Raw genomic sequence first — 272,639 nt, 5'->3', positions numbered from 1 at the left:
CTTAAGCCATCAAGTTAGGTCTGGTGTGGCTGCCCGCTGTGGATCAGGGAGTCTTGTCTCGCTTCTTGATGGGCTCAGTTCTGCCTCAGATCAAACCTCTGTGTTGGTGAGAATGTGGGTCACGGTCACAGGGAGTCACCAGGAATAATAATGTACATGGAGCAGTTGGGGAGGAGTCGGGGGACATAAAGTTAATTAAACCCCCCTGTTCTTACCATCCCTAATAACAAACTTAAAGTGACATAAAGATCTCAGAAGTTGGGTTGAGCACCTTTAGCACAGACTGGCAGCTCTTGTCACCTAAGTGTGCAAGGGCAGGGCTGGGTTTTTGTAAGGAACTTTCTATTATCCTAGGTATTTCTCTCATAGTGTTTCTGTATAGAAGGGAGATGAAATTCAGGTGAAAACCTATGTATGTTCCTTTGCTTTGAGAGGAGGTAGTGGAAAGATCTCCATTGCAGGCAGGAATTCTCAGTTCCAGTCCTAGTTGTGGCTCAGGATGCTCTTGTGCCAGTGCTGTCACCCAGCTGCTCGGTGTCTCACTTTCTCCTCTGTGAAGGTCACTAATTTAGGCAATGCTCAGCATGAAGGCCTTAGGTTTTTCCTGTAAGACAAGAAAAATACATAGGATGCAAAGTGCCTTGAACCAGATCTGAGTTAGGGAGTGATTTAAAATAGCAAAACAACAGAGGAAGCCCAGCCTTGTAGCAACGGAAACAGAATGACATTGATTTTTATTTGCTCCCAATCCTTGATGTGGCTAAAAACTTAACAAAGTAGGATAAATGGTCCTCTGGCAACTAAAAGAGCAACTAATATCTTGCAAGTTTTTAGGACTCTTCTTGAGGTTTATTAATAGTGAATGATCTGAAATGAATCAGAGTCTAGCCATCTGGAACAATATATATATGTTCTATATACGAGTTAAAAGCCTGTTGGAGTCACTCAGAAATCTTATGTTTGCTTGGTAGTTGCTTATGTTCCTTCAGTTTGTGATTTGCAGGATAGGTCATAGATGAACAGGTATTGAATAGGAGGGGTCTGGATTCAGCCTTTAGCTTTGCTCAAGATTCCCAGGGTGACCTTGAGTAAATCATGAAATCTCTTTGTGCCTCAGTTCTCCATTTTCAGAACTTAGTAATTTGCTCTGATTTTTAATGTAAGCTATTTAATATGGGCTGTGTACATGTTTCATTTAACCTGTGCAGTACCTAGCACGAAGGAAGAATGATTAGTAGCAGCTCACAGGTGGTAATAGTGGATTATTTCTCCCTCATCCTTCTATAGTCTTCTAAAAACACGAGATAAATTTTCATGCTTTTATTTTTTAGGCAGAGGCCAAATTATTATTAGAGAAACAAAGTAGCATGGAATAACATGGGCTTGGGTTATGCAGCCTGTAGCTCTGTGCAAGCGCCACGTTTCCATTTCCTTAAAATACAGCTGCAACTTCCAGTAACTTCTGAATTGTTGCGGTTTGGTTTTGATTGGCAAAACACTCGAACCGTCCCAGGAGGAGTTCCACGTGGGAAAGAGGGGCAAGCATTTCCCTTCCAGTGTTCCTCAGAAGCCATCTCAGGAGCTTTGCTAAGGATCCGAGGGGTGCTTGGAGCTCGTTCCCGTTACTGAGGTGAGAGCTGCAGCCCTGCTCTCAGCTTTCTGTTCAGGTGACAATAAGGTGGCTGGTGGCACAGGAGAAGGTTGATGTCCAGTTGTTTGATGGTAGGCTCAGGATCAGGTGGTGGGCATGTGCCTGTCAGTAGGTTATGTGAAAGGTGTATTCAGTTGTCTGATGGGAAGCACCATTCTCATTACTACAGTGTGGAACTACCTTTGCATCTCCTGGTGCTGGAGCAAGAGATAAAGGCCAAAAGAGTAAGTATCGTGCTGAGGGCAGGAGCTGTGACAGGTCTTTTGTCTTCCCTGACTTCTTTGCATTTCAGAGTCAGATAAGCAGTTCCACTTTTGGTCTGTCCCCTGATATTTATCCCCTCATCATCTTGGACTATGCGAAACCCCCCTGCAGTTCCATGGCTAAAGCTGATCCTTTTTTCTGAGACTTCCATTGAAGTCTGGTGCCAAAAGTAAGGTGCTATTAACATATTAATGCCTGCATACATCAATTGTGATAGTTGATCTGATATCTCTCTTTGCTTTTTCAGCTGGATTATATCTTTGTGTTTTGTGATTCCCATGTTATATGCCTAATTATTATTATTTCACACTTCATAACATTTTGGTAACTAAAATGCTCTAGGGTTCAAAACTTGTCTATTACATTTTAGCCCAGAGGAAACTTTGCATCCAGTTCCAACTTCTCTCCCCAAATATGAATTTATATTGGAAATTGTGATGGATCCTGCCTGGGATTGGTGCAGCTCTGATAGAATATTGTAAAACACTGACTTTGTTACACATTGAGATGGGGTATTTTCTCCCCCTCCCTTCCTTTCTTTTGTGTAAATCTGTTTTCACCACAGGAGCACATGCTGTCTCTTCTGGCTACAACACTACTTACTAATTCATCGATTCATCTTTAATGAGGCCCCCTGCCAATGTTTAAATAGCATTCGGAACAAAGAAAAAGGCAACATTTCCAAACCAGCTGCTTCTCTCCAATCTGGACAGAGCAGCCATTCGGAATCTAAAGTAAATTTGTTTCCTCCCTAAAGTTGGTAATTTATAATTTAGGTGTAGCTTTCTAATGAATTGTTTGCAGGATGCAGGAAAAAGAGGGAAGAGAGAGGAATGAAATAGGAAAAGAGTTTCCCTCAGGCTGTTATGCTACATGAAACCAACACGGTGTCTGTGGATTGCACTAGCATTGCAGATGTAACAGTGGGAGAATTCTCCTTTGCAGCCAAAATCGTTTGTTGTACATTGCAAGTTGGTACAAGGACATGACAGAGCAAAGTTTCTCTGCCCCTGTTACAGACAGCTTCATTACATTGAGTAGCTTAACCCTTGTCATATTTGAGTTGGCTTCAGACACTGCTCTTACCAGGAATGTGTGTTACTTGGGTCACTACTATTCATACACTGGTTTCTGTTTTCTCTGAGGTCTGGATGAAACAGCTGTGTAGTTGTTTCAGATCAGGATTCTGCTGTCATGGTCACTTGTGTCACACTGATTTCTGCAATTCAGCTGAATTCGTGTGCTAAGGCCTGTTGTTAGAATTAATGTGGAATTCCCGGATGATGCCTGTGATAGAAGCGCTTCTAAACGTTCAGGTGCCCTGTGTTCTTGGAGAATTATGTTCAGTGTGTACTCCACAGTTACCTCTACAGAGATGGAAAGGTGAACAACAGAAGAGAGGAGAGGGTTATCACTCATGTCATCATGAGATTTATGGAGGGTGAGGGTCCCAGCCCTAAGAGTCTCTTGCAGAGTTATCCCAATGCCTTGAGTTAATTGTGTAATTGCCACCAGGATACTGCCTTGCTCTACAGTGGCCCCTTTTTAAAGCCTTCTTATGGTTGCCATTTACTAGAGACTGCAGTAGTGCAGATTTCCTCTAGTACTGTCCTCGTTCCGAAGAGGAGAAGCCCACTCAGTGGGTTTGACCTCTGAATTGGTGCGTAAACTCTCTGCACATCTCCACTGTTCCATGCAAGTGTACATTGTGTTTACTGTGCCCACTGGCCAACTTCAAGTGACCCTGTAAGCACTCAGCACCCAGGGGCAGCTTTTTCTTTTACCTACAGGGTAAAAGATGTGAGTAAAAGATCCATTCAGATCTGGGACCTTGAGGTTAAGGGCTTCTGTCTCCTCCTTTAATTCTTCAGCCCCTTCAAACCAGTTTATTTGCCTGCACCTGAGTGCTAAATGAAAAAGTTTTCTTTTTGTTTCCTCTCCCATTTTCAATAGCAGAGGAAAATGAAGCCAAAGCACTTGAATTACAGGTTTTTTTATTGTCACTTGGCTCAAGCTACAAGTTTTTAAAGAAATTATCTTTTAGGAAGAAAGCGAAGGATGCCAATGGGCTGGGAAAAATGCAAAGCTAGAGAGAAAAGCTTCTTGACTTGGAGTGGAGGCTTCATTGTCTGAAAAGGCAAAAAATTGTGTCAATTTTTATTTTAAGCTATTTGGCCAAAATTAAGTAGTTTCCGTGCATTTTTACATGGTTTAGGAGTTAAATATTGTAATAATTTGAATATGAAAACTCAAAACATAATCACTTCCAAGAAATAATTCTAAATATTTTGTCTGCAACTGAATTTTGAGAATTTATGACCACTTTTATTTGAACCTGCATTCAATGTAGAAAAAAAATCTCAGTTATGATAATAACTATGGGTACAGAGTACAATATGCATGTATTTCTCCCTTGTACAAAGTAAATCATGAGAGAACCAGTAGAGATGAGATGAAGCAGAATTCAAGAATGCAAGCAATAGTGCTGTGTGGTTCACAGGATCACAGAGTGGTTTGTGTTGGAAGGGACCTTAAAGCTCATCCAGTTCCAACCCCTGCCACGGGCAGGGACACCTTCCACTAGAGCAGGTTGCTCCAAGCCCCTGTGTCCAACCTGGCCTTGAACACTGCCAGGGATGGGGCAGCCACAGCTTCTCTGGGCACCCTGTGCCAGCGCCTCAGCACCCTCACAGGGAAGAGCTTCTGCCTCAGAGCTCATCTCAGTCTCCCCTCTGGCAGGTTAAAGCCATTTAAGCTGGCATGGGGTGTGCTGCTTATCTGGCAATGAACTCCTGAGGAGTGGAGTTCGGGACTTCCATAGTCCTATACTCTATTTGAGGTTGCTGTCCTGTAAGCATGGCAGGTAAATCAGGGCTCAGAGCTGGCAGCTTTGCATGATGGTATTGATGGAGAGAAACCTGTGTTGGATGGGTGAAGCTGATCTTTGTGACTTGTGCTCTGCAGTCTTTTCTATGGACTGCTTTCCTCTTTAATTTCTCCTCAGGTATAAGGGGACCTCCTCTGGCTGTAAATCACTGTCAATGTGCATTACACTGCCTTGTCTGGCCTTGATTGTGATGTTGTATGTGATGCTGATCTTGCCCAACTTCTGGCTTGGCAGCCCCGGCTGTAGAGTGTCAAGTCTTCTGTTCCAGTCCAATCCCCAGCATTGCCCAAGGTGGTGGAAACCACGTGTCATGTTAATGCAAGAGTTTAGAGTGAACTGCATCCTTGTAACCAGATCTGCTGTGGCAGAGATTCCCCTTCTCTTTCATTGCAACACAACTGTCTTTCCTTGGCCATGACAGATGCGAATAAATGGGTGAATATTTTAATAGCCACATGCCATCCAAATGGCAAGACCAATGTTGGCAAAGAAATCCCAGGCAGAAGAGAGGAAATCCTTTGAAAAAAAGACTGTTTTACACTTCCATTAATGTTGCACCTAATTTGGTTTCCAAAAGGTTGTTTCTGCATTAAATAGCAGCAAAGTCCTCCAGCCTCAGCATGCACATGTGCACACAGACTTGCCTAGAAACAACAACAAAACAAAATGAAGGCAGTTTGGAGGCATTTCCTGGGAAAAAGATTCATGAATCTGTTTCCATGGAAGCGACAGCACATCCCAAGTGGCAGTGAGAGCTGACAGAGCGCAGCTAGGAGAGTTAAAGTGCCATCCACTTCTTCCTAAGCAGAGCAGGGGGGCAGAGGTGGGGGGAATCGCTTCTACAGAGAGTACAGAGAAATGTAAAAGGACAGCAGGACATATGGTTAAATGGAAAGTCTGGAGATTGGGGTTGGTTCTCAGCTCTGCCACAAACTTCCTGTGTCCCTCTGGGCAACTCACATAAGACATCATCCAACTCCTGCTGAAATCAATAATTGATTTCATTGAGCACTAAATCAGAACCTGAAGTATCCTGGACAGTGTTCAGACTGGCTCTGTTGGCACCTAAGCAGTCTATGATGTTTCAAGTTCAAGTCCAGCTTAGTTTTCCTGTTGGTCTTTTACTTTCTCCTTAGAAATCAAATGCCCTCCTCATTTTGTAGGGTTTCTGAGCCCCTCAAGACTGAGGCTTTTAATATGCATCTGTTCAGATATTTACACAAAACAGTGTTTGTTAAATCCAGTACTTGCAACTTTGACAGAGCTATTTGAAAGGCAGCACCAGGGAAGCCTTTCTTTGTCTTTGGATCAGATACTTAGATTTGTCATTGGGTGTTTCTTTTGGTGAAATTCTCTGCCCTCTGCTATACAGGAGATTGGGCTAAGTGACCTGATGGTACTTGCTCACCTTAAAATCCAAGAAAGCATTCTATAGGCTCCTGGGACCATGCAAGGACTTCTGGAGGTCCCTACTAATGACAGTAGTTTGCAGAAGCGCTGGCTCCGAGGGTTCCCTCACATAATAAGACTCAAACCCAATCTGTTGGCAGTGCACATACTCACTATTCAATGCATTAATTAATACAGCTGCTGAATTTCAACCCTCTTTCAAAGAGCTTTAACTGCTACTCCATAGATAGACTGGAGTGCAGGGCCATATGCAGCAGGCAGGGTGAATAGTTGGAGTGCTCTGGGTTGCTGGTTGTTGGTTTTTGCTTTTTAAATGGTTTCTGGCAGTGCATTACACTGAGGTAAGTGCTTTGTTTCTCCCTCAAGTGGCACTCAGCTCCCCAGGGTTTCCTTGAGGAGCACGTCTGCTCGGGTTTGTTTCTGTTAGGTATGTGCTATACAAGCTTTTGGCTGTCTTTGCCAAAGGAAAAGACAGGTTACTGCTACTTAAAAGAAATATTTTTAATTGCATTGTATTGATTTTCTCTTTTTCTTGGTGGAGTGTATGTTCTGTTGTCGATGGATGTAGTGGAATATGGGGCTGGTTTATGTGGCTAGAGCAGCACTGAAATAACAGTACAATGAATGGGTTTTAAACCCATGCAGTTAGTTTGGTGCAAGTCTGTATGTCAACTACCCAGAATTTGGCTTTTCTTTTGGTGCAATGAAATCCGCAGAACTGAGCATTCTCTGTTGTACTTTCAGCATTAATGTACTTACATCATTACATCATTAATGTAACACAGCCATCAGCATCTGGGAGCTGATACAGTGGCTGTACTTGAGGTTACTGAAGATTCCTCCTCTGCTGTGCTCTGTGGCTTTGGAGGGCAGCAAGGCCAGGGGTGATGATCCTAGGTTTTTACATTGCTACTCCTTGCACAACGAAAGAAGCTGTAGAGCCCTCAGCATCCCCAGATACACCTCAAGGTAATTTTGCAAATGCTCAGACATAAACAGGTTAACACAGAACTGTGGAGTATAACCTTCTCCTTTATCATTGCTGTTATATGTGATGATAATAGGCAGTTCAGAGCTGGTAAAAGACATATGCATGTTGATACAGGACCAGGGAGTTCTAAAATTGTTTTCACATTTATATGTAAAGCAATTACTGATATATATTTTTTTTTTCTCTGCCTCATAACCTGAGCAGTGGAGCAGACATACAGGAAGTCTTACTTTTTATTTCACTCTGGTAGACTTGTAAAGCATGCAGCTCTGGTGTACGGTGCAACAAGAGTCAAATGAAACTCGAAATGCTTTTTTATTGCATTACTTGTAGCCCCATAATGCAGCAGATACCTTTAGATGAGGGAATGGGGGGAGTGAAAGAACAGCATGTGCTGACAGCTGACTACAGTCATTTCATAGAGGTGCATTCGTGGTGATCAGTGTGTCTCTCTCACATGGATGTTTCCCTCTACCCTGGTTGTTCTAATCTGTCACATTTAGGGCACTGGGGAATGCAGTTTAATTTTTGTCACCAGTTGTTACTTTGGAAGCTGCTGGGAAGGACACTCCTCCAAGCCTGCATGTTCTTTCCTGAGGTCTAATGAATTCCTTTGCAGAGTGTGTGTTCCTCTCCGTGCTCATCCACAAAGGTGCAAAGTCTTGTAATCAGGGAGAAAGAACCTGAACAGATTTGTTTTCACGTTCTGCATTTCAAAGAATTGATTGAATCAGACCCAGCAGCTCTGTGCTGGAAAAAGAGAGGTGATGTTGTAGTCTAACAATAGTGCTTAGGTCAGGAGTATCCAGAGTCAAGCCCTCCTCATGCCCTGCTTTTCCTCCCAGCCCTTGGAACACGTGCTGTATACTGACAAGCAAAATCTGGACCCATTTGTGCTCAGCTTCGGCTGTAGCAAAAGGCTACAGCAAAAGCCACTTGGTTTGCTCAAGGAAAGTGTCTAGTTTTCCACCCAGAGATGGAAACCATGGGAGAGCCATGGAGTACATCTATCACCAGTAGTTCATAATCCATTGCCTGATGTCAGTCTGTGGCTCATACTCATGCACAGGCATTTAGCACATGAATGTGGTTGTTTATAGCCTCCATAAAGGGAAAGAAGAGGTGAAGGTGAGCAGTGATGTCTGGCTGCATCTCCCATCTATTCTGGGGCTTTATACGTGAGGTTCTACAGCCTGTGATTGTGATTTTGCCTGAAGAAAATCCCAAACAAAACCAAAAAGGGGGAATGAGGATCCTAGATGGCTCTATGGAGTCTCTGGAGTATCTGCTTTTATTGCATCTGAACTCTGTTTCTCTAAGGGTGGCTGCCAAAGACTTCAGGAAGGGATGGGACTTGCACTGAGGAGGGATTGCTGGTGTTTGACCATCATTTTTAAGGGCTAGGAAGACTTTACGAAGATTTCATCTTCTGAAAGATATTGGTTTGACATCATGAAACAGATGTAGTTTCATACTTGGATCCATATCCTTTAGCATTCCTTCATTTGGGAGCAGCAGTTTTTTGTAAGATTTTCAAGTCATAACCGCTGCTATACCAAAGACATAAAGCTGCTGGTGTGGGGTTTATTGTAGGGTCAAGGCCTAAGATGTTTGTCTTCTGCAGAAGCTGGATGTGCTGTACCCTGAAGCACTCTGCTCTATGGCATCCTAGATAAACAGATTTACATGTGCTGAAAGGCAACTGATCAAAGAAATGAGATGGCAAAATACCTCTGAGTATTTCAGCTTTCAGGCACCTTCTGACATATGGACATGACTAGTTCAAGTTTGACTGTATATGCTTGTTTTACTCTAATATATATAAAGGCATGTTTGCAAAAGTATGGAATCTGGGGTGTCTTGCTGGGGGAGGAGAACACAGGGAGAGGAAACAGCAGGGAAGTGTGAGGCTCTAGAAAGAGAGTCCACATTGTCAGGGTGATGGGTTTTAGGGATCTTCCTGAACAGGCAATTCTTGAAGCTAAAGGCTTTTAAAACAAGTAAGGGAAATGCTGTTATTAACAGAGATATATTGTGGAAAAATATTTACATAGCTAAAAACATTTCACTTGGCATGTTAGGACCAGGAATAAACCCATCTCTTGTCCTGTAACTCTCGTATATTATTCCTGCTTGCTGTTTGGTTCTTTTCATGCCGAGATCTCAAAGCATTTTGCAAATGAAGATGTAAATTGTTATCCTTATTTTATATGGGAAAGGCTTAGACAGAGAAATGGCTGCAGTGTAGGAGAAGCACGGGAGACCTGAACTAAAGCCTGGGTCTCTGCTGTCTATCAACTGGATTCTGTGGGTGCCAGTTTTGGTGAGGGTGGAATACAGGATGGGATTAGTTAGCTCAGAGGAAAAAGCAAGGTGGAGAGGTTCCTGGAAGGGAAAGAAGAGGGAAACACACCACCAGACTTTGAGGGGACTTAGAAGAGATGGAGAAAGCAGATGTTGGGTAAGGAGCAAGTGAGGAGATTTTTCACTATGGGTGGAGTGGACTAACACGATAGAAGCTGACAGCAATGGGAATCTAAGATGTGTGTGCTCGGATTCTCAGTACTGTCAGGTATCAGAACTTCCTGGAGCAACTGTAAGCAACTTCCAGGAGCAACTCCAAAGCACTGTAGGCATTTAACCGGCAGCCCTCTCACGTGCCAAGGGGCAGCAGCACCTGGCTCGTTTTTGTACTTTTGTAATTGCCAACAAACATCTAACTCTGAGAGAACTCACACTTCAATGCCTTATGAGTCTGCTGTTAAAATCTGACCCCTTGTCCTTGTGCTCCATGTGCAAATCTGACACACACACCGTGTACAAATGATTCTAATGGTTCTGCTTTTCAGTATCCACAATCTACCCATCCAGGTGACAAGATATCGTAAGTTTCTGAGACTAAAAATGTCACTCTGGGCCTGGTAGAATGTTTGATTTCATTCCAGGCATAAAGGAACAAATTGCCTGTAATGGCAGCATCACCAGAAATTCCCTCGCTTTTCCATGTCACTTTCAAGTGACTCGTTGATATTTTTATGGATTTTTATTATACAGCTTGTTATGCAGCAACTACAACCATGCCAGGTTCTTGGGGATCAGCATGCGGGGGGGGCTGAGCTATAATAAGAACTTGTACACTCGTGGTTTTAATATCTTTTACTTCAAAGCAAGGAGTTGATGTGATCTTTCATCATCTCAGCTGTTGTTTACCAGCTTCCTACAGATGCTGTTTGAACTAACAAACCCCACATTTCCTGGTTGGAGTGAGTAATTCCCTCGGTAGTTGCAATCCCTTCACTTGGAGGCTTAGTAGTCCTGATTGAATGATGCCACTAACAAGAAGGGGATAAACCATTTAAACGTTCCCTATCACCTTTCAGTCAAATAATAACTGGCCAAATTAGCTTGGCTTAGCTTCCCAGCCCTGCTCCTTATTTACTGCTTTGAGGGAAAACGACCAACAAGTCCAGGGCTGTATTTGAAGTCAATTTACTCCCTGTATCAGAAACAGACAGACGTGTTCCTGATACAAGGGCTTCTCTTTGGCACTGATCTATGAACAGTGTTTTGTTTCCTAGCAGTCTTTTAAATCAGCTGAAATCTAGAAATTACAGGTGAGGAAAGAGCTGCGAGGTCATCTGTTCTGAGCAGATCAGAGCAAGTTCTTTAGCGCCTGTGATTACAGCGCGTGAGTATCTGTAATGGAGAAACTGGCAGCACTCACAGACAGGTTCCCTTCTCCCCGCCTCTACCTCCTCCTCTTTTTTTCCTCTTTTCCTTCTACAGAAGTTGATGAAACTTTCAAATATAGTGAAAGAAGTATATTGGAATAAAAGTGGGCTGAGGTGTTCGTGTGCCAGAGCAGCTCTTCAAACAGATGCTGATTTGCCTTTCAGTGAACAGGATTTTTTCCCCTGTTACCTGAAAGCTTATTCCAATGTGTGCTTGCATGTATGTTTATGGTAACAATATACTATTTAGCTCCAAACGTTAAGCCTGTGTACCTCTCACACACAGTGGCCCTGTCCCAAGGAGCTGATGGTCTGAACAAGGACGTGTTGGGAAGAAAAGTGGATTTGGGAAGTGACTTGCTCAAGGTTATTTAGCAAGTAGGTGGCAGCGATGGGAAGTAGAACATGATTCCATGGTCACTTCTTGTTCTCTTGTTCTCTAACACATGCTGTTTGAAGGAGGTTTTTTGGTGAAGAAATGATCTTTTAAGCTGAGGTTTGTGGTAGACCTAGACAGGAAGCAGAGTGCATTGAACATTGCCTGCTTCTATAAAGGATCATGTCGCTGCAATGAGTTTCACAGTGCTAAAAAGTAGGTAGTGATGAACATTAATCATCCTCTTAGAATTATAGGCACTTATATATATGTATGTGTATATGTATATGACTGTAGATAATATGAATCCCATGAAGATGTGAGTCAGGAGCTGTGTGATAGTCTATGGAATGTAACTCTGCTGAAGGGCCATATTTCCCTTTGGTTGTTCTGAGCATACCTCTGGAGCCTCTGTGGGCTCCCCTCCTTCTTTTCTGAGCATTTATGTGGAAAATTGGAGGCTCAGAAACCTCCTAGGCACAGGCAGCTGAAAAAGCCCCTTTCTGGGTGCTAGCAGGTTACAATCAATACCTCATGGCCGTAGACTCTTGTCTCCAGTGCAATTTTGCTGCACAAAAGTTTAATTGACCTGAAAGAGAAACTTCACTGAGTTTCAAAGCCATGGGTGCACCAAGCAAAATAAACATTCTGTAGGGCACTTCCATGTTATTGCTATGTTGACTTTGTTTTTTTCCCTTGCCAAACAGCCACCTCTTAGAGCAAAAGGCAAAGCCCACTCTCCTCTTAATATTTCCTAATAAAACAGCATTCTGAAATGAAAAGGAATTTTTCTAAGAAGCATATGTGAGAAAATGATGGAGAGTCTTCTTTCATACACATCCAAGAATAATTTTTCCACTGTTCAGGATGCTTGGCTGTTTAGTCTGCATCAGAGGCATGGGACCTTTATCAATCAAAGAGCCACTTTGCCATTAAATGGAATCTGTGAGTCGCACTGAGATTAAACTCCATGTAGAATCTGGGAAATAAGGATCTGATTCTCAGTTACACTAAGGCTCCTTTGTGCACCTACAGTGGCATAAGGCCCCCAAGACTTTATTTTGTATCAGATCTTTCATAAAATCTATTCACCCAAAGTGCTTTAGGGTTAAAATTAATTCAGTTAATGAGTTAAATAACTGCCAAGGGAGAGAGAAATTAAGAGTCATGGGCAAGGGGGAAAAGAGATGCTTCCAGCTGAGTTTAGAAAAGAGTGTGAATGAGGTGAAGGGGAAAAGAGATGCTAAGAAGATGCACTGATGGGCAGGAGCTGCAGAGGAGAAAGCTCTTATGCCCTGGGGGTCAAATTATATGAAGGAAAGAGGAAGAGCCCTTTTTTCTGCAGGAGAATTGCTACCAATAGAAGTTGATTTAACATATCACAGAAGTAGCAATATAAGCTAAAGGTTCCCACTTACTGTTGCTATAAAGTCTGCACAGGCTGCACAAACATTCATCTTTTATTGTTTGTTTATAATGCAACAGAAATTACTCCTGGAGTGGATTCCTATTGCATCAGGCATTTTAGGAAAGAAAAGACTGACTTTTGACTCCCAGGATCATTTGGGCCAGACAGGGCTGGAGCTGTTCCAGCCCCAGTGCAGAGAGCAGCCTATCATTAAATTCTCCCCTGATCTCATCAAAGCAGGAGCTGTTGTAGGGCTCTGTGGATAATCTGCCTCTGGCACACTATTGCAAACAGCAAAGGGGGGGCTCTTTCCTTGAACCCCTGGGTTACTTACCCATCACCCTCAGGCTTGAAGGCTCTCTCCAGGTGTGACCTCTAAGTATTCCTTCCTCTTCAGTTGCGTTTGTGGATAGGGGTGAGGACCAATGTGCTAGAAGATGCTTCCCTTTATCAGTAGCAATGTACAGCTAGGGACTACGCTTGTAAGAGGTTTTGTAGCAAAGCTAAAGCAAATGGTAACTGCTGTTTGTGTTCTGGCCGTGTGTGGAAGAGCACAGGGTACTGCACTTTCAGAGCTTGCCACTGCTTAAGTGCAGATATTTATTTTCCTCTATTTATTTTATATATATAAATATTATAATATTAAATAGTAACACTATTTGTTTCCCCCTTTATCTTCTCACAGTGATATCTATAGATAAATCACTTCATGTGAACTAAAACGAATCAACCAGAGCATGTGTACATTTTCCATTCCTCTTAATTTTTAAGAAAGAAAATTTCACAATCTCCCCAGTAGCAATAATTTTCTGTATAGCTCTTAGTAACCAGAACCAGAAGAAGAAAGCTTAGCTGGGTGCAGAAATATGTGGACAGGTACCTAGAATAAGCTTTAATCATGCTGAGCACCACATCTTGACACTCTACTGGAGACAGTGGAGTTCAGTATCTCTGTTAGGTTACTACTTCACTGAAACCTTGGAAGCAACTAGTGAGCAGTATGGCACTGGAATCACTGTTCCACTGGTACCACTGGCAATCCAGAGCTTGGAATGCACTTACTAATCTTGTTTTCAGCAGGGTGGATAAATTACCTTCTCCTGCATCTCCATTCCTCTGTGGCTTTCTGAAGGCTTTCATTAATATTTGTTGGACTCCTCTGGATCTGACTCTATCAGTGGTCTAGACAACAAAGAGTATTTGAACAGATGTTTTCAAATGAGCTATTCTTTCCCAATTTGAATAGAACGTCCAACTCCATGCGAGGCAGGACTTCATCTGGAGTGGCTCTGAACCTAAAAGAAACTGTGCTAAACCAAGCTTTAAACAACTCAGAGCTCCTGCCATGCTTAGGCTCATGACGTTCCTTGCACTTTAAGAAGCCTCTGAGGCTCACAAACAGAAGTTTTACATTTGATAGTTTGGATACTAACAGCCTTGATTCATTTCCCTCAGGTTTATATCATTGCTCTATCACGGTGCGATTATAGTGCGAGAAGGTGCCTTGGAAGCTTGGAGAATAGTAAATGCAGCCCTGCCTTTGCTCAGCAGAACTTGTTCAGGGCTTTACAAGAAAGTTTCAGACAAACCCATCCAACAAAAGTTGGTTTAAAAAAACCCCAACCCACAAAAGCCCCAAAGCCCAAGTGCCTTATTTGAGGAATGTAAATAAAACACGTCCTGGAGATTCTCTTAACTGGGATATAGTCAGCCTTTGGGTGATGTAAGAGGGAATTTGCCCTCACTTAATGTTCACTCTGTGTAAAGTTTGCTGTTATGTCCCAAGTTATTGGGAGCTCTTTAAATCAAGGCAGTGAGAATGGATAGTGAGAGAGGGAACTGTGAGCCTTACTGATTGTATCTGCACAGCATGGGGCTGAAAAATACCTCCATTTAGATGTGGGTGGGTTCTGTGTAAAACACAAGGAGGATTCCCCTGAGGCACATTTCTTCTAAAGTCCCACTTAGAAAGCTGGGGAAAGGATTCCCAGGACATTGTGTGCTGCAGGTTCTGCTTGAGAAGGTCCTATAAAACAGCTCTGGGTAGGACAGACATCCACAAGGGTTTTCCTGCAGGCCCTGGAGCTTGAAAAGGCTCGTATTTCCATAAATCCTTTTGTGAACCCAGAGGCAAGATTTGGATTTAATATGCTGAGTTTGTGCCAGTTTGCCAGGTCTAAATCTAGAACTGGGTGCCCGTTTTGAGGGAAAAGAACAATGAAGATAATTTTTCCAGACTATATAAATTCAGTTTCTAGACTATCTATATTCAAGGCACTCATCTCTCCCATATGGTCCTGTTTCTTCTCATGCGTGCAAGCCTGGTCTCTGTGGCACAGGGATGAACATACAAAGCTAAGGGTCTGCCTCTAGTCTGTTGGTTTTGGATTCTTGTGCATCCCTCTGTTTGATTTGGACATACCTGGAATCACAGAGTGTAAGTCTAAGTGAGTTTCTCTGCAAGCCTCATTTTCTTCTCATCTGTGAAACTGGAGAGATAATTTCTGCCTTATGGGCATGTAAATGTTAATAGTTTAGTCCCCAGTTCAGCAAAGCACTTGAGCACATTCTATTGGAGTAAATGGGATTTTAATTCTGTGATTACATTGTTTGCTGAGCTAGAGCCACAAGAAAAGACTTCGAGATCATTGGAATTAGAGGTGCTATAGAACTCTTAGGTGTCATTATCAGTATTTTGCAGTAAATAAACCATGGTGATAGTTTTCCCCTACCTCCAACAAGTAATAGATGGGGTTTGGATCATCTTAAGCGTATATAGCCTGAGGTGCTGGGCAATAATGGTCCAGCTGACTGGTTTTGGGTGGTTTGGTTGTTTTCAATGCAATAACTTGGTGGCCTAATTCCCTTTCCTGAACTTTGGAAATGCAATTTCAGTTCTTTTCTGTAAGTGATTGAATCCACAGTTCTTAGATCTGTGTGCCTGCCAGAGAATGGATGTTAGTTTAGGATTAGGAGTTCTTAAGCTATCCTGTTACAGGTTCTTTATTTTGCATAAATAATGTTGTAATATAAATAATAGCTGTAAATGGCCAAACACTAAGCTTAGAGAATTACACTAGTCAAGCTCTTGGTCTCAGTGGCTAAAGTACTTTCTGTGTTCTGCAACTGTAATGTCCACAGCTGCCTTGTTTCTAACAGCAGAGCTGCCAGATGCGGAGGAGGAGAGTGGTAGGGAACAGCACACACAGAGGAAGAACACAAGAGATCCCCAGAAAAGGAAGGAGGAGGCTGCAGAGGAAAAGCTGGTGCCTCGGCAGCTTGTTTCTATCACCTCCGAGAGCTGATTGCATGCGTATCACACAGCACAGAGCTCGCTTGTCTAGACAATCGTCTAATTGTCTTTCCTCAGTAAATAGCAGCTCTGGTGACATTCCAGACCTTGACCTCTGCCCTGTCCAGCGCCAAAAAAGTGCCGTTAGGAATCACGTAACACTGGGTATTAAGGATTGTTGGAAAAGGCCATGGGGTCAACCTACTGTGGAGTTTTAGCAACAATGCTGAATATAGCCGAGACTCAATCCTTCCTCCCTTCCTCTGGAGACCTGGGCTTATTGTAGGAGAGTGTTAGTATGATTCCTGTGCTTAAACTAAAAGATGAGGCTGTGCTAGAACCAGTTGGGGCTGTGCTGGGAAGGAAGAATCTATAAAGTCTGAGATTGCTGAGGCGTGCTTATCCTTGTCTTTATAAAGAGCTCAGGCAATGCTTGACCACAAGAAATGGGCTTCTAAATATTCTAGTTGGACACCATGGCTTGGGATGTCAGAGAATAAGTCTGCAAAGAGACTTCTAGCTGGAGCAACAGGGTTGTATGTGTTGTAGCACTGTAACTAACAACAATGGCTGTGGTTGGGGGGTTTGAGAGATGGGGATCTGCGTGCCAGTGCTGCTGAAAACCTGTACAAACCTGCTGGGGGCAGGGAGAGGGAAAAGGCTACAAAAGTTTGTGATTGCACTAGAAATAATCTGGGCTTTCAGAAAATCTCCTGGATTCAACTCCCTTCTCTCCAGAAGGGACCCTGTGTGTAACCTGTCCTGTATGAGACTCCTCCTGGCTATTGCTGGCAAACCCCTGCCTTCTGCCCACCCTGCTCCACACAACTGCCATTGGAAGAGCGATTTCTTGGCACCTTGGAAGATGAGGCACTGAGCTGATAAACTGAGGGTCCAGTTCAGGGAGATAATGAAGTATATTGATAGTTTCAACTAGACCTCACGTTAGAGATGTCCTGAAATACATTCTTAAGTTAGACTGACAATCTGTTGTTTAATAACAGCTATTCTTACTGAATGAGTTTGATTTTCTATGTAGCATTCAAGTTAAGCCTTGTAAAGAGTGAGAAATAAGTGAGTTTGGGTTTTTAAATGAAGAAAATGCATAGAAACTCTTAGTGAATTCTCCAACTGGTGTAAACAGGGGCAACTCTTAAAATCAGTGGAGGTATGCCAGTCTACATCAGTTAAAGATCTGACTTTTATTCCCAGGCATGTTAAAGGTGTTACAGCGCAAATGACTGCAAAAATTCTTGCTGAAAGGTTTTAGGCTCCAAGGCAGATCAGGTATCTGGTCCAGGGAGGGCACATCCATTGCTGCAGAAGGAAATAAAGGAGAGAATATTGTAAAGTGTTAACTGATATTTTTAGAAGCTTTATGATGACAGGTCACATTCCCAAGGACTATAAAGTGGCAAATCTAACAGCGATTATTCAAGCGGGGCAAAAAGATCCAGCAGCAATTACAGTTTAACACTGGTTGTGGGGAAAATATCAGAAAGCATTTTATGGGGTTTGGGGAGTGAACAGCTTGAAAAGTGTAATTTGATTAGAGATGGCCAACATGGGTTTTTGATGTGGGTTTTAACTAACTTAGGATTCTTGGAAGGTATTGCTGCCATGGGAGGGATGGATCTTGACGGGATGGCGTGCACTTGCGCTCCGGTTTTGAAGTGGCAAACTGGGATGCAACTACAGAGCTCCTCTTGGTTTCATTGAGCTGTGCTGCTGAACCTATTTGAAACGTGTTTAAACGAGGGGAATGATGAACTCTTCTACCCAGGCAGGGGTTGAAACCCAGATTTTATTTGAAGAAGTGAAATGAAGTGTATTTTTTCTTCCTGAAAGCCTTAAAGACCATCACATGGGTTGGGAAAGAACGGAAACAGGGCAAGCTGGACTCCCATGCCAAGCTCTGTCACTTCAGGGAAGCTACTTCAGGGGAGGTTCTCTTAAATGAGCTTTTCTAGGTGTCTAACTGCAATTCAGCTGCTTTCTTGAGGTCATACATAGACCAGAGCAGTATAGCTGTAGCAGCGGGTCTTTTCTTGGGCACATGAATCCTGTTTGTGTGAATCAGTCTCAAAATAAACCGCTGATGTTCTTTATGTTGCCTTTTAAAATTGCAGGCTGCAGCTCAGGGAATGGCTCTCATGGGTTTCCCCTTGCCTTGGCCACTGAGCCTGGGAACCTGGACAGCTTGCTTTTGCACTCTTCTTGCTTCTCAAACCTTCCCTGTAATCCCCGCAGGGCTGGGGCAGCCTCCTGCCACGTCACATCCAGCAGATAGCACAGGTAACCCCACTCTCAAAGTGCCCAAGGCCCCTTGATGTTACTGGGTAAAAAAAGTCTAATAATAATACTAAATATAGCTTCAAACAAAGAAACAGAGATAGAATTATAACCCTGAACTACCAAAAAGCAACTTAGGATCTGGTACAAGATTTGTCTCTTAAAAGAATATATTTCAGAAGAGATTTGTTGATGATTTCAGGGCTAAGGCCAGGAGTTAGGTTACGAAACTGTGTCTTAGGCTAAATGATTAACTGGAATTTTGTTTCTTTTCCCAAAATATCAAGCATCATCACTACTACTGATTTAGCACTTCTGAATTCAGGCTTTTTGGGTATGATGTTTCAAATGTACTTGCATGCTTTAGGATTTTAAGTTACGGAGGTGTTCTTGAGAACTTCTCTTTCCAGTATTCTCTTGTGTATGTATGGGAACTGCATATATTTTAGCTTATTTTATCTGAAAGCAAAGGATGTACTGAGCAAGGAGGTAGCAGTGCCGCACCCTTTAGAAGGGCTTGAGTCTGCTTGAGGCCAGTAACTGGAGCACATACAATTAATGCAGGCAAATATAAAATGCTAGATCTTGGGGGCAATGCACCAAAAGTGCGAGTGCACTTTCCTAGGGAGGAAAGCATTTGCTGTTTGGGCAACTCGACAACAATGGAATGCTGATTCCTTGCCTTTTCCTGGTGTTTGTAACCAAGGACAGTCTGGTGCAGACAAAATTATTTCCCCTCAGGAAACAGAGGCCAGAGGCCTGCTGCAGTCAAATGGAAGTATTCAGAATTACTAAAGGGCCTGGAATGGTGGAGGTAATAAGAAAAGTGGAACTGAATGCTTGAGGGTCTGGTCTCAGCTGGAGACAGCCACATGGTGCCCCCAAGGGCCAGGGTCTGAACCCCACCATCAGAAATGGCCTCTGGTCTTTTGCTCTCGTCCCTTGTACCACACTAACACCTCAGTGCAAGAAAAGCTTTTAACTGCTGTTAAATAGGTTATGGACACAGTAATATGGCTCCTGTGTCTACTAGCCAGTAATTAACATCCCGTTAATATCTCCTAACATGCAACTCTGCAATTCCAGATTTCCCCTTGCAATGTAATGAACGTGTTTCCTGCAATGCCAGGGAGCATCCTGCCTATTGTGTGTGGTAAACAGCAGCTACGTGTTCTCGGGAAGGATGGGGAATGAGAGCCTGTAGGACTTGTCCCACTTAGTGAGGTTATTCCAAGATAAAGGTCTTGAAATTTCAAGTGATGAAAGATGAACCCTCATTCCTGAAAACAAAAGAGCTGGCAAAATGGAGGGAAAGCTGGAGGAGGCAGTGGGGAATCAATACAACTGCCATGGACTCCATCGCTTCAGTGGGTCAAGTCAGTTAACCTCCTTTTTGGTTTTATGCTGTGATCTGGTCCCAAGGAATAACAAGCAGTCATCTTCTCACCAGAATGCCTTGTGGTGCTTCAGTGCTAGGTGCCACGTTGGGTCTAGAACTATTAAAGAGGTTCAGAACAAACGGGGAGACTGAATTAAGCCTTGGCTCTGTGTCTGTGCGTGCAAACTGCTGTTTGCTGATCCACAGCTCATGAGCCTGCCCTCAGGTACCTCCAGTGAGAGACATTGCTTGTGATTTAAAAGATCTAATTCTAATGTTTGAAACGTGTTTATGGTTTTTAAAACATGTTAATGTTGCCTGGGTAGATTCTAATGTAAGGTTTGTTGCTTCTGTATATTCTACTTGCCTTAAGGTAAGGTCTTTGCCTGGACATGATGTAATCAATCCCTACCCCAAGGAATGTGTAATACAAACAAATGGGACAGTTAGAAGGGGACAAAGGGAAACCGAGGTACGTGGAGCAGGGAATGTTATTAGCCTGTCATGTGCAACAGGTCTCTTGGCAGGGGCCAGCAAACAGCCTGGATCCTACACTGACAGTGTTTTAGACTGTGAGCTATCCACCGGATCAAAAATGTCATTCTTTGTTATGCAGAGAACCCCATTTTGGAGGGAATAATTGGAATATTGCAACCAGAATCCACAGATTCCACCTCCTAACTCAAAACGTGTCTTCAGCTCAGTTGGAAACTCTTTGGGGGCAGCGATTGCCTTCTGGTTTTTGTGATTATAAACACCTTTACACAATGGAGTCATGGTCCTCGGCTGGCTTCCCTGGGTGCTGCTTCAGTACGAGTAACAACCACACTCAATTGCCATGTCCTGCAAGGAAATGGTTGGGAAACACTGAGAGACCGTGTGCTTATGTTATTGTAAACCCAGAAATGTTTACTCATTATATTTAAATAGGTTTGGATCATTGTGGATGAAAGTGAAACAAGATATAAGCCTGCAATGACATGCATAAATACATAATTAAGTATATTTCCTTTCCATATGGAGAGGATTAGCTTCCTTGCCTCAGCAGGGAGTTGCTTTATTTGGTGTCTGCTTTGGTGTCCCTTTCTTTCTGACAGCTTACAGAGGTACTGAAAGGGAATTTCACTCCCTGGCTAATGAATGCTGGAGTAAGGACTTTGAGGGCGAGTGGAAAAGAATAAGTGATTACCTCGGAAAACAGAAGTTTAGGGACCTTAAGGGCTGTCCTATTATCCTGACTTCTCTTTTTGACCCTAAGTGGGCCCTATGGGATGATATTGCCCACCTTACCAAGACTTATTGCTTAGTCATAAATCGAGACAGAGGGAGAGGTGTCTAGTAAATGCTGAAGTGTCAGCAAGAGCTCCTGAACTCAGGTTTCATAACTTGAGAAATATTTTATCACCCTTGTGAGCCAAACCTCTGAAAAATCAATAGAAGTTGAGAGTTGCCTGTATTGATCTGAAAGGCTGAGTTGTATTGAAATATTCATGGCAGAATGTGTGTGTGTGTGTTTGTGGATATGTGGTTTGGGGACTAAGACGTAGGTAGCTTTCAGGCAGTGAAACATCCTCATTTTTCATTTAAACTAGATTAAGGCTATTAGGTGACTTGCAAAACATTTACTTAAAAGGGAATGTGTCTGTGTTACAGCAAGGCTTCTGCTCTTCCAGAAATGCATGCTCATTATTATTATTTTCCTTAAATGACAAAGTGTTGGGAGGAAGAAGTCAAGGAGATCTGATAAAATTAGCACCACGTTCTCTTGGGGATCCCTGGGCTTGCTTTGTTTGCAAAGCCAATTTGGACACTGCGTCTTTGATCTTCACTTTCAGTATTTGAGCAGGCATGTTTAGTATCACTCATTTCACAGGAGCTTTGGGATTCAAGTTTCTTCAACAATCTCAAAAGCAGTACATTAGAAGGGGAATTGTCTGCCAGTCGTCTTAGAATCTCAATACCCTTGATACTAATTTGATGTGATGCATTTCACCAGATGTGTCTACCTGAACGATGTTTTATGCCCAAGAGGTTTGTGCTACTGTAGAGTATTAAAGTTGCCTCTTCCCCCCCCCCCTTTCCTCCCCTCCTTTTTTCTTCCAAGAGCAATTGAATGAAAAGCATCCATAATCTGCATGTAGGTGTGACACGTTACCAATATTTGGAAGGAAGAGTGTGTGTCAGGCAGGATTTGTTCAAAGGGTAGAACAGAACCATCAAGAAAACCACTGTCAATAAGGCTTCAAAAGTGTTTTAAGAAACTGATGCTTATTATATATAGGCTGACAGATGAATATATTTACTCAAACTCCAAGATCTGCCTTCTTACTTCTTCCCTGCAGTACCTTGGTCACTTCTAGGGTGTAGGTTCAAGCCACTGCTGATCCCACAGGTTCCACTGGGCTTTGGGCAAATCCCATGGGGGATGACACCTCAAGGCATTCAGGTGTTCAAGTGTCACCAGTTTTCAGGGGTATTTTAGTGCATCAGAGCTGTTGCTGTAAAACCACAGCAAGAAATGGCACAGCACTGCCCTGCCTTGATGTGGGGATCCAACTGCTATGGGATACTCACTGGCTCTGGGGAGGGAAGTTTTTCAGCCAGCTCCATAATTATGGATGTACAGGGAAAGGCTGAGAGGAGAAAGGGGAAATGGAGAAAAGGCAAGGCAACAATTACTCTTGAAGAAAAAATATTGGCCACATAGGCTGCCAGTGGGCTGGAAATACTGTTCTGGGAATAGGCACCTCCATAATCTTTACAAGAAGACATGGAATGCAGATTATGGAGTCCGGATCTCAACAAAAGGGAAAATAAGGGCAATTAGAACTGATTTCACTCTTAACTCTCCGTCATGTATAAATTCACCCATGGTTAAAAATAGTCCTATGAAATAAACCCAAGCACCCTTGAGAGGCATTACTTCAATCAGTGGCCCAAACTAAGCAGAAAACCAGGCTTTGTGTGTCTGAGGTTTGCTGGTATTGCTGAAGAGAAAGGAAGCAGCTCCTTCCCTCAGTCCATGGCCCAGGGAGTGGACTGTGAATGGTGTTGGTTTAGGATTGGTATTGTCAGAAGCTCGTTTCTATCCATGCCACTGTTACAGAGCTTTCCTGCAGCGAGTAAAATGAAAGGAGGAATAAACCCGTTCTTGCCATTCTTTATTTATTTCTATTCCTCAATGGCAAAGTAAACGGAATGTTTAAGCAACTGACATCAAAGATTTGATTTCTCTGAAGCTAAAAAGCCCATTAATCACAATTTTAAAGTGTTCTTTAATTACCCTGTAATAAAATGACACGCACAGAGCAGGAGGAAAAACTGTTACTTTTAGAATTGCTCGTGTTTGTTTCTGCTTCAAATCTCACCAGAAATCCTTGTTGATCCCTCTTGCTTCTGCTGCCTAATTCATTCTACCCCAGTTATGGTCTGTCATTAGCTGTGTTGGGTGTGCACTGAGGTAGGGAGAACAGGCCTGGTTCCTGAGCTGGTTTCTGGAGGATATAATGGCAATGGAAACCTCATCATGTATGAGGATGAGGTGGCTGTGGGGTACAGAACGCATCTGGGGTTGAAGGCAGTGCTGGTGCTGAAGCCCTTTGTTTAGTGTGATGTTTAGGCTCCAGGGACCATTCCATGCTGCAACTTTGATGGGCACCGTGGTGCTTCAGAATGTGGGTCAGTGTTGTGTCCTGGGAGAGGAGAACCTTGAATCCCTCTATCAAAGTGGGAGATGAAGAAGCAGTAGATGGAGCTCAAGATTACTGGTAGGACCAGTGCAGCTCCTTCCCGTCTCCTTGTGTCTCCCTTCCACCCTGGAAAATGGCCTCTTGATACAAGAGAAAAACAAGAGACCCCAAAGTGGTTTTGGTTGACACTTTAAGGGATGGGAGCTGTCAAAACAAGGTAGCTGTGAGGAAGGAGACAAGGGAAGTCTTTGTTTAAAAACTCTGTGAAACTGTCAATTTTGTAAGGAGGGAGAATGAAAACTCAACTCAGGGAGGACACCCCCCTCCTCTGACACCATGAGATGAGAGTTTGGGGTCCTGGTGGCTCAGGAACGCTTGGAAATACGAAGCAAACCCGAAGGACAACAAAATCCTGGCCCTTCCCACAACGTTTAATAAGACTTCCCATGTCCTTCAAACCCTTTGCAAGTGTTTAATACTCGAGGTTATTCATAAAGCTGGGAACACCAACTGCCTGTGCAGAAGGGGACTCCACAGCTGCCAGCCCTGTCTCTGAGCGCTGTGAATGACTCCTCCTCCTGCAGGAGGGGAATGGCTGGGAGCTGCAGGTGGGGGATGCCACAGCCCGTCCCCTGCATGCCACTGCTCCGGGCTGGAATGTTTTGGGATTGAATTCACTGCCATCGTGAAGCTCAGCCAAGTGGGTAACGTTGTGAGTTGATCTGTTTTCAAACCCAGACAGTTGTTAATGAAACAGTTGCTGTTTTGTTGACAGAACATTAATTACTTGATCTTAGGACTTGGTAATTGCACGGGCCCCCTCTGTATACAGCACTAATTACATTAGCAATTATATGGCATTTTAAAGACAAAGAAATGACTACAGCAATTGCAGTGTCATAGGGACCCTGCTGGTAAACTTCCATCCGGTTCCTGCAGTCTCAGGGAAGTGCTGAGGGAAGTCCTGATCCACCCAACCCAGCAGAACCAGCCTTGAGAAGAGCAGGGGAGCCCGAATTTCTCACCAAGGTTAGTTACGTTCTCAAAACTGATCTGAAGTGTTCTTAAAAGCCTACTTGCTTACACGCAGGGAGGCTCCTTGATTCTGACCAAGAGCTGTAAACCCCCTTAACTGAAACAAGCAGCACCCTCGCAGCAGGATGTACGGGACGCGCTTTGGTTACTGCCGCCATGACCGTGTCCCATTCCCCCTCCCCAGCTTTCTGCCTTCTGGTACAACTGGAGCGTGTTAACCTGAAACATGACTGTAAGGTCTTTGGGTCAGGAAGTGTTTCCATCACTTGTTTAGATGTTGCCCTCCATGTTGGGTGCAGATTGTGAAGCCTTCACAGTGTAAGTAAAGTGATCTGTGCACGCTTGGGTGCTGTGCTGGGAGGAACGCGAACATAAAAGACATCCAGCGCTTGTATTATTTTCTTTACCACTTATTTTGTAGCTGTGCTTCTGGTTTTCAGGCCGGAGGGGAAAGTAATTATATGGCCAGGTCTATAGATGGCATAAATTGGTGCACCTCCACTGAGTGGGGCTGACAATAGCTGAGGATCCGGCCCGTGTCTTGTCAAGTTCTGAGCTTGTAAACAGGGTGAGATGGTATTATTACCAACAGACAATCTCTGCTTGTGTGAGCTATTTATTCCCCTGTTCTTCTCTCCCCTCCCTTTTCACTGCTCCTCAAGTGCTGTTGCTATCAGCACTTCTGACCAATTCTACCCACTAAAACCTTGTGTTGCATACGGTGGGTTTGAAGCTGTTGCTGATTTTACCAGTGGTAAGATCAGAGCTTTCACCTCCTCATCACAGACCTGGTTACCAACTTATATTCAGAACTATGTGGCCACAGCCTGTGTCCACGCTGGACTGGGTTTGAGAATACAGACAGGAATTAATGGGGGTGAGTTTCCCCGAGCACACTATAGGTCTGTATGCTATAGACCTCACAGAAGACCAACAAGAAAATTGCATGGTCCACCCATGTCCCCCTGGAAAAGGAGCTGGCATGGCCAGGTTTGTGTTCTGTCACTCCTGTGTCTTTTCCTGTTACTGTTGTAAGTTTGCCCAAATGCCAGGGAAGCAGGACAGCAGAGCATAGAATCCCAGACTGCTTTGGGTTTAAAAAGGACATTAAAGCTCATCCAGCTCCAACCCCCTGCCATGGGCAGGGACACTTTCCACTAGAGCAGGTTGCTCCAAGCCCCGTCCAACCTGCCTCTCGTTCCCCCCCCACCAGTGCCTCATGGGACAGGGCTGCGGTGCCGTCCGCGGCAGGAGGGAAGTGTTGGGTTTCCCATTCCCCTTACCCACACTCTGTTTGCTCAGCAGCGTCTGCAGCCACCAGCAGCTAATCCAGTCCTGCGAGCGGAGTTAATGAGACATTCCTACTGGAGCAACTCAGCGTGATTAAAGCCTTGTATCTCTGCACCTCAGCAGCTCTGTGTTGTCACCAAAAGAAATACTTCACCTGGTCTGGCAAGTCCCTCACTGCCCGGGTAAGTGGCTGTTGTTTCACCACTTATTGGAGTGAAATTCAAGTTCTTACAAAACAGCCACCTAGGGGAGACCTGCAAAGGCAGAAAGGAGGGTGGGAGGGTGACCAGCTCGAAAGTACTAACAAAAAAGGGAGGTTTCCCAACAGGACACTACAGCTATCCCACCGTTTGGCTCCTTCCTTCCCCTAAAAGGACTAAACTCTCACATAGGTTTTGGCCACTTTGCTAATCAGGTGTAGGAAAGAGACTGTTACTGACCTGTCCTGTGACCAGCAATATCTTGTTTCTGGCTCTACCAAACTGTGGATGGACACTTCCACACAAGTGTGGAGGTTTGGTTTGAAACACAGTCGTGTAGAACCATAGAATCAACTGGCTTGGGAAAGACCTTTAAGCAAGCCCAACCGTTACCCCAGGCCTGCCAAGTCCCCCACTAAACCATGTCACTAAAGCAACCATTTTTAAAGTGTTATTGCCGTAACAAGTCACAAAGATGGTAAAGAATAAAGCCCATGGAATGCTCTGAAATTAAGATAATTCCCCCCCTTGTTTACAGTACAAAAATTTTATTTTTTGTTAGGATAATTTAAAGTTTCAAACTGAAGTAGACATATTCATTTTACAAACAAGATATTCTTCCATAAGTAGGACCATTAAAAACAGTAAACAAAAAAAAGCTATCTTTACAAAAGCTCTGTGCATAGCAACTTCAGACCGGGTATAACTGACAAAGCAAAACCCCAACAGAACGACCAGCCAACCCCAAACGAACCCCAAAACTATACAGGAGGGAAAAATGAGGCCTTAATTTACAGAAGGGCAAAAATGGTCTTTCAAAACCATGCATATTGGAGGTGTGCAAAGAAAGAGGGAGAGTAAGATGCTATACCAAGATAAATAATGAAACAAAACATACTCTTCCAAAGGTAGGATGAAATCTGTAGTTACCTATTGCAACACTTTCATTTCTCTAGTGGCAAAAAGGAAAGCTGTTAGGAAATATGGAACAGCAATAACTAAAAGAGGACAGATTTGCTTATTACACTTGAAGAAAACCCTTACACATCCATTTTTACATTACTTTTCCTTTTTGTTGGGTGCTTTGCCATTGCTAAAGTCCTTCTTCCATGGTCAAGGATTTCTTATTGTAGTTATTTACACGGACTTTTCTTTGTAAAGCTACCAGGAAGTTCTACGCTCAGGTACGGTGATTTCCATGCATGAGCCAAATTCATGTTCTAAATCACTGCTGTGTTGAATGGTTTTCATTTGGCTCGGGTCAAACCAAAGTTGTTTCCCACATTTACACGGGCAGACACAGTGGTTTCTCCTCCTGTACTTGGAGTAGCTTTCTGGGGAGGTTTTCTCCTGTGTTTGGGCTCATGGTTCCCTCACCTGAGCAACTGGATGGAGCCAAAAGAAGTAACTCCAGTGTGAAGGGGACACTGAGCGGTTCAGAACTGTCCCTTTCCTGTTGGGTTTACCCTGAATCTTCCCAGGACACCAGTGAGCTCTGCTAAGTGCCTGTGCTCACTAAGCAATGGTAAAAAAGAAGGTGACAATTATCAGAATGGCTTTTTCCAGGAAACGTTCCATTTTTTACATTGAAAACCTTCCTGACTGAGATTCTGAAATGCAAATCTTGCTAAAAGCTGTGGGAGGATTTAAGGGAGCCACCTGCTGTTCTCCAGCACGTGGGCCAGAAATTCCTACCTGGAATATTTGCTGGGCATAGAATTTTGAGTATAAGAAGAGACAATAACATTTCAAAAGTGGCCTGTACAGAGCAGGGCAGGGAGATCCGCCCTCCTGATGCTTTGGGGCTGTTTGGGGTTTTCCAGTAGGTCAGAATGGGAGGGAGGGAGCTGAGACATCAGAAATGAGCCTGGTCCATCAAGAGATTGCTTGGAAATCTGGGACTCAGTGTAGTATTGACTGAAATTTATGGAAGTTTCACTCCCAACTCTAATAATCCTCAATCTGTTTTTTTCCGTGTGTGTGTGCAGAACTCCAAATGTGGACATCCCTCTCAGCCTGGCTGGGACATCAGCACCTAGGAATGCACGGAAAACTTTTCTTGGTGGTCTTTTATGTCTTGCTCTGAATGACAATGCCCAAGTTAGACCCTGTGGTGCCATCAAAGATGAAACTGCAGCAGTACCAACTGCTCACAACCTGCAACTCTTTCCTATTTCAGAGATCCCTTGGCTTCCAAGGGGGTTCCTCGCTGACCTCCGGGGGTTGCTACATGCTGATGGCCTGAAGGGCACACACAGGGACCTGCACCATCAATGACCTTGCAGCCACAGTTAACAGTGAGTTACTTTATTTCATCCTTTGTGGAATGCAGGTGCTTTCAGTAGCCTGACTGTAAGGCCCTGACTAACTATATTCATGCTTCTTAAAAACACATTATTCTCACCACATCTCTTTTTGAAGTTGCTTCTAATTGGGTTTTTGCTGATATGACAAATCGAGCCTTGAGTTTTAGAAGACAGAAACCCCCTCCACCTTTTGGAAACTGAATTCAGTCACACTGAAGAGGCATCTAATGAAGCCATGGCCAGGACCTCACCGTGGGGTCAGGATGACAGGAGTGACCCAGTTCCACTGTCTCCCCAGTCTGTGCCATGTTCTGGTTAAGAAACACCCTGTACATCTTCAAGTATGTTAAATACAATTCTCTCATGAGTTGAACCATGCACTCCATGGTGAAAATAGAGATGCTCTACTCAAGGGGCTGATGTTACATGCTGGCACAACACATCCCTGCACCCAGGGCCTATCCATGGTGTGTGGGTCCCGTCCCACCCCCCAGCATCTTGCCACTTATCTCTGTGGCCAGATGTGAACCACAGGTCTAGAGAGGAGCTTCCTACTCTACTGCTACTCAAAACAGGCTCCAGATCACTTCAGACTTGTCCCTACTTTTCACCATCCCAGGTCCAGCACTGAACATTATCTCCCACACATCAGGATCACCAGGAATACTATTTTACTTACCCATCCATAAAACTACTGGGCACATGGACAAGGACAGTTTCAGGGGCCAAATATGAAGGGTTTATTTATTAACATAAAGATGTTACCATAGGAACAACTATTCATGCAGGTAGGAATTGTGTGTCTTTTAGTGGGGTGTAAGTTGTGTGCCTGATTTTTTTTCCTTTAAAAACATCTTTCCAACAATCAAATTCTCTCAAATGGTCTCTGGTTTAGTCAGGTAACAAGTGGTGGTTTTTTAATAGCCTTGTTCTCACCTTCCAATTTCAGGAGAGAAGGAGAACAAAACTTTTTACTCTAAAATGCATAAAAATTCAAAGCAATCGATTACTTCTATGAACTTCAATATATAAATGGAAAATACTTACCATTTGTAATGACTCAGGATAAAAGTGCATAAATTATTCCAATACATATTTACCCTTATAAATGCACCCTTAATATGGAGTATAACTGAACTTAAGGTGTTCTAACTACATGGAAGAACAGGATGTTGCAGAACCCTCTCCCTCATACATTGAATCTATAAAACACACTCAGTACCTCATGACAAATTTGATCCATTCAGATCCCTCTGGGCCATTCCTCTGCCAGGAGGGTCTTTGAGACTTAGCAGTTAATCGTAGTACCTGAATATTTGAATTGAAATCAAAAATGGAAGGGGGAAAATCGAGGAGGATGCAAATTCATACATGAACCAGCAACCTGGAGACCACAAGGGATGTAAAAGTTCCTGATGGTTTTGTTAATCAGAAGGAATCCTGTACATCCTTGCACATGGAGTCAGTCGGAGGGACCAGGGAGGAGCAATCGCAGCGGTAATAATATATCTCAAACTTATCACTACATTTTTGCATCATTTTTCTTCATTGTACAACTGGAGGGAAAAAAAAAAAATCCAAAAAAGGGTTTAATTTCTACCTCTACATACAATAAGTTACAAGTTTATTTATTTAAATAATTGTAAAACATCTTACATTTTTTTAAAGAGGTTAAACTATAAGCAAATACACACATACACCAAAGTTCCATCATTCATGGCAGTTTGTCCTAGAAATTCTTTCATGCTGGTACCCTGTTTTGTTGAATTGTTTTTTTTTCCTGCATAAACTAAATCGATATCTGAAAGGCTCCGTAGAAAATAGAAACTTCAACTTTTTTCCCCTACAAAGTAAAACAAATTGTATCCAAAATATCAAGCTTGAATCATTTTTGCCAATTTCTTTCTCCTTTTCATAGTTTACAAATCTCAGGAAGGTTTCGTGTCTTTCAGGAAAGACTTTGCATTTCGGATTCCATTCGGGCAACTGTTGTTCATCCCGGCTCGTGGCTGATTCTTCCTTCACAATGTTTTAGGAGTTGACGTGGTTGTGTCACAAATACGAAACAGGTAAAAGATGCAACTTCTGACTTGTCCAGTCCATAAAAAATGTTCCTTTTTTTCTCTCCTGGGCCTGGCTTTCCCCCAAAAAAGAGCTTGTAGTGCTATTATTTTCTTTTTAGTGGTCCATCACAATAAGTAGTTTTGTGCTGTAAAAGAAAAATGAAAACAAAAAAAGAGGAAAAAAGGGAAGAGGGAGAGAAGCAAAACTGCCTCTTCCTTACATTGGGGGGACGACAAGCCCAGTCATGGCTGAAAGAGAAAAGTGACAAAGGTGAAATTCTGGCAAATTTATAAGGAACAAAATACATTTGAGCCCTTCACCCTTCTGCGCACAGTCACAGCCTCATCTGGGCTTAAACCTGACCTTCAGCTGCTTTAATGGGTTTATGCTTTAGAGAGAACTGGGGTGGTGAGACTGACAGTGACCATGGACAAGGGACAATGTGCAGTTGCCACCAAATATACCAAAAACCAAGGCCCGTTGTGGGTCTTAAATGGATAAATCAATTCAAGCCTCGGTAGGTGAATTTCTGGAAATGCAAACCCATTTTTGAGTGCTCATCTCCTGAGGGATGTCCTTGGAGATGGACGTTGCTCAGAACCACCCTCAAAAATTCCGCCTTCCCACACTATCTCAGGTTGGAACGCTCCAAACCATTCCTCAGGACCCTGCTCAGATCTGGGTTTCACTTCCCACAAAAACTGTGTGCAGAAGGGTTATGTTGTGAGGGAACGAAGATGGGAAAGCAAGTGGGAATTGGCCCACATGCTGCTCATGGGACCACACCAGGGAATTGCAGGTCCCCATTCCTGCAACAATGACCAGAGCTGGGTTTGTTAATCCCCTTCCAATGGAACTAACGGAGCAGCCTGTTTCTCGCTCTGCTCACCCCATGTCTGACCCACTGCAGTTCTTCTCTGGCACATTCCCAGAACACTGGGCTTATGGAAATTATTTATTAGTCATTCTCCCTGCCTCTAATTGCAGCTGGATCCTTCATAACTGACACCAGCAAATTGGAAGCTGCCTGGAACTGGTGCTGTTCCCAGAGGTTCTGAGGGGTAAGTTAAGTTTATATGTATTTATATAACAAATGAGTGAGTCATATTTTCAAAGGGGCCTCGGCACAGTGCAAGGTCCTAATCCTGCAAAGATTTATGTTCACTGAAATTTGTGGGATTATTCATGTGTTTAAAGCCCCGTCCTTTGGGAATTGATTTCACCCTTGTGTTCGTGGTGGTTAAAAAAGCGCTTGGGGCAAGCTCCTCAGCTAACATGACTCTTTTATTGGAGCTGTGTTTTTAAACAACTGAGGACGTGGGCTGGGATTTAATACAATAGGAAAAGAAATATTTTCACAGTTTGTACGTGAGGAGTCCCAGCCAGTTTTGGCAGATCCCTGAAAGAGAAAGTGAAACCAAAGCACCTTCAGTCAAACACTGACGTTTACTTGCTTAGGAATTTGCTATTGATTTTCAAACAGGTAATTTACATAAGCCTAAATAAAGCAGGTAAATAAATGTATGCCTGTTTTGGGGGGTGCATTAGAAGAAGAGAGATTTTCTGCTAACACCAAGGAGGAAGCTCCTCCTCCCCAAATTAAACCATGACCCTAAGGGTAGTGTTCAGGCTGGCACTGGAGCCTTCTCCCTGTCTATTAAGCACATGCCTCCCTTTCTGTCCTCTAGGAAAGAAAACTTGGCTTAAATCTTGGATTGATGCCCTCCTCTGGATTCCACAGGGCTGGAAGCAGAGGTAAGTGTCCCCCCACCATCCGCAGGTATCCCGTGTGTATCTGTGTGAGCTCTGCCTCGTCTGCGACAGGCAAAATCATCCAGGTGCACTCAAAGGATTGAAACCGTGTCTCTGGGGTAACCTGGCTGGTCCTTTGCCTACAGCAAACACAGGAGCAGTTCCAGAGGTGGTGCCTGTGGTCACCTTCCCTTCCGGAACAGCCGGAGTCAGGCTGTCTGTGGCCAATCAGATTGTCTGTGCAGAGGCAGCAGACCCTTGTACTGGGAGCATGGATTAATTCCAGCCAGGCAGGGGCTGTTCCCAAGGGGAATAGCCCACATTGGCACAGTTGCTTTTCCTGATACTATTGTTATCAGCATGATATTAATTTTTTTTTTAAGCAAGGAAAACAACTTCCAGCAGATCAAAGCAAAGGCCAAGCCTGAGATTCTGCCATGTCTCTTCAAAAATATTTGAAGACCACATGTAGATGCATCATTTTGGAAAGTTCCTTACAGGTAAGTGAAAGTACATTTTTACTCTATAACTGAAGATATTCTTTCTGCAGCAGTCCTGGACTCAAGCTAGTGATGGCAACAGCAGCACTGCCTCTGCAATCAGGAAGAGTATGTTACTACCCCTGTAGGGGGTTCTGGTGACCCCTTTTTTGCCTCCCTTCCTCCTCCTGAGCAAACAGCGGGTCCCTACTTTCCCCTCCTTGCTTTCCTTTCCTTACTTTAGCCCTCCCAGCCCAAGTGTGTTTTCTCCCTCCAGGCTGTAAGTGCTGCGGAGCAGAGACTGCTCACAAGTTGCCTGCCACTGGGCAAATTCAGGTAAAACTCTTACTTAACTTAAAATAGAAAGGACAAGCAAAGGGTAATTGTTTCACTGGCATTTCATCCTAAGGTTGCAACTTCACCTCCTTCTGCAACAAAGAACAAGGAGGGTGAGGAATATTGGCTGGAATTCTCACCTGGTTTTCCCCAGCTCATCTGAGCGGCTTTGCTCAGTGGTTCTCTCTCTTTTTACATACCCTCATCCGGCCATTTCCACCCCACCTCCACTCCCCTTTGGGGCTGCACTGTCAAAAGCCTATTCCCAGCCTGTATCGCTTTTTATTGAATGTTTGTGAGGTTTGGATTAAGGTCTTACACTGCTAGCAAAGCTGTAATTATTTTTGCCTGTATTACTATATATTGAATCGATGTAACTTTTCAATAAAGGTGGTTCAATGCAGGACACTCCCTGATGAGTTGGGAATATAGAAACCACAGTCATTATCCCAGAGGGTCTTTTTTTTCTCTTGGAGGGAAATGGAAAAAGAATTAGAGATGAGCCTTATTGTATTAACCTTGACAGCTTGCAATTATCAACTGAAACACTTCATTAAAATTGTCACAAGGTTGGAGAATTTTTTTATAAATAAATAATCCAACATGGATAGTACCCAGATGCTCTGGTGATGGGCACCTTTAATGGCTGTAATTAATAACCATCACAGGCCTGGTGTTTACAAGTAGCCCCTAAAACTGCTGCCTTGCTTTGTAGTGGAAAAGAACTGTGCAGTTCAAAGAGCTGCTTGGTAAGAAGTGGACACATGGACACACACACACATGTGTGCACACACTGATCTAGTTCTTCAGCTATCACCAGTGCTTTGTTGGTGCCTGAATTCTGACCTGGTTTAAAACTCTGCTTTCTGGAGATGGTGTTGAGCATTTACAGTCACTGTCACATAAAAAACATTGCTTTCTCATTTGTTTTTTGTATTTTGGCACTAGGTTTCCAGCAGACTCCAGTCTTACAGTTCTACGGCTCTTTGAAGAGGTGAACAAAGTGCTCCGGCGGTGCTACTCTGAGCATCTTAACTGAACGTTCCTACCCTGCAACACCAGAAACATCTCCACGCGTGAGCTGGCTGCAGGTAAAGGGAGGGTTGCACTCTGCAAGCCACCAAGATGTCAGTTGGCCTAATAAAAGCTGCCTCTACCCACCAGGCTTCGCCATCCTGCTGAATCCCAGCACCGTGACCACTAGAAAATGTGCAGACTTACTTTCAATATTAAGACCACAGATCCATTTATTTAGTATCATCATTTATTATTAAGTAACTAAGGAACTGAAAATCATAGAGAAAAGAAAGGATTTCCAGAGGAAAACCCAGCTGGCCTTCATGGAGCAGAAAACCAGCAGTGGCTTGGCTGAAGGGCACCATCATCCTTTATACTGGAATGTAAGCAAACTAAATTCCAGTTCCTGTGAAGGATGGTTCTAACTAAGACACTAAAAAGTAGCCAAAACCTTCGAGTTTTTCCTAAAGAATTTAATTTTTTCCTCCAGGAAAGTAACATTTTTTTTGCAGCAATGCTTCTGTATCTGGATGGAACATCGAAGTCTGTCACTCATCCACTCACCGTGTCTAACCACAAGCAGGTAAGAAAGATATTTATGAATAAGCAGTGGGTTTGTCTCTTTTAGATAACAAGCAGGTTAAGCCATATTTTGTGTAAGATGTTTCTGAGCAACCTAGATAAAACCACTGATAGCTCAGAGATGAAGTCAACTTGGTCTCACCTGTGGAGTTGTGTTGATGTATTTACTGCCTCACCATGGTGCTAAGCTGTGCAGGCACTAAAGGCTGCCTCAACAACCATTGTGATTTAGTTCAAGCTAATTAGGAACACCCTTAAAATCAAAATATGTGTTTGCAGTGTCACACATGCATTAGTTTAATTACTAAAGCACACAGGAATGTAGAGCCACTCTGCAATTAGCTGTTCTTCCAATTAGACTAGAAAGCAGCTAAGTTTTTGCCTCCAAGATGTCAATAGTGAATCTTACCCAATCTCCTCCTTTTTTGGGGGGGGACACCCAACAGTTCTGAATATTTTCTTCCATTAAAAATGGAGCTCTTGTCTAGCCCAACTAGCTCTGTGACATATGAAGAGCTACTAAAATTAACATCCCATCAAATGAAAGATAAGTAATTAATAGTAACAGGAGATATTTTTGTTCGGTTAAGTATTAGCAAGACGTTTTAAATAGCTCTTAAGGTTTTTATTTTGGAGCAGGCTCTGCTGCTTACATCTCTGCCAATAAACTGGGGAGAAAACTGTACTTGATCCTTCCACTGTATCAGATTTAATCAGATGGCAGATACATATTTTTCGTATCTATTGACATCATGTACACAGCATTTGCTGCCTTTGGCATAATTAAATCACTGTCTTGGCTCTGGAATCATTCTGATTCAGGCAGAAGCATATTGCTGAACATGCCTAGCGTGGAAGTGGCCCTGTTATTTTACCTGTTTAGAATCTCTGGTAAGAGTTATTTTAAGAGTATATTTATTTAAGCGTTGAGTGGAGCTGGGCTTCGACACAGAGCAGCAGGGCAGGCACTGCACTGATACCACTCAGGAACCATTGTGTTGTGTGAACAAGCCAGGCCATGAGAGTCCCACCCCTTCCAAACTTTTCAGAGCAACTATTTCTCTCTTTACCTGTTTGCACAGCCTTGTAATGCAAGGAGAGTGGAACCCCCCGTGCTGTTGACACCCTTAATGTGGTCAGGACAAGGTATTGGTAATTTAACACAAATACTTGTATCTTTAATATAAATACCTGTATCTCTTTAGGGAATAGTCCAGGTGTCCCCTTTGCTAAACTGCTTCTGAGGGTATCAGGCTTCAATACCTTTGGATTGGCCAGGATCCTGACAGTTAATGGAACATCTGACCTTCTGGGGCTTGCCTGCTATTCCTTGTAACTGAGCTTGCATTTTTATGTTGAGATGTGCTGAGCTGGCCAAAGGGAATCTGGGCACTCAGCAGTCCATGCTGTTCCAGCAGTTTCCAATTTGCTTGCTTTTCCCATCAGCTGCCTTCCATCTGAGATGAGTTGATTGGGCATTTGTGTACTTAGCATGCCGTGTTGCATCACATCATGTTCTATCTAGTGCCTTTTTTAAACTGCCTTGACATACGACATGAACAGAGCACACAACCGTTGTGATCAAGATCACCTGTGCTCAATTTGGAGAGCATATAGAAGTGAGTGGTGTCCAGTATGGATTGCTGCTTATTCTCTACCTATAATGTCCTGTTACACTGTAGGAATGGATAGCAGATGGCAGGTGAGAGAGGTAAGCAGGAACACATGGCACAGGGGGTTATCTGAGGGTATCCCACATGTCTTGGGCTGTGTTGTGCAGCTCAAAGCCAATAGATAGGCAGGTTTCATGCTTAGCCACTACTTTTGAGTTACAGGATATTCTCTAGCAGCTGTCCTACTGCCTCCAGCAGCTCTTAAGCATCATCAAGACCTTCCTCCCAAAATGCATTTTTGGAAAAAAATTTCCAGCAATACCGTAAACTGCCTGGAATAATGGGAATGCCAATCTGAGGGTGAAGCTTGTACATGTACAGCGCCTTCTCTTTAGACCAGTTTCAACTCAGGCTTAAACACTTCTTGGTTAACATACATGGAAATTATATTCTAGGTTTTCATTGCTGCTTGTGAGTGGCACGCCCTGAGGTGTGGGTAATACAGCTCTAATGCAACAGGATGTGGTAAGTAGGATGGAGACTGTATCACCAGGAAACTTTTGCCTTTGAACAGAAGATGTAACTAAATTACACTGCAAACATTACACTGCAGTAAAAAAATCCCCATTGGGGAGATTTTTCCCTATATTATGGAGGGTGGGGAAATGGAGGTAATGTCAAACCACTTGCCTGGCATGCTTTGGGAAGGAGCCTGCATCTACTTACTGCTTGCTCTGCACTTTTGCTATTCTATCTTCATCAGTATTTACTGATGCTGAAATTTGAGATATAAGTAAATAAATTACATTAGCAGCTCATCTATTCTTAGCTTACAGTACCGGGCGATGGCATAGCCGAGGAGATTAACCACCTCCCATTGCTGCAGCCCAGTAAGTCCATTCAAGCAGCCTCTTTGGGACCCTCCTGTTGACTTTCTGGCCACATCTGTCTGTCAGCACTGTGGGAACGTTAATTTGGATATCAGGCTGTGTGTATCTGGATCCCTTCCAAAGCATGTGCGCCCCAGCTTGCATCAATTTAAATATTTCAGTTGGAAAAGGAGAATTTGCATCTATGGCTGAAACAGTTAAATAGTTACAAAGAGCTGGCATGGCAAACGTGGGCAGACGGGATCTACTCTGCAAAGCAACTACTACCTTTGCTGGGAGTCATCATCTGTTGTTGCTCGTTGTTGCAGCCTGACTGACAAAAGTCCTGGTGTACTGTGTGTGCTGAAAACTTATTTAAATAACAGCATATTATTATATTTATGTAGTAGGCTGTTGATGTACAAGAAGTATCCCACAAAGGGATATAGTTAATAACGTTTGTATGGGTTTATCCATATCCAAGTCTCTTCATCTCTATATGCCTGAACTATTACAGTGAATAATCATAATCTTAACTGATACATTAGTCCTGAACCCCCAAAAGTCATGCTTTTGTCAGTAGAAATGCATGGATGCAAGGTCTGGATTTTTAGGTTTGAGCTTTTATGTTATACTTTAAAGTTCTATTTTTAAAATAATTTACTGATTGCTAACTTATAGATTGGAGAAAATATAAACACTAAACACTAATACTTTACCTGTTTACAAAAGGATTACAAAGGAGATTAAGTGGAATCTTGCGCAGCCAGGACAGATGTGGTAAGTTAAGGAAAAGTATTAACTCAAAAAGTCAGTGGGTTTTTTTAATCTGTGTTTATTTGTCTCCCTGAAACAATATGAGTGATTTTCTCACTGAACTGATTTGGGGTTGGCATTGCCTTAGGTAATGTTATAGCAGTCAGGCCTTCCCAGCATAGCAGTTAGGCAAGCCTAACATTAAAGCAGACTTTAATCTGTTCCAAATGCACCGACCTGGCTTTAGATTAGAGCCACTGTCCAACTGGCTTAAGCTAATAGTTAAGCTGATAACCCTTCCTAGGTAAATGTTTCACTAAATCAGACCAGGTGTCTAATGATGACTCTTTAGACACCAAAAAATAATTTACCAAAACCAAACCCATTTCTAACCAGTTTAGATGAACAGCTACAACTGTTGGGCCAACAAAACTTTCTAAATGTAGAGTTTACAAAGTTACTTTAAATCCTTCTCATCGTCTTTAAACAGAGTGGAAAAGAAATTCTCTTCCCCATCGCCATGCTACCGGTGCATTTACGTGGGTAGATCAACACCTTTCATGAAGAGGAAGAAGATGATCTCAGAGAAGCAGTTTCATGTCACTGGGGCAGGGAAGAAGCTGTTTCAGAATTCTGTAAGTTTGCTTTTAAAAATAAATGTAATTGGTTTTGTTCACCACACTTCGAATTTCCTCATTGTATAAAATAGTCACACTCTGTGTATGTCCCTGGGGTCCAGCTAAGGATTTATAAGGCACCCAAATCAACAGGTGCAGGTTGTGGGGCTCATTTTGGAATTACCACTGGCTCTTGGCATGGCTGAATTCCCAGAGTTGTGTTTTCTGTGGTATCTCTAGTGAAGTCTGAAGGAGCCAGATGACTTCCCAGGCCCTATAAAGGCTGTTTTTATGGAGACTTGGAGCGTATTTATGTGCCGCACCCCCCCCCACAGCCTGTTAAAAGAAATAATTTAGTACAGGTTTCCATTCTTATCTTAATACTCACATTTGTTTTGCAGATCACCTTTAAAAAGGCTGTAAATGTACTATAGGGCTCAATTCCCTGTATGAGCCTAAACCTTGCAGCAGGTTTCGAGCCATGGGCTGTTACATACAGGGCTGTGTGGTAACTCTGAAGGGCAGACACTCGTTTCACAAGTCCTTAAAGCCTAAGGAGAAGAAGTTGTTCCTCACCAAAGATCTGGTACCGAAATGCAGCGTGGGGCAAATCCTTCTTGCTCTAAATGAGTGTCTGTCCCCTGTTGTTTTAAAACCAAATAGACAAAGCTCAGAGCATTGCTTTAATCCAGTTGGATTGGGTCAGATTTCGACTACTCAGCTCTGTAATAGCAGTGTAATGGTATTCAGATGATTCCTGTGTTTACCCAGACTAACACTGTGTGCTTTACATGTGCAGGCTGAATATTAATTGTACATTTCTTACCTCTAAACCCATTTCCATTGCCACTAGAGCAGGCAGGAGAAGGAGACCCTTGGGGTCTGATGACAGGAGCAAAGGCACTCTTCTGTTTGACAGCAGGGAAGACGGAAGAGGAGAATGGAAGGATGGAAGAAGCGCTGGAGGAGCCAACTGTCGGACTTGAAGACATTACTGCAAGAGGAAAAAGTGAATCCTTACCAGAAATGCAGGCACAGAAGTTGGTAAAACTGCTGAGGATGTCTCCCTTCTTTTTATTCATTTTACTTCTACAAGAAAATCTCAGTCTCACCCTGAGCTACAGTGTAGATAAATAATTAAATAATAACTCAGTAAATAAATAGCTGTTTAACTGTTATTATTTTATATGTGTGTACATATGCATTACACACACTCTTGCCAGAGAAAAAACAAAGCATGAAAGGAAATGGTAAAACTAGTAACTAGAAGTGGAACAATACTAAATTCCAGAATTGAATCCCACTGTTGTTGTATTTCTGGTTATCAAGGTAATACAGTTGCACAGGAAATTAATCCACGATTCAGCTCTCAGATGGATAATGCAGTTCCTACACATACAACTTATTTCAGAGTGCTTTTACATAGAACTCAGAGGAGCCTGTGCTAAAAGTGATGGCTACTTGCTTAATTACCTGAAGCTGCAAACTGTACCTTTTTTCTCACTGCGGCCTTTGCCACTTTGGAATCTGTATAAGGGTAAAAAAAATGAAGGAAACACAAGTAGGATTCAGTATTCCTCTATTCTTGAAAAATGGGAACACTTCCTAGTTCAGACTAAAAAATACCAGAACCCAAATCAGAACCTTTTACAAAGGTTTCACTGAACCTTGAGTACTTCTCTTGAAAGACATCACTTGCTGCAGTTCCTGATGTGGTAAATGAAGTTAAGCAGGAGCAAGAATCAAAGGTAAGAGGAGCAAAGCACGTACAGCCATAGGGGGATCCTGTGGGAGAGCCGTTGATGAAGCCGGGCGAGCCGGGGACGCCCAGGTTGGACATGGGGACGTTGCTGTAGCCGTTCATGCTGTTGCTGGAAGTGCTGTAATTGGACTGTTGAGGTGTGGAACTGGAGGAGTAACCTCGGGGTGAGATGCTGCTCGTATTGCGAATGTAACCTGGAAGAGAACACGGTGCAAAGCGTGGCAATGGATTCGACTTCAAACTTTCTCCTGTATATTCCCTGCTTAAGTAAATGATTTATTTAAATCCAGATTCATTAAAACATTTAAGGAAATGTCATTCAGTTCAGTGGGGTTTCTGCACATGCTTTCAAGTTAAGCAATATTAAGTGTTAAAACAACATGGGAAACTAACTTTCTGAAGTGATCTGATGTGTATTTTTCTAATCACAGTTGATTTGATTAAAAACTGAAATTTGTTCTAAGCCCCAGAAAGCAGCACGTGTGCTTCTCTGTGTCTGAGGTAGAATTCATAATGGGTGTGGGATTTTCTATTGTTTTAGAGGGAGATTATACTTCTCAAATTATTAATGAATCACAAATAAAGCAAGTACATTACTAAGGGGAAATTACAACCCAGATCTAGTTTGCAGCTATTTTATATATATATATAAAAAATATAGAGTATCTATAAGATACTTGGGGAAAAGAAGAATAAACAGGATAAGTAAAACCATTTTTCTCTGTTAAAAAAAAAAAAAAAAAAAATCAAATATTTGAGAATCAAAATTTAGCCTCCTTTTCTCCAAAAGGAGCCCTGAAGAACACCACAGCCATCAGCATTAAAGTACAAGGCTATTATTACAGCTGCAAAAGGCTTTTTTCCATGGAAAAGCTTTCATTAGAAAGATGGGATCCAATAGCTACTTTAAACACGGTTACCATTTAGATATCAAGCCAGGTGATTTCTGCCCATTTATATTATGAAGCTCTAATTCAGGGCTGGTGAGACCTTATTAAGAGAAGCAGAATTATCTAAATGATGACTTTTAACACAGCATATGTAGTATCACTTCCTCTGACATGGCTTTACTGCTGTGGAGTGTTAAACACCGCACTGCTCCTGCAACCAGCTACAGCCTCTGTGTTACTGGAATCCAGTGCTAAAAATCCAAATAGTCAAGAGTCAGAAAACACCCAAAGTTGATGTGTTACTGTTAATACAGCATTTATGGCATGTTTTCCTAACTAGCAATAATATTTATGTTATGACATATACAAGTTAACATTAAGGTAACAACACCAAAGAAGCAGCCTTAAAAAGAAAAAAAGGGAATTCTCCACCTATTTAAGCTGTTGCTGCCCTTGTTTTTTATGAAAACAGATACAACAACAACAAAAAGCCATTGTGGGGAGCAGGGGGAGGATCAGGGTGAAGCTGGTACCAAAAAATACTCAAAAATTATTTCACACATACATAGCTAATGTGCTGCCTGGAAGCTGGTACAGGCAAAGCACCATCCACAATGGCAGCACTCCTCCATTTCTAATGCAAACAGTTCAAAGCCACCTTTCTGTCCAGAAGAGAAGCAGGTAGAGAAGTTGAGGAACTCCTGTGGTAGCAACTGGGGTTCAGTGTTTCACTGTTTAAATTAACACTGCACTTGCAGCACATACCTTGGTTGTTCCCTTGTGTTGACTCTGAAATGCTGACTCCTAACTGGCTACCGTAGGAGTTAATTCCCATCATACTGCTGTGAGCGGGAGAGCTGGACAGTGCAGGGATCTGGGCGGGATTCCGTGGCACACTGTAGAGAGCCTCTGCGATGTCTGCAGCTCGTTTCAGAATGATGTCCTGCAGGACGAGGGGGACCAGGTCAGAAACGTGCATGGAGAAAAGTTCTAGATGTTTATGACCAAACCTGACCGTGTACCACTCCCCTGCTGAGGAGTCATTCTGACCTGGTTGTTATGTGGCGTTCCGTACAGTGCTTCAACTAGGTCAGCAGCTCGTTTCAGCAGCATTTCCTGGAGAATGAGCAGATGCATAACATCGCTATTTGAACAGAAAAGGATTTCAGAGCAAATAAAACCTTGGGATCATATTTTCTGAAGTGACTACTGTTTGTGTGTGTTCATTCTGAGAACTGGGTCCCTTCAAGAGCCGTTATTTGCCACTTATCTGACAAACTGAACCCCCTGCAGTATCTCTAAACCTGATACCAACATCACGGGTTATGTTGGGAAGCACTGCCGGGGTGTGAGACGTGCCGGCACCGCGCGGTGCGCCCCGTGCTCCCGCTCATCGGGAGCTCTCCGTAGTCCTGAACCTGCCCTCGGCTCCAGAAAGGGAAAGAACTTTCCAACACACCCAACTGAAATAGGAACTGTTCCCTTCTCAATTTTGATGGATACTCTTTTGCACAGACACGTAAAAAACTGATTAATCCCCACGTCCATGTCTGCTTTCTAAATAACAATCACCAAACAAACAAACCACTTTAGCTGGAAAGTATCTTATGTTACCTCTGGTTATAGGGAAAAAAATGACACAGTATAATACCTGAATACAACAGTCTTTCATCATGCAAAGATGGTAATTGGTACTTTTGGTACTGCACTAAAATCAAGGAATACAGCCATGAAACACCACACACTGTGCCAGGTGCTGCATCAATACAGTGATGTGGATAACACTGCAAAGGACAATGGACATGACCTGGGAAGATACCTGCATTGGACACTCATTTTATCTACACAGTGTTTGAGCTCTAAGAGGTAAAACTTACTGGCAGCTGTGGCTTCCACACAATCACATTCTTGTTTGGACCTACAACTAATTGGTAAACTTATGTTCACAGATATAACAGTCATTTAAGATACAATTTTGTCTCTTTTATAAGAGAAGTAAAAGAACATATTTAGTGAGCTCAGTGAAAAGGTTAAACTATTTTACCTTAGCTAGTCTTTCAGGGTCCCCAGGATGTCTCGGGATGACCTTCTGCAGTCTTTGGAAACCATAATCTATGGTAGGTTCATTTAAAGCTGAAAGGAAAACAGGAAAACACCACCATATTATATGAGTATGTGTATATCTATATATCTATATATCTATATCTCTATAGCTCTATATATCTATATCTACATATATCTATACATCTATATCCGTATCTTTGTCTACGTTTAATTACCTAAGATAGACGGGTTTCACAGCTTCTCCCCAGAAAACCTCTCCTTGCCTGGGTCCCTAAAAGGAGTCATTGCCCACTGCTCAGGTGAGCCCTGATCACTGTAAGACAGGCTGAATAATAAGCTACTCCCCCACTAATCTCTTTTCAAAGACAATACTTATTCTACCACAAGGAAACCTGGGACACACAAGCTCTTAATGCTGGGCTATTGTAGAGACCAGGTCCCCCAACTCCTGGTACCTGAACTCCACCAGTTTAATTGTTCAGCTGTTTCTGCCATTGCCATGTAATGACCTGCATGGTGCTCCTGGACAATCCATCAGCGTGTCTGTCATTTGTTAAACAATTAGTGATATCCTTCTGCTTACAGATAAGCCCTGAAAGAATTCTGTGTGCTCACACACGGATAAACACACGCACACCACTTCTCTGCTGGTGGGCACAACTGAACTAAATTTACAGGCTTGTTTTCTGCCAGTATCCCACAAAATGCACCCATTCAGAGGCAGGTAAGTTGAAGCAAATGACAAAACTCATGTGAATGCTGAGTGATGTTTGCAAAACTTCTTGCTGAAAGTATTCCAAAGGGTCACACTCGTGACTTTGGCTTATTTGGTAAGAGCAGAGAAATCACAACTTCCACATTTAAAACATCAGTTTCTGATGCTGATTTCTCATCATCTATCAAAGGCTGAGTAAATAATTTGAAAGATACAGCAGGGAGGCACTGCCACAAAAATACCCCTTTAAGGATGAATGTATTTACTTTGGGCAAAACTCACTGTGTCAAACACATTATGGTACAAATACAAATTACGACAGGTCTTCCCCTGCATTCGTTAGACAGTCAGAAATGAAAAGTACCATATTTGCTCATCTAATAAACATGACATACACCCCCCTGATATTTTGCCATCACAAACTAGGGCACAGCTATTCATTAGGCACATTAACATCGTCAGTGGTGTGTGGCTATGATGCACACAGAGCCACTTCACTGTGGTGATGTTAATCTCCAGTGGATAAACCAAGATATTTTGACCCAGATCCTCAGTCAGTAATAGCTGGTAGAGCCCTACTGCCACCGCTGATGATTTCATAAGACTTCAGACACTTTAAATACTCTCTACTATGAAATCATGGCAGTAAGAATCTAATTTCTGACTAGTCAAAATTAAACTCCACATTAATACAGAAACCAAAAGGCAAGTGCTGTACCACTCCGCATGCTCAAAGGCTTCGACTGCCTCTAATCCATTAGGATTACAAGTGTTTACTGACACAGTTAGAGGTATGGATTTTAGGATTTCCTTATACTTCAGAATGCATTAGAATTCAAATGACACATTGCTGCTGAGACTCTAAGAATACCCTGGCACATTCAGTAAGTAACGTGTAAGTCCGTCAGCACCATCCTCACTCAGTGGCTTCCATCCTCCTGCACCATTTGCCCTTCTTTTGGGAAAATAAGAATGATACTGTAAATAAGCAATGACATCAGCACAGGAAGCCCCAATTGCAGGATTTGCTGATGGCACCTACTGCATCTCCCAAAACATCCCCAGCACCTTGCAGGAAAACCACCTTGGACCTTGGACACCAGGAGGATGGAACTACCCACTGAGACAGCCTGTTACACTGGGCCGGACTCTCTGTTTATCTGTGCCTGGCTCTGGTATAACGACATGAAGGTAAAAGGTCATATTCCCCACTGAGACACTTTTATATTTACTTTTTATTAAATAATTATGGCATGGCATGAAGTTTAAATATTACAGGAGATGATCAAGTGGGAATTGAGCAGAGAAAATCCAGACCTGAGAATTTAGTCTTGGCTATACTTAGAATGTCTTTCCTCTCCACTGGGAGCCATTCTGGTTTGCTTAAGGAGTTTAATAATACACATTTCAACTGCCACAGAATCTACGTCCCATTTAGGAAGGGGCTTTTTTTTTGGGGGGTAGGGGGGTTTTATAATTCTCAGTAATCCTGAGAATTATAGGCCAATTCTCTCAAGAGCCTATACATCATTTTGTGCCATCTCTCTTCTTGATTACAAGTCTAACCAGTGAAGTTATAGATCTTATGCTAAGCAAAAGCAATGTAAAATCTATAGGAATTCAAACATGGATACACATAGTTTCCTAAAAATAGCTAATGGGAATATACAAAATGCTAATTCAGGAAGAAGAAATTGGCTATTATTCAACAAACATTTTTCCAATGGATTGACATGGATATTTTCATTCTGATAAACAGCAGCAAATCATTTCTCAACAATGTTGAATTGTTCTACGAAGGACTCGATCATTTTGAACCAATGTCTATATTGTGTCTTCCAGCACAAAAGGTTTTCTGTACAGCTTGCAACAAAATTGCCTACTCCTAGTTTTACTCATTATTAAAACAAAAATATCTCAATCATGAAATCCTCTTAAAAACCAGCATCCAACATTTGTGGAAGTAAATGGCACCTTTTCAATTTAAGGGCAAGATAGAGAATCCACCAGCAAGTTCCAACAGCTTCCCCCCAACACCATTTCCACTGACAAAAGAGCTACTGGATCAGTTGTGATTTATCTATGTGTTACATAGAAATATGCCAAAATTATATCCAAATGCTTTTGAGTTCATGGATTCAGAGACCCTAAAAGGGTCTGACACAGCAGCAGGCTGCTCATTACTTCCTACAGATCAGATATCTGAAGTGAAACCCCCAAGAAAGTAGATTCAGGTACAGGAAAATCCCTTCAGCAATTCTCAGATCCGATGTTTTGGGGTCTCTTGAATTTCCCAGAGCACAGTTTAAAACACTGCATGAAATCATGTATGCAAAAAAAGAGCAACCATCTAGTGAATAAACTAAATTGTCAGTCTCTAAACCTCGCTCTAGCATAACTGCTTTACCAACAGAACTGTTACAGTCAGCAGAAGGGAGAGGTCTAAATGCCCCACAGTCTGCCAGGTTTTATCTGTGACAAGGCTCAAACAGCCTATGGCACAGTGCTTCCTCTTTGATACTGTTCCTTACCCTCCAGACCCCGTGCTTTCAGTTTAAATACAACTCTCCAGCTATTATGACTCACTGGAATAGGAGAAGAAACAATTTCTCACACTTGAGCAACCGATGCCATGACATCTGTCTGCATCTGCAAAACCTGAAACAGCAGCTCGGCCCCATTCATCTCAATGGGGACTAACTCAGATACCCAATGATAACAGTGCTGACATTTAAAGTATTAATTATTTCTCAACAAACCACACAAGACTGTGGAAGGAAAATGATGTTATGAAGATCTGCACAATTTATCGTGAGTGACAGCTCATTCTCATATTGCCAGTGTACGCCCTGGGAGATGAGCACTCTCCCCCTTTGCCAGTCAAGAAGGGCTACATTTCTGGACCCCATGGAGCAGAGCAGGGGGAAACACCTCCTCTGTTTGCAAAGTCTGAATGAGAAGAAACAAAGCAGGCAGAGCTCTAGAAATATCCTGAACCCAGGCAACTGGGCCAGAGGGAGCACAGTTTTTGCAATGTGGTGCCTGACCTTCTTAAAGATATGAGAGAAAGGCATCGGTGGCCTTAAAGCTTGAATTCCACCTTTCACTAGTGAGCACCTTCACCAAAGCCAACAGTAAAGAGATGCCTGGTATTCACCTGACAGAATAAAACCTTTCCCATGTTGCCAGCTCCAGAAGCTCACTTCCTATAATCGCACTAATCCTGGGCTTGGGAGGTACCTACTCACTCATCAGTCTACTCCGAGGGGTACATTGTGGTGTAGGGTGGGAAGGATGCTGCTAGAACATGCTGCCCCATCCTGTGTTCTATTTACTGTGTTGGTAACAGCTTTCCAAACACCCCACTCCCTCCCAGCGCGGTGTTGCCTCCTATTGTGTGTGTCTTTCATAGGCTAAAGCAGTGGTAGAGCAAATGCTTTCTGTCACATCAGTTGTGTTCTGGCCACATGAACTCACTCTTCCAATTTGTAGAGCTCACTGCACCCTTGTAAGTGTTGTTTCCCACAAGCAGGTAACAAGACCTTCTCAGATCTACTTACAAGCTTTAGCAAGCCAGTACCCTCCTACCCTTGGTGCCTGGCACAGAGACTGATACAGTACAACCCGGAGTCCAACATATCCTACAGATTATTTTATATTGCATTGCTCTGACAAGGTAACCCCTGGAGGATTTCTGCTCAGCAAGGAAAATTATGTTCAAAATCTCCCTGATATACACATTTCCAGGTTAGCATCTCTGTGACAAAGTAAATGCCGAGCTGTGATCAAACTTGGGATATGAAAGCCTACAAGACATATCCTCAGCTGGCGTAAGCTGATGTAAGCATTATTAAGTCAAGGGGACTATAATGGAACTACTTACAGCAGCAGAGCACTGAATTTGTGCAGTATTAAAAGCAGAATATGAGGCTACTGCTGGATTAGCAGCAGAGAGAAAATGCCTTATTATTTTAGGAACAGCTGATGAAAGAAAAGCAATTCAGACCGTGGGGAGGGTTGTGTAACCTGTGTGCTCACCTGATTAAGGTGCACACAGGGACTACACGTTTAGTTGGGCTGATTTAAAAATAGATCTTTTATCTCTCAGTATAAGTATATACTGAACTACTAAAGCATGTAAGTTGGTTCAGCAACTGCCATTAACATCTAACCAGGCACTTCTCTAGCTTTTTGCTGTGCTCTCTAGTACACTGTTAGATATCCACAGAATCCTGTTGGCTTCACTCACTCTTATAAAAGTTTTCCATCTGGGAACCTTATGGAAAAGCCCACACACCACATTTGGGTGATGAGAAGAATTTGATGGCTGAATGACAGCACTTAGGAGTGGGAATGCTGACAGCCCTGTGCTAGCCCAGCACACCGTGCAAGGAGCCGATTAGAAATACACATCACAGGACACATATGAACTCCTGTAACAGCTCCACTGCGACACACCTTGAAATTTATATCTTATTTTTATATTCATCTTTTCAACAGTTTAGCATTTTCTTCTTCTTACAACCTGTCTTATTGTGACTCTTTAAAAAAGGAAGAATCAGAAACATTAATAGTTGACTGTATATTAAATATCAAGGGTATAGGCAGATACACACAGTACTAAGATCACTGGTTTTCTGTTTCCATATTTTAGAAGAGTATTGGGGTTCTGGTGATTAAAGGATACGACTAGAACCCAAGAGATCTATTTCCCTGTCCACCTTTCAGCTTTCCTGTATAACCACAGGCAAGTGGTTCATCTCTCATTGTGCTGTGGCAATGTGGCAATGGAAGCACGTGTCTGTAACTGGTTGCCCATGTCTGACGCAGTGGGACCCTGATGAACCCTCTGAGGTTTGGTTTTCTATGAGTAATTATTCTTGTTATACCTCGGAAGTACCTATAGGCAACTACTCAGAAGCTACTCATTACTTGACCCTTTGTGCTTTTCATCTGAGGTTGTATCTTGGCCATTAATAATTATAAAGGACTTAATACAACATGTCCCTGATCACACCAGGGCTCCAGCTGCTGCTGCTGTTCCTAGTTGTGATGGAACTACATCTTCCCATGCTCTTAGTTTGCAGGATTTCACATTTTTGTTATTAAACTAATAAGTTCCCCTTATTACCAATCAGGTAACTGGTATTACCGATAGTTATAAATCTATCAAACCTTCCTCTTTGGTATTTGATGCACTATTTGTCTGCTACACTCTACCGAAGAAATAGCTGCATCTCTCTGCTGCTACTGAGTACATTTTACAGAGTGCTATGGATACACACATGCATTCTGAGGGCAGTGGCATTTAAAGAACCTGGTTTCCTCAGGCTGTCTTCCTGTAGGTTCTCTGCTGTCTAATAACAAGGTTGAGCTCTTCACCCTTTCTTTCAGTGGAGGATTAATTCAGCTCCCTCTTACCATTTTCCATTTTCACAAAAGAGCACCTTTGACGTTCCTACCTGTCTGATAAAACCTGACAGAAATTGGTTAAGAGGTTCAAAAGCTGTTGTGAAAATACTGAGGAAGACACCCAGGCAGAAGGACCCTGACTGCCTGAACATGGCTTGCCTGGGTTAAAATCAATGCATTTGTTCCCAGCAGGCTTCTGATAGCACAGCCACAGCAAGGAAAAAAAATGTCACCATGTTATTTTCATAGCTCAGAAGTTGTTTTTACTGCTATTAGCAGCAACAACCTGGGGGAATTGATTACACAGGTGAGGCTGTACCTCATAGCTGTGTTTATCATTTTGCCTGCCATGGCAGGAGAACTGCAGGCTCCTCAACAGACAGATTGAGAAGTTGCCTGTTCCACCCTCACACTAACAGCTCGGCATCTTCTGTGAAATGCTGTTTTGTAACATGTGGCAGGAAGCACCCACTCGCTCCTCAGAGAATGCTAACAGATCTATATCCCCATGCCAGTACCAGCAGTAAAACAGGGGTAGTATATTTAACTCTGTTCCCTTCTGATGGCACATACATGCATCTTTATGTCCTTTCTGGAGGAAGCACTCTATTTAACTCAGTGTTAAAGCACTGCACTGCAGTCTGACTTTAGTCCCCCCTAGATGGTACAAGTAAGTCTTGCACTTACAACAGCTTTACATTAATAAGATGACTTTTCTTCACAAAGAAATGCACATTCCTATTACACATCTCTGTATCACTCCAGTCCTAAGCCTCTTTCAGCACAGGTACCAAGAACACAAAGTAATGCTTGTGCTGAAGACACTGTGAGAGCAAGGCCTCCAGAAGCAGAAAATGGCACAGAACTTCACATTTAAATCTGTAATAATAACTAGAGAATGTCTACTAATAAAGGGGATATAAAACAGCATAAGACAGTAACAGGATCCTCATAAATCACTGGTTCTTTCTCAAGTCCTGAAGTGTCAGATTTTCATTCACATTTTTCCACTTTTGGAAAAAATCCAATTCACTCAACAGGTGGTAAAGTTTTTACCTTCAAATTTTTAATAACAAAAATCTTGGACTTTCATTATTATTTTTGAGTTAAATTATGATTTAAATTTTGACAATTCTAATACAGAAAGATTATAGAAAGAGGATCGTTTGGCTTCAAAAACATAAATCAATCCTTCCATTTTGAGAAATCTGGCTACGATTTGGTGGGAGCAAGTCATTAAACTTAAATATAAATCCATCCTTTAGAGCTCAGCACACCATTATTCTCCAGCCATGCTTAACAGGCTCCAGAAACTATAGTGTATACATTGTATGCCACGACTGGTACTAGTGGTATTGACAGTTCAATGAGATGGTCATCTGGGTGCATCTGATTTCCTCTTTTCAGATCTACAGGCAGTGTTCCTCTGCCAGCAGAGGTGAATATAGGGCACTAAAGATGTTGATCATCCATTTAAGAATGAAAAAACCCCCAACAGATTTTCCACTCAGCTCATTGGCTTCACTCGATACAAGATGCTTTCCTTGTCCTTTGGGACTATCTTGAAAATTAAAGGTTACCCCCAGCAAGAGGGAAATGTAAAATAAATCCTGTTATAAATAAAACATCTTCCAGTATGTAGAACAACGCTACCGTGTTCCTGCACACTCAATATACCTATAGGCAGACCCATATCATAACAGCATGGCTCTAATCTGGAAAAAATATTAACATGTGTAGTAACAGTGCCTTAACAGCTCTGCACAACAATGAAGCTATCTCCTTACATGTCCAAATGTCACAACCAGCCGAGTGGCCTTCAACCAGCAAGAGGCTAAATAAATAAAGCAAGCAAGCAGAGAGTTGTCAATACTGATTACCAAAGGAAAGAGCCCCGAGCTCCTCCAGCGTAAATCACAACCACCTACCTGTGTAAATAAACCTGCCTGGTGCACCCTTGCAAAACTGTTTGGATTTGTATGATAATGTCACTTCAACCACTCCGGGAATGTGACGTGGAGGTGTCTGAACTCGGATGGCGTGAGGCGTTATCAGCTGGGAAGTAACAAAAGGAGAGGCATGATTACAACACATCTGTGTTAATCCCTTGCTTTCACTTTTCACCCTCCAAACATGTTTTATGAGTAAATGCATTGCTTTTTGCTGTAATGGAGACACCACAGGTCAGGCAATAGTGTTACATCTGGTCTAGTTTCTCACCTTCAATAGAGAAAGACTCATTTTAGGATAAACTGTCACCAGGAAAATTGTACTGCTTATGCTGACTGGTTAGTTGCTGGCTTATTTCTGGGCCCAGAGGGAATTCTTCCTCCTTCTCAAACTCTAATCCTTTCTTTCTTACTTTTGTTACCTTTACTGTCTCCAGACACCTAGAATTGTTCAGTTCCATTCTGGATATTACTGAGCAGCTGGCCTCAATAGTATCACACAGCAAGGAGTTCCACAGAGAAAACCTGTCCCATAAATTTCCTTCACACAGGCTTATACATCCTACCTTACACACTGTCCTGGGTTCACAGTGTGTGAACTGGGCTTAAACCACAACACACACCACAATTTTCATACCATTATTAGAACAGGAATTAATCAATTCCTATTAACACTTTTTAGCAATAGGGAGGCACCTCTACCTACCTCACTCCATACAAGCATGGTCCCAAAAACAACTTGCAGCCCATCAAAGAAGTTGTCTCCGATGATGATGACCATTGCTCCACCAGTAGTCCAGCCTTCACTGGGGCTGATTGCTTTGATGCACGGTGTGGCTGAACAGAACAAAAAGGACATCAGAGCATCAGGTTATAGGGTTGTTTTCCCACTCAGACTTGAGACTGTTTGCAACAGTGGGTGTAAACCCTTGCAGGGAGGCCTAGGACAAGTCCCCTCCAGCCATTCACCCATGAAGGCTGCTTTACCATCCCGTGAAGCCCAAAAAATCAATACACAAACAAATACATAAATAAATGAAAGCATGTTTTCTGCCTTGCTGGTGTTAATGACTTGCCTATTCATTACTGGCACTTAACTTTGTGTCATTAAAGCCTAATAGGCCAACTGTAGTAGGTGGAAAAGTGAAACACTTAAATGATTGTGCAGAGGCTGTTTAAAAACCACCCCATTCATTAGCATATGATCACACAAAAACCCTGTGGAAGGAGAGAGAGATTAGATTTATTAAGTTTATCAATGGGTAAAAAAAGATATGGGAATATCAAATGTTTCCTCCAATTCCTATCACGAGACAATTTCTTGATTTTATAGAGTAGATTTTTTTTTCCCCCCTTCTCTCTTCCATATGTTCAAGGCCTCTGGACTATACATCCCATCAGGAACCCAATATGGTTTCCAGGCCATAACCAAAGTCAATCCATCACTCCATTCCCAATGTTGACAGGGTCAGAGGTGGAGGGGAACTTTGGCAGTGCTCCAAAAACACGAGACTCCTTTGAACAGCCAGTCAATCACATCCAATCAGTCAAGGAAAAACTGGATGGCTTCCTAGGCTAGGAATCCTGGGATTTTCCTTCTACCATTTCACTGCCCGCTGGGGGAGAATTAACACCACTCTGAATTCTTTACCGATTCAATCATTTTCTTCCAGTTCATTAATTCTTCTTTTAGGTTGATACAGGGCACAGTTAAGAAGTGGGGCAGCAAAACATTATAATGAAATAATATCCTTTCTTGTCTTTTCTATTAACATCACCAGCTCTTCTCACTTTCACTAGCTGCAGGGGAGGGAAAAGGAGACACAGATAGCAGTTTCTAGCTAGTGTCTGCGTGAGCGAGGTGGAATGCACTGGGAATGAATGTATGGGGAGAGGGAAAGGAGGGGCCAACCGGTTTGAAGCTTAACAGATACAAGTATTTGTAATTGCTTTAATATAGTCCAAAACCCATCCTGTAGCCGGCCATGAGCCTTGCTTAGCCAAACAAACTAAAATCAATTAGTGTCAGTCTCCTTCTGTGCATTGTTATGCTTTGCACATAGTTTGTTTAAGGGAACTGGTGACACTTTTTCATACACATCTTGTGCTGTAACAGTTCTGTTTAACTAAGATGTCATGTTGCCTAATTTGCCTGAAATCAAATCTATCCCAGCTGAACGAGAAGCCTGAAATTCAGATAATACTTTGTGTTTCTGTGTTTTTCAGCTCTGCAGTACATGCTAATTAATAAACTGGGGGGAGGGGAAGTCTCTTGGATGTAAAGAAGATCATATTTTGCATGCAGTAGACACTGTTTTCCTGCCTCTTCCTTCTCTAACCCCCCTGAGGTTGCGCAGTTTCCCCTTAGCTCCCCTTGCCTCCTGAAAACAAATAGAAATTGAAGAATGGGTAATATGCTTTCACATCTGTGGACTGTTCTTCATACAAATGTCCTACCTTCTGAGGGGTCAAGTCTCCTTGCTCTCCGGCCATGCTTGGAGTTGTTGTGAACAAACATGTTGTCAGACACCGCCAGCACGTGCCCATCGACATTCACTGTTGTTGACAGCACAACCTACACGTTTAGAAAGGGAAGAGAAAGGAGGCAGGTAAACAATGGGCTTTGAAATTCCACTTGTGAAATATGAATTATTCAGTTGAGTTAAAACCCTGTTCTGTTTGTAAAACGGCATCATGTCCTGCAGGGTTTATTCCCCAACAAGAAGGGGAGAAAATATTTCCAGTCTTCATTCTAGGCATTAATTCCATTTAATACAGCATCCTAAGGGCCATATAAAGTCCTTACTGTATGATGAACCAGCTACTGCAGATGGCCCTAAATTCAGTTCCCTATGATGCACTGTAGCATAGCTGATGGCAAAGAGGGCTGAATACATCAACCAGGGGGGCAGGCTGCAGAGCACCACAGCAATTTGCCCTCTGATACACACAGGCAGATTCTGAGCCATCTGCTGTAGTATGCTCACATGCAAATGGATCTGCATCTGCTTTAAAAATAGAGGTCTCCATTGACTGAACAAAATGGAAACTCCTACTGTGTGAAAACAGCACCTTGGATCACGTTTGGGGTTTGACATTCGTGTGCTTAGAGCCTCTTGAAAATCATCTGAGCCCAAGGACTCCACATCAAGGTGCAGTTTCTAAACCTTAATGTCCATGTTGCTGGGTTCCAGTAGTGTATCAATTCTTAGAGGAAGTAACTGTGTATGTTAATTAATTAGTTTTCTTTTACAATAAAACATCCAAAGGTGTAAGTCTTATAAACCCAGAAATACATGTGCCTTTAAACCATGAACTTTTAGGAAAACCCAGTCAAACTGTGTTTTAACTACAGAAAGCAGCAGCATCTTAGTGAAACTTTCAGGTTTCAACCATTAGTGCAAATCAGCTGAACTCCATTCAGCTGCCACACAGCCACAGTAATTCACAGCTATTGAGAATCCACCCTGGGTGTGTTCGTCAGTTTTCACGGATGTAGCTGTCACAGTCTAGGTAAGAGAATGTCAAGCTCTAATTGTTGATCAAACTACATTCAGCATATAGGAGGAGAAACCTTGCCCTCTACGGGATTCTGCTAGCTTAAAGAATACTTACTTTCTTGAGACAAATTTAATTCATTCCAAAAGGCTCTTGTCATACTCTACTCTTACACTTCTCAAGCATTCTTGTCACAAAATGTGTTGCTTTTGTGTGCCAACTGATTTCATCATTGCACATTTGGGTGGAGTGAGACTCCCATCCAAAGGGAACATTTCCCGCATGACATAGCTGAACCCACTCAGATGCACTTCATTATTTTCCCTTAAACAATGGAAATAAATTTTAATCTCTCACTGGCCAGCCCAGAGCACACTGTGGCAACAGGGGAATAGACCTGAATTATTCCAGTGTCTGAAATATTTACGACAAGTGTTTAAATTGTAACCAAATGTAAATAAAAAGTATATCATGTATATACAGTTACACTATATAACATATACATATCTCAGCTCACATACACAACTACAGTGAACACACACCCACATGCTCTCGGTATGAGATCTTTATAATACATGCAGACTTCAAGTATACACATTCCCTGTCTGAGTAACCATTTGGGTGTAAAAGTTGCGCACAATACACGAGCCACATTCCCGCACGAGTTGTAGAGATCCCTACAGCCTGAGTAACAGCTCTGCTTAGAAGATAAGTCCTGAGCATCCTCCATCCCCTCAGCCAACAGGGATGGAAGAGGCACTTTTAGACCTCTCTCCGTGAGTGGTTCCATTTTTATTCACCTCTCCCATTCACCACAGGAGGGTCAAAGCCACTTGGCAATTCACAGGCTGGGACCTGGGGTAAATAACTACAGCGTTCTTGGGGACAGGACAAAATGCAAAGTTCAGATCTGGACCTGAACGTTCACAGAAGTTTTGGACCTTGTGTGCAGTAACCTCTAAGGTACTGTTGAAATTCAGCAGAGACCTTTGTGTCTTTGCTACAATGCTGCTAGCCAACTCATTATCAATGATGTGGAGTAAGGACATCATGAGATTATGGACATAAAAATTACTGAACTTCTTCACTTTGCTCCAGTCATTCCCTCTTGCCCGATGAACATGACAATCCAATTGTTTTATACTTGAAGATTAAAAAACAATGTTTTATGGATAAAAGGAAGAGGAATGTGCATTCCACTATGGTCTCTAACTCCCAGGCCCTTCCCTTTCACAAGCCAACTGCTTTCCCCCAGTGAGTATTTCCTGGGTCACGAAGGGTGACCCTTTCCATCTGGAATCAATCAGTCAACTCCTGACAACTTCCTGAAACACCTCACTCCATTTCCTGTTCTCTCCCCCTTCTCTCTTTCCCCCTGGTTTGCTTCACTCTTCAAAACTGCAGGCCACAGCAGCTTAATGTTAGAGGGTCAGACACAGTTAGACTCCAAAACACTACACAAGAACACCTTTGACCTTCAAAAATCTTTACATCTTAGCTAAACAAATCAAGGTCAACATTTCTTACCATTACCTTGTTAACCATTTCTATGCATTTTTGCCAATACCCTTCTGAACATGTATTTATATTGATAAATATATTGATAATACTTGTTCTCCTAACACCATAAAACATTCCAGGCCTTTTGTTTAAAAGAACCTGTATTTAGTGCCAATGAAAGGTGATGTGCAAACTTCCATAGAGACTTAGTCTCAGATTTGTCCACAGCACTGGCAAATTACCAGCAAATCATTTTGGTGCTTTCTCTTACCCTGGTCTGATGGCACTACTTCTTGGCAATGATAATTTGGCTTCTGTGCCTATTCAGTTGATGGTCTTTTACCTAAAATCAATAGTGCAAAATGGAATCCTCAGGGAACGATCTGAGAACATCAAAATCTTATAGAGAGGCTGTGGATTCCAGTAATTGTAGCTGAAGGCCATATTTCACAGGGACAGCATAAAGACTAAAGATTTTGTGCTGCCCAACAGCTGGATCAACCCGTCACCTCCACTGGAGTTTCAGAGGACAACCAATCAAGCAAGGAATCAAGAGGGCAATGTGTTATTCCTCCACCCATCCAATGGAGGTTCCAACTCTAGGAAGAGTGATGGAGTTCCAGGCTTCTAAGTGGTGCTTTCAGCAGTTCTTCAGATTCTCTCCGCAAATCTGCAGGAGTCTTCTTGTTAGCTAGGAAGCCACAGACATAAAATGATTCCCCAGCAGAACTGGAGAAATGCATGTGCTGTACCTCTACATTATCGTTTCCCAGGTGGATTTCTGTAATGAAATCCCTGCTCAAAAACCACAATGAGGGTTCACCTACAATGACATTCAAACTGTCTTTAGCACATTAAACTCAGGTTCTCTGAGCCGCACTGCCCCTCTTCCACTTCCCTGCACAAAGTGTTGTATTTCTTTACAAACCTTTACCTGGGTACTGCAATTTTTCCTTCCCCATCAATCCATCCTACCAGTATTTCTATATTCTAAAGTATGTTTCTCTTCAAATCACGTATATGCAAATAAATACACATCACCACATGTACATAAAAGCTGTATCACTCATAGACACCTATTTAGACATATGGCACAAACATTCCAGGCATACAGGCATTTACTTACATGTAACGTATCTCATCGCTGTGTAAATGATCTCTCTCAAAAAATTCCTGTTACCATTCCAAGTGTGGAAAAAATTCTTTATGACATTGTACATCTGGAAACAATATTGCATTCCTGATGCACTTTCCCTTGTAACCCTCTAGTCACAGCACCATGTTATTTTAACTTTTCAAAAGAAGAACTACTATGAGGATTTAAAAAATTATCATCATTATTAGTATTTTCCAGCTGGGTGGAAGGAAAGATGTCAGGCCTCATCCTGCTGTCTTCACTTGGACAGGGCTCCCATTGATGTCAATAGGCGTTTTGGTTGAGGGAGTAATACAGGAGTAGAGGCTGGAATATTATGTGTTTGCTTCATAGCTGGATTAGGAATAAGATAAACAATGTGAAAAATGCCAGCAGCCTCTCTCTGCTCAAAACTTCCATTGAATTCTTTGGGATATCCTCCCTGAGACCCTGAGCCTGCTGCAAACTCTAGGCTAAGAGAAAAACCTGTGCACGTAGCCTTCATCCAGGCTGGATGTGGTTCTGGGCAACCTGATCTTGTTGAAGATGTCCCTGCTCATTGCAGGACTAGATGACCTTTGAAGGTCCCTTCCAACCCAAACTATTCTATGAGTCTATGATTCATCTCAGGAATGGAGCCCTCCAAAGATTATAGGGGCATGGGGGTAGGAGATTAACTCCTGAGTCACTGACATTGAGTCTCCTGCTATTCCAGACAACCAAACCACGTAGCTTCTTCTAGAAAATTGCTTTTTTCAAGCTTTTGCCTTTGGTGCTCCTCTTGTTTGGAAGCCTACTTTTCCTGATGGTTAGGACATACATTTATTCCTAGTCAGTTTATGCTTAACACTTTAAAACCATTATTTCCCATTCTGATCTACCTTAGGATACTTTCAGACAGCAGTTAAGTCCCTTCTCAGTGCATGTCACTGGAGTGTTTGAGCCAAACTCTTGACTCTCCAGTCACCTGAATAACCCATTCCTGCACCTGTCCCAATTTCATGTTCATTCTCTTTGGAATATAGTCAAACCAGTATATTGTATTCCAAATGAGAAATCAGTGGGGTACAATGGTACAAATGCATCCTCTTTCTACTAGCAAAGCTTACCTGAAACATAGCAGAACATCATCTGCAGTTTGTTTTTAACAGACAATACATAACTCTGGCAACTCCTTGTCACGATGGCTATTTGGTCTCTAGATCTGAGGCACATTAAGCTCCATGACTGCTCCTTCTTCTGCACTTGCAGTCAGTCCTTCCCTTACTCATACAGAATCTAAAATAACATCGCCCTTTTTTGGGTCAGTCACTATCTGATGAAGAAATGTGCCACCCATTAATAGCTTTAGACTCTGCTGATGCTAGTTGCACTTGTTTTGCAGACTATACCTGGGAAATTAGTCTCCCATAACACTAGCCCATGTAGTATTCACCTCTATAACAGTTCAGCAATTCCTACTCATATCCAAATCTGACCGTAGGGGTCTCTGGCACATTCTTTCACCATCAGCATGACAAGGATTTTGATTTAGACCCGTTATGTTTTATTCTTGCTCTCCCTTTTTGGTTCTTACAGCCTGCATTGCTAACTCACAATATCACCCCACCACTCTTACCCAGTTTTCTTTTTCCTGAATGACACAAATCCTTCAGTGCTTCGTATTAGAAGACAGCTGGGTGAATTCTCAAACACAGCCAGCTTTGCTCACATGCCTGATGATGAACTGATCCAACCACTCTGAGGTCAGGCAGGAAATCTCCCCAGGGACACACCTTGTTATTTTTCCTTTCTCTTTCTCCCCTAGAGCATCTAGAGGGGGATACCTGCCAGGAAACATTCCATGTCATGATTTCTGCTGAAAACAGAGGGCAATTGCTGACCTTTCTCTTTTTGTTTCTAAAAAGCATGTTGGTTCAAAGCTGACCATTGTTAGTATTGATGTTCTGTTGCCTTGTACCATTCTCTCTGTAGGATCTGTTTAATCAGTACGTTACTGGATGAAGCAGAATTCCCAATCAACAGGAGTCTAATGTGTTAGCACCGGGTCTCAGCTGAAGCATTTTAGCTGAAGTGCCTCATCTTAATTCCACAGAATTATTGTCCCCCATTACACACCGGTCGTTACCATTAAGGATCACTGGGCTACAATCAAGTTCTCCAGGAGAAGTCCTCATTAAACGGAGGGCATCATATTTGTTTTATTCTGTTCCTGAGAGAATCACTCACTGAGACTACAGCAGTGACAGCAATGACAGTACCTACGTAAACTCAGCTTTGCAGCTCAGCTGAACTCAAACAGTCAGCACTGTAGCTTGAATAGGTGATTTTAACACGCTTTTGGTTTCAGTTTTCCACTGATAATCTTTGGTCAGAAGTATTTTAATTGATAAATAATCAATATTTGCTTCAGTTAAATTCACAAGGATATGTTACTCCATCTGCATCCCCATGTTATCTGGGCAGCCAGCAAGTAACCATGAAAATAACCATTAGTTCTAGAAAGATTCCCTCTCCCTGCTTTAGCCACTGTAGTAGTGAGTGATTCACACAATTATGTTACTAGTGGGGAAAAAACCCACTAAAATACTGACCACTCATCCTTTAACTTCTGAGGTTTAACATTTTTTCAACAGTAGAAAACCTCTGTATTTGATTTAAAAAAAACTTAAGAGATTTTCATTGCATCTTTGAAGCTCTACTTGATATCAAAGCAAATTTCAAGTAGTGAATATGATCACAAAGCAGCTGGTGTTGCTCTCCAAACTAAAGAATTATACTAAAAAAACACCTCTTCAGGCATCTGGAGCTGTATTAAATTTACAATGCAGTGTTAATGTAACCTTTCCATCCCTTCTTCTCCTCACCCTCCTTGTTTTAAATGAATGTGATATAAGTGAAATTTAACATTTAATTTAGCTTAATACATCATAGCTCTACTATAAAATATCTAAATCTTATAACTTATCTAGAAGCAAGGCTGAGGCCAGGCTCAGAGACTGGAGCCCAGCGCCCTGGAACGCTGGTGATCAGCCAAGCCAAGCCCAAACTGTGTCACTTCACACCCATCCCTAATCAGAAGCATTAACTTGACACTTTTCCAGACATGAGTAACCATTCTTCCGTGCTGGAAGAACTCAATAAGATGCATTGTACAGCACTATTTCCATGTCTCTTATTTATATTTGTGTCTCAACAACAAAGCCTGAGCTTTGGGCTTTCATTCAATCTCCACTGAAGAGCTAACATGGTTTTTGATGGGACCCTTTCAGTTCCAGATTTCAGTAGCAATTTAAATGAGAACTCTGATATAAGGATTCTCTCTTCTGTTTTTTTAACCACCATAAAAAAAAAAGAAAATCTTAATGTCTCGTGGAGATCTGACAGGTTGAAAATGAATATATTTCTGCAGAAAAACAGAGGTACAAACGAAAAGATTCTCAACTGAGCATTGCTGCAGAAGTCTGTTTGCATAAAGAAAGTTAAATGTGTGGAAATGTTTGAGAAAGGAGGGCCTTAATAACGACAGCTGTACAAATAATTTATTGGGGAAAAAAACAATAAAGGTTTTAGATGTAGCTCAAGAATAAAACATAGTGAATTAAATCATAAAATGAATAAAGTATCCTACAGGACTGTGCCTTTTGACCCTGCTTTTACTGTGCTCACACATGTTCCTGTGTTGGGAGGATGAACAACTGACTGTCCTTTCAATCCTGATAAACAATTCTGCACATTAATTACTTTGCCTGATGCAAATCTTAACAGCTCAAATGAAAATGAACATGTTCACAGTGTGCAAGCACATCACTGATAGTCGAAGTAATCCAGGTTTTTCTCCCCACTTCTGACTTCAAGGGGACAGACTGTGCTCAGCGAGCAGCAAGCAAAAAAGCTTTGACCCCAAAAAACCAACCCCCAAAACTAACCACAACATAGAATACCCTAAAAAATCAACCAGAAAAAGAGAATGCAGAGGACAAAGACAGTGGAGCATTCAAGAACACTCTTAACTTCCGTTACATCCCGGGAAGTCATGCTTCTATCCTTAGAAACAAGGAGGCAGGCAGAAAACAAGCTGTCTTTGCTTATTGTCTTTCCAGCTCATCACGGCTAATTTCCCTTGGAACACTGAGCTTTTTTACTCCCTATGTGTAAAATTCTAGCAGCTGAAGTACGTTTTGTATCTTTTTTTATCTGTACTGACCTCTGTAGCCCAGAACAAAGCTCATCAACCGACGAGTCCCGTTTGGAACAAGCCTGAAGGAAGATCCCTTCACTCACAACCTCAAGTGTTTTGCAATTTGTCTCAAAGGGTTCATTTCACTTTTGTAATGCTGAAAAAAAAAGTCTTGTCAACATTTTTGGGTTTGAGAAAAAGTAAGCTAAACCTAGTGGGTTTGCCTGATCTTGATTAGTTTGGAGGTTTGAACTTAAATCTCACAACGAAGTTCAAAGGGGATGAACTCACACGGACTGAACGTGCAGGAGAAGTTTAAGCAAGCCCTGCAAAACACAACCAGAGTTTCACTTGGCTCTGTTTTTCTAGCTTGGCATGTTGAAAGGCAGAAAACCCAGATGAAGAACCCATCCCAGCTCATGTTCTACTCCAACACACTGCTGCTTTTGGTACAGAGATCAGAAGCTAAGCCGTACTGTCCCACATACAGCCAGGTGGACGGGCTGCAGGCGTTCCATCAGAGGCCATGGGGGTCCTGCAGGACCCACTTCAGTTTCCCTGTTCAATGTTTCACTGGAAATGTGAAGCTATTTAGGCTCTGTAACATCACCATTCAGGGTCGGGAGTTAAAGAGGTGAAACAAAGAATAAGGCTGATAATAGAAAGAGATTCCAGCCAAAAAACTTAGTTCCAAAATCCTCCTGCAGTTCAGCACCTGATTGAAACCTCAGGGTTTAGTTCACTCACCACAGCGAGGGGGCAGCTAGCACGAGACTGAAACCAGATCTGAATTGCTGCAGTGTTCAGGTGTGTTTGGATCCAGAAGTTCTATTTTGGCTCTTACAAGGAGTATTCTTTGTAAAAAGGCAGTGCCTGGAATCCCCGGGTGCTAATCAGGATACCCTTGTGCAAGATTCTTTACCAACTCCTAACAAAACAAAGCAGGAGGCTCCGTATTTATGTTTCATCACATTCCACAATCAGCTATTTGAGCTGCCTCTCCGAGCTAGCAAGATCTGTTTACATGCTATAAATCCAGTTTTCCTTTACTCTCAGGTTTTTTGGCATTCTTGGCAGATGATAACTAATTGCTGGGGTTTTCTTTATGGAAATTGCCACTTGAAAAAACAATAAAATCAGTACAAATTCCCTACCAATCAGCACCTCTTTTTTCTCATGTCTTATCTCTAGAAACACAGAACGAAGAAGTCACTGTGGTCTCAGGAATTTTTCTTTATATTTATTTCTGCTCAAACAAAAAAATTAATAACTTTTCTATTCTTTGCCTACATTTCTTTAACATTTTTGGAGCTTTCAGAAGCTTCCACTTGCAGTTGCTCTTAAAATCTGAACTCTTTATTTGGGTTTTTTTAAAAATACCTCCTGTGGATTTTTCATTGCTAGTAAAAGTTAAAAAACTGAAACCACTTGTGCATGAAAACATGTTTTGGTGGAAAGTTTTAAACAACGCCTCTGGAGTTTTAACTTCATTTATAAATGAGGAGACTGATGCAAGTGCCCAAGCAATGAAACGCAAATCGCCACACCTAAGGATGGCACCTTCCCACTGCAAGTCTTGTGGGTCGCGAGGAATACCACACATTCCTCAGGAAGCTAAAATCCTCTTTGTACCAGGGATGTGGCACAGAAAAGGTATAATAACGAGGAGAAGTAGCAGTAAGAGCATTTGCAAGGATAGCCTTGATTTCATCAGTAGTTACAGAGGGTCTGGCTGGCCAAGCACGCATGCACTCCCTCAAACATTCTCCTGAATCAAGACCACAATGCTTTACCAAGGTGAGCATCCCCATTTGGAGAGGTGGAAATAAACACTGGATTAGTGATGCAGCCCAAGCCTCTGACTCGCAACCCCCTGTCCCTTTCACCAGACCACGCTGCCTCACACTCAACTGCAGGAGAGCCCGTTCCAGCACCACTTTCCTACCACGTTCTCTGCCATGCCACCTTTCCCACTGCATGGAGACACAACAGGGCATCCATGATGTAAACCCCTGAGCACTCCATTCACACTTCTGAGAGGGCTAAGTTACAGTTAAAACATCTATTGTAAATAGTTGCTTAAAAGATTGAGTATGAAAGATGGGAGACCGTGCCTGCCTTTCTCTTCACCACTGACACACTTCACCTCCTTCTGTGTTTTTATTAGCTGGTGTTCACAATACATCAGCGACAGCTATGATGAAACCAGTGGCAGATTTTGCTGCAAAGCAGCTGGGTCATCCTCCCATGGGTCTTGTTGCTTTGCTGCTTGAGATCTTAAAGTGACCATTGCTATTTTGGTTTCTTGTTTTAAAAAAGAAGCTATAAGGGAGGGCATGAGAGTGTTAAAAGGCAAAAAAGATGGAAAGAGAGAGGGAGTGGAGGGAAATCAGGAGCCTGCTTGTGTACCACGTACAGAGCTACTTGGAAAATTCTGAGGCATCTAAGTATCACAAACATGATCCCTGCTGTGGGCAGCTGTATGTGCGAGTGCTTTGCCCGAGGGTGTCAAATCAAATATCCACTGCTGGTTGGTGCAGTACATCACTTCCCCTTGGGGATTCAGAGTGGAAAAAGAGGAAAAAAGGGGAAAAAAGGGTTTAAACACAACAAATAGAGAAAAACTTTAACAATATCTGATATGGCTTATCATATACTGTCATCATATTTATGTATGGAGGAGAGAGGAGCGGGAAAAGAAGGAAAAAAGCAGACAGGTTAATGCTGAGCCTCATTAAGACTTACCTGGAACCGTCTCATGTCTCTTGGGTTTCCTGCTGTTTTCAAGCAATTCTGATTGCACTTGAGAAAAAATTTTAGGAAGAACCTGGAAAGATAAAGAACCACGTCACTGCTATTAACCCTCAGAAAACACCTCGTTGGATTTTGGTTTAAAATATACATGGTAGTGATTTACATGGTGGCGTATCCACAGACCAGGAACTTAGCAAAACAGAAATAAACCAAACACAAGCAAATCCTAACAAAGAGAAGTTAAAATAAATCAGGTGAAGTACAACCAATGTGAGTGTAATCCACTCTGAGCTGGGCTGCTAGCCCGTGTAATTCAACAGATCTACTCCGATTTCTGCCCGTTGCCTCACTGCATGTTTGACCACACGGTTTCAGTCTCTTTCTTTATCTCTCCCTCGCATACAAGGTCTTTCTTTTGCTGTCTGAAGGGATTTGCCATGAAACAATATAGAAGGATAATGTCATTGTAAAAATTACAAAACGCAACGGGGCGACTCTGAAGCAGATAAGCTTTAAAACTACTGAGAATGTATTCAAAACCAGAAACAAACACAGCTCCCAGAAGCAGCCGATGAGATTTCATCACGACGATGGTTTTACTTATTAAGATTTCAAAAACTAAAGCAGAGAAGCAGAACTGCCAAGAGTCCAGATTATAATCTTAGATAGATTTGGAGAGAGGATAATGCAAACACAACCTGAAGGAATACGTGACAGCTCATGCTGTCCAAGCAGATAAACCCATTAACATCGTACAAAGTTTTCATGCCAATTACTTTTGCCCTGTCACATATGCCTATCTTTATGTGTTATTATTCGGTCGAGTTTAGCTTGTCATGCACACAAGTTGAATCTTCAGAGCGCTGCGTTGGCTTCCCCAACACCTCGCACTAGATCTTAAAGCTTAGAAATATTAGGCAGGCATTTTTCTGTAAGGTTTCCATGAAATCGTGTGTCAGATCCAGGGAGGAGAGCAGTCATCCCTTTGTTATCTGATTCATCCCGTTACATTGAGGAAATTCAGAGGCAAAGAAATTACATGAAAAATCAGAGTTGTTGGCTTAAAAACAGAACAAGCACGTCTTGAAAATTCAGCCCTAGCAGGCAAGGATTTTTTTTGGCATCCTCTATCACAAGTGAAAAGATTCGCTGTGATTCTTTTCAGTTCCATTTGTTGGACAAAAATGAATTTAACTGCAATAATTAAAGAAATCAAAAAATCAAAGACTTTGAGATAGATTTAGAAGGAAAAAAGACTTGGCTGGAAGAAAAAATAAAGAGTTGAAGGATTGATTTGGAATACAAAGAGCCATTTATTTATTTATTTCGCTTTGCTGAGTGCTTTCCTTACAAAAAAAAGCCGCTTTTGCAGTAAGTTAAAGTCCCAGGTGAGCCAGGCCTATTTCCCTTTCTGTTACTATGACAACGATTTTTTACCGCAGTCCCTAAGTCCCTTCAGAACTCACACATTCATGCCTTGAATTAGAACTTTAAAGGAGAAAGATGTATATTTCCTGGCTTTACCACCACCACCCACCCAAAGAGTCCTCGCACAAGACAATAAAGCAGGAATCTGCTCGCCCTTGTTACTGCTGCTTGCTCTGCACCACTTCCATCGTGGCATTTCTCTTCCATCTGCCCCAAACATACAAAGAAATATCGAAGGATCTGATCCGTTTATATGGTGCTTGAACAAACAAAACCCTTCAGAAACCTCATGACAATTGAACCCGCAAAAAAGAGCCAGATAACGTCATGTAAAATGACTGTCACAAAACGCAGCCTTCCAGTGAGCTTTGTAAATTAAAAGCACAGAATCCCAGACTGGTTTGGGTTGGGAGGGACCTTAAAGCTCAACCAGTTCCAACCCCCTGCCACGGGCAGGGACACCTTCCGCTAGAGCAGATTGCTCAAACGTTCCTTTTGGCCTGAAATCTCTCACAAATATTTTTTAAATAGCTAAAATATTTCTTTTTCTCTGTGCATTTTGGAGACTGGATTTTATTTCCATTGTTCCTTCTCATTTATGACTTAGAGAGATCCTGGTCCTTCCTGTGGCACAGGCGCCACACTGCCATGTTCAGGTTGAAGTTCAGCAGCAGAGATGCGTCTGTGCTCAGCTGTCAGGGGGCAACTTCTCCCAACAGAGCCCTGGTCACCTCCGTGTCTTCTCAACTAAAAACCCTACAGAACTTCATGCCTGGCGCAGCACTGAGTGAATATATTCTATCAAATAAGAGTTACTGATTCCTGGTGCTAAAATCCGTGACCTCTTTTATTTGGGTGATTTGGAAGCAAGATTTTATCTGTCAGAATGTTTGCAGAAGGAAAAACACTCTGCGTGCTGGCGCGAAGATTCACAGGAGAATTCGAGTCAGAAACGTTACTCACAAACACTCCTTTTTATCCTGCCCTCTTCTTACAGATATAAAAATCATTATTTGCAGATATACAGCCAGCTTCTGTTACTGAGATCTACCTATGGAAGGGAAAACTGCAGAGTAGAACCACACTAGATAACGAAACCAAGGCAAGTAACTTTTACATGAAAACCAATGCGCTGCTGGTAACTGATTATACTGGAGGGTAACCGCAAACTAAAATCCACAAGAAGTTGCTACTTTCAAGGCAAAATAAATCAAACATAATCAAATTAATCAGGAAAATGTGCAGTTTCTTTTTTAAATGTTTTAAATGCTTGCATCTCTATTCATCTAGAGGAGAAAACTGATCAAGAGGAACTAAAGGACAAAGAAAATCAGAGCAAAGAACAGTGTTTGTAAGAGAACTCGCTGTGTCAGCTGGGCTGGCTTTGGGAAGAGCTGTAGGATTCTGCAGCACCTGGGTCACACCAACCCCTAAAATGCAGCTACAGAAAGGTAAAAATTCCAAATGTGTGTGTAACAGTATCCACGACTGAACTCTGCAACACTGTGTGGCAATGAACTACGTTCATATTTTCTCCTCAACATCTCTGGGTTCAGATTCCCAGCAAACAGAAATCAGCAGCGTATGTGAAAATTAACTTGGATTTCAATTAGATCTGTGCTGATTCACACCAACAGGTGCGCTGTCCCTTCAAGCCACACAGAAAACCAAACTCTCCTCCTTTCTGCGCTGTCTGCCTCCCACAAGAGCCTGAGCATCCTCACCACTCACCGCCTGCTTCGCAACAAGCAGCCTCCAAGCATGCGAATGTGCGGAGCTTTGGGGTCTTTTCCCAAGATATTTAACCAAGAGGAATTTTGGGAGACCCACTGGAAAGAGCTTGAAGGAGCTTGACTTTCTGGAATTGCTGAGCACCTCAGTTGCTGAAAACGTGCCACCTTTAAGATAGCACAACACAGGCATCAGTAATTCCTCACCTCACTTTTGGAAGTGCTGGCTTTGGTTTTAGTGCTTGAGCAGTATTCCCATATACTGCCCGTGCCAAGAGGTCTGTAGTTTCTTTGAAGCTCACTGGATATGCTGCACTAAGACAGTTTTCCCTGCCATCACCTCAGATTTACATTCAGTTCTATTTAGATGCACACACAAGAAACCACATCTCTTTTTCTCCTCTTTCACAGTTTCTACAGTCAAATTTTATCCACAACTGGGCATCTGCATGACGTATTTGGTAGGTCGATATATATACATATATATTTTAAGTGGTTGCATCTGGGAAAGGCATTAATATTTATTGCAGCATTAGAATAAAAATGACTTGGGGGGAGCAAAGAGGAGGGAAGGTTTAGCACTAAATGAAGCTGGTTTAGGGGTAACAGGAGAATTGCAGAAAAGCTTTAATAATTTTTTTAAATGAGAACCTTTAAGTTTTGGCTTTAACCTCCACATGCATCAAAAAATTAAAAGCAATTTAAAGAATTAGCTCCTTTTCATGTTTCTTTAGCTGGCCTTTGTTCCTTGCTAAGAACATCAGCTATGAGTTTAGCAGATAACTCTGAGTCCAGGCAAGCAGAGCAAGTGGGACTCAGTCACCTCAGAGATGGACATCTGAGGGCACTGGGGGAAAAACTAAACACTTTTAAATCACTACCACTAAAAATCCTGGCATTACTATAGAAAACCTGATTAACTTAATGCATAGACATAAAATTAACTACGATATAACTATAGACTTATCCTTTTTTTCCTATTGTCTCTCTCTTACAGTCGAGCTTTCTACCTACAGCCTGATACACTTGCAGAGGTCTCCAAAAAGCCACCTTAAATATAACTCCTTCTTTTAGGATTTAGAAGGAGCTATTTTAAAAGTTGCTGCACCTCCTACGGGGAGTCACCGAGGAGAGAGGTTGATGAATCATTTAAGTGCCCCTTTTTCACTTCAGTACAAAGACAGCTGTGTTATCTCAACTGTTTTGCAGCAATACTATGAGCAATGGGATCTGACTTGGTGGGAAAACAGACGGGGAGTGCTCATACAGCCCATAATACAGCTGAGAGAGGCAGAACAGATTCCCCTGTCAATGGGCTCTCAATGGGCAGGGAGAAAGGGGAAGGGCAAAGTTCTTGCATCTCTCAAGGTCTTTCTAAGAAAACTGCTGACCCACACTCCCACCTCATCGATGTATACATATATATTATATACATATATATATATTATTAGGTTCTATATATTATTAAGTTCTGTAGCCACCTGAAGCAGCTTCAAAATGTGGCTAGAACTAGAAAGCATGTTCCACACCTCTGAGAGTGTTTCTCTTCCATCTCGGATGATTGAGAAGAACCTTAATCAAATCCTACTGGAGTCAGGAAAAAAACCTTCTTATGGCTTCAACAGGACTAGATAGAAGCCCTGAAGAGCAGTCCCACATGCAGCAGAAGGTGGAGGTATAAAAGAAAAATCCACTAATGTCTATTTAAAACCCTGCCACAAGACCTGGGACTGATTAGTCTCACCACATGGAACCACAGAAATAGATAATATGCTTTGCGCTTTTATAGCGCCATTCTGTGGGACTTAAACTTCAATTAATTCTGACTCACAAAACCCCTCTGCAGCAGGTGGTGGAACTCACCATCCCACAGGCAAAGATGCCAGGGCCTGGGAACTGGGAGGGAATCGCTCCCCATCCCATTGCAGGTCTGCCACAGAGCTGGGACTAGGACTCAGCTCTCCTGACTCCGGTTCTACATCTTAACTAACCTTCTTCATCCACCTTTTGTGCTTTCTTCAAATACAGGTAGAGAATCAAGAGTTATAACACTGATGAGCAGTCTCTGGATACACTTCCACAATATCCCTTGTAAAGCAAATACTGAGCTAATCCTTGTCTTGTTTGGGTTACTGTAGAATCTGGATTCGTGGCCTCAGCCTTTTTTTGGCACGATCCCACCTCGTCTGATCATGTTTATCAGCAAACCCTATGATGCTTCAATCTAATGAAAACATAAAAGACCTGGTGGCATTCTGCTTAAACAATTCAAGTGCTTCCAAAAAGTCACAAAGTGAACCAAGAGAAAACTAGAAGCTGTTACTACAAATAGCTTTGCTCCAGTTAAACAATACGAAGATTAAATCTACTATGAACTGCAAAATAATCACTACAGTGAGGGCCTGGCTCCAATCCCTTCAAAGCTTCCGTCCTCCCCTTGACTCACCCATGTGTGTCTTGGCATTGCAGACTCTGAGATAAGTGTGACCAGTAACCCTACCCCATGGCACAACACGGCAAAGTAGGTGGCTGGACTTGAAATGTCTTCCTTTCAAAGGGACTAGGTCAGATTCTGCACATCCATTTGAAGGTCAGAGCTTAAAATCAATTAATCACATTTATCTGGTATCATCACCTTGATTTTAATGAATATCACAGTAGAAGACTTCTTTATAATCTGAATATTTATCTCTGGAGTAATTTCATTCCATTATGTCGGTGTGTATTATTAGGGAGCTGATGAGAAAATTTCCCCTGCTCTTTTCCAGCAGTTACAGTCAATGTGGGATCAGGCTTTGCACAAAGGCATTCTAATGAACATACACCTTATAGTGTGCGAGGAATGAGTGAGGTTATTACAACAATCCAGAATACTTATATGATGCTCCACAAACAGCAGCTAATTAATCTTCACAAAACTCCTGTGCATAGTGTGTGAACCCGGTTTAACAAATGTGAAACCCAACATATGTAGGTCAAAAGACTTTTTGGAGTTTGTCAGAGATTTACTATGAGGGAAGGGGGCAGGAGTCAGATGATGTGAGGTCCCAAGCCTAGGCCAGGAGAAGAAGAGGTGTCTGTTCATTTGTCACTTGTTTTTTGATAGGAAGACTTCAGTTGCACCAAACCCACACATGAACATTAAGCCTGCTGCTCCTGCCCCCAACAACATCCTCATTTCCTCATGGGAAAAACAAGGAACGGTTCTCTATCCTCTTGCCTTAATTCAAAGTACTTTCTCCAGTTATGGGACCACCAATCTGGTAAGACCTTTCTCCAGCTGCTGCATGCAGAGGACAACCAGACTACGCAAGTGAACTCCTCGCTTGCCTTGTGTGTAGATGACTTAAGGTGTTTGCAAACCTAAGGGAGATGGAGCAAGTGATCCTTTGAGGTCCCTTCCTCACAGATTCCTATGATTCTTATTTTCATGCTTCCACCTATCCTTCCTGCCACATAAAAACCTTCCACTGCCATTACTTCTTTCCATCTTACCTCTCTGATGATGTCTCAGCTTCTAGGCACTGAACCTGACCCCTTTCCACAGGATCTTTTTCCTATGCTCCACATTTCTTTCCCAGTTCCAAAATAGATGTTTGCCAAGAGGAAGTCTGCTTCTGCAGAGCGTAAAGAGTACGGTTCAGGAGTAACTGTGCTGCTGTTAGCAGAGTTGTAATAGCAGAAGTGAAGTTGGCTTCAAAATATGAGCCTTTTGTGCATTTCTACTTGTATTATTAAATCAAGGTGGTTTGGACTAAAATCTACAGGACACGAAGATCCTTTGCACTGAGGAAAGCCTAGATCAGAAGTTTCCTGTTTAGGCCCATCTTTATTATTAACTTAATACTTAATCAATCAATAACAAGAAGCTCTTTAAGGTCCCTTCCAACCCAAACCATTCTATGAATAACAGCGTGCTCATTCCAAGATGCAACGCAAAGCGCATGAGGAGATGCAGATCAGATAAGTGTAATAGGGAACAGGTGGAATTAGCACTTTTAGTTTTAATAAAGCAGAAAAACTCAAAAAGGCCTTTAAAATTCCACAAGACACTGTGTCCCTCAAATAAATGGGAAACATCATAAATCTTAACTATCAAAACAATTTTATTTTCCAAGGCTAATAGTCCAGTGTCATTTACCAACATCCACTGTTTAACATCCTGCTTTCCTTCTCCCACACTGAGTCAATCACTCCAATTTAGATTTAAAGTTTTGATGTGGGACCAGGATGAAAGTACTGACATCCTGTATTTCAAATGGATCGAGAATGAACATTGCACCTTGAGTCCACAGCAACGGTTGGACTTGAATTCATGTCCAGCTCCCAGCCTCATGTCTTAACCACAGAACAATTCCTCCTCAAATCTCCCATCTCCCTGCAGCCTAGAACATCATATTTCTCTCTGCCTGTATTTAGTGGCTTTTTTTTAAAGCTCAGTTTCCAAATTAATAGGAACTGAATGTCATCCAACCCCAAAACAGGTCAGTAAACTTGATGTTTATATCCTGTACATTTTCCACCTCCTGCACAATTCTCATCTCTACAGTAGCTTCTGTTCCACTCCTTCTGAGCAAGTGCAATTCACACTCATTTGGTAAATGCTTATTCTGTCTTGCAAAGTGATTCCATTTTCAAGAAACAAGGGCTGGGGGGAGCGCGCTGCCGGTTACACACAGTCATTTCTCGGTGCTCAATGTAGTTATTTGGCATGGCCACATTTGCTAGGAGAAAAAAAGATCTCCAAGGAAAACCTCCTTGTTTGTGCACTCTGATGAAAACCTGACACCATTAATGAAAATAATAATTGAACTCTATGGGTTCGAATTGAAAATGAAACACAACACTAACAGCGTGTTTGTAATTGCAATTGTTCTCCAAAAAGTCTTTGGAGGGCTCTCTGCAATCTGAGCAGTTTCCCTTTCCCTTTGGGTTTTCCTCCTTCGTCCCACCCCAAAACTTTCCAGTAACTTACAAGACAATGGCTAAAAGCTTATTTATACTGTAAGATCCATATTATTCATGCCATTTGGCACCAGACCAAATGCCATAGCATAATCAAAAGTCAATAGGCAGGGAGGTAATAGAGGATTGGGCTGACGGGCTGTTGAAAGCGATGTTCAGATAATATTCCCTGGTTTATTACAGTATCTATGGGCTCCAACTGTGCTAAGCAACACAGTCACGTTGTGAAATTGGTATTGGAGAAAAGATACACAAAGGACAGGAGGAAAGAAAGGCTTTTATGCACGCTTCACTGATGGGGAAGTCAAGGCACCTAGAAATAAAGGGACTTGCCCCACAGCACAGATCAAGCCAAGAACCACCCACCATTCCTGCAAGCCCATGTTTGTGGTTTTACTGGTTCTAAGAGTGACAAAAATTTCATGGAGCTCATTGCCCCAGAACATAACACCCAGCATAACACACAGCCAAATTCTTCTTCATTCCACTTGGGTCAGCCTCAGCAGTACCCAATGGTTGGGTGCTGGACTGTATCGCAGAAACATAGCTCTGCACTCTGGTTATATCTATTTATTCTTTGGTATCCCTTTGTCCTTATAGCTCTACAGAGATGCAAATTTAACTCAAGTCCTACTTTCCAAACCCTACGGATCTCAGAAAGGTTCATTTTTTAATGGAAAAATAGGCCCTTAGGATTCCTCTCTCTTTTGCCTCTTCCATGCTCTTAGGAACCCCTCTCAAGAATGATGTGCCTATCGAGCCATGCTAGGCTGATCAGTGAGCACCAATTACACCAACAGCCTTTTTGCTGCTGTTGGTTTTTACTCCTTCTGCCAGATGGCAGAGGCCAGAACATAAAAACTCTCCATCCTGCAGTTAATGCTCAACTTGGGAATAACTTTCCAGTGACTCCAAGGGATCAGGAAGTTGCACTGATACGAATGTTAGAGATGGAACCAAGGTTAGGCACCTATTTTACACCTTCCAGAGTGGATATCACTCAGCTTTATGCTCTCACTCATTTATGAAGACAAGAATATTGCCTGGCCCTAAACTGTATTCATCTAAACACGCATTCATCTGCTAAAGAGGCAAATTTACAGCCCAGCACCCCGGGTCCGTGCACATTTTGCCTCCTCCCTTTCCTGAGGTCTATTCAGTTGGTAGATCTGCACCTATTGTACTTCTGGGTCTAGTCACAGATGACCTTGAATCTGAGCATTGGTATAACATTATATTCCTATGACAGATTTATAGATTGGCAGATCGGGGTGCATTCAGCGCATTCCTTCCCTAAGACAGGACAGCATCCAATGTTTGTTAGCATCATTAAACTAAAACTGACTTTTCACCTGCTCCCATACCATATGCAGCTGCAAATTTTTAAATTAAACTATGAAGCCATGCATAAATTTACATATATTACAGACTAGCCTCTCCATTTAACATGCAAATGTACTCCAATGTTTCAGAACACCTTCTGTCGCTAATTAATTTGCTGAATTATAATTAGACTAATCCTGCATAATTAATAAGCACAGATTTTTTTTTAATTTCTAAGCAGCTTGATGAGATCATTCACTTCCTTCTATAAACTGCTAAGTAACTGTTAAAAAAAATCTGGAAAGAACATATGTGAAAAGGTATGTTTGATGTCGCATACAAATTTAAACTAGCGGGCAAGCTTCAAGAAAGTCAAGATTAATATAGGTGTATGGTTGAGGCACAGGCGTGTCATTTCCAGGGGCACGGAGCAAGATTTTCTGTGTCTATTTTATTCCTTTTGCTTTTACCCATCGGACCTTTCAAGATCATAGACTGAGACAGAAAAGGATTACAGAGCCGTCTGCAGAATTAGGAGACGTTAGGATATTCACCCACCGTTGTATATCAAACCCCTCTCCCTGTACATGCTGTGTGTGGATAAGCTCCTTTGATGGTATTTGGAATTGTTTTCATTTCGGCTGCCAAAACCAATGGAGATCATTCTAGTGAAACAATTAAGTGCTATTAGCACTGGATTCATTCTCTAATGATTAAAATGAAGGGTCTTGCTTTAATGTTGAAGAGCCTGGACTCACAGAAACGTGCATGCCAGTGTGTCCTGTGAAATGGGCAGTGTTACAGGCTGTAGACCAGGGACTCTGCTCCTGGTGCACAAAGCAACCCTTGTGCATCAAACAGCCACGGCCTGAGATTTCACTCAGCAACTGGGTGCAGAGAAAGAGGGAAAGGGCACCCAAAGTATCACTGGCTATTTTGCAAACAAGAATGCATATATGTACCATCTTGTATTTCTGAGGAATATGAACATCTCCAGTGTGCATTTGTCCTGGGTTCAGCTATAGCAGTCATTTTTCTCCTTCTTGGTAGCCGGTGCAGTGCTATTAATTAAATAAATTTATACATTTAAAGTAATTCCACCTTTCCCTGCAAACATTTCATTTATCTCTGCTTACTAGTCTCCAAATTTTATTAACCTTTTCAGTACTCTTTGATGTAGCACACATGTGCCAGAGGCTAAAAAAGAAGCTTCATTTTGGGGTATGAACTCTGTTAACTGGCAATTGGTGAGCCTCAAATGAGACAGTTTAATTTGAGGAAACACCCCACAGCTGATTTTGCCTTTCCAGGACCTTAATATGGGATTGGAGTGAAGGGTTGGGGTGGTGGCGGGCAGAAGACAGGCACAGGGACTTCATTTCAGTATCTCTGCTGGGGTTGACACTCAAGGGGACTTGACTTTGCCTGGTTTGACTCTTCTGTTATTTCAGGGCAACTGCCCTAAGAAGTTATGATGATTATGAAGATACACAGCAAGATATGTTTTACTGGGTTTAGTATGAGGTTCTTCAGAAAAAACACTGTGCTAAGTCATGCTGTACTAAAACCACTAGACTAAGATGCACATCTCAGTGGGTTCAAACACCAGCACGCAACTTTTCTGGGCTCCTGATTCAAAACCATGACTAGACATCAAGCTCAAAGCCCAGGTTTCATGTAAGAAGAGCCAGTTGGTGCAACTGCACACAACATTCAAAAGCAGCCTGGATCATCACAAAACACATTGTGAAAGCCATGCTCCTTTAAAGCGCCTTAGATTGGGCACCCAGAAATCAAGACGAGGTAAAACTCAAACACTTGAGCAGTCAGTTTGCTATAAACTCATGGCTGCAGCAAGTTATTTTGCTTCTGGCAAATACTACAGGAGAAATTGCTTCCCTTCATTCCAGCCCTCCCTCGCTCACATTCACACACGCGCGCGCGCCCCAAGTTGACTGTGCACTGATGTTAACAGGAGAGGAAAATTGCTTCCTGACCTTTCCAGTGATCAATTTACACCCTGAAGCATGAGACTGGTTTCATTTTACTGTGTATATGTAATACCTATTCCCACATCACTTCAGACAATGCAAAATTTGCCGTTCACTTATTCAAGTGCACATGTTCCGATCTGGTTTTAGTGGCGGCTCCTTCAAGATCCCCACCTTTTGAGTGAGCTGCTCCTTTTGCACAGCGATAGGGGCCCATACTTGTGGTGAAGGTCATAGTTTGGATTTCCCCCTTGACCACTACAGCGTATCTACGTGTATATTCACGATGTTGTTATAGAGCTCTGCATTCAGCTACGGAGCCTTACCCTCTGGCTAGAGCAAAACGCACTCCCAGGGCTTCTAGGAGAGATCCTGAGTTAACACTTTGTAATTCCAGCTCCTGACCTTCCACCTACTGAAAACAAGCAAGGCCTGTGAAATGTACCAAAGCAAAAAGCAAATACCTGATTACTCAGCCTCTTTACACAGCAGACACCGACCTGGCTTTGGACCTTGAGGGGAGTTGCAGGAGGCTGCACAACAGTCTGAAACCAAGTCTCAATGGACCAAACTTTCTATCCCCCCACCCAGCCGCTGATCACCCCACTCAAGCCCATGATTAATAAAGCCCCTGTGCAACCAGCAGCTTCCTCTGCCTAAGCAGAGTGGCCATTCACCCACTGGGTTGTTTGTGCTTGTGTTTAATCTCATTAAGGTAAGACTTCTGCACTGCTCTGCTTTGTAACGAGACTAATGAGCTTGTGTGAGGGCTCCAGCTGTTTCCAAACGCAGCAACTATGATCTGTATTCTTCATCCACTTCAAATTCTAATACTCTTCCCTGATTTGGAGAGATCACAGGGACAGATTAAACTCGATGCTTAAGGAGGTATTACAAAAGCCAGAGATGAGGCTATTTCAAGAGTCCAGCAGTGTTAAAGCTGGACACAAACCCCACATTGAACTCACTTTAAAAGACTTCTCAGGGAGAAAATCCAATCCCCTTTATCTCTTGGAGATGTACAACATATTTTTATGCATACATATTCCATGGTTTATACACTCCAATTGCAGGCACACACACATCCATGCAGAGCACAGATTTTAAGCTGACAGTTGGCTTATTGATTGGAAAATAGTCATGTTTTGATGGTTTAAATAACAAGGTGTCCTTCCAGATGCACCATCATAATGTGCTCTCTACTGAAAAAGGTCTTTTGGCAGTTCCCAACCTCAGGACTTTCCTGTCCCTGGCACAATGAGAGGTTGGTGCATGTGGTTAATGTTGATTCTTTTCCTTTCTCAAGTTCTGCTGCAGTCATAATTTCTGGCCCAAAGTTTGCAAGTGCCTGTAACATTTGCTGAATGTTTTCTGCATTCCTTTAATCCAGCTGTTTACGTGTTAAATAATTGAAAAGCTGCTATGGCAAATAGACATCAAGGGAGGCTAATGGAGAGATCCCAAACACGTCGTGTGATGAGACATCAGACTACGGAGTCAGTGCCTGCAGTGTCAGGACAGGTTATAAGAATGAAGGCATGGAGCTTGTTGGAAAGCATCACATATCAACACAAGAGCATCCAAGACTGCTGAGCATGGCTGGACCCAAACTGCACACAACTAGTAGTGAAAAGTATATTGAGAACTTTTCCACTATAAAAGCTAATACATTTCTTCATACAGTTTGATTCAGTCGCACACACAAATTAAAAATACAAAACAACCAACAACAAAAAAAATCCCAATTATTTCCATTTCTGCACTTTGTAGACCCATTCCCTAAGCTCATTTAACAGCAAGGGTGGTTTCTGAAGCTCCTAAATGAAATACTGGAGTTGCTGCATGATTTTAACCTAAGTAGGATAGTTTTGATTTAAGATTTGGAGACTGACAGGGCAATATTTGGTCTGAGGGTACATGGGCTCTACTCAAAGCACTGTGAATTGGCACTTGACTCTTCAGCTACCTTAATTGTTGTCTCCATTGTTAAACTCTTGTTCTGTTTTCATTACAACCTCTTAAAAATGAACCTTAACCTCACTGAAATCAAGTCAGCTGAAATGGAAGTAAGATTCCATGCAGGTTTGCAGTAGCTTTGTTCAATTCACTTTCCAAAATCACTTCTTAGGTTGCTCTAATGATTTGAACCAGGTAATGACTTGCTCGCTGGAAGTCAGCTACTGTATATTCCCTCCTTGCTCCACGGCACACCTGTATTTTCTCCCAATGTACAAAGATCTTAATGGCTCCACATCATGACATAATCCCTTGTAAAGGCTCCCTTGGAGCTGTTAAGAAGTATCTACTGAAATATCTATGGAACAGTGATTTTACAGGAGTTACAGTCCATTGGGCCCAAAATCCATCTTTATGAGAAGACAGCAGGAGAGAAGAAAAGGCCAGATTTCCAAAGATATTTTTCCCTACCAAGAAAATTAACTTTGCAAAGTTTCTTCATGCATAAATGTATAATTACATCTCTGATGAATGCTGTGGAGTTGAATAGCATCCGATAAACAGTTCTGACTTAGGGGAATGGTTTTAAACTGAAAGAGGGGAGGCTGAGATTAGACACTGGGAAGAAGTTCTTCCCTGTGAGGGTGCTGAGGCACTGGCACAGGGTGCCCAGAGAAGCTGTGGCTGCCCCATCCCTGGCAGTGTTCAAGGCCAGGTTGGACACAGGGGCTTGCAGCAACCTGCTCTAGTGGAAGGTGTCCCTGCCCGTGGCAGGGGGTTGGAACTGGATGAGCTTTAAGGTCCCTTCCAGCCCAAACCAGGCTGGGATTCTATGATTCCACTGTGACTTGTCAGCATACACTTCTTAAAGGGCCTGTATATGAAACTGTGCATCACTGTTTCAATAAAACAATTCCAGTAACATTTACTCTGTGAACTTACAGACAAAAATTAAGTTTAAGACAGACATTTAAGGTTAAGTGGCTTCACTCGTTCCAGCAAAATGTGTTTTCCTGGGAACCCAGCAGGAAAACGTTGCCTCTCTTTCTAGAAGATCAGCATTTACTACAGAGACCAGCTAGATGACTTGCACATCTTAATATACATGCTAAAAAGATGTGCCATAGCTTTGAAGCTCTTGGGGTTTAAATCTACTAATCACACTCATAAGGAATCATCAAACCAATGAACGTCAAGGCAGAAACTTTGATCTCTGCCAGGACACTTTAGCTTTTTAGAAGATTAATCATTTGTTCTAATAACAGATGCCTCCCATCTCTATTCCCCCTGTCCCTCTCCACCTTCCAAAAAGAAATAGTCAACAGTTTCACTTTAAATTCTGATCATGCAATAATTCGCTGGATTCCAACATTATTTTTTGTTGCTGAATTAAACTACCAGTGTGGAGGCCAGCTTAGGAAAACATTCACTATAATGCTTGAAGTAAGGCCTTAGAAACCATTTAATGTGTTCTACATAATTACTTTGTACTTATCTAGTAGCAAGCCAAATATTAGGGGGAAAGTGTCTTTTACACAAAACAGAGGGTTTCTTTCCAATAAAATAAAAAGCCTGCTCATTTCTTTCCTTGTTGAGTGAGCTCATATTCCTGAGCACCTGAGCAGGAATAATAGTGCAGTATTATGTTTGGCAATGGCTTTACTTGAGCTTAGAAAATGACAAAACTTGGAGAAAAGAGAAATTGTTTTTCTAAGGGGCTTTTCCCCACCATTCAGTGCCGTGGTTGGGTTTGGCTGACCATGAGTGTGAGGCAAGGGCTGGCAAGCTGAGCACGCCGGCACTTGGGACTTGTGAACATCTTTCCCTCTTAATGATAAATTATTTTTACTAAGAGACTATTTAAAGCCTTTAAAGAGAGATCAAGGCCTCACTGTCCCAGCAGTTAGAAAAGAGCAGGAGACACAACAGTCCCTTTCCTGAGCCTCTGAGGATCTAACAAGGGGAAATCGGTTCCAATATGTTGCTTAGATCCAGCAACAGGTTTTGTTTTACCAAGAAATGTTCCCATCTCAGAGCATTTGCAGCTCAGTCATTACAACTGAAACCAGACCTGGACTGACTAGAAGTTGTTATTTAAAATCATAACTGTTTAATAAACTCTGCTGGTTTCTTAGAACCAGTCCTCTCACCAAGAGCATTTCGCTCCTTGTGTGGTTTTCATTTTCCTACAGCATCTTGTAGGGAACTCCCTGTTTACTCTAAACTTTGGGTTAAATGTTGCAAACTGCCTCTTGCAGCTTTAATGTGACTCTACCCATTAAGCAGCATCCCCAGTGGTTGTTAATACTGTTTTGGTAATAGCTGTTTACAAGAACAAATCCAACTCTGGCAAATACCACCAATCCAACTTCATTTCAAGCACATTTGCTTGAAGTTAGCAGGAATTCTTTGATGAAAGTCTTACTTTCAGACTTAAGTTCTACTTTAAGACTTGATGTTCTACAGAGTTGAGTGAGTTCTGGTATCTGAGTCCTGCAAATGTAACGACCACCCCAAACTTTGCTCTGCTTTGTTATCCCCTATTAATGACAGGAAATTAATAAAGCTGAGCATAAAACAGTAGTACAGGAGAAAACAGAATGGCTTTTAAGATTCAGAGATATTGGAAGAGGAATTTGTTTGATAATGCTGGAGATTAAGGATTTGTAACATCCTGAAAATGATCACAGCACAGTTCAACACTGCACACTCCCCAGACCTATGTGGTCCAGCAATCCCCAGTACTTCCTCAGTACATCCTGTTATTATCCTTCCATATGCATTCTTACGGTCAAATAGACACTACCCACTAAACGTGCACCAACCCTTGCCCTCCTTGGCCTTGTTGAACTTCTCAACAGACAGACAATGATCATACAATGGGTGAAGTCTGAGACAACTCAGGGTCCAGGTACTTCAAAAGAGACAGGTAACAACAGTCTCATTCACTAGAGACTGAGAGTTGCTATCTGAAATGCTCCAGTCTGCAGAATACTCTGGATTGTATGTTAAGAATTCCATCATACTATATAACACCAATACATGCAGGTGAGTGCATATTTTTTCAGGTTATATGACAGAAGACTATATACACATGTGCATGAGAAATCAGTGATTGCCCACACAAGCACTGAACCATGTTCCACCTGTAACTGTTCATCATGAGTGCAATGAACTCAGAACTTCCCTTCCATTTGCAGTTCAAGCTCCAGAGCTGAGAAGGCTGAGCTTCCAGAGGAGCTCAGCGTACCTGAAATCACAAAACTAAGTAATGCAAAGACTGCTTCCAACAAGTACTTCCACTGCCATTAACACACACATAAAGAAATTAAAGAAGCTGCTGCTATTCTCAGCCTCCGCCAATGTTCCCCATGTACCGCAGAGCTCAGTGCAGGGTAGCCAAGGTTTGTGTAAGTGCCCAGTTTGAGACATCTTCACACGAGCCTCATTTTTAACAAGTGCTCTTAAAATTTCAAATGCAACAGTTCCAGACACTTTTACTCCCTATTTCTGTGGCTGTTCCCAGAAAGGTTCATTTTATTACTCAAAGACACAGAATTCATGTGTGTGTAACCTCTGTGAGTGTGTGTATGCAAAGAGAAAGGCTTAGAGGGGTAAGAGACATAAATCACTTCGAATTGCTACTGTAATAAATGTGGACAAAAGAATAAAATTTGTCACCAACCTAATATTACCATCAATGTTTTGTCTAGCTACATTCTCTCCAATTTGAAAACGGTTCAATACCCCTTTTACCTTCAAGTAGCAGCACTTAATAAACAGTGATGGATGCTTTTTATTCCCTTTCCCCCCTTCCTCCTGTTCCAGGCTTTCCTAGGTCTTTTACAAGGGGATTGTTTAGCTTGGGGGAAATGTAGATCCTCCATCCTTCTTGCATTGACATGCATCCCTCAAGGAACAACGACCATATTTAATTCATAACCCCCGTTGGCTACACAAACATACAACTTCCCATCAATTAGGCAACACAGAGATGCTGTTAAAAATCAATGAGCTTATTATTAAATATATTTTCTTTTCATGTAACAATAATAGTTACTGCTGCTCCATTGTTATAGTTGTAATATTGGCTGGATAAGCAGCTCTTATAAAAGGGGCTGATTGCTTTTTGATCAGCCAGTGTAATAGCAGAGTATCAGAACCACCTTGTCCTTGCTGTACTGCTTGACACAGATGCTGAAGGATAAAGGAAAACTGACCAAATGGATGCTTCTTGAATAAAATCATCTAGTGCGAGTGGAACGCAGCAGTTCCTGAATATTTACCTGATTTTCATAGCCAGACACAGAGATGCAACGGAAGTACCAGGCACTGAACATCCACCGCACACCAGAGCATCAAACCAGGCTCCTATTTGTGTTTGCACTGTGGAGTGTTTATTAGAAATTACTTGGATATTTTGACACATGCCACTACTGAGGGAGCTCCCCGCCTCCAGCAGAGATGGGGAGCCTGTGCCAGCTCATGCAAAGGTTAACAAAAATTCCACACACACACACAAACCCACAGTGCACAGATTTTGGCAAGTACATCACATGCTGTCTGGCCACAGCTGATCTGAAGCGAGTCCCCTGTAATTATGGGAGAAGGTGGAACAGGTTTCCTGCTAATTGGAAAATTCTGCAAATGGCACCACTGAAGTGAATTGACAGTCGTTGGAATATTAGCAAAATGAGGGAACTGATTAGGAAAAAGCTCAGATGTGGACTTCTCTTTTTTTATATTAAATAGTGCCCGAATCTACCAACAAATTGGTAATAAAAGCTGAACTTCACAATAACAGCTGTTATTTGACCTGGAAGCAAATATATCTGTGCACATATGCACACATGGATACTATAGACATATACCCACACGTGCGTCTGAATGTACCGAGTGCATAAACACAGCCATGCCCGTATTATTCCTGTCACTCTTCTCACATTAAGACAAACACACAGAATGTTGGCTTAACTTTTTAGAAAATATGTATTTTCCCCAAAATATTTACACACAGCAGGGGAGCAAAGCTGCGTTTGATAACAGCATCAAGAGGCAGGTTCTAATGAAACTGTACTCACGCCCTGCTTCAAACACGTCTTGGAAGATATTTATTTACATCCCGAGATCTCCAAGTGGTTTGTTCCTAAGGGAAGCTGGATCTCTATTGAAATTTGCTTCTTGATTGACTGCTGTTGAGAATTCTAGTAGCAACTTCTCTTTGTGTTTTAGTTTAAACTGCACAGGAAGCACAAAGTGGGATTTGGCCACGACTTTGGCCATCCATCAACACCTCGGTGTTTGTGTTCGTTATTTTTCAGCTACTAGGAGCAAGGGAAAAGCAGACATGAGGGGAAAAATAAGACATTCTAATTAGAGACACTCCTACAAACATCATTAAATCCACCTCTCCATAACTTCATTACAAGTCATTGCTTTTTCTACAATCCTCTGTTTAGTCTCAAAATAATCTCCAAGGGCCTGATCCTATTGCACAGACTTTATCAGGAGCTCCTACACTTCTAGTACTAACAACTATATCACACGATGATCTCTCTGGTCGCCGGGGCCTCTCGTTTCCCATCAGCCTCACTAGTACAAAAAGATGCTCAGTTAGCTATTGGTTTTGAGGGGGGGAGGATGGTGCTTGATTTTATCTTTGCTCCTAAACAAGCTTATATATTGACTCTCCTTCTTAAAAAGAAGACCAAAAGGTGCTAATATAATTTAGCCAAAGATTCCTATGAGAAATTCCTCCAAAATCCTTAAAAAAAAAAAAGAGATGCTATCAGTGGATTAGTGATATTTCTTACACAACCCAATGGAATTATAGAATAAATATACAACTGAGTGTGAAATCCTAGAGACAGCCTAATAAAACTTCAAGTTATCGTTTCAATAAGAACCTTCCTCATACCAATGAAATCTGTATTACATCTAACCCAATGCAGGCTCTGCCTGTTCACTATGAATTTGAGATCACTTTATTCATCCCAGTGATACAATAAACCTAATAAAAACTCTAGGATGATTACATATCACACTAAGAACTAAAATAACTATATGGTGTTCTCCATGCCCGGCACAGGCTAAGCTTGAATTGATTTTAAGAATAACATTTTCAGACTTACGAGATTTCTCTGTAATACAGCACTTGTTCCTCTTATTTGTACATTTATAGCATTTTATTTCCTTCTCTGTAATTTTTATTGTAGGGTTGGTGAATCTTCTATCGTACTTTACTGTTGGGGGATGTTCTTGTACCTCCATCTTAACCAATAACAGAAATATTTATACCTAACATATAATTTTACTTAAAAGAATAAAGAACATAGACAGAACCTTAACAAAGAATGAGGGTTTCTAAGCTGGATCCCCAGTTCATTTAAATAAGTATGTGTTTGTGAGGAGAACCTCAGCTATACCTCCAGCATCAGACACGATGGCTTTATAGGGCAATTCCAACAGCATAATATTAGCTTGTACCCTGATAAGATTCTACAGGACTTCAGTACATGATTTTCTCGGTGTATTTCTGGTTGATCTGATGAGCAGACAACCTACTGTTTGCATTTCAGCATCCACGTTTATTTTCACATACTTATTTAAACAAATCGGGGAGTCAAAATAATGCCAGCTCCAGTCTCTTCCTAGTGGTCCCTAGATGACAAGAATACACAGCAATTCCCAGTCCTCCTGCTATTTTGGCCTCTTCAGCATCTGATATCCCGCCCAAGGCCAATTCAAATCAATGGACTGATTCTCATCAGCTGCTATGGATTTTGGATTGGGTCTTGTGGTGCCAAAAATTCAGCTAAAGATTTTCTACAGGAGCAGATCCACATGCTCACAGAGGGAGCTTGAAAACCCACAAACAGCAGCATGCGAAATGGAAGCAAATAGGATTTCTTTTTAAAGGATACTAAGAGAGGAAGGACATGAATAAAAAGCTCTTCTGGTTCAGTATGTTACTTTCCTTCCTATGGCTGTAGATGCTGAATATGCTGTCCCAGATTTCAGTCCCCTCAGAAGGAATTCTCCCTAGGCTCAAAAGACACAAAGATCTTCAGGACATTTGCTGTCAGTCCTAAGAGTAGCTGGGCTTTGAGGACAGGAATAACTAGACTCCACTCCACACAAACCAGGGGTTTCTTTTCCACCTTTCCAGGTTTTTTTCCAAGTTTTTGCTTCATTTTCCATTTTTGGTGTGCTCCATTTCCTAGTTTTCATTCATCCTGACAATTCCACTTCATGAAAACAAAAGGGAGGAGGGGGAGAAAGGAAGGGAAGGGAGAGAAATCCTACCCAAAATAAATACTAATAATAATCATACTAAAATCAAAGTCCATCCCAGCCAGTTTGTGCCAAATACAGTTAAGGGTGGTTGGGGAGAAGGGAAGGAAAAAAAAAAAAAAATCAAGTCACTTTCAATCAAGTGTCACACCTTTAAATAGTGGTTAAATCTTTGCATTATGCAGCTCATCCCTTTTACAACGTGGGGTTCCCGTAGAGAATTCCCTGTTTACACTGGGAATTCCTCCAGGAGAGCATCAATAAAGCTGAACAGATGTCAGGGTGGAATGCCAGCGGCAGTGGCTGTTGTCAGGGGTGGTGGGGAGAGAGTCAGGAAACAATAAGAGGCGGCATCTGCTGCACAAAGCCCTTGCGTGTGGGTCAGGGTTTGCCAGTGTGTTGAGATTCCACCCTCTCCTTTGTCTGGGCACATTGCCTCTCTTGTTCCTGGAGGACAGGGGTTGACACATGTCACCCAACCCTATCAGAAAGGCTATTTGTTTGGCTCTTGCATATGCACCAGTGTTTTTGACCTCCTCTGCTTGGAATACATTGAACAACCCTGGAAGGGGGAGGTGAGGGAACCGGGGGGGGGGGGGGGGGGGGGCGGGAATAAAACCCACAACAAAACCCCTGACCTCCTCAGTCCTCTCTGACACACTATTTCATCACACACCCTGTGCCCAAAGTGAGGATGGAGATGCCCTATTTCATTAAAAGCCTGATTGATGAAATCCAACCAACAGGAGAACACAGGATTTGAAATACTTCTGAAAGACAAGTCCCCACAAACACTGGAACCAGATTTTGTGTTATGATGAACGCATCCAAAAGGAAAGTTATCAGCCTCTGAAGAAAACAAAAATGAAGCTAAACTTTGGGAGTAAATGACAATATTCAGCTGAGCTCCAGCTTGACTGCAAATCTCCTCACAACCTTAACCAAAGGCTTGCAATAATAGTCCATGCCAAACCTTATACCGGATTTGAACCTCAGCATGACTTTGTATCCTGATCTTCTGATGGCTGATACAATAAAGAGAATCAAACAAGAGCGTAATAGCAAAAAATAGGATGTAAACATGGAGAGCTCTTACTAGTGTTAAATAAAGAAATAGCAGGTTGTTGTAGGGCAGATAAGCAGTTTGAATACTGGGGTCTCTTCCCTCAAAACTGGTTAAGTGTGTACATTTGAAGATCCATAATGGAATTCTGACAGACACTATGTAGTTACTCTTCAGAAATGACCCCAAGAAAATAATTTATTTAACTTTCCCCCTTTATTAAGAGCTTCTCGATACTGTATTATCCTTCCCTTCAATTAATGTTTTTTAATTCTTTTTAAATATTCTCTCCTAACAACCAAAAGCTGCCCAAAACCATGCCCTGATAACTGCAACTGTCCTCAAAATAACAAAATACAATTCAGAACTAAAAACGGTCACTTTGAAGAAGTGCAGTAAGTGCACACCAAAAAGTAACCTCCAACCAAGTAATACTTGGGTTTAATTCTGATCATCAGGTTCGGAGCTGCAAACAAAGCCCCAAGGCCACAGCTTCTCAGCTGGCAGAATTCACCCCATTGCTGCTCTGAAGATCTGCAACTTATGATCCAAACGGGAACACGGGGAACACCACAGGCCATGATCCCAGTTCCAGTAGAGTGGATGTCAGACGGTCAGGGGGGTTAGCTGAAATGAAACGGTTTGAGCTGAGATTTTCACATCATCTTTTGTCTCCTACTCATATCCTAGCTGTGAAAGGGAGATCTTGTAGAAAACACACTCCCAAGCTGCAGGGAAGGAAAGCCCGGCCTTTCATCCTATGGGATTTGGCGACATGTTCCAGGCTGGCACTCTGCACAGGTCAACCTTTGAACTCTCTTCTCTCCAAATTTCTCTCTTATTTTCACAAGTTCAAACCACACACACACACACAGAGCTGAGAATCTCCCTCTGATTTTGTATCTCTCTCTGCTGCAGAGGTTCCGTGTTTGGGGTGGGGGGTTCTTTCCCCATTTGACAATCAGACATTCTTTTTGGCTGCTCTGTAGCCAGCAAAGGTTAATTGCTCTTGCTGCTGTAAAATCCTGAATTCTGATCACTTGATTAATGAGGTGTCAGAAGCCACAAGTAACCAACACTTTTCTTGAAGGAAAAACACTGAAATCAAATGTTCTTTTAAAGATTTCATGTTTCTCCCACTCCTCTTCCCGCCACTGAGCTGCTTCAGCGGTGGGTTTTGTTTTCAGCATGGTCAGAAAATAATAGAATAAAGAAATCACTGCCCCAAATCAAGCTGAGAGAATCCTCAACGTTTTGTTGTGGGGTGTAACTGCTTTAATCTCTTGAGAACATGAAATGGGAAACCCTCAGGGCCAGGTCCCTGCCTGGCACAAGAGAGCAAAGCAGCACAGTCCCATGGGCTGGCAGTCAGCCCAGCCAAGCGTGCAGTGCCCACTTCCCAAAATCCCTACCTGCTGCTCTCACTTCTCTTCCTATCACCAATAACAGCACAGAATACGTAGATTTGGATGAATCCTCAGCTAAAATAAATCTTTCTTTGGGGGATTTAAATACGCTCCGTGCAATTTAAAGCAACATAAGTTTCATGTATATTTGTCTTATGTCTGCAATGAAAAATAAAAGGTGGTAAATAGTATTATGCTCCCATTTGACTCCACTCAGGAGCAAACTGATCTTTCTCTATTTGCGGTGTAGATGCACTTTGTCACAATAAACCACTGTATATTATGTTTATATATGTCCTTCAGGCATGTCACAACAGTTTGGCATTCTGAGTTGCTCTACCACTGTGTACATTAAATAGTCATGTAGTTACATTAAACAGTGGGGAGTTCACACTTCACAACCACTCAGTGGTTTAAAACAGATGTGGGCTGTCTGCTGTCAGACTGTAATAGTAAGACTTCGGAGGATCTTGGTGGGAATTTAACCTCCAGATGATTGAATGCTCCCCAGCCTCTTCCCACCAGAGCTCCCCCCGCCTGGACCCCGCTTTCGGAGGAGGAGGATGTAAATAAATAAATACCTGGGCCCTACAACTTTGGTAGGAGCGAGCGCGGAGCGGGGAGGGAGGGGGAGAGGGGCCATTCGCAATTCGGAGGACTCTGCGGCTCGGCATATTTTTGAGCGGGGTGGGCTAGCAAAAGCACCCAGGGATTTACTGACAGGAGAATTTTTGACAGTTGATGGACAGATGAATTCCGTCATGGAAGCGTTAGTCGAAAGCGGCAAGGCCAGATGGAAACTCACAGCTTGTCTTTAATATTAATTTTCTCCTCCCTCCACCCCCCCTTCTTCTTTTTTTCTTTTGCAGGAGATCAGAATTCCCTAATTCCCTAAAATGTTTCAATGCATCTCAAGGTATTATTTTTGCAATGCCTTTACCCACCTACTCTTAATAAGAAGTGCTCCTTTGTGTTAATGTGATTTTTTTTTTCCTCTTTCCTCTCTGCTTATTCCCCTGCCCCCCCAAGAGTCAAAAGAAATCAAGGAGAAAGGAAAAAAATAAATCAGTGTAGCCACACAGCTGCTAGAGTCTGCCTGGGTTAAACCACACAGAAACACCTTCACATGAACAGTGTTTTAAAGACAGAGGAATCCGGCCTTTACTCAGCAAGGTTGAGGTGAAGAGACCCAAATAACCACCTGAAAAATGGACAATGAGGAAGGAAGCCCTGATGAGATCAGCTCCTTTTAAGAGGAAAAAGCCACAAAGACGGAAGTGCAACTCTGTGTTGTCCTCCAGAGACGGTTTTTCAGCAGAAAGAAGTCTCTTTTGATTAAAAAAATTTGCTATGACAGAGAATCAAGTATCAGCCAACAAAAGTCACCCTGTTCGAGATTTTTCTTCCCTATTTGTTCAGCAGCTTGAGTGTCAGAACATCTCCCAGAATCAAAATCGACTCCCAACATCCCACAGTGGCCCTTTGAAAGGAAAAGAAATTCTGAACAGCTTCATTTCCCTAATATATACTTGTGAAAATGATGTAAATAGACAATGATGCTTATACTGAACAAATTTATGAGACCATCCCCCTTTTGAAAAGTCCTATATTCAGTTGGGAATAAACCATATGGTTCCATCATAATTTAGCATGTAGCATCCTATGGATATTTACTCAGTAGAATTCCAAGAGAGAAGCAATAAATAGTTTTTCCAGCTACTCCAGCAAATTAAATCCCATGGACGCAAATGTAAAAGCGATGGGCATGGAAGTGTCAAAGATGTGCAGAAAGGAGCTCCTCCCCCAGACAACTCACTGGACTAAGCTTTATGTACCTAACAAAAGGATGCTCAGTCTAGCTGTGCTACCTCAATGATGGGGATGAAGGGTTTGAGAACACCCTCACTGAGCCTGCAGGCAGCACCAAGCTGAGTGGGAGCATTGATCTGCTGGAAGGCAGGAGGCTCTACAGAGGGAAGGGATAATCCTCCTACACTCGGCACTGGTGAGGCCACACCGTGAATCCTGTGTTCAGTTCTGGGCCCCTCATTACAAGAGAGACATTGAGGTGCTGGAGCAGGGCCAGAGAAGGGCAATAGAGTTGGTGCAGGGCCTGAAGCACAAGTGTGATGAGGAACGGCTGAGGGAGCTGGGGGGTTTAGTCTGGAGAAGGCTCGGGGGGACCTTATCGCTCTCTACAACTGCCTGACAGGAGGTTGTAGTGAGGTGAGGATCAGTCTCCCAAGTAACAAGCATCAGAATAAGAGGAAACGGCCTCAAGCTGCGCCACAGGAGGTTTAGGCTGGATATTAGGGAATATTTCTTCACCACAAGGGTTGTCAAGCACTGGAACAGGCTGCCCAGGGCAGTGGTGGAGTCACCAACCCTGGAGGTGTTTGAAGGATGTGTAGATGTGGCACTTGGGGACATGGTTTAGAGGTGGACTTGACACTGCTGGGTTAACGATGGACTCAATCTTAAAGGTCTTTTCCTACCTAAAGGATTCCATGATCTCAGTGAGCGAGTTCAGAGATACTCTCTGGTGACAGTGTTGCTCCAATCTAGCTGCATATTAACAGGCTTGAAGACGATTATTTCACATTGAAAGTAGAACATATGCACATCTTGTGTATTTGTTTTCTTCTCAGTCTTGGTTATGTGCAAACATTTGCAATGTAAGATGATTGATGTGCAGTATGATGCCCTTTCGTAATTGCAGGAACTAAGCATTTGGCCAAACTGCTAAATCAGGAGGATAGGATGGAAGTGGAGTTTGGGGGAAGAACAAAACACCGCTTTACCGGGGCAGGCACACTCCTGTCCAGAGAGCTGTTTGAAGCACTACTTGCACAGAAGTAATTGTTTGCACAGAACTCCGACTTCAGCAGAGATTCCCTGTAACCGGAATTGCAATTTGCCCATCACAATCCAAAATGTGGGAAATGTGCAAGGATCATGCAAGAAACAACCGATTCTATGATTCACATTTAATGTAAGGACCATGCCTAGCTAAAGCATTTTTGCACATCTGACCTATGATTGTTTCATCCTGCACGCAGTGTCTGGGGTGACCCCTCCTCAGAAGAACATTTACTCACTGCTTCACTCCAGTGTGCTCCTGCCCTCCCTGACAACAGACTTGGAATCCAAGAGCTGCAAACCTTCAGGAACTGTGAATTTGGGTTTAAGGGAACAAAACAAGCTAGGAAAGCAAACACAACAATCTCCACTGGATCTGCACCAAGGAGTAGCTCAGACTGTAATATCGCATCCCAACGCCCATGACTGCAAACCTGGAAATGAATCCAAACCTTGTGGCTCAGACACATCCTTATTCACAGCTGCAGTTTTCACATAGTTTTGCCACAAAAACAGCACCATTAGCCACCCACACAGGTCAGGAAGTCCTCTCAACCTTATTAGCAAATCTGGTCCTATTTTTGAGTCTGGAAATGTATCATCTTCCTTCTGCAGTCAGCATCCCATCAATATCCCCAACTTACACTAACTTTCAGATGTAAAGAGGCTTTGCATGTACCTTAACATGAAAGATGTGAATTTTTACCTTCCTCCATCATTAATAGCACACAGTTACCAAGAACCTTAATCAGAGATGAGTCCCACTGTGTTACAACACTCATCCTGTGGGCAACAATCTCCCAGATCTATTTAAATCAGTAAACTGGGGTATCCCCTGCAACAAGGTACTAAGGTACCTCCCAAACCATGGAACGATCCACAATTAAATGGGAATCACATCACATACTGTCCTTCAACAAGAGACTTCTCAGGCTGACAACTGTCCAGACTGTATCAGTTCACTTTAAGCCTGCATGCAAAGATCTGCAGTTTTAAACCTGAGACCAATTTTGTCACAGTCGCAATTGCACGTGTCTTGGATAACAGAGCAAAGATCTCAGCTGTGGAAACATTTCTGATTCCAGTCAATGACATAACCTTTCAGTCACTGATCTAGATACCATTCAGCATGAACAGATGATCCTAAATGAACAGACTGTTTTGTGACAAACCACTCCTGCTTTGTCAGCAAAGGAGTTTTTAATCATAAAATGGGTGATTAAGAAAAGGTGTCTGACCCAGCTTCAGCAAGGGACACAGTCTGTGGAAAAGAGAATGAATCAGGAATGATTCCCCTAGAGCATGGCTATTAGACAGGTAACATCACCAAACCTTCATCACCCTTGGTGCACTGGGCATAATGAGGCAGAACAGCATCGTCAAGCACAGGGGGGTGGCTGAGGGGGGATTCCCAGAAGAGGTGCAGCAAAGAATCTTCCCCTAAATAGGCCATCTGATCACAGAAGGCTCAGCAACCAAGTCAGCACTTTGTTCAGGTTTCAGCTTAAGCTGTGGGGTAAGCCACAGACCCAGACAGCTTCAGGCAGCTGCATGGAGGGAAACCTCTCGTGAATCACAGCACGAACTCTTTGCATAGCAAAGGCAAATTAAACAGAGCACAATCAGTGTACACAGGGCTGTGAGGTGAAACCCTCACAGCTGCACGGGTTTTCACGGACACTATGCACAAACCAGATCTACTTTAGGGGAAGGGATTCAGTCCGGTTGTGCTGCCATTTCCATGGGTGCAGATGACAGTGCATCAAACTGCTGTGCCTCAGCCCAGAGATGGCTGCACTTCACTCCTGCTATACATGCAGGAACTGAAAGATGACTTTCAACCAAAACGTGTTATATCAGCAACGAACATCATTAACGTACACCTCTTCCCTTCAAGGATCTCAATTTGTTTTTAAATGTCAATGATCTGATGTTTAAATCAACCCTCCTCATAAAAAGGTACCAAAATATTTACTTGCATGAAAGAAAAAGAAAAGTCCCTACAGAAAGCTGAAATCCAGAGTACAATAAGCCAGATGTTTGGGCATGCAGTAAGTGGTAAGGAACTAACATTACCCACAGTTATGGCCAACCATCTGTAGTTCCTGGGTACATAACGATGCTTACTGTTAAAGATCAACAGGTTACACTTCCCGGCCTGTGATAGAAGATTCCTCATGCAGACCTCTGCTCTGTCAGAAACTCCCCATTCCTACCTCCTGCTGCAATTCTCCCTGCTTCCAGTGCAGACAGGGCAACAAAATGTGCTAGAGAAGCACATCTGATTTGTCTACATGTAAACAGTTCACGGATAAGACACAACAGGATGATCCCCAAACCCACCCAGCACGCTGCCTGCTTTTTGCAATATCTGCTGCTGCCCAGCCTGCAGGTTCTACAGAGCTGCTGTGCTGCAGTGAGACATTCCCAGGCCTGCCATCAGGCTGACAACCTCCAAGATACACCATGCCAGCAGGAGTCCCAAGTTAACAGGCTGCTCATTGAGGACCCCAGGTCCAAGAAGCACATTACACCTTTTCAGAGAGGGGAGGCAGATTTACACTGCTGCTGCTTCCCCCAGCGATCATCTGTGTAAGGCAACTAATGATGGAGAAAGGCGAGTTAAAGGAGCTAGTGAAAGGACTGCGAAAGCCCTGGGTTTGTGAAACCAAGCCAGCATCCCCAGTGCAGGGTGACAGATAGAGTTGGAAGGACCATCAGAATATGATGTTGTCATCTTGCATATAAGTCTGTCTATGATTCTCTTTTAAAGAACCCAAACTCAGCATAAAGACCACTGTACTCCCTTCCCAAGGTACCTAGTCAAAAGCTTCAGCATTACCTTTCCTGCTCTAGTAAAAGGAGCTGAGCATGGGTGCAGAGTTCTCCTTTCATTGCCCTCACAGTGAGGGATGAAGGTGAGTGCAGCGCCGGTGCGGGGCTGGTGCTGTCTGTACGCGTATCGCACCACCGTGCATCTGGTTGGCATTTACAGGGGGTTTGCACTGGTAGTTGTACAGCTGTTTAGGCATGTAAGTAGCATCTATACTTAAAAGACTCCATAAAGGGAAGGGTGGGGGGAAAGAGGAAGAGATAGGAAGCAGAAATGGAGAAACAGGAAAAGGAAGGTGGCCAGATGCTGTTTTAAGAGCAGGGATAACAACCCTTTAAATGGCCAGGAACTGGGTCCCTTAAAAATGCATTTCATTTTGCAGGTTTACTTCCTTATTTATTAGCATCATCCAGGAACTGGCACAGGAAAAGGCCTGTTCTCAGCTAATATTTGGGCCACTTCACAATAATTTCACAAAGGAGTTTAACAGCTCAGCTGTGAAATCCTTAGCACTGACATCCACTTTTGCTTGTATTTGCTTGTCTCAGCTGGCAGGTTTGATGACTCCTGCTCTTCCGAGCTGCTCAAGTACCAGTGATGGGTATTCAGCTCCCACAAGAACCAGGCATGACCTGTGTGCCTCATTCTTTTAGGAAACCCTTTAAAATCTGGGAGTATGGGCAGAGAACACACAACATTTCACAGCATATGCAAAGGAATCTACTTCACGTAACTTCTCATTCTAAATTCAAGGAATTTACAGTGTAATATTTTGCAGGATACAGCCTTTAGTTAAAACTATTACACACGAGAACCTGTAGAAGAGAGTGTTGGATGTGCTAACACTAAGCAGTTCATTCTAGATGATCAGAGACTAATCCTGCAAACTGAAGCCAGGCAGCGCTTCCAAGGAGGGCAGTCAGAGTAACAGCAGAAACTGTTAGATCTGCGCATCTAGATCCTGGAGATACGCCAAGGGCCTTGGAATTTGCACGGGAATTAGGCATACAAAAGTCACTGCTTTACCCCCATGCTAAATCCCATAACATCCATTAATTGAGTATCAAACCATCTAAATGTTAAGGCTTGAGAAGGAGTTGTTATTGTGGGATGGAGAAGCCTTCCCCACCTGCCAGTTCTTTGAGTTCTCAAGGGTTGGAGAATAATGGTTCTGGCAGAGCTTAGAGGCAAAATTCACAACTGATAAAAATGTAAGAGAAATAGTTGGATTAATTTTTTAACAATACCCTGAAATATAAAGGAAATGTTGTGCAACAGCCGCTCAGTTAAAAGCAAAACAACAGCTGTGAAAAGGCACCACAAATTCCTTCTAGAGCTCAAAGGACAATAAAGACTTTCTGGGGTCAAGACATTTTATACTTGAGGAAAATATTAAATGATGCTTAGACACCAAAATATCCCTTATTTTATATCTTAATGGAAAGAAAAAAAATGCACAGTCAGATGGCCAAGTCCTAAACTGCAGCAATTAGAAATAAAATAGCAAATCAACCTAAAGTGATTTACTTAATAGCTTATAATTCATTTCTCATAATATGAAGGTTTATTATTATTGCTTTAGATTGATCAAGGTCATACTTCCTCTAGAAACAGCCTCCTTGGTTGCCATGATTCCATGAGATCTAACCCCTCCGGAAGCCTCAGCTAAAAAGATCTATTAGAATAGTTTGCATAAACTGATACCTTAAAGCATAAAGGTCTAGTAAAGAGCTCAGAGACGATCAAATTGTCCACCCTTTGGCTTCACTTCACCTCATCCAAGCTTTGGAGGCTAACATTACTGTCACTAGTACAGTCTAGCCCCAGATATTCCACTGGCTGTCCAGGAAACTCTAGGAATGCTGGACTGATTTCACTGAATACCAACCAAACAGCAGATATACCCAGGGTTTTTGACTCAGAATATTGCCTAGGGGTTACACATAACCAGATAACCAGAAAGCACACGGACTGGCACACCAAATAAAACCTTACGCTGTTCCATATTCTAAAACATTCGGTTTCATGTGCCTCCAGAAGGAAGCATAAAGACAGAAACTATTGCAAAATCTGCTGGAAGAGAATTTCCACTTATTCTGAAGGCCATTAGCAGTCAGCTGGGACACTAAAGCACATGGATTTCTTCCTCTCAAACCCTGTATGTGTAGCACAGTGCTGACTAGCCCATCATTCCCATCAGTGCCCCAGCAGAACATTGCCAGCTTTGCCTGTAGCACTGGGCACATGAACCTGGTCTCCCCAAGTCAGCATCAGGCACCTTTACAGCCAAACACAAGAAAGTCAGCAGCAGTTAGGCACAGGATAGCACATCCTAAAGCCATACAGAAGTTGGCTTTAGCCCTGAAATGGGAACTTTAATGTCTCTTCATAGCTTTTGTTTTAATAATCATTGTAACTTTGTTGAATATCTTGAAGGTGGAAGGGCTGGGGTGTGGGAGCAGATTTAAATCCATAGAAGTATGTTACTGAATCCCTGGTTTGCTCATTAAACTCAGTCATGTTTGTCCAAATGGTTGTTCAGCCTCTCCCTGTCTTGTTTTCCTCATTTGTGTTGCAAGTGTCACAGCAATACATGAAGTTCTAAACTGAACTTCAAGGTAAAATAAGTCCTTTGGAGGTGAAAAAGGTTAACTCTACCTGCACACCTTCCCATGTGTACACACCTAACACATCAGTGAGCAGCTTTACAACAGCCTTGGGTTAGGTCCCAGTGCAGTGAAACCATTTTCCTGGACAGGCTCTTAAAGTCAACAGGGCACAGCACAGATTAAGTTACAAGATGAGGGTCTAACACCACGAATCCATAAACCACAGTATAATTTGGTCAAACATGACTCAAAGACTGCCATTCATTTTTGCTGCTGTTCTCAGAAAGCCATGGTCTTGTGCAGCACTGCACTTCATTTCTTAATATCCACTGCAAAGCAGACATAAAATGCTCACTTCCCTACTCAGTAAATGAGACACAAAACAGGGGTCAATAGAGAATCAGGCCCTTCAGAAACCTACCATGACATTTATGACATAGACGTTTAAATATCCAAGTTAAAGACACAAGATGCCAATTAAAAGTAATTATGCTGTAGGATCTCGGGGGTGAAGGCAGTTACCAGGAGATCTGCTTCATCCCTGGCCTGTTTATTCCCTAAGCTACAGCTCTGCACACCATACTGAAGGAGTGTGGTTCCACAGTTGAAGTCCCAGCCCAGATTTAGAAGACCCAGATACTACCCTGAGCTCTGCTACAGGCTATGTGATTATCTGGCAAGTCACTGAGACCATATTTCTTACTTTATGTGCTCAAATCAATAGGAGACAAGTGGCTAAGTGCCTTCAAAGCTCACAGCACTCGGGTTTACCGAGCGTACAACAGGAGTGACAGGACTTCCCTCTGTCACTGGGGCAATCTGAAGCAGATATATAGACAAGTACTCAGCAGCAACTGTAATGTGGGCTATAAAAGGACTTTGGGGAAAGAATACACCAGCATTCGTCATCAGATGAACTGCAGAAATGGAAACAAAACTGTAATTAGCCTGCCCAACTGCAGGGGAAAATGGGTTCATAGTCACAACAGTTGAAGCAAATAAGCCTACTTTGTAATTAGGAAGAACATACCCACTGTCAGTTGTCACAATGTGGGCTTATTTAAATAACACATGAAAAATTCTGATTGTGCAACCATATGCCTTGGGTTAGGCACAAATACTCGGCTGCAGAGAGGGAGAAAGGAACGAAACCAATTGGGAAAATGATAAGGAAAACGTGTAAACAAGACTTTTACACCCAAGTCTCTTTACGAGGAGTCCAGAAGCACAAACCCTGCCTGACCTGTCGGTAAGGACTCAGAGAAAAACTGTTTCAAAAAGCCATTCGACATGAATACATCTACTTTCAGCATTATTTCCCCTCTGTTTTTTCCCTTTTTTCCCTTTCTTTTTTCCTCTCTCCCCCTGTCAGCCCCCCCCCTTCCACTTTCTACATCTGTACTTTATTCAATGAACACATCTGCATTCTTTCTTTCTGTTTTTGGCCAGAAACTCTATCCAACCTTTATCACTGACACCTCTCTGCAGTTTCAAATTCCAGCCTTGTGCCAAATCCCCATTTCCTGCTGCTTAATTTCCATTCATTTACTCTTGTTTTTGCTTCTTCTGCCATTCCCAGCATGGACCAGCTCCAACCCAGCTTCTTCTAATTTTTTAAGGAAGGCTCCCTATTGAGTGCTATTGGAACTTGATCCTCTGCTCCAAGCCAATGGCTGGCTATTGTTTATACTACCTAACAACAGTTGCCAATATTACTGCTTTTTTCCCTTTCTTTATTTCACTCTTTAAGTGTATATCCTAAGACCCAAGAGAACTCCTCTCCACATATGGTGACCCATTAGGTCTGCTTTTATTATTACTTCTGCAGAATCTGAAGTAGCCTCTTTATATATATGTTAAAAAAAAAAAAAAGTTTAAAAACAAAAATACCAAGAAGAAAGTCTGTAGTGTCTTGTTTACACAGCTCTGTTGTTCTGGCTCTGGTCCTACCTGTGGAATAAACTGGGATTGGGCTTGTGGTCTTTAAAGAAAAATCCTTCCCTTAGTGGTTCAATAAAAGGTGTTTCATGCAGGTGAAGCCCAAAAGCTGCAGCAGAAGTGAAGTCCTCACTCTGAACATCAAGAGTGCAGGAACTTTCCAAGTTCTAAATTACACAGAACAAAACATCTCTCCCCTTCTCACTCATAAAGGAAATACTTGTAATAAGTAGGAACCAGTGTCTCGGTGCTCTCAGTCACCCCCAAGCAGATGTCATCTACCACTAGACAGAGGATCAGTAAAGGACTAAAACACAAGGCAAATATAGTTCTAAACAGACACCTTAAAGCTCCTCCAGCTCCAACCCCTGCCACGGGCAGGGACACCTTCCACTAGAGCAGGTTGCTCCAAGCCCCTGTGTCCAACCTGGCCTTGAACACTGCCAGGGATGGGGCAGCCACAGCTTCTCTGGGCTCCCTGTGCCAGCGTCTCAGCACCCTCACTATCCTGTAATCTCCCCACTTTCTCTCCCAGGTCTACAGGTGGCTCTGTCTCTATATGGACTGGGAGCTCACGATTTTTCCTAAATTCCTAAAACCAGGCTTCTTCATCCTTCTTGGTGTGCCAAAGACACTCCAACTAGTGCTTCAAACTCGACATTCCAGACAAACTCAGCCAAGGTGAGTGCGAGGCTTCCCCTGAAACCACAGGCCCTTGGACTGCATCTTCCCAAACAGATGTTAGGTGCCATACTTGGGAATCAGACACTACATGGTCCCAGTGAACCAACGCTCAGCATCCCGGTGTGGAGCACACACTCTGTTGAGATCTGGGGGGCAAATATTCCTTTATTGCCTTCTTCACTGGCTGCCGGTGTTTTAATGGCACAGAAAGCAGGTAGAGCTCACCACTGCCATCGAAACGCCACAGCAGGAGGACACTGATAGCAAAAGTGTGTACACATCCACGAGTGAAGCTAAAAGTGATGGAGTCCATCTGTAAACTCTACTACCACAACCAGCAACCTTAAAAAGTTAACCCCTCTGAGTCTGAACCAGGGCATTACACCAGTTTTTCCTCACCAGAGAATTCTACCTGAGCCAGAAGCAGGGATCACAAAGGTGATACCTATTCATTCGCAAGTATTTTGTGCTTCTAACCTTTGTTATGGTCCAAATGGCTCAGAAAAAAACTAAACTGTCATCATAATGATTAATAGCATTTCATCAAATACAGAAACAAATGTGAAGCTTTAATGTGCGCAACAAAAGAAAAAGCAAAAAGATGTTGTTGCATTTTTCACAGGGAGGAGAGGTATCAAAAGCAAAAAGATGTATTTTGTTGTCCCTTTTTTAAATAAGGGCTTTGATTTCAAAACAAAATTCTGGTTTTAAACTCAGAATCACACAAAAATTCTTGTCTAAGAATTGAAATTTCTTATTTTTACTATTCTATTTTGTTGAGAATTTTTCATTTTGGCTCTCTCAACCACTTAACTGATAAACTGAAAAGTCACTTAACAACACAGCTCCGTTCCAAACACTTTGTGAGCTCTGCTTAATGCAAGACCCGTACACCAACACCAGCAAACTGCTGTCAGACAGGGAACAGGCTGAGGGGGACGAGACTCGCACGGAGAATCTGCAGCACATTTCCTAAGTGACTCAGATCTTCCCCACCCTTTCTCTGAGATCCGCTCCCCAAACCCAGCCATTCCCTGTAAACCCTGTGCAGGATGACATATGAAGACCAAACCAGCAGGTATCAAGATTCTGGCAAAGGTTGTGCAAGTTTAATGCTAGCCAGTGCTAGAAACAGTCATTGTTGGCTACGAAGCTCTGTAATTACAAATGTAAGATTATTCGCTTGGAGACAGATAACTGATACATCCTGAAGTGAACGCTGAACCCAAATACAAGCTGAGGGACTGGTTTTTGTCCTCCACACAGAGCAGCTTCAGAAAAGCCAGCTGATTACTTCATACCTCAGTTTCCCCACTAAAAAATTAAAGAAAATAGGATAAAAAAAATCTCCATGCTATCATAACTGAGGCTGGGATTTAGAGACTATGCTCTAATCCTAGCACTGCCACTACCCCGCTGCGAAATCCTAAGGAAGTTGTTTCACATGCCTATGTGGTTTCTGTGCTCAGCACCCTGTGTTTATACAATCTGTTTTGAATGCAAGTTCTCCTTGGCAGGAGCTGTCTTCTGGTGATGGTGAACAGCACCTAACCCAGGCAGGCCTGAGCCCCGCTTCCCCTCCGAGCACTACTGCAACACAAACAACAAGTTCTGTAAATTGGGATGGAAAATGTAGGAATCAGTATGGATCATGGGGGGGGGGGGGGGGGGAAGTCTACAATCCAAATACGAAGTGTAGTAACATGAATAAACCCAGACAACTACATGGCACATATTTTGTTGCTGACTTGTGTGTCAGTACAAATTCCATTTTGTAAGAACCCTCTAACTTATGACATCATTCCAAAGGTATTCGTGTGTCTCTTCCCCCTCCCAAGCCCTGTGGCAGGCCTGCTACCGCTCTCCTGGTAGCTTTGCACCCCCGGCGGCCTGTAAATCTTGCTCAGGATAAAAAATAGGGGTATCAGCACATGGCACATATTCCCCCCTGTGCATTTAAGCCCTTCTTAAAGCTCCGAAAGGAAACAGCTTTCAGCTCACCACAGCGCACGACTGCAACACAGGATATTTTTCCAGCTCACTGATATTTCATAAATACCATTTGTTGTCATGTGGTTAAATTAAAAACTCAGGATATCAAACATCAAACAGTATGTTAATGTCAAGTATGCTTGAATAAATACTAAAGAGTTCAACTGACTGAAATCTGGGGCCTAGCAGCTAATTAAGAAAGAAGCAGGTGTGAAAAAAACCTAATTTAAGCAATTTTTTTTTTTATATAATTAATAATGTTTACTTGTAGTTCCCCTCATAATAAGGCTCCAGTTTAACCTCCAGAGAATTGAGAGCTGTAATCCAGCGTTTTAAATATAATAATTGAACACGGCGCTTTTAAAAGGAGATCAGTTTTCAACCCTGGCTAATCTGCCTGGCATCTAGTCAGAGAGAGTTTTTAGTGGAAATCATGATAAAGCTTTATATCAATTGGATCAGCTCCCAAATGAGCCCAGCAAATCGAAAACCAACCCAGTGTCCATCATGCTGGTACCTGTCGGGATCACAACGAGGAGAAAAACGTTAGGGGTGAGTGCTGCAAGAGCCATCCACAAAGCAAACAACCCAAGGCAGGGAATTTGGAGTTTGCTGGTGGGTCTGAGACTCCTCAGAGGAACGGGGTCTCTGTGACATTATGGTCTAGTTTTACATAGGCAGAAAAATAAAAAACAACATTAAGCTTTTTATTTGAACTGTTTTGGCAGCATCCACCCAGCCAATCAACTAATCCAAGACTGTATTTAATGTACAATTTCTTTCCAAGAAGGCAAATGGAAGTATGGGAGGAGAAAATGGCTACAGATGTAAAAACAGACCTGGAATATTTCATTGACATGACATATCTACTGCATTTAATTAAAAGAAGAATGTATGGGAACAATGCATCCTACTCAATCCGGGTCGGGGGAACAAAATAGGACTGGATTAGATAGGACAACTCTAATCCCCAGAGAGATTCCCATATTTAATGGGAGTGCCACATGTTTGATATGTAGGGAAGCAAGTGGGTGTTCCTGGACTTGATCCACTATTCATCATAATACCACAGCCTTGTTCATTCCCAGTGAGGAGGCTTAAAACCATGAAACCATATGTAGAATATTAAAAACCAGTTAAAGTTAAAACGAGCATTATGAAAGCGAACAGTGGAGCCAAGAGCCCGCCGAGCGCTCGCTGCTCCTGCTGCTAGCGGCTCAGGGAGCAAGCGCCATCGCACGCACGCACACGCGTGTGCACACACACACCCCCCCTGCACACTGCAGCGTCTCCGTGCACATGATGGTTCCTCACCAACACTGCAGTGAGCTCATTATCAATAATGGATGCAACTTTAATACAGCATCAATGCTTTAATTTATAATTAAGGATCAGAAACTCCAATTCTATTCCTCCACTCCTACTATCTGGTGGTTCAACTTTTTTCCTGACATTGAATTGTTTCTCAGACACAGTCAATAACTTCACTATATTCTCATTGCCGTTGAATTAATCATAGCTCTACCCTAACCACATGGAATTTAATTTCCCATAAGAGAAATGTTTACTTTGGTTTACTTTGTTGGAACTCAGCGTACTTATACAGTCTATAAAGATTTACTGTAACATATTTTGTTAAGCAACATTAAAGCCTGTGCTGACAGATCTTGTCTTGCATTACTTCACTTACATTCAGATCCTTAATGCTTTTGCTATTCACCATTGCACCGAGGAGGCATCCGGACTAGCTCAGATATGCATGTTTCAGAACTACATGAAATGCAGGAATCTCATGGCCTTCCTCAAGTTTATTCATGGCCAACTGCTCCTTACTTTGCATGAGTTTTTATTACAGCCATTAGAGCCACCAGGATGAATGAACAGAAGAACTTTGCTATTTAATTCCTCGTTATGTGTTAATTTGATCTGAATTGATTGCATCAAGCTAAAGGAAGTTTAAGCTAAAGGTAACACCAGACAAAACAGTGCAGGGACAGGACTTGGAAGATTTGAGGACCGTAGCCTAACGGTGCAGTGAGGTCAGTTCATTCCTCAAGTGTCTCTTTCCCTATTCCCCTTTTATCAACGTGGCCCATTTATACTAAAGCATCCAACACGCAGCTCTTCAGTTGGCATGGGTGGATGGTGTGAGCAGGAGTTGTAACGTGAGGGACAGCACTGCCACCAGCACCAGGACATGTGGGCACTGCAAGGTGGAAGGGCAGCGTTGTGGCTCCCACCAGCACAGCCCAACACTGAGCATCAACCTCTGTCCTCTAAAGCTCAAGGTATTCAGAGCTGCTGAAGTCCATGGGAATCGTGTTAGATCAGCACCAATGAAAACTGAATTTGAGGTCTTGGAAGCAGAAAATTCCCATAATATCCAAGCACTGGAAAGCAGAGCGGCACATCCACATCAGGCAGTCCCTCTGCACATTCAGACATCACACTTCTGAATGCTAAGCAACAAGAACTAAAGTATTTACTGTAGCACTGAGCACATTTGGGTAGGGAATCCTGCATCAGAAGCTTTAGCATTGTGTTGGGTGCTGACTGGGACCTGCTCATTCTGCTCTTGCCTTTCTCAGCTGATGCACTGTCTCTACAGCATATATTCAGTTCACATTCTCACTGTGAGATGGACTTTCACCCCAGGGTCCAAAAAGCAGTGGGAGAACGGGAAAAAATGGGAAACTAGTAAAAAGAAAGTGCTGGTTGTATGAAGTTGTGGTGAAATCAGATCTATCACTGCCTGCGGATGTGAATCCAGTTCACATGCATCCGCATCCACACATTCTGGGGGTGGGAGTTGGCAGCTGGGTGGAGGAGAGAGGAAAAAGTGATTTTTAAATATATTTATTAAATCACTGCTGAGAACAGAGGGGAGAAGACGAGCCTGGGAATCTGCAGCTGAGGCTCAGCTGGTGAGAAGACAAAGAGAAGCAGTGTCTGCACTACAGGAAAGTCATTTTAAAAAAGAAAAAGAAAGAAATCTCTCCCCAAAATGTTCACACCCCCCAAGAAATAACATTTGCCTTAAAGAGGCAGTGCCGGAATCAGTACACTGTACAATTTAATGTTAGGACCCTGTCTTGCAAATATTTTGCACAAAGCCAGCAACTGGTATGTCCCCACCAGTGTTAAACAGAACTACTCCCATTGATAAGCTTTCATAGTGATTAACTGTTGATCGGATTGTGGGGCAGGTTAATGAAACCTCTGCCTGCAGATGAGGGGACTTTAAAGTCCATGCAGCTGCTCCCTGGGTATGGCAGATAACCAAGGGGCTATGCTGGTGTGAATCATAGAATGGTTTGGGTTAGAAGGGACCTTAAAGCTCATCCAGTCCCAACCCCCTGCCACAGGCAGGGACACCTTCCACTAGAGCAGGTTGCTCCAAGCCCCGTCTAACCTGGCCTTGAACACTGCCAGGGATGGGGCAGCCACAAAATGGGAAAGAGAATGGGAAGAACAGATCAACATCAGCCTTTCCCTGAGCCCCCAAATAGTGCTTCAGAAAAATCAGGATGGTGGCTGGATGCTAACGCGTGGGATGACATCGGTGCAATACCTCAGCACCGCACCAGGTGGCTTCAACAATCCGCTCCAAATCCTCCCTAGCCCCGCTCAAACCCTGGTTTGTGCCTTCTCTCAGTGTCAGCTTCCGTCTGGAGAGTGTGCAAAGGCGCATAGCCCGGAGGAGCCGGGCTCTGCCGGCCTGCTGAGACGCGCACAGCGAAGGGAAGCGGAGCGTTAATCCCTCTGCTCCTCAGCTGCCTTGTACCTAAAGTAAACCAGAAACAAGAACCCTCCAGAAACCCCTGGTTAATCAAAACTGCTCCATGGACAGTGATTCATTTTAAGGGCAATATTTCAACATTCCAATATTCTCATTTCATTTCATGACCAATGGGTCATCACACTAATTTTATTACAGGTGGAATGTAAACATATCATCACGGCTAATATACAGTTTACTTCTTATTCTGTGCTTATTATGTTGCAACGTGACACTGAAATTCAGCCAGATTGGGCTGATTGGGGAATAATTCCCTGTAAATCAGAGCTGGGGAAAGATGATGGTTTTGGTTTTGAACTACTTGCTTAAATAAAGCATAGCCCTGAATGAAGCTTCTCATTAAGGGTGCTAGTGGTTTGTTCCTTTTATATTCCTTTTCCTATCCTCTTCCCTAACCAGAATAGGAAAAAGAGGAAGGAAAAACAACTGGTTAAGGACTATTTTAAAAAGCTGGGAATAACCAAATTATAAACACCATTATTTTGAAAATATCTAAAGGTTTTTTAATTTGAAAAATGGGGGCTTTAAACATATGCAGAATTTGCCACTACTTGTAAGTTTTCCCCATGAAAGTCACCTAAATTCCACTTTTTCTCTCTCCATCCACTTCAATCCAAACAAGCCCAAGACGCACAAGCCTGGATGAAAAACACAACTTGCAATCTGACTCTCTTCTCGTCTCCCCCCATCTGCCCCGGCCTTCTGGGAACAGGAGCCTCTCAAAGCACCACAGAAGCAGGTGTAGGCGTATTTTAAGTAACAGAAAATCAGTTTAATTAAGCTCTCCTCAGGCTTGCGAACTGGGAGAGTTGCTTTTCTTTCCCTAATAAAATAGCCCACAACAAACAGACCTGCTCATGGGTCAGTTCTCGCACAGCTTCACACCTCTGCTGGGAAGGACACAGTGCTCAAATACTTCTGGAGCACTTCTATGCTTGGTAAAGGTTTGGGGGTGGATTTTTTGAGGCCCATCTCAGTTTATGGCTTGAAAAATCCCAAGACCCCTCATCACAAGCCAGGATCCCGATGTGCCACATATCCTGCAAACCCAGGAGGAAGCACGATCCCCGCTGGGGCTTGGACTAGATGATCTCCAGAGATCCTTTCCAACCTCAACAATTCTGTGACACAACCCTTCCGACCAGAACTGAGCACTGTTCTGGTGGAACAGTACCATTAATACCATTAATTCTTTAAAAAGACAATCATTTGACCATTCCTCTTCAGTATTAAACTGCAGCAATGTTTGGATTTTAACACTGAAAGTAGAGAAGTGCTGTTACTCTTATCCATATGTGGGAAACTGAGGTGCAGCAAGGCAAAGGCTTGGCTTTTCTAACCCAGCTTATTTAGTTGTTTCTAAAAACCTTTCTAGACTCCACATGCATTCTTAGATATCACAGGTTTCCGGTCACAAAAACAGCCCATGACAATGCTGTCCTAATGGCTGGCCTTCCCTGTCTTCACTCAGAGAGCTGCTCACAGTTTCAGTACCTGTGTAATCAGATGTTCTGTTTCACCAACCAATACCAGCCCTCATCAACCAGAGCAATCTTAAGTGGTATTAAAGTTACTCCATGCCCACAACTTAGTCAAACTCAGGGTATCTCCAAGGGTTTAACCATTCCTACAGCTTCACGGATGCTTGTTGAAAGCTGACAGGAAGTTCTCCTCAAATACTTCAGCTAAATTGGACTCAGAATTATGATCTCTAAAGGTCTTATGATCTACAAAGGTTTAGAACCAGTGACTTACAGTTGCATCCGCTTGGGTGTTTGTAAGGCAGGAAGGGGGGATCTCACGTACACACAACAAATGGATTCCCAACAGGAAAGATCTAGGAACATCCAGGAGCAAACGTAACACACTGATAGTTCTGGCTATTGACTTATGAACCCTGAATAATATTGTAGCAATGTCCAGAAGGAGGAGTTTACAAGAAAAATTACTGCAGGCAAATGGTAGTTGGCATTTTAAATCACTCCCTGAAATGGATAAAGTTCATGTATGTTACAGTTGAACCAAAAACCTCTCATCTTCCATTGGTTACCACCTGTAAGGCAGCAGACAGACACCCTTCATGCTGGGTACGTCACCTGCAATGTTTAGTCTTCTGACTCACTGACTTTAATTATACATCTGGATTCGAGAATGAGAATTGCAAAGCCATAAGCACAGAGCAGCCACTGCCCTGCCCCAACCCCCCTTTTCCTCTGGGGCAGTAGTGGTAAAGACAAAAAAAAAATTAAAATAAATCAGCATTTTCCACCTTCTCTTTGTTTCCAGAAAGTGAAAAATAACTTTGGGCTTTGACACGCTTTGAGCCAAGCCTTTTTCTCCATTTTTCATACCATTTCAGCCCCAACAAAACCTAGAGGAAAGTTAAACAAACAGAAATGTTTTTTACTAAGGTTAAGCATCTGGCTTAAGCTGACAAAGCCCAGGAAATTGAAAGTTAAGGCTGATACTAACAAATCCTGGCTCTTCTGAAAACTATAACGCAAAGACAAAATGGTTTGAGCTATAAATAATGCCTGCCACAACTTTTCATCCTGGGGATCAAGCCCACAGATGGAGGCACAAGCACACACATAACCCCACTTACATTATTTAAATGGTGGGTTGTGTACTTAATTCTTCCCAGCTTCATAAAGCCCATCATTTCCGCCAGGGACCAGCGCTGTGGCTGGGGTGAGCATGTTAACTAAGCAGCTCTGCAAAGGGCTCATTATTTACCTAGAAGGCCAGGAAACCACCGGTGGAGATGTTTGGTCTCTCAGGTAAATAAGGGTTTAGTCTGCAGGAATGAAGAACTCAAACCCCTTTTATAAGACTCCTTTAATAAAATACTGAATATATATGAGGGTATTTTTATAATGGAGCATGTTAAGCCCAATTTTTCTTTATGTTAGGGCCTCACTGCATTGCTTTGACAATACTGACAGGGCTGAAAAGCAGAAGCAGTTGTGATTTAAACTGTCAGAACAGTATGAAATGACCACGGTCATTCAAATTAAAGAACTAATGGAGCTTCTCTCTGAGACGCTCTGAGATCCACTAAGGAAATCACATCAAGAACTTGGGGATGTTAGTAATACTTTAGCAAATACAGTACAATGACCAGACTCTGCTGCTATCTCAGCATCAATGCCGAGATCAGGTTCTCCTTTGCCACAGCAAATCATTTCGACTCCTTCAAAATCCAGCCTCAGTTCCTCTTAAAAGTCTGTTTTTTCTCCTTCAAGATACAGAAACCAAAGCACATGCAATGAAAAAATGATGTATTCAAGCCAGCCTAAGATGAACTTTTACTCTCAACTCCTAAATCCATACACAGCATTAAAAACCTGTTTGGAAACAGGAGAGAACACACGTGCAGCACACAGAGAAAGGGAAGGTGTGTTGAGAGTGTGAATGGCTGTTAGAAAAATACCCCCAAACTCAAAGAGGGGCACGGTAGGAACTTTGAATCAAATACACCCTTCTGTCCTCAAAAGAGGAGGGGAAGGAAGAAAAAAATCTTGGCTCACTAAGTGAAATGTTAAACTGTTGACTAAACTTTCTCGACTTGTGTGCTCACCATACACATGCTGGATATTGGCACCAGAAATCTGGAAATGCTTATAAATCTACATTGCAACATCAGTCACCAACAGCTAGGCTGCAATCAGGTTTGTTATTATACAGGCTCGGCTGTGCTCTACTACACAGAACAATACTTGGGAATTCAGAGAAGCAAGTGGATGATCCATAACCTTCCATGTGTCCAAATGAAAAAAGTGTTTCCAAGGAAACACCCAAATATCAAAATTGAAATATAGCTCAGCCCTTAATGAGTCCAAAAGGAGCTGTAGGAAGTTTACTCGAGTTCAGCAGAGATTTTGGCTAAATGTGGGGAAGACATTATTAAAAGAGCTCCCAGCTCCATGGTGGAGGCAGGAGGAGGAACAATACAATTTTGCAATGGAACTGTGTTTAAAACCCTCTATTACATTTGCCTTCTCTTGGGACAATCGCAAACACCCCAAACGCAATAAAAATGTGAACGTTACTGAAGAGAGGCAAAAAAAGGAAACCACTCATTTGGGGACAAAACCAAACAAAAAGAAGGGAGCTGGTAACGTTAGCACAGTGATGCAACCTTAAAAAAAGGTACAGTTTTCCAAGAACTGCATTTTTCTGACATCTTGTGCATATTGAGGTCCATGGAGACTTCCCATTTTCCACACTCAGCACTTTGAGGGTCAGAGAGGTCAAGGTACCAGTATTCCCAATGGATTGCTGATAGTTCATCCAGAACAATCAAGCTACTGGCTGTGCCTCCCCCCTCGTTACCAGCCTGACACCAGGGTAGAGAAACCGCCACCGCCACGAGGAATGAGAAATCCAGAGGCAAAAGATTAATTTGAGACAGGCTGGTTCTTTTCTTCTCTTCCTTTGCAGTCCTGAGCCACCCCTACACCCCAAAAACACAAAGAAAAGTTTCTATCCATCTCCCGCCATACGTAACTCCGTCCCAAACCGCTCCTTGGCACTTATGAGAGCTGAGTGTGGCAAGAATTTCTACATTTCTTAGAGCTTTTTATCATGGAAAATTAGAAACTCTTGTGAGAACTTTGGGACAAGAACTGCCTTTTTGGGGGACCACTCAGAAATCACCCAGGACAAAGGAAATGCAGCAATAGGTAAATGAGTCCGATTCGATGAAAAACATCCACCACCAAACCCAATTACTATTCGTGTTGAGCCTCTTCTTTCCAGCTACAGAAATAACGTTTGCTTGAGAAATCAGGCAGGAAAATTATTTACTCCAAAAAAATAATGACTTAAGCAAATAGGCAGAAGAGCAATCTTCCTGCTTTTCGCCCAAGGAATTGTTTGCATACCTTAACTAGGAATCCACAACAGAATCACTGTTTCCATTCACTGACACGTGTGTTTGTGTGTTCATTACTAACTACACCAGCCATGTGAAACGTTCCTCTGCCTGAAAAGAGCTTGAAACTTCTCATGCAAAGTAAGTGAGGAGCACCCAGCGCACACACAGGATTTTCTATTTACCTGAACAGTCATTTTCAGAATCTGTTGCTAATTCTATGCTAAAATAACTTCCAAAAGAATTCAAGAGAACCCCAAGCAGCTGCTAAACCACCTTACATGAATGTTTCTTTTCAAAAGGAATGATTAGGCCCCATACAAAAACAATGTATATTTTAACATGCATTTCTATTCAAACAATCATGGTTTCTCATTAATGTTTTGCAGAGTTTACATAGCTACCAAAGACAAGGAAAAACCTAAATCCAAAAAAACAGTGAATTGATGCTTCTGGCTTCAATCTTTATAAGATTCGTCAATATTCTTTAAACCAATAGCCAATTAAAAATAGCCATGCACACACATATAAATAATATGAATTATGAGTCAGTTCTGACTTGTTCTCTCTGATCCTAATGAATAAGCTCCTCATCAGATAAATCACATTGCATCATGTGTTTCATAAAAATAAATGCATTTTTTTTAACTAGGATGTGGTTAAAATTGTTAAATCATTATTGAATATAGTTCTGAAAAACCACATGCAGTTTTTCCATGTTATTTCCCCACTTCAGAATGAAAATCAGGAGAAGTTGGCCAATTTGGCAGTCCCCCACCATAGGCTGCTATTAAACACTAGGCAAGTGCTAAGCTTTCTGACTTCCATAAAGGTTTGTAGGCCCCAATAGATGCTGAGGGGCTATTTGACATCTTTAGAAGCACTCATAATATTCTGGGCAAGAGACTTAGGAAAATGACACAAAGTGGGAGTTAGCTGCAAAAATATACAGTCTCCTTCAGCTGAACACGGCTGTTATTTGGGTATGATTCCCCCCAGTTTCTTGCATTTATTAGTTATTCTTATAGAGTTTCCAGTGCTTGAAATTTCCAGGCTTTATATATTATTAAAAAAAAGAAAAGAGACACAGAAGTTTACAGGGAAAAAAAAATCCACTTTGGAAGTGTCTTTGCTAAAAACGTGAAGCCTGATTGTTATTCTCCCAATTCTGTGCTGTAGGAATCGTGGTTCTAAAAAGAGAGGAGGAAAAAAAAGAAAGCAAGCAAAAACAAACCACAGTTGTTGCATTCTCTGCAGCGACTGTAAATATTTTATGACTGGATACCTCAGAGCAAAGTATCAAGATGAAAATTCTCTATAATTATTTGTCTAACATACTGAGTAAGGGTTTGGACTTTGCCATAAGTCCTTAACGCAAAGAACTTGTCAACATCAGCTTGTTGAGACATTAAGAGGATTTCTTTAGGTGCCACCTTTTAAACTCCAGTATTAAGCCACAGCTTCCAGTAAATTTACCCTGTGGTAAGCAATTCCAGATGAGTTCTAGTGACAGGCTTCAGTCTCAAGGTACTTATTCATCGCACATTAAAATCTCATGTTCCCAAGACTGGGTTGTTTTCTGACTGATATCCAATTAGGGAATAGAGAAAAGAGGCATTTCCAAAGCTGCAGTTGAACAAAATAACCCAGAGTCGTAACTCACTGATAACCACCAGCCGCAGTTGGTACTTTCTGTTTACTAACAACAAGTAAGGTAAGCTGGAAAGAGATTAGATCAAAACCAGACACAGCATCTCAGAAATAACTTCCCCTTAGAGCAGATCAGCATTTCAGCCATATAACCACCTTCAAACCACCTACGGAAAATATTTGTACATACTAAGCAACCAGCTTGTAGTCCATATAGGAACTTTCTTGCCAATCCATACACTATCACGACTGAGTAGCAACAACCCAGACATTCACTGGTTGTAAGAAAAGTACTGTTAAGAACCATTTCACAGACAGGAAAAACAAGGCTCGTGGAAGCAAACTGAGTAACCCCAAGTCACTGAGGAAGCTTATGACAAAGTCCAGAATTGAAAGCAGGCCACTTCAGCATTACATCTGAACCTCAGATGATCACTCTTCTTTTCCTCTTCCACACCAGATAAAATTATCAGTCCCACTAGAACAACTACAGGCCTCTGACAAACACTAGATCCCAATGCCTTTCCACAGGGAATTAACACAACACACAGATCCTGGTGAGACAACACGTGGGGATACTTTCCTGTCCTCCCACCAGCTTTTTTAACAACAAAGAGCTTATCAACTTGAGCAGATACAGTAGGTTATTACTCCTACAGAACAGAAGGCTGTAGATGCTACCCAATCCTAGAGGAACGGCTGGGGAATCGGGAGCAGGCATCTGGCTTTGCTGCGGTAACACACATCGTGCCTCGTCACCACTAAATCAAATGGGAGCTATAGCTGGGCAGCAAGGATCAGAGTGGGCTTCAAAACTGTACAGATTAACTGTCTTGCTGAATTTGATGAGTACTTTGCTATCAGCTTTGCTAAGAGTACGAAGGGTTTCCCAAGGGCCAGGATAGGAATGGGAAATTTTAGTTCACATCTTGCTCTGGAAACTGAATGCCAGATCCATTTGGGAGCTGACAAGGACCTAATCTCGGTGAGCATCTCTGCTGGAGAAAGTAATGGCACCTCACCCCCATGAGCTCTATGGGAGGTTAAGGAGAACGCAATGAAGGCATCGTGACCAGAAGAACCAGGAGTTAATGTGCCCCTCTCTTCTTGTCCCCATTTACCTGTCCTTTTCCTAGTCACCTCAGAATGACTTTGACCCACTGTCACTTTGAAGCAGTTGGTAAAGCACCACAAACCCCTTCCAGCAGGAAAGTCAGCTGTCACAGGCTAATGGGCAGCTCAGCCTCAGCCCTGGCATCAGCAGCAGTGTCTGGCACCGACCTCTCGTCAGACTGTGGAAACCTGAGTGAGTAGTTACACATGCACAAACCTTACCTGTCCCTATGAGGGGAACATTTGATAGAGAGACAGACAGACAGACGTGCCGGTGAAACAGACACATTTGCCTGAAGCTACAGCAGGGCGAGGTCTGCAGGCCTGCTGCAGGAACAGGGAAAAAAGCACAGAGAGCAGCAATCCTTTCAGGCAGCAGCAGGCAGCCTCTCTTTTACGACTGCTAAATGCCTGGCTTTCTCCCTAAGCAATTTACAGTGCAGCCGCGTGTCAAGATGGCTGGTGGGAACCAAGATGCTCCAAGTTACCCAAAATAGATCAGGGATTCTACTGACAGATGCCTGTGGTATTTGCCTGGCTAATTTGCTTTTATTACGGTGAACAAGGCTTCTGCTAAATGTTTGCTGTCTACTTCAGGTTTATTATGATGGGGAGGTTTATATAGGTGTTTGTAGAACTGGTTCTGCTTTGATAACGGTGTAGGTTTATCAATGTTTTTATTAGCCTACTTTCATCGTGATGGGAATGTATGTTTGTAATAGCCTACTTCAATTATATTGGATGCTTTATTTAAGAGGTCCTAACAGCCTCCTTTTAACACATTTGTGTGAAGACTTTTATATTCAGCTGGTTTTATTAGGTAGGAAAGTTGTTGTCCCTATCTCTGATGATACTAAAAGCTTTCTAGACCCGTAGACTGTTCCCAAGAAGATCTCAATGTAAAGCAACCCTCTGCAAATATTTGCAAAGCACTGGCAGAAATTTCAGCAGGCTTGGCAATATACTGCACAAACACCAGTTGTCCATAGGGTTTACTATGCAAACTCATAAGCCAATGGACTAAAGAAGAAAGACAAAGTCAACCAATACAGTATCAAGATGACAAGGGGGCTCATCACTAAAGTTAAAGGTTATTTTGATAGAAAAGACTGGGAGATCTTAAGTTCCCAAAGGTGTTCAACAAGTTGGGAACAGAAAACAAGAAAAACAACTTCATGAAGACTGCTGGAACAGCCAAAAGCAATGAAGAGATAAGAAATAGGCCTTGGTGCAGCAAAAGGGCATGATGGAATGGAAGAGGAACTGCACGAGGGTCATACGAAACCAGGAACAGTTGTCAAATCCAGAGGGATGCAAAGGAAAGCTCTAACAGTGGGAATGGTCTTTACTTGCTTGGGAAGGGCAGGAAGTTGTAGTCATCCATGTATGAAATGACCGAGTCTCAAAGTGGAGCAGAAAGAGATCTGCTTTAAAGGGACATCTACAAACGCAGCAAGACAGTAGCAGGAAAAGGCCAAAAAAAAAAAAGAGAAACAAAAGGAGAAAAACTGAAGCTGGCATCAAGGACATGGGAACAACTTACCAGTTGTGTGTAGGATGCTGCCCACAGATATCAAGAAACAAGAAATTAAGACTCACCTTGAACCTATGATTCTTTAAGGTAACGGAACACACTAAAACTTCTTGGAAGAGAATCTGACATGAGCCTCAGAATAAAAGTCTTATTTGACTGACTTGACAAAAAGCGATGAGGATAAAGATCCCACAGAAAGGGGCTGCTGGAGAACACAGCATCAAACACGCTTGATAATACAGCACCTAACAGGTGGAATCAAAAAGCAGCCAAGCTAATCCATTAAGTTTTGCACCCTGATGGGAGGTAGAGAAAGTATCTTAATCCTTATTGAACAGATGGGAAAATCTAAGGCACAGATCCAGACTGCTTTCTTTTCCCCTCCTCTCAAGCTACAAACAGAGCAGACCTCATCTATTCCCTGATGTCCTTTTCTTTATCTCCCTACTAGACAATGCACACCCTGCAGAGCAATGCAGAATACTGAGAGTTCTGATTTCCAGTCTCCTGATCTAACAGTTCAGCAACAGGACCCCAAAACTACAGGCGCTGGCTTATGTCCCAGGACTAGTCAGGAGAGCAAAGTTACGTGTGTGTTTTAAGCATCTCCAGGATCAAGGCTAAGTCAGTAATTGCATCTGTTTTCACAAATATTGGTTTATGAGTCAATCAACAGGAAAAGCACAACACGTTACAGATGTGAGATTTATTACCTCCCCCGTCCAAAGTAAAAAGCCCTCAACAGCCTCAAACTCACAATCCCCTCCTGGCATTTGGAGCTATCTGCCTTCCCATAGCAATGCCTGCATCACCTTGCACCGAAAAGGAGACTCATCGAACCATGCAAAGCTTTTGAGAGAGGGCTTCACAACATCATTTTACATCATCTTAGAGGCTTCACGGCTCATAGAGAGCAAGCCTTGTTCTCTCAAAACCAGATTTACTTGTGCAAAGCTTTGTTTAAATTACTTATAAAAAACCCACCCACACACAAAAAGACACCCTCTGTGATTAAAACTGTGGTTAAAGTCACGCTGGTGAACATTTCACCTGCAGAAAGAAGGCAGGGGTGTACATTTGCTTGTGTGTATGATGGGAAGATGAAGAATTACAACTGAGTTACGTGCACTCATACACGCTAAGTAAAAGCAAACCCCTCATTTCCTCCTCTGCACTGAAACACAGTCAGACACTCCCAGTCCCAGGAGTGCCACCCCCATGGACCACCAAAATGAAGCTGAACAAAGGAGGCTCATTTAGACCATAGTCAAGGAAAATATCCTGTTTACTGATCATCCTGATCTTTGGAGGAGGAGAGCAGCTGAAAAAAACCAAGTTGTGGAGTGGGAGATGTTCCTTTCTGTTTTCTTGCTTTGCACACAAGAACGGAGCAAGGAAAGAGAAAGAAAATTCAGACAACTTTCTGCTGGCAAATGCCATCAGAGGGGCTGTTCACAACACTGCTAAAGAGAAAAAACCATTTCACAAGTTCCCCTTGTGGCCTCCCTTGCTCCACCTCCCCCATCAAAAATTCATAAAGGGAATCAGCATTCTTTACCGAATGGGTCCCTCAGGTGCCATAGACCTTGTTGGAGAGAAAGGCTATAAATATCGAATTATACACCTCATGGGAAGAAAGGGCTGAAGATTCAGCTTCAAACCCACTGCGCTGTCCCCAGGGGAACTCACTCCAGACTCCAGGTCCAGCGTGGCAAGGAAATGGGTCAAGTGTGTCAATTTTGAGATCGCCGACCTCTGACACCTCTAATGATGCCCAAGTCCCCTCCTCGACGTCCCGCTGCCCCTTGCGCACCACAGACTTGCCAAAGTCCCTTCAAGTGAAAACGTAAATACCCAAGTCAAGCAGCAGTGAGAAGCTGTGCTAAAGGCTACTTCAGAGGCGTTGCTGGCCCGTTAAGGCAAGTGCAGCGCTCAGATTCTCTCTATACCACTGCAATACAGTGGAATTAAGGGCAAGTACACTTCAACTGCCAAGTCTTCTGTGTAGGTTTTGTTCTAGGTACAGTGTAAACTCCACACTATGAGACTGTACAAGGCTCAGAACCAAGCAGCTGATCTTTTTGCTTTCTCTCAAGTTGCAATAAAAGATATCAAGTGTTAAACAGTTAAAAAGCCAAACAAACAAAAAGCATTCAGTAAAACTGCAGTCTGTAGGCACAACCCAGCACATGAGCACTGCTAAGGTGCGGGAGGTCAGAAGAGCTGCCTACAGCTCAGCAATAAGCACCTCCAGGATCTGGCCTCTCCCCACACTTTTCTCATCTTTGGCTTAGGCTGGTGGTAGCAAAAGCCACCCAACAGCAGAAAACAGCAAGAAAAACACACTCCTCGACACAAGCCAACCTCAGGGCATAACTTGCAGCACCGCAATGTGGTTCATCTTCACAGACCTTTGAGAAAATATGGGTGAAGGAAGATCCTCAAGTAGTGAAAAGCAGGAGTTACCTCCTGTACCAGTGGAATGTATTTAAACCCAGTTAGGTCATAGCACAGAGGACAGATGTTATTCAATAACCTCATAAGGAATTCTAGGTAGGAAAATGTAATGACCCAGTTCCTAAACTGGGATCTGGCTAGGACATCAAGGCTAACAAATCCTCTTCCAAAACAAACCATCACAGTACTGGAATGCCACAATATATTTTCAGCATAAAGGAAGGTTTAACACACTGTGGTTCCCTGGAAACATATGAAAAGAAAACCTAATCTACTTGAACCCTGTCTGTCACCAATCCAGGCAGCACCACCCCACTGGGCACTGGGGCGGGTGTGAGCTGGTGGCTTGGTTTTCCCTTCTGCAGTACAAATCCAGCAGGCAAGGGATGCCTGCAAAGCCTGGGAATGTTCCAGGCATAACTGCTTCTGATCCTGGAATTTCCCAAAGAAAAGATGCAAGATTCAGCTCCTACAGCTGTGTACAGACACCACGAATCATTTGTTCACCAGCACCACAGGTCTACTGTAGGAAACAGGCCTAGACAACATCATTCTAATTTACAGCTGCTTTCATTAGGATGAATTACAAGGGAAAAGATGCCACAGTGAGATGGTTAAGACAAAATATTACAGCTCAGGAATGGCAGGTTCCATTCTCAGCTCTGCTACAGAGGCCCAGCATGGCCAAGTGAACCAAACCCACAGCTCTGCTTCAGACTCTCAGAAGCCTAACTGTAAACCACAGCTTTCTCAATGCTGATGTAACACAAGTAATCAAGAGCAACAAACAATGTTGTTGTAATATAGAAATAATATGGATATAGAAATAGGGGGTTTTTTAATGAATGAAATTCTAGGCTTGCCTTTCTTTAACATCTTGCCCATCCAACTCTCCTCCTGTCAGTTGGTTTGTCCCTTAGGCAAGAGAATTTCTGAGCCTCCTACCAAAGTGCTTCTGTGTTGCAGGAAGGAAATTCACCTTTATGTTGGGTTATGTTGGAGGAGGTTACAGGAGGACACACCTGATCCCCCAAGAAAGACAAATTACAAAGGTAAAAATCACTTCAAACCCCCCAGAATATACTGAGCTAGAAAGGGTTTCTTCTTACACAGTCCTCCTTTCCCAACTTGGACAGACTCTCTCATTGTATCCCACTGAAAACTCTCTGCTAGGCCAGCTCACAGAAAAGTATAAATCTCCCTTATCCACCACCTCAGGGGAAAACAGGTTCCTTTGGACAAGCAGGGTTAGAGATGCTGGGAACTGCGAGCCTCCCAGCACAGAAAAGGCCGTGCTCCAGGTCCCACCCCTGAGGCACAGTGAAGACAAGACCAAGAGACTCTGCTGACTGGATGAATTTTTAAGGGATCATGCACCAAACAAGTAAGAAATGTAGTGGGTGGACACACATACACACACATAAACACTCACTCTGCAATCCCAAGGATGCAGCTAAATGTCTGTTAACCCTCTTGCTCCCAACCTTGGCAAAGTGAATACAATGCTGAGGAAAATCAGATGATCATCATTCCTTGTTTATTCCCAAGCCAGGTACGAGAGAGGCCACAGCCAGACAAATACAGTGTCTCACATCAAGGCTACCTCTGTTGACCTCTTGTCACCGTGAGACTACTAGCAATATGTTACTTAGTTCTAATGCCACCCTTGTGCATACCAATTAATGCTTTCTACATAGTTTCTGTGGTCTCTTACAGCTCTTTTTTTGCAGAGGAGAGGACAAGGGGAATGTGTGGGGTTGCAAGCATCAAATTGCTAGCACAGCTGAGAGGGAATTGTTCTCTCAACACCAGAGGGGAAGCGCCCTCCAAACTCATCACCATCACCGCTCCTGCCATCTTGCAGTCTGAGAGCACTGACATTTTTGGTGCACATCCAGCATTTACATCCAAGTCCCGGGTAACACTACACCTCTACACACCACCTTCCATCCAAACAGCGAAGAGGCCTTGATCACATCTGTCAACATCCCCAGGTCCCATGCATTCATCTGAGTACCTCCAACTACACACGCAGATGTGATGCAGATCAGATGTGTCCCACATGCATCAGCTTGCACGTCGCACACACAGGGAGTAAGGTGCACCCTGGATGCCTTGAGTCACTCTGCATTCCAGCATGAAGCCACACACCCCGTGCCTGCCCATTTGGAACTGCTGGGCAGCTTCGCACAAGCCCAGAAATCTGCTGTAGTTACTGCTAGATGCAGGAGAGCAGACAGCAGTGCTTTAAAATGCATCAAGACTGCAGTCACTGATAAAGGAGATCGTTTTCTGCCCTGTATGTTGGTGAAAGAATAGAACAGGAAAAGGAAAGCAGACTCACCAGTGCAGAGCAGTTGTGGATACAGGAAGCTCTCCCACCTCTACCTGTCAGCATCCTTACAAGATAACGTGATGCACGCTATGCACAGTACAAACTTTATCTGCAGATAAGCTCGTTTTAATGTTTATCTAGGTAACATTTGTCTAAAGATTATATATATAAGAAATGCTTTAACATCACAGATCAGAACTCCGATGAGTTCTTTCTCCTCCATAACATCCAGCCACCACAAACCCACAGTCCCTGTGTCTGATTATAGGACTTGAGTCTACCCCGTCTGCTTCTAACCTTGTTACCTCTCACAGGCAACATGAATAAGCACTTGGGTCACACATTGCTTGGTTCACCATACACAACCACATCACATATTTAATAAAAAAACTATAAAAACCAGGTTTGATTAAGAAATTCAAGGCCTGTGCCATGCTGGTTCAGTTACAGATGTACAGTGAGCTAGAAAACAAAGAATGCAATATAGAATTAACAAAGATATATTAGTTTGCAGAAGAAAAGGAAAGCAGGTTGACAGGACAAAGCTGTTTCTGAAAGGCACCAGGAGTAAGTCCACTCAGCCACAGGCAGTAAACATTTAGCAGAATTTGCTTTACAGAACTGAGTTAAACAAAATCAATTCCCCAAATAAATGTTTTCCGTCTTTTTATCTTCTAAATGTGACAAGATGAGATTTGGGCCTCTAAACAGTCTCCTCAGCTTCTGAGTTCTTCCCACACATAATGGAAGATAGAGATGATGCCTGAATGAGCACCTCTCGAGGTATCTGCCAGATGAGAGAGAGCAGAAATGGAGCAGTGAGGTACAGATCAACTGGAATTCTGAGTATCTAGAGCAAAGAAGAACATTATATCTCAATCTGAATTTTATGGCTTCAGCCTTTCTTTTCATTATAGCCCCAAATGGTTCATGGACAGAAATGAAGTACACAGAAAAGATCCTTTCCGAATCAGTCGATTAATAATGAATATTTGCAGTCTCCTGCATTCACCTATAAATAAGCTCACAGATAATGCATTTAATATTCAGAACAATAGATACAGGTTTACCAAACATAGGCCTCATTACACACATGAACAAATAGAGGTACACAAAGCTAGACATGGAACACCAAAGATCCATCGTTTCAGGGTATAAGAAGCTTATTTGCCTGTTCGGGTTAGTGTGGGAGGCCACATTCCAGACCCGAGTCCTCCCTTTTATTTGTTTGAAGGCCATACATGAGAATTCACTGGGGTCACCAATGGGGAAATGGGAAGCAATTAACAACAATTCCCTATTCGCTTTCTCCAGGTCATTCCTAATTTCATATACCTCTACTCAATCCTTTGGCAGCTTTGTAACTTCCAAACTAAAAGTCTTTAGTCCTTCCCATAAGAATGGTCTATCATATCCTGATCAAGGAAGCAAAGGATCTGTAACAAACACCTCGAACTGTGTGGGATATTTCTATTTGCAATAGAAATCATTTCTCTGATATCCCTTTATCTAACATTCTCAATTCTTTCCCCCTCAAACAATGCTAAAAGCAGAGGTTGGAACAAAAGCATCACCCTTAGAAAACAGAAGCTGGCTGCATCAAACCAAGGGTGCAGGTAGCTGAGGGGAATAATATTCTTACTAGAGAACAGACCAACATTCCAGATCTCTCAGGTCAATGCTGTTTCTCTCATGCCAACGTTACTTGCATAAATTTCTACTATATGCCTTCAATTTTGCCGAGTCACAGCAATTCAGAGCATTGGAACCATGTTACTTGCCTGCAGTCTGAACAGAAAAGCTCTCCACTTTGAGCAGAGACACATTTTAAGACCACTATCATTTATGTAAACTCATCTTTCCATGGACAATTCATAATCGCCCTGTTTTCTTCTCTTTTGCTTATAACACTTCCCACGTTGTATTTCGGTGTCATTAAATGCCCTTTTATTGCTCCCTCGTTGTAGGTGCCTGAGTATTAACCAGGGCTTCAAGATTTACAACCTATTTTAAACTCAGATAATGATGTTTAATTTGTTATCGGCTGTGTAAAGGTTAACAAAGAAATAACTCAAACTATTAGCAAAGGAATAATGCATTACAACAGGGCAATTAAGAGCTATATCTGGCACTGCATGAAAAGATTGATCTCATTTCAAAAGGAGCTCGATGATCGGCATTCACAACCCATGAAGCACAAGGGTAGCACCCAAGTTCATCCTTTACATACTTTATGTATTGTTCAGTTGGTTTCCACCGAGGAACTTGCACGAGTAACATGCTGACAGGGGAGCACAAATCTACCTGTGAGGTTTGAAAGACGTTTGTGCCCTTGGTAGCTCACACTGCTCCTTTCTGGGGTTTACCTCTCTCTGAGCAGGGTTGGCAGAATGCAGTAAGCAGCATCTACCCGGAGGTGCCTGCCCGTAAAAGCCAGCTAAGCTTAGCTTAAGCACACCTCCAGTTGCACACTGAGCTATGTCTTTGTCCATAAGTTGAGTGAGACGCAGGCTCACCTCCCTCCACCAGCTCTGCAGTGAAAGAGAGGCACCATCTGAAACTAATGTACTGGAAATAAACACAAATCAATGACCTAAACGAGAAGATTTCAAACTGATTTTATAGTCCTGCTGCAACTGCACCCCAAGGCCTCGCTGCTGAACTTCAGTGCTGTGGATTCCACTGATCACACGTTTTGCTGAGGGGGAGGAGGGCTTCTTATTTCAAATTCACTGCACTGTTACAGTTGTTCTCATGCAGATAAGTCCTTTTTTTTCCCTCGTCTTTATTGAGGCTGTTGGGCAATTGCCGGAAACACTATTTGGAAGAGTTGGGGAGAGGTTATTGGATGTAGGCCCAGCAGCTTTTGGAAAAACAGAGTAGAAACTATGCAGAATTCATGGAAGAAAGACAAGCAGATGCTGCTTGACAAGATGGTTATATTCTTATGTCAACAAATTAGTACACGAGCAGCCAAAAAGCCCACACAGAGGTAGCACAAGCAAATGTGTCCTTAAGACATGCAAGGGAAAACACAAACTCTCCCTGTAGGATCTACACCAGCAAGGAAACCACTAAGACCCTCCTCAGCAATGCACTCGAGACCAATTCTCATAAACTTTGGATCAAGGCACGGGAAAGGCTGGGTACAAAGTAAACCCAGGCCTGAAACTTCTGCAGCTGAGCTGTGTTTTTGAACGAGTCCTTGCACTTGGAAACAATTCCAAACCCTCTTCCATGGGGCTGAAAAATATGGATGGGAATAAAACAAACATGGATTCTGCAACTTTGGCTTGAACAGCGTCCACTTTATTTCTTTAAACTCTTACCCAACGTTGCGGCCAAGTGCGAGTTCAATCAGAATTCCCAACCACTGCTTGGGAGAGGAACATGCCTCCAGCTGGTATAAAATGGAATGTGACTTCAACAGCTTTAAGACTATTTCCCCCAAGCCCAAGACTTTGTATTCTCTTAAACATCCTTTTCTTCAATTTTTTCCTACCTGCAAGCTCTATCTCCGTATCTTTCTTGATGCCTCCACCCAAATTTGACATATCTTGGCTCTAAACTTGCAAAAGCATCAAGGGGGCAGGGGGTGGACATCAGTGTACTTTCCCTGAATGATTTTAGCATAAATTCCAAGCAGTATTATAGAATTCTGTGGAACCTTCCCATCCTACCCTTCCCCCCCCCCCCTTTTTCTGCCTGTTTTCCCTCCTCCTAACTCTTACCACATGTTGTAACAGCCAGACGTGAGTCAGACCGAGCTACTTCAGCAGGAGGGAGGAGGAGGTGGGCAGAGTGGGGGTTCCTTTAAAGAGAGGGGCTATTTCCCAGACTGCCCATTCCACACTCCAGTGCTACCTCACACAGCACCAGAGACTGGCCATTAAAACCAGTCCTGCCAATGGGCTCAGCACAGAGACCCAACACGAAATTCAAGAAGGTGGGATGAAAATTGGGGAATTCATTCTTTTCTTGGCCACTCAATTTCTAGTGGGTGAACATGCCCTGAAAACCACCAGCTCTGGGAGCACGGGCTCCTGCTGCTCTCTGGTCAGTAATGGAGACTGAGGATGAAATAAACCTTATGGAATTATGTCACACTTTCACTTTGAAAGAAGGTGATATCTAAGGAGCTACGGGTTGGCTCTCCCATTGCATTTGTGGTTTATCTGCTCAACTTGGTTTTGCAATCTGTTGCTAAGAGCATTTTTTCAGTAGCTCTGCTAAACACACAGGCTTCGATCATGGACATTGCCACCAGACACAACATTTCACCCTTCAAATACTATGATGAGCAATGCAGGAGTACAGTTACTGGGTAGTATCAGAACTCACCAAGCAGTTAGCTGTGCCCTTCCTAAAATACAATTCTCTGTTCTCAATATCACATCCATACAGAACATTTACAAACTTTGATAATTGTGAGGTCTGTAACATTGACTGGAATGAATGACAGAGGCCAACTCTATCTCAGATACTAGTTCGTTCTTTTATTCTTTTCATTTTATTGAATGCTCTCTTTGCTTATGCCCCTGTTCAAGCCATTTCCACTTTTACAGTGTTCCTCTAAGATGAAACGTGCAGCTCACTGTGCCATGAGTCCCAGCAGAAGTTTCAGACTAGATAGTTTTTATCCAACACTATTTTATTTCTCCTTATGTTAAACTGTTCCAGCTTCCAAAAACGTTTTCAATTACATTTGATTTTTGCCGTTGTTGTTAACTTCAACAAATTTCTACTCCACTCCCATCAGTCCCCCTGAGGCAAATGGGCAGCTTAAAGGTCCATGGGTAAGTGCGAGTGATGATTTTTTGGATTATGAAGTGCAATTCAGTTGGCGTTAGGTATTGCAGTGATAGGAAAATCCCCAGGAAATAGAATCATCCAGATGGATTTCCTGCAGAGCCAGCTCAAATATCTCTGCATCATATTTGCAAGTGCTTCTGGATCCAGAAAGACCTACTTACACGAAGACACAGAGCAGGCTTAGGCCTGAAAGCTGGACTGTCGTGTTCAGAGCCCTGCATCCAAGGCACTATGTCCTTCCAAATCTAGAAGTGCTGGAAAATATGATGCAGCAGTACAAGTGGCTCTGCCTGGAACCTGTGTAGACATACATGTAATACATTTAATACTGCTTCCAGATCAGCATCATCTTTGGCCCAGCTGGATTTCTGAGCTCTGTGCTAATCGAACAGCACACCAACAACCCAGATCAACTCCCTCAGATAAAAGAAGGAACAACAGACAGCGCTGTGTTAAAAGACAAACTGCCAATTCCTTGATTAAAGGAGACAAGGGTTTCAGTATCCATCAGCAGCTCTACTACCTGCTGCATTTCTCCCTAAGGCTCCAGGCGAGCAGGCTGCATGGGAACAACACACCCCATTGCTGCTGCTTCTAGGATATTGGTGTTAAAAAAAAATATTGATGAACTACTTTGTCATTGTTAACAGCATTGCTGACAAACTCACAGCAGGCCCACTGAGAGGAAGACAGCAGCGTGTCTACTGAGTGCCTGTTGTAGCTGAGACATGTGCTCTGAATTAGGCAAGGTGTGTAAATTCTGACAGCCAGAGCTCTTTAGAGAACGCCCAGGTCTGAAGGATTCTGGTGCACTTTTGTTGTTGCTGCTGCATTTCCCTGTAGTTCTTCTCTCAAAAGAAACCTTGCTCCTTGGAGAGAGCATTAACAGGCTCCAGCTCCTCAAGTGTCATTTGACAGAAAGAAAATTGAAATGCTAAAAAGAAACCCCCATTTCCTTCCCTTCTTGCATTCATTATTTTATTCTCTCTAACTGGAGCTTAACCTCAGAGGAGAAACAACCACCACACAGGCTGGGGGAGGAGAATGGGTGAGACAGACAACCAGAAAACATGGTTTCCTTTACAGAAAGCCATGCGTGAAACCAGCACCCTGGTAATGCCTGGGAAGACCTTGTCTGCAGCGCAGGCTGCCAGCCCCATCCCAGAAAGCTTCATGGCCAACCCTAACCATCCTATGATTTCCAGGAATGCCCCAACCAGGGCAGGAACACCCAAATAACAATCATGACAACGCCACGTTGAAGGAAATCAGGCTACATGCACTTGGTCACTAAAATAACAACACAGAGAGACCTTGGAATGACATCAGTTGACGCTCCTGTCTTCAGGCCTACACTCAGAGAACGATAGTATTGGAGAAGACACATCACTCCATACAGAACAGAAGCAGTAGCAAAGGGAGCAAGATCCCAAACCTGTAGGCTGGAAAACACCTGCATAAAACACAATTTAGAGGAAGAACTCCAGCTTTCTGCTGACAGAGCACATGGACAAGTGGAGTGAGCAAACACGCAGGGTAAGGGTTAGAAGAAAAGCAGATTTTTCTCCGAGTGAACCTGCAGACGTTTGCTGTTGGCCTGTGTCAGTCCCTGGGCTACTCACAGTTTCTGTCCAGATGAAGCAATTAGCAGGCTAGAAAAGCAACACAAACTGTAACACAGCTGTGAAGGACCAGGGTTAAAACCAAACTTCCCATCACAAAGAACGGTGTAACCCTTTCAAGATGAGATTATTGACCTTGCCTTGACTGTCAGCCTTAGCATATAGTCTCATCTCCTGCAGATGGACATTCCAAAGGCATGGATCAAAGTCTTATTCGAAGGTCCATGCTGGCACTGTGAAGGTGGCTGTTGCACACTTTCAAAAGCAAAATCCATTAACTCAATTCAAAAGTTGTTTAAAAAGTGGTTCTTAATTAAGAAAGACGGCCTGAAATGAGCACACAACCATCAAAAAGGTAAGCTGGTAATAAAAAAGTTAACCTAAAAGTATTTTTAATACTACAAAAGCTCTTAAATCCATTGAGCAAGTGCTAAAGCATCCAACTCCTTCATGCCCTGCAATTTCACCTTTGGTTTTGACTCCAGAACCCCAAACCTTTTTCAAATTCTCTACCAAGAAACCATCTGAAACAACTGTGCTACAGTTATCTCCGTTACTTTTACGCTCCTTCCAGGAAATGTTTTGACCTTCAGAAGTGTAACTGATCATCTTCTTCTAGGCATTTATTGGCAGGAAAAAACGCTGGGTTTCTTTCCTTATAATAACTGAAAATACACTTCAAAGTTTCCAGAGCTTCTTGCTAAGAGAAGAAAACTTTGCATAAAAAGTGTAAATATTAATAGTTACAACCACAAAGCACCAACCAACTTCCAACCATTCCTAATTCCCACCATTATCACGCATTTGAGTGGAAGTTTCCTTGTATCAGCCTAAGCATAGAGATACTGTTTACGAAAAGAAAGATTCAATGAAAGATTTAACCATCAAACCTACCATGTCCTCTTTCTGTTGAGTTTGACTTCATACCTCGGCTCTGAAATCATTGTGCTGGGGGCGGGAGGGGGGAAAGGGTGGGTTTGCACTCAGTGCAATCACGGTCATTTTAATCCCATTCTGCTACAATGCTCAGAAATGTTCTCATTTTGATATAATTAGTGGTTTATTGCAGGGAAAATTAACCAAATGAAACTTTACCAGCTGTTTAATTAATACTCAGTTTGCCAGTGCTTTTTGCCAGCTAGCACTGTGCTGGAATGGTTCAATCAGCTGCTGTTACAGGGAACACTCGCCGCTGGTGCCTCCAGCGAAGCACTCATCGACTCACATCTTTGCCAGTCAGCCAAGATGCCCCTCATGGAAGAGCGAAGGGGGACACAAAACCAAGGAGCTGTTGTGATGTGATGTGAATGATTTCTGGTATCAGTTCTACCATGTTCCAGGACTCACAGCTACAACACGCTATAGAAACCCACCTTGTCTTAGGAGGGGCCTCTGCAGAGGGACAGCAAGGGAATTGCATCTTCTGTTTGGTAAGGAATAGTCACCACCACACCACTTCCCTACCCAACCTGACACTGGTTTTAAAGAGTTTTTTAAACCTTATGTACAGTTACATTACTCCAGTAAAAGAAATTTAGACATCAGTTGCCTTCAGGTCCTATTTGGAGTATTTCCCAAACATAGGTATAAGAGCTGGACAAATCTTAGGCTCAGATACAGAATTGGCAGAGTATTTTGATCAAGAAAAATTAAAGACTCATATTAGCTCAGGGGTTTTCTCTGGAAAAGAGTGTCCCAGTGGAGACAAACAGGCTTCAGGGGAAAGTGATGCAGCAGCACGAATTGACTCATACACTGTATGATTCTTATCTCCACGAGTCAACCTTTTGAATACCACCTTATGACAGGGATCTGAATGACGTCTCCTGAGTTCCAGACTTGTGACTCACTCACAGGACACTCCTTCCAATATGGGATCTTGTTATTTCCGACCTTCCTCTCTCTGTTCTAGGCCTAAACACATCAGGTGTCACTGGCTGGGAACAATGGGTAGATTGAGTCATTTCTCCCTTGGAATGGAACTAGAGAGCACCAAGGTCTGACAGCAGAGACTGCTGAAGTGCTGGTCTGCACCAACCCCAGTTACATCTCCTGCTTCCCAGTCACAGCCAACACTGAGTGATGACATTTTACAGTGGGAGGTCACAGTGCATTCACATCCTTCCTTCTGCAATCATATCCTGCCTTCCCTGTCACAACAGATAGGCTACAGCATTCCTACCTGCTCACAAAGTAGCTGGGAACCAGCTGGGTGGGAGCAGAGAGAAGAGAAAGGTTCACAAAGAGAAACGTGCACGAGAGGACTCATTCAACAACCAGTTACTGGTGCAAAGGGGAAGGAGGAGGAAAGAAAAATATCAGACAGAACTTCCTGTGAGTGTTCAAAACAGAAACACTCTGATTCGAAGGAGAAACAAAGGCTTTGGCAATGTACACACACTCCTTAGAAGATACAGAGCGGGCCATGGGGAGAAGGGGGCACAGCACGCAGGAGCAGTAACCAAATGGGATAGCTAGCCTCTGTGAAAAAAAAAACCACATACCATCCAACTCACCAGGCCATTACAACAGGTACAGGAGATGTAATATTATCATTGTCTAGCCATAACTCTATAAATACATTCCGACTTGACAAATTCTTGGAGAAAAGCAGCAGTGAATGTCTGCTGTTATGGGTCTAATGAGCTGCCTCTGAAATCCGAGCTAAAGACAGCTCCCTAGTGGCTGCCGAGCCCAGAGGAAACCTCCTTCGGAGTCCATCAGTGCAAACCGGTGCTGACAGCTTGGGACTACACAACACACAGATTTATTTCACAGACAGCCACAGACAGGAATTTAGCACCCCAAGCTGGCCTCCTGCTTAGCAGAGAAGGTGTTAAAACGCAACCACACAGAGCCTGGCTCCCCCTCCCCACACACGTTTTCTTCCCTGACCCCTCCTTGAACAAAACACAGTAGCAACTCATCGATTTGGTCACCTGCTCCAGGCAGCAAAACACTCACCAGGTTCCCCCTCTCCCACCTCGGTCTCCCCTCATACCCCCAAAAATTATATGGCAAGGAGGGAAGGAAGCCCAACAACCCATGGGCTGCTCCCTGCGTCAACCAAGCTCAGCACAGCACCACCAAGCTCAGCACAGTGCCACCAACCCCCCCAAATATTTTGCATGACCTTTCATCTTCCAAATTAATTTCCAGCTCTTTTTGTAGCTGACAGCTTGCAATCACTGGAAACATCCATAAATATGTAAAGGAGAAGGAACCGGAAAGTCACCTGCCCTGCTGATAGGACCCAGCCTAAGGAATTTCAACTTTTAAAATAGAAGCCTTCATTATTATTATTGTTTCCCCCCAAATTTGCTTTTAAAGATTAAAAAAAGGATTTGCAGAGTTTCACATCATTTCAGTTTAAGAACATGTTGATAAAGTGGGGGTTGAAAACCCAGGTCAAACTGATGACTGCAGGTTCTCCCACACCCCGATATTTAGATAGAGAGAAACTTCATTTCTATTAACACAACAGCAAAAGCTCAGAGACATCCCCCAAACCAGAGGGAATGTGATACAGTTGGCAGTGCAGCCAGTGCTGGTGATATACAAATCTTGCCTGCTCACACATCATGCTCCTATTTTTAGGAAACAAAGAGCCCTTCTTGCTGGCTATCTTCTTTGGGAAAAAGAGAGGAGAGGCCTTTTCTGCCTGTTTCTCCATCAGCTTCAGACCAAGTTTTTATTTGCTGATTAAGAAAGGAGTCTGCAACCCGCAACAGCCAGACCCAGCCCTTCACAATGCTCTCACACAGGTACCTTCCTGATGTCACTATGAGCACTTTTAGATGATTTCCTTGCGATCGAGCGAGAAGCCACCAGCCCTTTAGCACTCTTCAGTGCTTTCTGATGCACAGCAAGAAGCTCGTCCTGGCCCAGAGTAGCCAGGCACTGTATTAACCAGATTGCTCAACAGTGACAAAGTGTATTTGCATTCCAGGGTGAACTCTATCAAGGGGAAAAGATGAAGTGTGAGATTTCAGAGCAGACAAGGTGATCAGATAATGACATTATCCTACACAATACAGGATATGGTTACCATTTTCAACTGAGATACTTGTTTACTCTCTCCTCCACCCAACTAAGCAAGTACATGAGACTCCAGATTTTAACATGAGATACAAAGGTGACATCAGGGGTGAAGCTTCATGTTGCTCAGGGTTTAGCTTAGATAAGCATCCAGCTGAAGCCTATGAGGATGAAAAATCAGATAGGAAGTCTCCTCAATATGGACTCTATAGAAATGCATATACATAAAGATATACATATATATCTCTCTCAAAAGTCCTTCCACAGAATTTTGGGGGGTTTTGCAGCGCTACAGAGACTCTCTTAGAGGCTTAGGAATTTAATTTCTTACCGACACATCATGGAAACTCATTCCTAAGGATTTTAGCTCATGGAAAACAGCAAGGGATAAAACTTTAAAAACTAGTTGGAGGTGACAAACACACAAATGAGATTTACGTTCAAACTCCTCCTTGTCTGAGGCCTGGTCTTGTTTTCTTATTTCTTATTCCCATTAATCAAGCTCATCTCCTCGGGTTTCTTTGTCATCCCCAGCCGCCTTTCCCATTCCACTTCTTCCTTGTCACCCCGATTTCCCAAGGCATTTCCACCCTATATTTTTCTAAGCCTGTTCATCTACCCATATAAAGCAGTTGGAGATTAAAAAAGAAGACAACACAATGGGGAGAGATGAAGCTCATTACAATACAGAATATTAAACTGAGCAAGGGGAAGTCTATTGTACACTTGGAAGCATTAGAACTGCTTGTAGCTCTGGCTGTACTGATGCAGCACACGTGATCTGTGCTTCTCTCCAGCCTTTCCAGGCTGGGGAATTCAAGTGGGCCGATTCCTCCTTTGGGTTTCCAGAATCCCTCCCCACCAAGGCCTAGAGAGCATCATTAGACTATATTGCAGAAAGGCTCAGAATAACAACCAGATTCAGAAGCAATACACCAGACATGAAGTGAGGTGGTTTGGGGTTTTTTTTATTCACCTCTTCACCCAGCAAGATGTGATCTTCCTACAATCATATTTTTCCTCACTGCAACCTCGCCAAGGGCAATATTGCCTCTTGATAATACAATCTCTGTATGCACCTACAGAATTAAGAGAGATGTAGGGGAATTTGAGGCTTAGAGGACGAGAATTTCAAACCAAACTTAAGAAAGAAGCACCACACAGACCTAGGTGATGCGAGATCAGAAAAAACCACCTCCTCTCTGATCCATACTATAGATCTCACCTCCTAGTGTCCCACTTCCCCTACATACATGTAAGTTTCCCTTATATCAGCACTGTATATTGATTGGGGTGGGATCAACAGTAGCAGCAAGGAGCCATCTCTTTTACTACTGACAGTTTAGTATTAGGAAGATCCACACTGCTGGATGCTCTGTATACATCGGCAAGACAGTTTTTGACTTGGAGAGCCTGCAACCCAGACCAGGCACAGCTGAACACCAAGACCTTCCTTCTGTGACACTGAAATTAAAAGGTGTTAAGAATAGTCATTTCACTCCCATAGTCCTTCCCAATTAAGCTCAGTGCTCAACATGGCCAGGTCCCCTCTAGTTCTGATTTATCCCCCCCACCCACATGGTAACTCCAAAAACTGATGTGAAAAATTAAACTCATTGTTGCAATTTGCTTAGCTTAATCTAAAGCAAGAGCATTATGTCCCCTCGTGAATGCTACTGCAAGTGGCTTCGTAGCCTGACCCTTACTTATAATCCCCTGTAAATTCACCCAAAAAGTCATGAACTACATAATATTAGTTCTTACAGACTGACATATTTCCCTGATCTTTCATGAGCCACATGGGGAAACAGTTTTCGCCTGATCTGAATGCAGAAGAAAAACAGTGATCCTAATCAACCGTTTACCCTTAGTGGCTTCCCTAAACAAATCTGGGAAAGAGCTTAAAGGCTTGGGAATATCCTCGACCCTGCTTGATGCACTGTAATAACCCTACCTAATTATACTGATATAAAAACTAATTGGAGAGATAGCAAATGTCAGGGTAAGATGCAAATTGTAGGGTGTTAATTGCTGAACAGGTGCTGGAATAGAATTAAATGAGCATCTTGATTAGGAGAGTGGAAAAAACAAATGTGGACCCCGAAATCAAGTTGGCCACGTGAATTATTTAGCAGCCTCCTTGTACCAGCCAAAGGTCATGTTGATGTGACCTCTGCTTTGTGATGGGTGGGCTGCCAAAACAATAGTGAACTCCAGGAGAAAACACGGCTTAGGAGGGAGAGGAGACTCCCCAACGTATGGAACTTCCAATGGGATACAGGAGGAGCTTTTTTTCTTGGGGGACTTCTGGGTGGATAACATCTAGGAAGTGTACCATAGGGATCATTGTGGTGATACACGCTTGTCCTGGAGCCTGGGGAGTCCCCATGCAGGTATAACACCACCTTGTCCTCTGCTGCCCTTGCAAGCACAGAAACAAGGTTACTGCCATTTACAGCAAGTATTTGGGGATATAAATGTCAGTCCAACCAAAAATGAACTGAAAGCCAGGTTTTTAGTCCAAAAATGGACTCAAAACAGGATTTTCAGCCACAGCCAGTTCTTCAGTGACACTACTATGGTAGTAAATCTTCTCACAGGCCCCCAGAAAGCCATCTCATGTTCCTGCTGCCACTGAATGACCAGCAAACAGATGAGATCAAGTAACATCAATGAGAAGCAGCAGCCTAGAAATCAGAGACCCCAACACTTATAGTTATGATTTGGGGCATCCGAGCACAAGAATTTTCATGAAGGATTCCATCCAGCTTCACTTATCCCCAAGTTTGAATCTGAGCCTACCTTTTCCTTGATAAAAAAATCAGGATTTTACAAGAGAATAAAGGGGGTGGCACAAGCTTTTATAAAGAAAACCTTTTCAAAATGATCGATTCAACAAGTGACAGAATCTACTGAAATGTTGTGCTAATTGTGAAGAGTTCTGGAAACCAATTCTTTAGAAATTACTGTAAAGATTTAAACGGTTATTCACTTAGTTCTGTCAATTACTTCCCATCACACTGGTTCAAACAACTGTGGCATGGGGCTAAAGGAGGCCTTTTCCACTGAGCTCACTTGATAAGCAAACAGTCTCAGTGATGGGAGCAGTTGCTGTGAGGTGGTAGCTGAAATGACTGCATTAATTCAAGAGCCGCTGAGGCTCCATCTAGAGCAGGACCTGGCCATTAGGCACTGCCCAAAGTCACAGCACAAACCTGCACTGCAGAGCTTCCACTCTAAATGGAAAAGATAGAGAAGGAATGACTGAAAGACAAAGAAACAGGCCAGTTGTCCTGGACAGGCTTAAAACATCAGAAGCCTAAGAGATATCTTAAAATTAATAGAAGCAAGAGTTCAATTTAAAGCTTTTAATATTGCCAATGAAGTGCAGGATGAGAGCTGGATCTTATTTTTTTGCTGCATACTAACAGGCTACAGCCTCTCTCTCCTTTTAAGTCTTGTATTCCCAAACGTTCATGCAACACAGCACACTGCAGTCGTCTCTAGACTAATTCTCCACTAAATACATTTTTACATATCAGACCCCTTTTTGCGGAAGACAGAACTAAGCACAGAGTTCATTCTGGCACCAGGAATGGATGGTGTTAAGGCAGTCGTGAGACTACGACCACCAGTGCTATTGACAGTTCCTCAAGAGGAAAACTAACTTGCACAAGACAACAGCCTAAGTGACAGAGACACGGAGCACGAGAGTGCCAGTGCCCTTTTCCCCACCCAAATGCTAGAAGATTCCATAAGGATATCTGCTACAGCGCCAAGTTTCTGCTCCAAGAAGTGCAAGAGAGGAACAGTGCTTACAGCGTGTGCTCTGAGGCGGGTCTGCACACAGATAACACACTGCAGGCACGCAGGAGCAGGCAGCATTTCAGAGGAAGATGAAACACTTCACACAGATCTTGGGGGGCAAGGGGAGAAGCATGCTTAAGACTGAAAACTTAGATTTATGACAGTAAGACCTGAAGTTGCCTTTGTGTCTAGGGGATACGATACACCATGGGTGACAGGAGAATAGAGTGGGTACTGCATTGCAATGCTCAGTCTCCTGGGATGAAGACACCAATTCATTATCTGCACACCATCCTTCTTGGGGCCTCCACTGCTAGAGGAGGTAGCTGCCAATCACACTCCATTCTGCAGACTTCTCTTTAGTGCTTGCAGTGTGGGCTGGAAGCAGCTGCAGGGACAAACAGACTCAGTTCCTTTTTCAAGTTCAAATCTATGTCTTAGAGGGGAAGGGCTGCAACTCAAATCAAGGTGCCTCTACAATGACTTCAGCTTTAACTTTGCTGTTCAGGGTCACTACAGATACGCAGGGTGTACCTGAAATGGGATATGGGGTGGGGGGGGAAGACGATGACGACAGAGATTCAGTTTGTGTAGGGTTCGACTGAGCAAAGTCTTGGTAGTCTGTTAAAATCCTGTACCTGCATGTGATCACAGCTGTGCTGCAGGCTGCTGGATACAGCTCTGTAGAACCATTATGTTAACAACCACCCTGTACTTTGCCAAAGCTGACAGTGTCCCAAAACAGCTCATGGAACAGCTCTAGATTTCTTATATTGAGAAAAGTAAGGTACATGAAAGATACAGGGGATTTTATTATTAAACACTCATATTAAAGCTTGCAGGAAGATAAGACTTCACCCACACCTGCAGCTTACAGCAATGTTAATAGCAAGTCTTTCACATGCAAAGATCTGAAACACAGGAATATTACTGAGCTCATAAAAACTCATTCAGAAACTAGAAAATGCTACAATTAAAATTAATGAAGTAACTGAAATCCTTTTTGCTGTACATGGTACAATCCTGAATTCTATTATGATATAATTCTTCCTCAATATGTCACAGCACGTACCTTGCCCCATCCCCGTTTTTACCTGCTCATTCTAGCTTGCCTCTTCCTCAGCCCCCAGCTGAGCCCAACCTATCATCAGGTGCTAATCTTCCAGTCAAGACTCCTAGTCCATACAAGATTCCTCACCAAGCCTTAAAGCCTAATTCTCTTGACCAGAAGTACCATTTCCCCCCATTGCAAGCAAGCCATCAAGAGGCTGCTCCCAAACTACGTGCAATGTACATCCACAAGTGTTACAGACAAGCCTGAGCTGATAGAAACTCTCCCAGCTGTATGACAATTCACATGAGCCAAGCAATCTGAATCCACTGCTCTAAAATCACCTTTGATCTGTGCAAATACAGAGCATTTCTCTGTTGGCTGCTGTTCTCTTGCTAAAGCAGAGCTCTCAAGTGGAGCAAAACAGCCGTCCAAGGTATGAGTGCACAGAGATAGAACTTCACGTGCCTTCATGGACAACACAAAGAGACATTTTGCCTGTAAAAAATATACAAACCTGAAGCTACAGAAGAAAATGAAGGGAAGCGGGACCCAGTCCCATTGCCCATCACAGAAATGGTTAAGGTCACTGCTTCTGAAGGGCAACTCTGTGTTAGACGAGTTATCGGGCAGGGCTCCTCTCCTGCTTGTGTTGCTTGGCTAAACAGAAAGCAACTGACAGGGACACTTTTTGAAGGCACCGAAGTAAAACTGGAAAATGAGAGAACCAGATGTCCCTGCAGGAATGCTGGGAAATGCTTGAGATAAAGGGGAAGGGGAAAAAAACCCCCAAACCTTTAACCAAAATGTCCCAGAGGATATTTTTTTTGAGGTCTATGTCAACAAGTGACACTGACACAACCCTGGATACTTCCCCCCCCCCTCTTTAGCAGAGGAATTCTGACTGACCAAATCTTTTGTCAACATCAAGTAAAATGATTTATTCTGGCGTGGAGTCAACCTTCAAAGTCATCATTATTTTTCTTCGAGGTACTGAGCACCCACGTTCCTAATGAGGAGAGATTTGGAAAAACATCACTATTCAAGTATTCACTCCTGCTCCAAATTAGTATCCAGCACAATGTAGCATGGAGACCCAGTGACACTGCGAGCAGCATTAACTCAAGGAGCATTTAAAGCTGTCCAGAATAAACCTTCAGATAGATGCATAAGATGAACAGCACGTACGAAGGAGCAGAACTCTTCAGCTTTACCCATCCTCCCAAACAGCACTTTTTAGTTTAGATTCATGTGAATGTGAGAATCCCAAGTTTTATCTTTTCAAACAAGGAAATTTGAGGAACTGTAGCTCCTGATGGAAAGTTTACAATGGACAGCAAAGCCCAGCTGGGAATTTTAGCAGTTTCATGTTTCTTTTCAGGACTTAGTTTCAACAAAATATTTACATACATGCTTCTTGATGTGGATGCTAAACAAAAGTGCCAATTGCTTTGCTGAAACGGGACCCATTTGCTGAAACAGCTTTTTATTGAAGTTGCAGAAGAAAACCCAACCACATCTCTTCAAAAATCATTCAATCCAATTTGTATTGGCATCCCCACTCTTGGCTTTAAGTCTCATTTCTTTATGCCACCAGCTAATTTCATCTGTTCACTGTGTCCTGGCTTTCAAGTGCTTTAAACAGCTGTGTAATTACCCACCCTGTGCCACCTCTTTTCAAACACTCCCTCATCTTTCTCTAAGGTTTGGCGTTGTGAAACAGGCCGTGTGTGTGTCTGGCTAACGCAAACGTACCCCATGCAGTCCTGCTTTTGCAACACAGCTCTTGAGTCCAGAGCCTAAGAGCAAGGCAATTATTTCTTTCCTTTCTGATACAAGCCTCTTGCACAGAGCTGCAAAGATCAAGACAAGGACCCAGCAGGAAAATGTGGTAGTGCAAAACTTTTCCCCTGAAGCAAAGGAACAGACCAAACTAGAGCAAGTGAACACCTACAATAACCAGGCTGACAAACCAGCTTGGTGGTGCAGGCAGCAGCAACAATGGAAAGCATAAGGAGCATGCAGAACCGATGGCACATCCTGTGGAGAAAGCTGACTAGTACTTTGAGGGAAGCACTGGGAATACAAGGGAAAGGCTGTCAGAGGAGCTACTTCCTATCATGCTACAGAGCCTGAATCCTGAAAGGATTCGCAATAATTGACAATACCATCTTCCTTTGCTTGGGATTCATGTTTCCAAGGAGAACAGTTACTCCACTCTTTTCTCTTTCCAGGGATAAAAAAAATCCAGGGAGCAGAATTTTCTGCCTTCATGCCAAAACCTGAGCAGAGGGAAAAGGGCTCCACGGGCTGCAGAGCTGGACTTGCCCCACTCACTGATCACCCCAGGCCATGTGGGTATGAAGTTATGACACTTGGAGCTGCAAAGCTCCTACAGCCCAGACTCTGCCAGTTTCCTTTCCCAAAGTGCAGTTCTTTCCTGGAAAAGCAGACTGGGTTTCACTACTTGGTTTTTGGTTGGTTTCTTGGTTGGTGGTTTTGTTGGGGTTTTTTTCCCCACTGAAAATACATTTTAAGTGCAGATTTTTGTAGTTATCTCAATGAACACGGTTTGCTGGATGTGGTGCCTTCTGGAAATGGAACCTTTGGAACGGGCTCATAGTTGGACCTCAGAGAAAAAGAGGCACAAAAATTGTTAATTTTGATTTTTATTGCTAAAAAATACACACCCACTTCCAGAATACTTGAACAGAAGTATTGCTCCTGCTCCAGAACCTTGCTCCTGCTTCCACTGAAATTAAAGGAAGTTTTGATGTGGATTTGCACAAGATGAATCCTTAACTCCGTAACACACCATACAAACAGGAGCCCTGGTGGTTGTTCTCTGCTGGAATAAATAGAACAATCCCTTCAGCATGAGAAATGCCATCATCTGGTGAAATCAGCTTCATGCCATCTCCTGTCAGGTGTGGCAGCACTTGAGTTCATGAGAGGGGCAACTGACTAAGAGCCACCACAGGGCAATCAGCTGCTGCTTCGTTTTACTTTCTTGAAATGGCCTTTGTAGGATAGATACAAACCCAAGTAGGGCAGAGCAGCTCCTTTTGCCTAATGGGTTCACAGGCACTCAAATAAGCTGACTGCTTAAACACAACTCAGGAGCCACAGTAAAAGAGGGAAAATTATTGCTTCCTGCCGTGACCAAATATTAAACACAGCACACACCTAATGGCTCTATCACTCCCCAGGGAAGAAGCTTTATGAACAATAAAATCCCAGCAGACTTGCACTGTTTGGACTTAGAAGCCTCATTATAGGCTCACTGATCCAATACAATTTACAAGCTCAATGGACTCCACTTGAAGGAAAAGCCACCAAACATAGAGTTATAAATGGATTGCCCATGGAGAAATAAGCATTTGTTTGTGAAGGAAGTGACCAGAGAAGAAGAGATGGGGAGGAAAGGAAAAAAAGAAAGAGAAGAAAGATGAGTTGGATGAGGGCAGCATGTTAGAGATCCCCATCAGAGAGAAAGATAGGAATATGACTTACACTTGCAGAGAGGAAATGCTGTTCCAGGATATGCTTTCATGATCCAGCCTGGAACACACAAGACCTGGATTCCACTCCACACTGTCTCCTACATGATCCTGGGCAAGTCATGTCAGCTCTTACTGTTGTTGAAATGATGAGCCCATCACTATCTGACCTACCAAGTTTCAGATATACGTTATATACTTTCAGTCTCAACCTTGTCTTCATTTTGCAAGGACTCTGGGTGATGTTCTGAGCAAGACAAGTTATTTCATCCCCTACCTGAAAGGAGCAAACACTATACGTTAACTGGGAGCCCTTTTTCAGATGTGAAGCACTCGCTGCAGAGCGGCTGAAGTTAACAGCATGGAAAATATATGAGATCTTACCAGAAACAGATGGTGAAAGAAACCCAAGGAAGGGATGGACAGAAAAAAAAGGTTCAAAAGGAAAGCAAGAGGCAGTAACAAGAACAGCTAGGGCAGATGAAGTGACAAGTCCATAAAACCAGGTCTAGACAGAGGCCTAGAGGAGGGCAAAAGTGATAAGGAAGAGTATTTCAGGTCATAAATACACAGAGGATGCTTTCATTAAGATGCAAATACCCCGAAATATTGGCAAAGATGAGTTCAGATGGCTCCAAGCAAATGCGGACCATTTTCAAAGAGCTGAGTTTTAGAGATCCCATGTCACACATGCTCTACATGCCCAGAATTTCTTTTGCCCTGTTTGCACGGTGAATTTACCCTCAGCTACTATTCCCAGAGGTGCTTTAGCTCCTGGGAAACTTTGATTCCATTCCCCACTCTACTGCTACCAAACTCATTGACTCCACTGGCTCCTCGCACTGCTATTACATCTGTCTTGAGAGCCCTCAGTATCAGCTGGCTATTCATACAAGCACAAGACAAACTGCATCAAATTCTCTTTACTGCAAGGACAAAGCCTCCATTTAAGAGGAGACAAGGATTTTTCCACTCTATGTTTGGACTTTGCTTGGTCAGGATTCACCCAGCCAGCACCATCAATAGTTTTTGTCTCCACTAAAGCACAGCTCATCTAACAAGATTGGAACTTGTCCATGCTTGCTGCCAAAACTGCACTAAAGCATCAGGGAACCCCTCTGGCAGGTTAAAGCCATTCCCCTTGTCCTGTCCCTACAGGCCCTTGTCCAAAGCCCCTCTCCAGGTTTCCTGTAGCCCCTTTAGGCACTGGAGCTGCTCTTAGTCTGCCAGAGCCTTCTCTTCTCCAGGCTGAACCAGCCCAGCTCTCTCAGCTTGCTCAAAGACTTAACCATGCTCCACTTGCAGTTCTGAAACCAGAACATGTGCTGACTGTTTCGGTCACAGACTTAGTGGACTAAACCGACCAATCCTGGTTAATACTCCACCTGTATGTTTTTCCCCTCAAACTTCTCCCAAAAGGCAAGTGCTCCATTCAGAGGGCTCAGGACAGAACGCTGCACAGTCACACACTGACAGCACATGGCTTGGAGCACTCCTGTACAAAAAGCTAGTGGAAGTGGGGTCCCAGTTATATTGCTTCCTAATAGATCCATGGCTGAAGTCAGCAGTGATTTAAACTCATCTCATGTCTTTTTGCTTCGTTTCAGAAGCAGTAACACCCTCAGCCTAGGCAGCAGCAACTAACGGTCTGGGGAGAGATTAACTCTTAAATCACTCCAAAACAATTGCCACCTAATGGCAACAGTTTTCCACATCACCACAGTATTTGCACACATCAATTTTCAGCATGTGTCTCTCTGTGTTACCAGTGAAAGGTAGAAAAGCCTATGGGAATGGCTGGAAAAACACATAGTCTGCAATGGGGAACCTGGGACTTCCACAGTTCAAACTAGTTCCTTAGCCACAAGTCCATCCTTCAGTTTTCAGACACACTCAGAGAGATCTTTAAGCTCCTCTTGACTCACCAGCTTGCTGGAAAACCTGTTGTCTGCTGACATTAAAAGGAAGATTAAGTGACACCAGCCTCCAGTTTATTCCATTTACAAGCTTTAAGTGATTGTACATAGCAAAGATTCCAAGATGTTTTGGACAGCAAACTAGTAAAGAAACGTTCTTTTTGCCTAAAAGGGGAAGAAGGGGGAAGAACCAAACACACACATTAGGCACTAAGAGAACCACTTGTCAAACCGCTCCGATAGTGCACTTTAAGTTACTGACTCCCCACAAACATCCAGTCTACTAAAAAATTCATAAAGAGACAGATGGCACAACAGCAGCTCTTTGCAGGAGAGCAGGGTTTAGCAGTGAACAAAGAACTTGGACTCCCTAGGACAAGAGAAGAGATCATTGTGGGGTTTGGAGGCTTGGAAGGGGGGATTGGAGCACACAGGGAGCTGAGCAGGGCTGTGTCTCTCTGGGGCTCCTGGTTTCACCCTGCAGCAGCAACAGATTTGAGACATTTATTCTACCTTGGCAGGCTTACAAGGAGTGTGGAGCTCAGCAGAACAAGAACAATCCACCTCTGCCATGGAGGTGAAATCCTCACAGTAGAAATATGAAAAATAAACCCAAAATTCCTATTGAAGAATCTGAAACCACTTTCCACAGGGGGAAACTAAGGACTTATGTGACTGGTTTGAAGTCTCAGGGCAACTTGTGTCAGTGGGAATTTGATCCAGGCCTCTCCATTCATGCTGTTCTGCCCCTAAGCATTAGGAAGTATCCTTATGTTACCCCATGGGTTTTGGGATCAGCCTGAAAGGGTGATGGAAAGGATAAAGTCCTTTTTAGATGGCTGAGATTAAGAGAAAAAAGAAAAAAAAACACAAAGACGAAAAATACAAATTAAACACCCCCCAACATTCCCACTTGATGAATGGGGAATTTATATCCACAACTACACAACTCTCCCAAAATGAGTAAATCTGCAGTAAAATGAGGAATTAAATTCATTTGCAGCATCTCTGACCTTTTAATCACAAGACCAGGTTTCTTTTTTATGTGCATCACTGCAGTGGGAAAGGAGGAAAACTAATTGTAATATAAGCAAAACACAGTTTTCATTTGGGAAGTATCATCTTTAAAAGAACAAGCGTCCACCCTTCTATCTGGAAGCCACCCCAACCCCTCCACTTCACATCCCTGCCTATGATTTCAACAAAGAAGGGAATGTTAGTACTCAAAGTTCACAGATTTCCAGGAATTACAAGGAACATCGAGAACCACCACTTCAGCCATGAGAATAAAAACCATTACGTTGCTGAAGTCTCATAAACCCACCAATTTCACAGGTACTAACTCCAAAAACTGAGCTGGAAGACAGGATGAATAGACAAAGATCCCTGGAAACCCACCCATGCTATCATCCACCATGGAAACACACTAGAACCAATTTAGCTCTGATGAATTTTGATCTCATATGCAAAGTTAAAGCTTGCTCTAACATTTTTAGAGCTGACTGGGATTTGTGCTGTCTAAAAAGCTTGGAGTGTCTATTCTGCAAATGCTTCTGAACTAAACAGCTATCAAGAAACCTCCAGCCCATGCTCACACAGTCCTTTCAGTGCTGTGCTCCATTGGGGTTCTGTCTTTCCTGCTTTTTGACCTCTGCAATAGCAGCGTTGCAGGGTTTGAGCTGTATCATTGCTGTTGAAACAGAGGCAGCATTCTGAAGTCAGATTCTGATCAGACTTACCCTGGAATTCTGAATCGAAACATTGCAGGAACCTACATACTCCAACATATCCTACAGACCTTTGTCAGTGGGAGAGGGTCACAGTGAATTTCAGTGAAGAAGTTCCCTTTCCTATAGAAAAGTGCTAGTTTTCAAGAGTGAATGGAAAAATAACTGCGAGGTTCTTAGGATCTAAATCTAGTCCCCAGAGCAAAGGTCACAGCAGAAATGTTTTATTCAGCATAAGAACTTTTGGAATTCATTCAAGGAGAAGAAAAAACCCAACAACAACAACACGACTGACATTTTTTTCCCACTGAGCATTTTCTTCCTTTTTAAAGAGGGATACAAGTTTCCAGGATCTGGCAAACACCAATGAATTGTGCCTCCCTATAGCCATAAACAGGTAAACCAACACAAGAGTCTAAGAGTCAGTTCCTGGGAGCATAAAAAGCAAGGAGAGAAACAAAGAAAGGGGAAAACACTGCACTGCTGTGCACTGCTCATGGAGTTATGGTCATCTGCAGCAACTTGCAACGTAGTCTCTGAACTCAGCTAAATTTGGTGCATGATCAGCTCAAGTGCAACAGTGGATGGTTTTAACCTCAACCGATCCGATGGCTTCAGTAGTCTCCTGAGGTCTGTAGGATGTGTCTATGGCGTGGGCCGAAGCAGAGCACAGACACACACCCCACATGCAGCCCCTCACTAGAATACTGAAGTTTCAGTACACAGACACGGGTGTAGATCTCACCCAGGAGCTGCTTCACCACCCTGAGATGTCCCCAGAATAGTTCAGTTAACTTGTGCCCCCTCGTGATAGGAGCTTCCTTCATCTTGGACTCCAAACCCCTCTGCCTTGCAGCTCCTTTGCTGTTGAGGAAAGCTAGTTGTACAGTACAGCAGCTTAGAGATCAGTAATGTGGTGCCCTCCCAATCCTGTGTATTTCAGTAGGCCACTGCCTTTATGGAAGGTGCAAATCAAACACAGAACTTGCTAGACCTAAGCTATACACAGCTCAACCTAAATCTAGGTTGCGTCCCTGCTCTCACACCTTATGGCAGTCACCTGCTACAGCTTGGAAGATGTTGGTCTTTCCTACACTGTATAATCAAAACAGTGTTTTAAGCACAGCTGGAATCCTTCTATTCTAAATGGAAAGCTCTATTCCATGTCACTCAGCACGTGTGTTTAGACATGGCTCTGCATAACACAAGCGTTCTCCCTCCATTTTACTTTCTTCTTCATTTCTCTAAAGACACGCTAGAATCTAACAGCTGCATTGTTACACCACAGGTTTTTACCTTTACCCATCATTTCAAACAATAAAACACCCGCCTTCACTCCAATTATCAGTTATTTCTAAAAAGAACCTGTAGTTCATTTTAAACTAAGAAGAAACCCACCATGAAGGCAACACTGAACTGACCATCCTACCTTTCTCGGCCTGCATGATGGCAAGCTGCATTTCAGAGATTATATCCCACCTGCTACTAAGCTCTTAAGTATAGATGTTTTCTTCTAAAGAAGCCATATAAAGACCACCTGAATAAATAAGAACACTGCTGCCTGGATTCCCAAGCTAGTTCAGAACACATATAGTTCTCCAGCAGAGTTTTCTACTTGTTTGAAAGACAGGAAGATCAGCCCCACTGAATGCAGCTTGGGAGAGTGGAGTGTTTAACTAAACTCATAGGTAGTTGTACTTACTGCTGTGGACATGTCTGAGGTGACAGCCCAGACAACGAATTCCTCTGTGCAGACCTGTACAGCATAAACTTTGATATAATATTTGGATTACATGTGTTAAGATGTAGTACACATGATTATCCCTCACTTCTCAAACCTTGTGTAACTGGGTAAAGTGATGGAATAGGAGCAACTGTGTAAAAAAGGGAGTGATTTGCTAGATGCTGGCCTGCGATCAGTGGTCAACAAGATTTAGTTTTGAGTTTAGCTTCTATGCACCACGCTGTTCACTAAACCGTGCCACCAGACAGCAGTGCAGGTTTGTCATCATGCCTCTCCTCTGTGGCCTAAATCTGATTTAGTGACTGCCTTTAAAACCAAGTGAAACAGCTTTATTGGGCTTTACCCTTTATTTCTCTCATCTACCTTATTATTACCGTCACTGGACTCCAGATTTCACTTCCAATGTTGAGACACGCACACACAGAGATGAAAAGGAAGAACTGACACACAATAAGAGGCTGCCAGACTGAACCTAGAGGGCTCTTCCACACGAAAGGGAATGCCTATTGCTGTTAGCAGGGGAGTTACAAAGAAAAGCTCTAAGCTTCCGAGAATGTTAAGAAAGGTTGGGACTCACCGACCACATAGATAACTTGTGATGTGTGTTTTACACGCTGCTGTTAAAAAGAATAACCCTGTTCTTTTTCCTAGTTACACTTCCATTGTGGTTTACATCAACAGATCTCAAAACCCCACAGAAAGCCTCAGAATCTTCATTTTGCATGAGAACACACAGCTTGTGCAAGACGACAAACTCAGTCAGTGCTAGGAACTACCCCCTTCATGGACTTAATTCCTGGGCTAATACAGTGCTCACGTCATGCTGCTTCTCCAGCAGCAAGACCAGTTTCAGAACATTCAGATTGGAAAGTTCCCAAAAGCAGATTCATACCAAACATCAACACAGCCAAAAATAAGCTTGAAATTTCACAGAAAAGGTCAAGATGGCATATCTGGGACTTCTGCTTCCAGTCAGGAAACTGCCCCCACACAAACAGCCTGGTTTGCTGCCATTGCCAACTCTGGCCCCAACCACAACTTGTAAATACAATATTAAAAGGAAAAACCATGGAGTAAAAAGGGGTGAAGAACCATCACATCAACGTTCCAAAATACTTAGATTAACTCTGTCATGAAAAAAAGAAAGAAAGAATTGCAAATCTTTATTCAAACCAGCTTGACCATTCTGAATGCCAAAACAAATTCACAAGACATACTATGACAAATAATGCTTATTAGAATGTAGATAGAGCATGCCAGACACATACAGACATAAAAGCTGAATCCACAATCAATCCACTTCAGCAGCAGCTCTCCTCTGGCCCCTTGTACCAGCTGCTTCAGGGAAAAGAAGCTCTTTAAACAGTTACTGTAGATTAAACTGGGGGGAGAAGGTTTCTTCCTGACTTTCCCTTATTTCCTGTTCTCCTTCTGGAGATCTTGGTTGTGCACTTCTTTGTGAAAGCTCTGTCTACTCTTATTTTTCCTTTTGGACTCTTGCTGAACTCCAGATCACAAACACCACTTCGAGTCAGTGAGTTCACAGGCGACCTCTCAGCCTTCACAAGTACTCACAGTTTCTAGTGTGCCAGTTCATGATTTAACAAACTGCTGCTCTCCCCTATTTGTTATTTACCTAGAAACTGGCAAGCAGAACCTAGACTTGGATCTGGAACTGCGTAACATGAAGCTGCTGTTCTACATGAAATTGCTCACAACCCCCAAACCATCAGTTTTAATCCTGCCTAACATGCTGCACTTCTGCCTTTACCCCTTCCTTCCTCCCCACATTCCTACAGAAGTGGTATTTTGTTAAAGAATATTACTGAAGCTGCCAGGTTGCTCAAAGCTTTATCTGTCTCAGTAACCCAGTTGGATCACATCCTTGGTGAACAGAAAACATTCCAGATGTATATATGGAATATTTGCTCACAATGAAAGCGATACACAGAGAATTTAGCTTAAAAGATGCACATCAATCATCATGCCAAGGTAAGCCCAGATGGACTAAAGCCAACCAGCTCTTAGGCTGGTAGTTCTGTAAGGAATCACGAAGCACAGACATCCCCAGTGGCAGACGCGGACAGACAACCATCATCACAGACCCTCAGCCACCTCAAAGCACAACCAACAATTTGGGGTTGCTTTTGTAAGAGAATGAGGATTTGTTTCCTACCTGTCAATGATCACAGGGTCAGACGGAGTCTCATTTCTGTTGCCACAACTTTTCTTCTCACAGCACCGACTAAAGAGAGAGAAAACCAACGTTAAAGAATTACTGGGACAGTTGATGGCAAAGCAACCAGCTAAAAGTCTTGTCTGCAAAGCTTCAGAACTCAACATGTGCCTCGAAGAGTGACAGAAAACTCTGGCTAGGCTTTCCAGAAGGGAACTGGGCGCCCAAGTCCCGGATGATTCCAGCTGGATTTTGGCACTTAGCTCCCCAGAGTCTTTTTTTGAAATTCCCAGCCAAAAATGAAAAGCAACATGGTCATGCTTTAGCCTAAGGTGCTATTTATAAAGCTTAATAAATGGTTAACAGATGTCATAATGACATGATGGGCACAAGTATTGTGTTATGTATGGTTAAAAGTCCATCTAAAGAAGGTGTTAGACCTGACTATAAGCAACTTAAGGATTTGTTTTATTCTAATAACAGATTTGTTGACTACTAAATATCCAGTAACCCCTAAGTTTCATACATCCACAGGAAACTTCAACACTTAGTAGCACCAATGACTAAACAGAAACTGAACCGTACTTAGATCTTACTAAGGTTCTGAAAAGGTGTTTTTCAGGTTGGCATTTCAACTGTAAATCCCTTTCAACTGTTTCAGTGATAAGCCCTTCTGATTAAGCATGTATTTATACACACCTTTTATACTGTGTGGCCATCAACATGACTGTAGGGAAATGAGAACTCTCTCTGTTGAGCTCACAACATGAAGCAAATATGTTTCTCTGACATGGTAGGAAAATGCAAGATAACGCTGTAGCCCTCAGGAGCTTGTGCAAGGTACGTACTGCACAATGATATCCATGTTATGTCCACATCTGTGCGTGTGCGTGCACATGTATGCAGAGACGTGTGCATGTGTGTGCATGCACAGATGTGTGCATATATACAGAGATATATCAGAAGTGAGTACAGAAGAATGCAACCTACACTTCAGAGCTATTTGATATTCTTCACTTCCAGTGATCCCAACTTCCTTCAGGGAAGAACAGAACCACTGCGTTTCCTTTTCCCATTTTTAAAAGGAATAATAAAAACCAAGAAATAAAAAACAAATCAGGAGATGGGTCATTACTTAATTTCCACTGATACGCCCATGGACACGAGTGATGCTCCGTGTATCAGCTGAGTACCAGAAGTTTAACAGACTTTAAAAACAATCCTTGCTCTGAAGTTCTCCATTATAAAAATGTGTAGCGACATAGCAGTCCATTAGAAGAGATTTCAGATGCTCAGATAGTTTGTTCCAACCAAAGCTAACACGGGAGGGAGAGGATGGAGACATCCAAAACTACGGAGTCTGCATCCCATGTCCCATATGCTTCAAAAGTCACTGGAGCAAATTCTGCCCTAAGTGACACAAACGCCTTCCACAATTCTGCTTTCCACAGTCTGCTGAGGTTGTTCAAATTCACACCTATGCGATCAAGGAATTGCTGCGGGGTCTGTACAGCACAATAACAGGGGCTGAGTACATTTGCAAAGTTCTGAATTTCAGTTTTCCAACTGGAGAGCAATTTCAAGGGGAGGAAATAAAAATCCCAAATTCAGTAAAATGCTTGAATTCACTGAGGGCAGACAAAGCATGAAAGAAGGGCTTCCTCCCCCCCCCCCAAATGCCTAATATTCAATTATATATACCTAAACGCATTTGGACAAAAAACCTCTTTCAGATACGGAAAGGAGAAAACGCAGGTATTTGGAACTGAAGTCACAGCGTGTGCCAGGAACTTCCCGTTCGTGAGTTGCAATTGCCCGGCAAGATGAGATCCAGCCAGCAGATCTATTTGAATAGCAGCTCTAACTGCTTCAACATTTCTTCATTCCCTTTGCCTCAAACCTGCACTTATTCATCAATGCTGGTCCTTTTAAAATAAAAGGATACACTAAATATTTAAAAATCCCTGGGGCAGAGCCTCGAGCTGCTGTAAATTGTCATAGCTCCATCGACTTCAGTGAAGCTATGGTAATTCACACTAGCTAAGAATATCCTCTTCCCTCCCTCTCCCAACTTTAAGTGCATCTTTTATGCATTTCACTGCCTAATGATTGTTTAAAGAGAATTGCATATTTTTGTCCTAAAAGCTGAGATGAGATAGTTCCTAAAGAAAAAATAAGTCCCCCAAAAGCAGAAAACCCTCACACAGAAGAATATAAATTTGGCGTCTACTTCCGACACATCCAATGTAACGCTGGGAATAAACACTGGTGCTGGTTTACATGCTGCTCTAATAAACAAAACCCTCAATTTTTAAGATACTTTTGTAGTGTTTGGGGTTTTTTACAGCTAGCAGAAACAGCTCTTGTTTCTCCTCTGCAGTAATACTAAATTAGATATCCTTTAGTGATGTAACTTATGATCATAAACATGTATCTGATTGCACCCTGGTAATATTCAAGCAGAACACACCGGCAGTTCCACCTCATCTCATCAGCTCATACACCCAGGGCTGCCATTCCTTGGCATAGGAAGTGTTTTAGGATGAGTTCTGCGAGGTTGGAGTTCAACGTGGCTGGGATCTGAAAAGAGCACATTTTGGGTGATGGGAGTTTGCACAATTGTCACAGTTCGGAGCTTTACATTTGGAACACCTCTAAATTTTCCTTCCAAAACTGTGGCTTCCAACTAAACTTCTCCAAAGATTTTAAAATGCTTTTCAGATCTCTAACCCTGATCACACGTGGAGAACAGAGTTTTGGTACTGCGCCAGAATTTTTTCCCTTTGACTGGAATATTTTTTGAGCCCAAATATATATGAAAAGATTCCTGATTGGGGAAAAAGAGTCACTTGCAGCAAAGGCCCAGAACACGCTACAACAGAGTGCTTTCAGAGACTGAGGATGTTTCAGCCCAGCAGCTTTGCAAAAGTACCTCTCAAATCTTTAAATCCTTGTTTCCAAGTATTCCATCGCTGTACCCAAGCACTAACACTTCCACTGTGTTTGGTTTACAAGTGCTGTCTGTGACAGAATTGACTTGGTTCAATTTAAGTCAATGGCAAAAATCCCAGCTCTGGTGGTCCGGGATCAAGCCTATGATATTCTCTTAAAGCAAACTATTGGCATCACTTCACCAATACTTAAACTTCTGTTACAACATCGCGCCAGGAACATACCTGTGGAGATGCCCATTCGCTTAAAACAAGAATATTGAGGCCTGTATTTTCTACACCTTTTCTTACTATTCTTTGCCCTCCAACTAGATCTAACTGGGAAAAATAACGGGTTACATTATGAATAGTGCTGGAAAAAAAAAAAACCAACAACAAAATCAACCACAGAAACCAAAAAGCTACTATGGCCAACACCAGATCTCCAAACTGAATACTCCAGAAGGCTCGTGTCAAAGGCAAACTTGCACCATTTCCCTCCTCACACTTGACTAAAATGGTTTTAAAATTCAGCCCTCAACTTCCCTCCCCTCCCCATAAAAAAAAATAAAAATCTGTCTCTAATTTCAAACTCAAATAAGCTCCCAGCATGGTGGCCTTTGTTTTGTTTTCTTCTCCCCAACTCCTCCCTGCAATTGCATAACAAAAGTGTCTAAATTCACACCATCTGGCCGATAAAGACACGGGCCCCAGCGGCCGCCTGGCCCAGCTGATTAGAGCTCCCGTCTAGTCTGAGCCTTGTGGCGAAAGTCACAGCTGTGGGGCTCGCCTGCGCTCAATACAACTCTGTTATTAGCCAGCTGTAGGCCCTGAGACTACTTCTGTTCACATTATAATACCTTTTAACCCTCTGAGCATTGAGGGCATAGGGGGTTGCTGGCAGCAGCATAACAACTAGTTTCCTCTTAGTCAGTAATTGGAAGAAAAAGAAGAGGAGAAAAAAGTTATTCCAGGAGAGGAGAGTGTTTACCTTGATTTCCAGCCATGGGGGGAAGCCTGTGTGTCTGAGAGAGACCCACCTAACAGGAACAGTTCCCATCAGGGCAGAATAACCCAAATGAAAAATTTCAGATGTGCAAATAAATAAATAGGAGCCTCTCAGTGAAAGCACTAATTATTGAGAGTTGAGAGTTTAACTTTCAATGGGTATGACAGATTGTTGTAGCCGTATCAATATTTAGACAACTTTCCTGCTAAGCATGCATCTGTCACCGTCTGAGGGGAAGAGACGGGGTTTCGCATGCACTTGTCTCCATGCAGCAGGAATAGCTGCGTGTGTGATTACATACAAAAAGAAAGCCTACCTTCAACTAGTGAGGATTGGAAGCAGAGGAGCAGAAAGACAGGCAGACCCTTCTTTTAAAAACACCAGGCATCAATTTGGACAGCAGAGTGGGTACAGTGCATTAAATTTTTATATACTGTTACTAATGCAAACTAAACTAGGGGCTTTAAAAATTGATGCTGCCACTTAAGCAGCACACAATGAGGAAGATTTGATTATTGTACTTAAAAGAAATAAAATAAAATGTCAAGTTTAACTAGAGTTGGATCCATTCCCTGGGCATTATTCAAAGTGATATGTGTAATGCCTCTTCAGAACACGCAGCATCCTGTTCAGAGCTACTTTAGGAAAACACGACATTTAAAACCAAATGTCTTGATTAGGTTACAGAGTGCTTTTGCTTTCCTTCACTAATCTGTGTTTTACATAGAAAGGACATCCCCGAGTTGTAATTCTTCCTTGGCTAATCTATCAAGCAGGAAAGTTCAGTGTAATCGGAATAATGGCTTACATTTGTAGAACACTACCTTAAATCAAGCACGGAATATGTTTGCAGGCATCAGTGGAGGCCAGGTTTATAAAAGCTGAGCAGTGTTTGATACTACAGAAGTATAGAGAAACAGCAGGGCAAAAAGCCAAATTAATTTTATTTTGAAGTATATTTGGATGGGAAGGTGCTGGTGTTTGCTGAAATACTTCAACTTCTAAAATAGAACTGCAAGATTGCAGATAGATACAGAGATACAGGAAGAAAGGAGAAAGATGAAGTGTGCTGTTACGTTGTTATCACAACTGCATGGAAAATCCAAAATTTTTCCTTCTCTGATGTTCACCCAGTTACAGCAAAGACTTTCCACACTACGGATAGCATGTATATTTAAATTATGTATTTAAATACATCTGCAAGTTCCAGATGTGACAGAAAGTAATAGTTACCCTTGCTCCTTGCTCCTACATCTACGGTCCCCGTACAGCGCGCCAAACGCGTGTCTCGGCTGATACACTCCGTGTTTGTGCACCCGGATGTGAAGGTTGGACAGAAGTGACAATGCTCATTTTTTAATTAACAAGAGCAAAGCCCAACAGAAACACTACACATTGACCCGATTCTTACTACATTTAAAAAGTGACAGAATAGTTGACATAATACCCAAGTACTGAAACTGAGACCTTCCCTTGACAAGAAGTCTGTGCAAACAGGCTGCTCTTACTACTACATTAAAAGGCTACTTTAAAAATAATTAAAAACAAAACAAAAAAAAAAAAAAAAAAAAAAAAAAAAAAGCAGCAAACTGCAAACATTGAAAGAAGTAACGATCAGTCCAACAGCTTAACCCCCTCCCACTGATACAATAAATCACAAACTGTGTTTCATAAAGGTCAAGATTGGTTCTGCCCTTCCTTTTATAAAGAACATTCTATGCACAATTTAACCCACCTTAATATGAGAACAGTGACTGTTTGCATTGTTCTATGTATTGGAAAAAATGTCATTACATGAGAATGGGAAAAGCCCTAAGTTCCCATGGAAGCGCGATGTACATACATAAGGTACATGTAACTTTAGACTTAGACAACTGTTATTAAAAACATCCTCAACTCATTTTACCCTCTAATTTATAACTTTACATGCTAAAAATAGTGTCTTTCTGAAGTAAAAGGGGGAAGTCCCCTAGATATTGCATACACGGTATAGAAAATGATTTGTGGTTTGGGTTGAGGAGTTTCTGTTTGGGCTGGGGTAAAACTAAGCAAAATTAAAGAATATGAATGATGATAATTAAGAAAATTAAACGATTTCGCCAGATAAAATTAGATGAAGAATGCCTTCTAATTGCCAGGGAAAAATCTGTACATTCAACTGCTCATTCTCAAAAGGTAAACAGGACTTGGGTAAGAAACAGGCAGATGAAAAGTCTTGATTTAAGCAGCGCATACAGAGGCCCAGTTTAAACCAAAGCAGCGCGGGTCAGACTGCGAATGTGGGGCTGCTCAATCTCTTGCAGTAAATAAAAAGAAAAGCCAAAACAAAACAAGATAAATAAGACCTCAAATATAAGGTATTGAGCCCAAATCAAGCGTTATTCATGGGTAAAAGAAAAATCTTCTTACATAAATAACCCCTCCAATTCAACAACAAATAAAAACATCAAACTCTTCCTAACCACAACTTCATCAGAAGGGCCATACTGGCATCTATGGAAACAAACTTAACACATGCCATGCCATTAATCGAGTCATCTTACCTGCACATGACTTCATGGGTAAGCAACACTCTGCACATTTCGGGGTTCTTGTTCTGTCCTTCGTAAGTTATGGGCTACAAGAATTAAAGACGGGTAAGCCAGGAGCATAATATTCATTATAATAACATTCTGTCATAATATTCTATCATAATATTCAGATCGAAGGTGAAGGCTTTTTACCACTGCTCACAAATGAATACCTTCCCCCAAAGCCTTTATGAGCAGGGAAAGCAGCTTATAAATATTGAAGTGGATAAAAACCTACAAACCATAAAGGAAAAAATAAAAAAACAAACTTTAGAGCATTACTTTTCAATTGTCCTCAAAAATAAGGTCTTTAAGATGAACCAGAGAAAAAAAGCATGCAGGGTAGTGTTGGGGAAAAAGGCAGGCTGCAGCAAGGCAGGGCAGCACGGCACACATTAGCTATGCTCACCTGCTTAGTGACTGAGTCAATAAGTCTAACGTACAGATCCTGTTCAGTCCTGACACCTACAGCGAGAGAGAAGAGCAATAAACAACGCTGCCACACGCATCCTTCCCTCAGCAACAGAACAAACCTGTTTAGTTTCATCTAGTGCCTTATTAACCATCCTCAGAAAGCCCATTTTAGTTTTGTTTCCTCTAGTGTGTTTCCCAAGCCCATCCACACCAGGGAAACTTCAGAGCCCATCCCTACACTGAAGGGGCATCAGGCAAGGGAATTTCAGTGTGCTTCAGAAATCACAGTGACAGCACCTACAAACCTTCCCTCCCTGTACAGCCCACGGCAGGTGACTGGAGGGGGGACTCACCATTGCTATAGAGGAGCTGGAGTTTGTAATGTGTGCCGTTGTTTGTCTTTTCATTGCCTTGCTCCTGAAAGAGAGAATTAAAAATCTTCCAGAACTTACACTTGGCACATTTAAAATGCAGAAGCTGATAATCATGATGGAAGTGACAACAAAGTTCATTAAAATTCTGCGAGGTGAATCCACTGATTGGGATGTATTAACCTTCCGAATGACCCAGGACAAACTACAAAATACTGCTGACATCTTTTCCTGTAGGAGTTCAAGAACTTCTTTTCCTCCTATTTGTTACTACGCTCTCCACTTTTTCAAGGCAATACACCAAGATAAATGTGTCCATTTCAAGCCGGTTAATATAAAGCAGATTGACAGTGGGAAAACTCAGTGGGTTTGGGGTTTAATGTGCTCATTCCTCTGCAGTAGTGTTATTCTGAGTCACTACTGATATTTATTTCCTGTGTTACAGGGAGGTTTCTTGCATGGATTTTTTTTACTGTAATTTCCTAGGAAATAATTAATGAGCATCCTTCATCATTAAAAAGTATCTTGTCCATGACTAAGAAAACAACTGTAAACCCAAGGTGAAGCGGCCAGCATATGGGCTTTAAAATCCAAAAGCAAATGCTTTTTAAATCCTGCCATTGACTTTGGAGCCTTCAAAAATATGTATAGTCAAGCTCAACAATAATATGCCATATTGCAGGTCAGATTCCACTTCTGTGAGGGTACTAATAAAACTTGGCAGACCTGGTAGGCACCAAAAAAGGCACATGTGACCCCCATTAATTTTTTTTATTCTATTTTTAGTGGGTCTATGAAATTCCGACTGTATTCCCGACACAGCAGAGGCTTGCAAACCTTTTTAACTACAGCAGCACACAGAGGGCAACAGCTCTATCAAAGCACCTGAACCCTTAACCAAGAGCTGGTTGTATTCTGTTAGGGACAACAGGTATTAGAAGTTAACAGCTCAACAGGGAAAAGAAAATATCGGATTTAGAGAGGGAAAGAGGAAGAAGAAAGGTAACAAGCCTTACTTTATCATTTTCTACAAAGTCCACAAAAGCTGTCCTCTCTATTTCCACGGGCTGCCCCTGTCTGTCGTAGAGAGCCAGAACAAAGTGAAAGAAATTGGATTTCCTCAAGTTGGAGGGTGGCTGCTTTTCAAAGTGAGCTCTGGACAAAGCTACTCCGCTGTGAAGGAAACATACGGGATGGGGTGTGGGGGAGAGACAAAGACATTACCAGGTTGTGCAGCAGTCACAGCAAAACAACAACAGAAAAGGCAGCACACATTCCGAGAAAAGCCGGGAATCGGCCCCCCTGCGCCAGGGGCACACGGCGTTAGAGCAGTCGCTTGTCACACTGACCCCGAGCCCGGCGCTTCCCCGCCCGGGCACCGCGGCTCCACTGTCGAGAAGCGCGGCCGAGGGCTGCGACCGGGCCGGAGGGAGGAAGGGGCGATGCCGGGTTGTCATTGTAACGCTGGTGTCTACAGCTCTGCTCTGAGGACAAGAATGATTTACAGACCCCGAAAGATAAGAGATCGGTCACTGCTAAATGCAGTAAGTGTTTTACTCCTTCCTCTACCTATTTTCTTCTCGCCTGTCACACTCATCTCTGGAATGCAACATGCAGGGTAAGAAGACGGCGTAACATATTAGAGGGTCTGGAAGTGCTATCTGTGCATCCCAACATTGCTCGCTTCTCCTGTAGGAGACAAGAACCCTACAACGTTTCCTACAAGCGGACTGTCAACTTGAGGACACCTACGTTTTAGGTGAAAGGCAACTAGTTTCAAGCAGAGCATCCACTTCCCTCAGCAGCAAAGTTTGTCAGTGTAGCCTTTAGTCCTATTTGAACCGATGTCTGGGTCTTCAATTTCGGATTTAAATTGAAAGAATTTAGACTCAAGTTAATTCACCCTTGCCCAAACCTTGCCCCTGACTGCAGAAAACACAGGGATGTTTCACACACATTTGGAAAGACTCAAATGCTTTTGTTTATCTACAATATCCCAAACTGCAGGTACATGTCTTAGTGAAACTAGTTGTAGCTCCTTCTCCCTAATGCCGACTTCTACCCACTTCAGAGAAGAGTGGTACACATTAGCACGTCCAGATTACTTACTAGACAGATGAAGTCTACCTGCCAGACAAGTTGGGAGTCAGAACTGATTCGCATTTTCAGTCCCCAGAATAGCTCCACTGCATCGGCAAAAGTGTTTGACTCTTTCGGAGAACTGCAGATGTTTCCCTCTGTTTTCCCTTGCCAAATAGGTGCAGTGTGAACTCACCACATCCGCCACGACTGCCTCTAGTTCGGGATTTCCTCTCATTTACTGCATTTCTTGGTTTGTTACAGGTCTCTCAAAGAGCCCCGGCGATGCCACCACCCAGCACAGTGCGACTGCTGCCCCACTGCTCCAAGAGTTACAGGCTTCTTAGGAGCCGCTTCCTTTTGCTTTTGGTTTCCTCGGGAATAAACCTCTTCCTCCCCTCATCGTATTTATTAAACCATCTATTGACATTCATAAAACTCTGATAACTCCTCCCATAGCCCTCAGAAAACCTCGCTCACGGATCAGGCCGGGGGTGGGGGCATGGAGGTACCATTTCTATAACATCCCTGATTCATTCGAAGTCCCATCTGCTGTCACATGCCCTTCACTTATTCCTGAGACCGATTTAACCTTTTTCTTTTGCTACTAAAAAAAAGAAAAAGGAAGAAAAACACACCCTTTTTTTTTTTTTTTTTTTTAAATGTATCCAAAGAGCAAGGAAGTAAAAAAAAAATACCTAGAAGGGGGTTTAATCGTCTTACCCCTAACGGGAAGAGACTGGAATAACGGTCCTGTGCCGACTTGGCTGGGAAGAGAAAATAAAAGGGGGTGGGAGGGGTGGTGTAACCCGTCCAAACAAGCAGAAACCAAAGTGCAACCACCCGGCCCCAGCCCGGTGCGTTCCACAGCCCCTCGGCGCAGAGCCCCGCGGGCAGGTGCTCCCCGCCGGCTCCGCGCAGCACCCGCGGGGCTCCGCGCTGCCGCACGTCCTCTTGTTCTGCAGGCTCCCCTTCGTCCTGAGAACCGCGCTCCGCCCGCTGCTCGCCTGCTTTAGGCAGCTCGCGGCCTTGAAGCCGCGGGGGAAGGTTTCGCCGGTGCCTACGGTAGCTGCAGAGCCACTTGAATTAAGTAGAACAAGATGGGCCGGGGAGGGGGGAGGGAAAGACCTAAATTTAATTCTAACTTTGTCCACTCCTATTCGGCTGTCCGACCCACAAAGCGGGCAGGAGCAGCCTGTATTGCTAGTTACAATCCACCCCACACACACCTCCCTTGTGCAGAAAAAGAAGTAATGAGCCGATGTCGCTGTCATCCGATCCCCGCACTGGATTTTAGGACGCTTGATGCTCTCCGGGTTTGGAGCGCTTCTCCCTAGCTCTAGCTGCACTAGCTTGGATTTTCACTGACTAGAGGAGAGCGGGAAGGGGACAGAAAGGGAGAGGATAAATTTAATATCAAATGCAAAAACAATAGAGAGTAAAGGCTTGCTTAAAAAGATAAATAAATAAAGGCGGGGGGAAATGGGGAGAAATAGTCACGGTTACCTTTGTGCTGCTACGTTTGCATCCACAACCCCAACGTTTCTGACCCAGGACCTGACGGAATCCATTTCAGAACCTAGCGATTTATCTTTCAGAATTGGTCCTCTTCCTAAAGTATCTTGAATCCCAAACATTTAAAAAGTCTATTCCAACTAGCAACAGTTTCCTTTTGGGAGATAAGGGAGGAGAAAAGAAGAAAAAGAAAATAAAAAGACACAGCCTTTGGAATTGGCACACACAAATCCCAGGAAAGTGGAGAAGTTCAGCTTTAAAACCAACTTCTTCTGCTTTTTTAAGTGCTACGTGTTTTTAATGCCTTCAAATAGAGAAAATAAAAAGTTTTTCCTCTTGCAAAGTAAAAGTTATGCTGATTCAGTCTTGCCGGGTATCATCATCCTTCAAACGCAGGAGAGGAAACTGCATCCAGAAAGCGATGGCTGTTAACCAGGATCACCTGTTTCTCCACAGACACGGGGAGAAGGATTGATTGCTGCCTAATCCGGGGGGGGAACAGGGAAAAAAAAGCGGGATAAATTGGACAAGAAAGGAAGAAGCGGAGCTAAGGAGGGTCTGTACCGCTCCACCGGGAAGAGCCGGTCCTCCCGCAGCCGGTCACCATGAATGGGTTACCGCGGACGTACCGGGAAGGGGGCGGAGCCTTCTCCCAAATAAGGGATCGTATTAGCATACCGTCCGCGGATTGGCGGGAAACGAGCGGTCCCGGGGCCGGACCCGCAGGCGGGGAGCGGGCAGCGGGGCCGCGGCACCGGGAGCGCGGCGGGCGGGCGAGCTCCGAACTTCATGCCACGGCCCGTCCGCCCCACGCCAACGGCCACGTAACGATCCAACCGTGCTGCAGCGACAAGGCAGTCGCACAGGTAGTTGGCTGGTTCGCTGTCGGGCGCGGGGTTTAAAAACCAAGCGCCCAGAGGGAGCGAACCGGGCGGCAGCGCTGCCCGCGGGGTCTGTGCTCCCCCCGTGCGAGAGCTGCCGGGTCCAGCCTTAAAACTTTTTATTATGGGCAAAATCCCCCGCTCAAAGCGAGCGGAGCTCCCCCAGCCCGGCCCGCCGCGCACCGGGACCGCATGTATTCTGGTTTTTGTGAAGCACTCTGCCTCGGTGATCTTTTTCCTCCTGCCCCCTTTGTATTCCGATCCGCGTATAGATCTGACTCTGAAATCTATATAGCACCAACGCGAAAACAGATTTCAAGACAATGAATGCAAATCTGTGCTCAGAGACCATCTGCCAGATGAGGGAATCAGATGTTCGGTAGTTAAAGGGACAGCGCAAGGATTTCCTCACTCATTATGTGCAGCTTCTCTCTTTAACCTGCTTTATTATTTATTTTTTAAACGAGATAGAACTATAAGATCCATTTCAGAATAAATCCCAACTCCTTCCATCCACGTTCAACTGCATTCCAAAAAGCCACCTTTCTACTAAATGCGAAATTATTTTCATGGAGTTTCATACAGTTCTCGCCAAAATAATCGCAAATTAAAATCTTTCCATAAAACTTTGATTAAAACATATCCTTAATTCAGGCCCGGCTGAGGGCGAAGCCGGCGCTGCGAATTGTTCCGTCCGCACAAGTGACACACATGGTACTGGATGAACTAATGCACCGCGCACGATCTTTGTTCCAGGACATTTACCATGCTACCCGCCTCCCAAAATTGATAAATATGCAGGAAGCGATTTTGCCAGGTTAGCAAAAGGCGAGGCTGGCGTTATATTAACGGGAAAGAAAAGCAGCGGCAGTTTGATAGTGTTCTGGAGCCGAGGCCAGCTTCTCAAGATATGATCTTACCATCTTTGAGATGCAGTTTCTCAGTATAGAAAACCCCAATCCACTCAAAAGGGTAACGTATTTAAAAAATGAATAAAAAGTGAGAGAACAAGAACCTACGAGGTAAACATGCGGGCAGTGGTAAAGCAGATTAGGGTGGTTTTTTCTTGTGACCATTTCGCAATAGGCGTGGGTACATTTCCTAGGATAAAAGCCCCCTCTCCGCACTAAGCTCATTTTTGGCAATGCCACTCCGACCGTTTGTGCATTTAGGTCTTAGACCCGGGCAGAGACGGAAGGGGAGGGGGTGGAATTCCCAATCCATCTAACCTTGGCCGATGTATTCAGAAGGAGAAAACGTTGCCCAATACCCGAAGTCCCTCGCTCCTGGGTGATGAAGCCGGGTCTGTCCCTACAAGTCCGCTCGGGTCCGGCCCGGCTTCGATACAAGGGGGGGTCGTGCGCCGCGGCCCCGGGTGCTCGGGGGACTCGGGGCGGGTCAGGGGGCAGCGGCGCGGGTCACGGAGATGCCCTCTCCTCGCCCCAAACAGCTGCCACCAGAATCCTGCCCTTCAGGGACAAGTGAAGGGACCGTCCCCTCCGCGGGGGGAGCTCGGCGGGCGCTGAGGAAGCGGCACAGCCCCGCCCCGGGTCCCTCATCGGCCCTGGCAGAGGAAGCGCTTTCGGGGGAGAATCTGCGCCCCCCCAGCTAAGTTTCGCTCCTTTGCGGCGTATTTTAAGAGGACTTAGTACCTCTGAAATGATAAACTCCTGATCTAGATTGCTCATTTCAAGCACTCGGTTTAAACGCAGTTATGGGAAAAGCCCATTTCTGAGACTCTTCTGATGTAAAATCACCGAGTAAAAGCATCAGTTACGCTAGTGCAAGCGCCACCGAGTTTGGCTTTGCACTTCAGACGTTCCTGCAAAGGGAGCCGGTTCCGCCGGCAGTTAAATGGCACCGTTTAACTCCGGGAGGGGCAAACCCTGCAAGACCTGCCGGGGACACCCCGATAAGAGAAGGGAGCCTCCAGCTGGCAGCGGATCTTCCGTACTGGACTTGCATCCTGTTCTACAAACAATTTAGAGACACAAATCAGAGAGCGCCAAGGGCTCGGGGAAAGGGTTTCTCGGCGCCGAGAGTGGAAGCGACGCCCGAGCAGCGGCTGCGAGAGGGCGCGGGGCCGGGGCTCCCCCCGCGGCTTCCACCCTCGTAAATCGCTCCAAGCTAAAAAGAAGGAAAAAAAGCAGCGGGTTCGGAGCGGTGCTCGCTGCCTTCTGGAGGAAGAGCTGCTCCCCTCCGGGCTGCCGCGCTCCGCCGCATGCCGGGGTCAAAGTGACAGGTGAGGCGGGTCTGGCGTGAAGCGAGATGCGCCTTTGTTAGCAGGGTTTTAACATCGTCCTTTCAGACACCAGAGCCAACTTTAGCCACTCGACACGTCTTAGCAGCTCCCAGCAGGAAGAAACATATATATTGAAGATAATACTTCAACCCTTTAAAAGCATAACCTTAAACTACTACTGTTTCCTCCCACCTTTAAGGAGAAAATGTTAATGAGAAAGTTAAACTACGCCTAAAGACGACACTTGGAAGGAAGCATTTCCTCCTTGTCCTATTCATTTGGGAGAATTCACCATCCTTCAGGTGTCTCAAGGGAAAGAATCGTAGGTTAAAATTATCAGACAGAGGAGGATAACTAATCTTTTCCTCTTTATCCAGTATTCTCAATAGAAGGTTCATTTTTCTGGTACAGGTGTACCAGAAAAAATTAAATGTGCCTGTTCCAAGTGTTCCTTTAAGCTGTCAACAGCTTCAAGTTTTAAGTCATTCATATTCAAGCACACACCAAACGCATTTTTGGCAATATAACGATATTTGACAAACAAACAAGTGACCGAAAATAACTTCCAGGAACCTGACACGAGCATAACCACCACAATCACTTGAAGGAGATGCCCTGCACAGAACCGGGGCTACACGCACCGGCATAGGCTGTGCTCTGAACGCGGGTACCGGGAGGCGCACAGAGCATGGTCAGGGCACCACGTACAAAACTAGATGAGTCTGCTCCGACTGATGCAAGACTGCTCTGGATTTACAAAAGCCTCGATTTAACCGAAGTAAGAACGTACACGGGTTAAGGGGGAAAAAGTGCTGCTTAAAACGTTTTTAATACGAGAGGTTTAAAGCAGTTCAGGTGCATGCAACTAAGTCGTAAAAGCAAATCGAGCTCTTAACTGTGAAAGGAAAATGCAGACCAAGGACTTCAGCACTGAAGTGCTTTCGGTTATATTTACTAGAAGCCTGGGTTTATATCATCCAAATCCAGGGTCTCTCAGAAAAGAACTCCTCCATTTGATTGCTGGACAAAGTTTAACCCCCAAGTCTAAAATAATCGATCCTCTCCACAGACACACCATCCTCCCTCCACTCCGCCAGTAGCAAACACCCAAACCCGCGGGGTTTAGCCGTAAAACCATGGGCTGTACGCAGTCGCTCCCTCTTTCTCTCCCCCTTCCCTCTTGCACTATTTACTGGAGTCAGCTCTCCACATTGATCAGCGCTTACGAAATGTGCAAGTTCCAGACATTGTACTGCTCACGGTTAGAAGCAGTGAACAAAGGAATGCTTTCAAACTTACAAATGCATAAACAAACATTTAATAACTTCTTCTCCACCTCATCTTTCCCAAAAGGGAGAAAATATTGTATCCAGCACATCCTCTTCCGAGTCTCCCGTTCACTCCAATAAGTAGGTGCTTTTTTCACTACAGCAGAAAAACACATCTGCTGGGGTTTTTATCCAACTTTCTTTTTTTAAAGATACTTCTACTGCCTTTTGCCTCGCATGGGTTTTGGATCACGTTAGCAAATAATATTTTACCATCGGGAGTGTATGTTCCATTTTATTTTATAATGCAGATTTGAGAAGCCTTAGTGCTGAAGTTTGTTTTTCTAACCACATGGAGGTTTGAAGCAACAAGCACATGCAGGAAAAATACTTCAAGTGGGCGTATATTTGTGCTGGGATCCTCTCTCCCGTTTTGCAGTTTATGGAAAGCTTTTCAGTATGTCTTTGTACATAAACTATCTAAAATATTCACCAGGAAGTTTAGGTTATCAGAGCCTTTCTAGTTCCAGGTGCTTATGACCCAACTCCAGCTGTCAAACAGCGTCTCCACAAACCAACTGGATAAATGCAGACATACCAGAGAGCAGAATTAAATTCATTCATTAATCATATGAGCCAAATAAAAACTGGTGCCCAGTATTATAAACATCCTTATACTGGCACTTAACCCATATTAGTCACTCAAGTGGTCTTACAAGAATTACTTGACAATATAACACATGCTGAACCTCATGCCTAAACACCTGTACAGTGAGGGCCTGAATTCTATTTCTTGAATCAGCTCAATGCAGCTCTGTCTTAAACAAGTGTCTAACTTTAATTACAGGAATAGTCACTCTGAAGTGATGCCACAGGGACACTGAAGAGTCAGTATACCTCAAGCAGCTTGCTAGATAAAAACTTGACTTTTGAAGTGTTTAAAATATAAGAATTGCAAACACCTGGAAAATTGCTTTAGTTCTTTCATGTAGCACAGCCTGACATTAAATTTAGACACTCTCTAGTTACCACAATACAAAACTACTTGGATGCAAACTGGTATTGTAGCAGGAACACGTGAATTGTGTGTAATTCCAAGTTTGCCAATTTTTCCTCTGGTTGATAGAAGGGGGGGACATATCTAATGTATGTCTTGCTGCACTGGTTTGACTGCCTGAAAGAACAACCTCCAGCTAGGGCTAGCTACCTAGAAAAGCCAGCTTCCAAAGTTCTCTCATTTTCCAGGCATATACATACATATATATGCATATATGTATAAATACACCCCCACCAGAGCCTTCTCAAATAAATATTTGTTTTCAAAAAAGAAAGTATATGATCTTCATCATCATGTAACTCAGATCAGCAGATCCACCTCAGGCTTTCCACTAACCTTTCACTGTTAGGATAAATCCAGAACTTTGCCATCCACAAAAATACAGGAAGTTACAGGGTTTGGATCAAGCCTAATATATTGTTGGAAACATTCTGACTTCAGCAGGGTTTGGATCAGATCAATTTTATATTGTAGAGGGGCCATTCTAAGCTTGATTATAGCATTTGATTTTCCTATTTTCAGTGTTCATGAAGCTTTCAAGGTACTTGCAGAGACAAACTTGCCTAATCTCTGCAGCATTATTGTTTGATAGGCTGAGAAGTTGAGGCACCAAAAAGGCACACAAGAATAAGGCTCCAACATGTTCACCACCTACAAGGACACCTCATTGAACCATTTTCCCAATACACAGGAGTCCATAACAACTAGAGGAATACCCAGGTCATGTACCACATGTGCAGCAAGAACCTTGGCTAGCATGGGCTTCAGGAAGACTATGGAGGCAGCCTCCTTTGTGCTGCTCAAGGACATGGGTATACTGCTGATGCAGGCTACTTCCAACCTGGAGTTACATAAATTAGTGCAAACCAATTCTGAAAGTGGCATTGAGCTCTGGGATTTAAAAATAAACCCAGGTTATTTGGGGCTGCAATCACAGGCTTCAAAGAGGAACTAGTTTTAACCATTCTGTATAACATAGAAGCTCACTTCTATCAGATTCTGAATCCCTGACTGGAGTTTATTGGTACAACTATAATACAAATTATTAGGATTAGGAGAATCTCTCTTGGGGAAGGTCAATAATCCAAACGTCTGCCTCCCACAAAGTTTCTTCTAAAGCATCTGGTAGTGGAAGCTAAGATATAATACACAAGAAGCTTAATCTATTCTGACTATTCCAACATTCTTTCCATAAGGCAAGAAAGAGGTAGTTAAAAGCTCAATAAATCCTAATTAGAGCTTTACGACCTTGGAGAGACAGTTCAGTTCTTCTCTGAAGTGTATTAAATAACCTGAAGAACTTTTTTATATCTTTTTTTTAATTTGGTGAAACAGAACTGTTAACACACTTAACTTCCCAAAGCCAAGTGGACTCCTACCTCAGCACATGGCACTTCAAAAGCTGCCAAATTATACAACCAGATTCTGATCCTGCAAACATCTGCACTGGTATTACCCACAGTGAAGCCTGATGGCACCTAATACCAACTGCTCTCAACAGATCTTTCCCAGGATAGGGTCCCATAACTAATAAAACCTTGAGCTCTTGTTTCTGAGAGTTTAAGTCATTAGGATCCAGTTTAGTCTAAACATTATCTTCTAGGAGATAAGAAATCTACCCAGAGTTTTGTGCCTTAATTATAGCTTACCATTTGAACTGCTTCTTTCATCACCGAGTTTAAGCATTCATAGGCAGGCTAAACATCAACGCTTTGAAACTTACACACGCCTAAATGGTTCTGATACTTAAAAGGATTTGATCAGCCTGGTTGGATAGCATCACATTTCCATCAGCAGTACCAGTTAGGTACGGAAAAGTAATAGATTTCACTAAACCTGATACTATTAAAACATTTGAAGAGAGAGCATTGCTACTTTCTTTTCTTTTTTTGCTAGTTTTGTGCCTCTGACAGACATAGCGTAAGTTTATGTATTTAGCAGGTTTCACACTAAACCTGCATATAATGCTCTTAGATGTGGCTCTTTAAGTACATTTTCCATAAATAAAAAATAGGAGAAGCAAAGCTGGAACCTGAATTTGGAGACAGAACATTATCTTGTACACACCTGTACAAGATGATGGGCCCGAAACTGATTGGCAGTATTATGCCTGGGCAAACAATAAAGTCTCTTCTAATAGTGTGCAGGATAAAATCCAAGCACCAGTAATACATAGCATGAGAAGCAGATGTCTTTCTGCAAGCTTGAAGATTCAAGTCAGCTTCATTTAAGGAATCAACTTAAGGGCATCAGATGAGAATTAGCTGCTAACAGACAAGTACAGAAGTGGGGCTAAACCCACGCTGGTGAAGAACTGTTAATACAACACAAAAAGGCACCTTTATAATGCCCAGCCAGAGCCAGGCTGTGCAGTAGGTACATTTACCCAGTGCAAACTTCATTACAAACCAGGAGATACTTTAAATCTTAGCAAGAGCTACAGTAAACAATTAGATCAGTTGAGATGTGTCTCAGTGTTTCTCCTGTAGATGGAAGAACTGCAATTCATCAGATGTCTCTATTCAGGATGCTTCTTTCATGACAAGCAGCACTAGCTTTATAGATTCATTGTGTACCAGTTCACTAACACAGGACAAGGGGTGAAGAGGAGTGGAAGAAAACCAGTTCTCTCTGTGCACCCTTCCCTTCAGCCACTTGCTCAAGACAAAAAAAAATAAGCCTTAGCTGATTCCAAGTCTGTAGGATATCAATGACAACAAAACAGATGAGCAGGTTCAGAGGGTTTCAGAACGCCACCCGGAGCAGACACAGCTTTGTGGTCCACATGCATTCTTTGGCTTTAGGGAAGGAAAACACCCTCTGTTGTTTTCAAAAGCATGTGTTCAGAGCATCTGAAGACTAGAATATGTTGAAGCATATGGCATATAATTTCATTTCTTCCATTCATAATCTGCAGCAAGATCAGTTTTAGTAAGAACAAGCTCCAGCTTTCATTTGAGAATATTTCCATAGCTGTGTCCTCCCAGCAAGCCTATTTAGGCATGTCGATGAGGTGAATATCAGAAAAGCAATTAAGTTAGCATTGCTGTGGATGGGCTAAGCCATTTGCTTACAGCAAGTACATCATACATCTTTAAGACTTGGTCTGTTTGCTGCCTCCACTGATATCTCAGGTTGGAGGTACAAACATGACATGATGGTACTATCAACTTATTGTGCTTGTATATCATCCTAGTAACTACGGTCTAACCCAGATGAGATAAAGCTTCTTCATTGCACTGTTAACAATCCTAACATCAAAAGAAACAATGAGGGGAAAGAGGATAAAGCAGAAGAACAGACAGGAAAGCCAGGAGAAGAAAACATAACTTCAGCCCAGAACACTTAAGACCACACAGTATAACAACTAACTGAAGGACAGCCACTTGCTCTCAAACACTTGCTCTTTACTTACTTTCCCCTTCACTACCATCCCCTATTTGGCTGAAGCATTCTCCAAGTACCCATAGGACAAAGGGAAAGAGAACAATAACCTGCAGCAGAGACAGCATCCTCAAACACAGCCCTACCTCAAACTTAGCCAAGAGCCTGGAAAGTACCTGATGCCCTACAGGCTTGTGCCCTAATGACTACAAGGTTTGAGACTCTCTTGAACCTCTGACATATAGCAGGGTAGTCTGGGTTATCACTTCAGATAAAAATCTTCCAGTGGAGGCTTAAAACTAGCTTTGCCTCAAGCTGTGTGCAGGCACCCTTACACCCAGGATTTGCTATGCTGACCTTGACTTGACTGTGCTGAGAGTGCGGGGCAGGGGGCCAGTAACTGGAACACACACTGGAAGGAAGGCCAAACTGCAAAGCAGCACAGCATGTACAACCTCCAGAGGGGAAAACCATTTTACAAGATGGTTTATGGCATCTTATTTTTCCCCATGTAGAATATGAATAATGTTAATGGTGACAGAGCCTACAGGCAATAAAAGGCCTTTGCAGGTATCAAACAGCTTCAAACTTTGCTTTGGCTCTCTGCCAGCTGCTGCAGGCAGGCAGCACTTCCTATCGCAGGCTAGGACCAGTGTCCATTCTGTAATTACACAGCCTTACTGGTGTCCAGTGAGAGAACAGATAGAAAACCTTTTTTTAAAATCATCTGAAAACCAGAAAGGAAGAAATTCGTGTTTCATGTGCACCTGCCACTTTTAAATATCTATTTCTAATGGATAAGGAAATTATTATTCCCACAATCAGCTGCCAAAGCTCAAAACAAGAACATAGGTTGGGAAGCCAGACAATGAAAAATCTCTACTTTTATTATTATCCCTTGTTCAAACAGCATGTGAAGGCTCAAACCAGGCATCCAGGGCTCCCCTGTGCTAAGCTGTTCATAGCAATTTGGAAAGGAGTTCCAAAGAGAACTTGAGTGTGGCAAGATGAAATAAGAAAGAAACAAGAATTCTTCTTCCCATTATTAGTCTTGCACAGCATGCAGCTTAAGCCAACTTGGCCCCGTGGTAAGGACCTACTTTTCAAAACAAAAAACAAACCCCACATCCCACTGTTTCCACTGCTACTAATTTTTTTATCAGGCATACAACTCCACCAATTGGGTAAAATACTCTGTATAAACTGGTAAGTCATAATAAAAACAATAATAAGTCTTCATAAACACTCCTAGTTTCACATTTCCAAATCATAAAAGACAGACTCAAGTCTTCCTCAGTGATCAGTCCAGTTCGGAAGAGTGCTTTTTGAAGAACTGACCCAGTCAATTTCTTTTACCTTATACTGTTTTCCCTTAAGCTTTAATTCCCCCTCTCCCCCTCGTTTTTGTTGATCACTGTGAGCTAGTTCCCATAAAAGTACAATTCAGCAATATTCAAATGGGTTGTTTCTTCATTATTCACACACAAGCAGACAAAACCCTTTTCAATGAATACCCAAGTATAACACACATTTATCCAACACCCCCACAACTTTTCCTTAGGGTCAGGTTAGTACCTGTGTCAAATGCCTTCAGTCGAAGTCTCAAGCCACACAAAGTGGGCTGTTTGACAGGCTTTCTGTTGTTTCTTTTTCCCTTTTTAACAGAAGCACCAAGGCAAGTCTCTCAGCACCTGCATTAGGTAAACGCTATTGTATCATTCCTATTCAGTACCAGAGGAAGTGGGAGCACATAGAAGTCAAAGTTGCAGCACGTCAGCTGCAGACATGGGGTTGGATCCCAAGAGCTCCTGGATTCTGGGACAATGCTATCCATGAATATGTGAAAATATTTCCCCAAGGCTCAATTATTGGCACATTTGCCACATACCCTGCAAAATAACAACATTTAAGAAGTAAGCCATCAACAGCCAAGACACAAACATCTGGTTTAAGGAACATGCTGTGGGCTGGGAACAAGACAACCTTTGCCTTTCCACCAAGTATTGGTTAAATGAGCCAAGTACATTCACTTGTATTTACACTATTGTCTAAAAACCCTTGAATCACTGCACTTCTATACCCTAACATGCGTGCAGTACGCATGAACATGTGTACATTTATAACAGATATAAAATTAGATACATTCAGCTTGCCACCAGAGGTAAAACTAGAGATAAGAGTTCTACTCAACAGTTGGAAAGTTTCCACTTTCCGTAAAATGAGGAATATAGTTTACAAGTCCTAATAGTTAACAGAGCCATTGTTTTACACCTGGCCTTATTATTTCATAAGATAGGAACTAAATATTTGATCATCTGACATGTTTTAACACCTGCACTGATTTCCTGTCCCCCAGTATCTGAGGTACATTTGTTGCTCATAAGCACGAGAGAGAATTAGGGAACTGGAAGAGCTGTGAAAGTTTTGCCATCAGTTTCAGTGGAAGTGAAGCTGCACTTGGACATCTGATCACTGACTGCACAACAGACACCAGCCTTACACTTTGTCATGGTAGAACCTAAAGCGTAAGACCAAATTTCTCTTGTGCTATGCAGTCAGGTCCAGGAAGAAAATCTAGGTATCCAAGAGTTCAGAATCCATGTGCAAGTCGAGAAATACAGGTTAGAGGAAATAAAAAGGCATGTACCTGTAGGTTAAATATAAAAGCAGCAGAGAGTAGGAAATAAGTCTTTAGTGACCATTCAGTTGACAGATGCCAAACCTTAAAGATTTAAAATCACCATTCTGTGATTTAATCTGTATCACATGGTTTAGAGCTCTTCAAAACAACACAGATGAATTCTGACCTGCATTTCCTCCCCACCCTCCCATGAAGTTCATCTTCTGATAAAGAGAATTCCTAGGAAAGTGAAAAGATTACCAATCTTGTTTTAAACTTTCCAAAGTCTAAAGAGTTTGGCAGGCAACTTTCTCCTCAGACACTGATAGATGATCCAGAAGGAAGGGTGTGTTCAGGGAAGGGGAGAGCTCATCTAAGCCTACACCACTGTAGGCGTCAAGGTGATGGTAAACAGGCTGATAAGACAGCAGCTCTGACAGCACTGGAGAAAGGCCCTTAAAGAGGCCATGGAAAGATCTTGGAAAAGGAAGACTGATGAAGGAACAGAAAAAGGAGGCAGCATAGTTGAACTCATGACCTAAATTGATCCCACTAGTAGCACTTTCAGGAAGCTGGGAGAAGCTGTCAGCATGCCCACTGAGCAGGAGATCCCAGTCCTAGAGCAGGAGCCTTGGCAGTTCAGGCAGAAAGACAAAAGCCAGACCTTTGAAATACTATTAAAGTGTGATTATGGAGGCTCATCCATTCAAGTCTACAGGTTAAGGAACAGGGCTCAGCACCATCTCAACACAGGCTGCCCACTTGTGCACATCTCCACTAAACCCCTCTCACTCAACCCATTTGTACAAGTTTATTAACAAGGAAATGAAACATGTGGTGCACCTCTTTGTTTGGCAAAGGTTACAAGAGTACTTTAAATACTCAAGAAGAGACAGGATGCTAGTGAGTTAGATACTTACGGGCACAAGCCATGCCTGAAGAGGCTGCACAGTAAACAAGAGGAGAACAGAAGGTGGAACGGTATATTCCCAATTTACATATCAGAAACAGAGGTCCACAAAATTTAAGCCTCTTGCCTGATATGACACAGGTAGCCAGGAACTCAACCCTACTCTCCCAATTCCCAGAGCTGTTTTCCAGAGCACAACCGCATTCAGACCTTTTATTGGACAGTTAAATGTTATTCAGATTGCTTAATAACCAGGATTAAGGAAGCATTCCGAAAGGGAAAATAAAAGTCCCTTGTATCAAGAAGTGTATTTTAAAGTCCTGATTATGTAACATATTAAAATATTAAACATGTTGTTTCCTTTCCTAGAACAAAACTGGCAAAAAAGACAAACCTGCAGCTCAAACCAGAAAATAAACAATTAAAATCACTGTCTTGCGCGTTCCGTTTACCTGGACAATGCCACCACCTTGTGGTCTGTACAGTGAAACCACCACCGGAATCCTACTGTCTTCAATAGTAAATAAACCTGATGCTGTCTTGCTGTTCTCTTTTGAGAGTACTTTGCTTGGACTTCACTCAGGAACGACCTTAACAGCTCTGTCTGGCGTGCACTGACAGCATTTAATGATGTACGAGTTTGTAGTCATAATTATTACAAAGTTGATACCAGTTCTCAACACAGAGAATGAACATACCACCTCCTACCCATGTAACACTGACTGAACACTCACTGCATTTCAGGGTTACTCATGTAACCTTTTCAATAACAACCTGGAGCATATAATGGGGGATCCATAATCCCAGGCTTTGCTAATGAGGCATTCCACAACCTGAAGCATGTCCCTCTCCTTTGCCCTATCTTTTAAATCAGCATACCATGTCTTTGCAGTATGACTAAAGATCCTCAGGTGACAAGCATTAAAAAAAAGGAAAATATCAAAGTTATCATGTTTGGCCACATGGCTATTTATTGCACAATTCAATTCTACTCTAACTAGGAAAAAGCATATCTGAAACTGCCATAAAGACAAATACTTTGGATATCTGCCACTGATATAATCGAGACATCCCCTGTGATGTAAACCTAGGCTGCTTTCCAGGATACTAGTGCACACAAGCAGCTACAGCAATTTTTCCTGCACAACAGTGACCAACACAGAACCAGTTCAGGGTAATACTGGAGCCAAGAATACACCTTCCTGAAACGGACACTGACAGCCTGCAGCGTCCTCCTCGGACGCAGAATTAGATCCTCCATTTGGACTACAACTCTTTGATGCAACGCGTTACTTTGCTTGTTCTATACTTGTTTTACCAATTCATTTTTGCAGTTCCACTGCTCAGTTTAGCCTTCATTTGCCAAATAGTCCCACACCTCAGTCTCACATCATGGTCAAACTCATTAAAAAAAAAATAGCAAAAGCTGCTACCTTTCCTCTCCTCTTTTACCTTGCTGCTTCTTTCAGGTCTATGTGGAGCAGCTTCAGATCTCTACTCGTGAAACAACAGAGGTTACACTCTATGTGGAAGGATGACTGGAAAGTTTTATTATAGAATTGGCCACTTTACAACTGTTCTCATTGCGTCCAAAGCAGATCAAGAAAAACCAGGGGTTCTGGACTGGAAGCATGTGCTTTTGGAATGATTAAGAACAGTTACTTAATCATTTCTATCACCTTTCTCACTCAGATAAGCTCTAGGGTCCCATTTCTATAGGTACTTGAGCACCCTATTCCCTCGAGATGTTCTGGAAAGTTTTAGCCCATAAAGTCTTTCCCCCAAATCCCACCAGCCTTTGCTATGTTCACACACTACATTTAAATCTCAATTACAAACACTATGGCCTCTTTACAGCATTCATAATACACTTAACACAATAGGATCCTCTTCACCAACATATATTGGTTCAGTTATCAGCAAGAAAACATTTATAGGCAAAAAAGTTAACCTTATGACACAGAGCTTGAATTTCATTTGCAAACACTGTGAATATCTGACAGAACAAGAAGTCAAAAGGAAATGTTTTATTGGATGCAACACAGATAACACTATGTCTGACTTTTGCTATATGCTTATATTTTTAATGTTTCTAAGTGTATTCAAAACCCTAATGAAAGGCCAAGCAAACCTCTTAACCTCTTTCTTTGTAAGAAAGAAGCACGAGTTATTGTAACATTTCTGTGTAACACATTAGATTTTTAGATACTCGTCTCAACAAACAACTTGCTTAAAATATTTCAACATGCAAAAGTGTAACATATGGAACAACTACCCTCCTTGAAACACACTTAAGAGTCAGATATAATTAGGTCAGAGCCATACTGCAGCATATTTAATTAAGTACAGTCTCTATAGCTTTTATCCTGCATTTTTGAAGTGCCTACAAAGGTTGGAAGTACCTACAGTTTTATTCTGTTTTCCAAAGGATGGAGAAATAAAAGGAAAGTTTGAAAGGAGTTGTGCAAGTCACCTAATAAGAACAAAGATGTAAGCCAGTGTTGCAAGCCCAATCTTATCTGAATCAGAGTACCAGATTTTAAGCTGACACAAAAGCCCATGATGGTGATTGCTGAACCTTATCTTACAAGCACCACATGAGTATTTGAACCTTTGCTCCTTGCTACTAGTCAGTGCATCAGCCATACCCTCATTTACACCAGATTGGACTTCCCTGTGTTCCGCCTCACTTTGCCACCTGTGCGTAAAGTGACTGCACTCCAGAGATGAGATGAACTGCTGCCAAAGCACAAACTGTATCTAATCCAGGAAACATGAAACTTCTTACAGGATTAAGGCCCCAATAAATACTCCTTCTCCATTCTCATTACATATGAAAAGCAGTAATTTTTGTATCTCCATTTTCTTCTTGCCCCCCATCACCTATGCATGCTCAGATGGGAAGGCAAGAACTGGAGTGTTGAGATTGCTCACAGAAAAACCCCAACAAAACCAAACTAAAAATCCTTCCCTAAGGAAAAGCAAGTAGACCAGATTTGTTTGAGAAAGTGAGAATTAGGTTAAAACAAAACAAAGTACTTCACATTCTGCAGCCCACTTGTCTATTAGATCTCCACAGAGCAGCAGAAATCTTGTACCCAATGTCAGAGAAAACTATACTATAACTGTGATACCTTCATGCCTTAATTCTCTGTGTAATAACACCCTTCCTTCTGCTGGCACAGACAAAGCATGAGACATGACCCATCCATGCTGGTTTATGTCTCAAAACTAACACAACACCCTCCCTCCTAGCACTATCCCCTTAGTTAGAAATGAGGGAGAAAAAACAAACAAGAACACGCAAAAAGCCAAGAAATATCTGTAGAAGTGATGATTTATGCACAGTGGAATACTAGCAATAAGAACACAAAGTACAGTAGCTACAACCCTACATGTAGACACTTTTTCTGTATTAAAAACCAAAAGCACCTTACATTTGCCATATTTACTAAGAAAAAGACGAAGCTAAACCAGAAAACCAGAACACTTGTGAATTGTTATGAACTCTTCTTTCTGCAGGCCTTGGTACCTTACCACAAGGCACCTATACCAACATTCTGGAGCAGCTTTCAGCACCGGTTATTTCACCATTACACCAATTACAGTGAACTCAACCGAATTTGCAACCCTGCTACACATAACACCACAAAAAAGGGGCAAAGGGGATATTATTACAAAAAAGAAAAGGCAGCCCAGCCCTTAGCACAGCCTTCGACACACCATTACAAAAGCCTAGCAGAAAACACTGTTCAAAGACAGGATCACAGGGTGCAAACTAGCCACGAACAGAAAACAACAATTTTAAGCACCACAAAAAGCAAGTCTCTTCCCACCACCCTGCTGCAGAAAACAAAATCACCTCTTACCTGGAAAGCAGCCTCAAATAGTTGGGTTTTGATAAAAAAAAAACACTCCAAAAAGCCAGGATCTGTAACTTGGGCACGGAGTGAAGATACTTCACCTCAGCAACCAAGAGCTGCCCTGCCCGGTTCTGGAAGGTTCCGCAGCCCCTCAGCGCTCTCTTCAGCAATCAGCAGCTCAGTGGAGGCACCTGAAGCAACTCACACCTGAGGTAAATTTTCGTCCTTTCAATCCTTTAAGGCTACTTTTTGCCCCCCTATGCAACACAGGAAGAGTAAAATGAATATATTGCTCGCTTTTCCCTCAAAATTCTCCGTTTTAAGGCTATCCGCAAAGTTGACAGCGGGGGGAGCTGTGCTTTTCTCTGAGGAAAAGGCACTTGCGGGCACAGCCCTATCTCAAGCCTTTGGGGTTGGTTTTCACTGCATGTTTCTTGCACATTTTCATCATCCTCTCTTGTGCCTTGAGGGTCCCAGGGTGGGAAATGGGAGGTAAAACCAAAGAGTGCTTTTTGACTGTAGAGCCTGCAGTGCCAGCCCAGCACATCACCCTCACTCCTCACTCATAAGACGCTGCCTCTTCTCACATCTAACACACAACATCCCTGTCAGGTTTCTCCTGTGAGACACAAAACGGCGGCAGGTTACAGGGCAATGCCCCCCCACAGCCTGCAGTGCTGTATGAACTGCCTCATCATGCACATACAAAGCAAACACATTACATACATGCAGCAAGTAAGGTATATCCCTGGAGAGGCCACTTTTCATGACAACTTCCTCAGCAATATCAGGGAAGACGGGCTGGAAGTGGTGCCCAGCTCTTTCTGATGTTTTCGCAGCACTTAGCATAATGGGGCAGTGATATTTTACACATCAGGGCCTGGAGGTGCCACTGTCAAGCAAAAATATTGTCTTAAGGACCAATTTCCGGAAGCAATTTCAATTTCAAAACTAATTTATTTGGAAGGAAGAGAATTTGAGCCTCCTCATGTCTAGATTAACAAAGATCCAGTAAAAAATATGGAGTTTTATCAGCAGATCAGAGGGGCACGTTAAAATCCTGTTTTCACAGCTGCAAATGCATTAGCCAGATTGCAAAGGTCAGGTTTGTGAAATCTTCCGTAGGTGGCAGCATTACTGCAGAGTTTTAGTGAGAAATGGAGACGAGCAGATCCCCTCAGCATCTATAGAAACCTCCCTTATGGGAAAAATCCTCTAGGAATTAATTACTTTTCTCCAGTGCTGTCACCCAGCACAGGCAGTGACAGAAACCTAGAGGATGAATTAAAGAAAAAAACAGTAGAAAGGCTGTAATTGCATCCAAACAAGGCTTAATAATGAACTGGATATGTGTATTGCTAACTTATAGTTTTTATAGGCCTGTTATTACCAACAAAGTCAGCCTTTACTTTCAGAGGTTTATTAAGAGTTATTCTGAGAGCCAAAGGGCATATTTTTGCCATAAGTGTCATCTTTGTGTGTCTTTGTCTTTGGAAGGATTCAGTTCTTTCAAAGGATAGCTGTGTTATAAGAAACATGTTCTATGAAGTAGCTCTCGGGTTGGAAAGAATGTGGTAATTCTCACATGCCTTCATTATATACCTGTATTTTATTCTATGGACTGTTTAACAATTGGTGTAATCCCTCTGAGAAGCTATTAATAACCACCATCAAATTAGGGTTCATGTAAAGCAGTGGCTTTACGACAGCCTGAAGCTCCCTGCTTGTATCCATAATGCAAGTGGCAACAGAGCAAGCCGCCTCAGACTGCACTGCTAGCACATCGCATACCATGCTCTGAGGAAAAGATAGAATCTTCTGTGTGTTTGGGAATCACTTATTTGCAGAGTCTGGGGGAAAGGAAGAGATCAACACAGCCACTCTTCTTTTTTTAGAGCTGGTTCACATGTAAATAAGCCTTCCCTGAACCAAAAAGATTGACACTTCACAACAGTACACCAATACTCTGAAAATATTGCTCCAACAACCAGTACATATTCTTAGAGCCAAATAAACCTGTACATAGTGGGCTGGATTTGACTTACGAGCAGCCCTTTTGGGGGGTCATCACCCAGAAGAGATTTCCAAGGCTCATTCTTCAGCTTTTCTGTTGCCCCTATGAATAAAGGGATGTATATGGGACAGATAGAGGTGATGAGGAAGGGAAGGAGTATATAATTTCAATCATCACCTTTCAGCTGCTTGGAAGATAAACAATCAGTGGATATATTTCACTGCATGTCTACTATGAGAGTAAAATGTAGCTTTATCATTTATATGGGTCAGAAGCTCTGTTGGGATAATGGAGGAGCAAAGTAATGTGTCTTTTCTCAGTTGAAAACATGACTTAGTAGAGTTGTATAAAATATTTCCCACCCAAAATTGAAAGGGTAGCAATAAACCAGCAGTGGCTCATGAATCTAACTCTGATTTAGAAGTCAAACCAGCATTTTTATGGAAGACTTCTGTAAAGGGAAGTAAAAAATGATAAAATGTTTTTCTACTCTTCAGCTCACCTTTTACAGTCAATTTATTTCCCTTTGTATACATTAACACATAGGAATTTCTGAAGTCAGTCTTTCACAGCACTGGAGAAGAGTCCTGAACAGTGAAAACCTCACTGGAATCAAGACCACTACTTGCAGTATTCTAAAGCAGTTAAATACTCATTTTGAGTTTCAGCCTTGCAAACAGCAGTTATGTGCTCCCAACATCCATATAACAGGCATTAGGGTGCTCTGAAGCTTATCATCACTGCAATCACATAGTAGCAGAAGACTCTAGAAACTGATTTTCCTCAGTTACCCAGGCCTCTGCTTAATCAGCCTCATAGGTGCATGTGATTCAGAATTCCTGCTTACCCTTTTGCATTGTGGTTTTGGATATGTGTAAAAAAATGTCCCAGAGGAAGCTGCCTATTATCTTACTGCTGCTGCTTCAGATCTGCCTCCTCTGGTTATGCTTTTGCTTCCCTCTCCTGGCTGATTTCATCCTAAAAAATAAGGAGAAAAATGCAAAGTCTAAAAGTATAATACTTTTAGAGAAGGCTGAAGACATTCCCTGTTCTATAAGCCATGTTGACTCATCGTTTGATGACTGAGACTTAGAATAGAAATTATCCAGAACTTGTGAACGCCATCTCAAACCTCCTTGCCATCCTGCTACAGCTAACACTCTGTCCACACACCAAATGTTAACCTTAGGTACCTCAAGGACAAATACCCTGAGTTGTTCTGAAGAGTTTGGAAGTATTCCTGGAGGACAGTATTAACTGAAATGCCACATACCTCTTGGAACATATGAATGGGAGAGACCGGACCAAGCCTATTTCATTTGTATTTATTTGGGGGGACCCAAAACAAATTTCAAAGGGGAAAGAGTGGGAATTTTTCCACTTGAATTTTCATATGAAGCATTGAGAAATTTGTCAGACCCTATCTCAGAAAATCACAGCTCAACATTAACAGGAAACCTCACACAAATTCTCATTTTGACAATGACTGGTTTATATTTTTACTATACAGATCTGAAAGTTAGTTATAACTTCTCTAGGCTTGCCTGCTGTTTCATAGCATTTGAACAGCCCACATTCCCACTCTAAATAAAGGGATGTTTGCATTTTTCCTTTAAATTTTCCTAAAAATTAGGAAAAAATCTGTTTGTTCTGTTTTCATGACTCTCCAACATATAACCACAGAATCATAGAATGATTTGGGTAGGAAAGGGCCTTAAGATCTAGTTCCAGCCCCCTGCCATGGGCAGGGACACCTCACCCTAGATCATGGCATGTTCCTTCCAGTCTGTCGTCTTCTCTCCAGTCTCCTCCCCACTTCAACTGTTACACTGCAATCCCCTCTTTTAAAAACTGACCTGAAACAAATTGCCGTTCCTATTTTAGCGCATTTTCCCAGTCTTTTCTAAAGCCCAGGAATCTCTTCTCCCATGACCCATTAATACTCCAAAGGGCAGCTCGTATCTGTCACATCGATTAGGTCAGCGCTCTGAGGTAAGCAAAATTCAGGGAATGATGACAAATTGATTTTTGTTTTCTTAAAACAAATTGCAAAACGCAGTGAGCCCACAATTCATTGTTCTCTGTATCCGCACACTGAACTTCATTAACTATTTAATTAAACAATGAATTCATGCTGCTAGCAAAACGTGCTCTGGGGCATGCCATCCATTCCTCCTCTTCTCCTCCCCTCCTCCATGCAACCACTCAAGTTTTATCTCCACAACAACACAGAAGCCTCTCTTTGTTACAGCTGCAACACTGGCATCATTGACTGAAGTGCTCATGCGTCCAAAAATAACCAAGCAAGTGTCCACTCTCTTTGGAGCCATCTAGCAGCATGTCCTCAGGCTTGGCACATCCCTGGAAATTCTACACCTTCTCAGATGGGAATTAAAACCCAAGATCCTGACTACTTGTATACATTTAAAGGGACATTTCCTTCACACGTTAAGTATTTCTAAAGAGCTTTTGATACCTGCATTTCTTAGCAAAAATTGTTCAGAGAGTTCTTTTCTTTGTTCTTGGCCAAATTCCACAAAGGGTAATTACTCCCTACCTTGAATTTACCAGTTTTAGATGATGGTTTCATTTTGTTTCACAATCTACCATCACGTAAATTCTTACCCAGTGTACATTTTTACACAAAGATCCAAAAGAATTTCAGGTTTTATTTAGTAAATAGCAATTATAGAGTCATTCATGGAGCAAAAAGAAGTCAGGCTCCTTAAGGTTAGGTGCAGTAAGATAACCCAAATGCATGAACCTAGCTGAAGAAGCCATCATTGTTCCTGCTTTTAGAAAAAAGGAAGGAAGAAATTAGATGATTTGCTTAGCTCATGCAACAAATGTGAAACAGAACAGAGACTAAAATCCAGATCCCTTAAGCTCCTTGTCAGTCTTCTAGTGAAGAACTTACTTAACCCTTGTTTTTCATAAAGAAAAACTATGGGGCCAGTCCCTTTTTGATCTGTGCTGTAATCTTTTTCACTAAATAATGTCAAAATCTACCCCAGAAATGGCTGCATTTCAGTGCTACATGAAGCAGATCCTACAGTCTATACCACTTGTAAAGCAAAAAAAGGCAGTTTCAGCTTAAAAAGCATTATAGACTACTAAAAGCATTATATACTACTTGGATTGTAGATCGCCAGGGAACAAAGCTTGTTTCTAAGATCAGTTAACTTCCTTCACCTTCACATTCAACTCTGGAATGGTTTTTTACAAGCATTTGCCTGGATTATTTTGTTGATGTGCATCAGAACACAATGAACACCACCACTATTTACCAGTGCACATAGCTGAACACTCTTTAGGAGTCCCTTTGTTTTGAGAAAAACAAAGGTTTGATGGTTTGTTACTGCAGTCAACAGACATCCTAGGCATGTTGGAATGCTCCTCATGGAGGTCTTGGTTTGAATTGTCTCATGGCCAAACCCACATTTCTAAATGCAGGGAGTAACACTGGATAAACATCCTTCTGGTTCAGCAAAGTTACAGTGGTCAGGTTGGGCCCTGTGGATGGCATTTTCCAACCCACTGTTTATGCTTCCCCAGCCTCCCTTTCCAGACCAATGTCACACCAGTAACAGAGCAATTAGGTGATGCATCCAGAATTGACACATTTCTGAATTCACTCACAACAACAGGGCTTTCCTGGTAAATAAGCCATCACAGTCACAACAGAAGCAAGGTACTTATTCCATGGGAGCCCCATTTGATTTGGAGCACTATGCATCACATCATCCCTGCTGTGTGGATGGCAAACACAACTCTGGAATCAGCAGCTTCCTACAACTTGGGAGGGAAGGAGCGGCCAGGCCCTGTTGAACTGCAAATTTGGCAACACTGGATGAAACTAGTGCTACACCCAGGCTGCTTCCAACAGTTGTGCTGATGCTGGCACTACGCAGAGGAATCAGAAGAAACAGCAAGCAGAGAAGGAATCTATTTCAAGCTGCTGCAGGAAACACCTCTGCAAATTAGCACTGCAGCCTCATCGCCTGTGATGGCTGGTGTAATTTCTTGTGGCAGATCCAAAGTCCAGTTGTCTCCTAGTCATTGCTGTTCTAAAAAGACAATAGAGAGATAGTGCTTTAAGCAAACAATTGCCTCCTTGTGCAGTGTTCCATCTAACACAAGGAGAGGAACACTGAGCAGAGACGTGGCCAAAAAATGAGAAAACAGGGAAATGAAAGTGGGTACAGAGATGACCTAAGAAGTAAAAGGATCTTTTTGCACAAAGATTTGATGATAATAACTTTGTTGTGTCATCATTCTGCTGAGGATCCCTAAAGAATCTACCTGTCTCCATAGTATTGGGTGGGAGCTGGCAGAAAGGATTGAGTTTTACATTTTATTCTTCTGTTCTGCGGAAAGCAAAGTTTTCCAAGCTTTGAAATGCACTTTTTTACAGTGTAGTGAAAAACTAAGGCCTTTCAAAACCCTTTTGTTCTTGTTTGGCAAAGTACAGAGAAAGAAAAAGACTGAGTCTTTGCTGATGGTGGCCAGCAACAACTTTAATTAGGGCACTGGTTTGCAATGTGATGGGCCAAGTTCAAGATCTTGGAGAGAATCAAGCAGAACAAGAACTTAAATTGAGTCTCTTGTGAGAAACATTTATGAGGGAAAAAATAAAATCAAAACATTGCACTTTGCCTTCTTATGTGGGATAATTTCATGGAAATCACATCCTTTCTGTAAGTAAAATCTTACCATTTATTTTGTCTCCAGGTATGGTACCACATAACTGCCATAACGTGTGTTTGAATAAACTCACTCTCATGTTCACAATATTGATAAGAGCTGCTCAAGCACGCTCTGAGAAACCAAGCACTGCTTTGCCGAGGCCCAAATGTTCCATTAGAATCATTGCAGGCTACAGATCCATCAACTTTCACCCTTTGCCTGTACCGGGTGCATTGTTCTGCCCCCTTCCTTCTCGTGAGTACATGTAAGTGCAGCACTGTTTAGTGAATCCGAGCACTGAACTGTGCTACTGTGAGAAGCATCGATGCAATCACAGCCTCCCTTCTGCTGCATCTGGGCTGCCCAGCACTGATCAGAACAACCAGAGTTTTGTTTCTGCAGGGTCTGTGGAGGAAGAAGTGTCTGATCCCTTTGGCATGGAAGCCGGTACCTTGCTTAGCATGATCTAGAGATGTGGATTATAAAGGTTTAGGGTGTTTAGCAGCAAGATAGTTATCCTGGCAGTTTTGTGGGAAGTCAGATATCCTGGGAACCCCCCGTTGTTGCTCAGTGAATGGATGTTCTTGGTAATTTCCTGCCTGCTATTGGAAACATGACTGATCAGCTTGTTGATTTTGCAGAGCCCCTGTAGAGTCCAGGGAACTTCCACTTTGTGGGAAATATTTCTAGTTGATGCCCAGTTTGGAATGTGACCCAGTTTTGGAAAGATGAAGTTTCTCTCAAACCAGGAGATTCTTTTTACTATTTTTTTTTTTACTTTTTACTTTAGTGACCATAAAGGAAAAATAATGAAACTGCAGAAACAGTTTTACCCAGTGGTAATGCCAGGAATAACACACCTAGCTCCATGCAAGCTCTCAATGCACTGTTAAGCAAAGTAAAAGGAGCCAACCTGAACCAGGTTTGAACACTTAAGCCCTGCACTAGTGGCTCAGATGAACTCATTTCACTCTGCATGCAACACACCAGGCAAATGGTATGTGACTAATCATTGCATCTCAGTGCAGTGACTTGTCAGACGTATCAACTGGATCTTGTGTCCTCGTGTGACCATGCTCGAAATTCCACACAGTTTACACGGGTGGCTCCTTATGAAGATATCTGGATGCCTTTTGGATCTATCTGTCCCTGTTTACTATGCTTGGCATCATTACATAGATATGCTATGCAAGTATTAAAACCTCTATTGTTCTTACTTGAAGACAAACAGTGATACTTACACCTGTGTACAAATCATGACCAAGATTTCCCTCTTTGTACTTCAGCAACACATCCTGCTCACCTGTCAACACCCCATTCTAAAGTTGTTGGCAGGGCCTGGATGTAAAGCCTGGTCTAAATGTCACTGCAACTAATGAAGATCTGTCTGTCCTGACTTCTGTGAGAGCTGGCAAAAGGCACAACATATTCCAATCATATTAATTTTTGTGCTAGGCTAGTGATAACATTTCTATTTCTAAAATTAACTTTATTGCATATCCACACTTAAACGAACACTGCAGCAGTGCGTATAGCAAGGACATTTCAGGTTTGTGTGCCCAGTCTTTGCCTGTGTCAGAGAAGGCACCAGCTCCCCCCTCCAGGACTCTGAAATCAGTGTTTGATGATAGAATGATGAGAAGGTGAGAGTGTAATTATAGATCATAAATGGCTGAGGTGCTCCAATGCCAAAAAGTCTTAGGGTTGTGCATGTTCCCTCTCGGAGACTTGACCTCCAGGAGGGAATGGAGCACAGGATCTCCTGTGTTTGTGCAGCTGGGGTAACCAACTCAAAAAAGAGATTTTGATGAAACTAGAAAAAATACCAGTGCCTTATGGGAGGGGGAGTGGAAATCCACTTTTCCACTTTTTTTTCCTGCTTACCATTTAAGCTGCTTGCATGCCAGGAAAGATCAACTTTAAGTCTAAACCCCAGTGTTAGAACTGATGTGGTTTTTGGACAGGCTATCAGAGAAAACTGTGAGCATTTCTCCATCATGTTTAATAGATTCTTTAGAGAGTACATTGGTTTTACAGAGTAGAAATAGAATAATAATAATAAAAATGGACAATTTAATCTGATTACTTAGAAGCAAGAATCTCTAGAATTCTTCTGCATGCTTGCGTTTGCCCAAGAACAGGATTAATGTAATTTAAATGAATGGATAATCAAGTATCAGGGATGGAGTTGTTTTTACTTTTTCTCCATCTCTCTTGGAGTTTTTTACAAAGTAACTTCTGATTTAAAATAATAAATGCTTTTGGCTTTTTGTCCTAGGATAGAAGTACCCAGATCTCTCTGTTTACTGGCAGGGAAAGCAAGAAACAGGATCATGTCAAACCAAGTATGTACTGGGAACGTCAAAGGGAAATTTGTTCTATTGCAGGTATAGAAGTGCAAAGAAGGTAAAGGCATTGAAAGGGAAAGGGGGAAGGTCAATAAGCAGAGTAATTCAGGGCCTCCTGTTGTCTGGGACTTTTAAATAGTCTCTAGAGCAGGTCAGTTAAGTGTCACTGTTAAAATCCTTGCCCTTTGCCTGTTTCTCAGGGGTTCTCTCCACAGCAACTATAACCCATGTCTTCTACTGCAGCCCCTGAACGTGTTGCAGTTCTGGGGTCTCTGAAGTGCTACGTTTTCCTCCCGGATGGCAGCAGTTGTCTGTGGCAGTAACACTGAGACACACTGGCAGGCTCAGTTCCAAGTAACGGTTTCTTTCATTGCTATCTTGTAATTAGCTTCCCGTTTGCCAAGCTGAGAATGACTTTATCTAAAGCATGAGCATGTAATTTAGTGATCAGAGTTCTGGTCTTGAAAACCACATGAGAGTTACTTGGTCATCTGCGTCCACTGGTGCTTCCATGCAGAGTAACTTGCACGGTGGAGATGAAAAGAAAAAGGCTGGGCCTGCTGCAACTCATGTGCTGGTTTTGATTCTCTGAGGATCAAAGATGCAGCTTGGATTTTGAAGGGGAAGGGGAGGAAGAGAAGTAGGGGAATTTGTGGAAAATACATAAACATGGGAAAAGCAGATCCTGCAAACATTGGAAGATGTCATTGGCCTAACTAGGGAGGCTCCCACCAGACAGGTGGATTCTTATAACTAAGCAACAGAAGAGAAGAGATTTCTATGCATGTAAAACTTCATGGCTAAGTTCAGGAGAGCATAACATGCTCAGGACAAATGATACGCAAATCAGAACCAGTTTCTTTAAGATCTCCAAGTGAGATGCCTTTCAAACTAAGCTTAGTTTACAAAGCTTTACAGGGCAAGGATTAAATGGGGTTTTAAATAAAGGTAATTACAAATAAGAATCCTGAGAAAGTTCTCTAAATTTCAGCAGTTTTGACAGCTCAAAATGTCTGCAGATAAGTGAAAACCAAAGGAGGTTTGGTAAGTAACAGGCAACAGTTTAATGAGTTTTCATTTTGTAACTATGTGATGGAAGAGAACTGTGAGTTCTAGAAACATTTCCATGGGTCCTCTGGACTAGCATGAGTTGTGTGTGCTCAGTAACTGATCTCAGACTTCCGCTGTAAGCTCTAGGTACAGGAGAGAGTGGGAAACCTGAGGTAAAGGCATTCTTTTTAGGAGTCTGGACTTTCACCTTTCCACGCTGCTTTAGCAGACTGTGTTACTGCAGGTTCTCCCTGGTTAAAGTAGGATGGTGAGATTGCAAATCCGATTCCTCACCTACACGGTCATTTACATCGATACAAAGAATCTGCACTAAAAAAATCAGGATCTCTGCCATGACTCCAGGCAGGGCTGTCACACCTCCGGTCTCTGTGCTTCGTCAGTATTCCCAGCCCAGCACCATCATCTGCTGGTTCCAGGACTCTTCACATCAGACACGGCTTTGCCAGACACCTGCATCTGGTACGTGGGGTCTCAGGGCACAAGAGGCTGCCATACTGCTCAACAACAGTGGCTACTTCTGAGGGCCTAGCACACAGAAGAGCCCTCCAAAGGAACACACCATCCTCAGCCATAATCTTCTCACACTCTTCACTTGCAGGTGTGCTCCCTGCATCCCAAGGGAAAAAACCAGTTAAGAGACCTGTTTACAACCAGGCTAAATGCAGCCACGGTGTGTGTGAAGGATGGCAGAGCAGACTGCCTGACCACAAATCACCCCAGACAATGGCTACTGCTTGTGAGGCTACATTTCCTTATATCCCTGCTGAAGCATCTGCTTTGCATTGTTACAATGAGAAAAACAAAGGCTCTGCATGTGCACGGCTGACTTGGGCCCCCAAAGCTCCCTGGTCCTCAAAGCAGGGTGAGGAAATAGCCTCAGACAAGTAGCCAAGTTGATTCCAAGCCTGTGTGCCATGAGCTGGTTTTAAAGCATGTTATAAATGTTTTAACTGCAAGACTGCTCCTATGAACTAGTTCAGTGCTATCATCCCCAGTTTATTTCCAATTAAAAAAATAGGAACAGAAAGCATTTGCTCAAGGTCTCCAAGGGAATCAACAACACAGCAAGGATTAGAACTAAGGATTTCCTGTCCGATCTGCAAACCACACCTCTCTCCTGTTTACAGTGTGAACTTATTCCCTAGCAGAAAAGCCATGTGAATGGAACAATTCATTCTGCTATTTCGGCCTCCCTTCCTTCCCTTCTCAGTTCATTCCTGGCCTTGCCTTACAAGCCCGTTACCAGCACAACTGTGTGACAAAGCAAAGCAAGCGGTTAGTTTTAGAACAGTTTCAGCTGCGAATACTCAAATCATGTTTGCTAAAGGAGAGAAAGTTTGAAACACCTAAAGAATAGCTGAGAAATACTGTGTTTTTGTTAATGAAAAATGAAACCAAAAGGTAAATGAACTTGAACATGAAGGAGTAAGTTAATGAATTACTAAAGCCAATCATGCCAGTTACCTGCACACATTTTTTGCACACGATTCAAGCAATACTAGACTGATAGTGTTACTACTCATAGTAAGTTACTACTAATACTTCCACTTGTAGCTTGCCTGAAGTGCATTTTAAAGAGAGAACATCTCTAGGCTCTTTGCATTTGCTTTCCTTTTTGATTTTTGTTTCATTTTAGAAGTCACATTTTCACATTTCCCTCTGGAATCAAAAGCTAAAAACTCCTTGGAAAAGTAAGCTGAATTTCTTATGTCTTTTTCTGATTCCAGGGCTTAGGACATCCATCTGTTCACACCCTTTATGTACCAGGAGAAGTCAGCAACCCCAAGCTGATTGAAAGAACAAGACTCGCCTAGAGCAGAGGATCAGGAGGAAGAATGCTTGAGTTCAAAGACTACAGTGACATTTTATTCCACATTAAGTATTTAATCATCGCTTCCCACAATCCATGGTTTTTAAGGAACATTTCTCCTGGCAAAGTCGGATCACTGATGTGCTAAGTTTCTACATGCTGCTAGCACCACACAGAGCTGGCAATTAACTTCTTAGTGAAAAATGCTAGTAAAATTACAGGCTTCTTCAAACTACAAAAACATGATTCCAAGGAGCTGATGGTAATCTCTTTAGATCAGTTGGCTTTTTATCTGTTTTAGTAACAATGGCTTCAGTGATACATACAAGATAACTACAGGGCTTGAGCTAAGCCTTATATTTACATATCCCTTTTGAAATAAACCTGTGCAGGTAAAATTCTTCCAGCTCATAGTGAAGGATAATAGCTCGTTCATTTCATTAATGCACAGAAGTACTTTGTCTTAGTAAGAATCTAAACCAGAAGATGCTAATCCCCACTGTGAAACATAACAGGGAAATCCTATAGAAGGCAGTGTTCGTAACACACTTGCTTTCAACTTCCTGCTTTTGTGAAGCAAAATTGTTTCACAGAAGACTTTGAGGCTTCTCTTTCACTTATTTAGATCCCCTATATAGGTTTGTTAGGAAGGAAAAATGAACCTTTCTGTTCCCTCAATAACACTGCAACCCTTCCCCAAAAAGAAATGTTTCTGTATATAGGCCATGAGAGTTTGGAGGTTTAAAACCCCCCCCAACCAAACACATTCAAGGCTCTTTGCAGTTCTGTATCTTGGCTCCTCCCTTTCCTTCAGTGTGCCCATAAAGGTGGTGAGGACCAAAGCTCTTCTCACCTGTGAGTTCCTCTGTGCTTCTTAGAGATGCAGCATGTATCAGTTAAGTCTATGCATGAAGTGTTCCTTCCCCCCCAAGATAGTTTTTTGTTGTAATTGTTGCTGTTATGTTCCTTTGATTGAGCTCAATTTATTCAAAGAGACTGAAGGATATTAATTATTCCCCTTCTAATGACTAATAGGAGAAGGGAATCTTAATACTTGTTAAAGTATTCTCTGAGCATGGAATTGCTGGTTTTGCTCTATCTTGCTGTTGTCACTGCTACAAAGAACCTGTGGTTTTGAGCTGAAGAATGTGTGTTTTCTGTAGAATGGTGAAAAGTGGGGCTGGAAAGGACTAAGGCATCTCTTACCCTTAGGCAGGGAGCAGCTCTACTTAGACTATTCCCAGTAGGAGGTTATCTAATCTGCTCTTAAAAGTGCCTGTTAGTGGATGTGCTGTGGAGTTTTTTGGCAATGTAGTTCAGTGTTTAATCATTCTTGTTAGAATAAAAAGACTTTGTGAGTGCCTTGTGTTCATGGTGCTTGGTTCAGGATGGCTGTTCTCATTTTGTTTCATTTTTGGTTTATTTCCTACTGCTGGTAGGTTTCAGAGTTCCAAATTATCCTGAGCTGGAAGATTCATAGTGCTGGGTTATCCTGAAGGATGTGTTTTGTTAACTGCAGCTCCTATGTTACAAGAAGAGCTAAGTCTTGTAAATCCCATCTTGTGGCAGTTTTAGTTTCAGTGGAATTGTTGGCTTCTCTGGAGTTTTGTTTGGACTCATCCTTACATAGAACTAACTAGAGTTTGTAAAAAACATAGTAAGAAGTTTAAAATAATAAGAATGTAATTTTTCTATATACCTCAAGTTATCCTCTTTTTCTTAGTGTTTAACCCCAAAATAATGGGATACCTTCTAGCTGAAAAATACTTGGTTTTCTCCCTCCAAAGAGGTGGCTTCTCTCTCCCACTAAGGCCATTTTCCTTCTTTTCCAAAAGCCTTGTTTTCCCTGTATCCTTGCATGTATTTCTGCACTTGCTTTAAAATAAAACTGCCAAGATTCTGGTGCGTGAATCCTGTACAAATTGTGCTTAAACAATCCATTAGACTAATATTTAGCAAACTGTGGTTTCAATCACTGTAATTTTGACGCGCTCTAAACAAATCAGCTTCAGAGCTGGTTTTAAACCTGTCTTGCAAATTACTACTGTAATGAACATATGCAATTCTTTCCAAGTCTAATTGGTTCTTCTGTTTGCTTGCACCAGGCTGAAGTTAAGAAAAAAGCCTTAGTAATTTCTGTGAGAAGATTCTGAGGCTTCCCCTTGTAATAGCAGAGTTTTAACCCAGTGAACTTCATGTTTCTGAGATGACACAAGCTGCTGCTTTACCAGAATTAAGTGAGCTTTTGTGTCACAGGTTTGCTCCGTGGTGAGAGGTCTGGCTTACAGACCCATTGCATGGTACTGCTACGTTGTTTGGTTTGGGAAACGGTTCTTCAGAAAATCACTGCCAGTTGCAAAGTGAGCTGAAAGTCATGTACCACCCTCTTCTGCTTTTGGTCACTGTTCAGGCTTAGCTGCCCAGGGACTGATCAGGGGAGGATGAGGTTTTCTGCCCCTTCTGAGTATTATTGCCCCAACAGCACAGATGCTCACAACTGCCAGAAACTTTTTTTCCCTTTCCAAAAATAAAGACCAGTGACTTTGGTGGAGCTGCTCTAGTGACGTAGGGTGCAATATATGTCCTTGCAGTGTTCAAGTTTAGGATAGCAAGGCAGGAACTGGAACTGCTTAAGCCTTCGTTTAAACCTTGGTTTTTAGCTGAACATCTCTGGCCACTGGGGCTTTACAGGTGGGTTAAAACAAACTCAGGTTGAGTAAATACTGACTGTCAGAAAACTTAAATGAGAGCTGTGCATGGCCAGAGAGAGCTCCTGGCCCTGCAGCACGTGTGAAGGGCCTGCCCCAGCGAGGTTGGTGTGGATGTGATGTTGGGGGGTCAGAGGGGCTCACCCTGGGAGTCTGCCTGAAGCTCATTGCAGAGTCAGGGGCTGCCTGACCTTCTGTTCGGCATGAACTCAATGTAGCAGAGTTAAGGTGTGAGTCAGCACTGTTTTGATAATGGTGGTTGATGAAGTAGTTATTTCATTAACCACGTAGAGACAATTACCTGAAATGAGGAATGGGGAAACACAGGGTGAATATTAGCAAACATTTTCTAGGAGCAAAGGCTCTGCCAAAAGGCAGTGGAAATCTCTCAGTGAGGCTCTCCAAGCTAGACAGAGTGAAGCACAGGAGAGAAGGCTGTAGGGAATTGCATGACCCTGATGTTAACCTGGGGGTGACCCCAGATGGCTCAGCTACTTCTAAATTCCAGTGATAATTTTGGTGATAATTACTCCCTTTATTTCTAAACTGAATTGTTGTAATTCATTATAGTCTTGTCTAACGGGTCAAATTACTGGGAAACGAAAGCAGATACAAAGTGAGTTGCTGACAGAGTTCTTTGAGGCCTTGGTTGTTTGATCAGTGATTTGACATTAATAGGTGTTTTATTGGCTGCCAGTCACATTTTACATGTTGATGTTAAAGTTGTTCGGAGCTTGTGATTGATGCTGCTGTGAACTGACCGCTCTGGGTGTTCTCCACTACCCTTTAACAAATACAACCTGAGAGGCTTTTCTGTGGAGGACCTGTGTTGTGTGAATGAACAAGTGAACACCCACACGATGATTGTGATTCCCCAGATGTCTTACTAATTACCCAGGCTGTGATTTAATATTATTTATTATACTTCATTATACTCTGTAAGCTCAGTTAGTTCAAAATAAACCCCTGAAATGTTGGAATTAGGATCCATCCTTCTGGCACCATGATATTAAATCTTTTTTAAGAGGGATTTTGTTTTAATTATAAGGTATATACTAAAGCTTCATTAATTTATATTACAGAGCTAATTGCAGGTCTTATTGCCTTTTTTTTTTTTTTTAAGCAACAAGTTCTTGAAACAAAGCTCATCCTACTCTGAAGGCCAAATTCAGCAGTAATTGTACAGAGGCAATGGATGAATTGGACTTTACTTGCAAATTTTCTGCTACACGGTTGCAGGCCGATTCTGCGGGGTGGAAAAGGATGTTTTTAAGGAATCCTCATGAATTGGGAATGCAGCTTTCCTTCCAAATCTGGTATTGCCTAAACAGGGCCTCAAACGTGTAGAATTGGGTGACTTTGTTCTTGAACTCTGGGAACCGTGGACCTGGGTGTTAGTGCTGGAGTGATCCAAGAAGATCCTGTCTCGCTTGTGACTGCTTTCCAACCTGTGCTGTGCCTGCTTTCAGATCTTTGGATTGCTTGCAAAATGGACTAAGCAAAGCACTTGGTTCCGGAGATGCCCAAACTTCGGTGAGTTGCCCCCGAATGCCCTTTCTATGTTAAGTGCTTTTTCAACCATTATGGTTGTTTCCAAGATTGATTTTATTTGCATGTGTAGAGGTAAATCTGCATTTGTCCACAGCAGTTTACAACCTAGGGATTGCTGGTGTTTGCTCTCAAACACCAGGAGCCTGCCTGCCTGTTTGTGTGTGGAGGTGTTCACCTCCTGCAGTTCCGTGTTTTGGGCTGCACTTGAGTAGGAATTTGATGGTCTTTCGCCTCTTTGGTGTTTTGAGCTGGAGATGCAGTTGGTGCATGTGATGACTTGGGAGACTCGTTTCAGGGCACATTGCGAGGTTGTGGCAGTGCTGGGTTTGCAGGATGAGCTCATGAATCTCCAAGTGAAATCTGGATTAACAAGCTCTACCCAGCCTGAGGAGAAAGAAGACGTTTGCACAAACATCTGTGCAGGGAAACTGATGACTTTCACAAGATCTTAAATAGATTGTACTGAATCAATTATCCAAGTCCTGTACGTTAACTACAGCTGAGGCTTCGACTGGGACCCAGCGAGCTAAAAAGGAGCCTTCATCCCTCCCGAGCCAGCAGGAGCTGAGCCAAGCTGGGCTCTGCTGGAAGCCTTCCTTTGTAGATCTTGCTGGCTGTCAGCGTGAGAGGTGGCGGAGGCTAAAAATGGCTCAGAGCACGGCCGGGTGTATGCAGGGAATAGCAATGAGAGCGGCAAAGACACACTTGGGCTCTCCAGTGAAACCAGAGACCGAGCCTGCAGACGTTATGGAAAGCTTCCAAGAGGGCGGAAAATGTGCATCAAACAGGTTCTGTGGCCACGGGAGGAAATGGCAGGAGAAGGAAGTGAGAGAGTGGGGGAAAGGAGAGAACCAAAACCGAACGTCGGCGACAAGCCCGGGGGGGGGGGATGATCCAGTGAGGGGGTGACACGGAGGGGGAGCACCCCCCCGGGGGGCGATGGGGGCCCTGCAGGAAGGTTTCCCCGCTGGGGACGAGCCCCCGGCGCTGCGGCTGCCGCCCAGCCCGAGCGCGGACACGCTGCCCCGGGGTGCGGGCCCGCCATGGCACCCGCCATGACACCTACGGGGGGCGGTGAGGGACCCTCCGCCCCGCCCTCCCCGGAGTGCCGCCCCGCCCGCCCCGGGTGACGTCACCCCCAGCTCGGCCGGCGCCATTTTGAAAGTGTAGCGTTTGGGGGGGGGCCGGAGCGAGGCGCGGAGCGGGGGCAGCCCCGGAGCGGAGCCGGCCGCACCCCCGCCGCCATCCGCCGCCATCCGCCCCCCGCCGCCGCCCCCCGCTCGGCAACGGCGGCTCCGCCGCGCAGCGCCGAGACCGCCCGACCCGCCGCGGCCGCTATCGCGAGCCCAACATGGCAGGTAAGGGGAGGCTGCCCCCGCGGGGCACCGGCCCCTGCCGCCGCCGGGCGGGGAGAGAAGGGGGGGGTGCTCAGGTGAGGCTGCGGCAGCGGCCTGCGGCGGGAGGTGGGCAGCGGGCACCGCCGCCTCCGGCCCGGCCCGCCGGGGCTCTGTCCCCAGCTCCGGAACGCCTCGCAGCCTGCTCCTGCCTCCGCCGAGCCGCGCTGCCGGCGCCTGTGCTGGCTCCCGGCCCCGCTTCCCCCATTCCGCCTGCGCCTTCCTGGGTTTTATTCCTTTATTTTTCCCCGTTCTGGGAAATGGTGCTTTCCTCCCACCCACCGCTTCCTCCTTCCCTGCTTCGTCGGGCGGAAAAAAAACAGGCATGAAAGCAGCAAGGTGGAGGGGCTGGGCTGGGGGAAGCGGCGCCTTTGGAAGTTGGGTGTGCAGGAGGGCTGCAGGCGGGGGGGTCTTTGGCTGTTTCAGTCTGTATTGTGCTTGTACGTTGCGTTTATTTCTCAGGTGGAGTTAGGAAGGAGCGGGCAGAGGTGCTGCTGTGCACGGCGAGGTGCTGGGGGTGCAGACGTGCCAGTGGCCAGAGTGTGGCTGCACCCTTCCGTAGGGAGCAGCTTCTGAGCGCCTGCAAATGAGACTAAAATTGGGCACAGGATGTAATTAAATAATACAGGTCTTGCAGTGTTTTCTGTCTCATTCCTTCCTGTGCCTGCTCCCCATTTTGCATCCTGGAGTGCTCTTGCTAGGCTGGAAGTGTGTCTGCATGAGGCATCTCTTCCTTCTTACTTCTCCTTGCCATTTCTTCGTTTGGAAATGTATTCATCCCCCTCCTCTGCAAATGAATTGTCTTTTCAGCGCGTTTTGCTTGGAGGAGCGAGCAGAGGAGGCTTGGGTAGGTTTGTGCTTTGCCTTTTCCCCCTACACCATATGCCCATGCTCCACCCTCCTCCTCTTTTTGTTTCGGGGGGGGGGGGGAAGTGCCAACTTGGTTCAAGTAAATTGTATGAAAAATAGGATTTTGGCCTTACGTAGAAAGAGCAGTGATTTTCCTCACAAGCTGCCCCCTTTAAACGCTTCCACGGTGCCAGCTGCTGCATGACAAATGAAGAGGTTGGAGAGAGGCAGGAAAATAGGTTGTATGAGGTCTGGGGGAGAGGGGTGCGTGGTGAACCTTCCACTGCAGCTGCAAAAGGCATTTTGACATCTCTCACATAGGCAGATACTTGCACTCGCCTTCACCTTCTCAGGTGGTGCAGCTTGAATGTCTGTAATCCTTTGGAGAAGAAACTAAGGCAAGTAAAAAATGCAAACGGGGCTCTGGTTGTGTTCCAGCACTCCTGACCCCCTGAGGCACTTGGTCCGTGCTGGAAAGATTATTTGGGGGTTTCTGATTTCCTCGTCTTTGACTTTTTTCCTCCTTAACTTAATGTAAAAGAGGGAAGAAGTCCCTTCTGTATTCTTGATGATCCCAAAAGCCATCCAGAGCTCTGGGTTCATGCGTAGGTGCCATCTGTTGCTCAGCCTGTTTGAATCGTGTGGAGGAAAAGTTCCATTTTGACAGTGGCTTTAAAAAAAAAAAAAGCGAAGCAGAGAGAGGCAAAGCCCATTTCAGGCCCTTCCTGTACGGCCTCAGCCCGGCAGTGATTTGCTCAGAATGAAATGCAAAAGAACTGGGTGGTGATTTTGGTGTGTGTTTTGGTGGCAGGGTTCAAATGAATCACTGCCTTCCGCCCAGGCAGTAATGTTCCTCAAGTTTTCTCTTCGCTCCGTGTTCTATGGTAGTAGAACTTGTTCACATCCGATTGCTTGTTTGCTTTGCTGCTCGGATTTGCTGCTTTTTGTTTGCAGGCTGGTAGTTGCTTTCGTTACTTCTGCGAAGACATTCTAAAACTGTGGTAAAATCTTTCTTCTTTAGCCTTTATTATGGAGGTCGAGGTCGGTGCTTTTGGAGAAGAAGGACTCGAATGGACGCTTGGGTTATAGCGAAGGGAAGGTTGGAATTTGCCAAAACGTACAGCTTTTTGGTAGAGTTCTGACTTCTGAAGTAGGAAGAAGGTGGTGTGAAGCAGGATTTTCCTGCGCTCATTTTAAATGCGCAGTTAAAGTTGGCACTGGCAACGCTACCGAGTCCAGCGAGCTTTTGGCGACGGAGGCTCTTCTCGCTGCTGCTGCTTTCAGGGGCTTTGCTAAAGCCGTGCTGGACGCTGGCAAACGGCTCCTGACAAAAACAATATCTGTAAAGGAAAAAGGTGGGGAGGGGCAGCTGGGGATTGTGCTGCTGCGGAAGTAGGCGGCGTGCACAGCGCTGCCTCAAACTGTCAGCCTGGAACTGCTGAGAGCTCTTTGTGCTGCTCTGGGGTCTCATGGCTGTGATTGTGTTTTTCAGGAGCTGGAGGAGGCAATGACATTCAGTGGTGTTTTTCTCAGGTGAAAGGCGCTGTAGATGATGATGTAGCAGAAGGTAAGAGCAATATTTCTTTTACTGATTATTCTTGACTTTTTAGCTACCCCTCAGGTAGGGAGATGCGAATGCAACCTTCCTAAAATACCTTAGTGTTCCTGCTTGCAGTCAAGCAAAAAGAGATGTTTAATGTGCATCGAGATACCTGCGTTCAGGATCAAACTGTGGTTTGAGAGGACTCTTCAGCACACTTCTTATGAGGGCTGAATTCAGGCTCCTGAAATATTTTGCTGGAGTTGTTTTCCAAGATTAAGATTTTCCTGTCACTCAGCTTTTGAGCTGTGTTTTTTCCTAATCTGCCGAATGGGGAATGTGATACTTGCATTCCACAGGGAGGTGTTGGGAGAATTAATTAATGTTTGTGCTCTTTGAAGATCTAAGTACTAGATAAAGATCAAGTAATTTTCCCAATCTTCCCAGCTTCTGTTAACCAGGAGAAGAAGAAACCTGAATATTTGTGTGTGCTTATTAAACAGGGGTTTGTGTTTGAAATAATACTGGGAATTGCCTAAAACTTTTTGAAGCTGGCAGTGACAAATGTCACCTTACACTAAGATGGCTGCCTCTGATTGTGACAGCAAAAACTGTTCTTGTTTTCTTTTCCTTGGATTGGGGATCATGAGGAGAATTGCACCATCTCTGTGCTGCTCAAGCACCATGATAGAGAACAACATTTCCTCTGTGATCCTTTTTGGGGGAAGTCCTGCTGACATTTCCTTGCTGTAAAGTCCTGTTTGCACCACACAGCCTGTGGAGCAGGAGTTAGAGTTGTTCTTCTGCAAGCAGTTGGCCTTGGCACTTACAGAATTCCTATAAAAACTTGGTTTTTATGTATCTTGGGTGCTCTGACTTGCAAGTAAGATGAATGTTGTATTTAGAAAAGCAGTAACTCCAGTTTCCATTATTTTCCCATTTGACATGTGCTCAAATTAAACTTCCAAAGGCCAAAAAATCAGTGTAAACAGAAGTGACTTGGTTTTATTTATTAGCTGCAGCCTGTGGCAAACGATGCACTTTGACTGACTCCTGTCATTTACAAAGTGGCTTTTGGGAACCAGAAAGCTGTAACAATTCCTTAAGTTGAATTTTCCATTCTTCAGGAAGTCTGTTTTAAAGCTGGAATTCAAAACTACTCTTAACTGCAGTATAATTTTTTTTCCATTGCAGCCTTTAAATTCTGTGACCTTTCATTACATATCAGACTAAATCCCTAATTAGAACAAATACTGGAGAAGTCGTGGTCGTCTGGCTGATGCGTGCAAATAATTCTTCATTAAAATAGACACATTGACAAGCATGTAATAGTTATGAACTTTTCTATATAGAGTAAAAGTGGCTTTGGCAGGGATCTGGAACTGCAGGAGTCAGGAAATACTCAGTCCTTAGCTTCCTTAGTATTGTACTTGGTGCTGCAAGAGATCGCTTGCCAGCCTCGTGCTTCCTGACAGGTTAGCACCGTACTGTGCAGTGCTGGAGTTCAGGGGAGCCTTCACTGCCAGTGAACTGACCAGCCTCGGTTCAGCCAGTCAGGATGCTTCCAAAATTCATAAGAATGTCCAGTTTTGGGTTTATGGAGGAGGCACCTTCTGATTTTGTGGTCCAGCGAGCAGAGAGGAGTTTAATTCCATTGTCAGCTATAGCAGACTTGGGATGAGTCTTAACGTGCAAAACCTTTGATGTAATGCAACACATGGTGAAATTTCGGTGCCTGGATCCTGGAGAGAGGTCCCGAGGTTGGTGTTACACTTGGTTGTAATGAATTTGTTGAGCTGCAATTCTCTTCCTGTGTATTCAGCTCCCACAATTCATGCTGGAAACGGTTGAAAGCCAACTGTCTAATCAGAGTGCAAGTGCAGCTTCCATGCAATCCTTTGAGTTCTTGTTATGCTTTGTAATGCCTCCCTGTGATACTCTTGGACAGGTTAATAGTCTAGCAAGCTGGTTGCATTTTTCCTTTTATTAGCTGTATTTCTAGCTTTAAGCTTCACTTGAATGAAACAGCCTTGTGTGATTCCTGCAAAAATTGGAGCAGCAGCTCTGTATGCTTCTGGTCCTCCTTCAGAACACTCGAGGATGAGCTGAGGTGGCTCTCAGTGTAGTCTGAGGACCTGTTTGCCTCCCTGCCCTTGTGTCTGCTTTCTTGTGGCAGGCACCATGGTGAGAGCTAAAGAAAATCTGGCTGTCTGAAACTTAATTAACCGCTGTGGTCTGCAGCTAATGAGTATGGACTCACATCAGTCTGGGGCTGAGAACAGTACCGTGTGTGTACTGTAGCACCCAGGCTGTGGATTATTGGGGTTTTTACTGGCATTATTGCTCAAACTTAAAGTAACTTTTGTTGTGGAATGCTGAAAATTCACTAATAACAAAGGGAACAAACCAAACCTGAAAGACATGGGAGGTTTTGCTTTCTGTTTTCTTCCTGCTCCTAATGCAGTGTTGATGCTGGAAAACTGGTTTCAACTACCCTAATAAAGTGTTCACCAAGAAAACCGCATCCATTTCATTGTTACTCAGTAGAATGCAAACCCAGTGGCCTCTCCAGTTGCCTATAAACCAGGCCAATGGAGGGTTATGTTTTTAATACAGTGATAGTGGCAGCAACACTAACAAGCTTGCTGCAAACACCAGTATACAGCTCGCGGTGCACCTGAGGTCAGACCTGATGGTGGAACCTGCACATAATATGTGTAACCTGTAATTCTTTAGATACTTAGGCTAGAATGATTGTCTATTGCAAAGTCAATACTTGGTGGCTTTGATGGCTGAAACATGAACTCTGATACATGCAGTTTTTAATTTTCTGGCTTTCTGAGTACTCTGCAATAGATGGGACACTTTCTGTTAGAGCTCGTGAGGGTGGAAGCGGAAGAAGGGGGAAAGCTGTAACTAAAGCTTGAGGAAAGATGATGGCAGAGGGTTTGTATTGGGGACCTGCCTGTGTGGTTCTGCTGTGGCAAAGCTTCTCTAACTTGAGGAATATGGACGTGTGAGGGGCAGAGAACTAGCCTCTCTTTTCCTGGTATGCATGGAATTTATCCTTGGTTGTAAGCTGTGGCCTGGCCCTATTGGGTCACAAAGTTAAGTATGGAAATGCGGTTCTAAATTGAAATATGAGGGTCAGCTTGGGGTCCTTCATTTGAACTGATGGCCAGAGTTTGCCTTTTTGTGATTTAACAGCCACATGCATAAGGGAAATGGTATTTTCCTCTCTTAATTTTATATTTGTCTTGCTGGAGCCTAATCCTACAACATAATCTGTGTTCAGCTTGTCCTGTGCACTCCGGAGCCAGGACATCAGATGAGACAGGACTTCTCCAGTGGAGAACCCAGAGTCACTTCTTGGTGAATTCAATAATCAGGTTATCAAAAGCATCTGGAATGTAGGGGTTAGTTTTTTTTTTTCTTCTGTGCCATGACTGCTTTGGTGCAAGTAAGCTTGAACTGTCTAGAAATACTCGAGAGCAAACATTGCCATGTATTCTTACTGGAAGCTTCTTTTATGGGAATGACTATGGAAAAGGATCACAAACATTTTCTGCAGCAGTTTTGTTGGTTTGGGACTTGTTTTTACTCTTCTGCTCTTGTGTTCTCCAAGATGTGGCACAGTGGTAGCTCCAGTTGGAAACAGCTAAAATTTGGGAGTTTAAACTGTCTCTGAAAGCTAGACACTTGCTTAATGGAGTGAGGTTGTGCTTCAGAACAAATAAAGTCAAATTTGTTTAATTACTTGGCAGAAGGAAAAGAATCAAGCTTCTGTATCTAAATGTTCTTTCAAGTATAATCCAAAGATATGTAAAAGTCTGATAACCTGGGTCTGAGGGTGGGTGCCAGGAACTTAAGTCTTAACCTTTAACCCTGAGTTTGACAAGTTTAACTATTTCATGCCCAAACAGTCTCTGAATTAATAATCTGTGAGTTGTTTCCTACTTAAAACATTGCTGTGGCCTGGTTCAGTTTGTGTGGATGGGGAAGAGATGAAGTCTCTTGTTCTTTCCCTTGCCCCCTCTTGTGTGCGTGGTCAGAGATATAAACAAGATCTGACTTCTCGCTCGTTCAGGAATGCTTTCTCTGTTTGATTCTGGGTACGTTATATCTTTTGAGTGTAGTTTTGTGTTTATTTTTGGCAGACTTCAAAACTGCAGAGCAGCTATGGGAACTGTTGTTGCTTCAGTAATGGGAGTTTGTCTTCAGTGCACAAAAATAGTTATCTCGGAGTAAGGAAAACTGAAGCCAGGAATGGGCACTGCTGTAAAAAGCAGTTTACCACGATCTGGAGATCACCATCTCTTGCCTTACCAGAAAGCTTTCTCTTTGTCAAGTAATATGTATCTGTAATAGAGGATTAGAGCTGCGGAGTCTCCTTCAGAAGGTTGGTTAGCTCTGTCCTACCAGTCTGTTGTTCCTAGGGGCACGTCTGGTGCTGTAGGCTTACCAACAACTGGCGAGTAGGGGCCTGTGCCTTTGAGATGAAGGGATGTTGCTGGCATCCATTGGGAAGAAGGGCTTCTACCAAGCTGTGGTTGTGGGCAGGAGTCACAGAAGAGAAATGGTGGTGGTATAGAAGTCACTGATGGGTGGTTTTTTAATGGGAATTGATGGAGTAGGCGGGGAGGAAAAATTAACAGAGAAAAGTAGCAAAGGTGTGAGAGGTTGCAGTAATAATGCTGAAAAAAGACTGAGGTGTAGTTGTGGGAGGGAGCTTAATTTGGATTTTGGAGGGCTGTGGTTATGTTCTCATAAGGTAACATCAGTTAGAAGGAGCAAGGACTAGTAATGGGTTTGGTTATAAGGAGTAGTTTGAGATATGCTGTAGTTAAGTAAGAAGCTAGAAGGTTATAGTCCTATTCTGTATTCCTAAGTCTGCTTCTGTATTTCAGCTCTTCTGTCTTCAGCTGTTTGTAGAATGACTGACTGTACGGAGAGAGAAATAGGCTGCTGTGTTGTAGGAACTGCTGCTCTGGATTGACTGAAGTGTTCAGCTAAAGTGCAGAGTCCCCCACAACAAAGAGCATTTAGCAAACAGCTAAATAGTAAGTGGCTGTTGAGCTCCCTAAAGTTATTCAGCGCTCTCTCTTGACATGGGTTTGGTAGCTGGGGCACTTCAGCTTGTCAGTCATGCTGACCAGTATTGTTCTGTTACTTCTCTAATGCTTTGGTGTTCTTGGAATCTTTCTGGCTTAAATAAAAAATGAGATGGAAAAAGGAGTGAGTGTTCTGTGTTGTCAATACAGTGATCATCAAGACTCCAGCAGTACAAAGGAATGCAGCTTGGCTCTCAGTGCCAGTGCTGGTGATCACAGCTCTCTATCAGGTTTGGGCCTACCTACCCTACAAATGGGTTTCTTGGGTAGCTGTAGCTTCACAGATTGTGTTTTGGAAGAACTAAAAGGAAGAATAAAACTCCTACTGGAGGCAGTGCTGAATTAAGAGTTAAGAGCTGTGTGTTGCTAGCTGTACTGTCTGGTTCTCTCCCCACCTCTTTCTGTTCTCTTCTGACTCGCCTATTTAGGCCATGGCTACATGTTTGGCAGCATTTCTGCTTAAAGAGGCACTCCTTCCCACTTTGCTGGCACAAGTGCTGCACAACCAAGTTGTTGGGAAGCTGACCCAGCTGAAAAATACTGAAAATTGTGGTTGTGACTGGATTATTTTTCAGCTGAGTTGAACCCTGATCTGGTTCTCAGTGCTCTCTGTGTGCACTTGTGCCAGCATCGTGGGGGGGGGCGGGGGTGATCCTGGTGCTCAGAGGAACACCAGGAACTCTGAAAGATGGTTGGTCTCTTTATAGGACTTTACATACAGTCAGCACAAGACCCTGCTCCTACAAATGGTGAAATCAGCTGATAAAAAGGACTTTAAATGCTGTTCAAGGTAGATAGTTTGAACATGTGCGGTCAGAAGGCCAGCAACAGAATACATCCATCCAGTCCTGGTACTGTAACCTTAAGAGACTGAACTACAATACTGGCCAAATAAAATAGTGGAAGCCTTGGCATGGTGCACTAGTGCTTGACAGAGGTCCTGCATCACTCGTCATTGTCTTTTAGATGTAAAGGCTGAAGCTGGTCCAAGTCTGTGCTGCTTTTGAAAGCAGATGGACCTGGAGATCTCTGCTGGGTTATGTTGTGGTCAGATCAGATCCCTGAACTTCATTCAGGCTGTGTGGATGTGTAAAGAAGGGGTGATGAAAACATGGGCCTGGGGGCAGGTGGGGAATGCAGAGCTCGCTCATCTGGTAGCAGCATGGCTTTAGGTAGGTCTAAGCCAGTTGTCAGACTGCTGTGCAGTATGACAGTTCCAGATGCGATGGAAATGGGATGGCACGTACACATGTGCAGACACACACCCCGTGGCATCTATCACCGGTATAAATAATCTTACTGACGTGTGTTTTGCAGCAAAACTAGTACACGTGGAATAGGTTTTCTTCCTTCAGTGTCCACGTGGGCAGTATGTGGAAACGAGGTTTGTTCAGCATTGTTACTAGCTCTGTTGGTAAGAAGAGCTGTGCTACTACCAGTAGAGTTTAGTTTCTTGGAAGTAGTTGTAGAAAAGTATACTGCTTAAATGGGAGATGGATTACTGCCTGATTGCTTTACTGTAAAGCACTTAAAAGATAATCTGATAAATGATAATCTGCTCTTATCGTGTTTTATCACTCTTAATATGATTTGAAAAACTGATCCCTTGTTTGGGGTTTTGTCTTCACCTAAACTCATGTATTGCATTTAAATGCTGTAGAATTAGGCCTGCCTTGCTGTAGGTGCTGTTTAAGTGTACAGCCAGTTAAATCTGCTATGTATTATACCTCTTGTAGTAAACCTATCAATCACTGATGGTACCGAGTTAAGGCTACCATTTATTCTTTTCTCTTTAGGACACACCATGTTCCCAAAGCCATTTCGTTAGTGTGAGTTGGTTTTATAACTGCCTGAAGGGTATTTTCCATATTTTCATTGCTTTATAACATGCAGTACCATAACTATGTCTACAGTACTTTTAGCATGGAGCAAAAAGCCTTGTGGAGTAAGTCAGAGTTCAGGATTCATGTGAAACTGAGGTTTACCCTCTTAAATGATTGAAATGAGAATAACTGAAATGAATGCAAAGTCTTGGCATAGGTTGGCACTTGTGAATGTGAATAGAGACAACAGTTACCGTGTTCCTGTGAAGATAAAAGGAGAGAAATACAGGAAGCATGATACTTGATCCAAACCAATTCAGAATAATCTCTTTCAAGAAGCAGCAGTAGGTCTTATAGTCAAAATAACTACAGCTGGACAGTCCTCTAGATTTTAAACTTGAGTGGAATAGATGCAGTTACAGCTTTGTAATATTGCTTTATGGCTCAGTTATGCTCTTACAGCATGTACCAGCTAAATGCTGCTTTTGTAGGGTTAGTATGTAAGCGAGCTGGAAATAGAAAGGATGTTGTCATTCTTTAATGCTGTTACATGAGCCTTTGTGAAAATGAGGGAAGCCTAAAAAGGTGTCTTGTGTTCAGAGGTGAAGTATTGATGCTTCGTGCGTGTGTGCACTTGGTAATGATTTTGTTATGTAGCAAGACTTTCTTCATGCTCCTGCTCGCTTTCTGGCTCCCCAGTGTCCTGCTCGAGGACGCTGCTCTGGGCAGCAGGTAGAGTTACACAATGGTGGTCTTGCCATCTTCTTTTCTGCAACTGGAAGGTTTCAGGTTGTTACATTTGCCCTACATTAAGATGCTGGCCAACGAGACATCATGTACTGCTAGTGCAAGTTGATAAGAAATCAACTACAAAAAACCTGCAGAGGGGCTTTGGACAAGGGCCTGTAGGGACAGGCCAAGGGGAATGGCTTTAACCTGCCAGAGGGGAGATTGAGATGAGCTCTGAGGCAGAAGCTCTTCCCTGTGAGGGTGCTGAGGTGCTGGCACAGGGTGCCCAGAGAAGCTGTGGCTGCCCCATCCCTGGCAGTGTTCAAGGCCAGGTTGGACACAGGGGCTTGGAGCAACCTGCTCTAGTGGAAGGTGTCCCTGCCTGTGGCAGGGGCCTGGGTCTGGATGAGCTTTAAGCTCCCTTCCAGCCGAAACCAGTCTGGGGTTCTGTGATTCTATAATATTACTGAAAATAATTGAGGCTTCTGTGCATGCCTGTAGTTAGTTACAGAACCAGAAGTGACTGTGAGCTGCTCCCTTCTAACTTATCCTGCTTTTGTTAGGCACTGGAGGAGAAATTATTAATTTGGTCAGCCAGTCTTTATAAAAATATATTTTCCTCTTAGCAACCCACAAGTGGCAGCACCATTAAAACCAGCCTGTTCAGCTCACATGTTAAGCCCCTTGGGCAGTTGTGCTCAAGTCTAATTTTGGAAGAATTGCAATTTTAGGCTCAGGAAAAGAGGGTTTTGGAAGAGTTGTGTTGTAAGAAGGATTGATTTCCCAGGCATATAGAATGCATTTTGTGTGGAAATGTTTCTCTTTGCATTTTCAATTGTAGTTCTTAAATGAATTCTCTGGGAATAATGCAGTCTCCAAGCACACACAGTTGGCACTCTGGGTTTGAGATCTTGAGAACAGATAGCTGCATAGATTCAGGAGCAGTTGAGGTAACTGAGACTTCAAACTTATTTAAACTTTGGAGTAATTTCTAATATAGTCTTGTCTGTTAAATGCTAGTAGCTGTTTTCTTTTACCTTGATGAGTAGAACAAGTATTGCAGGGATCATTGTTTGATTCTTAAAAGTGGTCATGGCAGCTGATCTTTCTCCTGTTGGAAGATGATGCACAGAAATTCTGCCCCGTATGTGTGTATTGTGCTCATAAATGGAGTCTGAAGGAGTTGTTTCATAGAACTTCAAATTTTCAAGTCAATTTGCCCAGCAGACAGACCAGCACACTGAACTGAACCTTTAGCTTCAACACTCATAAATACAGAATGGTTCTAACACACTTGTGTGAGAGTTCCTGGACTTTTTTCCAATGGAATTACATAACAGAGTAACTTGTCAGGTCATGTTCTTGGTGCATTGTGTAAGGATTAATTCATAGAAATAGTGGAGATCATTAAAAAGTAAAATCTTGGATTGTCTTTTAATAATTGCCCTGTTTAACTTGTTCTGGAGTGTGGCCTTGGTATGGAAAGAGGAGGTGAAATTCACATTGACTCCTGTCTTGCCTATAGGTTTATTGTCACTTCAGGTAGCTGCTGCTGCTTTTGCAAGAGATGGTCCTTCCCTGAGCCTTGGCTTTGAGCTGACCCAGATGTTCCCTTCGCTTAGTGAGCGCTTTGGGAGACTGTCCTGGATGGAGAATGTCTTGGATTATTTGCGATCAGTTTAATTGTAGCCTGAGTTAGCTTCCCAGTCTTGATTGCTCAAACTGTAACAAGTGCTTGTGGTGCAGTAGGTGTTGGTGCTGCAGGAATGGGACAAGGGATGTGAGAAGTGAATGGATGGTCGCTTCCCTTGGAGATACAGTGATGGTTTTAAGGCAACATGTGAAACTGGGGCTGTGAAAAACTTGCTCAGCCTATTCCTCAGGCTTTTTGTGCCTGCAGTAGATAGGTCCTCGTTCAGGGTTTCATATGGAAAACTGCAGTTTGAGTGAAATGAGATTTGTGTTTGTGAGGACACCTCTTCTGAAAGATCAATGTGAACAAACAGCGATTGAAGTTGAAGCCCACAAACGTTTTCATTCCGTAGTCTAGCAGTGTGAAAATGGCACTGCTTTAGAGAGGTAATAGTGAAACATTTAGGAGCTATTTTAGCAGGATGTGGAAGTGGCAGGAATGGCTTTTTGACAAACCTGTTAAAACTTTCCCTGTATCCTCCTGCCTTTTCTCAGTCTGTTCTTATCCCAGCTCCACTTTTTTTCTTCTGAATCTTTCTTTCTCTTTTGTTTTCAAGAAATACCCAGGATCTTTCATCTCACTCCAGACCCTTTTGGAAGTGATAACCCACTACTGAAAGTGGTGGGGGCTGGTAATGTACCAGTTCTGTTACTGGAGCAGAACACATGCTGTGCTTACCCCAGCAATTTTGTCTGTGACAATATTCGGATGCCTCAGAGGGGAGTGCAGCAGGAAGAGCATTTAAACAAAACAAACCAAAACACTCAGAGATTCCGCACATCAGGTTGTTGGCTCCCTGGAGCTTGTAGATTCTTCTCCTTGATTTGACCTGAACAAGCTTGTACCAAACCTTAGAAATAACAGACATCCACTTGTTTCTGCAGCATTCTCATCTTTCTGCTGTTTCTGAAAATCAAGGAAGTATGTCATCTACAACTGTGCCACTAGGTCACCTCTGTGTTCCGGGGCTCTGTTCCTGCACAAGGATTATTAAGCATGTGTGGTGATAGAAAAGGTGACATGAGTGAGTGATTGCATCCTGCTTCTGGCTCAGTCTTTGCTTCTTACTGGTTGCTTCCTTTTGAAGGAGTCAAGAGAAGCTGGTGGAGCAGCCACGGAGCCTCTTTGGTCTTGTGAGCTCGTTCATGTCTCTGTTGAAGTTATTTTTCCAGAAGTTCTATAATTATGTTGTTCTTCAACTGGAAGTTGTTTGGCACCTTCCCATTCATGTTCTTTCTAACCAGTCTTTTGACTGAGGCTCAGGTTTCTTAGAGAGCTGTTGTTAGTCTTGAACTATTTACCAAGTTTGAAGTTTAGATTTAAACGTAATAATTTGTGTGTGTGCTGGATGGACAAAAAGGAAGACTAGAAATGGAGATAACAGAAAGTAATCAGCTATACTGTTCCATCTGGAAGGCCACTGGTCATTTTAACCCCTCCATGCTTTGTTTTCCCTGTCTGTAGACAAATGTGCCTCGTCCACAAAACGGAGCTCTGAAACTTTTCAAAGTTCCTGCAGTGACCTTTGCGATCCTTGCAGGACACTCATACAAAATACTCTCTGTTCTGTTTGTTTCTGTTTGTTTCGTTCTACAACTCTTCCAAAATCCAAAGAAAAGGTCCTAATCTGTAAGTAGAAACAGTAAGATATGTAAAATAATGAACTTAAAAATCAAGGTAGGTATTTTGCTCAGACTAGTAGACTCTCCCTATATATACTTCTAAGATGTGTTATAAACATGCCTGCCTTAAAGCCGTCAAGATCTGTAGGTTGCGTTTTGCGTCTAGAAGCGAGTGTGAAGAATCTCTGAAAGTCCAGGCCAGAAACTAGTATTGGCCCCTGCTTAATAAAAGTGTGTTTTAAGAAGCTGAGGCATGTGTGCTTGGGCCGGAATAGAAACACAGGGAAGTACTTGCCAAGTGAGTTAACAAAAAAAGAAGGCTATTTTTTTTCAGGTTCCAAGTGCCAATAAGAAGCACATTAAGTATTAAAATGAATTGCTAAAGGAGTGAATACCCATGGAGAGTGAAGAGATCAGACATTTATATTCCACAGTCACTTAGGACTGTGCATTCATCTCTGCTGGAAACTTCAGCTGTACTTGTGACCTTCACAGGCACTGTGCTGTCCAGCAAGCTGCCTGAAACCCATGGAGTGAGTGTGCCTCCTTCCTTCCCTCCCCATCCCTTAGCATAGGTAAGAGTGATTTTTGCTTTCATTTTCCTTAGAAGGAGGCACTTTACATGGTGTCTGAGGTACAAGGGTCTCTTGCATTCTACACATGAAAATTAAAAGCCTTGGGAATCTTTGGCCTTAGCTTTTGCACCTGAAATAAAAGCTTTGGTCAAAGAATGCATAAGAAGTCTGAAACAGCGTATGGTTTTTAGGAGCCGTTTTTTCTATCACCAAGTCACAGAATTCCAGTAGCTGCTTCTGAAAGGCATTGCTAAACAATAATATTCTTCTAAAATGCTGCTGCTAATTTTCCACCTACAGTGTGTGTATTGGAATGGCTTCAGCAAAAGAGAAAATCAAGATATTCCAGTGCTCTTAGTCTGTGGCATTCTCAGTGACAAGAAAGGCGCTGCCTGAAGGCTTCTGTTATGTACATGCAAAACAATGGCACAGTATGTTATTTCCAAATATATTGTTATTTGCAAACAGAAAACTAACCGCTGGCTTTTCTGTGCTCCTCAGCCTATTGAAATCCTGGCTGTGATTCCAGCAGAGATTTTTCCATAAATAGCTCTGTACTACTTGGGAACACAAACAAGCCCCTGAAAAGATCTAAAGTGAGGTCTGCTGAGGGGACTGTTGTGCTGATGATGTTAGTGTGTGCTTGGGGGTAGATACTGTGGTGGATGTGAGGAGTGTTTCTATCGGTTAGGGGGGGCTGTCAGGAGGATTTGAGAAGTAGCTGCTGATTCAAATTGGTTTCAAGGGCTCCTGAATTACCTGGCTTGAGCATAGGAAAAGGACTGATACAAATGAACAGATACAAGCAGCAGCAGCAGGTATGTTTTCCTTTAGTACTGAAGTTTGTTTTTTTAAGTAACAGCCATTAGGTAATGACTTCAGGTAGTAGTTCAAGTAAATACAACTAGAAATGATTTAATTTTTCAATGAACAGACATCCAAATTAAAGCATCCTTTTAAAGTTTTTACTGATTGGATGTTTGCTTATGTGAATTGAGAGCTAATTTTGGTAGTGCAGGTTTTTTGGGTGCTCTGTAGGTGAAACATCCTCTTGAATAAGTAATACAAGGTCAACTTCAGTGTAGATCTGTTCAGCTATAATTGGTGTAAGCTATCTTGAGTAAGGTAATTTATTCTCTTGAGGAAAAGCTTGCAAACATCCTGTGCATTAGGAGAGATGAATGAATCCATCCGTGTTCTGCCTGGGTCACAGGGCTGGTTTCTGCCAGTCCTGCTGCTTGGAAGTGTTTTTTAACAAAGCCCCTTTTAAAGGGACTCAAAGTGCATGAGAGTAACTCTGGTACTTGGGGAGCCAGTGCTGAGTGGCAGAAACATTTCAGTGTCCTGCTCAGCCCCTGCTTATCAAGCAAACCTGTTTCTCAGCTGTCACAACAGAATGGGGATGACATCGCAGACAACGGGCTGACAGGACCTTGGGAGCTTGTTAGTGCAGTCTCTTAATGCACATCTTTCAACTATAACTGTTAGTCCTGTTGGATATATGTTAAAAAACCTTCATCTGTGGAGTTTCTAGAGCCCAGAAGCACATACCTGAGAGCTTAGCTACCCATAGCCTTGAATGACTTCTTTCATAATGTCTAAAGTCACCTTTGAGGGAGCACCTGAAATTCCTGTGTGGGGATTGTGCTCTGGTCTTGAATGGAAATGATTCCTGATACCCATACGAGGCAGTGACTTCATGCTATTAACTGGATATAACTTAGTGGGAGGAGCAGCTTAACTGCTGACACTTTCTTTTTTTAAGGCATAGATGGTATTGTTGAGATTCTTCCCTCCTCCCCGAACGTTCTTTCTCATTGCTCCTGGGCATGTTGAGAACAGCTCCCTAAGAAAATGGAAGTACAAATAAAAGAGGCAGTACAGCAAAGCACTCCGGCTACCAAGGGTAATCAGCCTGGGTTTTGGAAAATAGATACATTGCTGATGTGTTTATCACAGTGGGAAGAAATAAAGCTTGAATCAAACTCAGTCCAATTCTTCTAATGCATTTTGGGAAGCCTCATGCTGTGTATAACTTGCATGTCATAGCATGTCTTAGGAGTGTTACGGAGCACTTCTGTCAGCATTGTATATAAATCCTGAAGGAGCCTGGTGAGTGTGTAGAGCTGTGACTGAACCCTAAGAATACAGGTTTTCCAGGCTTGAGATGGGTCTCCTCCATCTTCCCTGTGCATGTGGTTAGTAGGATGTCCTTCATCTGCAGGTCAGCAGGAACGTTTTCAGGGAGGTCAGGAACAGCAGCACTGTTCTCCTCAATGGAGCAGGTTTAATTTCTCCGTTCCAGCATAAAGTTAATTATGGAAAATGAGTAAACCTGAATTTTTGGCCTCAGCAGTGCTAAACTTGGGATGTTACTTTCTTGGAAATTGGATATGCAGGAACAGTTTGTTGTAGCTTTATTAACGATAGGTTGTAAAGTAAAGCTCTGCAGGCAGAAAATATGTTGGAACAAGTTGTGTACCAGAGGACTAAAGCCAGACAAATGCTGAGTTAGAGCAGAAATAATCAAATCTGTTATTTATAAGCCTTTTTGTCTTGACTCTCATATTGCTCAGCAAGTCCCTCAGTTTTGAGAGTGATAGAACATTCAGGCACCTAAGGGGATCTTACATGAAGCAATTGCGGGCACGAAGTTAGTTCCTATGACAGTTAATTTTGTTCCCTGTAATTAGATATGTAGGATCCGTATGTGATTTTACAGACAGAAGGACAGAAATGGCAAGTAACTCCACGACTAAATTCTCCGCAGTACAAACAGAACTTAACCTTTCTGTCATCTCTGTCCTGGAAGATCTTTCATAAGTGAGTGTAGGTTTTGCAGGCTGAACAGTGCTGCTGTAAGGAAAGTACAACTCGTGTGGATCGTGTGAGAAACTTTCTTGACTGCCAGAACTCTGTGGCACATGATTGAAGCCAAAGGTTTGGGGCTTCTTTGCTTGCCTCTAAACAGGGACACTTCAGTCTTGCAGGTTAAGTATAACCGGTGAGTGCTGTGACAAGAGTGGGGCACAAGCATACCTAGGCCAGGTATCTAAATGTCAGATGAATTTCATTTAGTGGATGATGCCTTCAAAATGAGTAAGTTAATAGTTAGAATGCATTTAGGTTTTTAAACATAGGTGTTGCTTAGGTACTTCATCTACTTGATGTTGCTGCTGTTCTTGTTTATATTTCACATCAAAACCGTCCTTTCTGAAGGAGTGTTAGATAGCAATTTAATTTAGGGGTGCATAGTCTTTGACAGTTAATGTTATCCAGGGGTGGAAACTGTGTTCACACTCTGGTTTTTTTAGTATTCTAATCCTAACCTTGAGTGAAGAGGAGTTTCCACTGTGATTGCAGGGGGATTGACGCAAACCTGTGTGACACATTCTCAGTAGGAAGGCCGCTCTTCTCCTTTCCCCACCTGAAAACAGGTTGAAGCTTTACAGGTTGGAAGCTCTCAGCAGCTGAATTTTGTGATGTTCAGAAAACTGAACCCCCCAACAGCTTTCCTATTGTACAGCTGGTTGGTGTTGAAAAATGCAGAAGGGTTGGATTTGCTGATGATTCCATTTTGTTCAAGAGCCAGAGCAGTTCTGCTGGTTGGAGGGAGGCAAGTTTGTGGACAGATGAGCTTTTAAAATGATTATTATATATTATTTTAGATGATATTTTTGTATTTCATTTTTGCAGCGGCTGCAAAGCACAGGCTCAAGGAGAAGCTGTGACCTCTAACTGCTTGTTCCTACTTGTGAATAAGTGTTGTAGTTCCACAACCTGTGAGATTATTCACCCGCCTTTCTAAGGTTATTTAGGACGGGTACCAGGAGTGGGTCTGGATTTCTGCCACTTCTGCCTCTTATGTTTATGATATTAATAAACTGGTGTCAAATGTCCTGGGAACGGGTGATGCAGGTTGAAAGACCTTTGTTTCAGCCAACAATAGACCTGAATTAGTGTGAATAGGAAAAGCAAATAGGCACTTCCTGTCATATTTTAAGGAATACTTGAGTTTGGGGCAGCGTGTGTACTAAGATTGAAACTAAATGCTCATCATTTGCTTTTATCCATAGTAAAGTATTCCCTGTGTATATATGCATATGTGTTTGTCTTTCTAAATAGGACTGCAGTACTAATACAATTATAATAATATGTCTGATTCTTTTTAGGGTATTCTTCAGGGGAAGAACTGTAAACCTGTATAATAAAGAGCTTAAGGAGGGGAGTTGTCTGAGTTGTTCCTTTCCTAATTGGGTTTGCTCCTCGCATTAGAACTTGGGGGCCTCTTGCAAAGACTGTAAACTATTTGAATAAAGAATATCTGGGTGGTGCTTCAGAGCACCTTGAGGTTCAGTTGCTTTTCACAGGGTATTGTAAAAGCCAGAACAATGCTATTTGTGGTTTCAAGGCAGAGGATGCCTGTAGAGACTGAAGGCAATTCTTATTAGGTATTAAATAATGCTTTGTTACTGAGTTTGAAGAATTTTCAGGCTGATCTAGCTTGTGTTGAAAAATTGCTCTGTCTTGAACTAGTGATGTGTCCACTTTGCAGTAACGTGTATTGAATTGTTTGGATGGGGTCTAACAGAGCTGTGGAGGGCTGTAAGAAGCTTCATACACACGCCCCTCGCAATTCCAGGGTGAGAAGGAACATAGTATACCCGAGCTTAGGTCTGTGTGTAAAATACACCCTCAGAGGTCCTGGTAATACGTAGGTGAGGGCAGCTCCCAGAGGACTGCACCCATAAGGGTTCCAACTAATGTTCTGCTGTTCCTCAGCGTGTGACATTCTTTACATCACTGATGCTGGAGCTGAGTTAACCTTCCCAGTTACACACGCAGTGCCTCGGTGTGGGCAGCCAGGTCAGCAGTAGCTTTCTGTGGTGTTTGCATCCGGACTGATGTGTTGTAAATACATTTAGTGTCCTGCTTCTCTGAATATGGTTAGACTCCCTGCTCTGTTCTCCCCCTAGACAGTGTCCAGCTTAGGGGCAAGACAAGGTACTGGGAATGCTGTTGGGTTGCAGCTTGTCATGAACTAAATATACTGCTGTGTTTGGTTTCTTCTCTTTCACCCAGTGGAAGGAGGGAATTGGCCTGTTGGTTTCCTATGCAAGTGTTCTGGAAGGAACTGCAGGAATGTCTTCAGGTTTAAAAATAGCAAGTAATTAATCAGGGTGATGAGGGTTAATGATTTCCATCCAGAAAGCAAACAGCTTTGCTTTTGTTTGTATAGCGAGAACATTCTTCTACCTGCTGCTGGTATGAGTTTAGTATGAGAGGATTTTTCACTGTAATTCTTGAAGCACTTTATTAGTAACTAATTTGGGGTTAAAAACCTAAATCTGTTTAATTCTCTTCTCAGATGAAATGGTTTCAAGGCACCAGTTCAGGATTGTTTTCAGCTCTATAGGTTGGTTTCTTCTGTAGCTTTACGATGAAGTTTGCATAAAAGGAGTTTTAGAACACGGTGCCAGATTTGATGAGGAGAAATAACACCTCTACAGAGAGGTATAGCCCAGTGGTTACAGTAATTGTGGTACAGGTATTGCCTCACCAGTCCCATGATGGAGCACAGTTCTAAGCCAATTTAAGGTGTAGAAGTTCTTTCCCAAAGCTGACACTAATTTTTAATGTGACTGCTTTAACACCTATCACAAAGATCAAACTTTAAAGCAATTTAATGTCATTTTAAGAGGTAGGAAGTTGGGACCAATCAGTTCAGGTTAGTGCAGGTCACATCTGTTTTCAGAGTGCTTTGACCTGCTCCTGTTTTGTCATCTCTGTTTTTCTCTGTGCCACCACAGGTGTCTTTGAGTCCTGTGTGCTAAGACTTTGAATTTCCTACTATAGATGGAGACAGGAAGCCAGCGGTCTGAGGTTTAAATCAATTTCCTTTCTGTTCTAGCAGTGCCAAATGCTGACCTTGTTTGCTCTAAGTGTAAGCTTGTGGAGACTGCACATAGAGACAGAGATGCAGGTAGATGGCATTTCGGTTGTGGGCTTGATAGCCTTCTGCAAGTACAGCTGTGCTGGCTGGAGATGGGATGCTCCTCAGCATGTTGCTTGGTCTTTCCCCTCCCAACCCCCCCAGCAGATTGCTTTTATAATACTCTCAGTTCAGTCTCAATGAACTCTGTTAGCTTAGCAAAAACAAAACTGCTCAATGTAAGTGAAGTGTTTTAGGGATCATTCACTACAGTTTGAGGTGGTGGTTGAAGGTGGTGATTACAGTCTTCCCTGTAGTGACTCGTGCTGCTTCTGAAAGTGGCTGTTGTTTTAGCACACTTGTTCGTTGGCCTCTTGCCTTGATCCAAAAATGGACCATGGGGGCAACTAGGGATATGAATTTGCTGGTGGAAACTTGACCTGAATGGGGATGTTGAAGCTTACAACAAACAGCAGTTGCCCAGAGAGGCACAGTAATTGTTTACCAAACACGAGAGTTAAACTGTTCAGTATGCTACTCCCTGTACAACTTAAAAAGTGCACTCTGTGTTCAATATTACAGTCTGTAGTTGTGTCTAAATGAGGAAGTTGCTTTGATATCACAGTTAAGATCACTTAAAGACTTCTGATTGTGTAAGGAGCTGCTTTTCCAGGCGAGAGGTACTGTACTGGGGTAGATAGTGACTCTGTTCCCTGCTTTACTATTACACTTCATCTGCATTTGTTACTATTCCAACTTGTAAAGGGTTTTGAGAGTCACTTCTATTTCAGTTCTGTTCTCTGCAGTTCTAATGCCATCTTCTCACTACTGCTTTGCAGCCAGGAGCAGCTTCTGTTGCACAGGGCAGCTGGATTTGGAGTTGTATTCTTTGAGTGTTGAGCCTAGTAAAGCTCTTTAGGAGAATTACTAGCCTTACCTAAAGCTAATGGCAACAAGATTAAGGTATCACTGTATTATTTCAGTGGGAGGGAATGGAAGTTTGCTGTTGTGTTTTTGACTGAGTCCTGAGGTTTCACAAAAATGGTTGTTTGCATAAATTCACAAACATTATTTTGACCATATGACTTAAGTTGCATTATCTCTAGGCTATCTAAGAACATGTTATAAATGCACCTGTAAATCCTAAGCCATCCTAAGATGCGTACATCCTGTGACATACTTCTTACAGCGCTGCTTCCTTCCCTTAGCTTGTATTGTTCCTGCTTCCATTAAAAAAAGTGACTTAATTCAAGCTCCTACTTCTGAAGGCTGGTGATAAGGGTTCTTGCTGCCATTGCTCGTCTGTAGATTTGACAGCATGAAGAGTAATATTAGGAGGATGTGGCAAACTGAAGGATACTGTGTGAGCCACGCTCTGCTGTGGAAGAGTAGAGCCCTGCTTACCTGTCAGCACACAGTGAACTGAAGCGGAGCTGCAAGGTGGGCACTGGTCGTGTTACCATGACTTGGGAAGCTACAGGACAAAGCTTGCTCAAGAGATGGGTCCAACCTTTATTTTAGGGAGCTGAATAGAAAGTTAAAACCAAGATGTGTGATAATAATAACAATGAGTAAATCACTCAGGCTTTCAAACCCAAAGCCGAACTCCCAGTTGAGCCTAGGACTTGCCTGTTCAGAACATGATTTTTTTCCTCAAAGACTGGCAAAGTTGGAGAGAGAAAGGGAGAACAAAGAGGTAATAAAAGAGAAAATGGGAATATAGGAGCATCCGAGAAATAGATGGGAAATATTGGGGGTTAGGACTGCTTGAGAAGGCTTATATTGTTAATTCACTTAGTGTGAGTAGCTTACGCAGGGAATTTAAGATGTGAAGTGGTACATGTATTCACAGTTTGGAGACTAGTATCTTGTGTGTGTATGCTACACATAGATACATATGTAAATAGGACTGGGAGAGAATCAACATTTAACAGGACCAGAGTGCTTTCCGAACCCCTGGGGAAGGTGCTGAGTTGATGGCGGAGGCATGTTTCTTTCTTCCAGCATCACAAGGCCGCAGCACTTGGAATGAACATGGATGCTCGGGAACACTCTGGAAATCCTCCTTCCTGAGTGCAGGTTTCCCAGCCTTGCCCAAGCCAACAAAACCAGCTGAATTACTGTCTGCTGCTTGAGCCGCGGCTTCGGCTCCGGCGTGTTTGTGCTCTGCCCCTGGCAGGGCCAGCGGCAGTGTGAAGCTAGCTGGCCCTCATACAAATTCCACTCCCCTCCCTGGTAAGGAGGGAGCTTTGTGCGCGCTTTGTGTGCAGCAGGATTGCGGGACTGGTACTTGGGAGAGAACAAGTAACCAGCTGGCTCCCGCGGTGCTGCAGGGCACAGGAGTGGGGATTTCTGCCACAAGGGTAACCCCTTTCTTTACTGCTGTTCCATGGTTTTCATCCTGTCCCCATACTTCTGAGGAATTAATAAATTTTTTAATGCCCTCTCCTAGTAGAGATGTATTTAAAGGATTCCTGGAATGACTCTTCAGAAGTAAATTGAACAGTAGGAATGCTTTATCCCAGCTGCCTTTGGTTTTGTTGCCTGGTCACTTCTGAGAGACAGAATGAATGCAAAGAATCACTCTTGAAAGTGAATGAAGGGAAATGAAGTCAATAGTAAAACCGGTCATGGTAACTTGAAAGTATCCTTGTGTTCCCGTCCCCCTCTCTACATACATAAATTAGGGATGAGGCTGGAATGCAGAGGGTGTTTTCTTTTATACCATCACTACTAAATAGTGCTTGTCATTTTCCTCACTCTCTTGTGCTTAGAGTTGTGGTATCCTCTGCTGGGAGCTCTCCTCTCTGCAACACACATGTATTTAAACGGCCTTTCTGATCACGTTGAGGCTAACACTCTTTTCTTTAGCTTCACAGCCTTAATACACAATATATTAGGACTCTTGGTAAGTGTGGTGTGATGTTGGGATGGCTCAATGAGTGCATTGTGTAGCTTAAAAATACTTGAAGCCTTGGAAGAGCTTTTGTTTTGTGTCTAGTGTTTTTGGTTGTTTCTTTTCCCCCCCCTAACAATGAAGTACATAACTACAAACCAGAATCATTACTGGAAACAAGAAAGTCAATAACAAGTCATATATTGTTGTGATTAGCTGTGACTTGAGCTTGAGTTTTTGGAAGTTGCATCTGTTCAGTACTCTGAAGAGGAAGGTTTTGCCTCACCCTGGATTAGAAAGGACCAGACCATTCACAAGTGATTTGCACATACTTATGGTCTGCAAGTTCTCCTGGACAGATACTTCTGCTCAGTTTTGAGGGTGTTGACTTGATCTTTAGAGATAATGTGGGAAGAATGGCTCAGGTATGCACAGTAATTGTGTGTTGAACTCACATACTTCACTGTCTTTATCCCTCATGAGGTTCATGCAGTCCTGGGCTGCTACCTCAATTTGAGGCTTTTTGAGCTTCCTTGGAGTTTAATAATAATCCTAAAAGTTGGTTTCTTTGTGATTTCTGTTCCAAAGTCTCTAAAGTATCTTTGGAATGATCACTTAATACTTAGTTTGATCAAAAGAGTTTCTTCTATGCTTAAGGCTGGCAAACTGAGGCAGTGGGCTCCACATTTGGCCAGTGAATTGTCTTTTTACTCCTTAGGGCAGAATTGCCAGCCTAGAAGTAATCTGCTCTACATTATGGACAAGGTTTGTTTCAGTTGCTGCTTTGGAAAATTCCAGAAACAGTATTTTGAGCCGCTGGGAAGGTGCATAAACAATGAAGACGGATCAAAATGTTTTTTAAAATAGTACAATTCTTTGTTCAGTCCTTGGGAACATCAGGAGGTTGCTCCACTTGTGCAAACAGACTGATTTACTTGCTCTCTGCTTAGGCAGCAGATCAACGTGAGTCCAGAAACTTGCCCAGAAACCTTTTGGGTCTGGTGAAATAAAGACGCTCTTTGTTCGCTGCCGTGATTGACTTGCTGCTCTGGAGTAGGTGACATGTTTTGCCTACCAAGCATGTTTTATAAGCAGAGTTTATAGAAAGTTCATGGTACATTAAAATACATAGCCTCTTCTGTACTAATAAAATAGCTTTTATTCTATTATTGGGAACAAATTTAATACAGAATTGCTCTTCAGGTTCACAGTGGGCCTCCTGGAACTAAGTCATTGGGTTGCGTTATGTTTTTTGCTTGTTTGGATGGCTAATGCTGTTTTATTCTTTTATTCCATAGAGCTGTTAACAGTGGTCAAACTTCAGCACAACCTTTTCTCTTAGGATTTCAGCAAACCTGCTTGTGATGGTGCATGTGTGGTTCTTGTTCAGCCTTCACTGAAGGCCCCCAGAGTATCAAAGTGTGTTTTAGCCTCTGTCATGGAGTTCTCCTTATTTCAAACATTGCTTTCCTTTAAAGGGGGGAAAAAGCATTGTTGTTGGAGAGATGTGTTGGATTCCTTTATTCATCTGTCTTTGAACAGTGTATTTTCACTTGAACTGGTCATCTTTCATACGTGCACTGGCCCAGTGCCTCAGTTTTTCAAGCCAGCTGTATCCTGCCTGACAGACCACGTGAATTACACCAGCAACAGTTGGTGTAATAAATATTGACTAAGAATTCTGAAATTGGGATTGTTATCTTTGGAAGCCCCTTGGGAAACGGGTCAGGTTTGTGTTGAGTGACTGTTCTCTTACTAGATGATACATCAGAAGTGTGTGGCTGTCACTGGTTAAGATTGCTCAGGAGCTTTGGTACATTTCCCTTTCACACGGTGAACTGCAAACGCCTCAAGCATTTCTTAAAGCATTATCAAGGGTTTGAGATAAATGTGGCCCTGTCATTCCCCCTTCCTAGTTCTAGAAACCTTGTTTTGATTCCTTTGGTTTGTCAGGTTCCTGTCTCCTTGTGTACCATGAGAAAAGCAAGTCTTACTTGAATGTAGTGAAGGTAAGTGTCCAGGCCTTGCTGGTGGATTTGATTTTTCTATTGGAGCCCGTAAAGTGAAGGTGTATCATTGAAGCAATATGTAAAAACCTTGGAGCAGGCTGAGAAAGTAAAAGGTCACGTGCAAAAGGAGAAGCAACCTTGACAGCAGTTGCCAGGAACTCAAGTGTAGCTGCTGTACCTGGGAGAGCTGTGAGGAGGCTTTGAGATAGGCTCTGCCCCCTTGGCAGGTGCTGATGGGTCAGGGACCAGAAACCTCTTTCCACAGTTCAGTGGGATTTTTGAGATCACTGGCTTGGTTTGGCTGTAGTGTGTTTTGGCCCTTTGAAGTAGGGATAAAACTATACTGTAGTTTTGTTTGATTCACAGCATCTCTCAGTGATGTACATGTGCAACAAGAGTAAAGAGATTTTAAGTTGTGTAGTGGATGCCCTCCCTCTGATTCACCCCTTGCTTTCAGATCACTGAAACCCATTATTTGGAAGTATTAAGCCTCAGAAGTGTTTCTGGTATTAACCAGAAATGTTTATGAAGGGATATTTAAGTGGAACTAAATACATCTGTGCAAATAAGTACTTTTAAACACTCTAGTAACCCCTGAGCTGTCTATCCCGAGTTATACAAGAGGGAGGAACTTAGTACAGGTATTGCAGGTACACTACAGGAATGTAGATCTACATTTCTGTCCTGGTTTTGCTTTTATCAGAATGATGTATTCGCCTTCTGTGTCTGGTGTTGCCCTGTAGTGTTTTAAAACAATCTCAGCATTTGAAATGTCTTCAGCATTTAAATGCTTCATCTTGGTGTCAAAGATGCCTCAAAATGTTTGGGCAGAGGAGAGAGACAAGGCTGATCTCCAAGTCACGGGTAACTTGGTGGAAGCTGTTAACAGATAATGCTATCTAACTGTATCCTGTGAGGGGTATGGTTATCGGTTAAGGGTCTGGTGGGTATTTGTCTCTGGTACTGGTGCTTGAAGAAGACGACATTGAAATGAATTCAGCAGTAAACAGTAGAATGCATCGTATTCCCAAAAGCCAGTGGTGCTGGTGACAACTGAGGGCTATACATATGCTTCTCCCTTAAATATTCCTCCCTGGGTGCTCTTTGCGTATAGAAGGGATCATTTCCAAGCTTCTGGGCAGTGAGAGCAGCCCTCGGTGTTTGCAAGACTCCCACCTAGAGACTGTAGCAAAAATAGCATGCACAAAAGGGAGGAGGCAGAGGGAAGGCAGCGCGTTCTATAGATGCTCTTTTGCCCGTTGCGGTGCCGAAGGACTAAAATAACCCTCCATGTAACTGTCATGGGAATTGTAGTTACCATTTGAAAAGGAAAGGATAACGTTGGTGCTTTTTATTTTGGCAACGAGGGTGTTAATACAGATGAAAATACACAAGTGAATCAGTGCACTGCGGAAGATGAAATGCTTCCCCTGTCAATTCTCAAACACTATTAAATCCGCCCAGTTCAACACCAGTGCCTTGATGTCTGTCTCTTTCTTTGACCAAGGTATGGGAATACAATATCCTTAACGGTGAGTTACTGGATTTAAAATGTGTGACTGGTTGCTTTGCTCTCCAGTAGTGATATTTTGGTATGAAATATGCATCTCAGCCCTGGCTTGGGGCTGGTTAAGAAGAAATCTGTTTTCTGCCTACTTTTTTTAGCACATTTGTTTTGTCCTTGGAAAGGGAACAGTCTGACATCACAATGTAAAAGGCATGTTGGATTCTAGAGATGTATCTTGAGTTTAAAAACTACTGAGTAATTTTTTGTTGTGATTGCTGCTAAAGAATGTATTCTGTTCCTAATGTAAAATCGATCCAAGTACTTGAAAAGGTCTTTTGCATAGTGTAGATCTGCACTGGGGAGTTTTCAGTACCTTGTCACCACTGACTGAGCCTGCTGGACTTTTTGGAGGTGTGGGGATGTTAGTACTGAAAGTTCATGCATTTGAGTATCAAGACAAAGCAGGACTTGGATCACCTTGGAGATCACTGATGTTGGGCTTGGATAATAGTGAAAGTTAGAATGAATGCCTAGAATGGTTACAGAAAGCGGGTAGCTTTCTGCTATGTTTGAGATGTGTAGAATTATTAAATATATATTACATCAACAGATCTAAGAAAATGGAGGGTTTATGCCTTTAAATTAAGGCTTTTCTAGCTGTTGTTGCTGCCTGTTCCAATCATAAGTCTTTTGACCTTGTAAAACTTCTCAGTGACTTTCACCAAGTAAGTACAAGGATGAAATTATCCATCTATGCCTAGATGGATATATAAGATTTTTAAGGCAATTTTTTCTTTGCTGTTCTCCTTCCACATACATGTGCACATTTAGATCTTCTGCTGACTTGTATATTGTCTTCTCTGATTTAAGACTGGCATAGCTTGCAGTGTTAAATCTTGCAGTGGTTTTCAGAACAGTAATTATTCTGTATAGTTCTCACTATTGATGGATGAGTTACCTTGGTTTTCTTCAATGAATTGGTAACTTCCTTAAAGTCTTACCCTATCAGAGGATTACAACAATGTGGTTTGCATTGTAGGGAATAGTCAAAATTAGATTGGTTGGTTCACTCTTGACTCTCCCTGCAGACTGAATTTGATTAATTGTGTGTTATCTTTATGCCCCGTTCACCTGTGATAGGTACATACTGAATGCCATATCTTCATCTGAATAGTATGTGGTCTTAGGTCTTACAGATCTGTGAGAAATCACTTAATCTTGTTCACAAACACGTGAATGAATGGCTAAAGTAACCATAAACCTCCAGGAAAAAACATGATGTGCTCTCAAATCAAGGTTTTCCTACGTGTGACCTGGATCCTGGTTTATCTACACACAGGTTTACATCACATTTATGTCCTTAACACAGGGTTCTTGAGAAATAGCAGCCTGTTTGTGTTTCAGCAGTGCCAGGTTATCGTGGCAAGGGAGGTCCATGAAGATAATCTTGTGTTTAGCCATAGTCTGTGCTGGGTATGTGGAAAACACAACTGAGCTGTATGGATCCGTTCATGCCAAGAATCTGACTCTGCATCTTTTGGGCGGTGTGTCTGGGCTGTCTTTGCATTGTGCTGTGCTCAGACAAACAGGCTGCATGTTCCTGGCTGCTGTGTAATGCAGTTATGGAAGAACAGCTTGCTCATGTCCTTGGAGGCCACCGCCCATGTGTTTGGGACAACCCGAGGATGATGTAAGTTTCTTTTTGGTATTAAGGTGAATAAGAGGAAAGTCCTGCATGTTTCACTGCTTCACAATGAAATACCCCTGTTGCTGTCCGTGATAAGGTAGTGTCCGTGCTATGCTGCACGATAGTGCTGGTTTCAATCCAGCAGTAGCTTTCGGTCTGTAGAGCAAGTACCAGACCTTTTATAACTCTAAAACATGAAGCAACCATCCAATAGAAAATGTGGATACACTGTTTATCTCCGTTAGACTGATGTGAGAGCGAACTGGCGTGAAGACTTGCCTGTGTCAAAATTGTAGGTGCTTTCTTCTGCAGAAAACTAGATTTATATGTTTGTGTTGCAGCCTGAAGTGAGTGTTTGAAGAATGGTTTGGCTCCTGATTCTGCTGTTTGAAAGTATGAGGGGCGTGTGTGCATTCGAGAACATGAAACAGTGTGTGTGAGCTTAAGTCATAATTTGTCCTTTTTGCTCTGCATTGGTCTCATACTAGGTCATTGTCAATGTATATTCCCAATTTAATTTTAGCACTCCATGTACAAGTGTGTGTGGTAATGGAAACTGTCCTCATCCAGAAGAGATACTCAAGTTTTTTAGAGAGTCTGTTGAATTGATTTCCTAATTTTCTGTAGTAGTTTTTGTTCCAGTTCCTTGCATTCCTTAGACACTGATGTCTGAACATCTCCACCCTAAGATGTTTTGCCCTTGAGTTGTTAAATGCGTACATCGTCCTTACAAAATGAACCAGCTTTGAAATCATACGGGTAATGATTGTATCTAAATCTCTTACCGGAAAGAACGGAGAAAATAAAAGGTAGGGGTATGTATATACATGGTCTCTCTGCTGTTACAGTACATACAGAAAATCCATTTCTATACTATACTGGAGTCACAACAGAGAAACACCTCTAAGAAGTGATGATCTAAAACCTTTAAAACCGATTCAGTGCACAACCCTGAACTTGGAACTCTGGCATGGTGAACTATATGTACTAATATGAAATGTATAGCTTATATTTTTTAAGAACTCCCTACTTGCACTTTAACATAAGGATACTTAAACTGAATCAAAGTGTGCATTTTCTTTTTTACTTAAAATTGTAGCTTTCTTGGACACTTAATATTTAGAAGAATTATGAACTTAATGGGTTTATTTCTGTTCCCATGCAGCTGATATAATTTCTACGGTAGAATTTAACCATTCTGGAGAGTTGTTAGCAACAGGAGACAAAGGAGGTAGAGTTGTCATCTTTCAGCAGGAGCAGGAGGTGAGTGCTAACTACGTGAGGTATATTTAAGTTCTGCTCTGTTCCTGTTCCTCTTTTTAAAGAGGAGGTTACACAAAGTGCATGATGTGTAAAAATAATGAAATTTAAGAGTGAAGAAATTATCGAGAACTTTAGTGATGCTGTTGGAAATTAATTTGTCTTTAAACACTCTTCAGCTGTGGTCTAAAGAGTGCTTAAGGTGAAAACAAAAAGGGGGGGTAGGACACAAAAGACCTTGGGGAAGCTGAAGCTCGTTGGTTTATAATGAGTCTCCTTGGCTGTGATGATTATTTCAGATTTCACTGGAGTGGGGGAAATCAAAGTTGTCCTTAAGTGAGTTTGTAACTGACCTGAGATGTCCTTTTCTTTTCCATTCTGATATCAATCAGGTAAAATCCTAGAATAATAGTAGCAAAGGTATCTCTTCATTTTATACTTGTTCTTTTGGTCTTTGCAGAAGTCTACAGACAAATCTTCTGATGCTAAGGAAAGGGCCTCTACCTTAGTGTTAAGAGGAGGAGAACTGAGATGGAGTGCTTGGCTTTTAACTAAAGCTGTAGTTAAAGTTGACTAGGTTAGAACTTATTCCAGGGAGAGGATAAAAGGCACTTCTGTCACTGCCTAGAAAGGTCATGCTGTTACTTCTTTCCTTAGTGTTTCATTCAAGTTCAACTCTAAAAATCCTCAACTTTAAGAATCCCACAGGTAGGAGGCAGCTCCAGGGCAGTGCCTTCTCTTGACAAATAAATCACCGTGGTCAGGGGGTGCCATCTAGTGGGGTGTTCCTGGCTGGCTTGCCTCTGCCCAGGTTGCTTTGGCCGGAGTCTGGGGTGGACATAGTCCCACCTGTAATGTGCCTGTAGTTTTGGGGCCACAAACCTTTGTGTTTTGTCACTCTGAGCTTTAGCTTGCATCCTTTAAGGATCCTTTAATGAAGCTTAAATAGCTATTTGCTTGTTCGCAAATGAGTTGTCTTTAAATGCCTACATCTGGTTTTGATGTGTAACCTCTGGCTCATATCATTACCATCTATGAAGCTGGGTATACTGGGAACCACCTGGGTTATCAGATTGAGTTGCACGGTGTTGTTTTTGGCATAATTTGACTTCTCAGTGTTTAGGGAATGAGCAACGGGGACTTGATTCCCTAGTGTATTAGTAGTGAGTTATGCCACATGCACAACTGTCTAGAGCAAGTTTTATGTGTTAAGAGTATCTAAACGACAATGAACTATTTGAGTTGGATTTATGTACCACTTCCTATCACACTGCATTTGAGTGCTTTTCAGCCCATATGTACAGGAAGAAAACCACTAACCCACAAGCACAATAAGCTTAATATACAAGCTTGTGCAACTTCACCCAGTACCAAAATGCTGCCACCTCTGGGTTGGAACGTGGAGGCCCTTCTGCGAGGTGAAGCAAGTGACATTACCCAAGGAGCAGGCAGGAAATGAATACTGTATCTAATTGAAACTGAGGGAGGAATTTGCGTAGGCAGCCTGTAATTACCTAAATTGGAATTTAACATGAGGCACTTGGGCCAACACCTCTTCTTGGGTGGATTTTTTTGAATGCCATGAGATAGTCTGATGGTTTAGATTTTGCCTTTATCCCAAGGGTGGATTTCATCTCTTACTGGCTTTATATATTACTCTAGTCCTGAAGAGTTTTGCTAGTCTCCACAAGAAGTATATTTAAGACTCAGTCGTTATGGTAAGTTTGGAATTGAAGGAGAGTTCCCTGAATCATGACCAGCATTTCCTAAAGCACAATAGATTTCCTTTCGAAGTCGCCTGTTCTGGGCAGTGACCCTGCTTTAACTTGGTAGGTCTAACTGAAACTTGGAACAAAGGTTCTTCCATTCTCTAGGGTGGGAAAGCCAGTGCAATTGATAGGTGTGGTACAACATCCTAACGCCAAATTGTATTTCTAAGCATTTTGTCCACATTTCCCTCCCCCACAGCTTATTGAAAAGTGTAAAAACTCCTGCCAGCTATTAATGTAAGGGTATGGAGCAAGAGAAAATGATGTGAGGAATGTGATATATGTGGGCTTGCAAGGATCGTATCAAGAAGTATGTTCTAGTGAGGTACGAAGGGATGAAATGAATAGATGGACATGAGACACACAAGGGAAGGAAAGAGCAAAGTCCCTACTCAAGAACATATCACAGGAAAGGCATCTGATGGTGCAACCTCGTGAAGGAGGTGGGACAGGAACATATTGCAAAATTAAGCTGAAATTAATTTCAGGTACCCTTGGTAAGCACTGCCTCCAGAATGGTTCCAGTTTGCTGTCACCCATTGGATGGAATTGAAGGTTCAATTCACGCAGAGCAGTATTAATGTTAGGAAACCACTGCCTAAAACATAGCTTGTAGGAAAAAGAATTGTGCAGGTTTGGAGGCTTTTCAGTTTTCCAGACAGTTCCATCCTGCACAGGCTGACTGCAGGTGTGACTTGTCATGTCAGAGGTGTATTATAGCAGAGGTGGGGTTTTTTTCCTCCCCACCCCCATCTCCAGAATGAGGAAGAAAAAGCTGCTTAAGCAGTTTAGAAGGTCTTGGGGAATGTGGAGCTGCTTGTATAAATTTAGAGGTGACATGTGGGATTTCGATAGTGTGCCTAGCAAGCTGAACTTGCCCACAGAGTAGATCTGACATATGTGTGGCTGTGTAGTTCTCTTGGGGAATGTTCTTCTTAAAAGGCAAAGGTGGAAATATTAAAGATGAGAGAATGATGAAGATTTTTGAGGTTGTTTTTTTGTTTTTAAAAAGAAGAAACCTTGCCATGTCTGCAGTGTTTAGGTAAAATGTTAGTTTGTAAGCTCTGCTGCTTGGAATTAACGTGAGAACTTGCTGGAGGTGATATTCATGTGGCTGAGGGGAGTTTCTGGAAGCTATAGGAATCCAAAGTTGCTGCCATAACTGTCTCTGACGTTTTCTTAGCCAAGATGATAGGAACTGTAATCAAAATCTTGCAAAAGAGATGATGCTTATTTTGTCTGTTCCACAGGCTCGTTGCAGTAAGGCAAGTTGTACACCAAAGGGTACTCGCGGCAGGTCTGGCATAGGCAACCAGAGAGTGTAGTCTTAACCTATTTTAGTGCTATTTTTTTATGCTAACTAGCAGTCTGCCTATGTATCTTGCTGCATAAATATCTAGTTCTGGCTTCTGCCTGCAACCTCGAAAAGCATTCTGTACATTGCATACATATCTGATCATTTAATTCTCTTTTTAGAACAAAACCCAGTCTCACAGTAGGGGAGAATACAATGTTTACAGTACCTTTCAAAGCCATGAACCAGAGTTTGACTACTTGAAAAGTTTAGAAATTGAAGAGAAGATCAACAAAATTAGGTGGTTACCCCAGAAAAATGCTGCTCAGTTTTTATTGTCTACAAATGGTAAGTTATGACTTCACAGTTAATTTTGCATGGTAACCTCTCGTTACATACGTTTGCTATTAGGGTTTTGTCTGATTCTCTCCACTTCCAAAAGGCTGGAAGCAAGCTGGTTTTTAGTGCACGTGTCTAGGGACGTGGCTGTGCAGGAGTTACACTGTTTGAACTATCCTGCTCTTGTGGCTCACCTGGATGCAGGAGTCTTTTCTGATAGGGTTGTTTTAGAGCAAAGGGGCTTAGGCTTGGTGAAGCTGTCATTGAGTACCTTCATCCGTGTCTCACTAACTGTGAGCGAGCTGACATTAATCATTCATAACAGTCCTCATTCTAATTGAAACTTGCTGTAACTTTATAAAGAACAAACTGCGGAGGAGGTCTTTTAAATGCTTTTTATCTTTTCTTGTTTTCTCCAAGCAGTATTTTTGTCTTTTTTGGTACATGTAGGTGGTCTTGTCTTGCTTCAAGGCTTCGTGTTAAAGTGCATCAACTGTGAAGATGAGTGTCTTTCCTACAGCTTTGATCTTTTTTTTTAAACTGTGGCTGCTTTATTTCAGATAAAACCATAAAGTTATGGAAAATCAGTGAAAGGGACAAAAGACCAGAGGGTTATAATTTAAAGGAAGAAGATGGACGGTATAGGGATCCTACTACAGTTACAACACTACGGGTGAGTAGTTTGCTTGGTGGATTAGCTACACACGAGTGATTTCTCCTCTCCCTCCCCCTGGCACCACAGATTAGCCTGTGGCTTAGTGAGTAACTGCCCCATCACATTATTAAGGTTATGTTTTCTGTGATGCTAGCTGGCAGACGTTTACTTCTGAGGTGATTCTGAGATATTTTAATTGACTTGGTGTATGTGAGCAGTGTGTTTGAGTGCTACTGTGTTTGTAGTACATTTGCATCTCAAACTTCCATTGCTTTGTATTTTGCAGGTGCCAGTATTCAGGCCCATGGACCTCATGGTTGAAGCTAGTCCACGAAGAATATTTGCCAATGCTCACACGTATCACATCAATTCCATCTCCATTAATAGCGATTATGAAACGTACTTATCTGCAGATGACTTGCGGATTAACCTGTGGCACCTAGAAATTACAGACAGAAGTTTTAGTATCTTTTTTTGGTTACAACAAAGCTGTTGGATTTTCTTTCCTTTCCTGAAAAGCTTTTTGTGTAGTCTGTCTCTCCCCATCCTGGTTATTTCTCCCTGCTGAAGAGGTGGCTCAGCATGAGCAGTATAAGGAGTAGTTGTCATTTGCATGGTGAAAAACACTCTTTTAAAAGAGGAAAAAAAGCTGAAGGTTTCAAGTGAGACGAGCAGTTCTGGAAGGCAGGATCACAGTAAACTATCTTGTGAACATTTATTCGACTTGCAGTAAGAAGCAAGTCAGAAGTAACATCCTTCTCTCAACAGTGCTTATGCCTTTTTACCTTTTAACCTAACCATCAGACCCTGTCGCGTGTGCACCTACAGATGTTGCAGGCAGTAGGATCACAGGAATATGTTTGCAGTCCCATTGCTGGGAGCAGAGATCACAGATGCCTTTTTTATAATGTAGTAATTAGAACTGAAGCAAAATAAAGTTCTATGTGAAAAATCTTTGACATATACCAAGCAGTCTTTTGCTGTTATAAGCATTAACTTCAAACTGCTGTAGAATGCAGTGTTAGAGTCTTGTTTTCTAGACAAACTGTGAGACTTGGTTTTCACTTTTATCCAGTTTGTGACTGCGTCCCACAGTCCTGAAAAAAAAAAAAAAAAGCATTGCCTGGATGCTTTTAAAGCTGAAAGATGGGTTGTGAAAACTGGAGACCATTTCTTAACCAAATGCTGTAGATATTGTAGATATTAAGCCTGCCAACATGGAGGAGCTCACAGAGGTGATAACAGCGGCAGAGTTCCACCCAAACAGCTGTAACACATTTGTGTACAGCAGCAGTAAAGGAACAATTCGTCTCTGTGATATGAGAGCATCAGCACTCTGTGACCGACATTCAAAATGTAAGTTCTGTCCTGCACTGTTTGTTGTCGTTACCTTGCTGCTAGATAAAACTAGGCCCCGATTAAGAATATATTAAGCATTGAATTGTGTGTATTTGTATTGGATTTCTGTAGTGTATTGACTAGATCTAAAGCCTATAGTCTAAATAAATCTTAAAGTTAGGTTCATGTTTTGCCAGAGTAAAAGTAATGAATCAAATTAGTAGTTTAAGCTGGGGAGTCTGCCTAGACAATGGACTAGGAATGGCCTTCTGCAGGCTTCAGGAGGCCAGATACTAGGTGCTTGGTCTGTACTTGTTGCTAGAAATCTTACATGTGTGAATGAAGACTCAAGTATTAGTGAGTAGTTCGCTTACTTAGAAGTGGATTGTGGCAAGGTTATTGAGAGGATGTTAACCTAATGTGGGTGTACCTTGTACTGGACGAGACACAAACTTACTTCTTGAAATGCCTGTCTCATTTTCCTACAGTGTTTGAAGAACCAGAAGATCCTAGCAACAGATCATTTTTCTCTGAAATCATCTCTTCCATATCTGATGTCAAATTTAGCCATAGTGGTCGATATATGATGACTAGAGATTACCTGTCAGTGAAGATCTGGGATTTAAATATGGAAAATAGACCTGTGGAAACATACCAGGTATTTGGTGAAGATGATGTAGGCTAGAAATGAAAACCTTGAAGGATACTGAGTCTTACTAATAGTCTCGATGTAGCAGTTAGATTTTTGTCTACAGATGACTATATCCAGGCAAAGCATTGGTGAGATTTGTGTGTTTCACACATGTGCTAAAGGATCTTGCTAGCTGCAGGCTGACTGCAGAACCCAAACCCATGTTTGGGCATGAAAAAGCCTCCCTCTTACCCAATAAAGGCTATCTCCAGCAATAAGATAGCACAAGTCTTCAGATGACTTTATATTCTACTGTTCCTTCCTGGACGAAGTGGGAGGAGGTAAAACATTTCCTTTGCAGAAGACGTTTTTAGCCAGCACTGAAAATTGCTGTGGTGTTTCCTGTATAAGGAAATTTGGGAAGGGATTTTCTCATGAGACATAGGAAAATCAGTCGCCAAAGCATGATGTTTAGAAATAAGCAAAGTCTTTTGGGTATCTGAAAGGGTAGTGAGGGGATAAGAGCTGCTTGGAGAGGGAAAGCATTCTGAAGGGTTGCCCCATTGTGGGAGACAGCTCTTCCCCTCCCTGAATGATTTGCTACTATTTGAGTTCATGTAAAGTCTTTGTAGAGCAGAATATGTTAATTCAGGCCTCTTCATTCTGCTCCTCATCCATCCAGAGGAGGGAGCTGTGTGTGCTCCGGTGCAGGGCGTGTGAGCAGTCACATACTTCATTGCTTTGGAACAGAGCCTGTGCATGTTCTTTTACAGGTGTGTAGGTTCAATATTCAGTTTATCTACCTCAATTTTTTTGCAGGTGCATGAATACCTCAGAAGTAAACTTTGCTCACTCTATGAGAACGATTGCATTTTTGACAAATTTGAATGCTGTTGGAATGGATCAGACAGGCAAGTTTAATTCTTATTTCTATGCACTTAAGTTATTCTTAAAATGGGCAACTTGAAGCGTGACCTCGTATCTGTCTGGTTGTATTCAAGGACTGGCTTGGATAATATTTTAGTACTTCAATAAACTTAAATGGATTTATTTTAGCTCTTAACCCTCGGTGCAGCAAAGCATTATAGATAATTGCCTCAGTGTGCTAGAGAGACATAGAATTTGCCTAGAAATCTAGTTTTGTCACTTTGCCAGAGTGAAATATTATATGTTCCAGCTGGTTAAACTGGAGAGACGTACAAAGCAGTATGATTTGAGGTGATTTTCTGCAAACACTAACTGCTGAAATACTACCAATAGCCCATCCACTAGGTTTATTATCCCCAGTGGTTATCTTCCGGAGGGTTTTGTGTGGGTTTGGTGGAGTTTGTTTGCTATGATCTGACTTGGGAATGATTTACATGGGCATAAGCTGATGTACTCAAACCCTGTTGTCTGACTGTGCGTTCTACCTGTGAGAATCTGCACCAGGCTTGTTGCAGAACTTCTGTGTGTGAGTGTTCTGATTAAGCTGCCTTGTCAGCAAGTAGGACACTTAGGAAAAACCTTCTAGGGATTCTCTTTGTTACAAGAAGTTGTCAAGTTTGCCTTGCTTGGGCATGGCTGATTAGCCAGTAATAGCATTTAAGACAGCTATTGCTTTTGCGTTAATCATGTCATTAACTGTTTATTTGCTAGATCTAAATCAGCTCATTGTAGCCCTACCAGTATTGTCAGATAGAGGTTGTCGGGTTTTTTTTTTTAACTTTGTATCTGTTTAAGTATTCTTTGAGGCAAAGGAAGGGCAGGGAAACTTTTAAGTGTGTATGTCTTACTGAAAAGCTGATCTACAATAAGATCTTCTATAAGGTGTTATCACAAACTCAGTATGTTTGTTAGTATCTGAATACATGCAACTTGTGTGTAACTAAAATTATGTGGCTAAAAATATGATGTTTTGCTTTTGTTAGCTCGTTTCCTCACGTGTGCATGGGAAGCAAATTGAGTGATGACATTTAATTTAAAAGTGCTTAGATAAGTGGACCTTTTAAGGTACACACTTTTTAAGGAGAAAGATACCATTTTTTTGATCTATAAAACATTCCAATGCCTTAGTTTCACTTTAGCTTGTAGAAGGTAAGGGCGAGGCTGCCTATTTGCTGTTTATACAATAAGGCGCGATCTTCATCGGGACCCTCAGGCTTAATGCAAGGAGAGGTTATTTTAACTGAACTGTTCCTTTCTTCCTTTTCCCTCTCTGCAGCATTGTCATGACAGGATCTTACAACAACTTCTTCAGAATGTTTGACAGGAACACAAAGCGAGACATCACCTTAGAGGCATCCCGGGAAAACAACAAGCCCCGCACCGTGTTGAAGCCCCGTAAAGTATGTGCAAGCGGTAAGCGAAAGAAGGATGAAATCAGTGTTGACAGCCTAGACTTCAACAAGAAGATTCTACACACAGCCTGGCATCCTAAGGAAAACATCATTGCCGTAGCTACTACAAACAACTTGTATATATTTCAAGACAAAATGAATTAGGGTTGGCATTCCTACCTGAAGAGTCCACTTCCTGCATAGTTGAAATAGTTGAATCTAGCATTTGTACCTGTTAACGAAAGAGAATGAGAGGTCCATTATGGCACCCCCTTTCCAGTGTTTAAAAATGTGCCATATGACAACACACTTTTATAGCTACATGGAGAAAGCTCTGTTGATGTGTCACTGCGTTCTTCTCCATGTCTGCTAGCCATTTAGGTGAGGATAGGGCACTTTTTAATTTAAATGACTACTTGCACCATCTTGCCTAATGGACTAGATTGGACTGTATCAACATCGGTTTACTCCACTTTTTATGCCTTCCATTGTGATGACGTCCAACACAGGGAAAGCCTTCAGTCATGCTATGGGATTTAATTGTGTAACCTCATTACTGTATCATTCGTGGCCCCCTTTTTTTATTAAATACAGCTCATTCTTGCTGTGGCTTGTAGCATTCCTCCTCCTTCTGGCCTCCTGGACTCCCCCTTTCCCTTTCACCCCCCTCCACCTCGCCTTGGTGGTGGTGTAGAAAAAAACCCAACAAAATAAAGCACATGAAATGGGTCCGTTTGGGGTCAGTGGTAAAGGGGGTCTGTGTTGCAACCAATGTTTTAATAAACAGTTGACTGTAATCACTCCTTGCCATGTCTGGCACCAAAAAAAAAAAAAAAAAAAAAAAGAAAATAAGGAAAAAAACAAACTACTGAATAAAAGTGACAAAGAATGGAGAATCTGGGTTTTTTTTTTTTTTTGTTTTGTTTTTTTTTTAATCTACCTCTTTATACAAATACTCTGTGTTTTACCTTAGATGCATGAAAATAAAATGATGTTTTTTGTAATGATTTTAACCAGTATTAATTATTTTTCATGGGAATGAAGAGAGGGAGGGATTTCACAAGTAGCTGCATTTATTCATGAATGACCAGAACACCACTTCCATTTCAAATCCATGAACTGCTGTCAGATTTTGCCACAATCTGAACAGGTCAGATACTGTTGCAGTATCCTTGAAGGCTCTTTTTTAAAAACCCTATTGCTTAAATTGGAAGAGGAATAGAATTTTCAGGTTTTAAAATGTGTTTTACGGGACTAACGTCTTAATGTTTGGTTTTGTCCTGGTTTCTTCAATGCCTTGTTTTAGGATACAATACCTTTAATGCCTTGTTTAGAGTACAAAGTCCCCTGTGGCTTTTTAAACCGTTGTCTGAACTCTTGTCTGGCAGTATGATGTTCTGTAGTGCACAATACCACGTGATTACATAGATAATGACTACACTGCATTCTGAGATGCTCTATTTTCTGTATTTTATTGCTATCAGTAACTGAGTGGAAATGTAGTTTTACCATGCAAGTGTTGCTTTTGGCTTTGCAAAGTTACTGCACTTACAGAAATGTTAAATGGTGCAACGATCAGAAAATACGTGGAGTACAGAAGCTGCATGAAATAAGTGTTCATAGTTATTTGAGAGATTTAAACTCTTCAGCAAATAAGGCTTATCCAAAGATGAACTAGATATCGATGCTTTATAAGGCTCATGAGTTTTTACCTCCAGATATTTTTGCTAATTGTGCTTTTAGGTTTCCTCCTCCTTCAAAGAAATGTTCAGAATGAAGTTCGAAAGTTGTAGTGAACTTACCTTGACTGGGAGAATTTTCACTTTTCAGTTACCTATATTTAAATTATTTCTGTGGCTTAGTTATAGGTAGTTATTATAATGCCTTTATTATTTGATCAACTAAGATACTGTTTCTGCTGTAAAATTATGGCTGGGTTAGAGGCTAACAAGACTACTATTGCAATCATACTTTAATTTCTTTTAACTCCTTGTGCAGTGGTTTGAAAATGTAAAAATTCTAATATTTATTAGATCTGGTTCTCTTAAATACAGTATTTGTCTTGTAACATGCATGCCTGACCATGAGCCTTTGTAAGGGGTTGACCTTTATTTTTTTTTTTTCACCTGTTAGCCTTGTAAAGAATTGAACTGCCCCAGGGACAGCAACTGTTCTCCAATGGGTGAATAAACTAGTAGGCCCTACTCCTGCTTGCATAGCATGTGACTAATTTTACTCATGACTATACTTGCTAATAGTTAAGGAAACAACTTGTTGAGTAACATTAATCATGTGTATAGGTGTTTACAGGATCAGGGCCAAGGTTTATTCTTTCTCTTATCACAAGGGCGAAGAGGTAATTAGATGCTTCTTTTGCATCAGAGCTGGTAAAATTCATCTCCATTTTGTGAAGAAGGGTGTAGGTTTAATGACTGCTATTTTGGGAAGTTGGAGGGTCATGGTATTAAGACTGCCACACTTGTATCTATCCCGAATGATGCACTGAATACCTGAGAAGTCGCTTAGCACAGAGACAGAAGGAAGTGAGGATGTGAAGACGACACAGAAGGGAACAGGTAGATTTCCCAGAGGACAAGGTGCAGCCTCCAAGCAATACTACAGTCAAGCGAAACCACCTCAGACCTCAGCTGTGCGTGTCGGGATGGAATCAGGGGTTCTAACGCTAGTCTTGGGCAGGAGTTTTGGTTCTGGCAGTAGCAGCGATCCCTGGCATGTCATCTGAGGTTTAATTTATCCTCACCAAAACCAGCTACTGACTTCGGTGTCATACTATCCAACTAGAGAATTCTCTAAGCACACTGTCCATTGACATATGCTGTAAAACTTATATTTTATTAATAAAAGTATGCATAGAATACATCTTGTCAGGTTGCTTTTTATCCTCTGTCCTGGCCCTCTCCTTTTTCTCGTATTTGCAGGTGGGTTTGAAATTACTCATCTCTTCCCTCCAGCACATTGCCCGGTGCCCCATTACACTACTCCTGCCTTGTGATTTCTGGGTGTCCCCTGGAGCACTTCCCAGGCACAGCGTTGGGGTGCCCAAGAGCAGCTGCTCTGCTCTAGAGGTCTCCTCCAGTGCCCCATGAAATCAATACCAATTCTCAGTTCTCTATCCTTGAATAGCGGATGAAATACAGAAAAGTTCTGTTCCCTGCTGTCTTGTCTGGAAGCAGTGATGCTACCTAAATGCCAAGAACCACTACTTAAACGGTTAGTATTGGTAAAATTACAGGCATACTCTGAACCACAGTGATCCTGCTGTCAAGGGTTAATGTTCAGTGTAAGCTGGTTATCCAAGTGGTACAATGCTGGGGTGTCAGAGTTCTGTGGCTGTTGTCCCTTCTCTATTTTCCCTGTTGAGAAGCGCCTGATGCCTTGAAAACAGTTGAATATGCAGCAACACCGTGCTTTCCCTTCCTGTTCTGTTGAGGCAGGACTGTAACTCCTACTCCAGCATTTATTATTTAAATACATATTCTTTTACTCTCAGCCAAACTGGAAAAGCCTCAGACGGTGCTGATAAGCAGAAACCTGTACTTCCCCCTCTTAGGGAGGAGCTGCTGGATGATGGAATGCTAATATTTTTGTAATTTTTTTATTGTTGGGTCTGGAATTAGTTGTTCGTAGGCACAACATAATTTCCTGTGCACTGGTCTTTAGTTCTTCACCTCGGGCTGCAGAGAAGGTGTACAGCCTCCCACTTCACAGGATGCACTTTGACATAAATCGAACACAAGATGATTCCTTTTGCCCTTTGCCATGTCATTAGTAAATCCAAGGACGGGTGTACTGGGTTGAGGTGGGAGAGGTGTGCTGGAAGTGAGGTTGCTGTGCAATGACTAGTGGTGTCTTGCAGGACCTGTCTATGTTTGCTTTTAGCAAACATTTATTTAACCTGGTTCAAGAAGGTTTGGGCTTATAAAAATGAGCAGTGGAAGAAAGCGATAGCGGCTGGCATAAAAAGAGTGAGCATTTCTTTCTACACCGATACAACTGAGACACCAAGAAACTGTGAGGTCCATTTCTATACCAAATCTACCTTTGAATTTTAATATTCTCAACCTTTTGCTAACAATCCATCTATTGTTTCTCCTCCGCAAGAAAAGAGCCCTTGCAATCTTTTACAGGGCGGGTTTTTCTGTCGGTGCTCTCCACTAGGAGGCAAAATGTTACCGAAGAGAGGTGGATGCTTCAGAACTGCAAGGGATCACGGTCAGATGCTGTGACTGTCCCTCGAAGCCATCTTCAGAATTGCCAGTCATTTGCAAGGACTGTATGTTTGATCAGTTGTTGCTAGATATAAAAAACAAATAAAGCATTTCCAGGATGCATCATCACTACATCCAGCATGAAGAACAGAATAGAGAAGTGGGACTAGGCTGGCTCAGCTCTTCAGCGTAAATCATGTGGCTTGATACTTGTTTGATTCTGATCAACTTAAAAGGCTTTTTCTAACTTTCTAGAAGAACTACTTTCTGATTGCTCTTCAGTACACGCAGCCTTTCCCAGGAGTGTATGGCCATTGTTTCTCTTCTATTAATATGTGGTTTTCTGTCCCTCCAACCTTGCTATTGTCATAGCATTTTCCATCCAAGGATGCAAATTACTTTACAAACATTAATTACATCTTGCAGCTGCCTTCAGGAACCTGTGTAGTGGTTAGAGCACAGGGCTGAAAGTCAGGACTTGTGAATGCTATTTCTGGCTCTGCATTGACTCACTCTATAATCTTGATCAATTTATTTCTGACTCAGAAATTTTAATAGTCCCACTTTACTGATAAATATTCATGCCACAAGTATTATGGCAAATGCCTCCTGAATGATGGAGGTGACAAATAGTCATGATGCTGGCCTGTGATTGTCAGGGTTGCAAAGTAGGATAGGGTTACCTGGGCAGGTTTTCTATTCAAAATTTTAAGTAGCTTATTGTTCTGATTCCAATCTAGAATTTATCTGTGGCCCTCCTGATTTATTATTTAAATTACTACTTTTACTACACACAGCCAATTCCCTACCAGTGATATCCCAGAGACACACAGATTTTCCACAGGATCACACATTCAGTACAGTCACACAGGGTACACAGTCCATTTGGTAGGATTAGTACAGTAAAATTCCACAATTTATATTTTCATGGCTGCTGATGGGAGGGGTTTATGATATAAAGGGCTCCTTTAGTGCTGCTGGGAAGCAAAATGCTTACGTATGTGTGGGAGATGGGACTAAAGTTACAAAGTTCTACCAAAACCACTATAGGTCTCAAAATAAACCTTCAGGTTTAAGTGATGTCAAATGGAATGAAGTTCTAAAGATGATTTCTCAAGCTGTGAAGGTGAATTAAATAATCATCTGTGAGAGAATTAGTCTTGCTGTTCTTTTTGTTAGAGGATGTGTGTGGAAAATGAGGTTGGAGACCGAAGAATCCCAGTAAAGGTTGTGCTAACTGCCATACCAAGTATCTACAAGAAGTTGCTTGACGAACTGACTCACTGAAATTAATAATTTAGAAGAACCTTATTTTCTATATATGATCATTTCATGAAAGCGACTTAGAATAGGTAATTGGTACAGAAGTTACTCATACCACGACTGAAGAAACCTCAGCAGGCTAAGGTAGATGTTTGCATCTCTCTCACCGCATTTGAAAGTCTCTTCCGTGGAAATTCAGTGTTATTCCCAGTCTCAGTACAGCAGTATGTACATAAATACCCTGAGGTTACCTCTTCATTTTCATGCTGAAAGGAAACTGTGGCACACACTAATAATTTCACTTTTTGTAGCTACTTTTGCATCCCAGTGCGGAACAAGTCCCATTTTGTTACAGATGCCATCTTCTCTTAACTGTCTGCCAATAATTAAAAAACCTGCCATGCAAAAGGGTGAGTTGTCTGCTAAACCTATCATTTCAGATGGGTGCTAAAGACCATTAGTTCTTTCAGAGCATCTTAGCTATATTTCATATGTATGTCATAGAATTAACCAGGTTGGAAAAGACCTTTAAGATCATCGAGTCCAATCTTTATCCCAGCACCGCCAAGGCCACCACTAACCCATGGCACTGAGGCCTCGGCTACACGGTGTGTGAACACTTCAGGGATGGTGGCTTCAGCACTGCCCTGGGCAGCCTGTTCCAATGCCTGAGCACCCTTTGGGGGAGGAATTGTTCCTCAGCTCCACCTAAACCTCCCCTGGTGCAGCTTGAGGCTGTTTCCTCTTGTCCCATCCCTTGGGAGCAGAGACCAGCCCCCTCCTGGCTCCATCCTCCTGTCAGGCAGTTGTAGAGAGCGATAAGGTCCCCTCTGAGCCTTATCTTCTCCAGACTAAACAACTGCAGTTCCTGAACCTATACTAGTTGGCTTAAAACTGAGGCAAAAGCAAGACTGATGAGAGAGGTATGAAGCGTTTGGAGACTCGTACCATTGCGCCGTGCACGTCTGACAGGTTACCTCACACCTGCTGCACTGAGGGAGGAGGATTTGCTGCAATCTCTCGTGTGGAAGCATGTCTGAGCTGGAGGCTTGATGGCTACCGCGACAGGGGTTTGAGTTACGTAGTTCTGCGAACTGACCTCGTCCTCCCTGGGAATGGAACAGGAGCCACGCTCTGGGAAAGGACTGGAGCCCTGGGGGTCGGCTTGGAGCCGAGGTGAGGGAATAAGGTCGCCTCTCCTGAGAGAACAGCGCTGTCTGACGGTTCTAGAGCGCTGTGTGGGGAGGGCCGGCGCCTGCAAACCGCGTATCCCGGGGGGAGATGAGAACCGGCACCTCACGGCCCTCACCGCGCTCCCGCCTTTTTTCTCCCCTCACGGGCCTGCCCGGCGCACGCGCGGCGGCGGCGGCTGGACGTGCGCGAGCACGGGGAGCGCCATGGTGGGCGGCGCGTGCGCAGGCGGCAGAGGGCGGGGCGCGGCGCGAGCCGCGCATGCGCAGTGCGGGAGTAGGCGGGGTAGGGGAGGGAGGGAGGGGAGGGAAGGGGGGGGTGGCCGGGCCAGGAGCGGAGTCCGGGGTTGTTTGTTGTTGTCCCAGCCCCAGCGGCTCCTCAAGTCACCTCAGCCGCCGCCATGTCCAGCCCTCAGGAGCCGCCGCAGCAGCACAACAACAACAACAACCCGCCGGCTGAGGGGACGCACACCGAGCCGGGCCTCAACAGTGAGTGCGGCCGCCGCTCGCCTGAGGGGCGCGGGGTGGGGGGAGGCCGGGGCCGTGAGGGGCTGCTTGCGGGCCGCGACCCCTTTTTTCCCCCCCCCCTTTGCTCCCTTTCCCGGCCCGCGATTGGCGGAGGACGGGGCCGCGAGAGCCGCCGGGGCCAATCGGCGGCGGCGGGACGGGTGTAATTGGTTCGGCTGCGTCCGCCCGGGGGGCTGTGAGGAAAAGGCGGGCTGCGCGGCCTGAGGGGGCCCAGGGCGGGCGGCGCGGCCTGAGGGGGGCCCGGCGGGAAGCGGGGCTGGGAGCGGGGTGTCCGCGGAGCTCCGAGCGCTGGGGCAGCGGGAGCCGCCGGATGCGGGGCTGGGAAAGTGGAGGGAGCTCTGTGGAGGCGGCTGCGCGCCAGAAATGGGGTGAGGGCCGTGGCTGGCGGATCCCGTGGCCGCGCCGCTCCTCACCGGAGTGCTGGCGGCTGAGGTGGCAGTCGGTGGGGCTGAGGTGACATGGCCACGGCAGCGCAGCCTTAGGAAGGAGCTACAGCTGTGGCTCGGTGCGAGCCGAGGAGAGCAGGAGCAGGTTTGTTTCGTGGTTAAACTGAGTTTATTCGGTGGCTGGTGTTAGCAGCTAAGATGGGGATACAGCAGGGTAGGGGGAGGAGCGTGACTGTGGGAATGAGTTTATTCAGTGGCTGAGTCAATACCACTGACGTGAGCTATTTTCCTCTATATCCGGCATCTATGTCAGCTGCTCTGCTGCATCCTTTTGTTCCTAGGATAACACTGGTAGGGCTGGTTTTTGTGTAGGCTCTCGTACTTACTTGGCAGATGCTTTTCCCTCGTTTTAAACAGCTACTTCAGTGTGTCCTTTCATTTGTTTGTAATTATTAAGGATACTGCAGTTGGAGAGGTGAATAAATTGCATTAATGATTAACTGTTACCTTCGTGGTTTACAATGAAGTTTTAACTGACCACGAAATATATTGGCTGGTTGATCTCCTGTAACTCAGTGGGAATTGTATTGAAGAAGAATAAACTGTGCCGATTTCGTAACACTGCTTTTGTGTTGTGGTAATGCTACACCTTGTGATAAGGAGAGCAGCTTACAGCAACGTTCACCTGAGTCAAATAGGTATTTTAGCAAATTATTCAGGGCTGTTAACATACTTAAATAACGATTACACTTAAAGTTGCAACATGCCCAGTGCCTAACTCGATGCTCTAGAAATCGTGAGCTTTGATGCTTCTATATTTTAATATTTCCTTTCTGTTTTCTGTTAACTTACTCAGCGGGATGTGTTAGTCTGCTGTAAGATAGGAGCAACAAGAGATGAGCGCACCGTAAGCCTGCGCTGGATCTGCTCACGTAGGTCTTATTGCTGGATTGGCATGTAGAGGCTTAGCTAAATCAATATGATTACTGAAGGTGATGAGCACAAGGTATGAGAGGAAATACTCGATAGTCTGTGCTCTGAGAACAAAACAAATGCAACCTATCAGCTCCACGTAGGCTTAGTGCTGCTTTCAGTGCTCAGCTGCTCCACAATGCTTTGGTGTTATAGGTATATTTTCTGTCATTACATAAACTTTTCAGTGATTTTTTTTCAAGCTAATGAGCTTAGACACTTACTCATTTGGTTCTGTATGTCATTTGTGTGTGTTTAGGGCCTTTCATTCAAAGATTCAAAGCACTTGAATCGAAGGTCAGGAGACCTGGGAGTAAAACTGGTAACTGAACTTGGTTGAGTTCTTAAAAAAGCAAGCAAGCTTGTATGCTCTGGGAGTTCTGGATGCTTCCTATATTTTAATTATTATAAAGCTCTGTTACATATTGACAAAAAGAAGAAATCCCACCTTAGGCAGGAACCCATCTAGCTCTGTCATGGAAAATCTGTTTAATAATTACCATTATAGGAATTTGAACAGCTTTCTGTTCTTCTTTCTCTCTTTTATTATTTTTAAATGCTGTACTTCATTGTCGCAGTGAGATTTCTTAGTTTATTCAAGTTGACCATGGCTTAGACTTTGTGTGAGCTGCTAGTTTGAAGTATTTTTTTATATATAAAATGTGTATGTGTATGTATAATTTATGTGTTGTCCTTGATATCTCCACCCCAACCACCCAAGTGAAATCACAGAGTGAATAAACAAAATGAGACCACTCTTCCCCCCCCCCCCCCCATTTAGCTACTGTTGTTTAAACAGTCCATCAGTTATGGAAAAACATGTAATTAAAGTCTGTGTGTATCAGTTCATAGAGAAATAATTAGCCTTGGAGGATGGCCAAAATTCAGACAATTTTGGAGAAAAACACCATTCATATAAACAGTTGTGGGGTTTGTTTGTTTGTTCTTCCGAAGTGTGTGTTATGTGATTTGTGAAGGGAGGAGAATGCCACCACATCTCTTAATTCTCCCACTCTTAATTCGATCACATTTCCCATTTTACTGTCAAGTAGAAATTTAATTATATTTAATATAATCAAGAGTTCTCATGTGGGTGGTTAATGTAACTTCCTTAGTTCTGGAAAAAGCTTGGGGCAGAAACTGCTCTCTATTACTTGGGCAGCTTATTCTCACATATATTCCTGTGCATCTTTTCAAAGAAGCAGAGATTTATATCCCTCTAATCAGTCTTTGAAACTGCATGGGCTTTCTGGCTCCTTCTCCCAAACCGGTTGTGACTGCCAGTGGGAGTATGTAGCATGTTTTAGCTTGATGTCAGATTACACTTCATTGGATGTATTTTGACTCATTAAAAGTGAGGTCAGATGGAGAACGTGCCTCTTGCCATGTAAACTGCTGCTCAACTTGTTGGGACTCTTTACTCACAGTTTCAGTGTTCTTCCTCGTATGGCCACAAGATGTTTTAGATAAACGTTAAGTTTTGTCAGACTGGGTAAACGTTAATTAAGGTTTTATTTGTGCGTAATCTTAGTAGGTGTCTTTAGTAGCTACATACTAGAGCAACCAGTTTTGTTCATCTTCTGCTGGGTTTCCATTGTGGTGTCAGGAGGACATCCCCCTGCCCCTTCGCCCTCTGTTCTTTACACATTGTTTGTCACTCACTGCTGATTTTTTTATAATAGATATCTTCGCAGATCCTGAGCGTTTTAATTCTCCCAGGAGATGCTCACTGCTCCAAAGTGGGAGCATTCTGGCCTGTCTTCTAACTGCAGCTGCCACATGCTTTTCTGCAGGTGTGGCCTCTTGATGTGAAGGTGTTGCCACAAGGCAAATCTGCCTTCCTGATGTAGTTCTTACGGCATGGCCTTTTTATTTAGAAGTTTAGACACCAGCACTCAGCATAAATCTGGAATAATACAGTCTGTGACTCGTGCTGACAAGTGTGAGCAAAGGCTGCCTTCTCACAGTAAACACTTCATTATCTGAGAAGATATGTAGTACAGAGTTTGTGTACATTGTGTGCTTGTGCACAGGAGCTCTGTGCACACCTTAAATACCTTGTTTGTGAATACAGCTTGGGGAAACCAGACTGTAAACCACCAGGACTCTTTATGATGCTTCCATGGTCATCAGTATAATGGTGTAGTTAATAATTGGTACTAAGTATAAACTCTATTTCTGTTTCAGCTTCACAAAATCAAGTTGAAAGTAGATGAACTCCTCGTGACATACATCCCTTCCTGTGTCACTGATAAAGTTCCCAGAGCCAAAACTTTGCTATCAAAAATAAAAAACTAAGTGCAGGCACTCTGAAGTACGTGTCAGGAGTCAAGGAATCAGTGTTACAGTTTAGAACCTGTGCAAATAACATTTACAAAGTAGTTTCAACTTTTTTTTTTTTGTGTGTGTCTTTAGGCTTTCTTTGCTTTCTTAAATATTTTTACCTCTGTGATGAAGATGTCAGAACACTAGAAAATAAAAAAATCAACCAAACACAAAGCCCCTGAAAGCTGCGTGTGGCGTAAATTAAATTACACAGGAATTGTGATGACATAATATACATCTGACTGATAGCAAGAAGTCATGTTGCATTGAAAACAGTGTGCTTTTGAGAAGTTGGAGATCTTTCCTTCCATAATCACGGCTGGTGGAGTGGCTGTATGGCCAAATGATTCTTCCTATATGTCTTGATGAGGAGGTTGGAATTGCATTTGGATATGGAGTGCATTTAAATACTTGGAACAGATAGAGCAGTAGAAGTCTCTATCTTTACCTTTCATGATATTAAATAATATGTTTATGAATTAAGAATGTTTTTGAAACCTCTTTGTTTCCAATTGAAACGTGTCACTACTGAACATACAGGTAAATGCTGTTTTGCATTTAGTTAATATGCACATAAAATGCAAGTAAAGACATTTAAAACCAAAAATCAAAATCCTCAACCTTATCGCAGAGTATATGATCTTCTTGGCAGCCACTTTTATCATTCAAGATACACTCTTGCTCTTTTGTCAAATCTCAGTGCACACATGAAAATCCCATAGGCATAACTACAAAAAAAAAAGGAGAGGACACACCAGTAAATCTCAACTCTTAGGCTGTAGAGCTGTCTCTAAGGAAATTGAAAGAAGGGAGGTGGGAAGAGGCTGAAGTAATGGCATAGAATTTATTAACTGTTATTACATGTGAGAGCTCTGCATTTCTCCTGCTACTCAGTTCTTCATTTTGGCTTCATAGCAGTGAAATCTTTTAATCCAGCTGTAATGAAATGTACGTCAGCATGGTACTTCAGCTCTGTAAGGAAACATAATGCCTGCTCCAGGCATCTAATGGTTCAAGTTGTGGTAGGATAGGAGAGGTGGGAGATGTTTGTTAGAGGGCCGGGGCTGAGAAAGTTGGCTGAGGGCTGAGAATGGCAGCCTGCCTGGTGTGTGTGAAAATCAGGATTTGATTCGGGGCCTTTGGAAGTAGAGAGAAGGAGAATACAAAATAGCAGGTGGGGACTTGTATAGTTGGGGACTAGCACTCGAAAATGTTGTTTCAAAAAGGAATGTAGAAATAGAACAAGGGAAGTGGGTGACCAATGTAATGGAGTGATACATAGGTAGTTGAAGCTTCAAACTGCAGAGAGAAACATGGCCTATTGAAGTATTAATATTTGAGGAGAGAGGGGACATATTTGACTAGCTCTGGAGGTAGGTAGCAACAAAATGTAACTTCTTAGGGGTGCTCTTGTTGATGAAAGAGAAAGAAACGTGTTGCTCTTGCCGGCAGAACATGTTTATGAGTTTTCTCACCAGTAGCAGTGTATGTTATCAGAATTCACCATGTTCATGTTTGTTTCTGTGTGTAATTGATAAACTTGAGATGGGTTTTTAATGAAATGGTGTCTGGCTGGCCCAACAGGTTCCTGGGTGGAGTTACAGATGAATGGCAATGGCAATAGCAACGATAATGGCAATGGGAAAAACGGAGGTCTGGAGCATGTCCCGTCATCATCCTCCATCCACAATGGAGACATGGAAAAAATTCTCCTGGACGCCCAGCATGAATCAGGACAGAGCAGTTCGAGAGGTAGTTCCCACTGTGACAGGTAAAGAAATGTTTGCTGTCCTGCCTGCAATTTATAGCAGGTTTTTATCCTGTAGATGTTCATGGGGGCATAAAGCTTTTTCTCAGGCTTAAGTTTGTCGTGCTCCAGGATTTGGGGTACTTGCTGGCTCATGCTAACTGGCTATTAAATAAGACGTCTGATTTGAAAAGTTGATCGTTGCTACACAGAAAGCTGAGGAATCCAGGAGCTGGAAAGTCACCTCAACATCACAGTTCAATTTCATGTTGTCATAAATCACATGTGGTGTAAAAAATACCTGATTTTACTGGCTCATCAATAATAATGTTAATGTACGTGTGCTTTATGTTTAGTCAAACATAATGTATCACTGGACTTAACAGAAAAAACATCCTCAGAATTTGTACTCCTTGATTTCAATGATCTGCTTTTTCTCCTGTGAAAGCAAAATATTTCTTGCCTAACAATATAGTCCTTCAAGGCACATGTGAGCATTATGATATTCTTCTGTGTTTATTATGCCTTTTTTCTAGGATGTTTTGGGGCAGTTTGGAAATCCTTGTGCAGTTTTTAGATATAATTTTAGCTGCCTTCTGCTTGTGCCTGCCTTGATTTTGCTGGGTGAATGCTGTCTAACTGTCATGTCTACTGGGTAGCCTACAAAAGTGGTTGATAGATATAAAAGATATTTAAAAGCAGTTAGGCCTGATTTAATGACTGAATGTAGTACACTGTTTGAAAATAATCCATACGAGTATTTAAAATAGAATGGTTACATTTATAGAAAACAAAATTTGTTACATCTTTGTTGCTAAGAAACGAGCTGTCAGAGCTGTCGGTAGTAGACTGCTTTCCAGTTCAGCCAGGAATGGTCGTGTAGATTCTTTTACTAGCAGAGGATTTTCAGTTATTACCCACGTTTTAAGTGAATGAAGAGAGATTCCTTTTTTCTTTTTTAAACTTAATTTTCCACTTGTTAACTTTTGGGTAATTCTTTTCCGCTTTTGACAGGTGAAGTAACAATCAAGAAATATTTTGCGTTCTTCTCACAGAGTAAATTGCTCTGAAGTGCGGTAGTTTGGGTTCTCTTGTGGATATTTCTAAAATACACCTTTTTCGTGAAAGCTTAAGTCACATTAAAAAGATGCCTTTAGCATTTTAATGAGACACCTACACTGGTGCATCATGCTGCATTTTGTCTTGTTCATGACTTGAGTTCAGTGTTTGGTCAGTTGAGTTGAGTGTTTGGTCAGTTGAGGTGCGATAGTTGATTAATTTCTCAAGTGGATTGCTAAATGTTTAATACTCGAGGAGAGGCTAACAGGAAATATATATTCTTGCCAAGCATTAAAAGGTTTTTTCATGTGTGATGTTTCTGCTTGTAAGGATACAAAAAGAGGTATAATTCACAATGCTGGCAGCGTTACCTGAAAGAAATAAGGGATCTGCAGATTTTGTGTGGCAGTTTTGGTCAGTGCTTTCTTTGCTTCAGTGGGAGGTTGGTCGAGCTGGTTGAGAAAGGTAGGATTAAAAATGGGGGGAAAAAAATGAAAAGATGGGAGGGTTTGGAGGACTTTCTAATACTGATACGTTTGATCTGAAGGGTGGTCTGTACCTCACAGGAATAGTGTGCAGAAGTGCATGTGGAAATGATTCAGCTGAGATGCTGTTTACACTAATGACTCTTTAGGCGACAGTGTGTTATGACAAAATGACATAACAAAATCAATTTCTCTTTAGCCCTTCACCTCAAGAAGATGGACAGATAACTTTTGATGTGGAAATGCACACAAGTAAAGACAGTAGTTCTCAGGTATTTTCTTTATTAACCTTTAAAATACATGAATTTTAAAATGTTTTCAATTGTGGATATTGTATACAGATCGTGTGTTTGTATAAATCAGCATTGGGAATACTTGAGGGGTAGAGCAAGCTCTGTTGTGTCAGAAGTTCTAAGATGTTATATATTTTATGTGTCAAAAATGCATTAAACAGTTCGATAGCAAATTTCATTTTTCATTCTGAGACCCTAAACTTGGCTGTAAGCTGCAGGACAAGCAAATGAATTTTATTCAATCAAAATTTGGGGATGTACCTTAGTCATTGGGGTAATGCTGTTTACTTGTCTTATACTTTATTTTTGCAGGTTTTAACTCGGTCTTTTTTTATTAGAAATTTATATAGTACCTTCCTGTAAATGGGGATAGTAAATAATTTCTGTGCAGTCAGGTTTATGTTAATTTAAATTATCTTTTAAGGAGTTAAATTAAATTAAAACACATTCCAGAACAATTATTTTTAGCCACAGGTCAGGGTTAGCAAACTTCATTTAGGCTTATATTCTGTATTGACTTGTAGAGATTAGTAGCTTTGAAGTGAGAGGAAAAATGAGGCTCCATCTCTAAAGTTGAGAATTGCTCTGCTTAGTAGCAGTCATATTATTGTCTAACACTGCACTGTGTGTGTCAAACCTGTTTTCTTTGGAATGTTTATATTTCTGCACAGGATTTCAGGGGGTTCAGTTTATTGCTTTACAGATAGTCAGCTCACATGGCAGTGAGTAATTGCCATAATACAAACTGAGACGAGACTAATGCTGAACTCTTAGTTTTATCATTTAATAGAATTTGCTGTCTTCAGCAGTATAAATAAAAAGCATTCCTGGAAGAATGAAACCTTGCATTTAATTCTGTCAAAGACCTGGCTGAACAGTAGGACTATTTCAGCTCTGCCCTGTAGAGCCACAGGGATTTGAGTGAAGTTGTTGGTCTTTTGTGACTGTCGTATTTGATGACTCCTGGGTTTGGTATGGTTTTTGCTTTAATGTTAAGTGGTTTAGTTTGCTAGGGGTAGCTCAGGAAATTGTTTTAACGCAAAGGAGGAGTTTGTACCAAAGTCAGTGGTGTTTTCTAGTCTCTTTTATTTTTTTCCTATGTGGTAACACTTGCATCTAATGATGTAGCATTAAATCTTTGGATCAAGACAACTAGTAGTTGTGTAGTGAGTACTTGCCTTTCCCTGCTGCATCTGGAATGCACCCAGTAGAAGCTGCTAGTTGCAAGTAATATACATTTTAAACAGCTAATAACACATTTAAAGTTCAAATACTGTTTCTAAATCCTTTTATTTGGCTGTCTTTCTGTGCTTTAGCCACACTCTGTATGCTTTAAATCAAATGCCATCAACTGCAAGTTTTTGCCATTTGTGGAAACGTGAATACTTTTTACATAATGCTGGTTTATTACATTTAGGATTAAAAGAATAATTTTTTTGGTTAAAACCCAAGTAACTTAGAATGATGTGAAAGCCCTACATATGGGAATAACGTTTGTGGTATACTGACTTGTGCAGATCCTCCTGTTAGCATAATAAAATCTCTTCTAAATAATCAGTAGCCCAAGAACACTTCCTCATTTATCAGGTGCCACCATTTGGTGCTTATCATTTTAGCACTGTTGTTGTCGCTCTCAGTTTAACACCATAAGGAGGAGCTAATTGAGTGTTACAAGGCTTGTCCCATGTGTATTTTCAGTCTGAAGAAGAAGCAGTAGAAGGAGAGAAAGAATTGGAAGTTTTGAAGAAAAGTGCTGACTGGGTGTCAGACTGGTCAAGTAGGCCTGAAAACATTCCTCCCAAGTAAGTTAAACACTATATTAATGAATATTCTTTTATATGAAGGAGAGAAGAATCCTAAGTTGCATGGAATTACTCTGGCTCTCCAAATAAGATCATATTGGAAAAAGCTTTCTCTTTGGGGAGGCTACAAAAAGTCAAAACAATGAAGTATGGAAATCTTAATAGCAACAGAATTACCTTTTTATTAAAAGTAACATCAGTCCACAGCAAGCTGATTACCAGGTTTCTTGACAAAATTATAATTATTGGAAGAGCTGGGGACTTGGAGTTGGGACTTATGGCATTTAGTTTGGCTTATTGAATGGAATAGTGTTGAGCAAGTCTCCTAAATTCTCTGTACCTTTTTTTCTTTCTATGTAAAATATGTAATGTTCATCCACGGAAGGGGAAACGTTGAGATCCTTGAATGCAAAGCATTTTTATTAAAAGAGAGGATGCTGTCTAAATCTGGCAGACTTCTGTCTCTCTGTTTGGAACAAAAAATGAGGCTCTTGCTAACAAATCACATCCTGAAATTCCCTCTCTCGGACCTACCTCTCTCTCTTCAGCTACTGCTCCCCTTGTCTCTATACTGTCTGTGTAAGTGGTCTCTCCACAATCCCTCCTACTATTCTCTTTGATTCCTTACTCCATGTAAGGGATCTTTAGCTCTTTGTACTTAAAAAACAATGTTCCTGCAGAGATCTGTGCATTTGTGTGCAAAAAAAAAAAAAAAAAAAAGGAAAGACAAAAATCTTACTGGATTTTTTCCCCCTCTTTCCCTCTTCTTTCAGGGAATTTCATTTCAGACATCCCAAACGTTCAGTGTCTTTAAGTATGAGAAAAAGTGGAGCAATGAAAAAAGGTGGCATTTTCTCTGCAGAATTTCTTAAGGTTTTCATTCCATCTCTGTTCATATCTCATGTTTTGGCTTTGGGACTAGGGTAAGTATTAACCTAATTCTCACTTCAACTTTTGCATCTAGCTTTGCTTTACCACTTCACTTGATTGCCAGGTACCTGCTGAAAAGGGCTTTAGCTAGAATAACTATGTTGTTGCACCTTGCTCAAGATAGACTTAGTACACTTTTTGAAATGCAGGAAAACATTGCAGCAATTAAAACTTTTCAGCCATTAAAACATTTTATTTCTACAATAGATGAAGTTTCTTGTATGAAAAATACATGGATTATCATGAATTTGCAAATAACCTTTGCAGTTACAACATGTGCCATTTGATTATCCACGTGTTCTTCTTAAATGCTTTGGATTACAATGTAGAGATAGTAAAAATAGAATAAGTGGAAAACTGCTGTAACTTCTACTAACCATTGCAAAACCACATTGTACAAATACTGATGCTGAAGTTCTGTGTGTATGGCACGTAGTCTGGTATTTTCAATGTCTAATGCTGCAATTGCGTGGTGTTACTGAAAGTCAAGGTTGGGATACTTAAGGAAAGGTACATGAAATACTGGATGTGTCCTGTAAGATCAGCTACGACTCTGCTCAGCACTGCTTTCATTGCCTGCATAATCCAACATAATCTCTCCGCTTGCTTAATCCTTGTGTTATGTTCATTCATTTTATGTCCTTCTGTGATGGGGCAAGGATATGTACTCAGAAGATGTTTTTGTATAGCTTCATGTTTGTTTTTCAGTGTAGTTCCAGTGTCTCTTTAAATTCCTATAAACTATCAAATAAATTAGGAAGGTAGAATGTATGAGAATATATTGTAAGATATTTGTACTACAGCAAAATTGTGCATTTCCACAACGAATTAAGTTGTGCCTGGATTTATTTGTTAGAGGTCAGTGTTTGTGTAGCTCCTCAGTGCTTTAATGCTCACACCCTCCCTTTATAGGCAGTAATTTATTGTGTAGATCCTCAGTGCTCAGTGTTGTAAAGCTCACCTCCTCCCTTTATAGGCAGTACTTCATTTGTTTTACTGTAATAATCTGGGAGTATTGCTCGGCTCCTCAAGAGTCCCTGTGTCAGGTACTCCACAGACAAGACACAAGCTTTTGGACTGGGGTTTTCAAATGAGCCTGGGACTCAGAAAGCCACTTTTACTGAACGTTGACAGCATCAGTGCTTCTGGGCTCATCTGAAAATCTCACTCTTTAGGTAATTTATAGAAACGAAGTGACGTCCTTGGAAGAATCTCATCAGACTTAGTGAAAGACAGACTAGCTGAGTGCGTGCAAACTGTTTGGAAAACAGGGAATATCTCTGTGGAATACGATATGCCTTATACTTTTTATTTCAGCATCTACATTGGAAAACGACTGACCACACCTTCAGCCAGCACTTATTGAAAGATGGAGTGCAAAACCTGGAAATCCACGTGACCTGTGAAGGTGTTACTGTCTCATTTAGTACATTTGACTTGAGACCATTTTAAGCATGACCCTGACTTCACCCTTTCCTTACATATCCAGGTTTTTGCTAACTCTGGAATTCAGTATTGTGTTGGAACTCTGTTGAGGTGTTTCGCTATCTACATTCTTTCCCTCTCTCCTCCCATTTCCCCTGCCTCTTGGCCTGCAAGACATGTCAGAGTTGCTGAACGGAGTTTACAACTGTCTATATGTTGCAAGGGCTTCTCTCAATGCAAAATGCCACCAGCAAGTTTAATTTTATCAGTGATGCTGTTGCCTCCTTAGTGCAACCTGACTTAAATTGCAGTTGTGCATGGTATAAATGTTGACTGTATAATGGTGATAAAATTAACAGGCTCTTTGGAAGAAAATTATTGATTGGAGTGAGAATGAATTTTTCTTGCAGAAAAGAAAGCCAAGCGGATTGTGAAATAAACTTAAGAAATCACTGGCAATAAAAAACAGTTTAAATCAGCTTTTGGGGGAATTTACTTGGCCCTTTGTATTGGCTAACACCATTTGATTTGCAGGAGGCAAAGACTGCGTAAATTTTAAAGTAGGATAACTAAATCCATCAGCATATTTTAATATTAAGTAATTGTTGTAATCTTGTCTTTTCTATGAAGTCAGCTCCTTATTCCTGGTAGGAGAACCTGTCCGATGCCTAGAAAATATTAGAGAAACTGCATTGTTTGCATGTGAAGAAGCTTTTCTTTTCCTTACCTGTTTTCTTAAGGGAGAATCTGAAATGTGAAAATTTTCCTTTTAAAAGTAGTTTTAAATTAAGGAAAAACCCAACAGCTGTAGGTGTAGTTAGACTCTGTGTAAAAGGATATGATTCCGTTTGTTGTGGAACCATTTACAATGAGGGTGATAAGGCAGTTTCAGAAAGCAAAGCGTTTGACTTATCTTTAAGGGGGACAATCTTGCAAGAGTGTAAAGATTCAGAAGTTGCCAAACTCTGAAATGTCTTCTGCAAAGGAGTTTTCAATATTCCTCTCTCATTGTTTACTGTACAATCTCCTTTGGGGATACATGGAATCTGAAAGTCACTCGTGGTGTCTCATGTTAGATAGACTCTTCTCACTAATGTTGTTGAACTTTTATCTTAGGGAACATTAAGCCTTGTCCTCCTTCAGTGACACTTCTTTTCAAAATGTGAAGCTTTAGTACCAAATTGTTACAAAGCATTGGGACAGTCATGTCCTTAAATAGATTTTATTGGATTTCAGAACATGTAGCATGACTCTGAAGGATAGAATACTCTTTTTTTATATATATATGAATATATAAAAAAAATATGATATAGACTTTAATACTAAGTATTTAGGGAACCAATGCTGATTTTAAGACTAGCAAAAATCTCACTTAAAAACTTTAGTAGGCTGGCTTGTAGAACATGATAACACAGTCAGCCAGTTTGGAGAGAACAGCTACATAGAATTATTTGCTTGCATCAGACTGTAAAAAGTTGATGATTTGAACTAGCAGCGATGGCTTGAAACAGTTGATGCGTAGAAGCTAAATCCCCGTTGAGATTTGGTGTTTAGTTAGCTCCCAGAAAGTGAAAGTGAAGTCTAAATCCACTGCTAAACTCTTATTTATTTTTATTCTCTACTTCCGAATGCTGTTACAGAATGCTTTCGGGGTGAAAGGGGCAGTCTAACAACAAATCCTCTTGAAGACATTTGCTTTTCTTCTTCTAGTGGCACTTGAGTTGCCTACAACTGCATATTGGTTTCAAGCGTGGACACTGGGTTTCACCCAAAGGTGGGGGAGGGAAGGGGGAAGTGGTGAAGGATGTTTTAGTATTGAGTACATCATTTTACAGACCTAAAACCCGAGGGGACGGGAGAAAGGCTGAAACATTTTCAGTTCTAATTACAGCACCTTGTTTTGTATGGAAATTGGAGTAGCAGAAAAATAGATTTTTACCAAGTAGGGAGTAATTTTTAAATAATAAGAGAAAAATTTACCCCTTTATAAATTAAAAGGTAATTCTACTTCAGAATATTTAGTAAATACTATTGCAAGCTTGTGGCTAGAGTATCAACACAACTTATGCTATTTGAAGGAGCCATGAAGTCAAATTTGTGAAAACTACAGGTGAGGAATGGATACGTGATCACTGTAACACTTGTTATGATACAATGCAGTATTTATTGATACCCTACTATAAGCTTTGGATGAAAGTCTGCAACTTCTAGTTTTACAATGAACAGAAACAGATTGCTGTATAATTTGAAAAGGGGTTTCAACTATTGTTAGTTGAAGTTTTGTTAAGATAAGTGTTGTTTAAAAAGCTTTATACCTGTTTACAGTTTTGGAAACACAAATGTAGGCTTCATTTTTCTTACATTCAGTGAAAACTGGCCTAGAATATTTGTAAATAGGATCAAGAAAAACAAATGCATAAACTCGCACATGAAAACCGCAGCAGGCAAATGTAACTGCAGCAAATGCATCTTTACTTACTGGTTTCAAAAGTGCAAGCTGAAGATTGTTAGAAATTCCACTTTTTTAATTGACGTTTGTTGAACTATTGGAGTTAACTGAGCCAAAGTGATTATGCATTCTTCATCAATTAGTTAGCACTTTGTAACATTATCTACAGTTTACAGTACATGTATAAGTTGTAGCTTATAAACATTTTGTGCCATTAAAGCTCTCACAAAACTGGTTGTCTGAAATTACTTCATACGGCGCCTCTCTTTCTTTCTTCTGTTTCCTTGGTTTTACAGGCCTGCTTTTTGTAATGCATTATGAAACTGTTGTGTTCTGGGTTAAACGAACGTTGAAGCTGCTGTGTATAGACTGGACTCATTTTTTGACAGATTGCTTGAGGTTGGGTTTTACTGGCTTGGGCTCATGTGCTGCTTTTCCTGAAGCACTTCATACAAACATTTCCGTTGTCAGCATTGTCCATCCGCGCCAAGTCCTCCAGCACCTTGTCCAGGAAAACTTCTAAAGCAAATAATGTGGTGGCATATAAAATGTAAAGTAGAATTGAGGAGATTTTGTGTAATTAGTCAACTCTGTTGTACGCCTTGTGTTTCTCTTCTGTTTCCTAATTCTGTTGCAGACTAAAGAATAAGGGAGATCAACCCTAATTGTTAATTTGTCTCCATAGTCTTGGTTCAAGAGCACTGGTTATTTCTGGGAGTATCATGTGGAGAGTTGTTTGTTCTACGTGTAACATGTCATTGCTCTGATACTGTTACTGCCCATTTTAGTTACCTAGTGATTATTTTCCATGTTTTTAATGTAAAAGTCCAGAACTTTGTGCAAATGTGTTTTATTTATTTATTCAGAGAAATAAGATAAAATTAGAAATCCTACTTTTGGAGAGTGTAGACGTCTGGGAATTACAGTGAAACCTGGGCTTGAAGCTTTGCATTATTACTACTTTGAAACTGTTTTGGAGAACATGGTTGTTGGGCTTTGAGCACTTTGTTTCTCTGCAGCCAACCAAGATAAACACATTTATTTAGTAGGTGTTACGGGGGGCGGGGGGAATCATTGTGTGCTTCAGAACTCTTCTAGTTACAATGGAATGTTTTGTAAAAGAATAAATACAAGATAATGTTACAGAAAGCAGCAGTATCTTTGCACTAAGATTATCCTGGTATAAATCACATTTTGAGGACTGTCTTCAAGTTTCTTTTCATTCTCGTACAAGAGTGTTAAGACTCAAGAGAAGGGATTTGTTTTCATACTTATTTTAGAGCAGCACAGTGATATTATTGCTTGTCTGTTCAGCTTAATGCAATGTAGCTGGACAGGTGAGCTGTGTGGTGCCTTGCTTTCCTCTGTAATCAGCACCAAGAAATGTGTTTCATGTTATATTCTGGGAAAGTTGCCTCCTACCTTTACTTAACTACAGTGCACCTAGAGATTTAGCTGAGTTAGTTATTCACATGAGACCGACAGGAGATGTTATGCTGTTTTCAAACTTACCTGTATATATATGAAAAGATTAGGAGTTACTTTGAATTCTGTGTTTTATGAAGAAGTTCTATATAAAAATGTTATTTATACATTTGTGTGTGTACATACATCTAAAATCCTGATTCTGCGCAAGTGTTTGTAGGATCTTTGCCTTGTACTTAGTTATATATGAAGACTGTGTTTTGGGTCTTGAAATCCAGTAAAATGCTAGGGCTCTTGAACTGAAACCTTAAGATACTCCTGGAAAAATGCCGTGCTGCAAACAGCATCTCCATGAAAAAAGGAAAAGGTCCATTAATTTCCCTTTCATTAAATTGCTCCATGTCCTGCCCTGTTTGTCAGCTTGGCTAAACACAGCTGACTCAGCCAAACTTCTGCTTGCAGGACCTGGAGCATGATCGGTCTTGACATTAGGGGGAGGGCGAGTGGTGGCTTTCCATTAAGGAAAGTAAACATGGCTGAACTTCCTGAGCTGCTGCCAGAAAATGAAGAGTATGGAAACTGGCATTTTCTGTTTTCAGCTGTTTCGTAACACTTTTCCAATAGGACTGTTGGTTACTGAGACAAAATACTGCCTTGTTTTGGTGGGTATTTCCTGGTTTCATGAGATCTGCAATTTCCTTGGGTAGGGTATGTGGTGACTTACATGGGTTCAGATCTCACACTGTTAGTGCGTGGTTGATCTCTGTAATTGGAGCTGGTAAAGCCCCAGAGGCTGTGTTCAAGAGACACTGTTTTGCTTTCATCTCAAAGGAAGCAGGTTATGAAGAAAGTGTTCTGTCATGTTTCTAGGTAAGAGTGTGATGCAGGCTTGGTAAGTAAGCTAAATTGGAAATCAGCTCCAAATGGAATCATTTTCTGCCCTTTTCTGTGTGAGAAGTCCTCCTGAAGACCTGGAGGATGCTTTGTAACCAGTGTTCACTTCCAGTGCTGCTGCATAAAACATGATTGCTTACAGCTCTGAATTGGATACAGAAGGGAATTCACAGAGAGATGTTATTTCTGCCAGTGTTTTGCTTGTTGTTGGAGGTGACATGAAGGAGAAGCTACAGCTGCCAATATTTGAGTTTCAGAAAGACTGGTTAGGGGCTGGTGAGAGGGTAGTGAGTCAGGCAGGCACTGACAGATGTGCCTGGTGCTCTGCAGGTTGGCTTGGGCGGGCAGAGGTCCGCAGCAATCCCTCCCTGTGCCTGGCAGTGTGGTGGAACAGCCAAGGTGTGAGTGAGCTGTGGAAACTGGCCTGGGACACTGGCAGGGTTTGCTGTGGCTGTGCTGCCACTGGGAAAGAATAGCATTCCTTCTTCCTGGGGTTATCTGGTCGGCTCTGGTTGCAGGAAACAGCTTTTAAAAAATACAGCTATTTTTGTGAATACTGATAAGGTAGGAACAAATGTTCCGAGTGGAGTCACGAGCAGGATGGATACTGGAGTTGGGTTTTTGTAATTTCTGCCTTATAGCCTGTGGGACTGTGCTGCCTGGAGCTGGAGCAGCCCTCAAATAGTTTTGCAATGAGCGTGACATAAAAATCTGTTTGTCCTTGAAGGCTTTTTAGGTGCTGCTGAGTTAGTTGGGTTTAAAGCTGTGTGCCTGGAGTACAACCGTTCAGTTCTCACAGAGAAGGCCTGTTTTTTTCCCTCTTGCATGAGTAGGCTGTACCACTACCAGCAGACTATACAGACTTGCTTACTTGATGCACCAACTGTCATTTTATTTCAGAGTGAGAAGCAATGACAATTACAGCTGCCTCTCTAAGAGCACTGTCTGACAGGTAGAAGAGATCTCTGGGGTTCCTAGCAATTAGTTTAATAGCTAGCTTCATCTCAGAAGCGATATTACGTGCCCATTTCCTATTTCTTCTCCTAGATGGCAGCTGCAGTAAAGTATCTCTGGTGTAATCACAGTGTGTACTTGCTAGCCTTAGTTTGCAGCACTGCAGCTTACCCCGATCTGATGTTGGGCTTTGCCTCTGTGTGCTCAGAACTGGGTCTTGTCTAGTTAAATTAGCAGCTATCTGGGGAATGGCAGAACAGAGCCCGAGCCTGAAACTCTGCTGTCTTTTCCCAGGGTTACAGGCATGCTTGGGCTGGCTGGCTGGAGATGTATTGCTTTTAATGTATTTGGGATAGAAACACAGAGACTTAGCTGCACAGTCATAACAATGAGTTAAAATGATCAGTGACTTCGAAGAGGAAGCTTCTTCCTCCCACTGAAACTGCTGAACAAAAATATGAATCTCCAGAACCAGCAGGAATTCTTCTGTGAATCACTGCCAAAAGCCTAATAGTCGGAAATGGATTTTTGCTGTGCATGGTTATGTTGCCTCCGCTGTGTTCTCTGTGTATGTGTGTGTGTGCGTGCAGGCTGGAGTGGGAAAGGGCAGAGAGGAGGTGTGGCAAGAGAAGCATCCACAATGAAGGCGTGAGTCCTTTCCCAGTGCTGTAACATTTTCCTATAGGCTTCCCTGCTAGGTGAGGAAGCACGGCTGGGTGAGAAACCTCCCCAATTGGCTGGTACCATGGTGGTACGATAAGTGATGTCACCAGATTGTGTTCTGGCACTTTTCAGGCTCAGGCTTCTATTTCCCAGCAGAAATGTGTATATGAGAGAGAGAGAACAGTGCTGAAAGATGCTCTGGTCCATTTCCTTCTGCAGAAGTGAGAGTTGCTTGTAAATCATTGCTGCTTCTCTTAAGAGTGCTGTCAGAGTAAAGTGAATGTGAAATTAGTGTGTGTGGGAATTAGATTTCAGTGCTTCTGCTCAGGAGCTACGGGTTTCCAAAGAGCAGGCAAAGAAATACTGGAACAGTGCTGGAAATACACTGATGAATGCATGAGGAAGACGGATGCAGTGGCACTGAAAGCATTATCTTAGTTGTGAGCATTTATGAATAGGAAATGGGATGTGTAACAAAAAAGGAGGGGCACAACAGAAGAGGTTTTCCTCCAGCCTGTGTCTTTCTCAACCCTCTGACACTCATTTTGTGATGCTGAATTCTACAAACGTGGGAAATGTCTTTCTTGCCCCAAAGTGCTTGTATGTTGTTCTTGATGTACACACCTAGTTGAGCATGCACATTTACATACATAATTGATAGCCCCCCTGCAAGCCAAAGCAGCACAAGCTGTGCAACTTCCCCATTGACATCTTCTTTCCAGTTTATTTTATTCTTTACCGCTGGCGAATTTGACCGGGTTTATTTTATGTGCTGTTTGCTTTGAATTTGTTCTCCAAACATTAAGGATTTTTATTTTTAATGAGGCTAGAAATATGAATTGTTTTGTTTTCCAGGATAAGTACTTAAAGGAACAGCCTTCTTTGTGCCACTGAGTAAATATTGGCTCTAGGAAAGTCTTTGTGACTCAGTCCCTGTGTGTAAAATGGAAATACTAACCTGCCATAGAAGGGTGTTAATGACATCATTTAGAAGGAAAGGATTTCTGTCATCTTTTTGTGTAAAGATCTCCAACACCAGTGATACATTTTCCAGATTCTCAGCCAGTGGAGATGATTTTAGTGTCAGGAAATGGTGTGCTGATGTGTGCTCTCTGACCTGTCTTGGCTTGATTAGCTTTTGAATTACATGGTGTGTCTGTCTTTGCTTATAAGGCCAGATTTGATGACCCATGAAGCAATTACTGAATTTATATTCCTATCAAAGAACACTCCTGAGAGACTCAAATTTGTGTGGAACTCAATTATTTTTGGTGAGCTGTTTTTGTGAGCCATATCTTAGTGAAGTAATGAGGTGATGGTCTTTAGTCTTAGATTACTGAACTGGACTCGCACGTTAGCATGCTGAGTGGATGTTTAATCTCTGCTTTTGATACTGTGATGTGAATATTTCACACTGATATACAGCCCAACACTTTGTTCAGTGTGCTGAGGCAATGGGGTTGCTGTATGAGCTGTGTGAGGGCCAGGATCTGATAATCTCTTGCCTTGTTTCTGCAATGAATGAATACACGTGGAGCCTCACTAGAGAGTGGTGGATCTCTGTTAGTGGCTGTGGGCATCAACTTCTTTGCATGAACCAAACCGTGGGGCTGTGGCTGATGCTGTGTGCAGCATGGCTGGAGCCTACAATCATACTTGTGCATTACAATGTAGGTGACATGAAGTGGGGTGTCGTGTTGAGATCCTTTCTCTTTCAGTGCATGCACAGAGCCTGTTCGATAGTCTATTCCCTACATTTTTTATCGGCAAGGAAATCTGCATTGTTCCTGAGGCAGAATCCAGTGGCCTTACCAGACCTCCTGTGGAGAGCGATGTAAACCTCCTTGGTAAGCCTGAAATGCTTTTAGCACATGCACTGGGGCAGTGAGCCAGAAACCTAATGCTGATCTATCTCTAGAGGTTAGGCAGAGTGATTAGAAGATTGGTTGGACAGAATAATTTAAATCTTCTGGAGGCTTTTTTCTCCAGTGCACCACTAAATATCTTCTTTTGACTTTAAGAGGAATGGGGCTTGATTAATGTTCAAACGTACTATGCTGACACCACTGGTTTCTTCCTTAGAACTGTAATTATATTCAGTCATCAGCTGCTTTTTCCTTTTTCTACGTAAGTTTCTATGTCAAGCTTCTAAAAGCTGGCTAAATATATTTGATTTTATCATTTCTGCCTGAATTTGCTAGCAGCCTGGAACAACAGCTCTCTGATGGATGAACTGTCCCATGTTGGCTGTAAGACCTGCTCTCTAGAGTCTGTGACACTGTCGTGCTGTCAGAGGGCTCTGTATGACACGTAGTGTACTAGAGCTACTGGGGGAAGTTGTGGCAGAGAGTTCGTGTGAGGGTCCTGGAGGAGCAGTGGATGCCACCCAGTGTCCTTGCCTCTGTCAAAAGAGGACTGGTCTAAAGTACTGGGAAGAGAGGCTGAGGCTTCTAGGCAGGCTTAGAGTTACAGTAACCCAAGTTTGTGCTGTGCCTCATCCTTCACCGGGAGTTGCAGATTTCAGCATGGTAAATCAAAGGCTTGTTTTCAGAAGGATGACTGTATGAAATGCAAGCAGCTCTAATTCATCAGCTGTACTGATAAGAGACATGGGTCAAGTTCCCCGTGTAGAGGGCTTCTTTTGTGGGATGTCAATGCTACCCAGGCCTTATGCCAGATCTCTGCTCAGAAGCGAACGTTGCTTGGGCTGCTTGTGAAGTGAATGCAGAGCCCTTCTCCAGCGTTGGGGCCTCCCAGGCAATTCCAAGTTGCCATGGTCACGCAGCCCGATTCAAAGCCAGGCTGAGTCTTTCCACTGGCTGCTGCAGGCTTCAGCATGAGGGACAGAACCCAGGAGTCTGCCCTGACAGCTACTCCTTCTGTCATCTTGTTAGTGACCTGCATTCCCCAGCCCAAAGCGGAGGTTTAGTGGTGCTGAGTCTGACGCTCAGGACCTGCTGCGCTTTTCTGATAGCTCTTCTGCTCCATTGAGATCAGTTCTGTCTGCAGATGCTCCCCACACAGCACTCAAACATGCTGTGCTGCAATTAGTCCAGCAGGTGCCCAGCACCAGGGTTTATTATTAGCCATCCCTAATACCGTGCTGCAGATGCACGTGATGCTTTGCAGAGGGAGGGATGGAGATTCCTTGCCCCAAGCACCCGTTTGCCTTTTGTTCCTGAAACCCCTGCTCCCTAGCAACTCACAAGGATTTCTTCCCCACCCCATGGGTATTCTGACAGATAATTAACCTTTCAAAGCTTGATTAACCAAGAACTCCTGCAGTCTACCCTTCCTGGTACAGCACCAGCTTCCCTAGAAACCCACACTTCCCTCTCCTTCTAGCTTGATTTTTAAAACATTAAATAATTAAATCAATGGACACCAATTCCTCATCATGTGACCTTTGTGTGTGTTGATCCTGTGTAATAGATGAAGAAAACCCAACATCTGGCTTGTGGCTAGAGCTACAGAAGTATTAAAGTAAGACAGGTAAAACTGACAGCATATTTTCTCACAACTCAGAGATAATTTATTGTTACTACTTTGAATGTTTAAAAGGAAGTCTGCAGTCGTCTTTTTTTCCTCTTGAGTGTAGGTGGATGCTTCTTTGGGATAAGTTTCTCTCGATGCGTAGCTTACATCGTGTTTCACTTGGAAGGATAAGTACAAGATTTGGCCTAAGATGAAGGGGAACAAAATGAGTAAAATCTGTATCTGGTTGGTCATGCAAGCAAAGAAGAAGGCGTGATACATATTTATTGTATTAGGATCAGACAGGGAAATAGGAATAGGATTTGCTTCTGTAAAGCAAGCCTTGACAGCCTTATGCTTTACTTGTTAGGTTGTGTTTTTTTCTATTTGTGTGTATTTTTCCTCTCTAAACATACCAGAGTGGGATAACACAAATTTTTATAAGGCCCTTTATATGCAAATTGAATCTAAAGCTTGTAACAGCCATATTCTCTCTCAGAGGACTGGCAGATGCATGATTTTGGGTTTATCTGCTAGGAAAGCAGTGGCCAGCCTGACCTAAGGCTTCAACAGAGGTGGGCTTGCTTTAGAAGCTGCCTGGCTTGTCAGATGGATCGGATCCGAGCAGGTTCACAGAGCAGTCTGCAGAGGGAGGGCGAGCAGCTAGGAGCCGTCTGGTGTCTGCTGTGAGGAATGGCTGGTAACCACAGCACAAATGCACGGGAGTTCCTGTCCTGCTTGTCTGTCCGCTGGGGAGCCTTTGTTCAGGCAGTTTCTTGGTACCCATTTAAATACAGTGACACGTATTGCCACTGCCCTCCCTTTGTTTTTGCTTGGCCAGGTAGCAATCAAGCGATGTGTTTGTACTGCAAAAGAAATCACTTGTGTTCCCTGACTTGCAGCTGTATTTATCCTCCCAACCCCATTGCTCCAAGTACCTGCATTGTTCTGTCCCTTCTGAAAGGGACGTGGAGTTCCCCGGGTTTAAGCAGTAAGCAGCTTTTTATTTATGTGCTTTCACAGATGCTTGTATCCAGCCTGAACAGCATCTCATAACTATTCCATGTCAGTTAATGCCCTGATCTGGCTGTTCTGTCACTGGTTAACTACTAAAATATCCCTGATTCAGGAAGAGAATTTTATAGAACATTTTAGGAAGAAATATAGATAGATTCCTATAGATTAGAACCTGTTATGTCCTGGGTAATGATTTTGAGGCACCTTGGGTTCACTGAAGAAGCTAAACTCTTTAAGGTGGCTGTTCCACAGCTAGGCCATGTGCATTGCCAGCACACCGCTTCCCTCTTCTTTCTGTATTAGCAAAGCGATACAGGTTCCCACCAGTTCAGGTTGTCTCCAGGGCTTTAAAGCTCCCTGTGCAGCTGAGGCCCCTGTTCAGTGCCCATCTCCTTCCTCTTCCAGGGTCACTGTCTGACAAATGAAGGGGATGGGGAAATAAATAGAAATGAAAAAGCAATACCTTCTTCCTTCCCTGATTCTCATCTCTCTGCTTGCCATGGAACAGAGAGAGGAAAACATCTCTCTGTTCCCATGTGCCAGGGAATTTGATGCATGGTTTGCTGGAGGCAGGCACACTAATAGTCTAGGCTTCTATAAGACATCTCAAGTTGGGAATCTTAATAGCTCAGCACTTCCGAAATCCTTGCTGTAAACACTTCAGGGTTTTTCCTGTCAGGGTGGGCGTCTGGCCAGTGGATTTCTCTTCTGCACCCTCACTTTAACATCAGGCTCTTCACAAGAGCTGTTCATGACAATGGTGTTGAGTGCTGGGCTGCTCCCAGCTGTTTTTTCTGGGATCAGCCGCCTGACTTCCCTGATTAAGAAACCGTAAGAAAAACAAGCACCATGGCAGGAAGTTGCTGCCCTCCAGCGCTGCAGCCTGGCTGTCAGACCCAGGCTTCCTCAAGCGTTGCACTAGATCCACCCATTCTGGTATGTGGGTGTTTGCATTGGCTCGTTGTGCTCCGCGCTCCTTGAGCAGACTTGTGTCTGGTGCTGTGCTCTTGTTGAGTTTATCTGCACTTACGTGTTAATTCAGGGGTGAAGGATTTCTTTTGGGCGGCTCTACACAGAACCCCCTGGAATTACTGAGACCTGCAGGTTTCAATGCCTCCCCATCTCATGTGGCAGGGATGAGCTGACAGAAGGACTTGTCCAGCTGAGAGCTTCTCCTGTGCCTGTGCCTGAATGAGCAAAGGGAAGGAGGGCAGGACAAAATGACTTATGGACTGGATGAATTGTTCTGGCAGGGCCTGACCCTGATGTATTCAGCTGTATTCAGGCATAGCTGAATGAAATGTAATGGTCTGAAGTTCTGTGATGATCTTTGTCTAAATTAGAGAGGGGATTTTTAGTGCGAGTCTGATATTTCCAACTCCCTTCTGTTTCTTACTCAGTGCAAGGCTTATTCCCCTCCTGTCCATAAGTTTTAAGGTTAGATGGCCTTGCAGGAGCTGTCTTGTTCCAGACAAACCAGGTGTACCCCAAGCTTGTTCACTGTGCAGTTCAGTAAAGAACAGCAACTCCCAGAGTGTTTTGGCAATATGTTGTAAGGAGTGTAAAGGCCTGAGGTGACTTCAAAGGGTTGCTCAGGGTTTCTTCCCCACCACTTCCTCTAGAAGCAAAACATTTGTTGCTGAGGTTGAAGAAATCCTTTTTATTTTTCCCCTCACAGATAGAGACTTCTGCAGGAGCACTAGTTCTTTTTGTTAGTTCTAAGATAAAGGAAGATGCTGCTTTTCCTCAGCTCTGGGGAGTATGGCAAAATGTGGCCATTTACAGTAGTTGCTTTTTCATGATGACTTCCAAGTGTTTTACTGATGTGATGCCATGGAACAGAGAGGGCAGCTCGAGTTAAGAAGGGAACATGCAAGAAGGTTGGAGGCTTCAGAAGGCTAAAATAGGGGAGACTTGGCATCCATGAAGGCCAGCATAGCAGTAGGAGATAGTCTGAAGAAAAAGCCAGGTAGAAACAGTAAAATATCTGGAGCTCTGTCAGCAGTGGCCATTTTATGTATTGAAGCAAATGACAGTTCTAGGTGATGAGATTGGAGCAAGCTCAGTCTGACATTAGGGGTCACCCTGTGCAGTAGGTTTGTACTGCACAACTAAAATATGAACAACTGCAGTGAAAATGGTAATATCAAACTGGTAGTAACACAGACAGCTCCACAGGGTTCAGTTTTGATGAAGATCTAACCTCACTCATGGAGTGTAGTTGTATAGTTGCTTTTCTCCAACATGGTCCTGACTGGGACTTCTGAGCCATAGTGCCTGCTTGATGGCAGTGTGGCAGGGGAGCAGCATGGCCAAGTGTTTGTCCACACAACAGGAACAAAGCGTGGCCAGCAGCCATTGTACACCACCAGCCTCCAGCTATCCTGGAGAACAGAGGGCCCTCCTTGTGTCTGTGGGCCAGTCATCCAAAAGGGGTGATTTTGGATGCTGAGGAGAGGTGAGAGAAAGGGCTCTGGCTAGTGTGATAAGTGTGTAAGAATTATAAGCTGGGCCCTTTTGGATAATTGATTAATTTCATTTTATTAAGCGATGTATTAAGTAGGGGTCAGTGCACTAAAAACTCATTAACTGGGGCAATCAGGGCCAGGCACAATGAGCACATGCAATTTGATTTCACAAGGGTTGCAAAACACCCTCACATACACACAAAAGCCTTTTGAAGTCCCAAGTCATCCTGCAACCTGGAGGAGCAGCACAGCTGAACTGCTCCATCTAGTACTGTATCTGTGAAAATTATTGGGACTTTTGTTATGGTCAAAACTAAAAGCTGCTTGTGCACTTTGCTTTGGAACTGTAGTGAAAGGAAGGCAGCTGTGTGTGTGAGCAGAGCTATGGGGAGAGTTGAGCTTGCCTCCTCCACGTGAAGGAGCACGTAAGTTGTTTGGGTGAATGTAGCAAATGGGCATGAGTCCATAGTCCCTGGTTTGGAATAAAGTGCTGCCAAACTGAATTTGGCTTGGAAGTTCTGATAGAGTCTGGGCAATGGGCAACACCAGAGTCAAACAACTCCCTAAGGATGGACCAATACACCTCCTCTCAGCTCTTTTAGTGTACAACAGAGCACTGCCTGGTGCACCCGCAAACCGAAACGGGAGCTGGATCTTAAATCCTCTTGGCAAATCTTGGGCTGTGTTGTCAGTAACTGGGTTGGCAGTCTCTTGTCAACCTTGAACATTTTGCGGAGGTTGGGACCACTGCTCTTACCATAATGGAGCTCATAATGAAAATGTAGTTGATTTTAGCGTGCAGTGTGGCTCAGTGCATGATTTACTGTGGCCTCAAAGACATTAGTGCTTTGTAGTTGCAGAACCATTGACTTAGTGCGGTGCTCAAAAGTAATTTTGCTGTTACGGTGATGGATACAGCACAGTAACAAGGGTGGAAAATAGTGTCTATTTATAGGCCTCTCATCGAGATGTATGAACTATGGAATGAAGCATTTTCTTGGTGGCAATCTAAAGAATCCTGTGAGAACTGCTGACAGCTTGGACTACAGCCTGTGGTGGTGAGGGACAGAAGCAGGAAAGATGGATACAGCAATTGCAGTTAAGGCAAAGTCAGTTGACAAATTGGCTGTTTCCTTTTTTCCTTTCAGTTAGGAGTGACAAATAGTTTGATTTATATTACTTCCTTACATTAAACTACAGCATGGCCAACTGTCTGGGGATCAATACAGCCTATGGATCTTGCAGATCACGTTTATTTTAATGTGTTTTCTTTTTAAAGGCTCCCAGGGAATTTTCCTTTGGGTTCTAGTCTGTTAGGCTCCTGAAATGTCGTGTTTGCAAGAAACCTAGCTGGAAGGATTACAGTGCAATTAAAATTCCTAGTTCTTTTTCTTTCTCCTTTCTGGCACTCCTGTGTGTGGAGTGGATTGTTTCTGGCTAGAAGACCTAATGACGCTTGCAACACAGAGAGACAGGAAAGAGTTGGAGGTGGCCTTTTCAGTTCGATATAGGTGGGGCATGAGAGCTGCATGATATCTTATTTCGTGTTCTTACAGAATTTGCACTTGATGTGACAACTTGAAATACCATATACATAGATAAGAATGATTAACAGAGCCACATTGATTTACAGTGCTGAGAACGTTGCCTGTGCTTCCCAAAAATGGGATTAACCAAATCTAAATTGCTCTGTACACAAAAGAATGCAGAGACCTTTCTCAGTATGTATTAACAGTTTAGTGGGCTCTGGATCAATTCTCCCAGCCAGTGCTAAAAAACAAAATCAGATGTTATTCTTAACAGTGTAATAGTGGATACATAAAATAGCTGAGTTCTAGGAACAGGAGAATAGTTAATAGAAACAGTAACCATTGCTTCTATTGGATTTGGCTTCATTTTCTTCTTTAGATTTATCCACTGACATGTTTATACACTGACACATCAAAGTTTTTCTTAGTGTATCTGTTTATTGAAAGCAGCCACCGCTTAATCTCTCTGTGTACATCTTGGTCTGTGCTGCACTGATGAGTGTTCAGTACTCTTAATCCAAGCTGGTTTCTGTGCCAAACACACATCCTCACTCCTTGCCGAGGACCTCTGTGTAGCCTTCACATCTGATTTGTATGCTTTTTGGAGTAGGTTATTTCAACCTAGGCCTAAAGGTTGACGTGCACAGGCCTAAAGTCAGCTCCTCTCGACAGAACAGGGATCACATGTCAGTAGTTACCTGCTGAGGAAAAGGAGGCTGCTCACAGAGAGGAAGGCTGATCTTGTGGATCTGGTGCCGGGTGAGGACTGAGCAGATGTGGTTTCAGAGTGGGCTCAGGTGAGGGCTACAGGCTATGTGAAGTGACCTGCTGAGGATCAATACCTGGTCAATCTCCTTCACTTTGCAAACTTTGCAGCCCCATCTGCTGCACTGATCAGAAATCCTGCCTCTGAGCTTCCATTCTTTCTCTGTAGAATAAGTATAACAGGATTTTGTTCCTCCCTTGCCTTCATTGGACTACAGAGATGTGGGCTTTGTGCAGCAGGGGCTGCGGGGTACTTCAGGCACATGCAGCACCAGTGATGCCCCAGTTTCAGTTCTGTCTCGCCGCCGCCGCTGCTCATTGACAGCAAAGCGAGTGCCAGCTCCTCGGGATGTGGGCTGAGCATATTTTGCTGTGAAACCTCCTGGTGTAGTCTTTGTGGCTAAACTAATGCAGCAGCGTTTCTTCTGCTTTTGTTATTTCTCACTGACCTTGTGATTTGTACAAGCCCTCGCCAACGATGCGCATCCAAGGGCATTTCCCTCAGGTTTTCTGTGTGTTTAATTCATTTACTTCCAGCTTTCTGCTGTGCTAAGAGCAGGAACCTCTCAGTAGTACAAAAACCAAGACAAAACCAAGGTGAAGGTAGATTTTGACAGAGCTTGCAAAGGCCTAGGCTGGATGAGTGGTAACCAAGGCAACGAGGCCTCTTTTGAAAGAAGTGCTTGCTGCAGACCCCCATTTTGTGTGGAGAACTGGTCAGCATTTAAAACTTAGAGAAGACAAGGTACGATCTATGAGGCAAACAAAGCTGTCAGTCAGAAGTGCCTGCCATCCCTGTGACTAAATTAAAGCAGGCACCACATGGGGACGAATGGTCACTGCTGGTTTGGTCACTGCCTTGTGAATGGTTAAGGAGGCTGATGCTGGTGAGCAAGAAGTGAAAATACACGTTGCAAGGAGACGTTTCTATGTAAAAGTGGCTGCAGTGTGCTCTTTTTTTACACTGCAAATCTGTGGCAGAACTCGAGACTGCAACTGTTGTAACAGAGGGTGCGAATGTAGCCCAAAGCATTCGCTGAATGGGAGAATTCCTACAGGTCTGATTTTAATTGTCCGATTTGACGTAGAGATAAACGGGAGGGAGACACAAGTAACTGTTTTAAGCCAGTTTTGTGCTCCTGTCGTCTGTTAAAAGACCTGGGGGTTAACAGGTATTATGGCTGCTTTAATTTACATTCATAATGTAATATTCTTTGGCTGATAGTCTCTTTCTTTTTACTTCAGCGTGCTCTGCATCTCTCCTGGTCAATATTTAAGTTGTAATTTTAGTCTTCTAGAAAACAATCTGTGGTGCAGGGAAAGGATCTTGTATGGCTGCATTGGAACCAGACCCCTGTGTGGGATTGCTTGCAGTTGCAGGGAGCTGGTCTCTGTCCCTGTTGGTCCTTCTGGTCCAGTATTCCTCAGGGCTTTCCTTCATGTGTGTCTGGACAATTGGATCTGTGAAGAGATGAGCTTAGTTCTGCCTCAGCACATACTGAAACTTTGGTCTCTAGGGCTGAACCAACAATACTGTATTCATTTCAGATGAGCCACATCCAGGACTCCATGTGCTGCTGAAGCCTTAGTTGTGTCGAATCCCGTTGCAGGTGTTAAGTCAGTCCCTGAGTCCGGCTTGCCAGGTAACCTTATGGCAAGGTTTGGATCTGATCCGCAACATCTGTGCTGCAGAATCCCTTGCAATGCACTTGTCACGCTGCTGGCCAGTGTGATCACATCCATCCACCAGCAAAACCTCAGTGTGTTGGAAGTGGACAGATGTGTTCCAAAGCTAAATGCAGGATAAACTGGCTGAACAAAGCCATTAGCAGAGGGGTCTGCTTTTACTGCCCAGTGCTTTTTGTCATCTAAAGTGAGCCCAGCCTTTTTATTTTGCAGTCATGAGTTACTTTTTGGCTGCTTCAGCACCCGGTGAGTAAGTAAGTGGGTGGATGGTTGTCTTTTGTTTTCAGCTGGGCTTCATTTCAGTGTTGTTTAAGCTGTTGAAGCTAAAAGTGAGTGATCTACAATAAGAATTCTGTGGAGATGGGGATGTATTGGGGAACTGGAGCTGATCTGTGTGTGGCAGCCTGGAGGATGAAGAGAAACAGACCCCTGCATTTCTTGAAGAGCTCTTCCTGCCCTCTGAAGAGCACCCATTCTGCATTCTGTTGCCATTGCTATAGTAACTTTCTGCCTCCTGATTTTGTTATGAATGGCAATGGGAAAAGCCTCCATGCAGGCTCCAGCTGATTCCCTGCTGTTTCAAACATCCTCAAGGCTCGCTTTCTGTTTTAACCCATGAATGGATGGTGCTTTTTAGCTGGCGGTTCTTTGTCAGCCTGTGCTTTCTTCCTTTTGTCTCTGTGCATTCAACAATGCACCATATGTCCATTGTACACAAAGAGGAGAAATTTGGAGCAGGCAGCTTTACAGAGGTGAAGCTCTGGCTCTTTGGAGGAGGTTTTTTGGGGAGATAACAGTTTATAGTGGTGTTTTTGCAAGATGGACAAGAGCCAGTGGGGTTCAGCAGCCAGTGCTGGGCTCTGAAGGCTGACTTTGTGTTCCTTTATCAGGATCCAGGCATCCCTTCTCCAGACACAAAGCAGCTCTTTTCCTTCTGCCAGCACGTCGTCCCTCTGGGACCTGCTGCTACCATGGAAAACAGCAGAAAGCACGGGTGAATCTGTTCTTTAACCAGTTGTGAGCAGCAGGTCGGTATTAGCACTGCCAGTTAATAAAAGTATAGATGGATCCCACAGAAGGGAAGTGACTCTAGTCAAAAGAAATAACATTGGAACAGGGGAAAGAGCCTCCAGAGTTTGGTGTTGCTGCACATTAACAATTTGTATTTAGAACAGTATCAAAATGACGTGACCTCGTGAATGAACCTGGTGCTAGAGGCTGTTCGTGTTCAGGTAGCTCCCAAAAGGATAATGGAGCAGTGACAGGTGAGAGAGAGACACTGTCTCAAATAAGGAAGCAGATTTCTAGAGACAGAGTTCCTTGTGTTGTGGAATCAAACCCATCTTTCCAACTTACTGTTCCTAGAGATAGTGGTAATCATTTCCTCCAGCACCCTGCAATTTATCCTCAGAGCATGTTTTCTGCATGACTGAAAACATTTATCCCCCCATCCTGCTCAAGGTGTCATCGAAACATTTTTCAGGATTTGCCTTAACTTGAATATATTCGTTATAGGGTATGAATATATTTTAGGTTCGAATTTTTGGCCCTACCTTGAAGTGAAAGAAAGGTCCTTTGAAAAATGGTGCTTTCAAATCCTGTTCCTCCCAGCTGACTGGACATGGATTTCAGGTGATGGATACACTGTGTGTGCTAAATACATGTATATGTTCTTATTAGAAAATAACTGCTTACCTTACCACTAACACTTCTCAACACTGCTTTTTGAGATGCTGATGAATCGGTGTATAATGCAGTGGACCTTGTAAGTCATTGAATTTTGTTACTGTGGTTCTTTCATCCCAACATCTGAAATGATTTCTGCTCACTAAAGAATTAATGAATCTTTGCAGATAATCAGTATTATTGCCAGGAACAGGCACAGGTGAATGAAGTGACATTCCATGGGTCACAAAGTGAGGCAGTTGCAGAGCCAAGCAGGGAGCCTGAGTTTTCATTCCCCCTCTGGTATAGCAGAGAGGGAATGCTGCTTCTCTTGACAGGATTTGGTATGCAGAACAGAGAATTAAGTGGTGCTAAAGCAGGCTGGTTTGCTTGTGAAGACTCACTCAAGTATGTGCATTTATTTCACTGTGGTACGTAGCCAAAAACCCCTTGTAGATTACAGTCCTCTGCCTAACTCTTGCATTTGCACACATTAGCAAAGCAAACAGCAGCCAGTGCATATTTCCCACTGTAATGCTAATTTGTTGGCTTCTGTTTGGGGAAAAAAACCTGGTGAGTAATTCAGGGGACTGGAAAAACTGATCCAGATTAAAAACTAATTGGGCACTATTGGACTTGGGGAGAATTCTGCCATATTCTGGGGCTTGGACTTCAAAGTGAGGAGCATTGAATCCTGCAAAATACCTGAATAGAAGATGAAATCTCAGTGGAAAAATTGCTCTACCAGTACTGCTGAGGCCATCGCATGTTTCTGGAATCTGGACTGGGCTCTTGCAAGGAGAGGCACAGATCAGTCAGGACATGTAGGTGTGATCACTTTCCTTTGCGTATCAGTATTGAAGCTGCTGAAGAGTAGCATGTTTCTTCCTTGGAGTGTTGTGGTCAGAGTTAGATACGGAAACCAAGCTTGCTTATACTTGCAGTGGGGCAATGTCAGCAATGCTGGGATCCCTGGGGCATTCCCTGACTCTCTGTGTCTTCCAGATGCCAGCTCAGCTGAACTGTCTTGGGTCTGGGCATTGTCCATGCTGGAGATGTGTAGTGGTTACAGTGTGGGACCTCTGTGAATATCCTTTATCCAAATGTGTGAAGTGAGTATCAGACCTCCCTATTGAGCCAAAATGTTGGAGAGAGAATTCCTCTTCAGAGGGTTCAAATACTCGTGCTGGCTCTTGAAAAACTGCAGTTCTTCATTTTCAAGTCAGAATGTCTTTCTATGCAAACATTGCCTTTGATCCTATGAAATGTACAACTCAACAAAACCTTGTTTAGTCCCCAGATGAGATGTTTCATGTCAGATGGGAAGGTCAGATTTTACGTTTTGATTCACTGAAGTTTAACAAATTGTTTCATGTTGACCTCAGATCATTAAACCAACGAAAACCAAGGGAGAGGAAAGGCTGTTCTGCACAGAATCACACAGAGCCTGACCTCTGGGTGCTGCTCTTCTGGAAGAGTTAGTAATACGCTCTGTTTTCGCTGGATTACAGCAGGCTCTTTGGATGATTTCCACATACACAGCCCATACTGGAGGGTATTCAACTTGTACTCATTTTGAAACACCAATACCAAATTGATGTGGATGTTAAAGCAGCATCTTAGATGCTCCCATTCTCCTCTATTGTTTGAGGGTCTGGTGGGGAAAATAATCACCCTGTGTGTTGCTTCTCATCCTGCCCAGGGAAAGTGGGGTGTGACGCTTGCATATGTCTCTGGCTGTGCAGGGATACCCTAGGAGAGGAGGATGAGGGGTCTCCACGTGCTGGTGCCACACTACTGTTCCTTTCAGAAGCAGCAGCTGCCAGCCCTCTGATTAGTACACTACAGATGGCAGCGAGATGCAAAGGGCCTGCCCCATCCCCTCATCAGAGCACCCTCCATGCTGTCACCTCCCTTCCCAAGTCAAGGGAACCCATTGCTCCTTGCTGGGGTTGCCCATTCTGAAAGCTGCAGCTGCAAAGTACCAAGCTGCATCTGGGGCTTTGGAGGGTGCTCTGAGCCTGCCCTGCTCCTTGGGAGCCATGCAGTTGGCGGGGATGATGGCTTTGTCAGGATGGCCTTCTGCAAGGCACAGTCCCTTCAGGAGTTAATTCTCTGGGTGATCCGGGAAGCACACAGATTTCTGAAATAAAAGCTTGTAATGCAGCTTAATAAGATTAGATTTATTTAATAAGTGCAACATGAGGACATTGGTTCACATTAGCAGCAACTGCAGCGTCCCCAGGCTTAATGGGTTCTACAGAGCAGCACAAAGAGGTCTGGTTTTGCATTATTGTCATCGTTTTTAGTCCTCTTTGTTACTACTACTGTTAATCCTGGCTTCTGCCCCTTGCCTGGAAAGAAGGGCTGAAAACTCTGAGGGCAGAGTGAACAGAGCAGTGGTGGTGGCTGGAAGGATCCCCAAACAGGGCTGACTACAGACAAACAAGAGCCTGGACCAGGGTCTTGCTATTGCTCCACATCCCAGGCCGCTTCTGCGGTTTGAGGTGCGCCATTTGAATTTCTATGCCTCATTTCCCATGTGTACAGTGAGGCTGATAATGCTGCCTTTGTCCTGTCTGTTTAAAATGTAATGAGATGAGATGTTCAAAAATGACAAATGATTTTCGGTGCCTTGTACGAGCACTCAGCTGAGGGCATCTTCAGAAGTGACCGAGCTCTCTCCTGCTGGGCAGCGTGGCCTGGTGAGGTTCTCAAGCTGTGAGCAGTACAGAGACAGCCCAGTGCACGTTTCTGCTGGAAGCTTTTTCTTCTTAGCTTACCATTTAAATTCCAATGTGTGACCAGGTAGGGTTGGTTCTCCCAGACATCACACTCGGAGAGAAGAGAAACCTTTGAGAAAACAAGAGGAAAAAAAAGTGGAGGTTTTCTTTTTTTACTGCTTTCCAAATCATGGGGTTTGCTTTGATTTCTGCTTTGAAATTCTCAGCATGAAATTTGTTGAACTATTTGTCCTTCACATTCTTCTTTCTGCCATTGAATCAAATCCCAGTTCAGCGTGTCCCTTGAAACACTGCTCATCAAGAAAACCTTTGCTTTTGAGACCTTTGGAAAAGATGGCTTCTTTTGTGTGTATTTGTTATATAGTGCATGACATAGAACCATAGAATGGTTTGGGTTGGAAGAGACCTTAAAGATCATCCAGTTCCGGCACTCCGCCACGGGCAGGGATGTTGCATATTACATGCTGCAATAGTAATATGGAGCATATTGGGAAGCTTTAGTTCTCTTTGTTTCACTTGAAACTGTTGCAGTACTTGGAAATCTGTTTGCTATTGTAGGATTATTCCCTGGTTTTGCAGTTGGAAATGATATCAAGCTGGCACGATGGCCTAGCTTAGCCATACTGTTCATTAGCTTTCCAGTGTAGGGATTCTCTCTTCTGTATTATTGTCTCTGGTTGGCATTTTTATTGCAGAGTAAAGCATGACAGTCTGTTCACCTTTATGAATGGACTCAGGATACTTTCCCTTTCTCTCTCCTTGAGTTCACTAAGTCAGTCACTGCACATGTGTTAACGTGATTAACAGTGCATTCAGAGCTGTTTTCTAACTGCCTGCCTGTGCAGACTGGTGCAACGTGTTTAAAATAGGCTCTAAAACCATCACCAAACACAGAGCCCATGAGGTGAAGCTGCTTAGTGCAGCTTAAGGGTAAGATGTTTTTGTGCTATGAGCTGGCAGAGCTTTCATCCAGTGAAGTTGATGAACAGAACCATCAGCATAAATAACAGTTTGTGGGGCGTTTTCATCCAGCATCCCTTCTTTACCTCACCTCTTCTTTCTTTTAACTTCTTAGTTTGGGTCTCTGTAGTAAAAGGTCTTAAGTGTCTGATAAGGGATAAGGGAAACATTTCTGTGCTTGTGCGATGTGTGTGTGCACACGTGGTGAATATCGTAAGCACAGTTCTGATCCAACTGTTGATTACATTGCTACCTGTGAGTGCAGAAAACTGGATTCAGTGCCCAAGGAAGTGTTTTCTGAGCCCACCATCCTATATTGTGAATGTAACAGCAGATGATGTCCCAGGATATTCTGTAGAGTTAAGTATTTCCTCTTAATAGGAAGTGCTACAGGGATTGCCATGAAATACCAGGGATGGGAGAGAGCAATTCTAGAGCAGTTGAAAGGGAAGGTGAAGCTGGGCTTGATCTTGGGTACAGCTGCAGCATGTTAAGCCAAGTACGTTTATCCAGAGTCTGGGATACTTCTGTTGAGTTTACTGCTGACTTGTATTTTTTTAGTGCTATTGTTTCCTGTCTTAAAGGAAACAAGAGAGCTCATTGACTCCAAGTCAAATGAGTGAATCATTAACAGAGCATGATGTGCTTTATGACCCTTACTGTTATTGTTGTCATCATTATTTATTAACATAGTGCTTAGAAGGTGTGTGAAGCCACATGGATCACAGCTCTGGCATGCTTGCAATGGAGAGATCTTGCAATGGGGAGACTGAGAGCAGTCAAGAGATCCCAGTGACAGGACATCACCAGTAACAGTCACCCATTCTCCTCCTTCACTTTTTGACTGGAGCTCTGTGACTGGAAGGTCTCTATTTTAAGCCATGTTGCAAAAGTAAAGTTTGTCATTGTCCATTTTGGGTCCTTTTGGGAAAATGCTGGCAAAATTTACAATCATTTCCAGTGCACACACAAATCAATAGCTATTTCCTGTAGAGTCCCAGTTCCATACGGATCGGAGTGGTGGGGAGCCAGTGGCTGTCATATTCTTGGAGAGGTGTTGAGAGGAAACATTAATATTTAATGATGCCTTTTTGTGGTTAGGCGGGTGGGTTCTCTTAATGACACTGTCTGGAAGAAGCACAGCTCAGTCCTCACTGAGCATCCCATCAATCCACACAGCCTATTCAAAGTGTACAGGACAGTTACAGACCTCAGTGAAATCAGCAGTTTTATTGGAACCTTTGTCTTAAATACTGAATGCTTTAGAGAGATTCCTCTTGCTTCTGTCCATGATGATCATCCTGGGAATAGCTGGGAAGTATCCAATTTCAGAGCAGGGTGATACCTTTCACATGCGTGTATTTTATACAGACTGAATTAGTAACGAGAGATTTTGAAGGCAGTGAGGCTCTCGGCTCCTTCTGGAAGTCAATGGGAGTTGTGTGCCTCATTTCCATTTGTGCCTTTGGAAAATCCCCTTCTAATTGACTAAATATTTGTACTACTGGCTGTGGGCACGGTGGCACAATGTGGCTTTCAAACCATCTGTTTCCATGGACTAAAACCCACTGGCAACAAACCTTGATTGGCAGAAACTCACCAGGGCTGGTTTACATTAGTTGAGGTTTCTGAGGACAAAACCATAAAGGAAAAAGAGAGGTCCAGGATAAGCAGAAATAAAAAGGACCATGGAAATAAATGAGCTTTGTTTCAGCACTTGAATGGACTTTACTCATTTATCAAAAGACTTTCTTCTGGTCTTTAATGTTTCTGAAATAATGTGTCTTGTCTTCGAGCACTCAATACCAAGAAAAGCTGTCAACCTCTCCAGCAATTATCATATCCCAAAGGGATGTTGGTTAATGATTTCTCTGTAGACAACTTGGTCTTTCAGTTTTTGTGCTGAATTCCAACCCAGTGAAACATTTTAGGATTTGGTTTGAGTCTTAATATTCAAGGAATATTCTGGAAATAGAGTTATTCAACTGCCACCTCTTGATACTGAGCCTGCACCTTAGAAAATGAAGGTTACAGGGTCAAATGCAGGGATCAGCAATAGGTAAGGCAACAATCAGAGAGGAAAGATGCCTTTCCCTGCTTGTGGTCAGGCAGGGAAATTCAGTTTATTGCAGTGGTACATGCAACAAGGTGGTATTTTTAAGGGCTGGATAATTTTGTAAGCAGTGATGCTTGCAGAGGTCAGCACAGGCAGTCCCAAGCCCTTGCTCTGAGCATCCTTGAGATCTGGTTGTCGATTTATATTCAAGCTTCGTTCAGCTTCTCTTTGAAAATCCTTTGCTAGTGTAGATGAGTGGTCATTGGATCTCTGCTTTTAGCCTCAGGCTCCCAGGCATCATGAAGATTGTCCTCTACATTCAATAAAAGGAGTTAACTTCACCATGAAGTCTCCTCTCAGTGGACCCAGCTGAAAACACAGCATCGACTTGATTTAATTCTGAGGACAAAATTGCATTCGTAAGTTGTGACTCAATGAAACTTAACTGGAGGATTGTCATCGACTTAAATGGCTGGTGTTTCACTTGAATTCACTTCGGAGTGTGTCAGCTGTGCTTCAGCTAGCCTAAGCCCATGTTTTGGCACATACACCTGCTTCATTCGTATGGGTAGCTGCAGCTTTCTTGGTAAGGTTTTGACCTTTTGACAGGTAAATCTCCGTGGGCAGAATGGCTCTGTTATGTCTGTGATTATCTGCCAGGTATCCGTACAAACACCTAGTTATCATAAAACCCCTGTCCCTGCCTAGATCTCAGGGACTGCAGCAGGGGGGCCCAGGCTAGAGTTCTGTGAGCCATGCCTTAAGATGTGTGGGGGCTCATACTGCTTGCTTTCTTTGCTCATTTTCACTGGAGAACGTAGATTTTGCAGAGTTCTGCTTTTGCAAATATCCCCATTTCAGTGGGGTCCTGCCTCGCATGATAAATCTTGCACCCACTGGAAGTATTAATAATTAATTATTTGCAATAGGAAGAGCCCCAGATTTGGAAGTAGTCGCTGTCATGTGTTTTATTAATGGCAATCTAATGGCAGAATATACTGCTGTAATTTCTGGCTGGGTTCTTAATCTTTAAATAATGAAGACAATTCTGGATTGTCTCACCTAAGAGTGGTAGACAAGTAAAACAACATAGAGCTTATATTGCATTGCTTCTAATTCAAATCAAGTCTGGTTGTTCAGCCTTACCCTGCACATGGAAGTAACTATGGCAATGAAATGTAGTAAAGCACCATTCATCATGTTATGCATGAGAAGTTGGCATGTCTTGGCTAGACAGAATAGGAGATTGGGAATCACTAGAGCCATTCAAGCAACACAGGTTAGTGAAGGAGCCCTATCTTGCTTGGTTTTTCTAGGCAGGCCACAGATACTAACTAGAGCACTGTAGCACAGAGAGAGTATTAGTATGTAAGTAGAGACCTAATTTTCCACTTGCTTGACAAGGAGCCTGCCTCCTTCATAGCTTTGTTCTCCCATTTTCCCCTCTATATCAATGTCAATCTTTTTCCTTTTGAGAAGGATCCATGTGCTCTTCATGCACTCCTTTTTCTTGTCTCTGCCAGGGCAAATCCCCAGGCAGGGATTGTCTTTTGTCATGTGGTACTGCAGTGCTTAAGTGACATTAAGTCCTCACTAGCTTAGGACTTTTGTGCAGTAGCATAAAAGAATCCTAAATGAAGTTCTGCCACCACTTTCCTCTGCAGGTTCAGGCAGGCTGTGCAAGCTATTCATCACTCTGCTATTTTGTGGTGTTGAGATATTACTACTAGAAGTCATTTGTCCAGAGTGTTAAGAAAAGGTATTAAAAGATGTCAAGAAAACCTGATGTTGTGATTCCACTCGGTTTCCCTTTTATTAGATGGTGTGTGGGCAGCATTAACTGATAAAATGAACTAATTGGTCATGTATTGCTAACTGGTTTATCTGCAAAAAAGCATTCAGCTTATTCTGCTCTCTCTGTATCACTGTGATGTTGCAAGAACCAGTTAATACTCATTACAGGACCAGAATATGAAATCAGCTGCATGGAGACTGAAGGCTGCCAGTGGAACTCAGTGGCCTGATTCATTGCTCAGGTTGTGTTTAAGTACTTCAATGATTCTCCACTCTCGTTGTCAATAGGGCTAAGTATGAGCTGTTATCTGAGGAATTTCTCGTATTGATTTGGTTGATGGAATTCAGATAAGGGTCAGTGTTGTTTTCCAAGTAAGTTATGTGGTTCTCAGGGAGAACAGACACCCCATGGGATTATCAGCAAACAGGTTAGCAGCTCCCAGGGATTTTTCAGCAAAATCTGGTTATTTCCATGCTTAGGGCATGGGTGTATCCAGTTGCTGGTTTAATATACTACCCCTTGGGAGCTGTGCCATGCCAACTCGAACTGGAATCTTAAGTTGCATCAGTCTATACTCTTTTTATTATAAAGTTGGTGAGGAATCTGATATATCTGGCTGGGAATTCTGGGATGTTAAACACCACCTGTGTGTCAGATGTTATAGAGGCTCAATGGGACTCGTAGGCAATACGTTTCTATGACTGGTCCCCAAATCAGAGTGATTTTGGGACCTCAAGTGCCTGTGGAAAGAGGAACTACTTGTAGGTGGCTGTGGAATATGTGATTGTTGACTGTGTTTTGAGGGTTTATTGGAAAAG

At 42.7% G+C, this 272,639-nt stretch overlaps 3 protein-coding genes across 9 annotated transcripts; 2 read left to right on the top strand and 1 right to left on the bottom strand.

Annotated features, from left to right (window-relative positions):
• Positions 1-29,320: 29,320 nt before the first annotated feature.
• On the bottom strand, positions 29,321-155,817 carry EBF2 (EBF transcription factor 2). The gene is made up of 16 exons (XM_030510217.1): positions 155,251-155,817; positions 152,682-152,838; positions 151,648-151,711; positions 151,290-151,345; positions 150,854-150,927; positions 144,372-144,440; positions 64,136-64,217; positions 53,535-53,652; positions 51,784-51,914; positions 51,057-51,183; positions 42,982-43,070; positions 41,988-42,053; positions 41,703-41,880; positions 40,056-40,241; positions 39,112-39,279; positions 29,321-30,512 (listed from the first exon to the last, which is right to left on the bottom strand). Exons 1-16 carry the CDS (start codon positions 155,379-155,381, stop codon positions 30,481-30,483), a joined length of 1,728 nt encoding a protein of 575 aa, XP_030366077.1. The 5' UTR covers positions 155,382-155,817; the 3' UTR covers positions 29,321-30,480.
• Positions 155,818-188,775: 32,958 nt separating this feature from the next.
• On the top strand, positions 188,776-227,730 carry PPP2R2A (protein phosphatase 2 regulatory subunit Balpha). 4 transcript variants are annotated; one of them, XM_030510212.1, is made up of 11 exons: positions 189,407-190,799; positions 191,408-191,482; positions 218,205-218,302; positions 221,545-221,710; positions 222,262-222,374; positions 222,643-222,820; positions 223,548-223,712; positions 224,183-224,352; positions 225,145-225,236; positions 226,529-226,665; positions 227,661-227,730. In XM_030510212.1, exons 1-11 carry the CDS (start codon positions 190,763-190,765, stop codon positions 227,708-227,710), a joined length of 1,281 nt encoding a protein of 426 aa, XP_030366072.1. In that variant the 5' UTR covers positions 189,407-190,762; the 3' UTR covers positions 227,711-227,730. The 4 variants fall into 4 exon arrangements, with proteins under 4 accessions (XP_030366069.1, XP_030366072.1, XP_030366068.1 ...); XM_030510209.1 differs by lacking the exons at positions 189,407-190,799; positions 227,661-227,730 and adding an exon at positions 188,776-189,030 and having other exon boundaries at positions 226,529-227,536; XM_030510208.1 differs by lacking the exon at positions 227,661-227,730 and having other exon boundaries at positions 226,529-227,509.
• Positions 227,731-227,775: 45 nt separating this feature from the next.
• Positions 227,776-247,974, top strand: BNIP3L (BCL2 interacting protein 3 like). 4 transcript variants are annotated; one of them, XM_030510215.1, is made up of 6 exons: positions 227,776-227,793; positions 239,121-239,307; positions 241,027-241,099; positions 242,819-242,922; positions 243,696-243,845; positions 245,170-247,974. In XM_030510215.1, exons 2-6 carry the CDS (start codon positions 239,141-239,143, stop codon positions 245,216-245,218), a joined length of 543 nt encoding a protein of 180 aa, XP_030366075.1. In that variant the 5' UTR covers positions 227,776-227,793; positions 239,121-239,140; the 3' UTR covers positions 245,219-247,974. The 4 variants fall into 4 exon arrangements, with proteins under 4 accessions (XP_030366075.1, XP_030366073.1, XP_030366076.1 ...); XM_030510213.1 differs by lacking the exon at positions 227,776-227,793 and adding an exon at positions 233,594-233,814; XM_030510216.1 differs by lacking the exon at positions 227,776-227,793 and adding an exon at positions 234,021-234,039.
• Positions 247,975-272,639: the final 24,665 nt, after the last annotated feature.

Source organism: Strigops habroptila, chromosome 21, assembly GCF_004027225.2.
Source record: "Strigops habroptila isolate Jane chromosome 21, bStrHab1.2.pri, whole genome shotgun sequence".
In the NCBI taxonomy this organism is placed as follows: Eukaryota; Metazoa; Chordata; class Aves; order Psittaciformes; family Psittacidae; genus Strigops; species Strigops habroptila.
This window is presented reverse-complemented; position numbering and strand designations above follow the sequence as displayed.

Excerpts from the sequence above, each read along its gene's own strand:
- EBF2 (XM_030510217.1), bottom strand. The coding sequence starts at position 155,381 with ATGTTTGGGATTCAAGATACTTTAGGAAGAGGACCAATTCTGAAAGAT. Across the intron at positions 53,653-64,135 it reads GAGACATGAGACGGTTCCAG|GTTGTGCTGTCAACAACAGT; the intron begins GTAAGTCTTAAT and ends CTAAACGTGTAG. Across the intron at positions 30,513-39,111 it reads CAATGGAAATGGGTTTAGAG|CCATGACTGGGCTTGTCGTC; the intron begins GTAAGAAATGTA and ends TTTCTCTTTCAG.
- PPP2R2A (XM_030510208.1), top strand. The coding sequence starts at position 190,763 with ATGTTCCTCAAGTTTTCTCTTCGCTCCGTGTTCTATG. Across the intron at positions 190,800-191,407 it reads TCTTCGCTCCGTGTTCTATG|GAGCTGGAGGAGGCAATGAC; the intron begins GTAGTAGAACTT and ends TGTGTTTTTCAG. Across the intron at positions 222,821-223,547 it reads AATTACAGACAGAAGTTTTA|ATATTGTAGATATTAAGCCT; the intron begins GTATCTTTTTTT and ends CAAATGCTGTAG.
- BNIP3L (XM_030510213.1), top strand. The coding sequence starts at position 233,727 with ATGTCCAGCCCTCAGGAGCCGCCGCAGCAGCACAACAACAACAACAAC. Across the intron at positions 239,308-241,026 it reads GGTAGTTCCCACTGTGACAG|CCCTTCACCTCAAGAAGATG; the intron begins GTAAAGAAATGT and ends ATTTCTCTTTAG. Across the intron at positions 241,100-242,818 it reads GTAAAGACAGTAGTTCTCAG|TCTGAAGAAGAAGCAGTAGA; the intron begins GTATTTTCTTTA and ends GTGTATTTTCAG.